This window comes from Monodelphis domestica, chromosome 3 (assembly GCF_027887165.1).
Source record: "Monodelphis domestica isolate mMonDom1 chromosome 3, mMonDom1.pri, whole genome shotgun sequence".
NCBI classification, from domain to species: domain Eukaryota; kingdom Metazoa; phylum Chordata; class Mammalia; order Didelphimorphia; family Didelphidae; genus Monodelphis; species Monodelphis domestica.
This window is the reverse complement of record NC_077229.1, coordinates 336,548,846-336,837,203: the sequence shown is the minus strand read 5'-3', so window position 1 is coordinate 336,837,203 and position 288,358 is coordinate 336,548,846. Positions and strand designations below refer to the sequence as shown.

The 288,358-nt window shown below is 35.9% G+C and overlaps 2 long non-coding RNA genes and 1 pseudogene across 2 annotated transcripts; 1 reads left to right on the top strand and 2 right to left on the bottom strand.

Moving 5' to 3' along the window:
• The first annotated feature begins 40,804 nt into the window (after window positions 1–40,804).
• Window positions 40,805–62,822, top strand: LOC130458102 (ras-related protein Rab-31-like; annotated as a pseudogene).
• Window positions 62,823–76,499: 13,677 nt separating this feature from the next.
• On the bottom strand, window positions 76,500–110,999 carry LOC107651733 (uncharacterized). The gene is made up of 2 exons (XR_008917759.1): window positions 110,255–110,999; window positions 76,500–76,827 (listed from the first exon to the last, which is right to left on the bottom strand). It is a non-coding gene; the product is annotated as an uncharacterized LOC107651733 (long non-coding RNA).
• Window positions 111,000–111,645: 646 nt separating this feature from the next.
• On the bottom strand, window positions 111,646–285,114 carry LOC103098248 (uncharacterized). Its single transcript, XR_008917758.1, has 3 exons — window positions 283,828–285,114; window positions 281,968–282,027; window positions 111,646–111,837 (listed from the first exon to the last, which is right to left on the bottom strand). It is a non-coding gene; the product is annotated as an uncharacterized LOC103098248 (long non-coding RNA).
• Window positions 285,115–288,358: the final 3,244 nt, after the last annotated feature.

The window sequence follows — 288,358 nt, the reverse complement described above, 5'->3', positions numbered from 1 at the left end:
CCTCTTCGATTTCTTTTTGCCTCAGTGACTGTAATTTTTCTTTAGCTCATCTTTCTCTCTTCTTGTTCCATTTTGTTTTCATGCAAGTAAGTGGCCATATCTCTGAGGTCATTAAGGGAAAGTGGGTCATATTTCAGGTAGTAATTTTTTTTTTGCTTTTCCTAAAGGCTTGTTTTTATTATGACAACATATCATCAGTTACCTAGGTGATTCTTTTTTTTTATTTTATTTAGTCAATTTAGAACATTATTCCTTGGTTACAAGAATCATATTCTTTCCCTTCTTCCCCTCTGCATACCCCTTCCCATAGCCAACATGCAAATCCACTGGGTATCACATGTGTCCTTGATCAGAACCTATTTCCATGTGTAATGTCTGGTTCTGGGTCTGATTCCAAGGAGAACACACACACAAGGTAATTCACTACACAGGAGGTACTTTACTCAAGCTATAGCCTGGGTCTCCACAAGAAGTGAAAGACCACGAGCCTTTCCTAGATCAGGTTTATATAGACAGAGTAAGGGAAGAGGTTAGTCTTAACACTTAGGCGCCAAAAGGAAAGATATCAGTCTTAGTCTTTGGTACCCAGATGTTCAACATATGGTCATGAGGACCTAGGTCAGGTCAGTGACCCCTGAGACAATATATCTTTGTGAAACCTGAAGTCCTGAGATTATATATTCTTGTGAAACCTGAGACAACATATCCTCGTGAAACCTGGGATAATATATCTTTGTGAGGCCTGGGATAACACATCTTCGTGAAACATAAATAAGGATATGTCAATCTTAGTTCTTGGGATATGGGGCCCATTAGGGATTAATCTGGAAGGCAAGTTCCCATGATATTAATCTCAATCCCCAATCATATCTCCCTCGACCCATATAATCAAGCAGTTGTTTTTCTTCGGTGTTTCTGCTCCCACAGTTTTTCCTCTGGATGTGGATAGTGTTCTTCTTCATAGATCCCTCCAAGTTGTTCAGGTCACTGCATTGCCACTAATGGAGAAGTCCATTACATTCGATTGTACTGCAGTATATCAGTCTCTGTGTATAATGTCCTCCTGGTTCTACTCCTTTCACTCTGCATCACTTCCTGGAGGTTGTTCCAGTTCCCATGGAATTCCTGCAGTTCATTATTCCTCTGAGCACAATAGTATTCCATCACCAACATTTACCACAATTTGTTCAGCCATTCCTCAATTGAAGGTCATCCCCTCATTTTCCAATTTTTTGCCATTGGGTAGTAATTTCTGAAGATATATCTTAAGTGTGTATCACATCATTTTAGGTATTGCCTTTTTACCTGTGTTATTATTGACTCCTGTGGGTAAGGATTGAATCCCATCAGCCCCTCAATATTCTCTAAGAGTCGATCAATAAATGTGGGTGTTTTCTTTTTTCTTGTTACATTCTATCAGATTTTCCCCATGCATTTGGTTTTTCTGTTAAGTTTTTGATAGCCTGCAAGAGATCCTCATGACATCTTCTAAGATATGATAAAGTTGTGGGATTGGCAAAATCAAAGTCACTGTAATCTCCCTGCCAGATCATCAGTGTTCTCTCCTGCCTTGTCCATTCAATAAAGTTTTTGTGCTCTTGGGGGGAAAATAATTTGTATAAAAGGATCTCCTCATCAGAAAAATCTGTCTCATACAAATGAAAGGTCCTTTTCAGCTGCTTGACACAAGCAAATGATTCATTTACAAACTTGGGATTCTTTTGCTCAGTGAATCCAAGTCCTGGGTGGTGAAGGACTTGTGCACCTTTGCATATAAAATCACAGCATTATTCATGAGCCTAGGCACATCACATAATGGCATTATCTTATGTGCCCCTGCTGCATTTGCAGATGCCTTTGCAGGTGCAGTACTTACTTTGTGCCACTGTATCATTTGCATTGTTATTTCTCCTTGCTGCCCCTAATGTTGTTTCATTAGTAGTATTAATAGCATCAGTGTCCTTATTATTCTGTCCTGTGACCACATCAGTTCTCTTCCCCAAGCTCTGTTGGTTCTTTACCATGTAGTCCTAGCATATTTCAGTTAGAATAGGTATTTGTCCAAGCAATGCCTCTAGTCTGTTGTCAGTGACTAGGGTACAGACTGCCTTCTTATGAAAAATGATGTTGGCTCCAGCTATGATGTAATTCAGAGCATTCACCACTTCCAGGAAAACTACATACAGTTGGGGTAGAGTTTGCCATAGAAAAGTCATGTCCATAGGGATTTGAGTCCAACTTGTTGTTATGTTGGTCACAGCCCCAGTGGCATTTTCAATTATTACAACTACTATGTTGCAGATTACACAGTAGCTTCAATATATTGCCAATATTGCCATCACAGTAGACCAGGACAGTAGCTACAACATACTAATCATTTGTTCTTGTTACCACCTTTCTTTATCTCTTTTGGTTAAAGAGATGTTCTATACTAATGGCTATTCTTCCCCCAAGTTTCTAACTGTCAGGAGCTGTGTCTGTTGTCAGATCTCAGGCTTTGCCTATATAGGATTCAAGATGTTTAGATCCTATATGCTGGCTGCTCTAGCACAGCCCTTTTTAAAATGCTTTCTCTTTACCCTGTATTCCAACTGTCACAGGGTGGCAGTTGGTGAATGGTTTCTAGTAGTCACTATTCTCCTCCACCAGGAATCAAGATGTCTTTGTTGATCCTGTGTGGTTATTCTTAGGCAGTGCCACTGAAAATAGCTACTGGCCTGAAGAGTTCCAACTGTCACTTTGTGACAGTTGGTCACTAAAGGTTGTTCTATAATGGGGTTCTTTTGAAACTGGGGTGCCAAGTTGTAATAGAGAGAGTTAGTCTGGTGGTAAAAAGAGAGAAAGAATGGAGACCTCCCTTCTCAAGGCAGAGTCCAGGAGAAACAGCTGCTGTGTAACTTGGCCAGAGGAGAGAAGAGGGGAAGTGAGTCTGTAGTTACCCCCTTCAGTCTCCCTTCAGCTATGGCTGCTCACCCAAACTACCTCTTGACTTCCCTTTACTACTATGATATATAGAGCTTCCCTCCTCAGAGAGAGAGAGAAGTTATTCTCCACCTCAAGCTGGAACTGTTTCCCCACTCACCCTAGAATCAATTGGGGAAGACAACAACCTTTATTCTAACTGAACAATTGAAATAGCTGTAGGAGGGTTTTTTTCAGGAAAGAGGGTAAAAAGGTGTCCCTATTCTAACTATCCCTTCCTCCTTCCTCAAGTTGGAGAACCCAGGCTTTGGCAGCCTTGGGCCCCTGAGAGATTCAGGCTTGGATGACCCTGATCTTGGCCCCACTGGGCACAGTTCAGACCTAGGGCACAAGGAACTATGAGATGATCTTGTCAGCTGCTTTGTGTCTTCTATAGCTGGCCACTTCAGTTGGGAATTGGGAGGGGGGAAGGGTGTCCAGTCACCAGGAGAAAGATGTAAGTCATTTCTCAGGAGCAAGTCTTGACCAGACTTTTTCCTCAGGCTGTTTCAGGATTGAGAGAGCTAACTGACTATCCCACAAAATCTCCTGCTCTCTTAAGATTCCAGAATCTCTCCTAGGGCCCCTCCCCCATTGTGACTGAGGCTCCAGCAATTTCCCAGATTGTAACTCCAGTTCTTGGGTTTGAAACCTCTATCACAGTAAGTCATTTAACCCCGTTTGTCTCAGTTTCCACATCTATATAATTAACTGAAGAAGAAAATGGCAAAACACTAGTATCTTTGACAAGAAAATTCCAAATAGGGTCACAAAGAATCAGAAATGACTGAAATGACTCAACAATATTATATGCCAAACTCTATGCTAAATGTTGCAGTTACAACACAAAAAACAAGACAGTGAGACTCTTCTGCCAGTATAAGTCAGCAGTGACACCGCCACTGAGCAAACAAGCAGCAAGTCACTGTTTGACAAAAACTCCTAGGAAAACTGGAAAATGATATAGAAGAGGCTGGGTATGGACCAATATTTCACACCAATATATTAAGATAAAGTCAAAATGAGTAAATGTATTAGAAATAAAGGTGCTACCATGAAAGCAAATTAATTGGGCATGGGATAGTTTACCTATCAATTTATGGATAAGGAAAAAAACTATTACCAAACAAAAGATAGAACATAATAGGATATAAAATAGATAAGGTTAAATTTATTAACATTTAATTTATTTACTAAATATTAAATTATTTGTGTATTAAAACTTATTAAATTTTAAAGGTTTTATACCAAAAAAAAAAAACACAAACAAGCAACCAAGTATTAGAAGGAAAGCAAAAAGGTGGGGGGGGGTGGAGTTCTATATCATATATTTCTGATAAAGACTTCATTTATCAAATATATGGAGAACTAAGTCAAATTTATAAGACTACAAGTCATTCTCCATTTAATAAATGGTCAAAGGATATTAAAAGGCAATTTTCAAATGAAGAAGTAAAGGCTATCTGTAGACATATAAAAATGTTCTAAATCACTATTGATTAGAGAAATTCAAATTAAAATAACCCTGATATATCACTTCCCCCCTCTTAAGCTGGCTAATCCGACAGAAAAGGAAAATGATAAACATTGGAAGGGATATGAGAAAAGTGCAGCACAAATGTACTCTTGATGGAGTTGTAAACTGATCCAGCCATTCTGGAGAGCAACTATGTCCTAAGGACTTTAGCACTGTGCATAACCTTTGATCCAGCAATACCATTACTAGATTTGTATCCCAAAGAGATTTAATAAAGGAGAGATAGAGAAGGACCAATTCATACAAAAATGTTTAGAGCAATTATTTTTGTGGTAGCAAAAATTTGGAAATCGAGGGAATGCCCATCAATTGGGGAATGCCTAAACAAGTCATAGTATATGATTATAATGGAATACCATTGTGCTATAGTAAAAATATGAGAATGATTTCAGAAAAAAACTGAAAAGACCTACATGAAGTGATGCAAAGTGAAATGAACAGAACCAGAAAAACATCATACACTGTAACAGCTATATTTTTTGATGAACAATTGCAAATGACTTATTTATTCTCAGTAATCAACAGATCCAAGACAATTCCCAAAGGTTTATGATGAATAATGATATCTGCCTCCATTGAAAAAAAAACTGATGGAATATGAATTCAGACCAAAACATACTATATTTCTCCTTTTTTCATTAATTTTTTGGTTTGTTTTTTTCCCTTCCATAAAATTATTAATATGGAAAAATGGTTCATATTATTGCATGTGTAAATCCATATTAGATTGCTTGTCATCTCAGGGAGGAGGAAGGGGAAGGAAGGAGTGAATTTAGCTCAACATTTTTTAAATGAAGATTAAAAAGTGTTTTTAAGCATAAGGGGAAAATATTATTTTTAAAGAGTATAAAACATCATTCTTATTTATTTATTTATAAACTTATTCAGGAACCAGTAACTGTGCATTGACAATTTAAAGAGCAGTCTAGGAAGATTTATAATTCAGTGATTAACTAATATAAAAAAACAAAGTAGTATGTCACTCAATGTTGGTAGAGTCAGGGGAGAAGTTCTGAGAGGACCTTCCCTTATGAGGTAAGTTCAAATTCTTAGCCTGATATTCAAAAACTTATATAATCTTTCCTTATTTCCATTCCAATCTATCTACTACTGTTTCCCTCAACAAACCACAAGTAAAGTCCATTTCTTCATGTATTCCAACTATCCTATGCCCCTTCCTACCTTTGTACTTCAGTCCACATTCTCCCCATTTCCTTTTTTCTCTCCACCAATTTAAATTTTAAGTATTTTTCATTCCTGTTATTCTTCACCAAGGCCTCTATATTGTGGAAAGGTGTAGGCCAGCCTACCTTAATTCTCCTCCTAGCTCTGTCCCTGATCTTTTGGACTCCAAAACCATGTCTCCTAGAACAATAACTTCCTCCTTTCCCTTCCTTGCATAATAACCTTCATCCTTCCATAAGGAAGGAAGGATGGATTTATCAAGCACCTATTATGTGCCAGGCCCTATGCTAAGCAAATTATATATTATCTCATTTTAAAATGTAAGTTCCTTGAGGACAGGGAGTATCTTTGTATTTATATCCATAGCACTTAACACAGGACCTTAACCACTTAAGAAATGCTTGTTTTCTGCTTCCCTTCCTTCTTTCTTTCCTTCCTTCCTTCTTTAATTTAACATCCTTCAAATATTTATTTCCTAAATGAAACCAAATATTATGTGCCTTAAGGAAAAGAGTTGTGTTCCTCATTTCTTTTGTATGTAACAGAGGTACAGAACATTTATTTAACTAAGTGAAAAAAACCACCCATAGTGGGGGAGGCAGGAATCAAATGTCCCATGAGAAAACAATTTAATTTAATTTGGGATTTAGGTGTTTGGTTTTTGTTTATTTTAGGGAGATCAAAATAGAAAATGTTCTACCTATCCATGTTTTTAAAACTGAATAAGAAACATTGTTATCTAATAAACATAATACAAATATAATTCAGTTCTATATTATTATGACTAATTATGGGAGTAAAAAGAATAAGCAAGGATTTTAGATCTAGAAATTGAAGGAACTCCAGAAATAAGCTAGACCACCCCTTCATTTTTCATTTGAGTCAACTGAGGACCAGGAATATTGAACATGGTCAAAATTTAAATTGGCCTCAAGTATTATATAGAATTTATTTAAATGTTCCATTTTAGAAACACAGATTGAACATTTTGCATTTCTGTCTCCCTAAAGCAAACAGAAGCAGAGTAGCATGTTGGATATTAAAATATAAACTGATGGGTAGCTCTTAAGTGAGATCTAGTATTCCAAGGGTAGCTAGATGGCATAGTTGATAAAGTGCCAGATCTAGAGTCAAAAAGATCTGTGTTCAAATATGACCTCATATACTTACTAGCTGTATGGACAAGTCCTGGACAAGTCATTTAACCTTTTTGCTTCATCTTCCACATCTGTAAAATGAGTTGGAGAAGGAAATGATAAACCACTAAAAAAACTTTGCCAAGAAGACTCCAAGTAGGGTCACAAAGAATCATGCATCACTGAAAAATGCCTGAACAACAATAATAGTAGTTCTAGAAGAACTGCAGTAAATAATAGAATACTAGAGCATGAATTTGACCAGATGAGGACAAAAAAAAGGAACTGGGATATGGTGGATCAGGTAAATGCTGAGTTGCTAGAACCAAGGAATAAACTGAATTTTGACCTAGTCTCAAAGTAGAACCAAAATAATTTCAGCAAGGGGAGCTGTAGAAACCAGAGTCAAGATAAGAATACTCGCAAACAAAGGGAAATAAACCTTCATAGAGTAACTTTCCAGATTAGGATAGTCATTTTAGCATAACATCATTAAAAGGATTTAAAGCAATATAATGATTTTCCAAGAACAGGTACCTATAACATCTTTTTTCATGAACCAAATGAAATTAATCAAAGGGTCATATCCATACTGAAGATGAAATGTTCTTCACCACTAATTACCAGAAGGCCTTAGAATATCAGGTACATAAATGTTGACTGTCAAAAAATTATTAGAATTATTAATTATATGTGTACATATGTGTATTTAATTTAATTTGGTCAGACCAAGGGCAATCACAGTTATTTTTCTCCAACTTTGTTCTTCTCAGCTTTAACCAGCTATAGAAAAATTCTTAAAATGATTCTGCCTTGATCATATCTTGAAAAATAATTTTAAGTTAAGAATTTCAAATAAATCAATGTTCCTAAATAGGATGTAAAGCTAATAGAGAGAAGCAAGAAAAAGTGAAGAACTAGAGACCAAGCCCTATCTAGTCTTCATTGTGAAAAATTCTGACTATAGCTCCTATGGGTGAGTAGGGGGGTGAATCATGGAGAAATATAGATTATGATAGAGGAAATTTTGGTATTTTGTTATTTAAGTGTTGAATTAGGAAAGAAAATATGCTTTCCAGACTGAATCACTTAGAAAATCCTGAGGAAAGATGATAAAATGGTGGTCAATTGAAAGGTACACTAAATAAAGAGTAATGATTTCTAGTCAGAAGACTTGGATTCAAATCCTGCCATTTACTACTTGTATAACATAATACACATTTTTAATCTACCTTGACCTTAATTTCCTCATATGTAAAAAGTGCAGTTGATCTATATAACCTCTGTCTCTTTAAGGAAAAACCCTATGATCCTGTTATTGCCACTCAGCTGTATGTAAAATGCCTCACTATCCACAATCTTTTAAATGGAGAAAATATACTTTTTTTCCACTTGACTGTATTAGAAATTGAGTTGGCACTTAGCAAGTCATTAGCAAAGCAAGGACCACTAAACCAAGTTGCCTGACTCCTCTGAAGTAATCCATCAGAGCACTTATGCTATTTCCCACCCTTCTTACTAGCACTTTGTGAAATTGAACGCATTTCAAATTTGTAAAGTAGTATTTCATAAAAATGCATAGAGACACAAAGTAATAGTGCTTAGAGCACCTTCATGTGTCAAATAGTCAAATATTTAGTATATAGGGCTCTTTATCTCCAATGGTATCAAATGAATAATTCTCCTAGTATCTGAGCAACTATCCAGTACAACATGAACCTGAATAGGAAAAGGGGAATCTTTACGATCTAGCCAACAAGTGGCTGTCCAGTCATTGCTTGCAGACAACTTGAAAGGGGAAAACTGCCACCTCATAAGGCAGGCCATTTTCCTTTAGGATAGATACAACTGTCAAATCAAATGAACAAGAATTTCTCAAACACCTACTATGTGACAGGGACTGGGAGACAAAAAGTAAAGCAATCCCTGATCTCAAGCAACTCATCTAATGTGTAAGACAATAGGGAAATAAACTTATGAAAAAAGAGATAAACAGAATAAATTGAAGATAATCTCAGAGGAAACATTTCTTCCAGAAATTTTCTCATCATCTTTTATTGATTTGATTTTCTCCATTATGCATTTATATATTCAACTGGATGCCTTGTAGACATCTTAAACTACTCTCTTTCTAGCTTCCTCGTTACTGTGAAGGGTGCCACCATCCTTTCAGTCACAAACAGGCTTACCACCTGGGTGCTATCCTTGATTTCTTACTCTCTTTCACACCCCATATCCAATACAAGATAAGTCCTGTAACCTCTACCTTCATAAGATCTCTTCTATGACACTGATACTACTCTGGAATAGTTCTTTATTTTCTCAAGTCTTGCACTATTGTAAGACATTGCTGGTTGGTGTCCTTACCTTGTGTATCTCTTCAGTCCAGTTCAACCTCCACTCAACTGTCAAACTGATCTTTCTAAGTGTAGGTCTGACAATGTAACCTCTCTACTTAACAAACTTCAATGGCTCCCTATTAATCTGAGGATCAAGAATAAAATACTGTTTTGCTTTTAAAGCCCATTACAAGCTTCAGCCCCTAACTCCCCTTTTAAGAGTGTAGTGGAATGCATTGTGTCAGAAGCCCTGGATTCAAGTCCAAGCTCTGATATCATGTAGCCTTGGATGAAATATTTAATCTCTCAGTCTAAATTATGCAACATGCACATATATCATAGATATGACATTATTAATAATAATTGGATTATAATTCATAAGATAAGTTCTCAGCTACATAAGGTATGAAAAAAAAAAGATGGATGACCATGTCAGGAATGCTGTAGAGAGGGTTTACTCTTTAGGTAGAGGGTGGGCTAGAGAATTTCTTATGCCCCTTCTAACTTGGAGATTCTTCATTTTTTGAACTGGACTACAAAAATACCAAGTTCATTCCTATTCTGATTAAAAGAATGGTCAAAGGTCCTATCACAGCGAAGGCTTTCCTAAATGGTAAGAAGGGAAATTCACAATTTTTCCAAGAAAATGTAAGTTTCTTGAGAGCAGGGTATTTTTCATTCGGTTTTGATATCTCTGACATCTAGCAAAACATTGCCTATAATTGTTGTTCAGTTATGTCCAACTCTTTTTGACCCCATTTGGAGGTTTTTTTGGCAAAAATACTGGAGTGGTTTTCTATTTCCTTCTTTGGTTCATTTTAAAGATGAGGAAACATTAGGTAAAAAGGGTTAAATGACTTACTTGAAGTCAAACAGCTAGTAAATCTCGAGTCAGATTTGAACTCAGAAAGGTGAGTACTCCTGACTCTAGACCAAGCACTTTACCTACTGTACCATCCAAGTGCCCACTGCATATAGTACGAGTCATATATATTGCTCCATATATCACTTAACAGAAGTTGGTAGAATTGCATAGAATGGAATAGATGCCCAGTGTCAACATAATAGTACCAGCAAGCATATTTCTGCTTAGGTACAAAAGAATTAAGAATTAAATCCCTGAAGGATTCTAATTTTTAAGTCTGATTGAGTGAAAACTAACTCCTTGTGAAAGTGATGAAGCATTCACTGAAGATTTCTGTTTCCCTGTTAGGCAGTCAAAAACTTGGAAGAGAAATACCATAAAGTTTTAAATAGAAAGGAGTAGAAATTAGGTCTCATCCTCACCTTTTCTTCCATACAAGTGAATCAAATATGCTAAGGTCATGAAATATATCACCATTTTAAGATACATCTTATAGTGTTTTATCTTCACACTTTGCCTCTTTTTCCAATTAATGATCCATTTGCAGAATGCATATGCAGTTATTTCAGTCCTCTATGGCTCATTAGAGAGACCCTAGCAGTGATGTGTTCCATTTCTCTTGGTCTAATATGAATGTGTTCATTAAGATGATACTATAAAATAACCAATAAGGTCAATTTCTAATATCTAAGAAGAAATAATAAAGCAAAAGTTACCTTCCAGTTTTAAAGGAAATTAATTCAATTTGTTGTGTGGTTTCTTTTAGAATCAGAGTAAATGGGTGGGAGTAAATTCTAGAAATCATTTTATATTATAGCCTAACCTCTTGTTCAAAAGTATTACATTTTAGAATATGGGATTTGACAGGACAAAGGGTTAGAGCATTACATTATACTAGCAAAAGCAAATGATTAATAAATGTATAATCATGAGGTGGGGGAAGCTTCCCTATATTTACTTTCTGAAAAATACCATCCCATTTTATATATGAGACCATTAGTCCTCTCCAAATGGCAGAACAGAACACAAATTGGTCTGACTTGTGAAAAGATGGGATATGAGCCTGTTAATGGGCCATCACATTCTATTATGTTCCTTTTTTCCTTTTCTTTTTTCAACTATTCCAAGGGAGGGAAAATGCACCTTTTTACTTAAGGAGTTATTTCTTTGGCAATGCTCTCTTACTTCAGACAGATTTTCTCTTTCTTGTCCCAAGAGCATTTCCATTTAGAAAAAAAAAAGCCAGTATTCTCTCCAAATCCTTAATGGTAAACATAATTGGGAATATTTTATTTCTTTTGCTAATTCAAGATAGATTGACAGGAAAATTCTGAATAATGGTGAGTAGACACAATTAATTTAAGTTTGGGGAGAAAAAGGTAAGTCAAGGGAATTTTTTATGAAATGTCAATTCCAAATAGCCTCCAGGAGGGCAAAGATAAGCATGTTTTTAGCTGACAGTTTGTGAGACCTCATGTTATACCATCCATACTATGACATGCCAGTGCATAAATCAGCTCCAGTCTGAGGTCACTGAGATGCCGGTACAATTTTTGATCCTAATTTGTTTGTCATTTGTAAAGTAACTTTCTCATGCTTCAGATGGTGGTAATACAAATTCTATTTCCTCTCTAGGCTCTCATTCAATGCTAACAATAAGACATTCTGAAGCAGGGAAAAGGAAGCAAGCAAATGTGAGCCATTCTTGAAATGGAAGCAAAGAAGTAAAGCTTGCCTGGTAAGTAAAATATTGATTTAAAAAAAAAAAACCTTTTTGACCATGAAGATAAATGCAGGTTACTCATAAATATTGTAGAATATTTTCTCTCACAGTGAAGTAGGTTGGCTAGGTTGCGCAGTAAGCATGTCAGATGAACAGACCCACCTAGAAGCAGTTACCCGGAATTGCCTTTCAAGATTCCTTCTGGGTCTTTGATTCTAAAAGCTTCAGTGTATCAGGGAGGAGAAAGCTGTGGCCTGATGTTGAAATTTTAAGTTTGTATATTCAGTCTTCCATGGATTTATTCAGATCTCAAAATGCTGTTCCTGCTACTTGTTTAGGCTGATTCCAAGAGGTGGTAGTGTGGGCCACACTTTACATTCTGAATTCTCAAGTAAAAACTATAGTCATTTGGTTGAAATAATTTATCAAGATGCTTTTCTAAAATTTTTATATTTTTAAAAGTTTCTTTTCGACAACTTTATATTACCAATAAAGGAAATGTTTTGAAAAAAACTGCAAATGATTGGCAATGTTAAGAAATACAATCAAATACTCTGTCAGTATAGAAGGAAGGAAGAAAGGAAGAAAGGAAGGAAGGAAGGAAGGAAGGAAGGAAGGAAGGAAGGAAGGAAGGAAGGAAGGAAGGAAGGAAGGAAGGAAGGAAGGAAGGAAGGAAGGAAGGAAGGAAGGAAGGAAGGAAGGAAGGAAGGAAGGAAGGAAGGAAGGAAGGAAGGAAGGAAGGAAGGAAGGAAGGAAGGAAGGAAGGAAGGAAGGAAGGAAGGAAGGAAGGAAGGAAGGAAGGAAGGAAGGAAGGAAGGAAGGAAGGAAGGAAGGAAGGAAGGAAGGAAGGAAGGAAGGAAGGAAGGAAGGAAGGAAGGAAGGAAGGAAGGAAGGAAGGAAGGAAGGAAGGAAGGAAGGAAGGAAGGAAGGAAGGAAGGAGAAGGAAGGAAGGAAGGAGAAGGAAGGAAGGAAGGAAGGAAGGAAGGAAGGAAGGAAGGAAGGAAGGAAGGAAGGAAGGAAGGAAGGAAGGAAGGAAGGAAGGAAGGAAGGAAGGAAGGAAGGAAGGAAGGAAGGAAGGAAGGAAGGAAGGAAGGAAGGAGAAGGAAGGAAGGAAGGAAGGAAGGAAGGAAGGAAGGAAGGAAGGAAGGAAGGAAGGAAGGAAGGAAGGAAGGAAGGAAGGAAGGAAGGAAGGAAGGAAGGAAGGAAGGAAGGAAGGAGAAGGAAGGAAGGAAGGAAGGAAGGAAGGAAGGAAGGAAGGAAGGAAGGAAGGAAGGAAGGAAGGAAGGAAGGAAGGAAGGAAGGAAGGAAGGAAGGATTTGTTAAGCAGTGCTATTTTTCAGGTACTGTTGACATGGGCCTTGTACCCCCAGAAACTCAGGCAAACTATTATGGACAGAGAGATGCACCTCCAGGCTACACCTCGATCCTATCAGGCTACATCTCAAGATATCTGTTTGTTAAGGAATCTTTATGCCTGCAGGCAGACCCCAGTCAGATGAGGACCTCACCCCACCAAATGCCTGAGTGACTAGCAGCACTCTAGGTCACCATGACAGCATCTGTTGTAAAAAGTCCCCAGAACTGATGCCGTCTGGGGGACAGCTTTTCCATCCATGCTGTCCTCATGGGGAACAGCCTTTCCATTCATGCTGTCCTCCCAAGGAACTGCTCCCCATCTTGCTGTTCCACCTTGCTATCCTCCTGGCCATTCTCAATATTACTTTCTAAATTAATAAATTCCTCTTTTTGTTTTTGAGCTAAGTTTTGGAATCTTGCATTCTTGCAAAAGGTATCCTTCCTGAACCCCATGGGTACACATCTGTACCCCATAATATCTTGGCACCCAATGTTTTGGGCTCTCCTGAAAGCTACTTCTGTACCCTGGATTGTCCATGAGGACACAGCTTCTCAGGTAGAAAGGAGCCTTTTCTTTGACTCCTGTAACCCCCATCTTTTGGGCGATATCTTTGTGGCAACTCTTTCGTGCTCTCTCTCCCATCGGCCCCAGATCAGTCTGGCCACTGGATTTTGGGGTCTATCTATTGGCTTCCCCTTCTATACTGGAAGACGTTTTGGTGTGTGGGAAGTCTTGCCTCAGTGTTAAACTGAGTGCTCTTGGAAAGGGAAACCTCTGTGGATGCACAGTTGCTGACCCTCTGGTGTGGAATTGACCATTCTGCATCTAAATGGGACAGAGGCAGAGTGTACCCTGAGATTCCCCTTTGGGGTATATACTTAAAAATTGGGGGGAAATTGGCACTAAACAGCTTAAAGAAAAAGCAAGTAATTTCTTTTTGTAATGTTGAATGGCCACATTATATTCTTGGTAAGCAAGAGGCATGGCCTATCCATGGCACCCTAACATTGTAATACCATCCTCTACTTACAATTGAAATTTGTTTTCAGCCTGAGGTCAAGCCAGATAGGGATTAACCAACCCAATTATAAGTACTTTACAAATATTATCTCATTTGATCCTGACACTACCATCTAGGAGAGGCTTTTATTCCCATTTTATAGTTGAGGAAACAGAGATCAATTGGCTTGACCCAGATCACATAGCTAGGATCTGAGGCCTAATTGGAAGTCAGTTCCAGTTCCAGCACTCTATCCACTGAGCTTCATTTCCACATATTCCTAGGTGAAGGGGGAAGGAAAGAAGATGGAACAGTCATGTTTTATGAGCAAAAAAATAATAGGAGGACATTCTGAGTGTTGCATTGATATCCTAGAGAAAGCCCCTCAGGGTATTAAATATATTCTCTTTAGAGGATTTATAGAAGGGCATGGACAAAAACCAAAGGAGATAAAAATAGATAAGCTAAGAGCCATAGGGGTGAAAGGAGTGCCCACCCATCTGTTAAAGGAATGAAACAAACACCTAAGATGCATGACTTTGTCTTATTTCAGTTCAATGTGATTCCCATTTGTTACAGCTTCCTCTGTGCAAGGCACCTTGCTATACACTAATATACAAAGATAAACAACTCTCCCAATGTTCCTTCAAAAAACCTCATAGTCTAATTGAGAGGATACAATATATGCCCATATAAAGATGGAAGTAGGTAGCCTGTGACAAGGGCAAAGGAAAAATACAAAATGCCTAAGGAAAATCTGATTATTGAGATATTAATATTTTATGTTTCTCTTAGTAATTAATCCTAACTCCAATTTGACATATAAGTTTTGCCTAGGAGTTCCTTAATGTGCCTCCCTGAGTTCTAGGCCTGGCCCTCCACATGAGGTACCATGGCAACCAGCTATTACAAACTGTTCTCCCTCGCTTCCTCTTTTCTCCGTTAACCAGGATTCTCTACCTCCTTATTTTTCCTTCGTTGCCATTTTTTCTTTGATCTGTGGCTTCTCTCTTTCTGTGGGTCACTTTGGAATAGAAGGGGACCCTCAACAGCACCTCCCTTGTGCTTCTGCCCTAAAGTAAAACATGGGTTAAGATTTTTGAATCGAAGGGGGAAATATAGATGCTATCAAACTATTCCTATCAAAGAAGAAACAAGGAGAGATATAAACTTAATCCTGTCTCTCACCACCACTACCATCATCATCATTTCCCACCTACCCTGTTTTCACATAAACCCTATAGAGAAGAAAACATTACATGAAGAGTATATCTTTGAAGACAACATACTAAAATAAAACTCATTTATAGTTTAAAGGAAAATTAGTTGCAGGTTTGGATTATTCTGGGCATTCTGTTATGAAATTTAAGTGAGAGTGAGGGTTCTATGGGAGGAGAGACTGGGGGTATAAGTGGGAAAGAGAGATAGGTGATAGAAATCCTGAACAAACTGATGTGATGGAGGAAGTAGATGGATTTGCCCAAGGTATTTACCTTTCTTATTTTCCACTTCTCTCTCAACACTTGTCACCCCAAGTTCTGACATCATATAACCTACTGTAGACTACCTTTGTGGTAAATGAGAAGGGAGAATAGAATGGAGATTGAAGAATGGTCCCATAGAGTAGTCATATGAAAGGGAAGGAACCAAAAAAAAAGGAAAATTCTTGTGTAGCACGGAGAGGGAAAGAGCTATTACAGGCATAGCCATTTACTAGATAGTTCTTCTCAATCAATCAATATGCCAGGCACTAAGAATATTACAGAATCACAGAATTTGAGATAAGAAAGGATCTCTGCAGCCATGAGGCTCTGCCTATGATCCAGAAGGAATCCTCATCATATTATATCTTATAAATGATTTTAGACCCTGCTTGAAGACCCCCCAAAAAGAGGAACATATCATGTATTGAGGAAACCCATCCCACTTTGAAACAACACCACATTAAGAAGCTTTCTATAATATTGAATCAAAATTGCCTTCTTTGCAATACCTACCTATGGCTTCTGGTTCTGTCTTGAGCAGTCAAATTATATATACATATATATATATATATATATATATATATATATATATAAAGAGAGAGAGAGAGAGAGAGAGAGAGAGAGAGAGAGAGAGAGACATAAATACACATACCATCCTTTTTGACAGCCCTTCAAATAGCTGAAGAAAGCTATCATAGCCCTCCTGAGTCTTCCCTTCTCCTGGCTCATCATGTACATACTGATCCTTCAATAGATCACCTGGGAGTGTAGACACCAAAAAACACAAAATATGTAGAGAATTTGTGGGAAATGAGGAAGTTACTGAGTCTTCTAGAATTGTTACTTCTAGATTATTATTAAAATTCACTTTATTGCAGGACCAAAGCACAGTAATTTGAAGACAAAAGTGCCATAAATCAAATTTATGGAGCAATCTCTCCACTGCTGTCTTATTATTACATAAAGGAATAGTGAGGAAAAGAAGAAAATGTGACAATATGGAAGCTGTGGACAACTCAAAAAGAAAAGGAAATTGAGGTAATGGAAAATATCAGGGCCAAAGGGGGAAAAAAATTCCTCTATCACTTGTAGTCCCATATAATTTTTCTTTCTGGCAGGTAAATATTTTTCAATTTATTAATTCCTCATATGGATTCTATCTCAGATTGTGTTTATGATGAGGGCATGTAGCTTGTTGTTGGCCCTAGGACATACTGTTAAAAATAAAGCATGTGTCCTCAGTCCTGCCTTGAGGAACTATTTAGACATTTGTATATTTTATGGCCTTTCCAATGTTGCTATGGAGAACATCTTGTCTTCTCTTTGTCTGAATTGTTTTGAGTTGGTATCTAAGGATATGTTTAACATTGTGTATGGAATTCCGATAAAGAATTCCATTGAGAAGCAGTTATGGTTCACTTTTAAAAGATTCCCCTCAGAAACAGAGATACTGAAAACTCTAAATTCTTAAGAGTCCTTTACAAACTTCTCAACAATCTGCATTAGTTATATACTTACATAAAATGCCACAATAGTATTGTAATTACTATTTTAATTGGTATTTTATTCTGTCTATATCAATGACATATGATAGAATTAAGCCTTAGTTAAAAGATAATTATATCATCTCGGGCATTTTATATAATTGATGCATAATCATATAGTTTTGAAATTTTAAAACATTTGGATTTTCATTTAAAAGTCTATACACTTACCAAAAAAACTTACAGAGTACAATATGTACTTAATCAATCAACTGAGAACTTATTGAGTGTTGAGTGCCCAAAATGCTGCTAGGTATTTGAAGGAGTATAAGAATCATGTTAAATATATTCTTCCTCTGGGAAATCCTACAACAGGTTTTGGAGAAAAATTTAATAATAATTTATGATAAAATAATATAAAGTCAAACACTCAATTTGTCCTACAGGTAATATGCACTAGCAGAATTCAGAGAAAGGTAATATCAACATGGATGGGGATATGTTTCATTGTAATAAAGGTTCTCTGGGGGAACAGTAGTTGCTTGTCCTCTAGGAAATAAGAAAGTAAATCTACAAGTTTTCTCTGTTATTCAATCAGTCAATTATCTTTTGTGAAGTGCTTACCATATACCAGGCATTAGAAATTCCATCACCATAAACAAAGACCAGATACAAAACACCATAATCCATGCACTCAAAGATCATACATTCTATATAAGATATATACAGAATATTGGCAGGCAATCTAAAAGAAGGCATCAAATTTGAGAGGGAGAGAAAAATACTCCTGTTTCTGTGTCTTTTCATTGGCTTCCCCAAATCCCCACCCCATAGCTAGAGTATTCTCCTTTGTCATCTCTTAGTATCACTAGTTTCTTTCAAGAATTGCCTCAAACGCCAGACTCTTCATGAGGCTCTTCTTCTGGTCCATCCCTGCCCAGGTATTAACAACTCATCCTCACAACATTTGTATCTACTTTGTATGGGTTTGTGTATACCTCTACGTTGGCTGGTGAGTAAATTCTCTAGGTACTTTTTTGTTGTTGAGTTGCTTTTCAGTCATGTCTGACTCTTCATGACCCCTTTTCGGATTTTCTTGGCAGAGATACTGGTGTAGTTTGCCATTTACTTCTCCAGCTTATTTTACAGAAGAGGAAACTAAGACAAACAGGGATAAGTGATTATTACCCAGGATCATGTAGCTAATAAATATCTGGGGTGGAATTTAAATTCAGGTCTTCCGGATTTTATCCACTGTGCCATTTAGAGGAGAGAGAGAGAAAAAGAGAGAGACAGAGAGAGAGAGAGAGAGAGAGAGAGAGAGAGAGAGAGAGCATACATTATTAAAAAATATGGTCATTAAGTACCTAAAAAGGAAGAAATCACAACAAAGTACATAGCTTAATCAAGAACAAGTTATGCCAGATTAATTGCATTTCCTTTTGGCAGAGTAACAGAACTAGTAATAAAGTACAGAGAAATGTTGCAGATATAATTTGCATATATCTTATAAAGTACTAAAATCTTCCATAATATTCTTGTGGAAACCATGGAGGCATAATCCAAATTATAGTACATTTTGGTTAAGTCAGAATTGGTTGAATGATCAGACTCAGAATTCTTAACAGTTGTGTTCTCTTTGATAAACCATTCAGTAGAATCTATTCCTGGCCCTATGTTACATTTTTTAAAATATCAATCAATGACTTACAAAAAGTATACTGACTTCCAGTCAAGATGGTGGCTTAGACAGAGCTAAACTTCAGATCTACGAAAACCCTTCCTTACCGATCTCAAACTGTATGCTCCTAGGGCATCGAAATTCAAAACGAACAACAGGATAGACCCCAGGAACCCTCCTCCTGTACCTGGATCAAAAGGTACAGCCCCCCCCAAAAGTCAGAACCCTAGATCATTTGGATCTAAGGGGTAGTCAGAAGGAAGGTCCCAGGACCCATCCCCCCAACCCAGAGCTCTGAGCCCGAGGCAGCAGCAGGAACCTCAGGGCTGGCAAAAGGACCTCAGGGCCAGCTATTCTGAAGGCCACATTTTGAAAACAACCTGAGCCAGTCACGGGGGCACCCAACACAGAAGGCAGGGAAACAGAGAGAGACAGGGGGGAGACTGTAGCCCACTGGTTGGATCCTTCCATCTGAGTCTCACAGAAGGTCCCTGTATCAGGGCACACTCCACCCAACCCACTTGAACTTAATCCTATCAGGAGCCCTCAGAGCTCCAGGAAGCCACAGCCCCTCCCCCCTCAGACTGAACCATCCAGCAAAGGCACTGAAATACCTTGCGGACGGTGCTAAGCCAGGCTCAGGGTGTGGAAGTAAGGCAGCAGAGAAACATTGGGAGGGAACTGAGGAGAGCAGTAACAAAAGAAACACCAGCAAATTCTGGGCTTCCCCGGGAAGACAGAACAGCTGTGGAGAATGGATAATTTGCCAGGGGCTAAAGCCTCTGAAAATCAGACAAATATAAGAAGAGCTAGTCCTCCTCACTCAGAGAAAGATGGCACACAGTACAGAAGTACAAAAGCTTCAAAACAACAAACAACAAGAAAAACAAGAAGGGGTTGACTTTAGACACATTTTAGGGAGCAAAAATACAAAATACAGAGGAAATAGAAGAGGAAACACAAGCAAATGCTCCAAAACCTTCCAAAGGAAATGGAAACTCTCCACAAACTCTTGAAGAATTTGAATCGAAAATGATAAAAAAGATGGAAGCCTTCTGGCAGGAAAAGTGGGAAAAAATGCAAAAGGAATTCACGCAACTACAAAACCGGTTTGACCAAACTGAAAAGGAAAACCAGGCATTAAAGGTCAGAATCAGGCAAATGGAAGACAATGATCTTTAAAAAGAGCAAGAATCAATAAAGCAAAGCCAAAAGACCAAGAAATTAGAAGAGAACATAAAATATCTCACTGAAAAGGTGACAGACTTGGAAAATAGAGAAAGAAGAGATAATTGGAGAATAATTGGACTACCAGAAAAGCCAGAATAAACAGCAAACTCAACATTGTAATACAAGAGATAATCAAAGAAAATTGCCTAGAGATTCTAGAACAAGGGGGCAATACAGGCATTGAAAGAGTTCACAGAACACCCTCTACACTAAATCCCCAGAAGACAACTCCCAGGAATGTAATTGCCAAATTCCAAAGTTTTCAAGCAAAAGAAAAAATCTTACAAGAAGTCATAAAAAGACAATTTAGATATAAAGGAATGCCAATCAGGGTCACACAAGACCTTGCAAGTTCCACTCTGAATGATCGTAAGGCATGAAACATGATTTTCAGAAAGGCAAGAGAGCTGGGTCTTCAACCAAGAATCAGCTATCCATCAAAACTGACTATATACTTCCAAGGGAAAGGATGGGCATTCAAAAAAAATAGAAGATTTCCAAGTTTTTGCAAAGAAAAGACCAGAGCTCTGTGGAAAGTTCGATTTTGAAAAACAAAGAGCATGGAATGCCTGAAAAGGTAAATATGAAGGAAAGGGAAAAGGAGAAAAATGTTATCTTTTTCTTTTATTCAAACTCTCTTCTATAAGGACTACATTTATATCAATCTATATATATTAATATGTGGGGAAAATGTAATGTGTAAATAGGGGGAAAAGAAAAACCAAATAGAATAATCTTTCTCACAGATTCACAAGGGAAGGGGAGGGGAAGAAAACTCCTATAAGAAGGAGAGGAAGAGAGTTTTTACTTAAACCTTACTCTCAGGGAAATCAACTCTGAGAGGGAAGAACATCCACATCCATTGGGATCTTGAATTCTATCTTACCCAACAAGGGTAGGGAGAAAGGAAAACCAAGGGGAGGAGGGAACACAAAAATGGAGGGAAGAAGAGGGGGAAGGAGGAGGGAACAAAAAGGGAGGGACTAAAAAGGGAAACATATCAAGGGAGGGGACAAGGGGGACCAATTTAAAGTAAATCACTGGATTAAAAGGTTAGAGCTAAAGAAGAAAGGTTAGAATTAGGGAAGGATATCAAAATGCCAGGGAGTCCACAAGTGACAATCATAACTTTGAATGTGAATGGGATGAACTCATCCATAAAATGTAGATGAATAGCAGAATGGATTAGAATCCAAAACCCTACCATATGTTGTCTTCAAGAAGCACACATGAGGTGGGTAGACACCCACAAGGTTAGAATTAAAGGATGGAGTAAGACCTTCTGGGCCTCAACTGATAGAAAGAAGGCATGAGTTGCAATCATGATATCTGATAAAGCCAAAGCAAAAATAGACCTGATTAAAAGGGATAGGGAAGGTAATTATATTTTGTTAAAAGGGACTTTAGATAATGAGGAAATATCACTAATCAACATGTATGCATCAAATAATATAGCACCCAAATTTCTAATGGAGAAACTGGGAGAATTGAAGGAAGAAGTATACAGTAAAACCATATTAGTGGGAGATTTGAACCAACCATTATCAAATTTAGATAAATCAAATCAACTAATAAATAAGAAAGAGGTAAAAGAAGTGAATGAAATCTTAGAAAAATTAGAGTTAATAGACATATGGAGAAAAATAAATAGGGACAAAAAGGAATAGACCTTCTTTTCAGCGCCACATGGCACATTCACAAAAAAAGATCATACACTAGGTCACAGAAACATGGCACTCAAATGCAGAAAAGCAGAAATAATAAATGCGGCCTTTTCAGATCACAAGGCAATAAAAATATTGATCGGTAAGAGTACATGGAGAGCCAAATCAAAAATTAATTGGAAATTAAATAATATGATACTCCAAAATCGGTTAGTTAGAGAAGAAATCATAGAAACAATTAATAATTTCATCGAGGAAAATGACAACGGCAAGACATCCTTTCAAACCTTTTGGGATGCAGCCAAAGCAGTAATCAGAGATAAATTCATATCCCTGAGTGCATATATTAACAAACTAGGGAGAGCAGATATCAATGAATTTGAAATGCAAATAAAAAAACTTGAAAGCAAACAAATTAAAAACCCCCAGAAGAAAACCAAACTAGAGATCCTAAAAATTAAGGGAGAAATTAATAAAATAGAAAGTGATAGAACTATTGATTTAATAAATAAGACTAGAAGCTGGTACATTGAAAAAACAAACAAAATAGACAAAGTACTGGTCAATCTAATTTAAAAGAGGAAAGAAGAAAAGCAAATTAACAGCATCAAAAATGAAAAGGGGGACATCACCTCCAATGAAGAAGAAATTAAGACAATCATTAAAAATTACTTTGCCCAATGATATGGCAATAAATACACCAATCTAGGAGATATAGATGAATATATACAAAAATACAAACTGCCTAGATTAACAGAAGAAGAAATAGAATTCTTAAATAATCCCATATCAGAAATTGAAATCCAACAGGCCATCAAAGACCTCACTAAGAAAAAATCCCCAGGGCCCGATGGATTCACAAGTGAATTCTATCAAACATTCAGAAAACAGTTAATCTAATGCTATACAAACTATTTGACATAATAAGCAAAGAGGGAGTTCTACCAAACTTCTTTAATGACACAAACATGGTACTGATTCCAAAACGAGGCAGGTCAAAAACAGAGAAAGAAAATTATAGACCAATCTCCCTAATGAATATAGATGCAAAAATCTTAAATAGGATACTAGCAAAAAGACTCCAGCAAGTGATCAGAAGGGTCATCCACCATGATCAAGTAGGATTTATACCAGGGATGCAGAGCTGGTTCAATATTAGGAAAACCATCCACATAATTGACCACATAAACAAGCAAACCAAAAAAAAAAAACATGATTATTTCAATAGACATAGAAAAAGCCTTTGATAAAATACAACATCCATTCCTATTAAAAACACTAGAAAGCATAGGAATAGAAGGGTCGTTCCTAAAAATAATAAACAGTATATATCAAAAACCATCAGCAAATATCATCTGCAATGGGGATAAACAAGATGCATTCCCAATAAGATCAGGAGTGAAACAAGGATGCCCATTATCAACTCTACTATTTAACATTGTACTAGAAACACTAGCAGTAACAATTAGAGAAGAAAGAGAAATTGAAGGCATCAAAATAGGCAAGGAGGAGACCAAGTTATCGCTCTTTGCAGATGACATGATGGTCTACTTAAAGAATCCTAGAGATTCAACCAAAAAGCTAATTGAAATAATCAACAACTTTAGCAAAGTTTCAGGATACAAAATAAACCCACATAAGTTATCAGCATTTCTATATATCTCCAACACAGCTCAGCAGTAAAAACTAGAAAGAGAAATCCCATTCAAAATCACCTTAGAAAAAATAAAATACCTAGGAATCTATCTCCCGAGACAAACACAGAAACTATATGAACACAACTACAAAACACTCTCCACACAACTAAAACTAGACTTGAGCAATTGGAAAATCATTCACTGCTCATGGGTAGGATGAGCCAATAAAATAAAAATGAACATCCTACCCAAACTTATTTATCTATTTAGTGCCATACCCATTGAACTTCCAAAAAATTTCTTTACTGATTTAGAAAAAAACCATAACAAAGTTCATTTGGAAGAACAAAGGATCAAGGATATCCAGGGGAATAATGAAAAAAAAATATAAAGGAAGGGGGCCTTGCAGTCCCAGATCTCAAACTATATTACAAAGCAGCAGTCATCAAAACAATTTGGTACTGGCTAAGAGACAGAAAGGAGGATCAGTGTAATAGACTTGGGGCAAGTGACCTCAGCAAGACAGTATATGACAAACCCAAAGATCCCAGCTTTTGGAACAAAAATCCACTATTTGATAAAAACTGCTGGGAAAATTGGAAGACAGTGTGGGAGAGATTAGGTTTGGATCAACACCTCACACCCTACACCAAGATAAATTCAAAATGGGTGAATGACTTGAACATAAAGAAGGAAACCATAAGTAAATTAGGCAAACACAGAATAGTATACATGTCAGACCTTTGGGATGGGAAAGTCTTTAAAACCAAGCAAGACATAGAAAGAGTCACAAAATGTAAAATAAATAATTTCGACTACATCAAATTAAAAGACTTTTGTACAAACAAAACCAACATTACTAAAATCAGAAGGGAAGCAACAAATTGGGAAACAATCTTCATAAAAACCTCTGACAAAGGTTTAATTACTCAAATTTACAAAGAACCAAATCAGTTGTACAAAAAATCAAGCCATTCTCCAACCGATAAATGGGCAAGGGACATGAACAGGCAGTTCTCAGCCAAAGAAAGCAAAACTATTAATAAGCACATGAAAAAGTGTTCTAAATCTATTATAATCAGAGAGATGCAAATCAAAACAACTCTGAAGTATCACCTCACACCTAGCAGATTGGCTAACATGACAGCAGAGGAAAGCAGTGAATGCTGGAGGGGATGTGGCAAAGTAGGGACATTAATTCATCGCTGGTGGAGTTGTGAATTGATCCAAACATTCTGGAGGGCCATTTGGAACTATGCCCAAAGGGTGATAAAACACTGTCTGCCCTTTGATCCAGCCATAGCACTGCTAGGTTTGTACCCCAAAGAGATAATAAGGAAAAAGACTTGTCCAAGAATATTCATAGCTGTACTCTTTGTGGTGGCCAAAAATTGGAAAATGAGGGAATGCCCTTCAATTGGGGAATGGCTGAACAAATTGTGGTATATTTTAGTGATGGAATACTATTGTGCTAAAAGGAATAATAAAGTAGAGGAATTCCATGGAGACTGGAACAACTTCCAGGAAGTGATGCAGAGCAAAAGGAGCAGAACCAGGAAAGCATTGTACACAGAGACTGATACACGGTGATACAATCGAAGGTAATGGACTTCTCCATTACGGTCAATGCAATGTCCCTGAACAATTTCCAGGGATCTAAAAAAAACACTATCCACAAGCAGAGGATAAACTGTGGGAGTAAAAACACCGAGGAAAAGCAACTGCTTGACTACAGGGGTGGAGGGGATATGACTGAGGAGAGACTCTAAATGAACACTTTAGTGCAAATACCAACAATATGGAAATGGGTTCGAATCAAGAACACATGTGATACCCAGTGGAATCGTGTATCTGCTATTGGAGAGGTGGGCGGGGGGGAGAAAAGAAAATGATCATTATTTCCAATGAATAATGTTTGGAAATGACCAAATAAAATAATGTTTGAAAAAAAAAATATATCTAATTACCAAATTTGAAGAGGACACAAAGCTGGGAGAAATAACTAACAACAGAATAGTAGAGTCCAGATTCAGAAATAACTTGATGGACTAGAATACTCAATTAAATCTTGAAGATTAAATTTAATTGGGTCAAATGTAAAGTGTAAAGTTTATATGTGAGTTTGAGGAAAAAAATTGCTTTTGTAAGACAGATAGACAGAAGCTTGTCTAAAACAGATCTGAAGATTTTAATGAAATGGAATACTAGCTCATCTTACTTAGAGGTGATATGGCATCTAAAATGTAATACAATCTTCAGCTATATTAGAAGAGGTATACCAGCTTTCATTTAAAAAATTTATGATTCTGTTGTTATTCTGTTATCATTTAAAAATCTTATCAGTTCAATTTCATTCAACCTTGCTCAAAACTCTGGACTCAATGCTGTTCCTAGGTATGACATTATAGCAAATAATAGCTAGTATTTATAAATTGGTTTAAAGTTCGAAAAGCTCTACACACATCATCTCATTTGAGCCTCACAATAATCATGTGATGTAAGTTCTAAACGTGTTACAGCTGCTTTATAGATAAGAAAAGTGAGACTCAAAGGACTGCTCAACTAGCAAGTATCAGGAAGGACTCAAAACATATCTTCTTGAATCTAGGTCCAGAATTCCATCTCTATATTTAAAACAATTTAAACACAAACTCAACATCTCATCATCTTATTACTGATTCAACACTAATTTCACTACTACAGGTTTACCCTTGACCAGTCTCCATGGGATTGATTTATTTCATTCCACTCCAAGTCCTCAATAACTTTCTTCATGTCTTTCATAAACTGGCTCCACAGAGATCCTTTATCCTTAATGACTCAATATCTTGTTTCTGAAGCCTGGGCTTTTTCCATAACAAGGTTCCTAATTTCTATTGAAGGATCTTTTACATTCTAATAGCTAGAATTTGTATAGCATTTGTTTACAGAACATGAGGCTAAGAGGTTAAGTGACTTGATCAAGTACACACAACTGAGTGTTTAAGATAGAATTTTAACTCAGATCTTCTTGATTCCAAGAACAGCACTTTATCCTCTGTACCATCTAGTTGTCAATCTGTCAACTACCAATTTCCCTGCCATCCTGAACCTCAGTTACTTTTGATTTTGGCTGCAAAGATCATTTGTCTTGACTGCATTCAGGCACATACACTGTATCTTAGTCTGGATTTTGATCTTCTAGTATAAATAATGGATATGGGCATGCAAATGTAAAAACTAGAATGTTAACAAATTTAAAATCCTCAGATTAAAACTAAATTAGAGATACTAAAAATCAAAGGAGAAATTAACAAAATTAAAAGTCAAAGAACTATTAATTTGATAAATAAGACTAGGAGCTCATACTTTGAAAAAACAAATAAAATAGACAAAGTACTAGTTAATCTAATTTAAAAAAAGGAAAGAAGAAAACTAAATTGATAGTATCCAAGATGAAAAGGGAGACCTCGCCTCTAATGAAGAGGAAATTAAGGCAAACATTTAAAACTATTATGCCCAATTATATGGCAATAAATATGGCCATCTAGGTGATATGGATGACTATTTACAAAAATATAAATTGCCTAGATTAACTGAGGAAGAAATAGAACACCTAAACAACCCTATATCAAAAAAAGATATTGAACAAGTCATCAAAGAACTCCCTAAGAAAAAATCCCCAGGACCAGATAGATTCAAAAATGAATTCTATCAAACATTCAAAGAATAACTAATCCCAATATTATACAAACTACTTGATAGAATAAGCAAAGAAAAAGTTCTACCAAAATCCTTTTTTGACAAAAATATGGTACTGATTCCAAAGACAGGCAGGTCAAAAACAGAGAAATAAAACTACAGACCAATCTCACTAATGAACATAGATGCAAAAATCTTAAATAGAATACTAGCAAAAAGACTCCAGAACTTCCAGGTAAATATGGTGGCAGTCTAGACACAGGACTCTTCCTCTCCTCACCACCTATCAATACAGACTATCTCAAACAGCCAAAAAAAAAACAAATTCATATGTACAAAGGGACTATACAGTAGGGCTCAGCATTGAAGGTAAGTGGGATTTGGGTATTTCCATACCATAAGGGGGAGAAAAAGCTTCCACCAAAATGTGAGCTGATCCACCCTCCACCACCCACCTACAGAGTCAGAGTCATAACCAGCGCCCACTAGAATCAGTGAGTGAGTAAGGGGCACCTCTGGAGTGAGTGGGGGCCTACCAAGGACCTAACCCTGAGAGCAGCTAGACCTGAGGCCCCAACAGGTTGAGAAGTGCAACCCACAGGTGCCAAGAAGGGTATAGCACAGAGAGGGGCAACAAAGAGCAGAAGCTACAGAGACTCAAGAGCTGGCCTCATCCAAAATCCTTGCTCCTTAGCTCCATACACAGAGAGTCTGCCCATCTCACTCAGATTTCTAACTGGAAAGGTGAGGAAAAAACCACAACAGTAACAGCAAACAGTACTCAAGAACAACAACTTCCCAACACCAAGAAAAACAAAAAGAAGGAGTTGGCCCTGGATAATTTTTACAGAGGAAAAACCCAGGCTACAGAGAAAACACAAATAAATGCACCAAAACCTTCCCCAAAAATGGAAATTATCTACAAGCTCTTGAAGAATTTAAATTGGAGCTTGTCAAAAAGATGGAAGCCTTCTAGCAAGAAAAGTGGGAAATAGTTCAAAAAGAAAATAACAGTTTAAAGGACAAGACCTCCCAATTGGAGAAACAGCTGGAAGGCATAAAAAGCAGTATAGGCCAAACTGAAAAGGAAAATCATACCTTAAAGACCAGAATTAGGCCATTGGAAGCCAATGATCTTGCAAAACAGCAAGAATTAATGAAGCAAAGTCAAAAGACTAACGAAAAAAAAGAAGAAAATATAAAATATCTCACTGAAAAAATGAAGGATCAAGAAAACCGAGCAAGAAGAGACAATCTGAGAATTATTGATCTACCTGAAAAGCCAGAAATGAACAGAAATCTTGACATCTGTGATTTTTAGATTTCCTCCATCTTGCTTGGTTTAGCACCCAGGAATGTACACACCCACATTACACGGGCATGTGCTAGCAACTGACAAATCAGAAACAATTGACTGCCCCCCTGGGCTGTCGTAAGCCAAGCTTGAGGCACCATTGGCACATGTGAGATGCAGGAAGTGAGGTAGAGAACTGCATTTGGAGTTCTCGTCACTTCCTGTGGAGAGGACTAAATGCCAGTTTGATCCTGGAACTCAAGCTTGGAGGAGCCCTCAGACAGCTTTCCTTCAATCAGTCACATGGGTGAGTGATAAGAACTGATTCCCCTTTCCCTTTGACTCACAGGCCAAACCCTTGAGCTCCTGCCCTCCAGCTCAGCCTGAGCCAGAGCAGCTAACTCATTTTCCTTCTCTCCCTCTCTTAATTTCTTCCTCCTGCTGTAATTAAATCACCATAAAACTCCATTCTGACTTGAGTGTTTCATTTAGGATTTTTATAATAAATTCCTTGGCAACCAATAATTATTATATCCAGTCTCAACCCCTAAATTTAACCCTAACAGTCTGGAAAATCCATGAAGGTTGTGACGAATCCCACCAAAAATTTCCTGAATTTTCTTGCCTCTTACTCTACTTCCTCCTCACTCAGTCCTTTTAACAGCTAACTTGGCTTAAAGACACAACTGCTAGAACAGGTGAGAATAAAACAATATTTTTGCTCTTCTGTTTTCTCTTTAAGTTAAATTGGGAACAGCAGTTTTCTTCTTTTTAACCTTAAGGGGAAGCTGGGTAGCTCAGTGGATTTTGAGCCAGGCCTAGAGATGGAAGGCCCTAGGTTCAAATCTGACCTCAAATACCACCCAGCTGTGTGACTCTGGGCAAGAAAAAAAAATATCTAATTAGCTGACCCTTGCTAATTAGCAGTGAGGAAACTCTGGGAAAAGGAGCCCTTGCTTCAATCTCGCAACAAAAATGGCTAGATCGCCAGAGTAAAGGTAGTGAGCTAACTTAAAGCCAATTTTCTTGCTTTTCAGCCTCTCTAGTTTTAAAAATTTAAGAGGGCTTTGCTCAAAAGAGGACAGCACATGGTCCTAGCAGTTTTAGCCTGAGGGCTAAGGGAAGATCACTTGTGACCTCTCCCAAACTTACTTTTAAAAGGAAGAAGTCTTAGCCTTAAGCATAAGGCTTTGTTTTACTGCCATTTCACTTGTGACCTCTCCCAAACTTACTTTTAAAAGAAGCCTCAGCCACTTAGGCATAAGGCTTTGTTTTAACTACCTTCTTACTTGTGACCCCTCCCAATCTTTTAAAGAGAGCCTCAGTCACAGGAAAAAGGCTTTCTTTTGTCATTCCTTTACACACTGTAGAACTGAATAGATTCCCACCCAAAAGCCTAACAAAAAAGAAAGGAAAGGAAAATTTATAACAAAATAAGACCCTTGACAGTAGAGCCATCTACTGACTAGGGGCAAAAGTTACAGGCAACTTAGTGATTGGAAAAAAAAAAATGTGTCTATAGCCCGTACATGATTTACTAAAGAATTGGCTTATCAGCTCCATGACCAAATTTGTAAACGTATTATTCTTTGTCTCTCTAAAATGGCTCATCCCAGAGGACTTTTGGCTATATCTGATGGCTGCACTGCTCCTCCTTGGGATTGTAATTGTTGGAGCTGTAATATTGTATCTAATTTTCTCTAAGAGAATCCTGGAAAATACCATACATAAGATAGAGAAACAAATACGATTATGTCAGTCTCCGCCCTGAAGAATGTGTTTCCCAACCAAACCAAACAATTGTACCTTTTATTACTCAACAATTTGCAGAACAAAATACTCAGTTTGAGCTTATGGAGGAAAGACGGGGGGGTGGGGGGGGGGAGATCATAGCTTCTATACAAAGCTTAAAAAGAGGCTTAAGGGCATCCCATAATAGGAGTGATTTATCTCTCCATTGTCCAACATTATCAGATTCCCTGTCCCACCCTGCCCTACCCAATTTGGCTCCTAGTTCTCAAATAGCACCCCCCCTCCTAACCAACCCACTTCTCCCCTCCACGCTTCAACACTAGTCCCACCCCCTATTCCTGCTGCCTGCCCAACCCCCTCAATCCTAAGACACATCCCCTTAGCCCCAGTCCCTCCACCCACCCATGTTTCCACCCCCAACCCCCTTGCCCTGACTACCCATGCTCCCTGCCCTGCCCACACTAACTTATCCCCCATTTTTGACTGTCCCACCCCTTCCCCTTCTCTTACCTACCCCACTGAGGATGGAGAAAGAAACCTAGAAACAGGAACACTAGATAATTTAGATAGAAGTTTATTTCCATTAAGGGAAGTACCCACCTTTAATAAAGATGGGAATTTGGTGTCTATAAGACACTATACACCTTTTAACCCTGATGATTTAGATAAATTCAAGTTAAATATTCCATCATTTGAGGCAGAACCAATATTAATAATACAAAAATTAGAGAACATATTCAGAACCTTTTACCCCTCTTGGATGGATGTTGAAAATTTATTAGATAAATTTCTGACAAAGAAAAATAATATCATCTCTCATCAGTTAGTGAGAGAACAAATCATAGAAATAATTAACAAATTCACTGAAGAAAATGATAATGATGAGACATCCTTTCAAAATCTATGGGATACAGCCAAAGCAGTACTCAAAGGGAAATTTATATCCTTGAGTTCATATATTAACAAATTAGGGAGGGAAGAGGTCAATGAAATGGACATGCAAATCAAAAAACTTGAAAGTGCACAAATCAAAAATCCCCAGAAGAAAACTAAATTAGAGACCCTAAAAATTAAGAGAGAAATTAATAAAATCAAAAGCAAAAGAACTATTTAACTAATAAATAAGACTAGAGGCTGGTATTTTGAAAAAAAACAAATAAAAATAGACAAAGTACTGGTCAATCTAATAAAATAAAAGGAAAGAAGAAAACCAAATTAACAGCATCATAGATGAAAAGGAAGACCCCGCCTCCAATGAAGAGGAAATTAAAGAAATCATTAAAAACTCTTTTGCCCAATTATATGGCAAAAAGCATGCCAATCTAGGTGATATGAATGAATATTTACAAAAATATAAATTGTCTAGATTAACAAAAGAAGAAATAGAATTCTTAAATAACCCCATATTAGAAAAAGAAATTGAACAAGTCATCAAAGAACTTGCTAAGATAAAATCCCCAGGACCAGATAGATTGACAAATTAATTTTATCTAACATTCAAAGAACAACTAATCCCAATATTATACTATTTGTCATAACAAGCAAAGAGGAAGTTCTACCAAATTCCTTTTATGACATAAATATGGTACTGATTCCAAAGCCACACAGGTCATAAACAGAGAAAGAAAACTTTAGACCAATCTTCTTAATGAACATAGATACAAAATCTTAAATAGAATACTAGCAAAAAGACTCCACCAAGTCACCATGAGGGTTAGTCATTATTATCAGGTTGGATTTATACCAGGAATGCAAGGATGTTTCAGTATTAGGAAAACCATCCACATAATTTACCATATCAACAAGCATACTGACAAAAAAATCACATGATTATCTCAATAGATGCAGAAAAAGTCTTTGACAAAATACAACTCTCATTCCTATTTAAAACACTAGAAAGTATAGGAATGGAAGGTCCTTTCCTAAAATATCTATCTATACATATATATATATATATATATATATATATATATATATATATAAACTAAAAAAATAAACAGTATTTATCTAAAACCATCAGCAAACAGCATCTGCAATAGGGATAAACTAGATGCATTCCCAATAAGATCAGGAGTCAAACAAGGATTCCCATTATCACCTCTATTATTTAACTTTGTACTAGAAACACTAGCAGTAGCAATTAGAGAAGAAAAAGATAAACTCAGAATGGGTGAATGACTTGACTATAAAGAAGGAAACTATAAGTAAATTAGGTGAACACAGAATAGTATACTTGTCAGATCTTGGAGAAAGGAAAGATTTTAAAAACAAACAAGAGTTAGAAAAAAATCACAAAATGTAAAATCAATAATTTTGATTACATTAAATTAAATAGTTTTTGTACAAACAAAACCAATGCAACCAAAATTAGAAGGGAAGAAAAAAATTGGGAAACAATCTTCATAACAAAAACCTCTGACACCAAGATCTAATTACTCAAGTTTATAAAGAGCTAAATCAATTGTACAAAAAATCAAGCCATTCTCCAATTGAAAAATAGGCAAGGGACATGAATAGGCAATTTTCAGTTAACGAAATCAAAACTATTAATAAGCACATGAAAAAGTGTTCTAAATCTCTTATAATCAGAGAGATGCAAATCTAAAGACCTCGCAGATTGGCTAACATAACAGCAATGGAAAGTAATGAATGCTGGAGGGGATGTGGCAAATTTGGGACATTAAGGCATTGCTGATATAGTTGTGAATTTATCAAATCTTTCTGCAGGGCAATTTGGAACTATGCCCAAAGGGCAATAAAAGACTGTCTGCCCTTTGATCCAGCCATAGCACTGCTTGGTTTGTACCCCAAAGAGATAATAAGGATAAATACATGTACAAGAATATTCATAGCTGCACTCTTTGTGGTGGCAAAAATTTGGAAAATGAGGGGGTACCCTTCAATTAGAAAATGGCTGAACAAATTGTGGTATATGTTGGTGATGGAATACTATTGTGCTCAAAGAATAATAAAGTGGAAGAATTCCATGGGAACTGGAATGACCTCCAGGAATTGATGCAGAATGAGAGGAGCAGAACCAGGAGAACATTATGAACAGAGACTTATACACTGTGGTACAATCAAATGTAATGGATTTCTCCATTAGTGGCAATGCAATGATCCTGAACAACTCAGAGGAATCTATGAGGAAGAACACTATCCACATCCAGAGTAAAAACTGTGGAAGCAGAAACACCAAAGAAAAACAAGTGCTTGATTACATGGGTTGAGGGGAATATGATTGGTGATGTAGACTCTAAATGAACATCCTAGTGCAAGCATCAAAAACATGGAAATAGGTTCTGATCAAGGACACATGTAATACCCAGTGGAATTGCATGTTGGCTATGGGAAGGGTGGGGGAAGAGTAGGGAGGGAAAGAATATGATTCTTGTAACCAAGGAATAATGTTATAATTGACTAAATAAAATTTTCAAAAAAAGAAGATATATTGAGACTCATGTCTTCTGTCCATCCCTAAAACAACTGATTCCTTACTTTCCTCTAATAATCAAGACACATGCTTGTCACCTGATTCCAAGTCAACCTAGATCCTTAGCATTCCCTCATTCATTCTATTGCTGCTGCTTCTCAGACCCAGAGATAAAAGTGTCTTTTAAAATGTTGAAAGGACTCCATGTCAGCCTTGAACTTCAGCTCTCACAGACTGTTTACTAACACCTGCTATATAGAGAACATAATATTATATGGAAGTAATGGGAAGCGGCTGGGTGTTGGGAACAACTTGTTCTGATTGGTTGATTTAGACAGAACCAAGAGTATTAGGTGGAAGTTGAAACAATGCTAAGTTAGTTTGATGCCAAGAAAAACTTCCTAACAATTAGAGGTCTCCAAATGTACCCTGAACTTCCTCAAGAGAAGATAGGTTTTTTCTCGTTGGAGGTCTTCAAGCAAAGGTTGGATGAATAGCTGTCAGGTATGTTAGAGCAGAAATTCCTATCATATATGGATTGAAATAGATGGTTTCTGAGGTCTCTTCCAACTACCATTTTTTTTAATTCTGTGAAGATACAAAAAATAAATAAAACACTGTCCCTGACTTCATGGAACTCACCATATGGCATATATGCAAACAGTCATAAAACAAATGATACATGTTACTTGAATAATGGAGGGGAGAGCCAAGTTTTTATCTGATAAAGGAAAGATAATTGCTGACTGATGGATAGAGGAATGAGGGAAATCAAACTGGAAGTTCAATGGATAACTAAGAATGGGTAATTAATGGACTTTAGAAAATAGATAGGATTTCAATGGCTAGAAGATATGGTGGAGAATATTCTACTCAAATACATCTTCTCTCTAAATCCAATATTATAATAAAACCTATACCTTGGACTTATCCTACATAGCTAACCTAAAAACCAACTAGAGTCATAGCCCAAAATGGAGGCATAAAATTCGCTTTGGGGAATCTCCTTCCATACAAGTAGATCAAATGAATTTTTAAGACTTACAAAAGATAATGAAAAGCTCACTGACTGATTATTACTGATCAGTGTTTAACTGGTGAGAAACTTACTGAACAGTAAGGGTAATGAGACTATTCCTAAAAATGTCACTTTTCTTAAGAACCCTTTTGGGCTTTGGCAAATTCATTTTAAGTTAGATAATGATTAATAAAATCGAAAGTGATAGAACTATTGATTTAATAAATAAGACAAGAAGCTGGTACTTTGAAAAAACAAACAAAATAGACAAAGTACTGGTCAATCTAATTAAAAAAAGGAAGGAAGAAAAGCAAATTCACAGCATTAAAGATGAAAAGGGGGACAGCACCTCCAATGAGGAGGAAATTAAGGCAATCATTAGAAATTACTTTGCCCAATTATATGGCAATAAATACACCAATTTAGGAGAAATGGATGAATATATACAAAAATACAAACTGCCTAGACTAACAGAAGAGGAAATAGAATTCTTAAATAATCCCATATCAGAAATTGAAATCCATCAAGCCATCAAAGAACTTCCTAAGAAAAAATCCCCAGGGCCTGATGGATTCACCTGTGAATTCTATCAAACATTCAGAGAACAGTTAACCCCAATACTATACAAACTATTTGACATAATAAGCAAAGAGGGAGTTCTACCAAACTCCTTTTACGACACAAACATGGTACTGATTCCAAAACCAGGCAGGTCAAAAACAGAGAAAGAAAACTATAGACCAATCTCCCTAATGAATATAGATGCAAAAATTTTAAATAGGATACTAGCAAAAAGACTCCAGCAAGTGATCAGAAGGATCATTCACCATGATCAAGTAGGATTCATACCAGGGATGCAGGGCTGGTTCAACATTAGGAAAACCATCCACATAATTGACCACATCAACAAGCAAACTAGCAAGAACCACATGATTATCTCAATAGATGCAGAAAAAGCCTTTGATAAAATACAACACCCATTCCTATTAAAAACACTAGAAAGCATAGGAATAGAAGGGTCATTCCTAAAAATAATAAACAGTATATATCTAAAACCAACAGCTAATATCATCTGCAATGGGGATAAACTAGATGCATTCCCAATAAGATCAGGAGTGAAACAAGGATGCCCATTATCACCTCTACTATTTGACATTGTACTAGAAACACTAGCAGTAGCAATTAGAGAAGATAAAGAAATTGAAGGCATCAGAATAGGCAAGGAGGAGACCAAGTTATCACTCTTTGCGGATGACATGATGGTCTACTTAAAGAATCCTAGAGATTCAACCAAAAAGCTAATTGAAATAATCAACAACTTTAGCAAAGTTGCAGGATACAAAATAAACCCACATAAATCATCAGCTTTTCTATATATCTCCAACACAGCTCAGCAGCAAGAACTAGAAAGAGAAATCCCATTCAAAATCACCTTAGACAAAATAAAATACCTAGGAATCTATCTCCCAAGACAAACACAGGAACTATATGAACACAACTACAAAACACTCGCCACACAACTAAAACTAGACTTGAACAATTGGAAAAACATTAACTGCTCATGGATAGGACGAGCCAATATAATAAAAATGACCATCCTACCCAAACTTATTTATCTATTTAGTGCCATACCCATTGAACTACCAAAATACTTCTTCACTGATTTAGAAAAAACCATAACAAAGTTCATTTGGAAGAACAAAAGATCAAGGATATCCAGGGAAATAATGAAAAAAAACACATATGATGGGGGCCTTGCAGTCCCAGACCTCAAACTATATTACAAAGCAGCAGTCATCAAAACAATTTGGTACTGGCTAAGAAACAGAAAGGAAGATCAGTGGAATAGACTGGGGGAAAACGACCTCAGCAAGACAGTATACGATAAACCCAAAGATCCCAGCTTTTGGGACAAAAATCCACTATTCGATAAAAACTGCTGGGAAAATTGGAAGACAGTGTGGGAGAGACTAGGAATAGATCAACACCTCACACCCTACACCAAGATAAATTCAAAATGGGTGAGTGACTTAAACATAAAGAAGGAAACCATAAGTAAATTGGGTAAACACAGAATAGTATACATGTCAGACCTTTGGGAGGGGAAAGGCTTTAAAACCAAGCAAGATATAGAAAGAATCACAAAATGTAAAATAAATAATTTTGACTACATCAAACTAAAAAGCTTTTGTACAAACAAAACCAATATAACTAAAATCAGAAGGGAAACAACAAATTGGGAAAAAATCTTCATAGAAACCTCTGACAAAGGTTTAATTACTCATATTTATAATGAGCTAAATCAATTGTACAAAAAATCAAGCCATTCTCCAATTGATAAATGGGCAAGGGAAATGGATAGGCAGTTCTCAGATAAAGAAATCAAAACTATTAACAAGCACATGAAGAAGTGTTCTACATCTCTTATAATCAGAGAGATGCAAATCAAAACAACTCTGAGGTATCACCTCACACCTAGCAGATTGGCTAACATAACAGCAAAGGAAAGTAATGAATGCTGGAGGGGATGTGGCAAAGTAGGGACATTAATTCATTGCTGGTGGAGTTGTGAACTGATCCAACCATTCTGGAGGGCAATTTGGAACTATGCCCAAAGGGTGACAAAAGAATATCTACCCTTTGACCCAGCCATAGCACTGCTGGGTCTGTACCCCAAAGAGATAATGGACACAAAGACTTGTACAAAAATATTCATAGCTGCGCTCTTTGTGGTGGCCCAAAACTGGAAAACGAGGGGATGCCCATCAATTGGGGAATGGCTGAACAAACTGTGGTATATGTTGGTGATGGAATACTATTGTGCTCAAAGGAATAATAAAGTGGAGAAGTTCCATGGAGACTGGAACAACCTCCAGGAAGTGATGCAGAGCGAGAGGAGCAGAACCAGGAGAACATTGTACACAGAGACTAATACACTGTGGTATCATCGAACGTAATGGACTTCTCCATTAGTGGCGGTGTAATGTCCCTGAACAACTTTCAGGGATCCAGGAGAAAAAAAACACCATTCATAAGCAAAGGATAAACTATGGGAGTGGAAACACCGAGAAAAAGCAACTGCCTGAATACAGAGGTTGAGGGGACATGACAGAGGATAGACTTTAAATGAACACTCTAATGCAAATACTATCAACAAAGCAATGGGTTCAAATCAAGAAAACATCTAATGCCCAGTGGACTTACGCGTCGGCTATGGGGGGTGGGGGGGAGGAAAAGAAAATGATCTATGTCTTTAACGAATAATGCTTGGAAATGATCAAATAAAATATATTTTAAAAAAAAAGTTAGATAATGAGCATTTTATATTATCCACAAATTATTTTGAATTCATGATGAGACCATTACTAAATCATTTAAGAAAGCAAAGGTAGTCTCCTAAGATTGTAATATATGAGTATTTTAGGCTCAGGTGAAATAGCCTTCATAAAATAGAATGCACAAATGGATTTTCTTATCATCTATGAAGAAATATAACTTAATCCAGTTGCTATTTCTTTATCTCAATACCTTTTTAATTGAAATTCTGCCTCAACTAATGAAAAGCTACCTGACTCACAGTCATAGCCTTCACAGCCTTATTCTGGCCTTGTCAAGACTGATGGAAAGTTGAAGCTTATAGACTCATAGCTGAAAATCTTCTAATCCAAAGCCACTAAAAATCTTCTATCTCCAGACTAAATTTTAAACCAAAATTCTTTAAACCTTACTTCAAGAGGATTTAGAATGACAGATAGATAACAACATTCAAGAAGGATTTGATATATACAAATTCTAACCTTAAAAAGCCTTATAAAGATGTTAGATATTGTGATTTTACCATAGAAAATATGTGAACAGGAAAAGAGAGTTCAAATGGGTTTTGTAGACTGGTGCTTTTTTTATTTTAAACATGAGGGTGCTTCTTTTTTTATAATTCAATTTGTCCACAATCCTCTAAGAAAACCGTAAACTGAAAGCCACAATTTGGTGTATTATAATCCTGGATCCAATAGAGTATATACCCAAGAGATAAAGAGGGCTCACCAAATATGTCTGAATATATCTCTAACAGCTCAAAGTAAAATAAATTTACAGCACAAGTGCATTTTGGAATTTCCAAAATGTCCAAATCTATCCTACTAGATGGCCTAAAATCATAGTATTGACATGGATTTCAAAGATCATTTAGTCTATATTGTTTGTCTAAGATTAAATATGCTCACTTAGGAAACAAGGCAAATTCCTGGGATGCCATTCCACTTGGTAATATTTCTGATTAGTTAAAACACAATTATCTGATTTGTCATTCAGCTACTAGAATGTAGCTTTTGCTTCTGGACAAAAAGGCACAAAATTATGTTGTCGTTCAGTCGTTTTTCATTCAAGTCCTACTCTTCATGAACCCATTTGAGGTTTTCTTGACAAAGATACTAAAGTGTTTTTGCCATTTCCTTCTCCACGTCATTTGACAGAAGAGGAAACTAAAGTAAAAAGGGTTTTAAGTGAAAAGTGTATAAAGTCAGATTTGAAATTGGAAAGATCAGTCTTCCTGACTCCAGGCTCAGAGCCCTATCTAAGGGACCGCATAGCTTCCCCTACATACTGTAAAAAATAGACTCGAATACAGGACTACAATCCCCACGAGCCTTTGCTCCACTTCCCCAGAATGCCTTGTAATCTCACCTGGGCCGAGATCGAGAAGGTATTTAAGCTGATTCAAAGGCTTTTGAGGCTCTCTCTCTCTCTCTCTCTCTCTCTCTCTCTCTCTCTCTCTCTCTCTCTCTCTCTCTCTCTCTCTCTCTCTCTCTCTCTCTCTCTTGGCTCTTTTTGGACTTCCGTTTTGGAGCAGGCGGTCTCTTGCGTGATGTGAGGTTATTTTGTCTAGGCCTCTGGCCTAGGCACATGTTTCTTACTTGTATATTCTTTAACCTTTAATAAACCTCTAAAAAATATAATACTCCTTGCAGAGAGAAACTAATTTCTACCTGCCTCAGTCTCCCCATCTCCCCTAAATTTTAATCTTTACAATACCAAAACTATAAGCCATTGATAAATGTATAAATATTGAAAGTGATCTAGACGATATCAAACTATGTATAATCAGAAGCATCACAGCAGTCTGCATAATTTGTTATGTCAATGGTGAGGCTATAAATATATGTGTATTTATATGTATTGGATGTAGATGTGTGTGTGTGTGGATAGATAGATAGATAGATAGATAGATAGATAGATAGATAGATAGATAGATAGATAGATACATTAGGCAAATATAATTGGTAAAGAAAATAAATTAGTATCTCCAGAGAACACCATCCCTGATAGGCTATGAAGTCAAAATCTAGTCATCCTCTTTACCTTAACTAACATTTTATAAGATGAAATCTGATTAAATTAAACTTCAAAGGAAGTCTATATCAATGGAAACCAGACTTTAATATCAAGCAAGTAGAGATATTATCAAAGGGCCATAAAGAGAGTCTATGTGTGGAATAAGAGTGGGGGATGTTCAAGACTGTATATGCTGAAACTAATTGGATTTTTAATTACTAGGTATTACCTGACTCTTCCAGACAGTTGTATGAAAAGGAACAGATGGTTGAAATATAGATTCAGAAGTTTTGATAAAATGGTGAGCCAAAGGAATGACACCATTCTAACGTGGGAAAAGGGCAAAAGGCAAAAACAAATTTGAAAATAGTATGCTATAAGCATATTAAAATAATGCATTGCAAACACAAATGGGATTAATAAGCAGAAAGTACATGCATGTATGCACATACACATGCAGCTTAATCTATTTAAAGGAGAAAATCGGGCAAGAAAACAAAACTCTCCTTCAAAGAACTGCAGACCATTTGAGATCAAGGAAACTTAAACATTCAATTTCCTTCATAGAATTGTAAATTGATCCTTGGAACATCTCAAAAACTTATCTAATCCAACTTGTACCTGGATTGGAAGCACCTCAACAATACTTACTGCTGTCTATATAACAGGACATAAAGGTTGAAAGCCATTTTTAGAATAATAATTCAAAAACTCTTCTTGGGGAAGATTCACTGGCATCCATACATGAACAAAAAGAGGACAGTTAATTATTTTTCTGTATGTAGAATACATATAACTAGATAAAGCTGGTCTATCATTTTATATGGCTTAGACATTGTAAATGGTTCATGAATTTGTCCTGTAACTGAATAGGAGGAAGAAGAGAAGGAAAATAGACTGAATTACCTTTATGAAACTCCAATGATACTGTATGACTAAAAAATTATGGTCACAAAACATCAATTGTCCTAAAAAATGGAAAAGCATAGAATAAATATTAATAGACTCCAACATGTTACCAACAAAACCTTGTAAAGGAAAAGTGGAAGAATGTATAGCATTAAAGATATGTCCAGAAAAGAAGGTGAGTCAGTCATATTGTAAGAATGGGGAGAATGGGGAATGAGCTAAAAAGACAATGAATAGCTTCAGTGTAGAAACCATGAAGAAAGAAGATCTGGAGCAGAGGAAACCCCTGAGCTGTGGGAACAGTTTAGAGAATAGAAAAAAATATAACATAGCGGAGCAAGGAAATAGTCACTAAACTGTCAGAGATATGAATCTTTTCCCAAAGAGGAGTAAGCTAAACAATCTGAGGAAGAAGTAGCTGCTTGTCCTTTAAGAAATCATGTTGTGAATGCAAAGGTGTTTTCAATTAATAGAATATCCAATAAAAGTCTGAGAAGAAATGAAACCTGGAGACTGCCTCACTACAGCGTAGGACTAAAGATAATATTTGTTTGCTGTGATGGCAATAAAGTGTTCTTCTCTTTTCCCAGTGCATGTTTCCAAGATGTGACAGAAAATCTTCTAAGATTTCTAAAACTAGATAATTTCTGGAGACTCCCATGAACAGAAGAGATATTGCCAGAAAAAAACCTAGAAAGCATCTTTAGGACTATGATATCTTAGAAAAGAAAATAAAGATCCTAGGAACCCAGATGAATTAAAAAAATTGAAGGCAAAAAGAATAGTAAGGCAGTTTTAGGAAGAGAAAACTGGTTAAGAAGAGAGTATATCTGATGTCAGATTTCTGCAGAGAAGTTGTTCTGAAGGAGTTATTGAGCAGAGGCTAGTATATTATTACATATGGTATAGTTGGAGTTCTTTCCATGTTTAGGTTGCTCCAAGTCCTGTACTCTGAGACAAGACAAAATAAATCTATCCTCCCTCTAACATGAAAGCCCTTTAAATTCTTAGAAAGATCTGTCACAAAAACTAACCTGGATGTATTAAGCAATTGCTCCATTCTAAAGACTATTCTAGATTCTGGGGCCACCAAAACAAAAGTAAAATAATTCCTGTACCAAAGCCATATACTGCCCAATTGCAGGTACACAGAAATATATATAAATGAAGCATATAGTCCATAATGTTAGTGGCATTTGGAAAGTGAGTCATGGGGAAAGTTACAGCTAGAAGAACCAGGAAAGTCCTCATGCAAAAGGTAATATTTGAGCTGAGACTTGGAGGGAAACCACTGATACCATAAGGTGGAGAGGAAAAGGGACAGCATTACAGACATGAGGAATGGCTGGTGCAAAGTCACAGAGATAGGAGATGTCATATTGTGTGAAATAAAATAGAAATGTCAGAATGACCGAACCTGTAGACCATGTGAAGGATAGTAATTTGTAATAAGCCTGGAAATGTAGGGTTGGGTCAGGTTGATCGGAACTTTAAACACCAAAAATAAGACATTTAAATTTGATCTTCAAGGTGAGGAAACTGCGGGAATTTATTGAGTCAAACATACTTGGGAGGAGGGGATGACCTTTGGAAGCAGTATAAAGGATAGATTGTAGTAAAGAGATAATTGAAATAAGGCAAGTAATTACAAGGCTATTGCAATAGTCAAGGAAAGAGGTGAAGAGGGACTGAAACCGGATATCTGAGTGAAAACAAGAAGAATTATGCAAGTTGTGTGCCTTTTGTTGTTGTTTTTAACAGAAATGGCAAGACTTGAAAACTAATGGAAGGTGGGTGAGACTAAGGCATTGATGATGACACCATGGTGGTATGCCTAAGTAACTAAAAGAATTGTAGATTCTTTGATAGAAATACGGGATAATTCTTTTATTTGTGTTATTGTATTTATATAGTTCTTTTAGTAGCTCTTTGAGTTAGTCCTTAAAAAGGGAATGGCACTGCCCTCACTCCTTCTTTTGATTTCCCATAGTGCAAGTAGCTGTCCTTACCAGACTTTCTGTGAAGATATAGTGGGGAGAGTAATGCCTTTCCCATGCCTTGATATTATGGTTTCCCCCAGAACTTGGCAGGTAAAACGGAAACTCTCTTAAGTGAACTAACCCTAGACCATGGAATATCTGGTTGTCTTTTCTGTTTTGTTTTTCCTTCCTTAAAGATAGGGGAATAAACAGTAATCCTGAGATGGTTGTGACCAGCCTTGGAGGATCATTGTGAGTTTGAGAGGTTGAGAGATTTTAGGTTTCTCATAACTGAGTGGAAACAAGAGTTTATGTTTCAGAGAATAATAGTAATCAACAGAAAAATGAGTCCAAGTCTTTGCCCAGCTTGCCAGAAGACATATAGCTAGAAGGAATTGCTTAAACATTTTAGAGCTAAGGTGAAACATAAAATGCCTATTCAGCAGAGCTGCAAAATGCTTCATGTTCTGATGGTTTCAAGCCTACTGCCCAGGAATGTATAACAGTATTTATCAGTTTTCCCTTTTTCCTCCTTATTTTTCCTGTCAATGCATGCTTGTCTTTTCCATTTTTTTTGTTTGGAGGTAATGAATAGCTGTTCTGTACTTAATCTGCATTGTACATTGAGCACCCCTCTGTATTCTCACCCTTGGGGAAATTCTAGATATGAACTTAAACCCCAGTTTTAAGTTATTTTCTCCAAGGCTGTGGGATGGGAATTTTCAAAGGCAATGAAACAAAAGAGACTGGCTCTTCTTTTTATCAGTCAAGCTCCCCAATGTTTGAACCTGTTTCATAAAATCTCTGGCACCAGTGTGGAGATATGCTTTTTAGCAAAGTAGGAAAGTGTCCCAGCCCCTCTGGGCCAAGCAGAGGTTATCATTGTTATACATATGGCAATTATAGTCAGGCACTGAGGCAAGTGGCCAGATCTGAAATCGCAAGAAAAAACTTCCAATTTACCCAAACATTACAATATTAATTCACCTTTATAAGTCTCCAGTTCATTTGATGCATAAGATATATCACCAACTCTCACCTTTTAAAAATGTCACTGAACTGGAGTTAGAGAGTTAGAGAGTAGTAGTGGGATCCTAGGACCATGGAGCCAGAGTTAGAAGGAAGCTCAAAGTCCGTCTAAACTAAAGCCCTCATTTTATAGATAAGGAAACTTGGGCCCAAAAAGTAACTTGCCCAACATCATACAAGTAGTAGCATTGCATGTAATTAACATTATAAAAATTGCGTAGCTCAGTACACACAGTATCTCTTTAAATCCTTCCAACAACTCTTTGAAGTACAGCTGTTGTGCCTAGTTAAAAATTGATGTGGATCCTGAGATTCAAAAAGAATAAACAGTTTACCCAGAAACATATTGCTAGAAAGTGAAATTATCTAGAACTTAAATCTGGAATCTCTGCTTCTAAGTCCAATAGCTTTTTATTCCACTATTCCAAGGAGGAATATTTATCCTTCTACTTCAGTTATAATTCCTGCCCACCTTCCTGGTTCTGGGTTGTTTTAGCCTAGCTGACGATTTTGAAAAGGTTAGTTCAGATTTACCATCTATTCCTTGCCTCCCCTTCAATTACAAATTTAGCATCTCTATGAAAAATAGCAATCAGTTTTGCATGCATTGATTTTTCTCCTGCTAGAATCTCATGCAGTTTCTTGTTCATGACTTAATTATCCAGAGTCCTATAACTTTAATAAAAACTAACTCGATTAGGTTAATTTAAATTTATTCCAAATCACTTTGCAAGTCTTGCTGAAAGGACCTAGAAGGAAAAAGCAAGCAGAGCAAATGTTATCCAATAGGAAGACCTTCTAATTGCCAATTTAAAGAAAGGCCAAAGTAAATGAGTAGCTATTTGTTAAACAAACAAACAAGAATAACTTTCTGGTCATTGAGATAATGAACAGGTGTAATTATAAATATTTAGCTATATACATGATTAATGAGACAATCCTTATGAACTATGCATTAGCTTCATAATCTGCTAACTACTCTGAGTTCCAAGTACCAGCTAATGATCTCCAACTGCCACCTGGAAGCATCCATCAGAGAAAAGGAAGGGGAGGAAACTTCACCAAGAATCAGCACCTCTCTAACCTGACTCTCAGCACTGACTCTAATTATAGAGAGAGTAACGTAGCTGTCCACATGTGATTCAAGAGGGGATTGGGATGAATAGGAAAAGACATTATATAGTTAGTACCTACTTTGTCTCTGCTAAATACTGTACAAATATTAACTTTTGCAAAGTAGGTGCTGTTATCCCATTTTGTAGTTGAGGAATCTGAGGCAAACTGACCTTAACTGACTTGCTGAGGGTCACATGGCTAATAAGGGAAGCTAGATCTTCCTGACTACAGTCCTCTGTTCCACCTAGCTATCTCTAATTTTCCAGAGTCCTGGAAATAGCACACTTGCCAAGATAAAATTCCTCCCACATAACTCCCCCATCCTGAAAATCCTGTCATTCATCTCAATGTTTTGGGTTCAGATATTTTCTACAAGTAACTCCTGTTAAAATAGCATCTACAAACCCTTCTTCGTTCCTGAGTTCATCAGTCCCCTAACTGAGGGCCCTTACTCTCTACCAGCCTCTATACTAAGCTCCAATTTTACAAAAGCCAGCAACCAGAATAGTCCTTCCACTCAAGGACTTTGCCTCTTAGAAGGGTAGAGATGTAAAGGGACACTGGAAAAGGGAAGGGTAAGTGGCAGCATAGAGATCAGTGGAAATTGTCATGGAGCACTGGTTCCAGACAAGATGAGGCAAAAGGTCATCTGTCAGAGCCCATCATGACCGAAGGAAAGGCCAAGGTTCTGGGATGGGATAAGATGGAGATGATGGTGGCTGCTCCATAAGACTTGAATTGGGAGAATACTCTAAACACTGGAAGGTTTCCAAACAAAGGTTCTTCATTCATAACCCAGGAGTATAGAGTACATGTGACTCCCTGGATCTAACTCCATCCCTTGTATTAAGGATGCCAGTAGTGGCACCAGGTTAGATCTTACACAATGGGAGGTTTGGGCTTTAGTAGGGCCTGGGAAAGAGAAGGAATGCAATCTAGGCTATAGCAGTATGGACTAATCAGCAAGGAAAGAATATCTTCAAAACACATTTAGGGAAGCTTAACTATGCCAAAGCATAGTAAGAATGACCTGACTTCAAGTCTGGCCTGTGATATATACTTGCATCTATCTGCTTCCAAGTCACTGACTAAAAATACTACTAGAACCAGGCCAAGAACAGAACACCAAAGTACTACACCAGAGACCTACTTCTGGGATGATATTGATGCACCGATCAACACTTTTGTAGGTATAATAACTGAACCAGTTATAATTTAATATGGAGGGTGTGCAGCTAAGTGGCTCAGTGGATTGAGAGCCAAAACAAGAGACAGGAGGTGCTAAGTTCAAATCTGTCCTCAGGCACTTCCTAGCTGTGTGACACTGGGAAAGTCAGCTAACCCTTACCATTCTTCAACCTTGGAACCCATAAAAGGTATTGATTCTAATAAGGAAGTTAAAGGGTTTTTTAAAATTAATTAATCTAATCTTATGTATTTTCACATTTTTACATCTCACTCACAAGGATATCCTGAAAGACTCTGACAATTGCTTTGAGACCATCATCTGGGTATACTATGACTATGACATTCTCTATATATACTAGTCTTATTGCTGTCAAAAAAGAAGGAAAATTAGATTAGTCTGGGAAAAGTTGTTCTTAATTAACTTATGTTGGCTCTCAATCTTTGTAAGGACTCAAATTACTCATTTTATAGTCTGTAATAGTTTTTTAACTTTAATAGGTGCTCAAACCTATGATTTCATCAATTCAAAGAATTTTCAATATAAAACTCTCTTCATTAATAAGAATTAGCACCTTTCCTATATTTAGAGTCTTGGAAGAATATCTATAGTACTAGGATAAGTGATTCTTCCAGGGTCACAACAGCTAGTATGTATCAAAGAGGAGACTTGATCCTGTTTCCCTCACTCAAGGTCAGATCTCTATCCATTATGCCAAGCTGTTGCTCTCTGCTACTGAATTTTTTCAGAGCCTGGTGTCAACTTCAGTGGAACAGAGTTTATAGAATCTTTTTTCTCCCCTTTTTCAATGTTCAGATGACATTTGCCTGTTTCCATTCTTGTTAGCACTTCTACCTTTCTCCACAATTTCTCAAAAATCACAAATAACAGATGATCCATTGCAACTCTATCTTCTTAAAATATCTTGAAATACTGTTATACATCCTGGCGAGGAAAGATGAAATACTTAACAGCATTTAGATATACTCTCTTTCTACCTCATGACATATCTTGAGATTCTTAACCATTTTTATTCTCCCTTTTCTAATCTGAAGATTATCCTTGATGGAAGCAAAACAGGAGATAAGTAGGTCAGTCTCTCCACCATTGCCCATTACCATTACATACTGCTTCCCAAATAGGGAACAACTTCCTTCTCATTTTCATAAACAAAATATGAAATTTCTTTTTTGTCTTTAGACTTTGCATGAGCATCAGCTGACTTGGAAAAAAGTCTTCCTGAAATTTTTCTAGTGAGCCTTCTTTGATAATATATCTTTGCTTCCATTATATGCAAACTTTTAAAATTAAAGGTTCTCAGAGAACTTGTGTTATATCCCCTGAACTGTTTCTTTTTTATTTCTTAAGCAGATTATTCACAGTCATAACATGATGATTTAAATCTTTCAAATCTTATTCATCTATTCTTTCCCTTACCCCCACCAGTGAACAAATTAAAAAATAAAATAAAAGCCTCAATACATAACTGCATAATCCAAAATAACAAATTCCAACATTGTCCATGTCCAAAACAGTATGTCTCTTTCTGACTTTTAAATTCATCCTCTCTTTTTCAAAAGGTGAATTTTGGATTTCTAGATTATCATTGCATTAAACAGAGTTCTCAAATCTTTCAAAGTTGTTTTCCTTTATAAAATTGTTATAATTATATAAATTGTTCTCCTACTTCTATATACTTCATTCTGAATTAGTTCAAATAGATCTTTCCAGTTCCCTCTGAAACTGTCCATATCATCATTTCTTAAGGTACAATAATATCACTTTACATTTATATTAATGGTTTGCTCAGTCATTTTCCAGGTCATTCCTTTTTTCCTAACTTTTTTTGTCTGACACCAAAAAAAAAAAAGTTTCTGTAACTATTTTTGTGCATTTATATTCCTGTCCTTTTTTTAATTTCTTTTGGGCCTATTCTTAGTAATGGTATAAAATGATTCAAAATGTATGAACATTTTATCAACTTTTGGGTAATAGTTGAAAATGTCTTTCCTAAATGACTGATCCGATTTTTTTAAGCCCTTACCTTTCATCTTGGAATCAATACTGTGTATTGGTTCCAAGACAGAAGAGTGGTAAGGGCTAGGCAGTGGGGGCTAAGTGACTTGCCCAGGGTCACGCAGCTGGGAAGATCTCCTTCCTTTCCATTCATTTGTATTATTATCCTTGAGATTCTTAACCATTTGTTATTCCATATGGACTTAGTTATGATTTTTTCCAGTTCTATAAAATATACTCTTGATCTGGTTGATACAGAACTGAATAAATAAATTTAAGTAGCATTAATATGTTAATTATATTTACTCAACATAAACATAAGCAATTAATATTTCTCCAGTTATTTTGTTGTCTTTATTTCTGCTAAGAATGTTTTATGCTTGGATTTATATTGTCTATGGGTGCATCTTGATAGCACACTCACAAATATTTTCTAGCTTCTGTATTGATTATGAATGAAATTTCTCTTTCTAGCTGTTTAAAAAAACCCTTAGCTTCTTAGTATTAACACTAAGACAGAAGAGTGGCAAGGACCAGACAATTGGGGGTAAGTGACTTGCCCAGGGTCACAAAGCTATGAACATTGTGAGGCCAGATTTGTCTTAGGGCCCCCCAACTCCAAGCCTAACGTTCTTCCCTTTGGGCTACCCAGTGGCTCACTTTTTATCTCCTTTTGCTGGGCTTTGTTATATATAGAAATATATAATAGATTGTGTAAAGTAAAATACCACCATCCTATGGTGGGTGTCACAGAGGAATGTGTCATATTCTGGCACCTCTTGGCATCCCCTGACTTTTTAGCATCATTGTGATTGACAACATAGCAGAGCCAGACATCATATTTCCCTTTTTCCTCAGACTTTTATCCCTTTTTTCTTCTTTAGTATGGTAATTTTCTGTAGTCCTGACTGATGATGGGTAACTACAATATTGCTGCACATGTGCTGCATGCTTGTAGGATAAAAGCTACCTCAATTGGACTTTGATGGTGAATCAAGGACCTGTTATGATTTTTAATTTATATTCATATTTTTATGCATATATTGTTTTAATATTTTTAATTTAATTTTTCTCTCTCCTCTTGGTTCTGAGAGAATTGATTCATATACCTTATAGCTTAGCAGGTATCCTGTGTCAATTCTATTATTGATATATACCCTCCTAAAGTGGGGGGAGGGTATTGTGTAATAATCCTATAAGTCCAAAGTCTAAGATCCTTTAAAGTAATTTTAGGAAAAGATAATCATGTAACACCCTGGAACAGGAAAGCCGATCTTCAGGATAAGATGCTATAAAGATGCCTGAAGAAATTACACACTACATCAGGACAATCAGAGTGAACTTCTGGATATAATAAACAGAATTGAGGAGGGTTTGAGCCCAACATTTCTCTTTATTGTAAACTCTAATGCCAAAGGGGAGTGCCCACTAATCAGTTTTTTTGTCAATGCTCCTATCAATCATTTTTTCTTTCTTTTTATTCCCAAAATTGTTGGAACTCCCTCTATGAAATGTACAATTTTTTTTTCTATTTTCATATGCCATAATGAGAAAATCCTAAATGTAGTGAATCCACTGGGGAGACCCAACCTGTCAATCTTCTGGAGAAATAAGAGTGAGGAGCCTTTAACATGCTGGTCTCCCAAAGAATCAGAGGTGGTATTATGTGAAGTAAACTACCTCCATCCCACAGAAGGTGTCACAGAGTAACTGTCATATGCTGATGTCTCCTGTCATACCCTGACATCAGCATCAGGGTAAGTGACAACATGGCAGAGCAAGCTTCATCATGAGTGTCCCTAGGGTCAATGCAGGAAAGCCAGAAGAATGTCACCATGGAAGGGCAGGCTGCATGACATTTGAAAGCCAGTGATCAAGGACAGGGTTCTTAAACCCAGACAGGAAGTGCAGTTGTGGGACTTTTTATTTATGCTCTTCAAGAGACTGACTCTTTAAGCTGGTGCTTGGAAAGTAACAGTAAAACATGGTGGGAACCATGCTGGATTGAAATCTGGTACCTAATCTACTTTAAATTAGAAAGGCTGAGACCTCCTTCTACCTCTATAAAACTCTCTCTCTTCACTAAAAAATGCTTATAACTCTGGTTCTGAGCCTCCAAACCACCTTTGATTTGTTTCATATTGTTTTTAGAGCCCTTTATCATCTTTATTTTTAGAGTTTCATTTTATGTTGCCAAACTTACCTTGTCCTTGATCTTTTTAAAATCTGATTTTTCCAAAGACATATGTCTAAATCTAACCAATGTTCTATCTGTGGGCAATCTTGAACTCCACAATAATATGCTCACTTTTTCTGATGGGACTTGTCACTTCAGCTCTCTCAGTTAAGTCTTTTTTGGTGAGACAGGTTCAGAATATCAGGTTTTTCCCATTCCTTTCTCTCCCTTCTTAAGGATGAATTCATCAGCAAGCCAAGGCAAGAATATAAAAGATCTCTAATTTAGAGAAGGAAGGCTTCTAGCAGTTGCATAGTTCATCAGTAATCCATCTTGTCTATCAGGTTTATTTTTATTTATACCAAGAATTTACCATCTGTTTTCTCCATCTGTTTGCATTCTCTTCACTACCATTGTACAATATTTCATTTATCTTCAGCATTCTCCAGGGTTTCTCCCACCTCAGGTTCATGGATTTCCATAGTTATCTAGGTTCTTGACATACAGTGCTATTCCCTTGCCCTTTATATCATATCCTTACCTGTTGAACATTTTATACCTCCATTCCACATTCCAGTTGTGTGTCCCATTCCATCCAATTTAAATAGTTCCTCTTATTTCATCCTAAGATTACTTTATATGTAGTTTACCTCAATATTCTTCAGTAAGGTTGCTTCATCTTGAATCTATGGACTATTTTAATGCGTTAAGTGCATTTCAATATAATTGGTTTTCTATTTAATCCTATTTTTTATTTTATACATTTAAAAACATTATTCTGAAAAGAGGGACATAAACTTCACCGAATTGTCAGAGGTCCACAATATAAAAAAAGGTTAAGAATCCCAGGTACAAAGAAATCCCCAGATACCTCTTCCTTTGAATTACAAGAGACCCACTCTACTATTATTCTTTTTTTATGTTATACTTGGTATTCTCCAAAGTATATAATTACATTCTCTTTAGACATTATTCTCCTTGCCCTTTTATTATCAGTGTATACCCCTTTGATCAGACAGACAAGGCTCCTGGCTTCCCTGTGATTCCTTCCTCTCCTCCCACTTTTATTTAAGCTACCAACCAGTCATGCCAATTCTTCTTTGGAAATGCCTCTTAGATTTATCATTTTATCTCCATTCCCTTTTCGAGAGTTTGATCACTTCGCCATGCCTAGTATAGTGTTAATCAAAGAGTAGAAGATAAAAATAATTGTTAATTGACTCATTAGGTTCCTTAACTCTCAATTCCAAGTGTGTTGCCTCCCTATTAGCTATTTTGGGAGAATGCTGGAAACCCTCACTCTGCTAATTGCTTCAATTGGAAAGAATCTTTTTTTTAATCTTATGCCCTAATACGATATTCAAAAGATACTTGACATAATCATAACCCTAATGTGGCAAAAGAGAAAGAGCTCTGAAGTTGAAATCCAAAGGACAGGATTCTAGATCTTGTTTTGTCCCTATCTAATTAAAAGTTTGGGACACTTTGCCTTTCTGGGATCCACTTTCAAACTTTAAGATTTCAGGAAATCAGGAGCTCAAATTTCAATATATTTAATCCCACAGACCTTTACCAACATAGTTTCTTGTTCCAAATCACAGAATTCATCAGTCACCCTTTAAAAAAAAACTGAAAAGATTATTTGGAGAACTAAATATTTTCAAGGAATTTACTCCATTGATATAACTCAAATTAACCCCAAAATGGAATGAGTGAAATGTCAACTTGGCTACTTTCTCTGATATTAGTTACAAGATACTCAGACTATACAATGTTTCCATGTAAATACTTTTCTTATTTTTAGATTCAGTTCTTTGAAGGCAAGAACTTTCAATCTCCTTTATGGCTCTGCACACAGTAGAAGCTTAATCAATGTTTCATTTATTGTATTATTTTTTCTATTTATCTGACTAGAGCATCCAAGGTTTGAACTTGCTTTTTCTAGAAAATTCCTTACGATTCTAATTCTTCGTTATTTTCCTCTTTTTATAACTTTCTGGTTTATTCAACATAATGTTTCGTGAAATTTACAAAGCTTTCTGTCAAATGAAGCAAAACCAAGGAAACAGACCAGATAAAACCAGGCACTCAACTATTCCCCAATGATTAATGGTTTTAATGAAATATCACTTTTCTCTTAATTATTTCAAAATAATCAATCAATAAGGCTTTATTAAGAACATACTATGTGATAGGCACAGATAAGACATGAGAGAATATTTAGCATTTCAAAACTTGAGATAATCAGTCTAACTTCATACCCCAAAAAGAATATCTGAAGGACTTTGCTACCTATAGAAAAACCCCATTTGACTAAGGATTCTGTTGGAACCCCTCAATAACAGTAGTAAAAACTTTTGGTGAATGTTTCTCACCTTTTTACATCATTTGATATTAAGAGGATCATAAAGGTTTTCTGTCATTATATATTTTATGACATGTTATAGAATTTTGATATATCTATAAGATCTTATTGAAAATCTTTGAAGACAATATTTTGTACCATTGAATCAAATGTTTTTTTTTTCCTAGAAGACAGACAATAAAGACAATAGGGTTTCATTCTTTATACCCTTCAGTCAAATGTATTAATGTAAAGAGGTTTCTTCTATTGAATATTACTTCCCAAATCCTTCCCAAATTACTTCCCAAATAAAAAATTATTCCCTTCTAATATAATTTTCAAGGATCTCCTCCATTCCTGAATAAATTTTTCTCATGGAAAGTATATATAAATAAGAAAGTAAACAGATGAGTTAATATTTATATTCCCTTGACTTATTTGGGGGGGGGTGGGGTTTTATGCTAAACCATTGTAACCATTGGCAATCATATCTGTCATCTTGATAACTGATCAAGCTTTTGTTAACTATAATGGGATTTATTCTTCTTTTGGTCTCTGTTTTGAGGTAACTGATCTAATAAGTTACATTGTTATAATATATATCAATATCCTTTCCTGTATCCATTTCTCATTTTAGTATCCATAATTTATTTAAATAAAGTCAAATTAGAATTGTTTTAATCATATGCCCTAGATTTTTCTCACCTATATTATTAATTTTAATTTTCCTTTCATTTCCATATTTGGTCCAACAAGTTGGTTATTTAACTTTGCCAAAAAGGCTACACTGACTAGATATATGATTTAATGAGTCACCTTTTATTACTAAAATATAATTAATTTAAGGTTTTATATATATATGCATATATATATTTGTGGTATACAAGTCTATGTATAACATTATTTGGTTTTCTCATTCTCCAGGGCTTTGTGATTTTTTTCCTCCAAAAAAAATAGTATTCATGACATCCAGAAGTAAAGCTTGTACATGATCTACAGGCCATTAGCCCCACCATAACAATTAAAACTATCCAAAAGTATCCAAAAGTAGAAGGGCCTGTTGGAAAATAGAGCCTCTCCCAGTAGAATTCTTCAAGCAAAGGTTCAATGACCACCTGTTGGCAATGTTATATAAGGGTTTCTTGGTCAGGCGTAGGTGGCCTCTAAAATCCCTTGCAGCTCTTAAGATTCTATAGGACTTTCACAATAGACTGCTTTGGGAAGTGTTCCAACTAGCTTCAATTAAGCTGTCCCCAATTAGAACCATTCCACAAGGGAATCTTCAACCAGTGAAGCTCAACTGTAGCCTATTAAGCATATTGGGGCTCCTCCAGCTGGAGCAATAAACATAGTGAAGCCAGACTGACTTTAATGGTGCATGTTTAAAATGTCACCTGGATGTTACTACAGGAATTATTCCATATTTTCCAATGTTCAGAAGAGTGCTCAGATGGCCCATATATTTGTTCCACTATAGCCAGTGATGGGAGGAATATTAGAGCCCATATTCAATAAACCAGTGAATTAATGGAAATTCTCCAAGCTGCCTTTTGATTGACTATGGATAATAATTAAAATAGCTAATATCTACATTCTATTGGAAGGTTTTAAAAGTTCCTAGGACACATTTTTATATTTGATCCTCAGAAAACACTGTGAGCTAATTAGTAATATTTCATATATGAGAAACAAAGCTGAGAAAAGCAAAGTGATTTTTGGATAGAGCCACATAGTTTGTAAGCTGAACCATCACATCTTCCCATTCAGAATGCCATGTTTTGTTCACATTCTCCAAGTAATGCACATCCCCTCAATTTCCAATCCTTTGCCACCACAAAAAGAATTGCTATGTATATCTTCATATATATAGGTCTCCTTTTCCTTTTCCTTTTATCTCCTTGGGGCATAGACCTAGTAATTCTGAGTCAAAATGTATACACAGTTTTATTTTAGGTATAATTCCAAATTGTTCTCCAGAATGATTGGCATAATTCACAGCTCTCCCAGCAACACATTAATAAACCTATTTTCTTTTTTTAATTAAATTTATGTATCTGTTTGTTAATGTAAAGTACCAATATCTTTACCCCCCCCCCGAATTAGAAAGGGCATCACTTGACAAAAAGAGATATGTATATCTAAAACTATGTCTTGCTCGCTTCCATTTATTCATTCCTTCTCTGGTTCTAGACATACATAAGTTATTCTTCAAATAATATTTTCATTGATGTATATAATTTTCTCTTAGTTCTGCTTGTTTTGCTCTTCATAATTTTATGCAGGTCTTTCCTTGTTTTTTTTTTTTAATTAACCTGCTCAGATCAGAAATAAGGAGAAAGCATCTACTTGTGGCAAAGAAGTTGATGCTGAGGGGGTGTCCACCAAATGAGGAATGACTGAATAAGTTGTGGTATATGGTTGTAGTAAAAAATTATTGAGCCATTAGAAATGATAAACAGGATGAGTTCAGAAAAACCAGAAAACACTTATATGAACTGATGCAAAATGAAGTGAACAGAACCTGGAGACTAATGTATACATTAACAGATATATTCTACAATGATTAGATGGGAAAGATTAAACTATTTTTTAAAAAAAGTTTCCAAAATAATCCCAAGGGACTCATTATAAAAAAATTAATGCTATCCACAGCCAAAGAAGGAACTGTTGGAATGTGATTACAGATCAAAACACACCATCCTTCATTTTATTTCTTTCATGAGCTTTTTATTATGTGTATAATACGTGTCTTAAATCATAACACAGGGAATATGGAAATATTTTACATGAAAGCACTGATATAACCTATATTGAATTATTTACCATAGAAAGTACATGGAAGAGAAAGAGAATCTGATTCACAAAAAAATGTCAGAAAAGAATGTCAAAGGGGGCAGAGCAAAGATGGTGGTGTAGTAGCAGGAAAGTCTTGGAGCCGCTTGGAATTTCTGCCCAAACTGATCATTACTAAAGGACAAAACTCAAAACTGGGCGAGTAAAGGGGCTCTCCCACTGGACACATCATGAAAGGTAGACAATGAGAAGAAATTCCTTTGCTATAAGGGGGAAAAAACACATGAGGTAAAGCATAGACTGTCCACCCCTCTCCCCCAACTGCTGTTCCAGAGGCAGAGCCAAGGCCCAGCCCCACCCATGAGGGCTACACCAGGCCTTGGCAGTGAGACTCAAGGCTTAATAGCATGGAACTTGATACGGGGAGCAAGAAGAGCCAATATGAAAATAAAGTAAAATAATGAATGTTGGAGGCAATGTGGTAAAATTGGGACACTAATACACTGCTGGTGGAATTATAAATTGATTCAACCATTCTGGAAGGCAATTTGGAAGGGCTTTAAAAGAATGTAAACACTGATCCAACAATACTATTATGAAGTGAACATTGTACACAGAAAGTAAAACATTATAGAAAGATCTAATATAATGGATTTTGCTACTAGTAGTAATGCAATAATCCAGGACACTCCTGAAGGCCTTATGAGAAAAAATGTGCTAACCACAATGGGAGTAGAAATGCAAAAGAAAAACATATGACTTATCACTATCACTTGTATATATGGGTAAATGATTTGGGGTTTGGGCTTTAAAAGATTGCTCTATAGCAAAAATGAATAATATGAAAATAGGTATCAAGTGATAACATTTCAACAACCCAGTGGAATTTCTTGTCATCTTTTGGGGTGGAAGGAGGAAAGAGGAGAGGGAAAAAAATAAATCATGTAAACATAGAAAATATTTTAAATAGATTTTCAATTTTTTAAAAAGAAAAGAATGTCAAAAATTGTTTCTACATGTAATTTTTAAAAAGTAAAATTCAATAAAAAAGAAAATAAACTACTCATCATATCTTCCAACACAGTAGTTTTCCATCACTTTTATAAGCCACAAGTCATTCAGCCATTCTCCAAATGATAGGCATCCCTTCAATTTCCAGTTTGCAACCACAAAGAGAGCTGCTATAAATAATTTAAAATGATATAGGTTCTTTTCCTTCCTACCTGATCACTTTGCAAAACAAACTTCATAGTGGTATTGCTGGATCTAAGGGTATTCAGAGTTTTACAACTTTTTTGGCATATTTCCCTATTGCTCTCCAAATAACAGTGTATTTATTAGTGCCCCCCTCCATTTTTCCATATCTTCTCCAGTCTTCATTTTGCCCTTTTGTCATTTTAGCCAATCTAAAAGGTATAAGATGATATCTCAGAGCTGTTTGATTTTAATTACTCTAATCTATAATGATTTAGAGCATTTTTCATATGGTTATATATAGCTATGGTTTTTTCCATTTCATCATGTCTGTTCATATATTTTGACCAGTTAGCAACTGGAAAATGGCTCATATTCTTATAAATTTGACAAAATTCTCTCAATATGTTGAGATATATGATTTCTATCTGAGAAACTATTTACAAATTTTTCTCCAATTTTCTGTTAACTTCTAGTCCTGGCTACATTAATTTTATTTGTACATAAACTTTTTAAAATTAATGTAATAAATTATCCATTTTATATTTCACAATGTTCTCTATCTCTTCTTTATTCATTAATTCTTCTCCCATCAATAAATCTGATAGGGAATGGTTTCAGAAAAACCTAGTAAGACCTGTATAAACTGATAGAAAGTGAAGTGAGCATAATCTAAATAATGCTCACAATAACAATATAAAGATAATCAAGTGCAAAAGACTTAATAACTGATTAATATAATGATGTACCATAACTCTAAAGAACTCATGATGTTATATAAAATGTTAACTACCTCCAAGAAGAGAACAGAGTGACTCAACATGCAGATTGAAGCATTTTCCCCTTTCCTTTTTCTTGCATTTTGATTCAGAACATGGCTAATAAAAAATGGAATTTTCTTGTCCTCATAAGTAAACTGGGTATTATATTTCTTGCCTCATGTTGTAGGGACTAATGGAACCATCAAGTCCAACCTCCTGATTTTATAGATGAAGAAACAAAGGCCCAGGAATATTAAGTTAGGTGTAATATCAGCAATAGTAAGTTGCAAAACTAAGATTCAAGTCCAAGACTTGAGGCTCCATTCTAGCATTATTTCAATTTCTCCATTATTCTTTTACTGATACTGAGAGCCTTCCTATTCATCCAATTATCAACTGGGATCTCATTGCCTTATAACTACTTGGAATGAGAAGGGAAATAATAACTTTTTCCACCCCCATTCAGCTTCAGTCAGAACAATATTTTGGAAGATGAGTCATTATATGAACCATTATATGAGTCATGAGGCCATTTTGAGGAGTTGGCTTTCTGTCATTAACAAGGTTGAATCTCCTTGAGTCAAAATGCACTTGTCCCTTATAATGAAACAACACTCTCCACTGTTCCTCAGAGCTGGCATGGAATTGGAAATGTAGAATATGTAGCATTGCCTCCAGTCTTCAGGGACTATGGAGGAGTAGATAATTAAGAGTCTTGCCAAAAAGAAAGGAAATTTTATATTTGACCTGACCACAGCAGAAGTAGTGGAAAGGTCATAGAGAGAGAAGTTTGAGCTTCTCTAATATTCTTTTCCAACAGGTTTTGAACCTTAACTATATCTGTCTCTGCTCAGTTTGAAGTTGAGTAGCCTATTTGTCCTCATGGTAAGGAAGCCTGAAATGAAGTAACCTAATGCCTTTCTATTTGAAAAATATGTCTTAAATCTTTTTTGGTTATTGTTAAAATTATATTTTCAAAAATGTGTTGAATAATTGGAGGCGAATTCACTGATATGCCAATTTAATTTTAAATTATATTTTCTGAAATAATTTCTAGATTTATTACTATAAGAATCAAACTACCAAAAGGGCATTTTATTGAGCTAGCCAAAATGTTAATAAAATTTGTTTGGAGAAAAAAAATTTCTAGAATTTTAGTGGAATTAATGGAAGTGGGAGAAGTAGCAATGAAGAAGAATAGCATTTGTAGACCCAACATTACACTATGAATCATTTATCATCAAAACTCTTCAGTAGGGGGCAGCTGGGTGGCTCAGTGGATTGAGAGTCAGGCCTAGAGACGGGAGGTCCTAGGTTCAAATCTGGCCTCAGACACTTCCCAGCTGTGTGACCCTGGGCAAGTCACTTGACTCCCATTGCCTAGCCCTTACCACTCTTCTGCCTTGGAGCCAGTACACAAGTACACAGTATTGACACCACGACAGAAGGTAAGGGTTTAAAAAAAAAAACTCTTCAGTAGTGATTTTAAATTAGAAAAGTGGGTCTATGGAAAAGACTAGATAAAAATTAGAAACAATTTAATTCAACAACCCATTATTTGATAAATGGAAGAAAATAAAATTATTTTTGGATAAACTCCCTTTTTAACCAAAATGCAGTAAAAACTAGAAATTAATTTGGCAGAAAGTTAATTCATACCAACAGTATACCATATAATAACTTCAAAAATGGATGTGACTTCAATATTAAAAGTCACTACATTTAAAAAATTAGGAGAGAAGCAGAACAAATATTTTTCATAGCTATAGCCATGAGAAGAATTGTTAGCCACAAAATAAATAGAAGAAATTACATTAATAAAAAGAAAAATGTATAATTTTAATTACATGAAAAGTGAAAAATGTATTTGAAATAAGACAATCGATTCAATGACAATAATAATGGAAGATGCCAAGTGAGGGAAAAGTTTCCTTCTGCTATCCAAGATATATAGAAACCTAACACAAATATATGATAGAGGCATTCCCCAGTGGATATGTTTATAAGAATCTCAGGAGAACTATTATGCACATGAAAGATTGTAAAATATCATTAATAAGATAACAGTAAATCAAAATCACTCTAAAGTTCTATCTCACACCCAGAAGACTCTCAAGAAAAAAATAAATGATTTAAAGTGTGAAGAGATTTTGAAAGAAAGGAACATTAGTGTACTGTTTTTGTAGCTATATTGCTCTGACCATTCTGAACAATAATTTGAATTTGTGATCAAAAGTGATTAAAACATCTATAACCTTTGACACAGAGACTCCACTGCACACCCCCAAAGATATTAGAGACAGAAAGTTAGGTTGCATATATACCAAAATATTCATATGCCCTTACTTTTTGTATGACCAAGGAATTGGAATCAAAGTTGGTGCCTACAAATTGGGAAATGGATAAAGAAATCATGTTACATTAGCATAATAAAATATTACTGTGCCATAAGAATTGAAGGGCATCATGTAATCATGGATTACTAGGATACATAGAATCAAGTCTCTTTTTGACATAAGTAGAGGGAACTTCCTCACCCAAAGAGTTTCCCATACCCATGGAATTATAGGTTCAAATTTTTAAAAGGAAGGATGAATATGAAGAATTCAGAGACCCATAGAAAGACATATGAATTTATGAGGACCAAGGTAAACAGAAACAAAAAAGTATGTATAAACAACCACTAAAACAATATAGATGAAAAGAACAACAATAAAAACAACAAAATTGAATTCTGTGTAAGTCGAATGCCTAAGCTTGACCTGAGTGTACCTCAGAATTGGGGAGGAAAGTGTACCTCTCTCCCTTGTTTGCAAAGGTAGGGAATATTATATAGTGGATATCCATTCAATTTATTGATTAGTTTCACTGATGTGCTTCCCCTTCTTTCTTGTTTTTTTATTAGAGATGACAGCTCACAGGATAGATTAGGGGAAGGAATACATACATTTGAAAATGAAGATGATATAAAACAAAAATATTTTTTTCATTTAGAGAATTAGCATTCCATCTTACATAGGTTGTTTTCAGTGGGTCATATATCTTAACTTAGATGAACATTTTCCTAAATGTTCTTATGTGCTCAGTCTTTCTCTTGAGAAATTTTGCCCATTTATCCAATTGATTTCAGCCAGCAAAGTTTCCCATATTATTGCCTGGGAAGGAAGAAAGGAGTTCAATTGTGACCCAATTTTTAACAAAGAACTATGCCTTAAACAAATTCTTTCAGATAATATGGGCATGGTTTTATATAAAGGAAAGCTTCTAATGCTTACCTCAACTCTAAATTAAGCAGACTAAGCAATTCTGGTGAGGGTATATTGTGAGAAAAAAATAAATAGCAGAGAAGTTAAAACCCACCTTTTATGAGATGTTTGCAAACCTTCACCTATGTGTTTGTAGATCTACATTTATTTATAAAAAATACATATATGGATCTGCACAGTCATAGATTTGATTCAATTAGAGAATAAGTTGGGTCTGATAAAAGTGGTACATAGATGCATCTGAAATAAATCCTGATATATATATGTGTGTGTGTGTGTGTGTGTGTGTGTGTGTGTGTGTGTGTATACATATTTGTATATTATACATATATAAAGTAGGGGTATATATGTGTACATATGTGTGACATTTGTGCATATGTCTATGATTACATGTGAGCATATATTATATGTATGTTCATACATGCATGTATGTATATATACACACACACACACATATTAACAATTGGGAGCCTTTTGAAATGGTCGGGCAAGTTGTGAGGTAACATGGCCATGAATCATGATAGTCATTCTATGAATAGAAAAAAAGGAATGGATAGATAGATAGACAGACAGACAGATAGATAAGGTGTTATAAAGGGAGGCATGATAACACTTGAAAAGACTGAATATAGGGGATGAATATGATTTAAGGATCAAGGAAGCACCAAGAGGGGCTCAGGAGTGGCAGGAGCCATCATATGGCTCTCTGCTTTGGCCCTGCAGAAGGCAGGACACTGAGCCCAAAAGCAATGCCTGCCAACCACCAGATATGCTTTTAGGCCAGCTCCCACAGTCAGGGAAGAAATAATTTTAAAGAGAGAGCTAGCCTACCTTCTTTACCACAAACAACTGCTAACCAACTGCCTTCTTCTATCAACCAGCAGATGGACATGGGAGCCATAGTGTCAGCAACACCCTCCCCTCCTGTTTTCAATACAAACTACATGGCTGTTCTCCAGGAAAGAAGCTCTGATGGAGAAAAAGCCAATGTTTTCTACCAATTGCCACACACAAGTAGCCAAAAGTAGACCAGTCTAGCTAAAGTAACAAGGGACCCTACAAAAATTACAGGAAGCAACAAGAGCCAGGCAATTCTAATCACTCCCACTACCTTGACCACCATCTCCCCTCTTCTCCTGATAGAAGCTCAGGACATTAAACATAAGAAACTTGGGAAGAGTAGTCCTTCTAGCCTAATTACCACAGCCATCATCCTGAGGGGGAAACCCCTATAGCTTAGCCACTGTTCATGCAAGTGCTATAGTCACAGTTACTGAAGACCCAGAAAAACAACTTCTTCCTACCAAGGTTCTTGGCATTATCAAATAGCTTAAAACCAGTAACTGATATGATTCTGTTAGTAGAAATAACGTTAAAGGAAAAGCATTAACATCTGCTTTACTGCTATACTCAAATAACAGTGGGATATTTTCATCTAATTTGCAGCTAAAACCTTTCATGTACATTATCTCCCTATTTTGTATGTGAGCTCCTTGAGAATAGGGACCATCTTATTTTTCTATCTGTATCCTCAGTGCTTAGAAAAGTACTTCGTGAGAGAGGAGCCAGCAGTGGCAGAGTTGCCTGCGCAGGACACCCAGGGGACTCCTCCCAGAGGAGGCAAGACCCCTGCCCTGCCTCAGCCCAAAGCAGACAGGAGTAAAAAAGTCAAGCATTGTTTGTGGATTTGTACAAGATCACTATGACCACAACATCAGCCCTACAATTGGTTCCATTCATTGGCACCCATGTACTATCGAGCATCTGCAGCAGCTGTTATAGTGTATGATATCACTAAACAGGATTCTTTTAATACCTTGAGGAAATGGGTGAAAGAATTAAAAGAACATGGTCCAGAAAATATTGTAATGGCCATCCCTGGAAACAAATGTGATCTCTTAGATATTAGGGAGGTTCCTATGAAGGATAAAAAGGAATATGCTGAACCCATAGGAGTAGTTGTAGTCGAAACAAATGCAAAATGTGCTATTAATATTGAGGAACTCTTTCAAGGAATCAGTCGTCAGATCCCAACCTTGGACCCTCATGAAAATGGAGCAATCAAGTTTGGGAAGCAGCCACCACAAACTGGCAGGCAATGTTGCTGACCCCATGGGATATCATCTGATGTACTTGAAGAACTCAATTTCCATTTTCTTGTGCACTGACAAAAGGACTTCCCACTCTTGGTGACTTAGTGCCTTGTTTAAAAAAAAAAATCCCAGCTCCACATTTCGAGAAATATGCATACATCACAGCCAGAAAATCTGTCTGGGAAAGGATTTTGCAGAAACTTTTGAAAAATCCTTAGTCATACTATTTATACTGATGGATTGGATTATACCAAATACCTTTCCCCCTCTCCTTTCACTCTCTCTCTTCTTAAAACAGTGGTTTTTACTGAGTGGGCAAAGGAAGATAGTGGGTGGATGACAAGTATATCTCGAGTTCTCTGTTAAACCCTCCCCAAACTCAAGTTTTGTAAGAAAGAGGATGTGTTTTTGTTGGCTCAGTTTGTGTGGGGGATTCTGGGATGGTTCATTCCTCTCTGACTTCCTCTTAGTCTTCCTCTTGGTAGACCCACTGCAGGACTCTTTTTGAGCCACCGCCTTTGCTGATAAACTAACCAGTCACCTGTGGAAGTTAACTAGTGAGGAGATGATTTTCTATATAGTCTTGGAACTTTTAGCCCATTTTTTATTTTTAAATTTTAGATCAGCTCTAAAAAGTATTTTTAAAGAATAAATCTAATTTAGCCTGTATTTCACACATCTTCTGGAGAGAACAGAGAGTTGTTATTCAACTATCCCTTAATTACAAACTAAAGAGCAATTCAATAAAAAAGGGAAAATATATTTGAAAGAAAGAAAAAGAAAGGAAAGGAGATAGAAGGAACAAATGAAAGGTAGGGAAAAAGGGAAATCTATTAGATTCCCGCTTTACCCCCCCCCCCCCAGCCCCATAGTTTAGCATTACAGATTTTAAAATTGCTACAAATGACTTGGGGTTGAGGAAAAAAAGTCTTTGAGGGGAGAAAAAAGACAGAAGGCATTTCTATGTAAGAATATATATGACTGGAGACTAAGGGGGAACAGAGATTTTTATTAAAGAGGTACAACCTGCTGCATGTTGTCTTGACAGGCAAGGAGCTCGATGCTTAGAGTATTTCCTTGCTAACAGAATCTGCCATGGTTTCTTCATCAAGGTTGAGAATTGAAGTAAAAGAAACTGCAGACTAAACCACAGGGCAAGTTTCTGATGAGGGAAGCTTGGTTACATTACCAAGCAATTAGCCTGAGTAAGTGGCTGCTACTGTAGGTTTTCAGACCCTAAAATTATTAGGGGGAAAAACGGCATTTAGAAAAACAAAAAGACATCTTGTGGACTCCTGCACATTCTTTCAAGGCAGCACTCCATCTCATTTGCACAAAGAACAGGCCTTGGTATGACCTTCCTAAGCCAAGTTCCTTGGTTTCTTCTGTAACATAGAAGGATTTGAACAGCTTTTATCTTTTCAGCTTTCAAAGGAGATCTTGGATCCAGTAGAGGGCAGAAGTGAAGGTTGAGAGGAATAAAAAGAAAAGCTAGTTTTTCCCCAGTCCAAATCCTATTTGCATTCCAAGAGTCTTACCAATTTAGGCTCAAACAGTGATTGACCTCTTACCAAGTCTCAAATTAGGACAGGACTTTTAGAGTCTCTCACGTGCAGTATTCTTGGTAGGGGACAAGGAATTAAAGTTGGATGGGACCTTAGAAGTTCTTGAGAAAAATACTCTTTAATTTTTAGATGATAAAAGGAAATCAAGTTAAGTAATTCACCCAAGGTTCACATAGGTAGTAAGTAGAAAAGGTGGGTTTTGGACCTAGGCCTTTTGCCTTTAAATCCAATTGTCTTTTTACCATATTGTCAGATCCTCCTACCCCTCCAATGTTTACTCAGGCACCATGAAGTCAAGGAAATTTGTTCTCATTTTTCCCTTCCATGAGCACCTTAGTTATGGTTTAGGGAATAATCATATCTACTACAGAACTAGAGAATGTGGGAACTGGTGTGGAGCTTTAAGGAGCATTTACCCCAACCACTTTGTTTTAGAAAGGAAGATTTAGAAGATTTAGAAAGGATAAGTGATTTGTCCAATGCTATATAATTATTTCATATCAGAGTTGGAGAGAAATTAATTCTTAGCTAAATACTTGGAGTTTTTAAGACTTGGGGAATAAATAGTATAACCATTCCCAAGTCCCTGTTCTCTGATCCTTTTTTTTCCTGGGTTGAAAAATTAACAAGTTATAGAAGCTTTCACTGAGGGACCAATATGGTTCTCATGCCATGCCATATTTTGTGATGAAAAAGGCTATATAGCAAACAAGAATCAAGGGAGTACACAAAACCAAACTGATAATAAAGATCTTTTGGAATAAAAAAGATTTTTATATACCATGCAAAAAAAAAAGAAAGAAAAGTACTTTGCACATTGAAAGCACTTAATAAATGCTTCATCATTCACAATTAGATCTGAGAGTAGGTTGAGTTCCATAAAAGTGTCAGAATAACTTACTGAAAACAGGAAATGGACAGGAGAGCTTGAAAAAAGGCAACATAGTTTTACAAGTATTTCAGAAATTATAGTACAGATGAGGCCTTTTGATTCAAGTCAGAGTTTGCATTCAAAGGTTCAGTGGAGATAGTTTATATTTCTACAGTGCTTTATAGTTACATAGTAATTCATACAATTTATAGCATTTGATCCTCATAACAGACCTATGAGGTTGGAAGTGAAAGTATTATTACCATTCCTGATCTATAGATAAATCAACAGGCTCAGAGAGGTAACTGACTTGCAGTAAAGCATACAGTTAGTAAGGGGTAGAACCAGGACCTGAATCTGGGCCCTCTGTTCCCAAGATTATCTTTCTACTGTAGCATCCTGTCTCTGAGATAGCAAAGACAAAAACTGAAGGTAAAATAGCAAAACACTGACTTCCAAACCTAAGCATGAAAGGAGAGTCTATTCTAGGTTTTCCATTCAATGACTATTTCACAAATTCTTATGATAAATATTTTAATGCAAGACACTGTCCTAGGTGCTGAGCAGAACAAAAACAGAAACAAAACAATGCCTGATACAACTTGTACACACCATAAATTGAGAAGAGGGAAGGTACTAGCAACTGGTGGGATAAAGAAAGGTTTTATGGAGGAAGAGTTTCTTTGGTTGAGAATACTTTTTTAATAAATTGAAAAAGAATTTATTAAGCACCTAACATCTGGAAAGTACTGTACCTTCTCCAACAGAGCTTGAATTCTACTGGTGAGGAAAACATGTGAAATACCTATCTGGTAAATATGTAGCACTAGCAGTTGTAGATAAATGAGTGGTACAGTAAACAAAGTGCTAAAGTCAAGAAGATTTCAGTTGAAATTCAGCCTCAAACACGTCCTAACTGTGTCCCCTAGGGCAAGCCACTTAACTGTTTCCCTCAGTTCCTCATCTATAAAATGAGCTGAAGAAGAAAATGGCAAATCACTCCAGTAACTTTTCCAAGAAAATCCCAAATGGAGTCATAAAAAGTTGGATACAACCAAACAACAAAATAACACTAGCAAGTAATGAATGAAAGGAATAAGAATAGGTAAGAGTCAATAAGAGCTTAAACTATGATAAAAGAAGAAAAGCATGCATGCAAGAGATGATCTGGAAAGAGAAAGAAGACTTTGCAATTCAATCAACATTAGAGATGAAGAAAGGGAGGAAGTTGAAAATGACTTTAAGATCATGAGCCTGGATATACCATAAGAGGACACTGATGCTCTCAAAAGATATCAAAAACCTGGGAAGATGAGAGAATTAGGGAGGAAAAAGTTCAGTGTTTTGAAAATGTTGACAGTCCTACAAGACATTAAGTTTGTGATATCTAATAGGAAGTTGGCAATGCAAGACTAGGATGTAGGAAAAAGACTAGAACTGGATATAGATAATTTGGGAGTCATATTCAAAAAATAATATCTGAACACTTGGGAACTACTAGGAACAATGAAATTGAAAGTAAAGACAAGAAGTCTTTGGACTTTTGGAAATATGCATGGTTAGAGGAGGGGATGCTGAAAATAAGCAAGGAAGAAGGATTAATCAGATAAGTAAGAGGAGAACCAAAAGAGATAGCTGTGTCAAGAAACCTTAGACGTCAGAGAGTTTCCGAGATGAGGGAAACAATTAATAGTGTTAGATGCTTCAGCAAGGTTAGAACTTAGGAAAAAAACCAATAGATTTGTCAGATCACTAATAGCTTTGGAGAACAATTTCAGTTCAGTAGTGTGGTTGGAAGTTAGATTTTTAAAAGTTAAGTAAATGAGAAGACAGGAAATAGAGCTAATGACACTAGAAGATTTTTCCTAGGAATCTGGCTTTAAAGGGTAAGAAAAATGTAGCATAAAAGCTTAGAGATAATTTTTTTTGAATGAGACTAAATTATTTGTGGGCTGCAGGGAAAGGACAAGTAAATAGGAGAAAACTAAATATTAGAAGAGGAAGGGGATTACTTCAAGGTTAACTTTTCAAAGAAGATGGAAGATGATGAGATCAATGCTCAAGGGACTGAGCTTGACAAGAAAACATGACAGTGAAAGACAAGTGCAATGACTGGTTTGGGTTCCAAATTACTGAAGTTAAAGCATACATGCTTCTCATAGCTCTGGACATTTTCAATGTATATCCCTCAGGCCTGGAATTTCCTTTCTCCTTGTCTCTGCCTACCCTGGCTGACACCAAGTTCCAGATAAAATCCTATCTTTCCTAGTCCCCAGGCTGTTCCAGGCTGAAATGCTACTACTACCTTCTTCTCTAGTTTACCCTGCCTATATCTTGCCTGTCCATAGTTATATCTATATTCAATCCCTACTAGATTGTGTACACCTTCATTGCAAGAATCCTTTTTGGCTTTGTATTCCCAGCACTGAGCACAGTACCTGGCACCTAGTAGGAACTTAATAAACAGTGAAGTCAGAAAGAGGTGTAAGTCTAGAAGGAAAGATAGTAAAATCAACTTTGGAAATCATGAAGAATAGAAAGGAACAGATACAAAAAAGTTCTGAAGGGAAAAGTCATACCAACTTTATGCCCTATTTCTCTGCTTTTCAGATGTCTTTGAAAATTCCACCCTGGTTGCCCATGAGGTTTATATTGCTTTCCCTCATTGTTACCCTTCTTCAAAAGTAGTTTTAATTTTTAATTTCTTGTATTGCTCAGAAAAGTTTAAACAACAGTTCACAAAGAAAATGAAAATAATAGCATTAGTATTTATCCACATTGCTATACTGAGAATGTTTTTCTAAATCTAATAAATTGACTTTTTTACATGCTAAATGAGCCACTGGAGAGACCTCATGCAGTCCACTGACTAAAGAAAGAAATATAGAGCCTGGCAAATACAGTTAATTGAACATTTTATAGAACACTGAGAGAGTTCAGAGAAAGTGCACATCTCATTTTTTACTGCCCATGTTTAATGAAAATTCACCTCTTACTGCTGGATAGTAGGAGCCAGGGTAGGGGTGGGGGTGAAGTGGTATTGGAGAAAATAATACTTTGGGTTATTTCCATTTAGTTATTAATCCAAGTTCCTGAATTTCTTAGCTCTGGATTATGTTCATAGCTTGGACCATGTCTGAAATGAAGTGTGTGGGGAGAGAATATTCACCTACTCAGTTAGACAGAAAATGGAGATCAACCAAATTAATCAACTTCTAATTGACTAAAACTTTACCTTAAAAGGATACAAAATATTAAAGTTAGTCCTACCCCAAATTGAGAAGCAAGCACTTTTTTAGGGTTTCTATCCCTCCCCAACACCCATCTTTGCTTTATTCTTTTCCTTTCTGTGAAGTGGATGATTCCTTCTCTTTTCTTCCCTTAAGAACTCAGGATTTTTATGGTCTCTGCCCAACAATGCTACCCAAAATACCTCATTTATAGAAAGGATCTAAAATTCATTCTAAGGCATACAAATGATGTTAAAATTTTAATGTTTGCTTCTCTCGGGGGATTTTTTATTTCCTATGATTAAAAACTTAACTTAATCAATCTATCAAAGAACATCCCTTTCTCACTTTAACTGGGACTCTGATCCTGAGATGCTCAGCTCTAATAATCGAACTTTGACCTTTTCTTGCCTGACTTCTACAGACATTTCCCAACAATTACCAAACAAATTCCCAACAACCTTTTACATTTTACCTTCCTCTATTAGAATGCAAACTACTTGAGAGTAGGAATTTCCAATGCTTAGTAAAGTGCTTGGCAATGAGTAACCCTTTATAAATGCCATTTAATTCATTCATTTATTGTTAAGCACCCACTATATGCCTATTACTGGAGCTACAAAGACAAAAATTAAATAATCTCTGATTGGCAATGTTAAGAAATACAATCAAATACTCTGTCAGTATAGAAGGAAGGAAGAAAGGAAGGAAGGAAGGAAGGAAGGAAGGAAGGAAGGAAGGAAGGAAGGAAGGAAGGAAGGAAGGAAGGAAGGAAGGAAGGAAGGAAGGAAGGAAGGAAGGAAGGAAGGAAGGAAGGAAGGATGGAAGGAAGGATGGAAGAAAGAAAGAAAGGAAGAAAGGAAGAAAGGAAGAAAGAAAGGAAGGAAGAAAGAAAGAAAGAAAGAAAGAAAGAAAGAAAGAAAGAAAGAAAGAAAGAAAGAAAGAAAGAAAGAAAGAAAGAAAGAAAGAAAGAAAGAAAGAAAGAAAGAAAGAAAGAAAGAAAGAAAGAAAGAAAGAAAGAAAGAAAGAAAGAAAGAAAGAAAGAAAGAAAGAAAGAAAGAAAGAAAGGAAGGAAGGAAGGAAAGAAGGAAGGAAAGAAAGAAGAAAAAATAAAAAAGAAAGAGAAAGAAAGAAAGGAAGAAATGAGGAATTCTAGGAACCCTAGGTAAAGGGGTACAAAGCTTTAAGGGAATTTTCGTCTTTCTCTAATAAGAAAGGGAAATATTTTGAAAGCACCTGGCTGTTGATGTTCACAGCACTATGCAGTCTCCTGCATAAAGATCTATGGGTGAGAGCTATTGGAAACTTCTCACCTGTCACCATATTTATTATCTTAACAAAATGTTTATTTGATTATATTTTAACATTTAATAACTAATTTTACTACTACTACTGAAAAAAATTGCATTAAACAATATTACAAATAGTCACTTAGTATTCTTCAACTGTTAACTTTCCTGGAACTATAATATATCCCTGCTTTCTCTTTACCAGAAAAGGTGACTAGGAATGAACAGGACACAATAAGTATTTCTTGAACAAATGAAGAATAGGTAAGCTTCGAACATAGTAAAAGTTCTAGCCAATGACTGCATTTTAAGGAATATAGAAATATTGTTTTCACACCCAAACTCCCGAGAGATAATATGTCTCTCTTGTTAATAAATCTGCTTCTAGTTGTCAGCAATTTCTTCCTCTTGAATCTACTTTGAATTATTTTGTATATAATTTGCATTTATTGGGGGGGGGGAACAATTTCTAACTGTAAGTTCTGTGAAGGCCATGATTGTTTCATTTTTCTTTATAGTCCAGCACTGAGTGTGATGCCTGATTTAGATAATGTAAATTCAATTGAATTATATCCCCACTCAAACTTGGATGAGCAATTGGAATGTCAAGATCATAATGAACTATGGGCATAGATATGTAGTTAGAGAGGAAGTACATATTACATAGGGTAAGTATACAGAATATGATATAGTTCAGTATAAAGTATAGTATACAGTATAATATAATATGTAATATGATATTGCATATTATATTATAGAATTATAAAGTATAGTATATAGTTTTTGTATTATATAATACAGTATATAGTAAAAAATATAACAATTAAACATATAATATAGCACAGGGAATAATATATTAAAATATTAGAATATGTATCAAAATTCTTATAGAATAGCATAGAAAATTACAAAATAATTTAAAGTAAATTTAAGATGAAAAAATTACTGACACAGAGGCCAGTTTTAATACCCATACTCTATAATATACTAAACTATAAATTTTATTTCCTGTTGTATACTATATTAGAGAAATCAGACTATACTATACTATAAACAATAGTACTCTCTGATACTATACCATATACAACATATTATACTAGGAATTATACTGTGTACTATAGTATAAAGTACTATATACAATATACTATGCTGTTCTATAATGTACAATCAACTATGTACTTAGTATTATGCTATATGTTACATTATGCAATATATGATAAAATATAAAATGTTATGTGCATGGCATACCATTCATTATACAACATACTATATCTCATACTATACAGTATAATGTAGAAAGATATACATTATATGTATAATATGTAGTATAGTATAGAGACTAGATCAGAGCATCATCACATTAATTTAATGTATACTACATGTATACATATTAATCACAAATTGGCAATTTGTTTCATATGTCGATTATCATTCATGCAGTTCAAATCTCATTAAAACTTTGTATTCATCAAGTAATTCAATTCAGTGAGCATTAATTAGGCACCTATTTTGTGTTAGGCAATCTGGGGATACAAAGCCCAAAATTAAACCAGGCCCTAACTTCAAGAAACTTCTATTCTGCTGGGTTAATATTGGCACAGAGAATGACATATAGTAGACATTTTAAAACTTCTTGACTTGACTCAACTTGGCAATATAACATGTAAAAAGGTAAATATAATACAATAAAAGAAAGAGGCAAATAAGATGTCAGATGAAGTCCTTCAGGAAAATTTGAGGAAAGAAAATTAACAACTTACAGTTTGAAATGAAGGGGAATCAATTAATGTTTCATGAATATGGTGTCTGATCTGGATCATAAGAAAGCTGAGCCTGGTGCAATGAGCAGACACTGGATTTGGATTTTGCTCCAGCATCAACATCTCTATGTGTTGTGTGATCATGGGCCAGGAATCCAGATTCTTAAATCATCAATTTTCTTACATATAAAATGAGAGCACCAATATTTTTAGTGTTGTAAGAAAAAAATTAAATATATTAAATTAAAATAATAAAGAATTGTAATTGACTTCTAAAAAAGCAGATAAAAATAATAGCTAACATTTATATGAACACTTCAGATGCAACATTTGCAGTGTACAATAACTGTGTGAAATAACTATAGATAATATTATCCCCATATAATAGAGGAGAAGAATGATACCCATGTAGGTTAAATAACTTGTCCATAATATGGCAACTAAGTCCAAGAAGTGGAGCAGGAGAAGGAAAGGTATTCTAAGCATGCTCTGAGGTGAGATTGAATATCCAATTTGGAAATACCTAGTAGCCTGCTTCAGCAAAAAAAAAAATGTAAAATGTGTGAAGAATATGAAATATATATTCAAAAGCAAGTTGCTAGCAGAAAGTGAAATATCATAAAAGCCAGGTTAAGGTACTTTATTTTTAAATTTTCTTTATATTGCCTTTAGACATCACTGAAGGAGACTGACATGGTCAAAAGTATTCAGTGAGTAAAGAAATTGACATTGTCAGGTCTGCCCCTTAGAAAAATTTTGGCAGTTAGGTGAAGGATGGATGGATGGCAAGAAAAGGAGGTGACAACAAAATATGTAGAAAGACAAGAATGATCAGTGTTCTTTTGATATCCATACAATGTTGAGATCTAAAAGACAGCCTCTAGTGAACTGGGTGGACCTGTTGTGGAGGAGTTACATGAGCACATAAACAAAAATTAATGACCATCCCAAAAAGATTAGACAGCAGAGATAAGGATAAATTGGAAAAAGAAAAAAATATGAAGCAAAGAGATGAAATAAGTGACTATCATAAGAGACTAAGAGTAAGGTGATTACAGTCTCAACTAGGGCTGTAGCCATGTTGATGGGGAGGAGGGGACAGACATAAGGCATACTATGGAGATAGAAGCAACAAGGCTTGGAACTAGTTTTGTGATGTAGTGAGTGAGAAAGAACAATGAAAAGTGACTACGAGGTTACTAACCTAGCTGTATTAAAGGAATATGGTGCCCTCCACATAAATATGAAAGTTGTAAGAATGACAATTTGCTGAAGGTGGTGCTGTGGGGTGGGCCAGCCTCCCACAGGGGATGGGGTCTTAGAGGTGGGAGAGTGTTGGCAAAATGATGGATGGGAAACAGCTTTCCACATTCACCCATAGCACATGTTTCACAGGATAAACTGCTCCACCTTGGCTAAGGCCTGACTTTATTTTACACCCTCATGATCACACATCTACTTGGCACACATACATGTTTCCATGGAATCTAACAACAGACAGGAAGCTTAGGAGACAGTCAGTGAAACATTGTTGCTAAGGGCAGGATCGGTGGGTAGAATCAATATGACCCAGATATAGGTTAGGGAATTCAGAGCACAGATTTGCAAGAAGTTTTTATTCCTAGAAAAGAGGGTCCTATCTAAGTGGATATATAAGAATCTTTAGGTTTAATTTGGTAAGTGGGCTCTCCTGGTAATATCCTGGGGGGACAGAGTGGGACATCTGTATTAACCATACAAGCATGTTGCTCTCATCTATTTTTCCTGGAGCTAAGAAAGAATAATAATCATAGCAATTCCAATAATAAGGGGATATTAATAATGAAAGTCACTTTGGGGGCAGGGTTCAGTGGGTGTTTCCAGCCTTCCTGGGGGCTTCCTTGCAGTCCCTGGTTTCCGCGTGGACTATGTCAAACAGCATGGTCTTTGATGGCTCCTGGTAGGGCGGGAAGTGTTGAATGGAAATGATGATGAGTTCTGTCTTGCAGTTAGAGTTTGAGGTAGCCAAGGAAAATAGCAGATGGAGGTACCAAACATTGCAATTGCAAATGCAATAATGGAACTCAAAACAGATATTAGGACTTGACTAGTAGATTTCTAAGTTATTTTTAGAAAATCTAGAATCTAGAATCACGGAATTTCAGAGTTTGGAGATAGTTCAGAAGTTAACCTGTCAATTCACGTTTAACACCTCCTTCTGAAATACTCCTTTTAAAACAACAGAAAGACAGGCAGTTTTCAGCCAAAGAAAGCAAAACTATTAATAAGCAAATGAAAAAGTGTTCTACATCTCTTATAATCAGAGAGATGCAAATCAAAACAACTCTGAGGTATCACCTTACACCTAGCAGATTGGCTAACATGACAGCTATGGAAAGTAATGAATGCGGGAGAAGATGTGACAAAGTTGGGACATTAATGCATTGCTGGTGGGGTTGTGAATTGATCCAACCATTCTGGAGGGAAATTTGGAACTATGCCCAAAGGGTGATAAAAGACTGTCTGCCCCTTGATCCAGCTATAGCACTGCTGGGTTTGTACCCCAAAGAGATAATAAGGAAAAAGACTTGTACGAGAATATTCATAGCTACACTCTTTATGGTGGCCAAAAATTGGAAAATGAGGGGATGCTCTTCAATTGGGGAATGGCTGAACAAATTATTGTGTATGTTGGTGATGGAATACTATTGTGCTAAAAGGAATAATAAAGTGGAGGAGTTCCATGGAGACTGGAACAACCTCCAGGAAGTGATGCAGAGTGAGAAGAGCAGAACCAGGAGAACATTGTACACAGAGACTAATACACTGTGGTATAATCGAACGTAATGGACGTCTCCATTAATGGCAGTGTAATGTCCCTGAACAATTTGCAGGGATCCAGGAGAAAAAAACACTATTCATAAGCAAAGGATAAACTGTGGGAGTAAAAACACCAATGAAAAGCAACTGCTTGATTACAGGGGTGGAGGGGATATGACTGAGGAGAGACTCTAAATGAACACTCTAATGCAAATACCAACAACATGGAAATAGGTTCAAATCAAGAACACATGTGATACCCAGTGGAATTGCGAGTCAGATATGGGAGAGGTGGTGAGAGGGGTGGGGGGAGGAAAAGAAAATGATCTCTGTTTCCAATGAATAATGTTTGGAAATGATCAAATAAAACAATGTTTAAAAATAAATAAATAAATAAATAAAAGCGAAAAATAAAAATAAAACAACAGAAAGAATAAAAACTTGTAAGGACTTTATAACTGACATAAGTAAAGTCAGTCAAAGGGAAAGGTCCAGAGTTGGAGTTTATAGTCTTACAGAACTGTCATTTCTAGTCTCATTTTCAGGGGAATAGAAGGATGGCTGCAGGTTCTTCAAATTAATTCCTTCTGTTTGCAAATCCTTCTAAATAACTTGGCAGTCATCTCTCTATTTTTCAGCCTCTAGGCTCTTATAATATTTCTTTTGAAATGTAGGGGTTTCCTTCTCCAAAACCCTCTTCATTCACACTTCTTGAGGGAGATAGTGGACAAAGTGACCACATAAGGTCATTTGGAGGGGAGCTGAAGAAGTAGAAAAAACACAGGGTTCTATAAGACATCATATAGCACACAAACCACACTATATTTGCCTTCCTGATGCCAAAGTGGTATTACCCTAACTACTTTAGCCTGGAATTCTTCACTGGTCTTCTTTAGGACTTAATGAAGATCTAGGTTTCTCTGCCAATTCCATAGTAGCTTCATAGGCCATGATGTGGTCATGTGCCAGAACAGACACCAGCTATATGTAGGGAGTCATCAAGTGGTGATTTTTTCAGCTTTCCATGCACAGCAGATGAGACTAGACTCCTAGTCTGCATGCAGCAGGCTGGGCATGCAGCACTGGAAACTGACCTCTGTCATTCAATTGTATATTATTGCTGCTGCTGCTGCTGCTACTGCTATTCCATGTCACCACCCATTGAGGGACAGGTCATGTTGGTCTATAGCATATTCATCAAAGTTCAACTTGAAGAAAGAAGGGTAATACCTTCTGAGATAATCTATCTACTCTTTTTTAAACCTTTTACCTTCTGTCTTAAGATTAAGGCTAAGCATGTGTTCCAAGGCAGAAATGTGTTAAGGACTAAGCTATTGGATTAAGTGACTTGCCCAGGGTTACAGAACATAGTTTCTGAATCCATATTTGAACCCACAACCTCCCATTTCTAGGCTTGGCTCTCAATCCCCTGAGATACCTAGCTGCCCCAACTAGAAAGATCTAATTATTAACAAGTTTTTCATTACATTAAGCCTACATTTGTTGCTTTGCAACTTCAATTCATTGCTCCTAGATATGCTGTATGAGGTCAATCAAAAAAAATTTAATTGTTTAATTCTTCTAATATGACACATGACAACCTGAAGTCTTCATTTCTCAAAGCTAAACATCCCAAATCCTTCCCAAAAAATTCTCTTCTGATATGATGTCAAGGCCCTTTACTAGTTGGTTCCACACATCCAATGGTATGCTGGTAAATGTTTGATGACCCACTCTGGAGAGAGAAATGTATATGCCACCCACTTTTGAGTGGAATCTACATTATTAATGTTTTCTTCATCATTTTCTTGAGTTTAGAAAATCAGAAAAGCAATAAATCAAACTCTGATCTGAATCATTTGCTAATTTCTGAGATGTTCACATGGTCAGCTCCCAGGATCCAGTTTGGCCTATTACGAAGAACATCCCAAAATCTTGTATATTCTCTCTAGCTTATTAGTATTATTTGCTAAATATGGTGTTCAGAACTAAAGATAATACTTCATATGTGATCTGATCAAGGACTGTCACCTTCTTAATGAAACCTAGTATCTCATGAGTTTTTGTTGGCTATTATTATTACTTTTTAATTCTACTGGGTTCATAATCCCCTGAATCCCCAGATCTCATTCAAAAGAACTATTATCTATATAGTCAGTCCTCTGCTGGTTTTGTGCTAGTTAACATTAGTAGTATGAATCCAAGTGCTGGACTTTATATTCATCCCTATTAAATTTCATTATTTTAGAGTCTGCCCTTCATTCCTATCTATCAAGGTCTTTTTAGGTGCTAAGTCTTCTATTACTAGCATTGTGAAATGAGCAGATCAGATAAAAGCAAAACTTGTACTTTTATTTGTCACAAATAAAAATGGACTACGCATAGGTCTTTTTGAAATTATAAGGATGATATAAGAAATTAAGTCTTGTTACATTCGTTTAGAGATAAGAAGTGGAGAACTTGGCTTGAGAAAGAATTAGAGTTTGAAACATCTGAGACAGAGTGTCAGTTTCAAATGTTGACAGTATGTGGGGGAAGGGTAATGGTTTTTCTGTGGCAGTTCCTCTGAGGTAGTTGGCAGTTTGTCTCTGGGAGTAGCAGTTGTTCTCTCTGAGTGCTGGGAGTAGGAGACATCTTCTTTTCTCTCTCTCCTCATGGTCTGCGGTAGAACAAAAGGAGGGAAAAAAACTGAAGAAACTAAATGATTTCCTTTTCCAACTTGGGAAATACTAGAGACTGCTTATTGCTTTTTCATTAATTGTTTTTATCACTGAGAAGACCAAAGAAAGACCTGGTCTTTGGTTTGGACTCTGAGTTTGCTAAGGCTCAGGGTCCAAATTTGGTTCTTGCTGAGGCTCAACTAGCTGACTTTTGTTATTTTTATAACTTGGAGACAAAGTTAAGAATTCTATATTTCTTATAAGGTTAATAGTGTTAGTTTATTGTAGAATAGGGAAAATTGGGGTTAGTCAAATTAGAAAAGATCAGTGTAGCCTGTAGAAACAGGAGAAACAGTTCCTTGAGGAACTATTGTGAACCTTAAAATTCTCAGACCCTACTTCAGAACACTTAGGTAAGACCATTCCCCATTTTAAACAATGAAGGAACTTAGATCAGGAATGTGAGACCTCTACTCCACCCCTACTTAAGCATGCTTTAGGGGAAGAAACTCCTTGCTGAACAATGAAAAATACTTAAACCCATGCTTATAGTAAGGCAAAGGTTCTTAAGCTGTGCCTATTTTTAGATCTAATATAAAAGGGTGCTAAGTACCTATAAAGGTCAGGCAACTTGTGAATTTACAAGGAGCAAAGAGGTGAGAACTTACTCAGAGGTTTTTTCAGGTGTGAACTTAATCAAAGTCTACTTAGGTGTGAATTAAGAATGGTCTGTCCTTTGGAAAACGTCAATGGTGATTGGTAGATGTGAGAACTTAGGGGAGGTGACATGGGAGAAAATTCCCTTTAAAAGGAGATGAAAAGCTGAGAGAAGGGACTCTCTCAGAAGAACTCTCTCTGGAGAGATTCAGGTGGGAAAAGCTGAATTAGAGGAGGCAGCTGGTGTCTCTCTGAACACTAGAATCTTGCTTGGACAAATCTTGTGGTGAGTGGATAAAAGACTGACTGATCTCTCTCTTAGGGTTTTCAGCCTAGGCTGGCTCATGCTGGCCTAGGCTGGTTTATCCCTTTTTCTCATTATTTCCTTTCTCTCTCTCCCTCTCTTTCATTAATTCCTCATTTGTATTAATTAAAATCTCTATAAAACCCAGCTGACTTGGGTATATTTAATATTTGGGAATTTTCCCCTGGTGACCACCTTATATTTGATTTAAAGCAAGACACTGTCTTAAAACCATATTTTCTGCAGTCACAATTTAAGCCAACCACTCTTTTATCTATAACAGTTTATGACTACCACTATTTTATTACACTATGGAGTTTTATGTTGGGTGGAGTTGGAATCCCTTACAGTTAGAAATCCTTTTATAGTCTTATATTCTCAATAAATAGTTTATTTTGGTATAACAAGAGTCTCCTTAGTGTCCTTGCACCTGGTCCTGAAGAGAAGAAGTTCACTTATGAGCTTCATTTCACTTATATAAACTGAAGATACTTTGTGGGCACAGCAAGCAGGATATCTAATTAGTTTATATCCATAATCAATTCATTGCTTATTATTTTTACAGCACCCATCTTAATACTATCTTTGAAGTTAACATCAAACCATTAATAGATATTTTTAAGGGCCTGACCAATCACAGCTCTCTCAGACATGACTTGTCATACCTGTCTTTCCATAGCTCTTCCAGTATGGGATATTTCTTTTTATATTTTTACCATCTCTGCTAATTTGATGTTCAGTAATACCTAGGAGTTATTTTCATTTGTATGTCACTGATTACTTTTTGGTTTGCTATAATATTATATAGGACACATTTCTGCAAGGAATAGCATTGAAGCCTTTATAAAAATGTTTTACCAAAGTCTAGGTAAACTATTTCAACATCATTCCCCTAGGAGATAGCATGGTGTGATGTAAGGAAATTTAAAGTAAAAGGACTTTATTTAAAATTGGAGTTATGCTACTACCTAAACAACCTGAGGAAAATTATTTAACTTTTTTTTGACCTCCATTTCCTCATCTTTAAAACAAGTAAGTTGAAGTAGGTGATCTGTTTTCAGGTACATGCCAGTTCTAAACCTACAATTATATGATTAACCAGTTAGGAATACTGTTAAAAAGGAAAAGATGAGATTATTCTGGCATGATCTCTTCTTGAGGAAGTCATATATGCTCTTTTCAAATGAAAAATCTTTTTTTAAACCAATTTATTTTGTTTTGATACAATAAACACTACCCAACAAACACCTAAACAAACCTCACATAATATCTCTTCATAAAAAAACATGTAAGCATAACTTTTAAGTTACTGTGACTAGAAATCCATACCAATTTCATTTCTGAAGTTTACCAATAACAGAAAGGGAAGACATGGGCTTTACTTAATGATTTGATGTCAATATAATTTATTATATTTTACTTTAATTTTATTGCCTTCAGTGTTGTCTTATTTGAAATGATTATCATACTTATTGTTCTTTAAGCTCCATGTTCTTCACCCATAATCACTTTAAACAAGTCTTTCCTCTGACTCTTGATAGTCGTTTTTCCTTATGGAGCAATAAAACTTTATTACATTCATTTAACAAAATTTGATAGCCAAATTTTACAATTAAAATAATGCTATTATTGATATTTTACACAAACAATTTTTTCTGTCATTAACCACATTATGATATAAACCCAATATTAGGATTGCTAGACTAAAAGGTTTGAACAAATTAATAATTAATTAAGCATAATTACACATTATTTTATGGAATGGTGGGACCAATCCATAGTTCTAGTAGCCACAATTTATAATGCCTTTCTTCCTATAGTCCTTCCAACATAGCATTTTCTAATTTGATGTACAAGGTGATACCTCAGAATTGGTTTAATTGTACTATCTTTGAGAATTAGTATAATGTTAAATCTATGAAGTAGCTCAGATAATATCAGAATTTTTACTGTATTGGCCCAGCCCAGGCATGAACATTAAAGATTGCTCTAACTATTTAGCTCTTCCTTCATTTCTATGAAAATTATTTTGGGATTATACTTATAACTCCTTTGCAATAATAAATTCTCAGATACTTAATAAAATTTGTTTTTTATTTCTATTTCCACCTTTTCTCTTGATAAGTAGATAATTGTGGACATCGAATAAAATCAAGGAGTATTTGTTAGGCACCATTCCTATGACAAGAAATGTATTTAGTAATGTTATAAAGAAAGCGAGAGAAAATAATCCCTATCCTCAAAGAATTTGTCTTACAAGGAAGAAAGCATATATATATATATATATATATATATATATATATATATATATATATATATGTATGTATATATATACATATATATATATATATATATAATATGAGAGAGAGAGAAATGTACAACCAAAAGTATCTATGTATGTAGTATACACAGATATTTTGTAAATATATAGATATATGTGTGTATGTGTGTGTGTTTGTGTGTGTGTGGAGAGAGAGAGAGAGAGAGAGAGAGAGAGAGAGAGAGAGAGAGAGAGAGAGAGAGAGAAGAGAGAATCAATAAGGAAGATACTAGCATTAAGGAAGATTGGGAAAGGTTCTTGTAGAAGGTGAGATTTTAACTAAAACTTAAAAGAAGCTAGAAAAAAAAACAGAAAGAGGAATTAAAGAGGGAGAAAACATTTATCCTTAAATTCCTTCTTCTTCTCATTGGCAGAACAAGCATGTTTAGCATTATTTCATAGTTATGGGTTCATAGACTCCTAGAGAGTTGATCCCAAATTTGTCTTGTTTTTGTTCCCAAGGGAAAATGTCATTCTAATTTGAGTCTGCTTGAGGACCAAACTACAGTTAGGTCTAACTTTAATATAGAATACTGAAGGATTTTTATGGGACATTAAACTCTATTTAAACATGCTTCCAATTACTTTACTCTGTTATACAATATCTAAATTTGTATATTTCCTTTTCCTTTAAAATGAAAGTCTAGAAGATGGAGGCCTAGAAGCAGCAGAAGTTCAGACTTCTGAATATCCTTCCTTACCAATCACAAACCGAATGCTCCTAGGGGACTGAAAATCAAACCTAAGAACAGGACAGAGTCAAGGAACCCTCCTGCTAGACTCAATCCAAAAAGTATGCCCCCAAAATCCAGGAATCAAGAACACTTGGGTTTAAGGGGAAGGCAGAAGGAAGGTCCTAGGACCCCTCCAACCCCCACTTAGAGCGCTAAGCCTCCAGCAGCAGTGGGAACCTCTGGGCAGACAAAGGTGCTAGTCTGGAGGGTGTACCTGGTGGGCAGGGTGGTGCCAGGCTCAGAGAGTTGAACACAGGGGGTGGGGAAGGAGCTGGAGAGGGAGCATAGAGCTGGCAGTCTGATTAGAGCTAAGGAGTCCCCTCCATATTGCTCCAGCCTTCCAGGAAGTTTTGGCCTCAGAGCACAACAAGCCCAACCCAGAGGAACTTAATCCCATCAAAAGTCTTCAGAGCTCAGGGAAGCCCAGGCTCCAACACACCTCCCTCACTGACTCCTGGACTTTAATTCAATCAAAAGCCTGAAAAAGACAGGGAAGCTCAAATTCCAACACCCCCTTCCCCAAAGACTGTACCGAGAGATCTTTGGTCAAAGATCCAAGAGGGGAGACTGACAGAAACCCCTAAAACCAAAAAAATGAGAGGAGCAAGAGGACAGACAAACATGGGGAGCAAGGAAGGGGTAAAAAGAAGAAAGAAATTACAATAGACAGCTTCTGTACAGGCAACGAGCAAAGAGCAAATGGAACACAGGAGGAGGGATTAGCAAATGATAAATCAGAAGTCCCAGAGAATTTGATATAGGCTTTGGAAGAACTCAAAATGCAATTAAAAAGAAATTAAGAGAGCCTGAAGAAAATTGGGAAAAGAACTTAAATACTAAGATAAGTCATATGGAAATACTAAGATAATTCAGAGGCACTTGAAATAAAATGAGAAAATAGTGTCTTGAAAGCCAAAATCAACCATCTGGAAAATGAGGCAAAGGAGATGAAAGATGAGTCAAAGGAGATGAAAGATGAGGTAGAGAGGATGAAAGATGACCTCCAAAGAAAATCAGAACGGAAGGAGAAGGATGACCAAAAAGCCAGGGATGACATCCAGTATTTAAGAAACAGAATACAAAAACTAGAATTAAGTGACCTCAAAAGGCATCAAGGATATTCAGGGAAATCATGAAAAAAATGCAAAGGAAGGAGGACTTGCAGTCCCAGATCTCAAACTATACTATAAAGCAGTGGTCATGAAAACAATTTGGTACTGGGCTAAGAGACAGAAAGGAGGATCAGTAGAATAGACTTGGGGTAAATGACTTCAGCAGGACACCCAAAGATCCCTGTTTTGGGGACCAAAACCCACTTTTTGATAAAAACTGCTGGGAAAATTGGAAGACAGTAAGGGAGAGATTAGGTTTGGATCAACATCTCACACCCTACACCAAGATAAACTCAGAATGGGTGAATGACCTGAATATAAAGAAGGAAACTGTAAGCAAATTAGGCAAACACAGAATAGTATACTTGTCAGATCTTTGGGAAAGGAAAGACTTTAAAATCAGGCAAGAGTTAGAAAAAAGTCACAAAATATAAAATCAATAATTTTGATTACATCAAATTAAAAAGGTTTTGTACAAGCAAAACTAATGCATCCAAAATTAGAAGGGAAGCAACAAATTGGGAAATAATCTTCATTGTAGAAACCTTTGACAAAGGTCTAATTACTCAAATTTATAAAGAGCTAAACCAATTGTACAAAAAATCAAACCATTCTCCAGTTGATCAATGGGCAAGGGACATGAATAGGTAATTTTCACTTAAAGAAATCAAAACTATTAATAAGCACATGAAATAGTGTTCTAAATATCTTATAATCAGAGAAATGCAAATCAAAACAACTCTGAGGTATCACCTTACACCTAGCAAATTGGCTAACATGACAGCAAAGTAAAGTAATAATGCTGGAGGGAATGTGGCAAAGTGGGGACATGAATGCATTGCTGGTGGAGTTGTGAATTGACCCAACCATTCTGGAGGGAAATTTGGAACTATGCCCAAAGGGAGCTAAAAGACTGTCTGCCCTTTGATCCAGCCATAGCACTGCTGGGTTTGTACCCCAAAGAGATAATAAGGAAAAAGACATATACAAAAATATTCATACCTGTGCTCTTTGTGGTGGCAAATTTGGAAAATGAAGGGATGCCCCTCAGTTGGGGAATGGCTGAACAAATTGTGATATATGTTGGTGATGGAATACTATTGTGCTAAAAGGAATAATAAAGTGGAGGAATTCCATAGGGACTGTAACAACCTCCAGGAAGTGATGTAGAGTGAGAGGAGCAGAACCAAGAGAACATTGTACACAGAGACTGATACACTGTGGTACAATCGAATGTAATGGACTTCTCCATTAGTGGTAATGCAGTGATCCTGAACAACTTGAAGGAACCTAAGAGAAAAACCACTATCCCCATTCAGAGGAAACAATGTGGGAGTAAAAACACCGAAGAAAAACAACGGCTTGAATACATGGATCGAAGGGGTATGGTTGGGGATGTAGACTCTAAATGAACATCCTAGTGTAAACAACAACATGGAAATAGGTTCTTATCAAGGACACAAGTAATACCCAATGAAATTGCCCATCAGCTGGGGTAAGGGTGGGTAAAGAGGAGGGAGGGAAATAATGTGATTATTGTAACCAAGGAATAATGTTCTAAATGGACTAAATAAACTATTTCAAATGAAAAAAAAAGAAAAATATAAAAAGAAAATCTACAAAACATTTTCACCCTTTGGAAGGAGGAAAGAGGAGGAAAAGAGAGAAGTTAATAAAAGGAAAGATCAGCTGCAAACAGTCACTAGCACCTCATTAGGGAAAGTGGTAATTCAATAGATCTCTGAAGTTTTAAGAACCCAGTCAGCTAAGTAAGTGTCTAGGAAGATCTAGAAAACTTAATGCCTTGGGTCTGAGTTTTAGGGAAGTTTAATAAGAAATGCAAGGGAGAGGAAGCCTAAGGCAAAAGCCAAGCTTCTCTGCACTTTCTCAGAAGACAAACTTGTGCTCAAGAGAAGTGGACTAAGAGTTAATAAGGCCCTAAGACCAGGGATATGCTTTAACATTTACATCCCAGAAATCTGATCTACAATTTAGGGTTTGAATTATCATTTAATTGATTTGCGTAGATTTGAGAAATTGTTCATAATGCAAATTAAATTTTAAAGTGTATGCATATACTTTTTTCCTGAGTCCACTTATTAAACATTTATTGCTCTATAAACTTTGCTTGAACTCACTTGGAGTGAATAAAGTCTTATAGCTAGAGGGAGATGATAGATAGATAGGTAGTTAGATGCATGAGAAATGGACAAATAGATGAATAAATGGGAAAATAATTGAACAATTAAGTGAAGGAAGTAATGACGGAAGGAATGTTTCAAAACTTGCTCTTCTATAGCACTTAAAGATTTGAAAAGTGTTTTACAGTCATTATTTCATTTGTGCTTCCCATCACCCTCTGCAAGAGAGAGAGAGAGAGAGAGAGAGAGAGAGAGAGAGAGAGAAGATGTGCCCCACTGAACTGTTTATTAAATCGTTTCCACATTAGGGGTTTTGGGGTGTTCATTGAACAAAGGAAACAGCAAAGGTTTTGTTTTAACATAATATTAACATCCAATTACAAAGATAAAGAAATGAGTAGTAACACAATTGTGCAACCAGGTGCCCAGGAAGAGTAATTTGCAAGTCTTTCCTGGCTACTGAAAAAACTTCTGTCTTTCTAGAACCCTGACAGAAACTTTTTTCAGAGTCTGGCTATTTTTTCAGATGTTAAGTTTAAGCCTTTGACATTCCAAAAGACTTTTTCAATGTGTTTGATAGCTTTCAGACTGCAGATAATAATAGAGGCTTAATTTTTAAGTTCAACAAAATTTTAACCCAATCCAATTAAAGGATTCAGAAATCAATCATGTGAAATATTGGAAATATATCCCTAAGTCTGGTCCAGGAACACTTTGCTCATTAGAGTCTGCTTTTGAATACATCTTTAATATCTTCATGATTCAGCATTTACTGAAACCCTTCACAAAGCTAGGAAGGATTTGAATTCAGGACCTTCCATCCCTAGACCTGGCTCAAAAACCTCATTTCCTAATGGGGGAAAATAGCATAAATTGAGGAAGTTGGGTAGGGAAAGAGTTTGAATATAGAAAGTTGAAGGGAGGTGAGTTAAATGATAGAGCAAACAAATGATACACCCTTTTCAAGAACAGTAGTATTGAAGTGTTTTGGAGCAAAGTGGTTGGGGCTAAGGTGGGTGTCTGGGAAGGATCTTAAGACAGTTTAGGAAGGTTCAGAATATCAAAGTCTTGTACAAGAAACACTGAATTGACAAAATTGGAAAGCAACCCAGCTTCCTTGAGAGAAGATATAGAATGAAGGGCAATCAAGTAGAATGGTCAAAACAGGTCAATATCTTCTGGTTTCTCAAGTGCAATTGAATACTCTGCTGAAACCCCAGAAGGAATGGGGAATCCTTTGCGCCAAACCTATAATGTCTAGTTAATTTTTATAGGACTCTTACTGGGTTTAAACAACAATGAAAGAAGGAAGAAAGGAACTTGGCAGGGGTCATGCTAGTGGGGAGACAGAAGTTTCCTGGATAATTGGAAGTTAATTGCTATTCAAAATATCAATAGGCAATAAAGTCCTTGGGTTATTATTGCTTGTATGACTCTTTAACAGAGTAACTCAGATTTGTTTTGCTTTGGTTTTAGTTATCTCAGGACTTGTTTGTTTAGTAATTTGGGAGTTTTCTACTGTATTCCGTAAAAGAAGGATTATACATGTCATGTATAATGAATTCAAGTGGTCAAATCTGGGGCAGACTAGATATTGTAAATTCTCACCAATCAGGAGCACATTCCAGGGAAAGAGCAAAGAGGGACAAAACTTCAGAATCTGCAGTGGCATATTGATCACCTCTCTTTGCTACTATCCCTATCCAGAAAGGAAGGTCCCTGAACACAAAGGAGAATGACTGAAGATTATCTAAACAAGGTTAGATGTAATTTATTCTGTTGGGACTACACTGTCACAAAGTGTATAAATAGCAAAATATAAAATATTAATAAATTCATCAGATTTGCAAAGAGTTTGTAAAAAATATTTTGGGTTTCACAATTTTGTAGCAGCCCTGCCAACATTCATCAATACAATTTCTCAGTCCTCTCTTTCTTGAACTGTTCTTGCTCTTACTAGCCTCAAAAGCATAAGCATTTGAAGTAAATATACTCATATATTTTTTCCAAGATTATCCATCCTACCCCACCCACAAGAAGGAATAAAAGGTAGTACATATTTAATTGCTTTTAGACCCCCTGGCTAGTCCCCATATGTTCTACCTTTATTTCTTTTAGGTAAACCACCCAGAAAGCACTGTGTAGTTTCCTGGTGGGTTATTATAAATAATTTTGCATATAATGTGGACATTCTATAAAAGTTTATAGTAATTTAGTTGTTCTACCACTGTTTCTCCCAAGGGCCCATGTCCATTTAGGGAAATGATTATTTCCCAAATTAGAAGGAACTTTGAATCTGAAATAGTGTCTAATTTCACTTGATTATAGCCCCATTAGAAGTAGAGTTGATTCAGCTACCTTTAAGAGAATTGCATGCAGTTGTACCCCACTTTAAGGAACAATATAGGAATGATTATATTTTAAGGAATAATCATTTTAGGAAGTCATAGTTCACTTTGCAAAGAAATCCACTATAAAATTCCTTTAAGCAGAAAGTTATCCTAAGGAATATAAAAATAAGTTCAATTTATAAGAATTTGATTTACTAATACCTTTTTAGTTGTGCTTAATAAAGTATAGTAGACTTTCCCAGATGTCACTCATTATAAGAAAAATTATTGTTAAATATCACATTAACATTCTATTAAGTAGGAAAATGGTTTATCTTTCCTGAAAGTAATAGTACCTAGCATTTGAACAGTTCTTTAGGTTTTGCAAAGTGCTTTATAAATGTTATTTTATACTCACCACAACCCTGGGAGGTGGGTACTATTATTATCCCCACTTTGCAGTTGAGGAAACTCTGACAGGCAGATATTAAGTGATTTCCCCATAGTCATACAGCTAGTATATGACATAGGCAGAATTTGAATCTGCTTCTAGTTCTGGTATTCTATCTACATTGATAATGGGGAAGAATAAGATGGGTAAAAGAGAAAATGAAGTTTATATATATATATATATATGTGTGTGTGTGTGTGTGTGTGTGTGTGTATGTATATACACATATATATAATGTACATATATATTAAGAATATTCCTTACTCATGTGAGGAAATACAGGAATCTGAAGGAAGAAACGTGGTAGAAAACATTTTAAATTATAGAATAGGTTAACTCCTGCCTCTACCACCACCCAAGTTTGTCCAACAACTTATCTACATTTCTCACAACAATGTCTTAAATATCTTCCCTAATTCATCTCAGACTATCCATACCTTACTCAGCTTCAAAACCCAGGTCAAGTCTTCCTGAATCTAGACCCATCACTCTGTTCACTGGAGATCCAGTTGTTAAACATTTACCAGAACACTCTCGGCTGTTGTCATTCATTATCCTTAGTAGCAGAAAAATCATCTCCACTAGGAAGACTACTGGATGATAATTATTTGAACCAAAGAAACTGTGGTACATCATCAGTCAAGATATGGATACCTCGCAGTCTCAACAGTCATCATTGGTAGTTGGAGCTGACTATCTGTGCTCCATAGTGATACTTAGTGTTAAACTCATACACAACATTCTTTCATCACTGTGCCATGCAAAAATTTATGGAATGCATCTCCATTTCTTATAATATCTAAGTTCCCTCCAAGCACAGTTCAAATTCTACCTCCTACGTGTCCTTTCCTGATTACCCCATTTGCTGGTCCCACCCCAAAATTACTCAGTATTTACTTATATGTGTACTTGTTTTCCCTGACAGACTGTAACCTCCTTCAGGACAAGGATCATTTTCTTTTTTCTTTTGTAGTACTGAATAAATATTTATTAATCAAATAATATAGTCCAGTAACACTACCACTTCTCTTTTTCCTTCCATTAGGTCATCCCAAAGTAGGATGGATTGACTTAGGAGGTTGCAGAAATTTCCAAAAAAGTCTGGAGTGTCTATATAATCTGAATTGTAAAGGATCTTGTTTAATTATAGGCTTGAGAAGGTAGTCTCTAAGGTCCCTTCTTACTGAGAATCTATAATTCTATAATTTAAAATGTTTTCTACCATGTTTCTCCCCTCAGATTCCTGTATTTCTCCATATGAGTAAGGAATATTCTTAATATATATGTACATTTTACATATATATGCATATATACTCCATTTTCTCTTTTACTAATCTTATTCCTCCCAATGATTATTAACCTTCCAGAATCTTATTCCTATCATGGATGCCATTCTACCCAATTTTTCTAGTGTCTATGAAGCTAAATTTTCCTTCTTGTATTAGTCTATTTAGTTTATCTCATTACCTCTAAATTGTAAAATTATATACAGAAAGAGGAGATCATGGATTTTATTCTCAGTTCTCATTCTCATACTATGCCTGGCTTTCCCTTCCCCCTCACTCTCAATCTATGACAGAGTGTTCATTTATCAGTATACATGGGTAAAAATGATGATTTTCTTTTTCCCTCCTATTCAGTCAAATCAATATATTTTTAAAGAGTATATATCCATTAGCATTTTAGTAGTCACTACACACTACCTGCCCACAAAGACCTGTCAGTCTATCATGGCCTAAAGCTATTTGATCCAAAGTTATGATTACGACCTTCCTATTGTATAAAATATTTATATAAAAAGAAAAGAATACTGGCAAAAGAGATAGTGGTTTTTTATGCTTGAATGTATGTTCTCCATACCAGAAAATATGAATTTTTAAAATTAAGTATTAATAATTTTATTTTCAATTATATAAATCTATAACAGTGATGAGGGAAAAAATCATACTCCCCATCATTATCTTTTCTGTCTCCTAAACATAAATAGGAAAAATAATGAGTCAATTTAAGGGGCAGCAATGTAGCACAATGGATAAAATACCAGGCCAGGAGTTAAGAGGAAATGAGTTCAAATCTAATCCCAGATACTTTCTAGCTGTGTGACTCTAGGCAAGTCACTTAACCCCAGATGCCTAGCCCTTACCACTTTTCTGCCTTAGAATTAAGAACAGATGAGAAGGGTTATAAAAAATTGTTTTTGATAGAATCAATTGTGATACCTTCCTGAAATTCATTCCCTCCCCATCTTACACTAAGGTACTGTCATACCCATAGCCCACACTTTTACGAGCAGAAAAGTTGCTTCCATAATGAAGCTGTCAATTCTAGGAACTCTTTGCAGCCACAGCCACTTTCAGCTTTCAGTTTTTATTTAAAAGGCTTAATTGGAAGTTTTTATTACTCCCAATTAGGCTTTTTAATTAAAAGGAAAAGTTGAAAGAGGCTGCAGGCAAATACTGCTGCAAACCCATATCAGCATAAAATCAGAGGAAATAAAGACAAAATGATGCTACTGTGAAACAGCAGTTCCAGCTGCAGTTTTCAAGAATGTTCACCTCTAGTCCTATTTAATGTCCTGGTGGCACATTGACAATGATAAAGTGGACATGACTGATTGGGACAACAATCCTGAACCTGAGTAATCATCAAATTCCTCTGAATGCTCACTTAAAAGACCAAATTAGCATTCTAGGCAAGGACCCACAAAATGTACATTTGCCTGTTTCAGTACTTAGCAACTCTCATTCACGGATTCTCTACCACCACTAAGCACTAAAGCAGATTTTAAAAGTCTTTCTAACAAACTGACGACTACTACTACAAACAATGTTGTTAAGTGTTTATTGTTATAGATGACTAACTCTTTTTTTTAATTCTGGGAGAGGTTTGGTTGTTGGGTTTTTTTTTTTTGAAGTCTTTTTACTCATTATATGCCAGAACATTTTTTTAATCTGAAGGAAAAAATAATTATTATATTCACTCATTTTTCCTCCATCTTGAATCTTACACAATACCTTTGAAATAAAACATACCTTGCCAGGATAAAAATGAACGCATCCTAGGAGGCAATAGAAGCTTAGAAATGTTAATTAATTGATTCACCCCATTTATGGCTATTCAACTGCTCTTTATCCTTAAACCTACAGAGACTCTGTTTTGAAAAGGAGAGCTTAGCAAGGAAAAATGAAATGTTTGGATTAACAGGTGAATTTCGCTGATAGTGATTGGTGAAAGTGGAAGTAGAACATGGATATGCTCATGTTCACTGGGTAGGAGCCCTTTTTTCCTCTGGGATTAGAAGCCACAATGATAATTCTGAAACTCAAATTAAAGACAAGTATTTTGTTCTAAGAAACTCTGGCATAACCTGAGATTGAAGAATCAGGTGAGATAAAGAAGAAAAAACTTTTGAAGGTTGCAGATGGCCTGTGGGTTCCAGTTCTGGCTGCCTTGTACATATTTCTGGGGACAGAGACAGAGAAGAAGGAAGGGGAGGAGGACCTAGAAAAAGTAGTGATAGTTGTTATTCTTTGAAAACCAACTTGACCCTGAATTATTTTTATAACTTGAATCTGTTATATGTCATTTTTCTTTCCCATATTATTTGAAGGCTTCACCTTCTGTTATAATGTATCTTTCTTCAGAGGTTGTCTCACCTTCAAAGACACAAGAAAGGAATAGCAGACTGTTATACTGAATAATAAAAAGAATGGACATTTTTATAGCCATCTATATATAGGCACTTTATATATGTGATCTCACAATGGAGTAAATTGTCACTTTCATCACCATCACTATCCCTAATATTCTTCAATCGATACCAAACTGAGATAGCATGGCCCAGAGGGGGATGCTGGGCAAATCACTTAAGCTTCAATTTCTTCATCCATAAAATGGGTGAGACAAGAGATATTATGGTATAGTCAATAGAGAATCTGCTGGACTTAGATTTGGGAAAGCCTGAGTTCAAGGACTATTTTGGACTTCCTGCCTCAAACACTAGTTATATAACCATGGAAACTCATTAAACCTCTCAATCTGTTACCTCATCTGTAGAATGGGAATAACAAGACATCAAACAAGATAACATATATAAAGTGCTTTGCAAAATCTGCAAACCTATATGAATGCTATTATTATATGACCCTGGACAACTCACTTAATATTTTGGTAACTCTAGGTGACTCTCTAGAATACTGATTGTGTTGAAATTGCTCTTTTCCTTAATCTGTGTTGGGGAAGAGAAATCTCTTCATACAAGAGATTTCATAAGATGATTTTTAAAGGTGGGGAGGGACTAATAATAATACCTACCTCACTGAGGTACTTTGAGACTTACATCGAAAATATGCCTAAAACTTTGTATAAATTCCAAATGTCATTATCTAATTTGTAAACCCTTTATATAGCACTCTGCATACTCCCCTTATGCACTGAATATAGGAAAATTACCAAATAGACATTTTATTTCAAGTTAACGATATTATACCATGGCCAAATCTCTTTTAACTTTGCCAAGCATTTGTGTGGGAGATTACCTGCTAAGTTAGAAATTTAAAGAAAATCATTTGTAGCTATCCAAGAGGAAACAGCATTCTTACTTATCTTCCTGGTCTCCCCATAGCAAAAGTGTATTATGATTTCCATAACCAAATGTACCACAGACAGAACTCTGAGCAGTCAGGAGAGAATGCCTTGCCTGAAAGTTTGTGATATTTCAAACCCTGGCACCTAGAGAAGTTTAAAGTTTAAGTCCTCTCTGCTCTGCTCCATCCCACTTTGGCAAGGCTGTTTATACAATTCTTGAAACTTCATTGCCTTTTGATTACCACAGAGTACAAAGCCAGAAAGCATCAGTTTTACTGGATTATGCTTTCCATTCCAGATTTTTTCTTTAAATTGCCATTTTTGACGTTTGCTAACTGGCCAAGAATTTCTTCAGCACTGAATTTTGGTGACATTTTCTGATTGATAAAACACATGTACTCAAACCTATTGGGGGGGAGAAGGTGGAGGGCATATGAGATGAAAGATGAGGGTAAAGTTACTTTCCTGACAACTTATGGATGAAAAATGCTCCACTGCCTATAGAACTGGGCATAGTGACTCAAGTGATAAACAGGTAATAGACTCTTACAGAGCAATTGGGCATTTTCCCAACACTGGGTAGTTATTACATTGGGAGCAGTTAGTATACAGGAATTTAATGAAGAAATTATATTGAGCCAAATAGATTCATTGAGGTCAACATAGTACACTACTGAGAAAGGAAAGCTTTGCTTTGTTTGAAAAGGGCACCTTAATTCCACTCTCTATCCATCAGGTGAAAGGGCAAATATATGAGAATATCAGCAGTGAAGTGCCAGCACACTACTTAGGGTATATAGTCTGTGTTCCATAATATGGAAGAGAAAGATCTTCATGGATGTTGTTTGAAAGTCCATCTGCTACAGAGCCCTGCAGAACTTCCCTGATTTTCGATAAAGTTGCCCAGCTGAGATGCACTAATTCCTAAAGTCTTCTCTCAACACATCACCCCATCACCACCCACAGCTGTTCCTGGGACTGTCAGGAAGAATTGGATATAGTGAAGAAAAAGAAATTGGATTTTTTAAAATGAGCTTCAAACTTTAAGAGGAAATGCAGAAAGAAGAGAAGTTGAATGCTGTGGGCCTACCTTTCCCCCAAGACACAAGTAACCATGAATGAAAATTATAAAGTCTCTAACAAGCCTAAACATAGCTACGAAAGAAAAACAGGTTGCCATCTTTTGTTGTAGTCATCGAAAGGGTAAAAGAAACTAAGCCAAAGTGGCATTGCCAAAGGCAAATAATGAAGACTAGAAAGTGAAATGGTGATAAATTCTGTCTACATGGTGTTTTATAGATTATTAGATGTAAATTTATTTTCAGTTTCAGCTGAGAGACATACATAGGCCATCCTAAAGAACCATTCAAAAACATCAGTCTCTTCATTTCAAAAGGAGGATAATAAATGTAAGATCCATGGATAAATATGAATTCATAAATGGCAACAGCCATCACTACCTCACGTTTACCACCAGAAAGAATACCAAATCACTTGGCAGATTTAAACAAGCTGATATGAGACTATAAACAGGATCACTTTATTCAGCACTGTAATATAGCCCCATTTCAAGAGAAAATAGTGATATGACACAGTTTCAGAGACAATGTGACAAGAACAACATCTGAATGAAACTATCCTGAGAACTTATGTTCAGGATACATAAGTAACTAATATGGAATTGTGAATATCTAGCTTCAGCAAGAACCTGACTGCCTCAAAGAGCTGATGTTATGCTCCTGTGTTCAAACCCAGACTCAAACACTTAATAACCGTGTGACTCTGGGCAAGACCCTGAACTGCTGTCTGCCTCAGTTTCCTTTTCTTTAAAATGGTACCTACCTCCCAGAGCTGCTGTGAGGATAAATTCAGATAATATTTATAGTACAGAGAATATTTTTATATTCTCTAGGTGATTCACCAAATTGAATACTGGAACTGGAGTCAGGAAGATCCAAGTTCAAATCCAGCCTGGGACACCTACTAGCTGTGTGACTCTGGGCAAGTTGTTTAACTTCTGTTTGCCTCAGTTTTCTCAACAGTAAAATAGGAATAATAATAGCACTTACCTCTCAGGATTGTTCAGAACATAAGATAATATTTGTAAATTATTTAGCATAGTACTTGGTATATAGCAGACATAATGTGAATGCATATTTCCTCCCTTCCTCCCAAAGTATTTTAATAAGCCTTAAAGTGCTATGTGAATTATAGAACTCATCATTATTGTTTTGTCAATATAAATTGTAGATGAATGAGGCAAAACTTAGGGGAGAAGTCAGAAATGGTCTCCTCATAAAATGAGGTCATTTTTCAAATATTCTAGTTTGGTTTTGAGCTTCTTATTCTTCAACAGGATTCTAAAGAAAGATTAGAAAGAAGAAAAGGAAAGGGCAGTATTGCCAAATGTATTGAGTGCTAGATTTGGAGTCAGGTGAGGTAAACCATGATTCAAATCTTGCTTCAGACATTATCTGGCTCTTTGACCTCAGAGAAGTGACTTCACATCTCTGCATTGCAATATCTACCAGGATTTATCTTCTAAGTCAAAGAAGGCAAACTACCCATCTTTGGAGTATGTATATAAAGTGATTCAGAACATCAATAGTAAATGAACACCAAAAGTGAAAAATACGTGACTATCAAGCAAGACATATATTCAATACTGACTTTCCCAAGTATGTCTGTGCAAAAATGCTGAAGGTCTGATAAGGCTGTTGCCTCAGGCACAAAATTCTAACTGAAGGTCAAGGTATACTCTATCTGGAACAAGATGATATTATGTTTTTGCATAATCAATTGCAGCTATTACCGAGCTACACACCAGCACCTCTCATTGTTTTCTCTCCTTATTCCGAAGTTAATTTAGCCCAAAATATAGTGGGATGAGAAAATGTGAGCAGCCAATCTGAATAATGAAACCCTCCCCACCTGAAAAAAAAAACACTAAACATTTTTTCCTAGTCACTCGGGTAATTGGACAAAAATGGTGTTTTTATTTCTGTACATTTATTTATAGTTTTTATTGTGCATTTCCTTCTCAACCACCTCCACCTATCCCCTAATAATAAAGAAATTGAAACCATCTTTTATAGCTAAAATGGGAAAGGTGACTGCAAGAAGAAAATCAAAAATTTGGCAATAAATAGCTCTCTCACTTGATCTTTTAGTTAATTTTGTAGTCAGGTAAGCTGATACAATTAATTACTGCTGTGGTCTCAAGTAATTAGATGAAGCTCAGTAACTGGAGCTAGACTGACTATCAACATTCATCCCAAATACTACGGCATTAAGAGGGAGGACGGAAGGCAAAAGGGACGAGATGAGAATAATGGATAAGAATCTGTCTTAAAAGTCATCATTGGCCTTTCAGTGGATTCCATTTCATTGTGTAGAACATGTATCTAAAAGAGATTTTATATTCTGATCTCCCTTTCAAGCCTTAGAGGTTGTCAAAGCTTTAAAAGCTGACACTAGCCAGGTAGCTATCACATATGTTAACTGAGAAATGGGTTCATGTGTGTTCCTGAGCTTCTGCAGATGATCAGGCTGGGAGACAGAACACCAGACTTTGCAGTCAGAAAGACCAGGGTTCAATTTTCATTTGATATTTACAGGCTGTGTAACAACAGGAAAGCCACTAAATCTTTCTCAGTTGTAGATCTTTTTTTTATCTGTAAAAGGGGGATAACAAAAAATGTATTACACATCTCACCAGACCACTGAAGGATCAAATGAAATATGTGCAAAGCTCTTTGCATATTTAAATTACTCCATAAATGTCACTATTGTCTTAAAGATGTTCAAGACATGTAGCTACAGATATTGGTGTCAGAAGGCACAGTGGCTGCACCAACCAGAAATTCAGAACATTGTTTGACTATTAACTTAACCCTAGATACTCTAAGAATATATTCTACCCTTTGCTGGTTGTCACCAGATACTGACAATTAACTCAGCTCCCTAAGATTATCCATTGAATCAAAAGTATGAACTGCACTTCTAATATAATTGTCTATCATACTATACTATGAGATACAAAGGATAGCATCCTCATAGCTGGGAGGTACCAATTCTGTTTGTCTGGTTGTGCCCTGTCTAGTGTCAATAACATCTGTAACTGGTTTAGGACAAGACTTGTCTACCGCTAAGACATTATGGTCCTGAAAATTATAGGAAGAAATACAGCCAAGTTCCCCAGCCCTATTCCATGAAGATCTAGAAAAAGTACTAGATAAAATCTTTTTTTTAATCAAAGAAAAATAATGCACAGTCATTTCTCCTGTCCATATCAGCATAAAGAGACAGAAAGATAAGAAAATACTGGGGATCTGTCTAGTCAGGAAATATGCCACAAAGTATTCAGACCTGGAGAAAGGACAAGAAGAAGTCCCAAATCTAGGATAGAAGAACCAAAACTTGTACAAGGAGCATGCATAGAAGTCAAATGACAACTCTTTTGATCACTACCCAGTTTTGGTCATAACTCCAAGGGAGATTGAGAGGAAAAGTGTACCTAGGGGTGGCAGTCCAGGGTAAAAAAATAGTGGTAGACCCTAATCTGTGAAGTTAACAAGAAGCAATTTCAGAAGCAAGTGTCATCTGTGTGGCTCTGAGCACAGGAGAAGAGTAGGGTCTCAGTTACAGTTTATAGTCAAAACTGAAGCTTACAGCAGAATAAGTAGTGCAAACTGCCTATAGTTCTGTCACTCTAAACCAGCAAAGCTTTACAGCTGGATGGTGGTATCTGAGATCAGCAGCAATCTACTAGAACTTCAAACAGGGGCAAGCCCCAGTATGTTGGTCAGACCCAAAACCAGGTTAGGAATTTACAGAGCTCAAACCAAGATGGCAGTGATAACAATGATGACAACAATCATAATTAAGAATTGAATGAAAAGCTAACATTTATATAGGGTTTACTGTGTAACAGGTACTATGTTAAGCACTTTACAATTCTTCTCTCATTTGAACTTCATAAAAACCCTGAGGTAGGTGCTATTTTATAACCATTTTAAAGATGGGAAAAATGAGGCAAATAGAGGTTGTGACTTGCCTAGTGTTACATAACTAGTAAGTTTCTGAAAATGGATTTGAACTCAGGTCTTCCTTAACTTGAGGCCCAGTACTCTATTCACCGAGTGATATTTTGTCACATGGTAGGACACTGAAAGCTTGAAAGTTCCTAGTCTAAGCTTTGCCTGGGATCTTGAAATAATACCGCATTTAATATCCCATGAGAAATATCAACAGGACACCAAAGGACAAACCTCTACTCAAACCTTCTCTTCATAAGTGCACAGAGCCTACCCAAAACGTCAAGTCCAAAGTCAAGAAGTAGGTTGTAGGAATGTACCGACAAAACAAAAAACAAAAGTAGAATCCCACCATAAAAATCATATTATGGTGACAAAGATGGATAGGACACAAATCCAAAAAAATGGAATGATTCCAAAATATTACACACAAATTTCCAAAGGAAAAACAATTTGGGCACAAGTTCAACTAGAATTCCTAGAAAAGATGGAAAAAGGTTTTTTGTTGTTTTGAGGCTTAGGAGTTAAAAATGTTTATATAAATTAAATGGGAGTGCTGAAGAAAAATTAGAAAAGAAATAGGAACTGTGGAAGAAAAAAATTATAAAGGGAATGAACAGCTTAGCACAAGAGGCACAAAACCTTGCCCAAGTAACAAATTTCCTGAAAACTAGATTGGACTCAATAGAAGTCAATACCCCCAGAGACAACAAGAAATATTGAAATAAAGCTGAAAGACTTTAAAAAAGAAGAAAATGTAAGGTATTTCCTAGTAAAAATTACTGACCTGGAAAACAGATTGAGGAGAGATAATTTAAAAATCATTTGTTTGCATTAAAGCCATGATATGTGTACCCCCACCCCAACAACAACAACAAAAGCCTGAATATCATTGCATTTCAAAAACTCATACATGAAAACTATCAGGAAAATTAAATACAAAATCTAGAGCTTCTAGGTCAAAGAAAAAAAACACTGCAATCAAAAAGAAAGAATTCACATACCAAGAAATCACAGTCATGATGAAGTATGAGAATTTAGAGCATACTATTCCAGAAGAACAAAGATATAAGCTTATAATCAAGACTATTTTACCAAGCTAAACTGAATATAATCAATCCTACAGTGAGAAAATGGCCTTTTTAATGAAATAGTGGACTTACAAAAATCCTTATGAAATGACTAGAGCTACAGAGAAACTTTGAACACAAACACCATTGTCAAGAGAAATATAGAAAGGTAAATAGGAGCTAATAATTATTAACAAGGATAAAATGCTTACATTCTAACACGAGGAAATGATACATGTATCTCCTCAATTCCCTGCCTATCATCATCAGGGATCATAAAGGAAGTCAAATTTGAGAGGAAATCTAGGAGGTTTTAAAAATTATTATTATTATTATTATTTTAAAAGAAGAATGGAAGAGATGGAGGAAAGGGCTGTTAGGCTAGATCAGGCTTTGTCTCCTTCCTACATTCCCCACTTTCAATATCTTAAACTTATAAATAAAAGCTGCTACTAGTCATTCTGACTCGGGAGCTAATATTTTCTAAATGGTGAACACTTTTATAATTCTCATATTGAGTCAAAACCTTGAAGGTGTGAGCTAGTAAGTGGTTTGTGAAGTCTCCTACCTAGGGACCTACCAGTGCTAAGTAGGGGTACTTGAAGTTCTTGATTTGATTAGCTAAAAATAGACAAAGGGAGAGTTAATTCTATCTTCACAAAAGAAACAACAGGAAAGGAAAGGGAGGGAAATGAGAGGAGAAAATACGAGGGAGGACAGATTAATTGAGAGGGTTAGTATGAAACAAAACAAACTCTAAGGTTGTACAAAAATATTTGTGGTAGGTCTTTTAATAATGGCAAAGAACTGAAAATTGAGGGAGTGCTCATCATTTGGGAAATGGCTGAACAAGGTATGGTATATGAACTATGGAATACTATTGAGGTTCAAGAAATAACAAAGGGGACTGCTTCAGAGAAAGCTGGTCAGACTAATTCAGAGTATAAGGAGCAGAGTCAAGAGTATAACATATAATAATATTGTAAAGATAAACAAGTTTGAAAGCTTAGAAACTGATCAACACAAGGACAAACCACATTTCTAGACGATTCATGATGAAATATACTACTCATTTCCTGAGAGGAAAAAAATGAACTCAGGGTACTGATTGAGACCTTTTTTTTTAATTTAGAATAAATGTTATGTGTCATTGTACCTCTAAATCTCTCCTTGTAAGAGATAACTTTCCTCTTTGCTTTGTTTTCAATCCTTGTCTATTTCCCTGCAGTTATTAACAATAAAAACCCTTTGAAAAAAATCTAAAAACAAAACAAAATAAAGAATGGGTCTCCAGTTAAACTTTATGGGTATAAGGCTGCTATAAGGGCAGAAGGTCACTGGGGGAATAAAGGCAGGCCAACAATCTGTGATAAATCACAGACTCAGACTACCTAAGACTCTAGATTGACTTGGTAATAGGTGCAAATAGAACAAGGAAACCAATCAGCTGTGACAGTATTAGATATGTGTCCTCCTAGATACCTAGAGGAAAAAGTGTTTTTCTATTCTATTCCGTGGTGTAACAAGAACAAATAACTCTTTAGCTTCAGTCACACTCCCTCTATAGAGTGACCAAAAATGGCACAAATTTCTAAGTAGAAATAGAGCAAGAATTGATACACCAAACCTTTGGAACATAGGAAGTGTTCTGGCATGTGACTGCTCTTCCCAAATCACACCTTTCTTTGGCACATATTTTCTAATACTTGGCCTCTATCTCACCCATCACTCCAGAAGGCAGGAGTTCTACTGAAAACTTGCCTCAGCCATTTGAAAATTCTTTACCAATGACTTCATTGCCCAAGAATGAAAGGTTCTAAGTCACATTTCATCTGCTTCTCCTCTTTCAGCATTTGTAAGAATTATTAATACAATCAAAACTATAACATTCTCTCTAAATCAGCTTTGTCACTCATGGGGAAGAAAAGATTACAGGAAATCCACTCTCCCCACATCCAACATACCCAAAAACATTCAGACAAAGTTAACCCTCTGTATCTCTTCATTTCTATATCCCTAAACTTTGCTCTGGCTTCCTAGATAACTCTGGGCATAAAATATCAAATCTAGCACCAAGAAAGCATGTTCAAATCCAAACCCAAATATTTACTAACTGTATGATCTTGAGCAAGTCATTTAACTTTCCTGTCTCATTTTCCTTGTCTGTAAAATATGTATATTAATAGCACCTAGTTTTCAGGGTTCTGAAATGAGAAAATACTTGTATTTTACAAACTATCAGGAGTTATAGAAATGCAAGTTATTATTTGCATTTATTGCATTTCCTTTGTATATAATTCCTTCATTGCAATTCTTTTGTATATAATTAATTGAAATTAATCACAAAATTTATAATTAATCATAATTTTATATGAAATAATTCAGGAATTAGGGATATCTTGACTAGAGTATTTAGGACTGGGGCAATATTAGAAATTGTCTAATAATCATCCAATTCTAGGTGACAGTTGACAGAACATTAGGCTTGGAATCAAGAAGATATTTTTATGAGTTCAAATCTAGCCTCAGGTGCTTAGCTATGTGGATGTGCAAATCACTTGACCCCATTTGCCACAGTTCCTAATCTGTAAAAATGAACTGGAGAATGAAATGGCAAACCACTCTAGTATATTTGTCAAGAAAACCCCCACTGACACTCTAAAGCATACTCTTAAAATACTGTTGATGGAGTTGTAAAGTAATACAACTACTCCAGGGAACAATTAGAAACTATACCTAAAGGGCTATAATACGGTGCGTTCTCTTTGACCCAACAAAACTGCTACTAGGTCTGGATCCCAAAAAGATCAGAGAAAAAGGGAAATGACTCATCTTCCAAACTATTTATGATAGCTCTTGTGGTGATGGCAAAGAATTGGGCATTGAGGATATGCCCATCAGTTGGAAAAAGGATGAAGTAGTTGAAACACCTGATTATAATGGAATACTATGTGCAATAATTAATGATGAAAGTGACAATTTCAGAAAAACCTGGGAAATTTTATATGGATTTATACAAAGTAAAGTGAGAAGAACTAAGAAAACATTGTACAAACACAGGACCAGCAATATTATAGAGATAAACTATGAAAGATTTAGCTATTCTAATCAATAAAATTATCTCACCCAATTCCAAGGTCTCATGATAAAAAATTATATCCACCTCCAGAGATTTAGCTGACAAAGATGTGAATACAAAATAAATCATGGATTTTTCTCTTTTTTCTTCCTTCTTTCTTTTCTTTTTGTCTTTCTTCTTTCTTTTGCAACATGACTAATATGGAAATACATTTTTTATAATTTCATATGTATAATGGATATTATATTGCTTGCCTTCTCAATGGATATGGAATAGGCTAGAGGGAAAGAGAAATCTAGACCTGAAAATGTTTTTAGAAAGAAAAACAAATGAATGTAAGCTCAATAGGTTTCCTTAGATTATTAGCAACTTTAAGAAAAGAATAAATGATGCCTCTGACTTTGGAAGTACAATATACTGGCTTTACCAAGCAAATATTCAGTATGGTATATTTATAACCAATATAGTCTATCATCAACCAATTAACAAGCATCTATCAAGCACCTGCTGTGTGCTTGACTCTTTGGTGCCAATACTCCAGCAGATAGTATTTAGACCTCAGTGCTTACTCAGAAAATTACACTACATTGTTAACAGACCCTTCACTATCAGTTAAGGGAATTTTGTTGCTCTAAGCTACATCTGTGAGTTCACAAAGTCAAAAAATGCATTACAAAAGGCAACTAGAGTGGTTCAATAGATAAGAGAGCAAAGCCTAGAGGAAGTCCTGGGTTCAAATTTGAACTCAACTGCATGACCCTGGACAAGTCACGCTCTGTAATTCTCTAGTCCTTACCACTTTTCTGCCTTAGAACTGATACTTAATATTGATTTTAATACAGAAGGTAAGTGTTTTTTTTTAAAGCTTTACAATGTTAAGTGCTATCTTTAGACACTAGATCCCTTTGGTGTAGTAGAAACTTAAAATGGGCTTAAATTGATGATATTTTTTCTTCAGCTATCACTAACTTTCACAGAAGACAATAACATCTAAACACCAGAGGCAGTTAACTGAGAGTCAGGGCAATTTATTCCCTCTTCTATCACTCACTTTCTGGACATTTTACTGTATTTCATTTTGCCCATCTACAAAATGAGGAAGGGAGAAAAAAACCCTCTTCTTTCCTCATATGTTAGCATGATAATACACATGGATCATATGCTTTGAGATCCTCAAAAAGATCTAACCTATGTAGAATGAGAGCTCCTTGAAGATCTTGACCACTTCATTTTTGTCTCTGTGTGCCTCTTGCCTGGCACATATTAGGCAATTAAGCTTCATAAATGCTCATTGATTGATTTTCACATTATTGTTATTCCTATCATTAACTCTTAGGAGTGGATCACATCCAATTCATCAATCTCCCTTTGTTTTGAAGTTCATGATGAGCTTAAATCTTGCCATATTTTTTAAATATCACTAACATTCACAGAAACATGTATCTTCAAGGCACTAGAGATAGGATAGGTATCAAAATGTCCAAAGAACAAGCTCTTTGTCTCCAGGAGTAAAGATGATATTCTCCAAGGCTCCAGGAAAGAAAAAAAATCACCCTGGAGAACTTCTTTCCCCCAATCAAGAAATGAAAAATCACTTGTATGTGGCAAGTTAACCAAATAATAGCAAGAGGATGCCAGTCCTAAAGAAAGACAGTTTGATGGATGTGGAAGGAATGAAATGAGATGCCTGGTTTATTCCACAATAGCTGATCTGTGTTCTACCCATAAGAAAAAGTTTACCAAAGAGAGCAAAGTAGAAGGTGGTTATATCAGGCAAGCAAGAATGACAAACAGCTGAAAACAGCTTGAGAAGAATAAAAGCATGGGGAAGACATGTGATCCAATAAGATAATGTTTGCAAAAGTGCTTTGGAAACTGTAAAGCATTATACAAGGGTCAGCTGTTATATTCATTATTATTTTATCTATTGAAATGTAAAAGAAGGGCATTATTTTATGACTTCAGATTGAGGAATTATATTGCAAATTGAGAAAATGAAAACTGCAAATGAAGGTCATAGGAACAGCATATTTACACACAATAGATGATAACCAAAAAAAAGCTTTGTAGGCAGAAACCATCTTGAAATGTAGTCAGGTTATAGATCCTACACAGTCAGGCAAGGTTATATTAAACATATTTGCTGAATTTTTTCTAATAAACTGAATCAAGGAGCCCTATTTTTCATTGTCCTTTTTTTTAAAAGCCAGCAAAGAAAATAAACTATTGTCAGCAAATACAGTGTAGAAAACCTCTGCTTGTGAATGATAGCCCATCTCTAAAATTTCCTGCAATAGTTATGCATTCAGACTACACCTCATAACCCAGCTGCTGATTTAACTTGACAGCTGCAGAAAATATTGAGGGTTAAAAGTATCATTTGAGATGGGGGTGATGGGTGTGAGGACTTGTGTTCTCCTTTTGAAGTGGTCTTTCTGCCTGCTTATATTACAGGCTTAAAGGAGATCAAAAGCTCCAGATGCTATAACCTGCCTTGCTGGAAAGACTTCTAATTGAATCAAACATGAACAGAATATAATTAGATAAAAAGTAATAAAGTCTCTGATCAAGATTTGGAGCTGCAAGCATTTGGACTGCTATAACTCCTTCTGTGTCCCTTTTATGAAAGTCGCTAGTGATTAGAAACCACTATTTCTAAAAACCCAAGTGTGTCTATGTGAGATGGAGAGAAAGGGCAAAAAGACTAGTCAGGGCTCTTCCTTTCTTCCCTTCCTCCCTCTCTCCTACTATTCCTTATTTCCTTTTTTCTTCTTCCTTTCCTTCTTTAATTCTTTCTTTCCTTGTTTTCTTGCTTCCTTTTCTTTCTTTTTTCCCATTTTTCTTCCCTTCTTGAATCTTACAACATAGTTGTTTCCACCTGAAATAACAAACAAGAATTTCGTACAAACAGAAAAAGAAGTTACAACATGAATATATGACAGTATTGAAAAAGAATAAGCTCGCTCTCATATTTGAATTTGTGGCAAAGCAGCTGGAATGATTTGGCATTGCTGAGTCCCAACAAAACCAGATGGAAAACATAACCCAGATAGATATTCTCAGGAGGCCCCCTAGAATCTAAATACAAATACCAATTTATGAATATTTTTCAAATGGCATATCTATATATTCATTCAAAATTTTCAAACCCAAACAACTCCTGGGTTCCACTTTTTTTAATGTAAAATGATAAACCTCCCAATGAAAACTGACAGTCAGTCAACAAATATTAATTGAACACTCACAGAATTCAGAGAACTATAATGAAGGATCAGGGTACCTACATATCAAAGAATAAGCTCAGTTATTGAACCAAAGAAAATATGCAATAATGATTCAAATGATATAGGACATGTTTGTTTAGAGTCTTAAACCAAGGATTGTCACTAGGGAAGGAAACGGACTGTACTGGATACAAGAAGACATTCACTACACCGATTTTGACTTTGTAATATCCATAGACCCAAGCAGAAACTATCCAAGCTGTCTCTCCTTACCATACAGTGCCACCTAAAGGACACTCTCCCCTTACTCGACAGTAAAATATTTTCTTTCTCTGCAAGTATTGGTCTTATTAATTTCATGATACCCCCTAATTTTCACAGAGCACTAAAATTAAGAATGCAAAAATACACCCTACCTTTTATGCCACGTGACAGAAACAGAAACACTAGCTCGATTTTCAGCTTAGCTCAGAAAAGACTCTGCTCGTTACATCTCAGAGCAGGATATTGTTTTACCCACATTCAGTTTCATCTCACGAAGCAGGAATTCTGCTCAGTAGTCATATGCAGAGGAGCACTGTGGTCAAAAGATTCTGAGTGATGACCCCAGTTTTGCCTAGGCTGCTAATGCTATACCCAAGCAGAACTGAATAAATTCTCTCAAGGATAGTGGTGGCTTGTTTCATAAGTGTTATCATTCAGGTTTCCAAACAAAAAGCAATAATACCATCAGATTTATTTCTAAAGAAATGATTTGCTAACTTCCTTCAGTAGCTTTTTAAAAAATTATCTTTTGGGTTAGCCAAGGAAAGAGGCACTAACATTTGAAATGAATTCTTAACATCTAGAATTAATTTTTAGAATCCCCCTCGAAAAATATGAGAGGAGACAAGTTCTCATAACTAATGTTCTGATATTCTGCTAAATAAAAATAAAACCACAAAAGCATTACAGCAATTAGAAAAAGATCATTAAGGAAGGAAAGAAATAATTCTGTTCTTTCCATTTGGTAACAAATACATGATGACATTTTCTCATTGTGGGAAATTATTAGATTACTTGCTTGAAAAAATTGATCAGTTACAAGCCAGAAGAGCAGCTTCCATGGCAACAGATGTATTGGGAGATCATAGATGCTCTATAGCCTCATCTAGAATTTTGATTCACTTAATTCACAGATTCAAGATCAGATGCCCTGCAAGATAAACCTTGTTTTTGTTTTACTAAAAGAGCCAGGAAGGTTTCTGGTGCAAAAAAACCAATGACTTCCCCCAAACTGGTTTAGATATCAAGTTGTATTATTATAAAGTTACTATTATACCTTATTTTACATAATTTATATATTACCAGAAACCATATATATTAGAATAGGACCTTTGTAACATAGGAGCTACTTGGATCATATAAATATCTATCCATAAGCATAAATCTGGCACAAATGTTCCCTTTCTGCAATATATTGGTTTACCTTCTTTTTGATTCACTACATATGATATATGTGTTCCTGGAAAGTTTACATAAACCAAATTTCTACAAATGATTTGTAATTCAAATATATTCAGATAATAAATTTAAAGAAATTCTACCATGGACCCATTTATTAAATACAATCCATTTGTAACACAAATAACCATACCTTTATAGTATATGTCAATGTACCATATAATTTGTAAATCATTTACATATTTGGGGTTTCTTATTCTCCAAAAAATATTTAATAGAAAATTCATATCTGAAACTTTCACAAAGTAAGAAGCATGTCCCACACGTTGATATTCTATTTTCTATCTTTCCATTTGAATCCATCATTTAGATGGATTATGAGAAAAGAGTTCCTGCATCTATAGTAATGGACTTAAAACTTTTTAATCTCCAGACAGTTGCAGTGGCAAAAAAAAAAAATCCTTTCCAACCCATAAATGACAGAGAATGGATGATGGTGATGATGTCAACAATGAGACAAAGGAAGAAATGCAAGACCTTTTGTTAGATAAAATAACCATTATTTTGACTACTTTTTGATATTTTTCTTCTTAATAGGCATAGAGACTAAACTTGTTATTGTTTTGGCATAGAGAACTCCAAGGTTTAAAAAAACCAGCTATCAATACAGATCAGTACTTTCTATATATTTTATAATTTTAGAGAATTGCTAAGAACACAGAGAGGTTATATTACTTACCCAAGGTCACCTAAATCAGTATGTAACAGAGGTGACACTTGAGTGTAGGCCTTTCTATCTTCAAGGTCAGTTTTCTAATTGCTACTCTACCCTGACTGCCTTTTGTTCTAATACGGATTCATATTAAGGGTACCCAACATATACAAATCTATAATATGTAACATACATTTTGAGTCAAACTAAAAATCCTAGAGAGAAAACTAAAGAGCTATGGACCACACCTTAAGTATCACTTTCTAAAGTCCTCTCTTTAGTAGGATTCCTGAATATATGATTTCGCAATCCTATTGGAAGAGGGGCATAATTAATATGAACATTATACAGTCTACATGTGCTAATATCTTAGCTTTTACCAAGTTCTTACATGACTTTATTTCTCTCTTCCTTTCTATTTCCCCAAATCTGTGTTATAGGGCAGGTTAAGTAGGACTTTAAAAGCCAAACAATTAAGTTTATAGTTGATCTTAGAGTTGCTTCTCCTCACTGAGACAAAAGTGATCCCATTTCATCCTGTACTCCTGTATTGCCCATGGTTTGCACCCTATATCATTCCTACTCTCCCATAAATCTTCCCTCTCTCCCTCTCTATTGGCTGCTTCCCTTCTATCTACAAATATGTTTGTGTCTCCCCCATCTTTAATAAACCATGATTTTATTCAACAATCCCCACTATGGTCCAATATATCCCCCACTTTTGTGGTTAAAATGGAAAATCTCTTCTACAATAGGTGCCCCCACTTCCTTTACTCTCATCCTCTTCTTAACTTTGTATAGTCTGACTTCTGATGTCAACATTCAACGTTTCTCTCTCCAAAACTCTCACTGATCAACTAATTGCCAATTCTAATGACCTTATTTTAGCTCTTATTTTAGTTGTTATCCTTCTTAACCTCGCTGTAACCTTTTGACAGTGTTGATTATTCTTTTTGAAACTCTTTTATTAAGGTTTCTATGACACTGCTCTCCCCTCCTACATGTTTAAATATTTCTTCTCTGCCTCCTTCGCTAGGTCCCCGAAGGCTTTATCCAGGATGGGCTTCTCCTCTATACTCTTTTACTTGGTGATCTCATCAGTTCTAATGGTTTTAATTATCATCTCTCTGCAGATCTACTAGTCCCAGCCCTAAACTTTTTCCCAACCTCTAGTCTCACCCCTCCAATGACCTATTGGACATTTCAAGTTGTATGACATGTAGGTATCTTAAACCCAACAGTTCCAAAACTAAATTCATTACTTTCCCCTTCATTCTCCCTTCTTTCAAACTTGCCTAATCAAAGGTAGTGTCAACCTCTAGTCATGCAGATTCAAAACTTAGATGTCATCCTCAACACCTTATTCTCTTTCACATCCTTTATCCAATCTGTAGCAAAGTCCTATCATTCCTACCTTTGTAATATCTCTCGTATGTGCCCCCTCCTCTCCTCTGACACTGATATAACCCTGGTGCAATACCTCATCATGCCATGCCTAGACCACTACAACAATGTCTTCTCTCTCCAATCCATCCTCTATTCAACTGTCAAATTATCTTCATAAAGTATAGTTTGATCAAATAATAAATCTTTTGGGTATTCAAATCCCTTCAAAACATAGCCCTTTCCCACCTTGCCAGTCTTCTTCAATCTTATTCTCCAATACCATAGGATAGCTTATGATCTGGTTACACTAACCTCCTTACTGTTCTTCATATACTACACTATATCCCCCAACTCCAAACATTTTCATGAACTATCCCCCATGTGTGGAATTCTCACCATCTTTGTATGTACCTCCTAGCTTCCCTGACTTCCCTTAAGCTCCAAGTAAAATCATACTTGCTATGAGAAGCCATTCCTTAACCCCACCTTAATTTTAGTCCCTCCTTCTGGTCATTAAAATCTCCAGTTTTTCCTGTATATAGCTTGTTTGTATATTGTCTCTTCCATTAGGCTATGAGTGCCTGAAAAGCAAGGACTGTCTTATGGCTCTCTCTATATCCCAAGCACTCATCACAGTGACTGGAACACAGTAGGCACTAAATGTTTATTGATTGACTGAGTGACAATGCACTAGCAGTTAGAGGGGAGTCAAAAAAGGTTCCATATAGAACATAATACTGGAACTGAGTTTTGAAGGAAACTAGGTATTTTGAGAAGTATAAATGGGAAGAGATAGCATAATAAGCATGGAGGACAGTCTATCTAAAAGACATATTGCCTTAGGTTGATGTCTAAAGTCCAGATCTACTCCCTTACCAATATACTGGCCAATCATTTTCCTGCAACAACCTGATAGAACAATACTATAGCATAGCTTTCTGTCATTTAGATTTAAATACTCCACATTAAATAACTAAAACATAATTGTGTACATTAAAAGCCTGATAAAGCAGAGTCTCTTAAGCAAGTATTAGATATCTCCCATAACTTCAATAATGGAAAATGAAGCTGTTATAGTTTCTTAGGAGGTTTTGAGGTGACAAAAAAATAAAATAATGGAACAGTTCTCTAAACCATCATCTGAAACATCTAGCATGGCTAATCAGGGATGCTCTCTTTTGGGACCATGTATTCCAAGATAAGACAGAAAGCCTGCCATGAGTCGTCAAGCCCACCAATCACCATCCATTTCTGTTCATATGTGAAGGAATAAGTAATGTCACCAACTCAAGGACATGGGAACACAGCTGGTAATTGGATCTCTTTGTTGAGGGGTTTCGGAAAAAGAGAAGGCTATACAAAGTGAACAGCTGGTACCAAAGGAGAGGATTTTGGTTTGGGGCTATAACTTATAATATCAGAAAATGGATCTTGGCATGGGAAGGCATATATTTTATGAGAGGTAGAAGAATGTGTTTGGAAAGAGACTTAGCACCTGAATCCAGATACTATTCAACTCAATGTGAATTTTGCACTAATTCTAAGCACTCCCAGTACCACTAAATAATGCCTGGTGGTCTGTAGTATACTCCAGTGACAAGACCATTTCTGCTTTTCCTCTTTGACCCAAATGCTCTTCAGCGTATCTCTCCCTTTACAATAATAACACCTATCATTTACATAACCCTTTCTATGTGCTAGGCACTCTGCTAAGTTATTACAATTATTATTTCATTTAGTTCTCACAAAAATCCTGGGAGACAGTGCTATTATTATTCCCATTTTTCAGATGAGGAAACTGAGGCAAATAAGAGTTAAGTAGTGACTTGCACAAGGTTGCTTACCTAGTAAATATCTGAGGCTGAATTTAACTTGGGCCTTTCTGGCTCCAAAGTGGTCTACCTATCTAATAGAAACTGTCTCCAGAAGTTGTAATGATCAGCTCTTTGCAAACCTTAAAAGAGCTATATAAATTCTAGTATTATGAGGCAGCAAGATGGCACAGTAGATAGAGTGCTCTGTCTGGAATCAAGAAGACATAAATTCAAATCTGGCCTCTGACACTTACTAGATAGGTGACCCTGGCCAAGTCACTTAACCTCAGTCTGACTTAGTTTCTTCAACTATAAAATGAGGATAATATTAGCCCTTACCTTTTAGGGTTATTGTGTGGATCAAATGAGATAATATTGGTAAATTATCACCATATCTGGAACTTAGAAGGTCATAAATAAATGTTTAATCTCTCCCTTCTCTTCTAATTCCTTACTTACTCTTCACACTTAAGAAAAACTTCTTATTATACAATAGTCTGTAATTCCCCATGACAACAATATATAGTCAAAGTAGTTGCTTTTTTTATAAAAAAATAATAAGATAGGGTCCTGGATGGTATCAGACAAAGATTCTTCCAGAAAGAATCAGAAAAAATAGCAATGGCTGGTAACTATTTGTTGAGGAATAATAAATATAACCTATTGACAACCATTTGAAATGAATCAAAATCATTAATAATTAGAGAAATGAAAATTAAAATGACTACAAGACAAGTCTTTCTCTACTAAGCTGGCAAAAGATGCAACAGTTAGAATAAATTCAATATTGGCTGGGATGTGGGGGAAATGGGCACAATAATTCACTGCTGGCTCGCTTCACACAATATCTGTGCAACCTTGGACAAGTCACTTAACCCTGTTTTGTCTCTCTTTTCTTATAATAACCTGGAAAAGGAAATGGCAAACTACTCCAGTATCCTTTTTAAGAAAAAAGAAAATAAGTCATAAAAAGTAGGACATAACTAATAAATAACAACAAATTTCAGATATTATAAATTTACTTACATTTAAGAGATGGTTTCCTGCCCATGCTAAATAGAAGAAGCATAATTTTAGCTGGTGATGAAGCAGGTAGAGTTCTGGGCCCGGAATCAAAAAGATTCATCTTCCCTAATTCAAATCTGGCCTCAAGGACTTACTAGCTGTTTGATCCTGAGCAAGTCACTTAACTGTTTGCCTCAGTTTTTTCATGTGTAAAATGAGCTGGAGAAGGAAATGGAAACCATTTCAGTATTATTGCTAAGAAAACTCCTAATGAGGTCATGAAGAGTTAGACAGAACTGAAACAAATGACTGTATTATGGTATGTTGTAGGTCATCCTCATTTTTTGGTACTTTTTAAAATGAGAAATGAGTTCTTATGATGAATTTGTTGATGTGTATAGTGAAACAAAAAGATGCTACTGACACACTAAATTCCTAGAAGATAAAGATCATACCTAAGATTTCACTGTTATGGGGAACTCCGGGTTGAAGAAATTCACTCCATCAATGCAAGCTGGCACCTCTTCTGCAACTTTCATAGTTGCCTGGAATAGTCTAGAGCACTGAGAAGTTACAGTCCTGCCAGGGTCAAACACCCAGTATGATGAGGCAGAATTTGAACTAATGTCCAGATTCTAAGGTGTTTTCACTATCCACACTACTACTCTGCATATTCCAGATAAGATTCCTTATCAAAATAATTTTGGTGCTGTAAGACGTCCAGAAATGCATGCTATGCATTTTTCTTTTACTGAACACAAAAATAATATAGTATTGAATAGATAAGTTTTATCTTTTTGTAGATTTATATATATATATATATATTATAAAATTCCCAAATGGTGGCAGAATAGAAGAAATATTTCCATCTTTTATAAAACAAAATAACTTATGCAAGGAATCCTTCCCAGAGCCACTTTAAAAAATCTATTTTTAACTAGTGGATTGAAATAATGAAATTCAAAGGAATTATAATTTGGCAAGAAAACATTTTTCTATTGAACTCCTTTTAAATTTGTTTTGTTTAATTTTAGAAACATTTCTTTTCCTCTCTCACAAAGCATTTCTTTTCATTCATTTTATATTCTTGTTTCTGGATGAGCAATAAGAAAGTGACCAGTGGCTTCCTGTGATATTTCTTCAACCATCCTTCTTAGAGGTACATAATCTAACTGCTAGTAAATTTAGACCCTTCCATGCACCAGCAAGTCTTCTAAAGGACCTGAAATCTTCAAAAACTGCTCCCTTTTAAACATTAATTTAAATACTTTAAAATATAGGTAGAAGACTTTAGTTCATTATAACTTACAAAACACAACTATGAACTTGTGAATACACTGGACAAAAACTAAAGTTAAGATAATTGAATAACCTATATCAGATAAAGGAAAAATAACTGTATTACAAAGAAATTATTAAATTTTAACATGAATTTAATGAGTTAATTTTAAAGGTAATATTTCAGTTCTCATTTCTCTGTTCCTCCCATTAGGTATCAGTAGTCTCCTTATGGATTTTTTCTAGAGACGACATTCCTAGATGAATTGAAGAGGTTTGCTCATGAATCTATATATACTATAGTCCTCCATCTTCCAGATGCATACCTTCAGAGACAGACAAAAAGACAGATGGGGTGATATGATAAGAAAGAGAAAGAGATCACTGAGAAAGACATAGATGGGAGGAGGTAGTAGAAAATGGAGGCATTATATACACAAAATTAACATTTACTTTTAAAAGAAAAATAAGAGTAAAGAATACCATTTGATTCAGCAAACAAACTTGAGTTAGAGTGACAAAACAATTTCTACCCACAAGGAGCATTAATTCTACTGGGAAAAAAAAAGATTTTGTGATACTTTTTGTAGAAGACATCATAGTAAATTACAGGAGTTCAAGAAGGTTCAGAAATTTAGGACAGCAAACAAATGCAGTAAATTGGTTCTTCTTCAGTTAAGGAGGAGCTGAGATTGATGAGCCACTGTATCAGCCTAAGTGTTGTCTAGCTACAAGGAAACCAAGCCCAGGTCAAAATGGAAACTCTTTGGGAAGGAATACTCCCAAAGATTTCCTTCCATCATTTGCTTCTAAGGATCCTCTCCATAGTCAGGGAAACTCCGGATGCAATAAGTGGCATAGAATAGGAAGGTGTGCTTTTCAGAGAGATTTATACCTCACTGTAGATTTGAGACACAAAGGAAAAGATACAAGAAACAAATCAGAGTCCAACAAGCAGTAAGTATATCTAATAAAAGGTCCTTCATTATGTGTGTTGATTTTTTTTGTTTGGGATTTGGTTTCGGTGGGGTATGAAGGGAAAACACAATAAAGACACTGAAATATTTGTTTAAAAATGCTTCTCCTGTTACTAAGACTTTCCAAGTCTTAAACGGTGCCTATGGGGTGGGGGGGTAGGAGCAGCTGGGTATCCCAGTGGATTGAGAGCCAGGCCTAGAGAGGGGAGGTCCTAGGTTCAAATTTGACCTCAAACACTTCCCAGCTGTGTGACCCTGGGCAAGTCACTTAACCCCCATTGCCTAGCCCTTACCACTCTTCTGCCTTGGAACCAATACACAGTATTGATTCCAAGAGGGAAGGTAAGGGTTTAAAAAAAAAAAGGTGCCTATGGTACCATGGGCTCATAGGACAAACTTAATTTTTATGCAAGCCAGAATTGGGAAAATACAGCCTTATTTAGAACAAATCCTAATTTTATACAGATTTGTCTTGAGTTTTCTACCCTCATGAAAAATGTAAAAAGTAAAATTAAATTAAGAAAATTCTAAAGATTATAACCCCTTAATTCCTGCCTCAAACATGAACTACATGATTCTGGGCAAGTCACATAAATTCTCTGTGCCTCAGTTCCCTCATCTGTAAAATAGGAAGAATAATACCATCTACCTTGCAGGGTTGTTATGAGGCTCAAGTGAGCTGACATATGTGCATTGCTTTGCAAACCTTAAAGAGTGATATAAATATTACCTTGTTTTTCCTCAAGGATAGTTTGTGGTGTTTCACCCAGGTACAAAAATGTAGCTGCACACTGTCCCAGGACTCAGTTCTTTATCAAAACAGATTTGTTATTTATGAAGATGATCAGCTTGTCTTCAGCTCCATTTCCTGACACCTAGTCAGGTTAATAATTGTTGAGATGAATTGAATTGTTAACAGAAGAAGGTGAAATCCAGGACTACAGTCTATCCTAAAAGCTTATGTTTCTAGATAATGAAGAATCATGCTCATTGCCTGATTGTGCTGCTTTATGAATCAATACAGGAGGGCTGCATGATCAGGCTTCAAAACTCTATTTTCTTTGAACTGAATCAGGATAAATCCATTGCTTCTTCTAGCAGTGGAAGTTACCATCCCCCCGCAGGAAAGCACACCATGGAGATAAAAGCCGCTTGAAATAATTGCATTTGCTGTATCGGTCCCCATCACAATCAACAAAGCTTACTTGCTACTTCACAGATAGATACACTGGAGCTGAATTACATATTCTGATAAATTATCCTCATCTGGTGTGTCTTGCTTTGCATGGCTAGATGCAAGCTACATGAAAGTGAAGTTAGATTTATGCATTCTTCTGTATGAAATTGTCAGAAATTATTGGGGTTGGGGTGTGTGAACACTTCTCAGGACTGCTGAAAGATGATTCACTGCCTACCCTTCCAGGCAGTGAAATCCGACAGATTTCGTTACTCCTTATGCTTCCTGCTTTCCGAGTAACGGGGAAAGAGGGAGCAGAGCTAGGTTGGGAGAGAATGAATCCAGAATTATCCATATCATTGAACCATCTCACTAAACACTGCTGGCAGGATCCAAAATTATCCTAAGATCCCTGTCTCCAAGGAGTTCTACACATTTAAATCTATGGTAGCCTTCTACACCAATAATGGAGATTTATATCCTTGCTATCTGGTGAGGGTATAGTTTTGCTTTGTTTTGTTTTGTTTAAATCAGCAGAAGATGCCAGATGCAAATGAGTTTGCTTAGTCGCTTTTGTTTTTTAAGATCCTATTTCTCCTGGAAGTGAAGCACTCAGTAATGTTAGGAGACAGGGTTTAGAAAAAGATTATAAGAAATCACTGTGAGTAGATGACTTTAAGTCCTCAAGGACCTTTCCATCTTCCATCTGGATTGCACTTTGAGATGATAAATAGACAGGTGCTATCTTAGCCTGCAAGCCTAAAATTTATTGCCTATTTGGAGAAGTTTAAATGGATTTTTCTTTGGTTCAAACAACAGCATTTTTTAAATCACCTACAAATTTTTCTTATCATTTTTGCTCATCAATAATGTAAGACAATTTAGAAGAACTGATTGCCTATGGTTTGATAATGGCATACGAAGCCTTTTATCTCTTGGTCATCAGATAACTTTCTGATCAGTAATGGGTGATAAATACTGGCCACAATTTACTATCTAATGGTTATTTGTGTCTCTAGCTAGAAGAAGTTAGAGGATTTAAGCTGGGAAGGCAAAGTGGAACTTTACTCTAGCATAGAGACCATATCTCAGCCCTCTGAATCAAGGGTAAGACCATTATCAAGAAAGTATAGCCCCACCCACAATTTTTCAGGAAGAAATCCTCTCTTTTCTGAAAACACCAGTTGTTTTGTCAGCCTGCACAAAGTTTGGGTACAGAGGGGATAAGATTTGGAAATCACCACGATTTTGGAGAGACCCAAGATGTGGTTGGAATAAAGAGAAGAGAGACTGAACCCAGAGCAAGTAAACAGAGGGAAACTTTCCTCCTCCCTCTCTTGGCCACTATATTCAATGGTCTGAAAATGATGTATTTTCCTGTTCCTTCTCCCTCTCCTCAGTCTCGAGACGGAGATTTATCTACTATTTTTTCCTCAGTAAAGATAATTCACACAAATGCTTTTGAATGATTATTGATCACTTTTAGTAGTCTCTGCTATGTTCCAATTCTTTCTCTATCTGCAACTAGGGACACTGGTAGGACTTTATCATTTCTAGAGGAGCCCTCTGTCATTTTAGACTTAATGATGGGCATCCTCCATGATGATGGCAAACATTGCTGACTACTATAATTTCCATGTTTTATTTTTCCCCTAATTTTTACAATGAGAGTCCTCAAACAAATGCATCTCTATTGTTGTATCTTCCCAAGAACCTTGGGACTTTTTCACATATGCCTGGGAGATACCTTGTTGGGGGGAATCTTTTTGAATTGCATTTTATACCACCAAATCAATTTTTTGTAGCTACAGTAAATGAACACAGAGGGCTCTTGTAATCCCTGCTCCTTTCTATGAGCTCTGTGATTTAAAAAAGTGGTCTGCTATAGAAAATTATTTCCTGACTAATATTCTCTTCATCATCTTTTTTAGTAATAAGATCTAAGAGTATTTTTCCCAACCCTTTGATTGTCTCCCTTTCTTATAAACACTTGAGAATCAATTTCTCAAAGCCCTCAGAATTGTGTGACCTCCAAAATGACATCGACCAACTCATTGTATATTAGGACTTATCCAGCTCTTTTCCCATGCCATTGTCTTCTTATCATTTCTACTTCCTCATTTAGCAATTCAGAGACTAATGCTACAATCCAAATTAGAGGGCATTGATAGGAAAGGAATTTGTTGCAAAGATCACTGAGACAATGAGTGGTATAATAGAAAAAGGGCTGGCCTTGAAACCCAAAAAATCTTGGGCTCAAGTCCCACTTCTGCCATATAATGACTATGTGACCTTGAAGAACCCTTGATGCTCTAAACATGTAAAAACATTGGAGAGCTAGGTGGTCCAGTAGATAAGAGTTTGGGGTCTCTTCTCAGACCATCCTAATGAGTTCAAATCTTGCCTTAGATACTTATCAGCTATGTGACCCTGGACAAATCCTTTATCCTGTTCACCTTGGTTTCTTCAACTATAAAATGAACTAAAAAAAGAAATGACAAACCACTCCAGTATCTCTACTAAGAAAATAGCAAATGGGGTTACAAAGAGGCATATATAACTGAAATGACTGACCAACAAAAGAGGAGTCCACAGGCTTCATCAGCCTGCCAAAAGAGTCCACAAAACAAACAAAATTTTTAAAGTCGATACATAAAAGTAAACATGTCCAAAACAGAACTCATTATCTTTTGCCCTAAAACTTCCCAGCCCCCTGCCTTCCCAGTCACTGTAAGAGGGCAACACCATCCTCCCAGACTGTGGCTATGCAGACTGACAACCTAGAACTTATCCTGGATTCCTTGCTCTCCATCTCATACCCAAACTGTAGCCAAGGCCTATTGATTTATTCCTTGCATATATCTCTTGTATAAGCCTCCTTCTCTTCTCTGTCTCTGTCATCATTCTGATTCAAGCCCTTATACCTCACTCCTAAACTACTGCAATTGCCTACTGAAGGGTCTGCCTGCCTCAAATCTCTCCCCACTCCAATCCATATACCATTTGGCCACCCAAATGAGGTCTTATCATGGTACCCACCTTCTCAATAAATTCCAGTTGCTCCCTACTACTTCTAGTATCAAATACAAAATGTTCTATTGGTATTCAAAACCTTTCATAATTTAACCCCCTCCTTCCTTTCCAGTCTTCTTACACCTTACTCCCTCCCAAATCCTCTTCGATCCACTGGCACTAGTCTCCTGGCTATTACATGAATAAGACACTAAATTTCTTAATTCTGAGAATTTTCTCTGGCTGTCCCTCACGTCTGATATACATTCCCTCCTCTACTCTACCTACTGATTTACTTGGCTTTCTTTAAGTCTCAACTAAAACACCAACTTTTATATGAAGCTTTTCTCCATCCCTCTTAAAACTACTGCCTTCTCTCTGTTAATTATTTCCTATTTATCCTGAAAAGGGAAGGAGGGAGGGAGGGAAGAAAGGAGAGAAGGAGGGAGAAGGAGACAGACAGAGACAGAGAGACAGAGAGAGAGGAAGAGAACAAGAGAGAGGGAGGAAGAGAAGGAGAGATGGAGGGAGGAAGGAAAAAGAGAGAAGCAAAAGCCTGTTCCTGTCCTCAAGGAACTTACAATCTAATGGAGGAGTCAAACTGCAAACAAATATATAGACAAATGAGAAGCAAATAAATGTATAAATCTGTTTGCCTCTTTGAATGCTCAGAACTTAGCACAGTACCTGGCACTTAATAGGCATTTAATTACTGTCTAATAATATTGATTGAGTTTTTGAAAAGTCAACAATACCCAGTATAGATGTGTCTAAATATTACTTTAAGAAACTATGAGTTCATAATGATAAATAAGTCCAGGCTCTATGTCTATTAAAAAAAAAACCTTTAAAAATCTGTTTTTCATCTGTTTGTTGCCTTTTTCAGTGGTGTCCTTAAAACATTAAGGATGACTTTGCTTAGTTGGATTTCTCACCAAGTAAACAAGATTTACTTAATCTTGTTTTTCTCTCAATTACTTCTCACAGTTTTATTTTCCACTATCCATCATAAGATTTTTAAAATTAGTTTATACTCCAAATTGATGTTGTTTTCCCCAAAAATATCAAGGGTTGGCTAGACTCTTCTGAATTCCTTGCTCTGGTGATTAATATCCATATGTTAAATTTTCTTAAGAAACAGAGTCTAGATCAATATTCTTATGCCTATTTTCCACTTTTCAAAGAGCAACAGTTTGATCAAATAAGTAAAATTGCAAATGCATTGATTGCACACCATAGTCTCATCTCATTTTTATTTGTTGTTCTGGTTTGATACTTTTTAAATCTTAATTTATAAGAAATTCATGTTCTTATTGTATACAGGCTTACTTGAAAATGGTTTCCAATTAGTGGTTTATAATTTCCCACACATTAAAACAAAATGAATTTCTTTTTTAATGATAACTTTATTTAATGGCTCACCATATCCAGAACAACCCAACTCTGAGTATAAAGTATATTGATTTAATTTAGAGGAGTTTTCCTCTTAGAGATGCAAAGGAGTAGATAAGAAATGCCATCTCCATTCTCTAAGTCTTACCAAAAAAAAAAATGTTCTAATACCCAATTAAAGCTAAAAAATATTCTCCTGGAACCAGCAGGGAACACTACCCTAATGAAAGTTTCTAAGTACTAAGTGTTTAAAAATACCTCAGTATATAAATCTCTGATAGCTAGACCCAACTCCTATATTATTACTCACCTGTGGATGTTTCCAAGGTTTCATTGAAGGACTTCTCTTTTTTTTCTATCCTATCCTAGGTACCCATATTAGCCTGTGTAGAGTTTCCTCTCATGGGTAATACTGTAAATTTGGAGGACTACATAAGTCACTGGTAAATTAGAGCCAATAAAGGAGAAAAGGAGAATTTAATAGTGTGTTTATAAGTCATTTTTTTTTCTGCATGGGAGAGTGGTGCAAGTGTGTAATAACTCCTCTTCTATGTTTGATCCCTGCTAGTCTAAGTGTGTATGCTTAAGCTAAGAGACATTTTTTTTTACATTTAGACATTATTTTCCAATTCTAGCAATATAATCAATAAAGAAATATATTTAAGTAATTTTATTTATTAAAATAAATTTATAACTTATAATGCATTCTAAATTTATATTGTATAAATAAATATATATTTACATTTTAATGTACTAAAAATACATATAAATCAATCACTTATTCTCTTGGGAAAATCAAAAAGTTTGATCATGAACCAAAGAGAGATCATTGAAAAGTGCCCAAGATTAAGGCTAATCTGTATAAACTCAGAGCCTAAAGTTTGGGTCACTGCTTACATTTAAAGATATGTCAAAAAAATATGAATTTAGGAAAAGCCTCTAAAAATGAATCTGGTTTATGTAAAACCAGAGATTTCATTTAGGACCTGGTGCTACATGAATTCAAAAATCATTCCTATAAAGGCATTAAATAATTATATAAATCATATATATATATATATAATACATATTAAATTTTCATGTTTTTTACTCATATTCCCTAAAAATATCTCTTGGGTTTTGGTCATTGGTTTGGTTTTGTTGCATTTACATCAAATGTAGTTTCACTGATATAATGAACTCCCAGTAAGAAATTTCCTCTAACCATCAAAGTCTGAAAATCATAGTCTTGGAGAATTGCCTAGGAGCACTAAGCAGTTATATGGCACACTAGGGTCCTGCCACCCTGCTAATTGAATTATCATCCTGCCTCTTTCTATTCATATGACCATAGATGTTGATATATAAGGGACTTCAGAGTCCATCCATTCTAATCTTCTCATTTTAGAAATTAAGTAACTAAGGCCCCAGAAAACATCCTTGACTTACTTGCCCAACATCCCATGACCAATAAATGTTTGAAGCAAGATCTGAACTCAGGTTTTCCTGATTCTACATCCACTGCACCACCTCATTGCCCAAACTTTATTAACTACTTCCTCCATAAAAGTTCTAATCTAAGATTGCATCATGACTTAAGGTTTAGTGTGCAGAAAATGAGTCCTCTATTCTAGAAGACTGTACCAATCGAGTTCAAACACTGGATGACCCTACAAAGCTTAAAAAAAAAACCTGTAAATCTTTGCCTAGCAACAGATTGTGTGACTTCTGTTAAAATTAGAGTTCAAGTTTTGGTCTGTTATGGGAAACTCACCACCTTCATCAGTGAGAATAATATATATTTTGGTGAACTCTTTTGAAAAAGTAGCTATGTAGCTAATATACCAAGCATCTTGGAAAATACAAATGAAGGAAAGGTATTTCCTCTGCAAAAATCCACTCCAGGATCTGATTGTGATGAGAATGTTACCTTGGGTTCTTAAAGGTTATGCCAGTGCATTTCCAACCATGAAAAGTTCCTCTACACTAAATATGGTTTCAATATGTTCCAGTGATAAATTCTATCTATTACCTGAGGACCAAGCCTACTCACAAAGGAAAAAATCATCACTAGCAAGTTGGAAAATGAATAATGAATTATGTGGCCAAGACAACACATAAAACAAAGAAAACAAGAAATGGCCCTTGAGCCTACTTCTGTTCTCAAAGTGGCAGGTTGGTAAAGAGGGAGAAACCATTATTAAGAATTACAGTTTTTAGTTTCTTAGCATTAACTTCAGAAGAGGAAGAGTATTCTATGTGTGACATGGTTATGGCTAAATGCAATGGAATAGCACCAAAAGAACTGAACTCTGTATATACAAACATTCTTGTTATAGAAACCAATCACAGAATTTCAGAGTAGAAGGTAAACTCAAAGACCATCTAGAACAACCAATTCCAGAACAAGAATTTCCTTGAAACCACACCCAAAGAAACCAATACAAGTCTTCTAATATTTGCTTAAAGAATTATCTAGCTTAGAAATCTACAATCTCCTGGGCCAGATCACTCCACTTTGGGATAGTTCCAATTGTTAGAAACTTGCCCTTTAATCAATCTTAATTTTACCCAATTTCAACTTTCACATATTGGTCCTTGATCTTCCTTCTCAAACCAGGCACCAATCTAATCAACGCCATAAAAAAAAGACAAAAAAAACATTTTTTTTCATATCCTAGCTCAGTCTTCTCTCTAAGATGAAAATCCCCAATTCCTTCAACTAATACTCATCTGGTAAAACCTTGTGCCAGAGGGGGTAGCTGGATAGCTCAGTGGATTGAGAGCCAGGCCTAGAGATAGGAGGTCCTAGGTTCAAATCTGGCCTCAGACACTTCCCAGCTGTGTGACCCTGGGCAAGTCACTTGACCCCCATTGCCTAATCTTACCACTCTTCTGCCTTGGAGCCAATACACAGTATTGATTCCTAGAGGGAAGGTAAGGGTTTAAAAAAAAAACCTTGTGCCAGGGTATAAATTTGAGGTCAGAATAGAAAGATAAATTGGAGCTAATGTGAAAGTATTTTAGTGTCAGGCTTAGTAGTTTGTACCTCTTTTTTTCCTAGAGGCAATAAGGAACCACACATTTTTGAACAAGAGAGCAACATGATCAGACTTATTCTTTAGGAAAATTATTTTGGCTCCTGTGTGAACAATTGATTGGAAAGAGAGCAGATCAAAAGGATAGAGGCCAAATAGAGGGAGAGAATTATAAGCATGTAGAGTCTGAATTAGGCTTTTAGCTATTTGGATATAAAGATTGAGCTAGATATGAGAGAAATTGTTGAAATAAAATTTAGAAGAATTGGCCAGTCTTTGAATTTGGGAAGTGAGGGAGAGAAGAGATGACTCTGAGGTTACAAATCTGAGTAGATGAGAGGCTATTTGGACAAAAGGTAGTTTAGGAAGTAAAAAAAATTAGTTCCATCTGGGACACATTGAGTTTGAAGCACTAAGAGGACATCCAGATGGATATATGTAGCATTCAGTTGGTGATGCAGGATTGAAGTTCAGGAGAAAGTTGAAGGGCGGATATAAAGAATTGTAGATCATCTGAGTAAAGACAAGTTAAACCTGTGGAAGTAGATTAAAATAACAAGGGAGAAGGTGGAAGGAAGAGAAGAGTCCCGCGTTCAGATTCCTGGAGGGCAGCTTAAAAAATTATCTTAATAGTTAATAAGGGCTTCATATATCCCACAGTACAAAGGAGAGGAATGCCCTTGCTCTCATGACTGAATTACACAAGAATTTATGACATTCTGTCCCTGCCTGTTTAATCAAGGGATTTAGACTATAGAAGATAACATTCAATGGTGTCTTTCTGTCTGCTCTACACAACCCCTGTCCTTTCATTAGCTTCACAGTGGAGGGCAGAATATGGCACAGAACCAATGAGCTAATCTTTTGTTTGGAAAGGTCCCTAGGTCTTCCTGTCCCCTTTAAGTGCCCTTAATCTTCTCTAATTAACTATGGATTTCTTAATTTGCATTGTTTATTATGCAATCCAATTGGCTCTCTTCATGGCCATCTGCTTCACTGTGTATTTCACAAATGATCTTCCTATATTTCAGATGCCATATCACCCAGAGAAAGAGTTTATATAATTATTGCTTAAGTGATAGAACTGTTACTGCTGCTGTTACTGCTACTGAATCTCTTCCATGAAAAACAAAACAAAAAAGAGGTACAGCTCCTCAATTACTATTCTATATTGAAATATTAATTCTATCAAACCTCTTAATTTAAACTGGCAACTTCAAAATGTACCATGATATGGCCTTTGATCAACCATAAACTGACATAATACATACAAAAACAAACATGTAATGTGTGTATCTATAGATAATGTTTTAACATTTGCTATTCACAATCCCCTATCCTTCGCCTTCATTTTGTCATGGCCTTCCTCTTAAGGACTTAGATAACAGAGTAAACCTGGATTTATCCAAGTACTTCACACATATTTCCAGCTAAAAGTGATATGAAATGATTAATGGGTACATAAAGTCCAAGTATTTCACTCTTCTTGTTCATATGCTCTTATATATATATATATATATATATATATATATATATATATATAAAGCCACCCCTCCCCATTCTCCTCTGACTTTATGGCATTCATAAATGTTTTTCTTATTCTTTTATTCCTCCACAGATGCCACTCTAATATCTTTTCTGGATATTTTTTTTGTTTACTGAAATGCATATTTTTACACATGACCAGGTGAAGTATAAACTCCATTGTGTTGATAACTACGCATTGAATGTATTGTTGATGTTTTCTATGAATGGAATCTCAGGTGATTGATTGATTAAATGAGATGCTAAGTGATTATCTTTATTCTATCAAGTACCGATTTAACTTTCATCCTATGCTATGTAGTTTCAGGTATGAAATAAACCATAGATCATTTTACAAAAATAAAAAATTCCAGAACTTAGGAAGGAATACAAGTGGATATTTAGTCTAGATTGACTTTTCCTGTAGGTATCGACCTTTACCAATTACAGTTCTAACAGACAATATGTGTTAAACATGTAGGAAAATAGGAATGCACACATATGTACATACACACAAACACCTCAAAGAAGAAAGGCCATGAAAGTTCACTGGGGAGAATTCTGAGCAGAGATGACTGAAAGATTCATTTTCAGAACAGAATGAAAAGAGCAGCAACAGGACCCAATATGTGGAACAGTTCAGAGATTATCAAAGAGAAGCTCCTACAGGTGGTTGGTTGGTTATTCGGTTTTGTGATTCAGGTTCAGAGACCAGAGTTTGAGTGTTGTACATTTGCCTTGAGTGGCCCCTCTGCTGATCAGAAAAGACTGGTGGACTGAAGCTACCCACTGAAACTAATTGAAATCAGCAAAAGATCAGTGAAGGTCTAACTCTCCTTCCCCAATGACTAAAGTCAGGAAGAATTGCTCTTTTAAACTTTTCTGAATTCTTGATTTTTTTCATATAAAACTATGGCTGGTCATTACTTCTATAGATTTGTTCTTGATTCCATGTGAATTGGACCGGCCTCCATAAAATGATGCAGAGTGAAAGGAGCAGAACCAGGAGAACATTGTACACAGAGACTGATACATTGTGGTACAATTGAATGTAATTCACTTCTTTACCAGTAGCAATGCAATGATCCAGGACAATTCTGAGGGATTTAGAAGAAAGAACACTATCCACATTCAGAAGAAGAACTGTGGGAATAGAAACAGAAGAAAAACAAGTGTTTGATTACATGGGTCAAAGGGGATATGATTGGGGATATAGACTCTAAATGATCACCCTAGTGCAAATATCAATAATATGGAAATGGGTCTTGGTCAATGACACATGTAAAACCAAGTGGAGTTGTGTGTTGGCTATGGGAGGGAGGTGAGGGAAATGGAGGGAAAGAACATGATTCTTGTAATCAAGGAAAAATATTCTAAATTGACTAATTAAGTAAAAATTTCCCATAAAAATAAATAAAGATTTGTTACTCTTAGGTTGTACAAGGGATTGTAATGAAAGAGATCTGTGAATAGCTTGTAGTACCTAGAACTAAATAAGATGGAGGTCCAAATAGTTATGATTTCATCTTGCATTTAGGGCTTTGAGCTATAATCATCACATCATCCTACAGTTTTGTTTTATTAAGAACTATAAGTTTCTCAATTGGAGAGAAATTGAACCATGTAACTCAGGACCTTTTACCTTAAGTTATTCAGTCAAGACTTAGGTGGTAAAGTGAGGAGATGGCATTTTTCTCAAAAGTAGCTGGCCTGAAGACAAAATTCACTCCATTCTTTGTTTTATTTTGTTTTTTAAACTGGTCTGTTCCTGGCTCCTCATTTGGGGCAAAATAGAGACTTTGGCTAAGGGATAGTCATGTCCCCAGGCTAGCTGGCTAAGAGAGAAGATGGGGAAAGAATCTGATATGCCTACAAAAATTCCAAAGGTGGAATTGAGGAAAAAGTCCCTCTTCCTTCTCATATTTCGACCTATAATAACAATCTGACTAAATGGCACTGCATTTTGGTTACATATTTAACAGATCAAATGGTTACTTTCTTAGACACGGGGCAGTTAGGCAGCACAATGGACAGAACTACTGCCAGTTCTCAGGAAGACTGAGATCAAATCTGGCCTCAGACATTACTAACAGTGTGACCCTGGGTAAGTTACTTAACTGTTTGCCTCAATTTCTTCATCTATAAAATGAGTTGGAGAAAATGTGAAGCCATTCCAGTTATCTTTACCAAAAAAATCTCAAATGGAGTCATGAAGATTCAGACACAACTAAACAACAATCTTAAACACTATGAAAGGCCCAAAAGACTTGAGTTTGTGATAGATCATAAGTTAAGTTAATTTGGGGAGAGGATGAACTTGGTAATAATGACCCCTGAGGAGTACTTTAGGATTTCAATTCAGGCACCTACTTGGGGAAGAAAATGCCATTTATTAGAGTTGGGGGAAGAGAAAGAAATGCTGAGATCAACCTTATGTAATCATAGGATTTGGAGAAAGAAGAGCTATTAAGAATATTGAATTGGAAATCTGGGGCAAGAAGGAATTTTAGAGGTTATTTAGTCCAACAAATTAAATGACCTCTACTGGATTTTACATATAAAAGACATGTAGCCTTAAGAGATTTTAAGACTTGCTCAACAGCTAACAATCAATTGGTCAATTAGTAATATCCTGGAAATTTAAAACTAGCCTATATCCCATTTTTAGCATCCCAAGACAACTTTTGGATTTTAAAGGGAAAAAAAAGGTTACTGAAGTTTATAACATGCTTCTTCCCTTGATCTCTTGCTGAACAAGGGTAGAGACAAAGCTTTCTGTTTATCTGTGGACAAGTCCCTTAATATGGTATGATAGAGAAATGTAGATATACACACTGTGCAATCATTCTGAAGGTTCCAAGATTTCTAGCATCTTGTGGGGACCCTTGTCTCTTTACCTATGTGACTTCTGGCATCTAGAAGAGCCACCTTTTGTCCAGAGTAAGGTTGGAGTGCTCTAATCAGAAAGGCTTGGGAAAAGGACATCATGAAAAACATAAATTGGAGTAATAGGAAGAAGCAGGGCTTTTTGCCTTGGAATCAGAAGGAGTAAGTGGGCAATCCAGTCCAGCCCTCAGATGGCCACAAGCGATCTTCTTTCTCTCTGGCCCAATTTTTATTATTTAGTAATTAATTATAAATTAAGATAGTCTCCAGAAAATTTTAATCATAAAAACATTAAGTGTATACAATGTGTCAGTCATTATGTTAAGCAGTAAATACTGGAGCTACAAAAAGAGGTAAAAGCAGTCCCTGCTTTCAAAGAATTTACAGTCTATGGAGAAGACAACATCCAAACAAATACACACAAAACAATGTATATACAAGGATAAATGGACACAATTAACAGAAGGATAATACTGGAATTATTAGGGATTGGGGAAAGTTGTCTGTAGGAGGTAGGATTTTAGCTGGTCCTTAAAATAAACCAGTGAAGTCAGTAGTCAGGATAGAGGAGAGTGTTCTAGGCATGAGAAATAGCCAGAGAAAATGCTTGGAAGTGAAAGATGGAGGGACTTGTTCATGGGACAGCCAGGAGGCCAGAGTCAGTAGATTAAATACTAAGAAGTAAATAGTAAATCAGAGTGTAAGGTATAAAAGGCTGGAAAGGTAGGAAGAGACTGAGTTATGAAGGGCTTTGAATGCCAAACAGCATTTTGTTTTCAATCCTGAAGGAAAAAGAAAACCCCTGAAGTTTATTGAGTAGCTTGGTGACATGATTAGACTTGCACTTTAGAAAAGTCACTTTAATGACTGAGTGGAGGATTGATTAGAGTGGGAAGAGACTTGAGGAAGGCAGACCCACCAGTAGGCTATTGCAATAATCTGGGCATGAGATAATAAAAACTAGAACTAAAGTCATGGAAGTGTCAAAGGAGAGAAGAGAACATATACAAGAGATATTATAGAAGTGAAATTTTGACAGGCCTTGTTAAAGGATTATACATGAGGGAGTGGGGGAGGCATAGACAATCCAAAGTAATTTATGGGTTGCAAGGCTGAAATACTGGGAGGGTGGTGTGGCCTTTTACAATAAAAGGGAAGGTAGGAGGTAGGGAGGGTTTGGGGAGAATAATAATGAATTCCATTTTGGACATATTGAATTTAAAATATATAGGGGACATCCAATTTGGATGTCTGAAAGACAGTTTGAGATATGAGATTGGAGGTCAGCAGAAAGTTTGGGGTGGGATAGGTAGATATGAAAATCATTAACAACATAATTAAATCCATGGAAGCTGGTAAGATAACCAAGATAAGAAGTATAGGAGAAGAGAGAACCCAGGACAAAACCCCAAGGGACAGTTAGAGGGTGTCATCTAGAAAGGATCCAGTAAAGAAGACTGAAAAAACAGATAAGAGAAGATCTTAAGATAAGAGAGAATGGTGCCCCAAAAACCTAGAATGAAGAGAGTCAAGGAAAAGAAAGTGATAACAGGGTCAAAAGCTGCTAAGAAGTCAAGAAGAATGAAGACTGAGAAAAGACTGTTGATTTTGGCAACTAAGAGATCATTAATAACTTCAGAGAGTGTATGTTTGGGGGACTAATATGGTCAGAATCTGCATTATAAGGGGTTAAGAAAAGAATAAAAGAGAAAATAGAGGCAACTATTGTAGAGTGAGAGTGACAGAGAGAACAACCTGTTGCATGTGATGGGATGTAATGGGATCACATGAACAAGTAAAAGACTTAGTCTGGATCAAGAATAAGGTCATTTTATCACATGAAACAGAAGTGAAGAAAAAAGAGTAGCAAAAGGTATCTGAGTGATAGAAAATGAGGAGAGGATGATGAAGAGGAAGTTCATGGTAAATGGATCACTTTTTTCCTGTAAAATACAAGACAAGGGTCTCAACTGAGAGTGTTGGGGCAAGAGAGAGTTATAAAAGTTATATATGGAATAAAAACATTTGGAAAAGCCATTATGGAAAGCAGTATATGGAGGGGAGATATTATAATATTGCCAAAGGGCATTCAGGGCCCAGTTGAGATTAACATAAACTTCTGGTGGACAGTGGCAAAACAGTTGTGTGATTTCCTCCACCTTCATTCAACAGTATGTGTGTAGGTGCAAGGGCAATAAATGGTGGGAATGATCCATATTGAGGCTTGGCTGGGTATAATTGGTGATATAAGGATACTAGGGATTCAAGAGAGAAAGTATAGAGTTGAATTGGTTCTCCAATGGGTCAAGATGAGGAGAAGAGAAAGTGACTACTGCAGGGGAGAAGGCCTGAGAGAGAATCGAAAGGTTGAGGGATCAGATGTCACAGTATGGACAAAAAAGTAATGTTTTGTAACCAGAGAGCAAGAAATGAAAAGCCAGTAAATTATGGTTGGTGAGTGGATTTCAAAATTCTTGGAACATAAAGATGGTATATTGGTAGGTGATGGAAGATCTGTATGTGACTGAGTTAGGATGGAGGAGTAGCTCATGAGAAGTAAGTAGGAGGAACTGAATGATTAGGACATTTGAAGGAGAGTTAGTATATATGTTAAAGTCCTCTAGTAAAAGAGTAAGAGTTAGGAAGGAAAGAAATATTATGATTCACATATTAAATTAATTGAGAAAGGAAGAGCAGTAACCTGGGGAGGTATAGGCAGCAGCTATTAGATTTTTTATAATTTGGCAGAATGAATACCATGAACCTCAAAGAAAAAGAGGTTACTGAGTGATAGAGGAAGGGGAAGAACCTGGAAGTGGCAATGGGGAACAAGGAATATCCTCTACCTCAACCAGTTACCTGAGGAGAATGAATAAAGGTACGGCTAGGGAGATTGACCAGGGAGGTTGGTTCATCGAGGGGAACTTAGGATTCAGTAAGAGCTAGTAAATGAAAGGAGTTGGAAAATAAAAGATAAAAATATAGAGAAGCTTATTCTCCATGGAGTAGGTATTCCAGTGGGTAGAGTCATGTTGAAACTTTGGTTGAAAATGATGAGGGCAATGGGAATAAAGAATTGGTTTGTGGGAACTGTGAAATGGGGGTTTGATAATAATCTATAGAAGTCCATAGTCTCTGGGATTTGAAGACTATGACTGAGTATGATCATATGAGCTCATCACTGAGCTAAGTGATATGGCATGTAGAGTATTAGATGTGCAGTCAGAAAGTCTTGAGTTAAAATACAGTTTCAAATATTTACTTGTTATATAATCCTGAGCAAATCACCTAATCTCTATCTCCCTCAGTTTCCTCAATTTTAAAATAGAGTCAATGATAGCATTTACCCTCAGAGCTGTTGTAAGGAACAAACGAGATATTTGTAAAGTGCTTAGCAGAGTGCCTGGCATACAGTAGACACATAATAAATACTTCATTTATAATCCCATCCCTTCAAGATATTTACCTAGGTCTTCCCAAATCAAATTCTGTATTCTTTTCACTACACCATTTTTACTTCACATATAGGGCAGTTTTCTTCTACCCCTAATCCCTAGTCCTATAGTTTGATGATGTACTACTACCTAACTAGCCCTAGGCAAAATAGAGAAATTATGATATGTCAAGATCACATTCCATTCACTCAAGAAATAAATAATATTCTAACTCTGGACACTTTGGGTACTCCATCAATTTCCTTGAGATGGCTAAAAAATATAATCAAGGTGCTTGAAACAATCCTATAGTGATTTTGCAGGAGGATACCAGATAAAGACACAGATTAGGATTCTAATCACTAGAGGAAACACATTGATAAGATCTCATATCCATTGGTATACTGGAGTCCCATGGTGAGGCAACTTTGTTCCCAGAATTTATAATTTATTCATAAATGACTATTGATCTATGCATACCCAGTATAAACTTTATAAAACAAAAAAAAGATAATTTGGTCATTGTCATTCATTTTCAACTTATGAATATACCCCTAAAACAATTTGATCTTGAGAAGGAATTTTTTTTCTTTATTTATTGATGGTGCCAAAGAGATGGGTCAAAGGGTGCTTTTGTAATGCTCATAGGCAAAGAAAATGGAGCATATTTCAGTGTCTTCTAAAAACAAAAGGACGCCGAGAATAGGGGCAATGAATCAGATCTATGACATCTCTTCAGTTTGTGATAGTTATTGGTTTACAGGGCTTTACTGCTACCTGGAAGTGTAGATTGCACTGCTGCAATTGTTCTGTGTGTAACCTTTAACTCATGCTTGATAGCAAACAAATGAAAGAAAAGCAATACCGTCGGATGGGTTGATTTATTTTTAAAGCCAATGATTTTTTGTTTAATATAAATGTAAAAACATAACTTTCCTTCAAGCTAGCCAGGTAGTTTGAACAATTCATCAAAACCAGAAGCACCAGAGCTCTGCAATAAGAAAGGAGGAAAATCTGTTCCTGTCCAAGTCATTTTCTTTCCCTTCCTTTAGGAAGATTCAAGGTTCTGACTGGTGATTACAGCCAAACCGACAGACTCCATGTAATTAAACTGACTTCAATTTCATTATTAATTCCCAAAATTGTTAATATAGGTGCCATATCTAAGTGCCTTTTCCTTTCAGATCCCTCATGGTTATTTGTGAATTCATCCAAAAGCCACTTGTCAGCTCCTCATCCATTTAAAATATCATTCTGCTGGAAAACCATTTGTCATCTTTTACCTTTCCTCTGGCTAAAAGTAATTCATGACATATACATAAACTCTCAAAATAAAAATATTAATAATTCTTTTTCTTTCAATTTTCCTGATTATCAGAGGAACTAACCTGAGCCTTTTATATCTCCAGGAAACAGGAATCGAGCCTTCATTACCAATGTAGTCAGCCAAACTCACAGTGTGTAGACTTTTCCATTTCTTCACCTTCATATCCTTCCCTTCAAACACACATTTATGCCAGAAGCTCAAACCAAGTAATAAGATTAACACATTTGTATTAAATGATACACATCACTCTTCATAATCAGAGATTGCAATAACAGTAAAACATTTGAAAGCACAAAAACATTAAGGTAATAGAATATGTATTAAACTCTTTCAGCTGTTAAACCTCTCATTCAATAAATTCTCAGAACAATGAAAAAGAGGAAAGTCAAGTTTTTTTCAGAATAAGCACAAAAAAAGTCTATCTCCTCTACAATTTATTCTCATTTTGGAAAGTACAATCTGTATGGTGCAAAGATCCTCTGCCACACATTAAGCTATATTTCATCATCATAATTCACTTCTATATAATATTTTAAGTCTTACTTCCCCAGTAGTCCATCCTCTACACAAATACCAAAGGGATTTTCCTTAATCATAAATATGATGACCGTATCACTCCCCTGCTCCATAAATTCCAGTGGCTTCCTTGTCTCTTTAGGATCAAAAGTAAACACCATTTTTAAGTTCTTAAAGCCCTCTGCAACCTGAACCCACCCTACCTACTTTTCCAACTTATTGCTTGTTTCTACCCCTCTTGAAGTCTTATTTCCTACTCTCGTATCTATGCTTTTGCATTGACTGTCCTATATGCCTGGAATACACACCCTCATCAATTCTGCCTCAAAAAATTCCTCTCTTTCTTCAGGACTCAGTCAAAACAACTTCCACATTAAGCTTTTCCTTATTCCCAACAAATACTAGTGCCCTCATGCTGAAACTACCTTGTATTTAACCATTTTGTATTTATTTCTCTTTATTCTCTTTATTCTCGTGGTAGTCTCTTAAGCCAGGAGTCTCAGTGGTGTCTTCAGCAGGGGTTCCACCAAGGCAAGCCTCTTCCTTCGACTCTAGTCATTCTTCCAGCAAGACTCCAGCACAGAATCCTGCAGAATACCCCTCCAGGAGAATCTCCTTGCCAAAGAGTCAAGGAATGAATCAATCTTCTTTTTGGTCTTGCCTTTTTCCTCATTACTTCCTGTCACTCCCCTACTTTACAGGAAACAATCACAGCTTCCCAATTTGCCTAGCACTGCCCCACCCTGATGTGGGTGTGAGTGCCTTTTCCTTTCAGATCCCTCATGGTTATTTGTGAGAGGGAAGCTTTATCTAGGAAGTGACTTATGAATTTTCTTACTTAATGTTAATTAGGGGTACTTTAAGTTCTTGATTGATTAACTCAAAATGGACAAATGGAATAAAGAATTCCCTTTCACATTCCCCCCACCCCCATTATTCTATTGGGAGAGGAGCCTACTGAAATTTCTCAGATTTACATGCCTGGTCTCCCCAATGAATCATGTCAAATATCCAGTTTATACCGCTGAAGATCTTCTAATTGAAGGTGCATACAATATTGTACTTTCTAGGAGGGAGCTACAATAGTTGGAGATAAGAGGGAGAGGGCAAAACTAATGATTTGTAGGCGCATTGACAAAAAGCCAATTAGGGGGCAATTTCCTTTGGTATAAGAGTTTACATCCAAAATAAATGTGTTCAACCCCCTTTAGTTCAATTAATTATATCCAAAGTTCATTATAGATCTTCTGATGTAGTATATGGTTTCCACAGACTTCTTTATGGCACCTTCTTTAAAAGAGTTCACTTTCTTGATTCTGGGAGTTAGCTAGTTTCCTTTTGCTAAAATTTCTCTCAAAAAATACTTAATCTTTGATTTTATGAAAATTATGCAATTCCTGAATAGGGTATTGACCAACAGCTCAATCCAGGTTACATGTCTGAGTTATGATGTATATGAATCAATTCTCAAAAGAAAAACCAAAAACCTAAAAAAATAATAAAAAATAACAAAAGAGAAAATATTGAATTTGGGAGAGGAAAAGAAAAAATATATATCAAAACCAAATTATATGTAAAATAATTCTGAGTAATCAAGAATAAGCCCATAGCAGGTCCTTGAATCAGAGCCCAATTAAAGTGATTTATATCCCACAAGCCTATAGGACAATTATAACAATATAGCCCATTGGCAGCCAGGGCTACAGAAAATTGCCATACTATTAGAGTGAAAAAAGGGACTAGTTTTTGAAGTAAAAGGGAATTATCTTTCTCTGGTCTGATTTTACCTTCAGTCTCAGGGATAAGGGAGCCAAAATGGTAGCCAAACTAAGGTACTTGTCAGAAATCTAGCACAGGGGAATCCATCATCTGACATTGTCAAACATTTCCTCAAACCTCAAACAAGTCCTCTGTCTTGGCAAAAATTTCTTATCAATACCACAGGGATTAGTGGTCTTCTTGACTTCGTGCTTCTTGGCAATGTACAGTGTCTCTTTTATGATCCCTTCTTCTGAAATAAGATAATTATTAGTCAAGGTCCCATAATACTTAACAATCAATGGCAGGTTTCTATAGTCCAAAGCTTTTGGGTATGCATTGATATTAAGACTAATAGATATTTTAAACTTTTCCTTCAAAATCAAAAGCATAAATACTGATTCCATATACTTCAAGTACAAAAATAAGAAGAAAAAACATTCAAATATCCTAATGAAAATTAAAAGAAAAGTAATAGTAAAAGAAATGATCATTTAAAAAAACCTGGAAAGACTTATATGAAGTGTTACAAAAGTAAGTGAGAAGAACCAGAACATTGTATACAGAATAATAATAATATATGATGATTAACTGTGAATGACACCTATTATCAACAAGGCAAGGATCCAGGACAACTCTAAGAGATTCATGACAAAAAAGCATATCTACTACCCTAGAAGAAATTGAGGAATGCAAATTGAAACATGCCATTCTTTACATTATTTCCTCCATGAAATTACTTTGGTATAAGCAACATGTCTCCTCTTTCATATGACAAACATAGAAATGTATCATATCACAACATATGTACAACATACATCATATTACATGGCTTATTATGAAGGGGAGTGATAGGACAAAGAGAGAGAACACAGATTACAAAATATCTAAAACTGGATATTAAGAAATTGCATTGACAATCTAGAAAAATGTATAATTTTTAAAAATCACTTGATTTAAAAAATGGAAAAATGAATGGAAGTACCTTTTACAACCATAACTAGGACAGAATTCTTAGCCAAATGGGTCAAAGAGATAAAATATAAAAATAAATAAAAATAAATAAATAAAAGATAAAAAATAAAAAGAGATAAAATGGATTCAATTATATGAAACTAAAAACAAGTCAATATGCTAGGATATATAGGAAAATAGTAGATGGGGAGGAATCTTTATAGGAAATATTTTTAATAAAAGTCTGTGACATTAAAGTTATGTATGAAATCAGCCCTAATAAATAAGATTAAAAGCTTTCTTTTATTTTCCTATTGATAAGTAAAATACTCAAAAAATAGCATTTTAACATATTTTACTTCATTGAAAATTTCTCAATTGCAAGTGAAAAAATTTTAACATTTGTTTTTTTTAAATTTTTAGTTTTGCCATTCACATTGTTATAGAATACTATTGTATAAATTGTCCCAGTTTTCCTGAAATCATCTTTCTCATCATTTCTGATAGCACAATAGTATTTCAACACAATCATGTACAACAACTTGCTCAGCTATTCTGTAATTTATGGGCATCCCCTCAATTTCCAATTCTTTTGCTACAACAAAAAGAACTGCTATAAATATCTTTGTACAAATATGTTCTCTTTTCTTTGATATAGGCCTAATAGTGGTTGGGTACAAAGGGTATGCACAGTCTTATAGCCCTTTTGTCATAGTTTCAACTGGCTCTCCAGAATGGTTGGATTTACAATTCTATCAACAATGTATGAGTGTCCCAAGTTTTCCACTTCTCCAGCATGTCATTTTCCTTTTCTGTCATGTTAGCCAATCTGATGGATGTAAATTAGAATTTCAAAGCCACCTTAATTTGCATTTCTTTGAATAGTGATTTAGAACATTTTTATTGACTATTGACAGTTTTTATTTCTTCTTTTGAAAACTACCCTTTCATGTCCTTTGACCATTTATCAACTGAGAGATTCCTCTTATTTTTATACATTTGATTCAGTTCCCTATATTGAGAAATGTTCCCTCATTGAGGTGAGACCTTATCAGAGAAAACTGAAGTTAAATAATTTTTCCAAACACCTGTTTCCCTAACTATTTTGGCTGCATTAATTTTATTTGCACAAAAACTTTATAATTTCATGTAATCAAAATTATTCATTGTACCCTCCATGATCCTCTCTAACTCCAGTTTTGTCCATAAATCTAACTGGTACATTTTTCCATGCCCTCTGTGATAGAGGCTGGCACTAGAGAAAAAGTGCCAGACTGAAGAGTATATGAAATTGATCACCTGGACGGAGGAGGGGACCCAGGAGTGGAATCCTGAGGAGAGAAGACTCTGGTGAGGAGAGCAGTGAGGGTCTCTCTGTCTTGAGACATCAAAGAGAGAAGGTGGACAAAGTCTTTCTCCTGAGGGTTACCCATTTTTCCTGCTAGTGACTAGAAATCATTCCCCCCAACACTTCCCAATTGAAGGGAATTCAATTCAGAATTCTGATTCTGATTCTGATTCAGCAATTGAAAACATAGGTAACTCATTATCAGTGCAGGAAATGTCATATATTACAGGAGTCAGTAGTTTTGAAGAATTTTGTAAGAAATATGACTTAGGGGACAGTGACACTGAATTGGATGTAATATGAGAGAAAACTTGGAACCAGGACAGGTTTGAGTTCTATAGGGTAGCAAACAATATGAAACCTTATAGGAACCCAGACTGGTATTAGGCATAAGATCTGACATATGATCCAGAAAAAAAAAAACTTTAATCAAATCAGAAAAACCCCTAAGCCCATAATGACAAGCCCTGGCTAAAAAAAAAAAAAAAGAGAGAGAGACAAATCCATGAACCCCAGTAAATGTAGATGAAAAACACCCAAGATGCTACTAAAGCATCTTACCCAAACAAAATTTTTGCATGAAAACCAAAACAGGATATTGTCCAAGGCAGATAGTATAAATTTGGGTTACTTAGATCAGGAAGAATTAGTGTAGCCGGTGAAATTTACAGTAAAAGCGGTTCCTTGCGGAACCTGGGAGTTTATTTGGGTGGATTTAGAATCCCTTAAAATTATTAAACCTACATATGAATTTTAATCTCAAACCTAGACTAAAATATCCTTAACCTCTACAATCAACCACATAGGAATAGAATAATCGCCTTACAATCACACATTAAGAAAGGTACCTATATTCATTACATTAAAAAAAAAATCTCGCTTGCACACTTGAGGATGGCACATACATCCTGTATAAAGTTTCACTCACATGCATCAAAATTTTCACTCTTACATGCATGCACATGTAAATCTTACACACACACATGATCCTGTAGTTCTGGATACCTGAGATCATCTTTCAACATGAGACAACAGGCAAGTATGTATCCTGTAAAGGAGAAGGCACCCTGGACCTGTGACAAACTTCAAGCAACACCAAAGGATGGAAGACACACGGACAAATGGAAAGAACTTTGAATCAAAGACATTATTAGAAATGAGCTTTGGGAAATTGGGTCATGTAAGATTAATTGCCGATCATATTAACTTCACATATAGGGAAGTACATCCACATTGGAATACATTGGAATAAATATGCATCCACCATGACATATCTAGAACATGAACAAATTTCACATTGACGTTGGCTGTGCCATAAATAACGACAACCCATAAATTGTATATCTGTAAATAGATCTCTAGTACCAGAGGATATATTTGTATATCTGTATTTTTAAAATATGTGACATATGTAAATGTGTAAAAATATAAGACATGTATATATACATATCATAATAATGATCTAATCCACTAATATAGATAGAAAGGAGAGTTAAAATACTGTTAATAGACAGGGACAGGGTAGCTTAGGGTGGGAAAGGGAATATTGTAACTAGAGAGGTAACATAGGGACAGGATCAATCAGATTTCATTAGATACTAGTTAATGTGTATAAATATATACCTATAAAATGTTATGAATTGTTACATTGGTTTTAGCATTATATAAGGTATGGGATAATTCAATTTTACTTAAGATTTAAATTTTATATTGATTGCAATAGGATTGACTTTTGTATTAAGAAATTGTTACATTATAAAAAATTTTTGTTGGTACATAATCCTAACCCTCTTCCCATAACTCAGTCTTAGCATAAAATAGGAACTTAGATCAGCAAACAGACAGATTAGGATAAGATTTATTATTTTGGGAGGGGAGAAGTTAGATGGGAACAATAAGTAGCATAGATAGATTAGAGCAGACATAGAAGAGAAGTAACTGGCATGGGCCAAGGTGGCACCATGCAAACAACAGGAAATGGAGGATTTGTGATAGAGGCTGGCACTAGAGGAAAAAGTGCTAGACTGAAGAGTATATGAAATTGATCACCTCGACAGGGGAGGGGACCCCAGGAGTGGAATCCTAAGGAGAGAAGACTCTGTTGAGGAGAGCAGCGAGGTGTCTGTGTCTGTCTTGAGACATCAAAGAGAGGTGGACGAAGTCTTTCTCCTGAGGGTTACCCATTTTTCCTGCTAGTGACTAGAAATCATTCCCCCCAACATTTCCCAATTGAAGGAACTTTCTGAAGAGAAACTTGAACAGACTTTACCTCAGCTCCTGTTGCCCAGGGGTGAATCCACCCGACTTTCTCTCAGGGGGGCTTAGGCTGCCAAAGCCTGAGTTCCCCCCCAAACTTGAGGAGGGAGGAAAAGGGTTTAGATAGAGACAGGGACCCCCTTTTCCCATTTTCCTTTTCCCATCCCTCCTATCTCTTCCTTTTTTTTAAGACAACTCCTAATCTCATATAACCTTTTCAATCTAAATAATTTATCCATTTTGATTTTATCTTGTCATATAGTATAAGATGTTGGTCAATGCCCAATTTTTTCCAAACTTCATTCCACTTATTCTAGTAGTTTTTTCCAAATGGTAATTTCTTACCCCAAAAGTTTGGATCTTTAAGTCTATCAAACACTAGATTTCTAGGGTCATTTACTACTGTATATTATGTACTTATGCCACTATGTCACCACTCTATTTCTTAGCCAATACCAAATTGTCTTAATGGTTATTGCTTTATAATATAAAATAATTTCTTGAGATTATTATAAACTATAAACCACAAAGAGATTGCTCCAAATTACTAGTAATAAGAGGAATGCAAATTAAAGTTATTCTGAATTTTAACTTCATAACCAACAAATTGGTAAAGATAGAAAAAGATTAAAATACTCCATATCAAAGGAACTCTTAGAAGAAGGGTACACACTAGTATACTATCAGTGGACCTGTAAATTCACCCAACTTTTATATAGAGCAATGTGGACTAGAGTGAAAAAATGAGTAATATATCCTAGAGAGCAATTTAGAATTATTTGGGAAAAAAATACTAATATGTCCATCCCTCTGATGTAGAGACAAAGACAGCAAGAAATATCTCATCTATACCAAGATATTCATAGCAGAGATTTTTATGGTAGCAAAGAAATGAAAAAAAATGCAGATACCCTTAAACTGAGAGATGGTTAGCCTAATTTTGGTAAATGAACATAATAAAATATTACTGTGCATTAAGAAAACACAACTACAACAAAGTCAGGGAAACATAGGATGAAATGCGGAGTGAAGCAATCAGGCCCCTTAAATTAGTACATACAAATATAAAATATATAAAAATTAACATATAAATATACAAATATATGTAAACACAAGCTAACAAAAATAAAATGCAATCAAATACCAAGTGATTAAAATGACCAAGCTCAGTCCAGTAGAAAGGATGAGGAATTACAATTTCCTCCCTTTAAAAAAGTAGGCTATTTACATAGAATGGGTATAATTTCCTATCATATTAATTTATTTATTAGTTTAAATCAATTATTTTTAAATTTAAAAAAATCTTTCTGTGGCATGGTGGGTAGAGTGCCAGGCCTGGAGTCAAAAAGGCATCTTCTGGAGCTCAAATCTGGCCTCAGATACTTACTAACCATGGGATGCTGGGCAGGTTACCTAAACCTGTTTGACTGTTTTCTCTTCTATAAAATGAACTGGAGAGCACTTCCGGGTAATCATGGCTGCAATCTAGATGCTGCACGCTTTCTCTCCCCAGCACCGAACGAAATAGACTACATCAAAGGAGCATAAAATCACCTTTGGAGGAACAGAAGGACTCCCCAGTACCCCACAGAGGCAAAGGTACGTGGGGCTTGAACATTTCCACACTAAAATAAGAAGGAAAAGCTTGCACAGAAAAGTGAACTGAGCCGCCCTTCCCCCACCCCACCTCCCCCACTAAACCAGAGTGAGCTACCTGAGCGCTCACCGGGACAGCGAGTGAGTGGGGAGCGTCTCTGTCTGGGGGGGCACTCCAGGGTCCTTGGGATCTGGGGACTGCCAGGAAAAAACGTCTCAGGGCGCTTTCACTGGAGAAGCCAGTGGACCTGGACTTGGGGCGGGCTGCGCTGAACAACGCTTGCTGATTATCTGGGCGGAGCTGAATACCTGGGCTCGGAGGCTGGGAAGAACTAGTCTGAAGCAACCTAAATTCACAGAAAAACCGCTCTTATAACCCAGACCCCAGACCAAAAAGGAAAGGGAAATAAAACCACCAAAGGGATGGCTCACATGGCCCAAAATCAAGCCTCCAGGAAGAAAGGGAAAAAAGTGACTATTGAAAACTTTTATGGTGGAAGTACCCAAGGAAAAGAGGAGAATGAGGAGGAAATCCAAAAAAATTCAGAACACGCCTCCCAAAATGGAAACTATCAACAAGCTCTGGAAGATCTCAAACTGGAACTTATCCAAAAGATGGAAACCTTCTGGAAAGAAAAATGGGAGAAAGAGATCAGCTGTCTGACAGATAAGAATGCTCAATTGGAAAAAGAACTCGAAGCATCCAATAGAAGGGCAGACAAGGCTGAAAAGCAAATCCAGTCCCTAATGACCAGAATTAAGCACCTCGAAGAAAGTGAGATGATAAAACAGCAAGAATCAATAAAGCAAACCCAAACAATTAATGAATTGGAAGAAAACATAAAATATCTCACTGAGAAGGTCACGGACCTGGAGAACAGAGGAAGACGAGAAAATCTCCGTATCATCGGTCTCCCAGAAAAACCAGAGGTAAACAACAAATTGGATTTTATTCTAGAGGAGATTATAAAAGAAAATTGCCCCCACGTTCTGGAGCAAGGGGGCAAAATAGAAATAGAAAGGATTCATAGAACACCTTCTATACTAAATCCCCAAAAGACAACTCCTAGGAATGTAATTGCCAAATTCAAGAGCTTCCAAGTAAAGGAGAATCCTACAAGAAGCCAAGAAGAAGAGCTTCAGATATAAGGGGGCTCCCATAAGGATCACACACGACTTAGCGGCTAACACACTAAGAGATCGCAAAGCATGGAACACGATATTTAGAAAGGCAAGAGAGCTGGGTCTCCAACCAAGAATCAACTACCCAGCAAAACTGACTATATACTTCCAGGGGAAAGTATGGGCATTCAACAAAATAGAAGATTTCCAAGCATTTGCTAAGAAAAGACCAGAGCTCTGTGGAAAGTTCGATATCCAAGCACAGAAAGCAAGAGAAACATGAAAAGGTAAATATGAAAGAAAGGGAAAAGGAGATAAATCTTATCTTTCTCTTTAAGTCAAACTCTCTTCTATAAGGACTACATTTACATCTAATTATATATATTAATATGTGGGGAAAATGTTTTGTGTAACTCTCATAAATTGTATCATCATAAGAGTAGTTAGAAGAAACATGCATAGGGAAAGATTGGGGAATCAAGAAGATTTGGGGAAAGTTGGGGCAAAAAAAGGAAAAGGGAGGGGGGAACCGTGATAATACTAAGATTAACTTCAAGAAATAGGGGGGGAATCAATAGAATAAACTTTCCCATATAAAGATACACATGGGAAGGGGAGGGGAAGAACTCTCATATGAGAAGGAGAGGAAGAGAGCGTGAAGTGGAATTACTTAAACCTTACTCTCAGTGAAATCAAATCTGAGAGGGAAGAACATCTAGATCCAGTGGGATCCTGAATTCTATCTTATCCATTAGGGCAAGAAAGAAAGGAAAATTAAGGAGGGGGAGGGGGGAGGGAGTACAAAAAGGGAGGGAAGGAGAGGGGGGAGGGGAAGGGAGCATAAAAAGGGAGGGGCTAGAAAGGGAAGCATCTCAAGGGAGGGGACTAGGGGGACTGACCTAAAGTAAATCACTGGTTCAAAAGGAGAAAGCTAAAGAAGAAAGGTCAGAACTAGGGGAAGACATCAAAATGCCAGCGAATCCACAAATAACAATCATAACTTTGAACGTGAATGGGATGAACTCACCCATAAAACGCAGACAAATAGCAGATTGGATTAGAACACAAAACCCTACCATATGTTGTCTTCAAGAAACACATATGAGACGGGTTGACACTCACAAGGTTAGAATTAAAGGTTGGAGTAAGACCTTTTGGGCCTCAACCGATAGAAAGAAGGCAGGAGTTGCAATCATGATATCTGACAAAGCCAAAGTACAAATAGACCTGATCAAAAGGGACAGGGAAGGTAAATATATTCTGCTAAAAGGAAGTATAGACAATGAGGAAATATCACTAATCAACATGTATGCACCAAATGGTATAGCATCCAAATTTTTAATAGAGAAACTAGGAGAATTGAAGGAGGAATTAGACAGTAAAACCATATTAGTGGGAGACTTGAACCAACCACTATCAAATTTAGATAAATCAAATCAAAAAATAAATAAGAAAGAGGTAAAAGAGGTGAATGAAATCTTAGAAAAATTAGAATTAATAGACATATGGAGAAAAATAAATAGGGACAAAAAAGAATACACCTTCTTTTCAGCACCACATGGCACATTCACAAAAATAGATCATACACTAGGTCATAGAAACATGGCACTTAAATGCAGAAAAGCAGAAATATTAACTGCAGCCTTTTCAGATCACAAGGCAATTAAAATATTGATCGGCAAGGGTACATGGAGACCCAAATCACAAATTAATTGGAAATTAAATAACATGATACCCCAAAATTGGATAGTTAGAGAAGAAATCATAGAAACAATTAACAATTTCGTTGAAGAAAATGACAATGGCGAAACATCCTTTCAAACCTTATGGGATGCAGCCAAGGCAGTACTTAGAGGAAAATTCATATCCCTGAGTGCATATATTAACAAATTAGGGAGGACAGAGACCAAGGAATTGGAAATGCAAATCAAAAAACTTGAGAATGAACAAATTAAAAACCCCCAGAAGAAAACCATACTAGAGATCCTAAAAATTAAGGGAGAAATTAATAAAATAGAAAGTGACAGAACTATTGAGCTAATAAACAAGACTAGAAGCTGGTACTTTGAAAAAACAGACAAAATAGACAAAGTACTGGTTAATTTAATTAAAAAAAGGAAAGAAGAAAGGCAAATTAATAGCATCAAGGATGAAAAGGGGGATCTCACCTCAAATGAAGAGGAAATTAAGGCAATCATTAAAAACTACTTTGCCCAACTATATGGCAATAAATATACCAACCTAGGTGATATGGATGAATATTTACAAAAATATAAATTGCCTAGACTAACAGAAGAAGAAATAGTTTTCTTAAATAATCCCATATCAGAAATTGAAATCCATCAAGCCATCAAAGAACTGCCTAAGAAAAAATCCCCAGGGCCTGATGGATTCACCAGTGAATTCTATCAAACATTCAGAGAACAGTTAACCCCAATATTATACAAACTATTCGACATAATAAGCAAAGAGGGAGTCCTACCAAACTCCTTTTATGACACAAGCATGGTACTAATTCCAAAGCCAGGCAGGCCAAAAACAGAGAAAGAAAACTATAGGCCAATCTCCCTAATGAATATAGATGCAAAAATCTTAAATAGGATACTAGCAAAAAGACTCCAGCAAGTGATTAGAAGGGTCATCCACCATGATCAAGTAGGATTCATACCAGGGATGCAGGGCTGGTTCAACATTAGGAAAACTATCCACATAATTGACCACATTAACAAGCAAACCAACAAGAATCACATGATTATCTCAATAGATGCAGAAAAAGCCTTTGATAAAATACAACACCCATTCCTACTAAAAACACTAGAAAGCATAGGAATAGAAGGGTCATTCCTAAAAATAATAAACAGTATATATCTAAAACCATCAGCTAATATCATCTGCAATGGGGATAAACTAAATCCATTCCCATTAAGATCAGGAGTGAAACAAGGATGCCCATTATCACCTCTATTATTTGACATTGTATTAGAAACACTAGCAGTAGCAATTAGAGAAGAAAAAGAAATTGAAGGCATCAAAATAGGCAAGGAGGAGACCAAATTATCACTCTTTGCAGATGACATGATGGTCTACTTAAAGAATCCTAGAGACTCAACCAAAAAGCTAATTGAAATAATCAACAACTTTAGCAAAGTTGCAGGATACAAAATAAACCCACATAAGTCATCAGCATTTCTATATAATTCCAACACAGCTCAGCAGCAAGAACTAGAAAGAGAACTCCCATTCAAAATTACCCAAGACAAAATAAAATACTTAGGAATCTATCTCCCGAGACAAACACAGGATCTATATGAACACAACTACAAAACACTCGCCACACAACTAAAACTAGACTTGAACAATTGGAAGAACATTAACTGCTCATGGGTAGGACGAGCCAATATAATAAAAATGACCATCCTACCCAAACTCATCTATCTATTTAGTGCCATACCCATGGAACTTCCAAAAATTTTTTTACTGATTTAGAAAAAAACATAACAAAGTTCATTTGGAAGAACAAAAGATCAAGGATACCCAGGGAATTAATGAAAAAAAAATACAAAGGAAGGGGGTCTTGCAGTCCCAGATCTCAGACTATATTATAAAGCAGCGGTCATCAAAACAATTTGGTACTGGCTAAGAGACAGAAAGGAGGATCAGTGGAATAGACTGGGGGCAAGCAACCTCAGCAAGACAGTATATGACAAACCCAAAGATCCCAGCTTTTGGGACAAAAATCCACTATTTCATAAAAACTGTTGGGAAAATTGGAGGACAGTGTGGGAAAGATTAGGCTTAGATCAACACCTCACACCCTACACCAAGATAAATTCAAAATGGATGAATGACTTGAACATAAAGAAGGAAACTATAAGAAAATTAGGCGAACACAGAATAGTATACATGTCAGACCTTTGGGAAGGGAAATACTTCAAAACCAAGCAAGAATTAGAAAGAATTACAAAATGCAAAATAAATAATCTGGATTACATCAAATTAAAAAGTTTTTGTACAAACAAAACCAATGTAACCAAAATCAGAAGGGTAGCAACAAATTGGGAAACAATCTTCATAAAAACCTCTGACAAGGGTTTAATTACTAAAATTTATAAAGAACTAAATCAATTGTACAAAAAATCAAGCCATTCTCCAATTGACAAATGGGCAAGGGACATGAACAGGCAATTCTCAGCCAAAGAAATCAAAACTATTAATAAGCACATGAAAAAGTGCTCTACATCTCTTATAATCAGAGAGATGCAAATCAAAACAACTCTGAGGTATCATCTCACACCTAGCAGATTGGCTAACATGACAGCTATGCAAAGTAGTGAATGCTGGAGGGGATGTGGCAAAGTGGGGACACTGATTCATTGCTGGTGGAGTTGTGAATTGATCCAACCATTCTGGAGGGCAATTTGGAACTATGTCGAAAGGGCGATAAAAGACTGTCTGCCCTTTGATCCAGCCATAGCACTGCTGGGCTTGTACCCCAAAGAGATAATGGACAAAAAGACTTGTACAAAAATATTCATAGCTGCGCTCTTTGTGGTGGCCAAAAATTGGAAAATGAGGGGATGCCCCTCAATTGGGGAATGGCTGAACAAATTGTGGTATATGTTGGTGATGGAATACTATTGTGCTAAAAGGAATAATAAAGTGGAGAAGTTCCATGGAGACTGGAACAACCTCCAGGAAGTAATGCAGAGCGAGAGGAGCAGAACCAGGAAAACATTGTACACAGAGATTGATACATTGTGGTACAATCGAAGGTGATGGACTTCTCCATTAGTATCAATGCAATCCCTGAACAATCTGCAGGGATCTAAAAAAAAAAATACTACCCACAAGCAGAGGATAAACTGTGGGAATAAAAACATCGCTGAAAAGCAACTGCTTGACTACAGGGTTGGAGGAGATAAGACTGAGGAGAGACTCTAAATGAACACTATAATGCAAACTCCAACAACAGGGAAATGGGTTCGAGTCAAGAACACATGTGATAACCAGTGGAATCATGCGTCGGCTATGGGAGAAGGAAAGGCGGGGGGGGGGGGGGGGGGGGGAGGGGAGGGGAGGAAAAGAAAATGATCTTTGTTTCCAGTGAATAATGTATGAAAACGACCAAATAAAATAATATTAAAATTTTAAAAAAAAAATGAACTGGAGAAGAAAATAGCAAATTACTCCAGTATCATTGCCAAGAAAACTCCAAGTAGGCTCACAAACAGTCAGACATGGCTAAAAAAAAACTTCAATTAAAAGAGGGAAATCTCATTGGATAGGAGAGTATAGTTAGACATATATGTAGAAATTTATGTGATATAAAGACAAAAGTCATAAATAAATCTTATTAGAAATTACTTCATTTAAATTTGCATATGCAAATTTATGTCTTCATCTTTGTACATGTTTTGTTCTCCCACCTCTCCCATGCCCCAAAATATATACCCCTTAAGGGCAACAACTATTTATTTTTATCTTTGTATTCCATGAACTTTTCAGAGAATATAAACCACCCTGAGTAAATATAAAGGGCAAAAGAAGTTCTAACTATGCTATGAGAAAACGTGTATATGACCCTATATGTCATCCCTGATACGATGCCTTTTTTCTTCTATTTCTTTATAATATCTGAACTGGACTGGAATGGGCAATGATCCAATATGTTACTTTGTCCTCCTGCCATTCTGGACAGACCTCCTGTGAGTAAACCCCCCCAATGAGCCCAATTAATCTAATTAACCCTAATAAAACCTATTAGTAAACAAACTGGCATGGGACCCTCTTTCTTTGGTATCACTGTGTCTGGAGAGTATGCCACCATACAATACTCAGTACAAAACAGCTCTGCCCCCTTACATTTGGCATAGTTGGCAGGATAGTCTGGCCACTATAAATTTTGCCTCATTATATTGATCAATCATAAAAAAATAGTAATAAATCTATAAAAATAAACCTGAGAAATTAAGCCACATTCCTCATGAAAATAAAGTGAGGCTTTGAAAATGTATATCTCCCATTCTGTGTCTCTTTTATTTGTTTTGTTTTGTTTTTTTCCATATGAGTCTGCTCTATTGGGGGAAATCTGAATGCATTCATTCTCAGACAGATGCTTGTGTTTTATTAACCTAATTAGAAGTAGTAGAAGAAGCAAAGGTAAATGGAACAGGAGATAGTTGAGACTGGCATTATAAACTGTGAAGAAAATGAATATAAATTTTCTGAATAGAATAGTCCTAGGCATACTATACAGAAGAATTTCAGTGCATCAGGCTATAGATTGACCTACATGTCCTTTTCTTGGTTAGGAGAGAAAAGAAAGAACCTCAGATAAGGACAAAGGCATATAATTATGAAGACTAGGATAATTGATGAGAATGGCCAATGAGATTCTTTATATTTAAACTCGAACAGTCATTTTGTTATCACTTCTACATCTAAGATGCTATAATTCTATGATCCTTAATGAATATAAACTCATTTTGAGAAACGGTTTATAACTAGTTCAGGGTGCCCTGAATCTTGCCTAATAATGAGAGAGAGAGACAGAGAGAGAGAGAGACAGAGACAGAGACAGAGATAGAGACAGAGACAGAGACAGACAGAGTCAGAGACACAGAGACAGAGACAGAGACAGAGACAGAGACAGAGACAGAGACAGAAAGAGTGAGTGAGAGAAGCACAAGCTGCATGGCTGGCTAGCTCTTTCAGCCAACAGAGAGCCAACCCCCAAAACCCCTTGGTCCCCAGTTTCAGAAAAGAGGGCCAACGTCCTGTTCCCTCTGTCAGTTTATGCTCCTTGTGATGCCCCTTTCAAGAGCCTTTCTGATTAGAGGACTTTGTCCTCAATCAGGACCAGACAAGGGTCCTCTAGGTGCCAGGATAAAACCACATGGAATTACAATGCACCTGCACTCCTCTTCCCCTCCCACCCCCCCACCACCACCCCTGCCACAGCTTGGTGTTTCCCAGCATGGCAGCTATAGATAATCGATTTCATTATCTAAGAAAGTTCTTCATTACAGATAAACAGAACATATCTCCACTCTACAGGTCCTTACTGAAGACAAAAGATCTAGACAAAATGAGGGAGATCCCCAACCAATTCCACAGCCTAGGGAAGAAGTCAGTTGTAGATTCAACCCTAAAATCAAAGATTTTGAGCTTTAAAATCAAAAGGCTGTTTGAGGGGGCCAAAAAGAGGTACAAATTAATGTTAACTTTCTGCATACCCCCTCTGATTCATTAAATGATTAGATAATTATTCTATTTGATATCCATACAAAATTATCTCATCAGGATACATAATCCCCAAAGGTAATATACATTTCATGGATGGTCTAACAATACTTGGGAGTTTCTTACTGTGTAAAAAGTAATTGATATATTCATTGACAGAGAGCCATCATTAAGGGGCATTCAGAGCACCACACCAAAGGGGATGAGTGACCCAGTCCCCACAGTTCAACCCATTGTATCCAAGGGTTCAGTCAAAGTCTTATGATGTTGTTTCTTATTTCTGGGGGCATTGTCCACTGCTGTCATATTGTTAGACCATCTGAAATCATGATGGGCCTTATGGCATTTTCCCTGACAGACCTACTTTCCAAATTGGTTTCCCTAAAATTCCTTTAAAAATAGATCTTAATACAAAGAATCTATGAAACTTTAGGATAACTTCATAGTTTATAATATTTATCAAGTCATTTGTTAAATTATCAATGTGAGTAATTACACTTCAAATTGGAAACTGTTATAAATAAGTTTTATAGATAAAACACATTCCTTCCATAACAAATAAATGATTAAATTTAGACAGAGTACAAAAAATGATTTGGATTATGAGGTCCTTGAGAGCAAGAACTGTCATTTGCCTCTTTTTTATATCCCCAGTGCTTAGCATGATGTCTGGCACAGGGTAGAATCTTACTAAATGTTTATTATTCAATTAATATATAATATAGTATAATTTGCTCAAGATCATTGGTAGAATGACAGAATCTGATACTTTTAAGTACCATCTAATCCACTTTATATTTTAATAGGAATTCCCTCTGTATATACATGAGTGGATTTGGGCTACTAAATGAGAACTGCCCTTCCAGAATGGAAAAGATAGAGAGATGCAATCTTAAGAAAAAGAAGAAAAAAAATCTATAACAGATGAGACCCTAATCTCTAACATCTCCATTTGAGAAGGGGACCTAAGACTGCTAACTTCTCATTTCCCACTAGCAGCACTATTTTTTGGACTTCTTTGGATTTCTCTATCATGATCCCTCAATGGATAGCTTTTCTTCCTTCTATCCTCAACTCAACCTATTTCAAGTTCTTTTTATGTACTTTCTCTATTAAATTGTAATCTCTTTAAGGACAGTGACTTTATTTTTCTTTATATTTGTCCCAAAACTTAGAGCCTGGCACATAGAAGTACTTAATATATATTTATTAACTAATCAACAGATCAACCTCTGAGATTGGAACTCTAGTATGGGCACTCATATCAAATTGCTATCCAAATTTAATCCAAGAATCAGTTGCTAGAGAGTTCAATCATATCTCTGCTGATTGTTGTTGGTTGTCCTTTGTTTTTTAATATGACCCAGATATCATGGGTGATGTCTTGATTTGTGCATGAATTGAATTTAAGTGAGACAGAGTTGCACAGAGTTATCAACCTCACTATTTTCCAAAGTCACTGAAGTCTAGTGGAAAAACAAAAGACAAGAAGATTGTTGATAGTCTGGGATGTAGTAGATATCCTCAGATTCTTCAATGTCTAATCAAGCTCTAAGCACTTCACAGCACCTCCTTCTGCCACCTTCATAGACTTTGGAAGAGATACTTCTTACCTACCCATTACCATGGAGTAGACATACTCCTAAGAGACAGGTTTGAAGTCTGTCAGTTACCCTGTCCAAGTCACTGGCAACATCCTTCCCTAAAATTACTTTTTAAATATACCTTAATGCAAAGAATCTATAAATTCCCAGGATAGCTTCACAGCTCCTTAAGGCTTATTAGAGCCAAGTGCTAAATTATACATGTGAGTAATTATACTTTGGAAATTGGCAAATGTTAGAAATTGGTATTATAGATAATACATGATCCCTCCATACCAAACTAATGTTTAAGTTTAAACAAACCTGGTTTAGACCATATGCAGAGAGAGTTTAACCTGAATAGGGCCATAAATTTGCCCTGAACATGTTACAAATCACAGTTGAGAGTTCAGTGAAAGGTAGACACCAAAAGCTAACAAGTGGAAGCCTTCATTTTCCGACCAATTTAGAGAATAAAAGAAGGAATGTTCAGTACCTGAGAAAAACAAAGATCTGTGCCTCCTCCAAAAATGTTCCTTGCTTAAATCATTGTCAAATACTATAAATGAAAAGGTATCACATAATAATAGACTTAGAGTTGAAGGGCTCTCAAAGGTTTAGTCCACCTCCTTTGTCTTACAGATAAGGAATCTGAATCCAGAGTGGTCACACAGGCAGTAAGTAGATGATCTGGGAATTCATACTTAGATCTTGTGATGCTGAAACCAGTACTTTTTTGTCTTCTTCTTTCTGAGGTACTAAAGCTGCTTCAGGGATAATTCTGAAAGAGTTAATATTTCATTATTATTCCCATACAGTATCAAAGTATGACTGAAAATGGGTATTTAAAAACTTTTTTTTAATCTATTGAATAAATTTTAAATTAACTAAGAGTTGGGCACAAAAATGAAATTCCATGCCACAAATGAATTAATATGAGACAATCAGAAATTATTGCTTAAAGTACTGTTGTGGGGTTTCTTACGGTTTTTTTTTATATTCAACTCAGAAAGTACCTCCTAGATACTTAGGTCAGGGAGAAAGGTCAGAACTCAGTTGTGAATAAACAACTGAAAGAAGGGTGGAAGATTAATGTTCTAAAAGTATCGTAAGATTTATGTTCCCAAAATATGTTTTCATTGAATCTGCTCACTATTGTCCATGAAATCAAATCCAAACTTTTTAGCATTCCAAATTATCTTTCAGTAAGATTCAATAAATTAATAAACATTTATCCTGCACTAACAATTTGTTAATATTGTGGACCTAAGGGAAATAGAAAGTTTAGATGAACCATGCTAACTCATTGAGTTATAATATAAAACTTAACTATGTCTATCCAGATTTAACATTCAATTTTATGTATCCTCTCTAGCCAAAATCAGTGCCTTTGGGTCTCCTACAACTTATAATAATATAGGTCAAGCTGAGGGTGAGTAATAAATAAAAGTAACAATAACATATTAACAACACTTTAAAGTTATAAAGTATTTCATATAATCTCATTTAATACACAAATAATCTTATTCAGTAAGATAGGGAAAGCATTATCATACCCATATTATAAATGAAGAAAACAGCTAGGTGATACAGTATATAAAACATGGGGTTTAGAATCAAGAAGATTCATCTTCATGAGTACAAGTCTAGCCTCAGACTCTTACCAGCTATGTCATCCTGATCAAGTCACTTAACCCTGTTTGAGTCACTTTCTCATATGGAAAATGAACTAAAGAGAGTTCAAGATTCTTTTGATGACTTCAAGGAGTTCTGGGGGTGGAGCCAAGATGGCAGAGTAATCCAGAGTAGCTCTGTTCCACCATGAGAATCCTCTCAGACCAAGATTAAAATATCAACACAAAACAAATAGGACTATGTGTGGACATCTAACCTCAGTTGGTTAGCTAGATAGAACTTCATAATCTCTATCTTTCATCTACCCACAATGGAAGGTTCTTGGGGTAGGATATCTCATTGAATTCCCTAGAAATGAAGGAATGAGGGAAAGTCTGAGCTTCAATTCAAGACTCAGGAATAGAAATAATTCAGTAGAATGAAAAATAAGTCCTCTCAATATTAAGAGAGAAAGAAAGGGCTTAAAAAGAAACAACCAAAAATATTGTGAAAATTAGTTTATGTTGTACAAGTGATATACCAGAAAAAGGGAGCAACACACATATCTCAATGTTAAACCTTCTCAGGTACTTATTTTCCAACTCAGTTGTTCTCATTTACCAAGAGTTAAGAAATACTTTAGAATAAGAGATCATGTCCACACATCAAATGTATCTGGATGAGGAGTGCTTTCTTCCCAATGAACACTTACACAATGTACTCCCACATATACCATGAATATTAATGTATTTTACAGTGTTAAACAAATAATCCCAGTTAGCTATTTTTGTATGTTAATTTAGCTAATGAACATATCCAGCCACTGGTTTGCATTCTAAAGCATATTCAAATATTTTTCTCTTCTGGAATTTGAGCAAGCAATTCTATGACCATTTTACAAAATTAATATTTTGCCAAACGTTCCCCAGTGGAAAGCTTTTAACAGTAAAATAGTTCCAAAGAGGATATGAATCTAGGCAAGTCCTATTTCCCTTTCTCCACCTATACTAAAAATTTTAAAAGTTTGGTTCTTATCCTATAAATAAACAAAATGAGCATTCCACTGAGTAACATCTAAAGAGTCAAAAGAATTGGAAATAAGTTGAATTCCATTTGTCAGAATAATAAGAAATCTAACATTGGGCAATCATATTAGAATATCATGAACATTAATGTGTTTCCAATATAAATATAAAAATGACATCAAACAGTAATGAGAACATTCTGCTCCACTGCTTTTCTGCTCTGAATACATGTAACTGGTCAACTCTTAAAATGAATTTAATGCTTAGGAAAATTTATTATAAAATTTGTGATAGTCAAATGATCATGTTTACTCCAATAATAGAATAACACATCCTACACAATTAAATTATTATTGAGAATGAAAATTCAAATTAATGCAACTTGTTTTCTTCTTTCTTTTCTTATGAAGATGAAAAATATTTGGATATTTCCTCCTTTATATTCCAAAAGAGAAATTTAATTTCCAGGACTGTATTTTCCTTAGATACCTTTTGCCAGAAACTTGTGATTTATTCATCTGACAAGGAAGAAAATTTTCCTTCATTTCTTCTCCCATTGCTTGTTTACTCTTGAGTTTTCAACAAGAGAATTTATGAAATGTTTCCTTGATCCTACCCTTTGCTGAAGAGGATCAAGAAAGGGTATGGGCTCTGTTTATTAAGAAGCTGACCCAAAACTTTGTCTTTCTACCATTTAGATACTATTGAAAAGAATCAATTTGTAATTAAGCTATGATCAAGACTGCTACACACACATCTTACATTCCATGAAGTTCTAGAGAATCAGTAACAGCTCCAAAAAATGAGACTGGATTGAATTGAACTAAACCTCCTTTTAAGAACCCTTATTTCTGGCTGACAGACTACATTCTGCCTTATATTCTATTCGCCAGTTAGTTGAGGTCAGACACTGATAGCCACAATCCTCAGTACTTTGCCTGTGGCTTGCACAGCAGCCATGTGGTCCCCTTAAACTTTCATAAAACACCACTCTTTAGCCCTTGCCTCCCAATGAGAATCTCAGTTGAGCCCAAAAGTTCCTCTGCAGCTATCTCTCCTGTTCTTAATTCTCATGGGGCAGCAACATAATCATCTAAAGGAACAGCTGAAGGGGTCAACCTTTTTCTTTTAATAGCTACAGTTACTTATCAGCAAGGAAGTTACTTTGAAGATAGATCAGTCAGCTATAACATATATAAAAGTTCCTCCTTTATTTGTCAATAATATAATCTTAAGGTATTTTAACACCTAGCTTTCTTGTCTAACTCTCAAATAGGTAGATAGAAATTAGATAAGACTTATTGCATTATAGATGACTGGATGAAAGGTTATGTTTAAAACCTATCCCCACCCCACCTTTTCATCATTTCAAAACAGCAAAAAAGTGCCAAAGTAAAAGGATAACAAGCAAAACAAAAGGAAATTGCAATAAAATTCACTAATATTTCTGGATATGAGGCCCTACAAATTGTAATCTTTCAAAAAAGGAGTAAGGGTAAACAAGTCTAGAACCACAGTCTTATCTGGATTTGGCAAAGGAAACAATGTTCTTATCTTTTAGAAACCTTGCTGTGAATAATGGTTATTGAAGGAAGAAAAAAAAAGAACACTCATGTGCAAAACACATAAAGGAGAATCAAATGCCAGAACTGAGTAGAGGAAAGAAAAAAATGAAAGAGGGAAATTGAATTATTATTTCTTGAAATGTAGGGCCAAATATGAAATTATTTTTGTCTAACTTTGAGAAACTACTATGGATCGCTCAGCAGCTGGGGTACCAAACCTATTCTCTATTCTGTTCAGAATTAAGGTTTGGCTTCTAATGAGGGTAATGGGCTAGGATCTCTTTAATCATACTCCTTGACTCATTAAAGTGCCATAATAACACTTTAAGGATTTTTTTTTAGCTTTAGTAATGGTTCACCTCTAGGGTTTCTCCTAAAGAAGAAAATACTCAATATGCAATATGAAACAGAAATGTTAAACTAGTAATTATTTCTTCCCAAAAAAATGTTAAATCCTAGCAGTATTACTTAAAACAAGATTCAATAACTTCTCTTATAACTGTTATAATTGACTAAGAAAGTGTTTATAGAATTATGAATTCAACATTTTACATCTCACATATTTTCTATACTTCCAAATGACTCCTGCTACATATCTGCTAAGAAAATGGCCATGCTTAGGCCAATCTTGGTTATTCTCTCTAAAAGCACTGTAATCATTGCTAGAAATTCCTTCCCCACTAGCACTCTGCTTCAACTTCATGGGACTCAAGACTTATCTAACCTGTGAAATCATAACATCTCTTCCAATCCTGGACACATCTTTCTTGAAATTAACATAATCATTTGCCTTTGATAAGGAAAGAACAAGCACAAAAATGGCAGCTAAAATCCAAGCTCAGGCTTGCCCAGATTAGACATATATTTTTGTGTTTATTGTCTTAATTTACACATGAAGATTGAAGTAGGAGTTTGGGTAAACTATATATTCAGCAAGCTTTGCAGAAAGTAGCTCAAAAGAGTCCTGGCACGATTCAAAGAAAGGAAGAAGGAGGTATAGTGGGCAATTATTCTCTTTTATACAGCCACTATCAACTATTTCAGTTCTACATAAAGTAAGCAGTCTTTTTATCACCACAAAATAAAATCTTTTTAATATGAGTCCCCAGGTAACAGGTAGAAGACCCCAAAGTTTCCATATGGTCTGCCACTTTCATGAATAATAACTCTGAGTATGTTCCTTAGGATAACCACATTAGGCCAATTTTACCTCCTTATATCAAGAGGTAAAATGATGGAGAGAAAAGAAGATAGGGGCGATTATGAACCATACTTTTATCTGAACTGAGCAATGAAAATTTTGGGGATGGGAGGGAGCAAGAATAAATAATTATAAGTGGGATCTATCAATTTGGACATAGACTGGACCTTTAAAGGAGAGGGGTTATTTTTTTAGAAGAAAGCAGGATCAAATTGTTTCAGGCAAAACAAAACAAAACAAAAGTACTCGGTACTGATTGTTTTTGAAGAAGGTACAATATACAAAGTGATGGAAAGAATCACAAACTCACTACTGTAGCCTTAAACATAAATGGACTAAACTTATTCATAAAGCAGTGTCCAAATGGATAAGAAAACCGAATTCAACAATTTGCTTCACACAAAATTCACTTAAAATACAAAGGATACATAGAGAACTAAAATTGAAGGGAAGCAAGTCTAGAATAAAATTTACAATGGTTTAAAAAAAAGAAGTTGTAATCATGAAAAAAAATGAGCATAATCAGTTATATTAATAACACAAGGAATCAACAAAAATGCTATGAGTCTAAATGCAACATTCTCACAAAAAAATCTATAAAATATAAAACTCATTTATATTTCTAAAAAAAAATAAAATTAATTGCCCTTCCTTTAATATGATCAAAAGCATTTGTCTAAAACAAAGATCTTACCATTATATATAATATTGAACTAGAAATTTTCCCAATCAGTATCAAAGGTGAAGAAATAATGATCTCTCTCTTCATCATTTGACATAGTACTAGAAGTACTAAGTATAGAAATAAGAAAATATTAAAAATTAAATGAATGATCATCAGGAAATGCGATGAATTTACTTCTATATATAGATCATATACCAATTGGATAGAAAATCCTAGGTATTCCACTGTGGTATAATCGAACGTAATGGACTTCTCCATTAGTGGCGGTGTAATGTCCCTGAACAATGTGCAGGGATCTAGTAGAAAAAAACACTATTCATAAGCAAAGGATAAACTATGGGAGTGGAAACACCAAGGAAAAGCAACTGCCTGAATACAGCGGCTGAGGGGACATGACAGAGGAGAGACTCTAAATGAACACTCTAATGCAAATATTATCAACATAGCAATGGGTTCAAATCAAGAAAACATGTAATGCCCAGTGGATTTACGCATCAGCTATGGGGGGTGGGGGGGGAGGAAAAGAAAATGATCTATGTCTTTAATGAATAATGCTTGGAAATGATCAAATAAAATATAAAAAAAAAGTAAATCCTAGGTATTCAATGAAAAAATCAATCAAGACAATTGTTTCCGTAAAAAAATAGAATATATAATAAATCCACAAAATTAACAATGTTTCTGTACATTAAAAATAAAAGCCAAGAAAAACAAACAAAAATCAATTTAAAATAATTACAAAATACATAAAGTATCTGGGAATAAATCTACCAATATGATAGTTGTGCCTTCTGTCAAGGTTAGTCATGCAATCAGGATGACAAGTTCAAGTTTTTCCTGATGACAAGTTTTTCCTGAAACTTATTAAATGTTCATTCATGAACAAATTGCCTAATTTGTCAGAGTTCCAAAGGAAATCTCTAAAATTATAAACTCTAGATGAGGACCTAACTTTTGTGGGTACCCCATCTACCAAGAGTTAGCTAAACCACTAAAATCAGAGATCTAAACTCATTATCTCATTTCCTTAGACACACATGGAACTTATATAAATGCAACTACCAAAAAAAGTTGTTGTTGTAGTGTTTTTTTTGCAGAGAGAGAGAAGATGAGGAAGAAGGAGGAGAAGGAGGAGGAGGAGGAGGAAGAGAAGGAGAAAGAGAAGGAAGAGGAGGAGGAGGAGGAGGATTTAATTGAAAGTTTCACAAAGCATCAATCTTACTCTCACTCCCAGAAAAGTCCAAATTACTGGCAGTGGTCAGAGAGCAGTGGATGACCTTGGCATTTTCGATGTCTGACCAGACTCTAAGTGCTCCACAGCACCTGCTTCCACTGCTTTCATAGCCATTGGAACAAATTTTCATCCACTCATTCTGTGAGGGGAAATCTTTACTTGCTTAAGGTAAAAATCACCCCCCTCCTGACTCACCAATGGGTCTGAGGCCTATTAATTTGCATCCATCTAATTTAGCCAGGTGCAGAGATTTACAGGATTGTGGCCACTGTGTGGGCTACAGCTTTTTGGGGCAACAGATGAAAGCTGGGTGACAGGTGGACACCAAAGAAGGAAAGCAGCAAGTTCAGCAAACCAGAAGTGCTAGCAATACTGAACACCTAATCTAATAGGGAAAGATATTATAAAAAGGAAACTAAAATAGCAGAAGAGAGATACATAAGAAAGTACCTGACCCAGGAGCATGATGTCTAAGTAGTCAAAATCAAGCAAAGCAGTTGGTGAGAAATGAAGAGTTCAATGGAAGTTCTGAGCTCTCTATAAAGGAAGGCTATTGGAGAAATCTTTTGCTCTGCTCTCCCAGTCTTCCAGTGTCAGGGGGAAAAGCAACTGAGAATACATATCAGTATTTCTTCTAGTAACTGACAAACCTGAGAACATAAACTACTGGAAGAAATACTCTTTATTTGACAAAAATTGCTAGAAAAAGTAAAAAATTGTTTTAGGTCAGTGTATTATGCTTAATAACAAAATAAGCATCAAATGGATGAGAAGCCGAGATATAAAAGAGTCACAACAATAAAGTTATATTTTTTCACAACTACAGATATATAAATGAAAAAGCTATAACTAATCAATGAAGGCCTTAAAAAGACATCATAGCTTTGGTTATATAAAATTTAAGTTCTTTTACATGAATGAAATCAATTAATAAGACACAAACTGAGAAAAATGTTTGCTTAAAACATCTTCGATAAGTCTGACTTAGAAATTCTGCAGAAAGTCAACACAAATCTGGAAGACTAAAAGTCATTCCTCAATTGGTTGTTTGATATCTTTTGTACTAAAAGAAGATCAAAATGACATCACTGATGTTGAGGTTAATGTATGTGGCCAACTGAGCAGACCAATACATGCTCAGAGGGCTCTACCACAGGTCAGGCAAAAATAGTCCATATGAACAGTTCGGATACAAATGTCTCTAAACTTGTACATCACACATTTCTTTTGAGCTACTGCAATTCTGCTTTGCTCATAAGTATAGTATCTTCTTTAATGTGGGCATGCCATGTTGTACAATCCTATGCCAGTGGGTCCCATGTCTCATAATCAATACCAAAGTTCTTCAGAGAGATGTTGGAAGTATCCTTGTATTGTTTCTAACCTCTGTGTGAGCTCTTGCCTTGTGTAAGTTCTCCATAAAACTCTTTTAGATAAATGTGCATTTGGCATTCACATAATCAATGACAGCCTCTTGGAGTTAATCCTTCTGCAGTAGAGTTTGAATATTTGGCAGTTCAGCTCAAAAAAGAAACTCAATGTTTGGTATCTTATCTTGCCATGTAATTTTCAGAATTGTAAGACAATATAAATTGAAGAGATTAAGTTTTCTGACATGGTTCTGGTAGATAGACAGGTTTCACAGGTATACAATATTGAGATCAGCACAATACCTCTTCTCTCCCACATTTTCCTCTATAGCCTCCTAAACATGGAGTTGGACTTGGCAATGCATGTGTCAACCTCATCATCTATGTGTACATCTCAGGAAAGTATACTGCCAAAAGTGAACTTATCCACCCATGGTTAACAGACAAGATTTGGATGAAAATCCAGCAAAAGTAGAGATGGAGAAGGAATTATCATATAGAGAAGAGGAAAACTAAAAGAAAATGGCACTATGAAAATCTGAAGAGAAAAGAGTATTAAGAGGAAAGGGGAATTTAATATGTCCAAAAATGCTATGTATGTTCAAAATGCTGACTGGTATTTCCTGCTAGAAAAGAAAAAGTAAAATAAATAAGTCCGAGAACAATTAAAATGGATTCCTTAACAACCTAAAAGATGACTATGTAAAAACAAAGAAAGGAAAGAGTTTGAAAATGCAAGCATAACACTGTCCTTCCAAAAATAGAGGAAAGAACAAGGAGAAATTGCATTTTTTTATTGATTCTCACTAACAGAGAGGAAATGGCTTATGGAGTTTATATGTTGGGAATCTTAGAGGAGAGTGACTATAATCTCTTAGAGTCTGTGATAGAAAGAGGACATTTGGAAAGGATCTAATTTTCACCCCACATTTTGAATAAGCAATTTTAAAAGGAGAAAAAAGAATTGGAATCCAATAGATCTGAATTTTATAGGGGAAAACCCAAAAAAGATGGGAAGATCTCAAGAATGAAAATCTGAATATACAAAGAAACAGTTTCAATATGAATAGAAAGGAAGAGATGACTCAAGAAAAGAAAAGTTGTGCAAAAGGATTTTAAATCAATCAAATTAGATTTTTAGACAATAAGAAGAAGCAGGGGGAGATAACAAGGAATAAAAATTGTTAATGTACCATAAAGCAAGTATAAGGAGTACTAAAGTCAGAAAATTCCGAGGCTAGACTGGAAATATTTGAATAAGAAAAAGTGGTTTTAGCTATACTGTGGAAGAGAATCAAATAGGGGATAATAGTGTAGCTTACAGTGGATGAAATGATAACTGATGAAAGAGAAAAACCAAAGATATTCTTTGTTGGTTCTGTTTTCTGTGATCTTTGGTCTGTCTGTAAAACAGAAGAAATATAGCTAACAGGGAGTTGCCATACAAGATAAGTAAGAGCAGAGTAAGAGAGCACATCACTGCCCTTGATGAGTTCAAGTCATCAACTGCAGATGAATTACAACCTTGGGACTGAAAGAATTGATGGACAATGACAGTGAAATTACTGTCAGTGATTTTTGATTCCTGAGATATAGGAGATATGCCATGGTCTGACCTGGTTTTCAAAAAGGACTAGAGAAAATAGTTTCAAAACTATAGACCATTGAATGTGATTTTGATTCTTGGGAAAATTCTAGAAGGTATTATTTTTTAAATAGTTATATGAAATAAGTGATCACAAGTAGACAACATAGCTTAATTAAAAACATGTGATGGATATACTGATTAAGATGGCCACAGTGTAGAAGCAAGGAACTTCCTCTCCTCACCACCAACAGATATAGAGTGTCTCAAAGGACAAAAAAAATCAGATGAGTGAAGGGGTTCCACTATAGGACGCAGACTTAAAAGTAGGTAGAATTTGGGTATTTCAATGATATAAAGGGGTTATATAACTCCCACCAAAGAATGAGGTGATCACCCCTCCCCCACACCATCTATAGCAACAGGGTCAGAGCCAGCATGCCAGAATCAGAGTGAGTGTGGCAATCTCTAGGTTCTCGGGAGCTGGTTGAGAACACCACAGACTTACCCCTGAGAGCAGCTAGACTTGGGACTCCAGGAGGCTGAAGAACATGGACTTGGGCACAGAGATAGAGCAGAGGGAGGTGGCACACAGCAGACACCACAGAGACTCAAAAAATAGTCTTAGGGAAAAAACCATTCCATAGCTTGCTACACAGAGAGCCTACCTTTCTCACTCAGACTTCTGGCTGGGAAGGGAAGGAAAAACCAAGAAAGAAATGGTCACCAACATCCAAGAACTACAATCAATAACTACCAAAAAAAATAAGAAAAAGAATTAGACTATAGATAATTTCTACTTAGGGAAACAACAGACTACAGAGGAGACAGCATTAGATGACAAACAAGCAAACACATCCAAACTTTCAAAAAAATGGAAATTGGTCACAAGTTCTCCAAGAAAACAGGCTGAAATTTGAGAACCAAGTTAAAAGGATAGGAGAAACTTGGCAAGAAAAGTGGGAAATAGTTCAAAAGGAAAATAACAGTTTAAAAGACAGAATCTCCCACTTGGAAAAACAATCCCAGAAATCAAATGAAAAGATAAGCAAATTGAGGTCCAGAAATGACTTGTTAGAAGCCATGAAGAGCAGAATAGACCAAACCAAAAAAGAAAATAAAAAAATCAAAGCTGAAAAAAAATGTCTTTAAAGATCAGAATTGGGCAAGTGGAAGGAATTATTTCATAAGACAGCAAGATTTAATAAAGTCAAAAGAATGACAAAATAGAAGGAAACATGAAATATCTGACTGAGAAAATGATTGATCTGGAAAACAGATCTAGAAGAGACAATTTAAGAATCATTGGTCTACCTGATAGCCTAGAAATAAACAGAAACCTTGATAACATACTACTAAAAATTATGAAGAAAACTACCCTGATATTCTTCAACAAGAGGTCAAAATAGACATTTAAGGAATCCATAGCTCACCCTCTACATTAAATCCTCAAAAGACAACCCTCAGGAATGTAATTGACAAATTCAAGAGCTTCCAAGCTAAGAAGAAAATATTACAAGAAGCCAGAAAGAGACAATCCAGATATCAAGGAGCACCAGTCAAGATTGCACAGGATCTGGCAGCCTTCACACTAAAGGAACACAAGGCTTAAAATGAGATATTCAAAAAGGCAAGAAAATTGGATCTACAACCAAGGATCATCTACCCATCAAAATGGACTATATACTTCCAGTGGAAAGTATGGGCATTCAACAAAATAGAAGATTTCCAAATATTTGTAAAGAAAAGATCAGAACTAAATGGAAAATTTGATATCCAAATACAAAAATCAAGAGAAACATGAAAAAGTAAATAAGAGAGGGGATTTTTTTTCTTTAAGGGCTATGGTAAGATCAAAATGTTTATATTCCTATATGGAAAAATATTATTTATAACTCTCAAAAATTGTATTCACTATAATAGTATTTACAAGAATTATTCATAGGTAGAGGTGGGGGTATTAGGTGGTTTAAGATGATATGCAAAAAAGGGGGGAGGAATAGAAGATAGCACCAAGAGAAACTTGAAGGAATAAGAAAAATGGGATAATTTATACCACATAAAGATGTGCATGGGAGGGGGAAGGGAAGAATATTATTATTAAAAAGGATAGGAAGAAAGTGATAATAGGCAAAATCAAACCTTACTCTCATTGGAATCAATTCTGAGAGGGAAGAGCATCAAGATGCATTGGGTATCAAATTCTATCTTATCCATCAGGGAAGTTGGGAGGGAATTTAATAGACCCTAAAAATGAGGGAAATTAAAAGGGAGGGGGTGAAAAGGGAAGTAAAATAAGGGTGGAGATTAGGGAGATTGATTGATTAAAAACAAACCACTTGTGTAGGCAGAAATAATGAAAGAAGAAAGGGTAGGACCAGGAGAGGAAATCAAAATATTGGGGAATACACAGGTGGTAATCATAACTCTGAATATGAATGGGATGACTTCACCCATAAAATGGAAGCAAATAGCAGAATGGATTAGAAACCAAAATCCTACTATATGTTGTCTACAAGAAACACACATGAGGCAGATAGACACACAGGATAAAGGTAAAAGTCTTGAGCAAAATCTATTAGGCATCAACTAAAAAAAAGAAGGAAGGAGTTGCAATCATGATATCTGACAAAGCCAAAGTAAAAATATATCTGATTAAAAGAGATAGGGAAAGTAATTATATCCTGATAAAAGGCAGTATAGACAACAAGGAAATATCTGTACTCAACATGTATGCACCAAATGGTATAGCATCCAGATTTCTAAAGGAGAAATTGGTGGAGATGAAGGAGGAAATGGATAGTAAAACTATACTAGTGGGAGACCTGACCCTTCCTCTATCAGATCTAGATAAATCAAACCAAAAAATAATAAGAAAGAAATAAGAGATGTGAATGAAATCTTAGAAAAATTAGAGTTAATAGATATGTAAAGAAAAATAAATAGGGACAAAAAGGAATACACCTTCTTTTTAGCAACACATGGTACATTCACAAAGATTGACCATATACTAGGTCATAAAAACATGGCAAACAAGTGCAAATGAGCAGAAATAATAAATGCAACCTTTTCAGATCATAATGCAATAAAAATAATAATCAGTAAGGGTTCATGAAGAGTCAAATCAAAAATTAATTTGAAATTAAATAATATGATTCTCTAAAATTGATTCATTTTTTAGAAATCATCATAACAATTAATAATTTTGTTGAGGAAAATGACAATGATGAGATATCCTTTCAAAATCTATAGGATACAGCCAAAGCAGTACTCAGAGGAAAATTTACATCCTTGAGTGCATATATTAACAAATTGAGGAGGGCAGAAGTCAATGAATTAGGCATGCAAATTAAAAAACTCTTAGAGAACAAATTTAAAATCCCCAGATAAAAACTAAATTAGAAATCCTAAAAATTAAAGGAGAAATTAATAAAATCAAAGGTGAATGAACTATTGAATTAATAAATAAGACTAGAAGCTGATACTTTGAAAAAACAAATAAAATAGACAAAAGTACTATTCAAATTAATTTTAAAAAGGAAAGAAGAAAACCAAATTAACAGTATCCAAGATGAAAAGGGAGACCTCACCTCTAATGAAGAGGAAATTAAGGCAGTCATTAAAAACTATTTTGCCCAATTATATGGCAATAAATGTGGCAATCTAGGTGATATGGATGACTATTTACAAAAACATAAATTGCCTAGATAAGCAGAAGGATAAATAGAATATTTAAATTATCCCATATCAGAAAAAGAAATTGAGCAAGCCATCAAAGAACTCCCTAAGAAAAAGTCCCCAGGGCCAGATGGATTCACAAATGAATTCTACCAAACATTCAAAGAACAACTAATTCTAATACTACACAAACTATTTGACAAAATAAGCAAAGAAAGAGTTCTACCAAATTCCTTTCATGGCACAAATATGGTACTGATTCCAAAGCCAGGCAGATCAAAAACGGAGAAAGAAAACTACAGACCAATCTCCTTAATAAACACAGATGCAAAAATCTTAAATAGAATATTAGAAAAAGACTGCAGCAAGTGATCACAAGGATTATTCACAGTGATCAGGTAGGATTTATACAGGAATGCAAAGATGGTACAATATTAAGAAAACCATACACATAATTGTACATATGAACAAGAAAACTAAAAAAAAATCACATAATTATCTCAATAGATGCAGAAAAAGCTGTTTAGCAAAGTTGCAGGATACAAAATAAACCCACATAAGTCATCAGCATTTCTATATATTTCCAACACAGCTCAGCAGCAAAAGTTAGAAAGAGAAATTCCATTTAAAACCACCATAGACAATATAAAATACTTAGGAATCTACCTACCAAGACAAACACAGGAATTTGGAGCTTATATGGCTGGAAAAGGGAACTGTCACCTTTACCCTCCTTACCTCCATTACCACCATCATCATCATCACCACCACAGCCAAAATGAATCCCTGTTAGTCTGGATTGGCACTCCCTAAATAAGAACGTGTGAGTATTATTGGTCTCTACATAGGGCAAGCACATGCCTGACCCAGTAGATGACATGACCAAAGATGTCAAACAAAGCTTCCAGGCAGCTCAGGTTGAACACGCAATATAATAGAAAACGTTGCCCTCTGATCCCTAGTGCTGCTGGTTTTATGGAGTTACTCACAAAGGATTTTTTATGATAAAGTTGTAATTAACCCACTTACTGGACCTGCCACATTGGTACTTGGGGGAATTTGGGGTATCAGGAGTCAGAACTCCTGATGGCAATCACCTCACCTGAGCTACATAATAGGAGAAAGCCATCCTTGGCTAACTTTGGCACTGGAATATCAAAGGTGAACATTTTCTCAACAGAAAACTCCCTGGCATGTTTTAATAGACTCTCAAATGGAAAAGTGGCAAAAAAAATGTTTAAAAGGCAAATGTCTAAACTAAACATTCTCACAGCATGAAGCTGTCTTCTGTGACAACTCATTCTATCACCACAATGGGAAAGACTCAAAAAAGACCTCTTAAAAAAAACAGACACAAATAAAGAACTCAACTCTATCTCACAGCTCCACTTTGAAAGACTTACAGGTAGATTTTTAAGAAACTGCCAACATTTCAGAACAGTAGGAAGACTAATGAAGAAGGGACTCCCAGAATCAAAGTTAATGTTGATGAATGAAGTTCCATCTACTTTGGAGGAAACTGAATAAACAATAATTTAGACTTCTTGGCTTTTACTTCCAGGAAGAAATGAAACTTCAAAAGGTTGAAAAGCTCCAAAGAAAGAAGTGGCAGAGTTGGATGGACGAGAATCACAGCATACTATCTTCCACATCACTATATTTAGGGTTTTGTTATAATTTTTAAAGGAGTTAAAAAATTTTGAAGGTCAAATAACAAGCAAGACATATCTAGGGAATCTAAAGCATTGACATGAAATGAAACTGGATTTTTATACTGTCATAATAATTAATTGAAAAATAAAAAATTTAAACAATGACAAGTATTTTTTGTAGAAGTGTCAAATAACTGGACTGCTTGATTTTTTTTACTGAATTGTCAGAAATTATTCATTTTGGCATCATTTAATCTCAGACTCTTTATATTTAAATTTAATTTTTTTAATAAAAATTTAGGAAACTTTGATGTTCCCATAAAAGTGTAGAATGCCTATCTCTATTATTTTAATAATCCAAAGTTCAATGTTTCAAGTATACATGACTTTATCAATGTATGTGTACTCATGAGTGATACAGACCACAACACCTCTAGAGTAATTGTAGCCCAAACAATCTACCATCCAGGGCCAGTCTTGGCAATAAGGCACTTCAAGCCAGGTAAATTTAGTCCACAAACAATAACCACACAATCAGGCATCAGGTCCATATTTAATCAGTCATTCAACATTTACTTAACACACTTTTTGCCAGAGAATTTGCTAAGCACCTATGCCCCTAAGGAGCTTTTATTTTCATGGAGAAGACAAATATCTAAATAACTAGATGTTTGCAAGATTTATTTGAATAGTTAGAAGGTAATCTGAGAGGGGAAGAAACTCAACAGCTGAGAGGATTGGGAAAAGCCCCCTGGAGAAGGGGGGGTGGGGGATTTAAGCTAAATCCTGAAGGAAACTGCAGGTGGAGTTCATAATGTAAACAGAAGTATCAAACACATTTCCCAGTGCTGCAGGAAGTATATAAAAATGTAATTGGGAAATATGTAACAAAATAAATAAAAACAATAAAATATAGGTAATGCTACATTTTTAAAACTAAGCCAATGGTGGAGGTGAATGCTTATATGTGGATTTAAAAGCCCTGTTTCTACTGACAGCACCACTAAGGCAAAGCAATCTAAGAATGGGAGATAGCCCATGCAAGGCTACAGATGGAACATAGAATGTCATGTGGAAGGAAATATAAGCATGTCAATGGATCTGTACCATATGATACATGATGGAGGGGAGAGTACAAGTTGTCTGGAAAGTTGGAAGGATCAAGTAAGATACCTTTATATCTGATCTTGAAAGTAACAAAGACTCCTTGGACCTCATTGACCAGAGTGAAAGGGGAATGGTATGATCAGAGCTGTACTTTAGAAGATGTAAAAAATAGACTCGAATACAGGACTACAATCCCCATGAGCCTTTGCTCCACTTCCCCAGAATGCCTTATAATCTCACCTGGGCCGAGATTGAGAAGGTATTTAAGCTGATTCAAAGGCTTTTGAGGGGGTCTCTTGACTCTGGGACTTCCTGTTCTATGCTTAAGCACAGGTCAAAACCCTTTCCATTGTTTAGCAAAAGGTTTCTGTCCTAAAGTAGTCTTAAGTAGGGAGGAGAAGGATCCTCCCATGCCAAGGGGTTTCCCATTCCAATAGAGTTCTTACTATCAGTAGGAAATTTTTTCCAGTATTAAATTTCCCAATGGGGAAATTTCCAACATTCATAAGTCTACGAAATTTTAAGGTTTACAATGAAGAAAAAAAGACCTTAGCAGATGCTTTCCCAATTAATTGATTTGGAGAGTGGTTTAGAATGGAAAAAAAAAAACTTCAAGAAAGAAGCTCAGTTAAAAGGTTATTTTAGCAATAGACCAACTAGGAGGTATTGAGGTCAAGAAATAGAGTTGTGGTTATATGAGTAGAAAGAAAGACACATATACAATAGATGTTATGAAGGTTTAAGGATAATATTTAGCAAGGTCCGTCCATTGGCCTCTCTGAGGATCCAAGGTCTCTCTGCCCAGATGTGACAACCCGGTTGAATAAATGAAATGAGAAACCATGCATTCAACCCCCATATGCAGGCATCACACACAGTGATCTGCCATAGTGCCATGGTTCATTTATTATGTAAGTTTTCAGATACATACACACAATCAATTCTCTATGTGTGTGACATTCTACATTTTGATTGAATAAAACAATACTCTTGTGATATTACTATAAAAAAGAATTCTGTGATCATTTACTAAGTTTCTAAAACACTCTGTGATAGATATGATTAATGTGAATAAAGTCATTTGAAGGTTACTATCCCCTTGATGTGCTGAGAGGATCATTGTGCTTTTGGTCAGCTTTTGCTATCAATCACAATTGCTTGGGAGATGAATAACAAAACATCTTCATATCTAGGTGTGATGACTTAAAGCAGACAAGTTAAGGGGTTTTCCTCAATTTACAAGTTCTGTTTTTCTTGTGTTACTTTGAAGTGCCTAGCAATGCTGCTTGGTTTCTGTTCATCAACAAATTCATTGGAGTGTGATAACTGTAGGGAAAGATTTATTATGGTGCTCAAGCATTTGGTCAGTGTTTATTGTCAGGCTCTGAAGTGTATCTTGTGCTTGAGAAAGAAGGGGTTATGGGCAATAATCTTTCGGCTTTGATTCTGTAATTTCAATCTTTTTGGGGTACTAATCTAGGGGGATTAAAGTGGAGTATGTGTTTATTGATCCTGTAAGTATTTGCTCTCATATTATTTCTCCTGTATTGGGGAGAGATTAGTAATCATAGCAAGTCCTTTAGTTAGGGAAGTTGAGGAGAGAAGTCACAGAAAGGGAGTTAGTGGGAGGCTCTCATCTGGAGGTCTACTTTGCAGACCTCTTTTCCCAAGACCATGACCTTGTCAGCAAGTCAGGGTATGATGGCCTCCAGCAAATGTTTGTCAAGGGATTATATCTATGGGATGAATAAAGTGAGGAGATATGGATGACACAAAGATACTGAGTCTGGATCACTTGGAGAAAGATGGTAACTACAACAGTAATAGGGAAGTTTGGAAGAAAGGAGGGTCTGGTAGGGAAAGATCTTTTTCCAATGTATTAAGTTTAACTTGCCTATCAAATGCCTAAAATTCCCAAAATGGAGTTGATAATATAACTCAAGAGAGAGTCTATGTCTGGATATATAGATCTGGAGATAATTAGGTGGCATAGAAGATAGAGGTCTGGAGTCAGAAAAACCTGAGTTCAAATATGTATTTGGACACTTCTAGTTTTGGGGTAAGTCATTTAACTTCTGTAGCCTCAGTTTCCTCATCTATAAAATGGAGATGATAATAGCACCTACCTCCAAGTGTTATTTTAAGGATTAAATGAGATAATAATTATAAAATATTTAGCAAGCTTTAAAGCATTATAAATTCTAGCTAGTGGCAGTAGTAGTAGTAGTTATTGTAGTGGTAGTAGTAGTAGTGGTAGTAGTAGTAGTAGTAGTAGTAGTAGTAGTAGTAGTAGTAGTAGTAGTAGTAGTAGAACTATTAGTATCTGTTAATCATTTGCAAAACCCATGGGAGCTAATGAAAGCATTCCAATATGGATTTTTAACACTGAAAGTTTAACACTCAAAGCTCCATGATCCCAGAGAGGCAGTATGGTTTAATGGATAGAGAGCCAGATTCAGAATCAAGAAGCCAACAGGAGGCAGTCTATTCAAAGCACCTCTTTGGATACAGGCTGTCTGTGGAACCCTGGCAAAGTCATTTAATATTTCAGTGCCCCAAGAAACTCTCTAAAATTTTAAGTTATAGAATAATTGTATGCTTCTGCACAAGTCGGGGAGGGGGGAGGAGAGTTTCCTTATCAAGGATGCACTGTCAATAAAATAATAGTTCTAGACCCTATCAAAAAAAACATATTTGCAAACCTCCATGACATACTTATGCAATGAAGAAATATGAGAGGAGGACTTCAATCTGAAGTCAGTGAAAACAAAAGCTACCTCATGAAAAATATCAAGTACTAAAACCAAAATTTTTGGAAATGGAAGATTATCTAGAAAATATAAAAGCGCCCAAATTAACATAGCATAACAATAAGTTAACTTTATATAGTACTTTAAGGAAGTGCACAATCTCATTTTATCATCACAACAAAACTATGAAAAATATGCTATTATTATATCTATTTGACAACTGGGGAAACTGAGTCAAAGAGCATTATGCAATTTCTTGGAGTCATACAGATAACAAATATCTCAAGCATGATTCAAACTCAAGTCTTCTCAACTTCAAGGTTAGTACAGTCTATCCTGCTATAACTCATTGTGCTATGCAAAATCATGCCATTAAAAACCACCTGGGTTAAAAGGAAAATGGGGGCATTGACTTTCTAGAAGATGAAAATTAAAATCAAATTAGAAAAATTTTAATCAATCCAATTCAGTAGACATTTATTAAGCACCAGATGTTACATGGCAAACTGGGTTTTAGGAATATAAACACCCCAATGTGAGTATATTCAAGGAGCTTAAATTCTGATAAGGGAAAACAATTGTGAACACAGATAAGCAGATTGAAAATATAAATGAAATTTCTATGTGGGGATGGAGTACAAATAACCATGGGAAGCAAGGGAGATCTCCAGTAGAAAGAAGTTAGTGTTTAAGCTAAGTCCATGCCAGGATATAAAGTTTAAAGTTTATGACAAGTAGGCCAGGTTTGCTCAAACATTAGAGAGACAGAGACAGAGGGGAGAGAGAGAGAGAGAGAGAGAGAGAGAGAGAGAGAGAGAGAGAGAGAGAGAGAGAGAGAGAGAGAGAGAGAGAGAGAGAGAGAGAGAGAGAGAGAGAGAGAGAGAGAGAGAGAGAGAGAGAGAGAGAGAGAGAGAGAGAGAGAGAGAGAGAGAGAGAGAGAGAGAGAGAGAGAGAGAGAGAGAGAGATGCCAATTAGAGGAGTTTATCTTTTGTTCTAAAAGTGATAGGGAACCATTAAAGCCTTTTGAGCTTGAGAGTGACATGGAAAACCCCACTCTTTTTTTAAATAATATTTTATTTTTCTCCAATGACATGTAAAAACAATTGTTAACAATCTTTTTTTTTCCAGTTCCATCAAACCTACTCCTTCAAAAATATCAATTTTGTAGGAGGATGGATTAGAGGGAGGTGAAATTAGAGATCCATGGACAGTTAAGAAACTATTGCAATATTTCAGGCGGCATGGATATTCCAGAGCCAACTCTAATAGGTTGGAGAGTCAATTGTTAATTTTCTTGTGACAATTGATATCTCAAAATTCAACAAACACTGTAAAGTACAGCTTGATTTATCATTTGATTGTCTAGACTTAAGAAAATGATGGAGAAAATGTTAATGATGCTAATTCAACTTAAAGGGATGTCTTTAGTGTTTTATATGAGAGCCTAATTGTTAAAATTTTACCAAAACATTCCTGGGTGAAAGGTAATGATGTCTTGAGCTAGGATGATTATGGTGTGAATTTGGAGGAGAGAAAAGGAAGAAATTTTTCAGAGATAGAATTGACAAGATTTTATAGCTGATTAGATATAGTCTCTGAGGAGAGGATAAAGTTGGGATGACTTTAAAGGTTGTAAAGCTGGGAACCTGGAGGAAAATGGTGTCTTCAACAGAAACTGAAGTTAGAAATAGAGGTGGGTGTTATTTTGGAGGTGGAAAGGTAGTTAATGAGTTCCAGTTTGAACGTGTTGAATTGGAGATGTCTAAAGAAAGAGAAATGTTTCATTTAGGATGCTTGTGGAAATGTCATAGCATTCCCCAAAGATAAATGGTCAAATGAAATGGAGACATAGTTCTCAAGGAAAGAAATTAAAGAAAATGCCCCAAATCACTAATTGTTAAGAGAAATGCAAAATAGAAAAATCTCAGGTTCCACCTCACACTCTCACAAAGATGATTTAAAAAGGGATGGGGTGAGGGGAAATGGCCAGATATGAAAGGACTGAGGAAAAACAAAAACACTAGTGAACTCTTGGTGGAGCTGTGAATTAAGACTACATTTGAACTCTTCCTGGCTCCAGGTCTGGCACTCTGAACCACCTAGCTGCCCAACACAACAAAAGACTATATCATATACATTAGAAAGTGAAAGAAATATATGATCCCACTGTACTGATTCTTTGTGGATTATAAAAAAGCATTTGCTTTGGATCAAAACATTACCTTAAACAGGGGCCCCTAAACTTTTTACACAGGGGGCCAGTTCACTGTCCCTCACTCAGACTGTTGGAGGGCCAGACTATTAAAAAAAAAAAACTATGCACAAATCCCTATGCACACTGCACATATCTTATTTTAAAGTAAAAAAAAATGGGTACAAATACAATATTTAAAATAAATAACAAGTAAATTTAAATCAACAACACAACATAATGGCCCCTATAATAGAGGCCATCGTGTTGTGTATCTGGAGGAGTATGAGGGTCATTGTACCCTCATATGTCATGTCATGAAACATGTCAATGTTTCCCCAAAAATAAGACACTGTCTTATATTAATTTGACCCAAAAAAACCAGGGGTTGTCTTATAAAACATCCAGTGGCAATGGTGGGCTTCTCACAGTAGAAGCCCACCACTGATGTCACAGGCCAGATCACTGCTATCCATCGCCTGTATACAGTACTGGAGGTGGTGCTGGGCCAGCTGTATACTACTGTCTGGAATAACAGACACTGCAGCGCTGGCTGTGATGGGCCTGTCACACCTTGCACAGGCCTGTCACTGCCACCACTATACCGGGCAGCAGTATACACAGTGCAGAATCCCCTCCCCCAGATCCCCACTCACCATGCTGACTGGAAGCCTTCCATTGTGCAGCCACATAATCCTTTGCACGGTGCCTCGTTCTCATTCAGTTACTCTCAGAACAAGGCCCCAGGCAAAGGATGATGTCACCAGAAGTAGTACCATATTGAGCAATGCTGCGCTTTGCGGTACCTTCACATACAGTACTCCAGGAGCACAGGATGCACCTGTTCTCCTCTCACTGACCACCAATGAAAGAGATGCCCCTACTGGAAGTGCGGTGGGGGCCAGGGGCCACATGTGGCCCTCAGGCCATAGTTTAGGGAACCCTGCCTTAAAGACTGTAATAATGTGTTGTTGAATTGTTTACATCATAACTGACTCTTCATGACTTTATTTGGGGTTTTCTTGGAAAATATACTGGAGTAATTTGCTATTTCCTTCTCCAAGCCATTGAGCAACATTGTTTCTAATCAGCCATTTTCAAGGAATCTTAATTATGGTTAGTGATATACCAAGTAGCTACTGAGGTATATACACCCCTACCTTAAATGGCCTCAGATTGCTGTTTCTCAGGTCTGCTTTTGATTTTTCTCTTTCTCTTGCTTTCTCTTTCAGAATGTGAGCCTTCCACTCTCCCTGTTGTCACTGAGGCTGTTTCATTTCTTCCCTCTCGCCTTACCCTGCTTGAATTTCTAATTTACCATTTTGAATAATTGGTACTATGGGAAATGCATAATATAAAATAGGAGAATAGAGATGGCAGATACTATAGAGAGAAATTATAAAGAAACAAAAAATTTGAGTACAACAACAATAAATTTATACTAAATCTTATAATGCCAAAAAAAATTTATTTTGTATTCTCTCTATTTTTTTTAATCAGAATGTCCCTACAATGTGGTATAGAATGCAAGTCTAATCTATTACTAACCTATAGCTGCCATGAAACAATTTTTGGCTATACCAGAGATGTCCATCTTCTAAACCATCTTCTTAAAGGCCAACTTTTATTTTTAAGTAGTGCTTCATAAGACTTTTTGTAGCATACCAGGCATGTTGGCATCTGGGAAGTATGATTGGTGTGTTGATGTTGTACTACCAGACACATGGTCAGACCTCTTGATGTTAAAGGGACAGTCCTAGGCACTAGCAAAGGACCGGCAAATTCATGAGCTGGGTCTTGACTTGGCCCCGCTGCCTCTGCTGGGAGTAAGGTGATTTACATAGAGCCCTTTGAATCAGGGTGTTGCTGACTCCGACTACACACATTTGCAAACGGCAGGGTTGACTTAGTCCCCACCTCTTTGATGTTGTCGTGGTCAATTGAACTCATGTACATACCCATGTCATGTTACATATATATATATATACGTTCCTAAAACCCTCAATAAATACTGGGATCTACCGTGAAACTCCCTCTTGCATTCTCCTAAGAACTCCCTTTCAAACTCCTCCCTTTCCAACCCCTCTCTTATTCTCACTTACTGGCTCTCACCCTTCACTGCCTCTCTCGCTCTCTTCCTTACCCTCCTCTCCTCTTACCGCTTCTTGCTTCTATAGCGATAGGAGGCACCTAGGAGTTGACTCCCACCTTTCTTAGCGTCCCTGTTGCCCCAGTGCCTCGGCACCAGGGAGTGGTGACTCCCCCCACTTTTCTAGCACCACAGTCGCCCCCGAAGCTTCCCCTTGATGTTCAGACTCTCTTGTCTATAGAAGTATCAAGGGGTTGATACCCCCCACCTGTTCTCTTAATCCTCTTATTTCCACAGAGTTTGGTTACTCCCCATGTGTTTCTACTTTTGTCTTTGAGTCATTATTATTCTCCCATTTCCTTGGCCCCCTCTTTCTGCCTTGTTATTCCCACAGATAGATGTTATAGGACTCACGTGGGGGGTCGCTATACCTCCCATCTGGGTCACTATACTTTTCCTTTAAAAAGAGAGCATAATACAACAAAAAGGAATGGTGGATTTTAATCAAAAAGACCTGGATTCAAATCCTACCTTGGATACTATGTGATCATGAACCGAAGTTTCATCAACTATTGTTTTGAGGCCAGGATTGTCTAATATATTTGAGTCCTTTGCAAGTCTTAAAAAGTTATATAAATGTCAACTATTTTTAAAACCTAAGTTACATTTTGCAAAGTACAAAAGAACCTACTCAAAATTTAAGGTAATTAATTTTCCTCCTGGTTTTCAGGGCTATTTTAAGATTTTCCCAATACATATATTTCTTTCCTCATGCCTACACAAAGTAATTCTTGTACCTGTTTCAAATACCTTTTGGATATAAGCTTCACAGTTGTCCATAACTAACCAGCTTTCTGGAGACCAAGGAAAAACAGATGGAGGTACAAATGGCAGTTCATTCTGGCTGGTTATATCATGCTATAATTTTAATAACAGTGAGAAAAAATCAATAGTACATGGTTAATGTGAAAAAGGCCCACATGACAGATACTGTCAAGAGAAAGTGGAAACACTATGAAATAAATAAAATGCACTTCCTTCACCAGCTTAGTAAACATGCTTTAGGATAGTCTCTGTCAAATGGATAGTGTAGGCTTTGGCCCCCAGTGTATGACTAAATTTTGAAAAAAATTTTAATAAACTCTTATATTCTTTGAATCCCCATCCACTGGGGAAGGAAGATATGAGTCTTAATAGCAAGGCCAAGGAGAACAAACCTTCTTGGAGAAAGAGAGTATATCACAGAGAGTGACTTAGAAATTGATCTTCCAAATTAAGTCAGATTTTATGAACTCCATCAAAGATGAATTGGCTTGGCAATCACACATCACTTTGAATCACAGGACAGACTCTGTTTGTCTGCTTTCTCTTCTCTGGTCCAAGTACAAGTAGAGGTTCTAGCACAAATCCCCATTTGGTGTCCCCAATAGTTTCTTTCTACCATGTACCCATTGCTAATAGTACTCAGAACCAAGATAGACTCATAGAATTTATAAGAACAAGATGAAACCGACCAAACTAATCAATCCTGGAATCCATCAAATTCAAATAGAAAAGAGAATATATAGCAGAGAAGTAGTTGTCTCAGTGGATTGTGAGCCAGGTCTAAAGATGGGAAATCCTGAGGTCAAATCTGGCCTCAGACACTTCCTAGTTGTGTGACCCTGGGCAAGTCACTTAACCTCCATAGCCTAACCCTTATCACTTTTCTGCCTTAGAACCAATACACAATATTGATTCTAAGATGAAAGATAAGGTTTTAAAAAGCAGAAAAGTAAAAAAGAACAAACACAAAGACAGTTAGTCTCTCCTTTTTCCCCCAAATATATGTGAGTTCAGCTCAAGTGCTGAAATACTCGGTGGCAGTGATTAATTTCTAACAAATGAGACAGGTGTGTTCTTTCTGGTAACAGCCTAGGTAGGAGTTGATCTAATAGCTCAATTTCTTGATCCCATTTTAGCAGATGTGACACCCTGAATGCACTTCAAATCTCACAACAAATGCATTTCAAAAGAAAAATCAAGCCTGAAACCTGAAACTTGTAAATGTATATTTTTACCAAATGCCAATCATTATTTGGTGAGTGATTCAAGTTGTTCTGATTCATTATGCAATCTTGAATGGAAGAAAGTTACTTCAAATTGAAAAGAATTGACTTGCCTAAAGTCTGGGGCTACATGCAGCTTCCAAGAGTACAATTTAGTCCATTACCCTTAATTCAGTTACAGTTTTGCTCTTAGCCAATGCTTCCAGCCAGGTTACAACCTTCTGACCATAAGAAAAATTGCTTCAAGACTTGCTGCTGTTCTTCATTTTAAGATAAATGCAGATGACATCAGCACAAATGTGTATTATATACTATATTGCACTCCCTCCCTACTCAAGTCAAATAATAGATTCAATTTTGGATTTCAAGTTTCTCTTAATCTTTTTCCTTTCTATATTAGTGAGCTGGCTAAGCTTAGAAAAAGAAATAGTCCTCTTTCTCTTCCCTCGCTCCAAGACAAAAGAATTGTGAATAAAAACTAAGATTTAGAACTAGAAAGGATGCTAAGAATTGTCCAGTACAGCTTTTTTTCATTCTTTCAGCTGAGGAAACTGAGTCCCAGAGAGATCAAGCAACTTGGCAAAAGTTGCATGTATAGAAATAGAGACAAAATGCTAACCCATTTCTTCTGATTCTGGATCCTGGGCTCCTTAACATACTCAATATTCCCTTTCCTAGAGAGGGGCCCAGATGGGGCCCAACCCCAGGGGCCCAACCCCAGGGGCCCAACCAACAGAGAGGTTGCCTGGATGTTGAGAGGACAAAATCTTCAAGGCCAAAGAAAAAGCAAACAGTTCAGATAGTTCAAATGGTTCAGATAGCAAATAGTGCGTTCTGGTGCATTGGACCCCTGATGGGAGTAATTGCACACCATATTGGTGGAGAAATCCAGTAAGATGAAGCAAAAGTTGGGGAGGGGAGATTTTTCAGGCTAATTTTCTACTTTATTCCCAACAGCAAAACCACATTTCAGTTTACCAATCAGACTGTTATTTAGGCCTACTAAGACTGAAACAAATGTTAATTTTTATCCTTGAATCTCAAAGTGTACATTTTCTATCATGTCATGCTAGTCAACTGTTTTAAAATTTGAAGAATATACCTGTTTGTTGATATGAAATCAAAATCCTAAAATGTTGTGGCAAACAATTCTCCCAATCCATAATACCATCTCTTTCTAAAAGGTGATGTTCCATAATATAACTTTTAGTGCACCATAAGAAATGAAGAGCAGGCTAGTTTTAATAAAACGCAGAAAGAACTATACGGGATAATGAACAGCGAAATGAATAGAACCAAGAGAATATCATACCCAGCTACAGATTTAATACTTGAAGAATAAATTGTGAATATTATCTCCAGAGAGTGAATTAAAAGGCAGAAACATGAAAGACATAATTTGTATGAACATGTCTGTCTCCTGGATGATGCCTTCGGTCACTCAGTGAAGAGGGTAGGGGCTGGGACACTTATATAAATTCTATTAAATATGCATGTGTGAATGTAATTTTAATTTTAGGTTATACAAAAACATAGCATAAAAGCATCACCTCAAGCCACCCAGGTGATCAGCTCCATAGCATTGTAGATGGCTGTAGCACAAGCTGGCTCTCTTGTACTTCTTTCCTTTCATTCATTTGGTATTTATTAAGAGTTTACTCTTTTGCCAGGCTCTATGGAAGGTGCCAAAGATACCTTGGACAAAACCCTGCCCTCCAGGAGCTGCCATTCCTTGTCAGCACGCCATTCTATAATCAGAGTATTAGGACCCATTTAAGAAATACCAGATCAGAGGCCTGAACACTACATATTTCTAATTGTTGCCAAAAGAAAGCTTCCAGAAAGGAACTGAAGCCTTCATTTGGACCATATTCAGCGGCTGTTATTTATTGCTCACAGTTCAATTACTATGAGTAATTAATCTTTGCTTAATTATTTAATCTTTTGGAATTCCAGGATATCACAAACAATAGCAAAAAGTTTAAGCAATAATAATAATATAATTGTGAGAAGCACATACAGTGAGTAGAGCACCAGGCCTGGAGTCAGGAGATCTTGGGTTCAAATCTGACCACATATACTTCCAAACTGTGTGACCCTGAGCAAGCCATTTAACCCCAATTGTCTAGCTCTTGTTACCATTCTGTCATAGAAATGATACTAAAACAGAAAACAAAGGTTTTTTTAAATACAGTAATAGGTTTTTTTTCAAAGTACTTTAGCTACATTGCCTCATTTAAGCCTCAAAAGAACTCTGTGAGGTGCTATACATAATATCATCATCCTCATTTTATCAAAGAAGAAAAAAAGAGTCAAAGAGTATATAAGTAGTTTGTGCAGTCACACAGCTGGGAAGTATCTAAGGCAGATTTGAACCCAGGACCTCTCACCTCAGACCTGGCACTCTATCCACTGAGTTACCTAGCTACCCTCAGTATCACCATTTTCTTTTTCTTTTCAACTTGGTTCCCTAGAACTCAGAGACGATCTGTGTACAAGTTGCTCTACTGCCATTTTCATTTATGTTTAAATTTTTCTTTAGATTGTGTCAGTGGATAAAATGACTGTTTTTTATAAATTAATACCACACTGAGATGTCAACTTACTTCATTCTAGCCTCACTGAAGGCAAATTTGGAACAACTCCTATCAAAGACAGGAAAAATGGAATGCTACATGCTTTATCTTATTTCCACATGGTTTTGATTTCCTTTTCTAGAACTCTAAATTTTGAAAGTATTTTATTCAAAGCAGCTTGGAGTATATGATTATTCAGTATAGCTACATCTGTTTAAAATTTGTACTTAAATTTTTATGGCTCAATCCTATGTTTGGGTGATTTTGCAGAACAATTTTATCTCTTATGATGCTCAGGTTTCAGTAGAGTTTATCTGTTCAATTCTCAAGGATATTTTGAAATCTGGCTTTAGAGTAAAGAGATTTGTCATCGGTTAGTTTATAAAAGAAAGAAAGAAAGAAAGCTACTAGTAGATAATTCTGAGTACCAGATTGTATCTTTTGAGGAATTTGTTAGGTATTCAAATTATTAATATGTTTCACAGTTTCTACTAAATCTTTGCATAGTCTGTATTAATCAAGGAGTCTGAACTGCCTAAGATAAGCTTTCTGTAATTTCTGGTGATAAGACCTAATCTTAAATTACTGTCATAAATTCCTACATTTATGTGAACAAATCTATAAGATGTAGCCATGTATTTGACCCTTCTTTGTTTATATATTTTTGGCTAAACTCGTGTGTATTTTGCCCTGTAGTACCTCTTTTTTTTCCATTTTGGAGCTTAGCCATTTCATAGATTCCATAAAAACATATCCCCCTTTAATCTTACTCTGTAAAGTGGTGGGTTTGTTCTGGTATTATTTCTATTAGTTTTGATCTGTTTATTACATCATTTGAGAACATCTACAAATTTTCTTCTTAGCATTTGACAAGAAAATATAAATCTTTCTATAGTTGCCTTGTAGTGATGAATTCTGTGCTTCATTAATATTATAATTGAATTTTTAGATTCTAAATTTGGTATCACCTATTTTCCTACTGCTGCTGCTATTTTTGTTATTATCATCATCTTATTATATAGATAGCATGATACAATCCTCCCATCAAATCAATATATGTTCTGCCGCTCAATGACTTCAATTTAAAGTGAGCAACAGTGACAAATGGCAAAATGTATTTTGGAAAACATAGTTATGGTTAAGGACATGTAAGAAGTAAAAGGGCTTGTAGACTATTAATAAATATCAATCCTTGAATAAACACTTTCTTTAAAAAGAGATGGCACAATGACCACAGAATTCCACAATCAAAAAAAAAAGTTAGCCATGTCAGACTCAATTTTCTGGGTGCATTTTGTCATTGACACAAAATTATAAAAATTAGAAGATGCTGCATGCAATAACAAACTATTGAACTATTGAAGGAGAAATTGACAAAGTCAAAAATAATCACCTTAAATATAACCATCATCTTTAGAAGATGAATCCAAGTAGTCATCAAAATAAATAGGACAAAACAACTGATTAACCACCTTACCCAGCAAACATTTGCTCTACTTGATTAGAAAGGGTAAGTGTGAGCCAAGGATAAAAGTTTGAGAGAGTGAAAAATCACTTGTAAAGCAGGTAGTAGGTTGAAAAATTAGGAGCACTATAGCCCCCCATGACATGATGAAATATAACATAGATGAAAACAAGTGTTTGAAAAACTTAACATAAAGCTCAATTTTTGCCAACTCATAGCAAGAACAACCAGAAGTGAAGCTGGTAAAAGGTAAAACAAATGGATAGAAAAATAGAAGATTTTTCAGTATTTATACACTCTTATTATCAACAATAAGAATGCAATTCTAAAATCTTAGGACCCAAGATACTATGTGAGGAAGTAGAAACATCATGTAAGAAACTTACATCAGGAAAAACAACTGTACAAAAACCAAGTTCACACTGAAAATCCATGCCAAAAGTCAAAATCTTGAAAGCAGAGAGGGAGCACTTTACAATGAGAAAATTGTTCTGATCAACCAGAAGATGTCAAAGGAACAGGGGTAGTAAGGAGGAGACAGAATGACACATACTATTATTCTCCAAGATTATCGGTACAACATCAATCTGATCCATTGCCCTGCTTTCCCATCTTTATAAAAATGTTTATGAACGATCTGCATATGTTTCTAGAGCATCATCGGTAAGATATCAGAGAAGAGTAGGTCAGCTTTTACAAGATATTTTCTTCAACAGATCACATCTTGAAAGTTACACAATTGATTAAAAGGAATTCAATTAATGAATAATGCTTGGAAATGATCAAATAAAATGTTATTTAAAAAATTTTAAAAAAAGGAATTCAAAATCTCGATGTGTTTCTTGCTTTTTGATAACAACAAAAAAAGGAATTTTTCTCAATAAAAGAAAAGGAAAGGTGTTAATGCCCTTCTCTACAAAAAAGTATGCTTGATATAAGCATAATTGTTTTTTAATTTGTTAAATTTAAAACACTTTTAGATACATTTAACAAGTCTAATAGTAGTTGCTGAGTGAAGTGATGTCTGCCTTCTCTAAAAGTATTTCTTTGGGTTTTGCCTGTCTATCTTGTGCTCTCTGAACATTCATCAATCATATCTCTCCTTTTTGGCAAGGAAGTTTTCATCTTTCTATAGATGCCTTAGGGTGATGGACCCTGTTTCATTTAAAGATGTTAAAAATATATTTTAAAAGTATAAAAAAGATATATGGTTGACCAACATACTCACTACTGTCATGGAGACTGCCCTGTGCAAGATCCATGTAGAAAAATAATTCTCTATAGATGATGAGTTCCCCCAAATGTTTCAGTTGTGGATGTCAAGTTAATTTTATACATCAGTACATAAGGACTTGGACAAGCAGTGTTGATGAAGAGTGAACAAAGAGCAAAATTGAGAGGAAGAAAGCAGGTTGATCTTGATTTAGGAAACTTCAATTTTTTAAGGAACCTGATGAAAAAAGTCCCTGCCACAAATCAATATATTAATAATAAAAAGAAATAATACATATAATGTTTTAAGGTTTGTAAATCAATTTACAACTATTTTGTTCTTACAACAACCCTGAAAAGTAGATGCTATCATTGTCCCCATTTTACAGATGAGGAAACTGAGGCAGGCAAGATGTTGAGATTAGTTTCCTAGAAGCACATAACTCTTGAGTCTATAAGGTTGGATTTGAACTCAGGTCATCCTAAAATTAAGTCCCGTGCTCTATCCACAGCATTCTATCTACCCAATCTCACTAGCTCACACAGGCTGAAAGTTTACTAAAAGTCCCATCCCACCACTGAATAACATGGAAGTACTGACCTCTTCCATTTTCAATCTGGGCTGATTCTCTCCTCATATGACAATCTGGTAGCCCCTCTCCCACAGACTCAACATATTGGTTTCACATTTATTATGGACACCTAATTGACTTTAGCTCTACCAGAACCTGGAAACCATATTTCAGGAAATCACAAATAAAAACAGTTTTAATCTGTTAGGAACAGAGGGCAAAATGAAGTGAGAAAGAATATACCAGTAACTTCCTGAAACACCAAAAGGAAAAAAAAAAAAGCTCCTGAAAATGTCAGAGCCAAATTTTAGAACATTAGCAACAAAGAAATAATATCTGAAGCAATTGGAAAGAAAGTTTAAGTCCCAAGAACCCAAAGACAGGATTACACAAGGCCTGGCAGGTATCACTAGAAATGAGAAAAGATGACAAAATCTTGAAATATATTTATTGCAGGGGGGAAAAAATAAATTCTTACAAAAAAACTGAGTATTATCCTAGAGGCCAATAAAGAAATGGAGAATTTTAAAGCATTTCTGATAAAAATAGTAGAAGTTAGAAGAGGCTTTGAACTGCAAACACAATAGTCAAGAGTAAACTAGAAAGAAAAATGAAACATCTGCAAAGACCTACCACAAAATGTTTATATTGTAATTATCCAGAAAAAACAAATGTCCCTTTAAGGGACAGTGAGTTTTCTCTTTAATTTTCATTTATTTGTTTCTTTGTTATTTTAAAGTTCTCAGTTATTTCCTCTCTTTCTCCCTTCCTTACACCAGAGAAGGCATTGTTTGACCAAAAAAAAGTATATATAAATATATACACAGACACACACACACACACACACATATATGCATATATATATAACACTATGTCTTGCCTATTTCTATTTATCAGTTCTTTCTCTGGGAGTAGAGATATACAAGCTATTCTTTAAACAATATTTCTGTTGTATATATAATATTCTCTTGGTTGTGCCAGTTTTGTTCTTCATAATTTCATGTACATCTTACCATGGTGGGTTTTTTTTTTCAATTAACCTCCTTATCATTTCTTATAGCATAGTAGTATTCCATCACAATCATATGCTACAACTTGTTCAGCCATTCTTCAATTGATGGGCATCCACTCAATTTCCAGTTCATTGCTACCACAAGAACTTCTATGAATACTTTAGAAAATATAAATTCTTTTCCTTTTTCCTCTATCACCTTAGGAAACAAAACTACTAGCTCTATTACTTGGAGAAAGGGTATGCAGGGTCTTATAACTCTTTAGGCATAAATGTAGATCATTCAGATCAAAATGGTTGAATCAGTTCCTAGTTCTACCAACAGTGTATTAGTGTCCCCATTTTTCCATATCCCCTCCAAAATTTGCCATTTTGTTCTTTTATTATTAAGTAGTTAAATAAGAAGAAAGGGCCTCTGGTGAGTAGTGTTTTTCTATTTTGATGGTCTTAAAAGAAATACCAGAAGAGGGAAAAAGAGAATATATGGGAAGAAATAAGAAAGAAGGGGAGAGAACTTATCATATCACATAATTTGAATTCAAATGTTGCAGAATATACAAAAACAGGAAGGAAAATGTAAGAATTAAACGTACTAACATTTTAATGGATAATGTATTAGACTAAAGGAGAACTATAGATTAACATCATTTATGAATAACAATTAAAAACATTAAATAATATTCTGTCAAACAGACTATAGAAATTTATCTATTCATTGTAACTAAATTAGAATCATATCAAAGAGACAAAGATGGCTCAACACTGGAAAAATAATCAACACAATTTAATTACATTAAATACAAAAACATCCAAAACCACATGATTATTTCAATCAATGCAATAACCTTCCTCCCCCCAAAAAACTAAAAATCATAGAAATGAAGGGAACTTTTTTGATACCATAAAAAGTAGCAATCTTAAACATAAAGAAAATATCACATATACTAGAGATATACTAGAAGATTTCCCAGTAAATTCAAGAGAAAGAAATTAAAAGTATAAAGATAGGCAAAAGAAGAGATAAAATTATATTTACTGCTAATATGATGATTCACTTATAAATTCTTGGGGAATCAACAGAAATTCTAATTGAGGCAATAATTTCAGTAGTTTCAGTGAAGTCATCTAAAAATTAAACTCACAAAAATTCAATAGAATGGTTCTATAATAATAATCCAAGATGTAACAATAGAAAGAGAAATATCATTTGAGTATGTTTCCCAAAGAATTAAAATAAACAGATGAAATAAAAATCATTATGCTTCAGGTAAGCTAAAAAGAAAAGATTATTATCTTAAAAAGGCAATAGTAAAAATAGACTTGATTTTAAAAGGTAGACAAGTAAATTGCATTACATATAAATGTATCAGAGGTAATGAATAAATATCAATATTCATATGAGCTAAATGGTACAAAATACAAATTAAAAGGAAAAATTAATCAAAATAAAAGGAGTAATAGATCATCAAGCTGTAAAAATGGAACAAACTTCTGTGAAATTAATAGCAATGAAAGTAAATAATGCATATTATACTGTAGAGAGAACAGTAAACTTAGGTGAGACTGCAGGAATGTAAAACAATAGTTACAGCCCTAACATATCTCTTCCAATAAATAGGCCACTAAAATTGTAGTCAGGAAGCAAAATTTAATTTAGAATTCTACTCCAAATACTCAATAGCTTGTGAATTTTTTTACGTGAAGTCACATTGTTTATGAATTCCAGTTTCCTCGTCTTTTAAAGGGTATAATAATAGCACCTTCCTCCAAGAGTTATTGTGAAAATTGCATGATATAATGTATGTAAAGTGTTTTGAAATCTGTGAGCATTCTATAAGTGTGATCTATCATAATCATCACCTTCTTTACTAAGCAAAGCATTGGGGATTTATCAAATTTTTATAAAGTTCTCCTCAAGTCCTTAAGTTCTTTTCTATTTTATCTTGTTATCTTATTCTTGTTAGATCTATGTCTGAAAAGAGTACACAGAGTTCACCCACTATTAGAATTTGATGCTTTGTTGCTCCTTTTTATTTAATTTTTTCTTTCAATATTTATATGCTATACCATTTAGAATGCATGATCCTTGCATTAGTTCAGAACATATCTGGGGAGCTATACTGGACAGTACAGTTTATGAAGGATACTGAGGGGTAAGAAAATGTCCAGAAGAGCACAACTAGGATGGTGGAGGGCCTTCAGACCATGTCATATAAGAAGCAGTTGCAAGAAATGGGGGTGTATATCTAACTGGAAAAAAAACAACTTACTGGCATTGAAGACAGAGAAAGGAAACTTTTTTTTAACCCTTACCTTCCGACTTGGAGTCAATTGGCTCCAAGGCAGAAGAGTGGTAAGGGCTAGGCAATGGCGGTCAAGTGACTTGCCCAGGGTCACACAGCTGGGAAGTGTCTGAGGCCAGATTTGAACCTAGGACCTCCCATCTCTAGGCCTGGCTCTTAATCCACTGAGCTACCCAGCTGCCCCCAGGAAAGGAAACTTTGAAAGAGTTCCTTTTACAAGAAGAAGGAATTAGCTTTGTTCTGTTTGGCCCCCAGAGGGTAAAATCAGGAGCTCTTGGTGGAAATTTCAAAGAGGCAGGCATAATATCAGGAAAATCTTTCTAAATATCAGAATTGTCCAAGTATAGGACAGACTGTTTTTGGAATTGGTAGATTTCTTTATCAGAAGTCTTGAAGTAGTATCTGGATGACTACTTGTTGAATTCATTATGCTGTGAATTTATTTCCTGATATAATTTGGTCTGGATGATCATTGAATTCCCTTTCCACTTTAAAATTCTATGAATTGTGAGGTATGAGCTCTGAAGTGTAAATATACATATAAAGATATATGTTTATACACATCTAGATGTATAAATGTATATGTATGTATATCTCTGAATATGTATGTATATATATGGTCCACAATTTCACAGAACTTTATGACTTGCAAAGAACTTTCTTCACAATAGCCCTGTGATCCTAGGAAGAATATAGTATATGATTCGAAAAATGAGGCTGAAAATATAAGTGCAACTTGTCAAGGCCTCACATCCTCTCTGGCAGAACCAGTCCTTCTGACTGTTAATCCCCAGTTCTTCCTCTACCTCTTGCTACCTCCCATCATGCAAAAGTAGTTTTCCTTTTCATTTTCTCTAAAGTTTTTAGAAGGTGGGGAGAGGGGGAAAAAAACATAGAAAACTGTAAGACATTACAATGAAAAGTCATGCTGAAGCAAGATTTAAAAGGGAATTAGAATGGGCAGGAACAATGTTCCATTTCATTAGTATGTATATTAAACAGTTTCAAATTGAAGATAATAGATGCAGACTTGGGAACTTCTTCACATCTGCACAATAAACCAGACACTGATCATATTCTTTCTCTTCAGTCAGCCTAATGAATGCCTGCCTAATACAAGCTATCTGATTCACTCCCTGAGCCCATTTACAAACCACTAGCTTGAAAAATGTGGTGGCATCTGGGCTTTTAATGGCATCAAGCTTATGCAGTGTGTACTGTCAATAAGGGCACTGGCCCCTTAAAAGATAAAAGTGCCCAAAATTAAACCAAATAAGTCTTTGTTTACTGAAATGTGATATAAAATCAAATAAACACTTTACTTTGTAACAGTTAAGAAATGACAGGAATTTCTTGGATGTTTCACTGACACATCTATAATAGCCAAGCATATCCTGTCATTAATTAAAAACATAATCATTTAAAAAGAGAACAATCTAACGTGTGAGATTATTCAATGATTTTCATAACTGCCTTGCTGATGACATGCAGTACCTTTTAACCTCACTTCACACAGGCTCTCATTTATTCATTCACTTAACACTGACAGCACACCTAATGCCCAAGAGTTCTGCCAGGCACTTCAAAGGTAATCATAAGTATAGAAAACAACATGACCACTGATCTTAACTGAAATTACAATCGAGTTAAATTAACTTAGACAAGAAAAACAATAGATACTTCATAAAGCCTATAGGAAGTTGATTAGAGAAGTGCAAATTAAAACAACTCTGAGATACTATCTCACATCTGCCGCATTGGTTAACACAACCAAAAAAGGAAAATTATAAATTCTGGAGGGGATGTAGGAAAATTGGAATGCAGATACATTGCTGGTGGAGCTATGAACTGATACAACCATTCTAGAGGGCAATATGGAACCAGGCTCAAAAGACCACAAAATTATCCATACTCACCCAGCAATAGTGCTACTGGGTCTATAACCCAAAGAGATTAGAGTTAAGGGAAAAGGAACTACCTATACCAAAATATTTTAGCAGCTCTTTTTGTAGTGGCAAAAAATTAGAAACTGAGGGGCGGTCCATCACTTGAGGATTGGATAAACAAGTTGTGATATATGGTTGCAATGAAATACTGCTGCACCATAAAGAACAATGAACAGGATGAGTTCAGAAAAACATGGAAAGACAAATGAATTGATGCAAAGTGAAGTAAGCAGAACAAGGAGAACAATATACACAGTAACAGAAAAGGACTAAACCATTATTAGCAAAGCAAGTTTCCAATATAAATACAAATGACTCATGAAGAAAATGCCATCCATAGCCAAAAGTAAATACTGGAATCTAAAAACAGATTAACACATTCCATCTTCCATTATGTATCCTTCAAAAGATTTCTATTTTGTTGTCATATGTATCTTCTATCATGACATGAACATTATGGACATTTGTATTACATGAAAGTATAGGTAAAACCTACATCAAACTATTCATCACTTCAGGAAAAGGGAGGGGAGGATAGTGAGGGAGAAAATCTGAATTTTAAAATGTCAAAAAATAATTGTCAAAAATTGTTTCTATATGTAACTGAAAAAAATTAAAACATTTTTCAAAGACTACAGAAGAATAGAACAATTAGTAAATTCATCAATTATGTTGCTGTCTAAATTTCCATTCAAAAAATAAATGGTCTATAATCAAAGGAAACCTATTATTTAAAGCAGCAAATACTAATTGCCATTGGAAAATAAACACTTTTTCTTTTGACAAGTATATTTTATTTTCTACAAAGTTTAATAGCTAATTCAATAAGGCCAAGTTCAAGTATGGAGACACTGTGTAATGGTGAAAACTACAACAGGTCAGATCAGAAGACCTGGGATCATCTTATTCCTATCATTTATTATCTGTGCAATTTTGAACAGATCATCTGATCTTTCTTCCTAATCTGTAAAATGGGGATTTCACTTCTATTACCTGCCTCATGAGATTGTTCAGGGGATCAAGTTAGATAATGTATGAAAGATATACTTAAATGTGAGGTACTATCATCATCATCATTTTTATCAGGGCACTGTGTTTCCACAAAAAGTGATGATGATCTATTAGCATTAAAGGCAGACTGGAAAGAATTGATGAGGAATCTTACAAGAAGGACATTACAATTGTTTTCAGGCAGTACATTGTTAGTGCCTAGATGAAGGGAGTGACAGCAAACACAAAGAATGGAACAGATTTATAAAATAGTATGTAGGATTAAAAAGAGGATTTCAGTGTCTACTACATATAAATACACAATGAATTTAATCTGGACATTTTACCATGATGTTAAGTATCTCAAACTGCTCTCCAGAGATAAGACTAATCTTTTTCACATAAAGGTTTTCCCATTGATGCTATGTGGTTGACAATTTTAGAACACTACAACCTCTGAGGAACCAAAGTCACACATTACTCAAAGGACAATGGAGAGATGAATTGTGGGATGCAACATTTCTAAAGATGATCTACACAAAAGACCTGGTATAACAGATACCAGGGAGGACAGATCTAATCAGAAAAGTTCAGGGGCCGGTAGTGTAATGAAATAGAAAAGTAAATCTGTGTGACACTATTTCTTGAGACTAGAGAGAGCTGCTAGTATCGGATACTTGCTACAGAGATAGAAAGATGTTGAGAGAGATGCTGCTAGAGAGATAGAGGGATACTGCCACAGGGATAGAGAGACACTGAGAGATACTGCTACATATAAAGAGATGTTGAGAGATGCTGCCACAGGGGAATGCTCTGGGGTCTGCCTACTGATCCCTACTGAGACTAATGGATCAATCTATTTCCTAACCTCCTCCTCCCTTTACTCCCTCCCTTCTCCAATCCTCTCCCTCCCAGTTTCTTCTTTAAGTCTTTGGCTTCCTCCCTCCCCCCTGAGTGGACTATGATATTTATGAGAAAAAACATTTTCCTTTCTTTTCTCAGGTAAGGGATTTATTGGGATAACAGGACAAGGAAACTGAGGACAGAGGGATGAGAGTTTCCCTAATCTATAATGAGGGAGAATTTGAGAGTTTGGGAAAGTAGTCCAGTCACAACTGTGACAGAGGGAAAGTTAGAGAGATAGATGGAGGACAACTGTTTAAAATCTTTCTTCCTCACAAAGCCACCAAGGTCTTTCAGCCTAATTTCAGAAGTCCCCCCTCAAGGGTCCTTCAGTCTGGGACAGAAGCTACAAAGATCAGTTCAGCTTCTTTCCCCGCAGCCAGCCACCAAGAAAAGTCTCTTCTTCAGCCTGGCTTTCTTCCAACTCTTGGTCAGTCAAATCTCAGAGAGAGCAGAGGTTTGTCCTTTGGTCAGAGAGCCCAAAAAGCCAAGGTCTACCCCTCACCAGCTTCAACTCCCAGAGCCAGAGACAGAGTCAGAAGTTCCAGTTTCTCCCCTAGTCAGCTCTTCCTCCTGGGAACATTCCAATTGGAACCTTCTCTTTGATTTTGCAGATCAAGTCCCCAGCTTGTTTCTTGCATGCTTGGCTTACAAGTCCTCTCTCTCTCTCTCTCCATGCCTCTACCACGGTGGGAACGATGTGAAATAACAAATAGAATGCTGAATACTCTGATGCCCACAAAATGTGAAGAAGAAAAAATCTAGTGTTCGATCTCAAGAACATTAAATGCCTCTTCTGTGAAAAAATCTTTGAAAAGATATTGGGGGCAATGATGTGGCTCAATGGATTGAGATCTAGTCCCAAAGATAGGAGGTTCTGAGTTCAAATTTAACCTCAGACACTTCCTAGCTGTGTGACCCTGGGGCAAGTCACTTATCCACCACTGCCTAGCCCTTACAAAAATTATGTCTTGGAACCAATACATAGTATTAATTCTAAGATGGAAGGTAAAAGGGGTTTTTGTTTGTTTATTTTTAAGGGGTATGGATAAGGATAGCAGAAGGTGAAAAGATATTTGTAGGTTACAAACTACACCAGGGGAGGGACTGGTCTCATTAATAAGGCCAAGTATAATGGAGGAAATGGAAATAAAAGATGGATCAGGAGAAAAAGCAAGCAATTTGGAACTTTGGGAACTGACAATCAACTGAGATGGAGTCACAGTTCCATGGAATTTTGAAGGAAGCAGTTGGGTAGCTTGAGCTATTTTGAAACTCACTTCTCTGATTGTTGGGAGGGAGGTAGAAACTAGACTCTCTCTTGGTCAATGATTATTTATATGACTGAGTATTGAGAAGACTTTGGAGTTTAGTTCAGAAGAAACTCTGTCAGCTTTGTTGCCAACATCTCCCCTTAAAGAAAAATAACTTTATTTCCTGAATTGAACACATTGTGAAATTTCCAATCAACAGGAAAATATAGGAAGTTAGGGAAACCCATTTTCTTCTCTCCCTCTCCTTACTTCCTCTATTTAATGAATAAAAGATCTCTTAGTTAAAGATTTGAGGGTGGGAGTTAGTTATAAAAAGAAATCTTCAACTTTACCATTTCTGAGAAGAGCACTCTAATCAGTTGAGAGGGAAACAGGAAGTGGTATGGGGGAAGGAGTGCAAGATCCAATCTTTCCCCCAGCTTGCTTCCTGGTGTTACTGCCCTATTACCATAAATCTCCTAATAGTGGTATCTATTACACAAGGATCAATTAAAATATTGAATATGAGAGATTCAGAATAATAGAGTCAAGAATTATTTCCAGATTTTCTATATTAAAGTGGTAATAATATTTCCAATAGATCTTAGAGAAATAGGTATAAGGTATAATGAGGTATACGTTTTTGAAGGAAAGATGAATTTTATCTTTACCATATTGAATTTAAAATAAGACATTTTGGTTAAAAGGTCATGTAAAAGATGTCATTGGTTGCCCATTTTTGACAAATATAATCAAACCAGACAACCATAGATTTTTTGCAAATTTCTCTGTGTAAGAGATACATTCAACTTTTAGCACCTAAACCAACTAATCAGTGGTGCCAGTTGAGAGTTATACAAACTTGTGGTCACAAGATCTTGAAGAGTTAAATATCATGGACTAAACTATGATATCCCTTCCTGGATCATTGCCTTGTCCTGGCAGAGGGTCAGTGTTGTTCAATGAAACTATAAGCAATGCCATGCAGGATTACCTAAGACAGACAGGTCATGGTAGAGAGTTCTGACAACAAATGATCCACTGGAGAAGGAAATGGCAAACCAGTCCAGTATCTTTGCCAAGAAAACCCCATGGGATAGTATTAAAATGCTAAAATATATGACATTGGAGTGGTATGTTAAGGTCTAGGGGGGGTCACAAAGAATTGGAAACAACTAAAACTGCAGCAACAACAACAACTGAACAATTAAGATATCAAAGCCATGACATGGTTGGGCAAACTAAATCAGTCACCTTGGAGCAAGTCAAAGGAAAACTTGTTTTATTCCTATACTATCTAGTGTTTTTAAGAGAAATGAGTATTGTATTTAGGCAAAAGCTTTTTCTGCATATGTTAAAATAATCATATGGATTCCATTTATTTTGCTATGAATATGATCAATTATACTTATAATTTTCCTAATAATAAACAAACCTTATATTCCTGGTATATCCAGCCAAGTCAGAGTGCATGATCTTTATATTATATTGCTGTAATGCCCTTGATAATATTTTGAATAAAATTTTTGCCTTGGCTTTTGTAATGCTAACAAAGAATTGGAAATTGGGTGGTTATCCATCAATTGTAGAACAACTGAACAAGTTGTCAAATATGATTGCGATGGAATACTCAAGTGCTATAAGAAATGCTTAAGAGGATGATTTCAGAAAAACCTGAAAGACTTACATAATTGATGCAAAGTGAAGTGAGCAGAAACAGAAGAACATCATATACAGTAACAGCAATATTTTTGATGAACAACTGTGAATGACCCATTTATTCTTAATATAGTGATCCAAGACAATCCCAGAGACTCATGATAAAACATGTCGTCTGCCTTCAGAGAAAGAACTGATGGAGTATGAACACAGTTCAAAACATAGTATGTTCCACTTCCTTTTTTTGTTTGAGATTTCTTCCACAAAATGACTAATATGGAAAAATATTCTACATGATTGCACATGTAAAATCTATATCCAGCTGTAGAAAAGTTTCCATAGTTTTGGAATTCATTGTTCTTTAAATGCCTGATAGAACTCACTTATAAATCCATCTAATGCCAAATTCTAGAATTTGTGATAAGATAGGTCTGAAAAGGTATTTTAAAGGCAGAAATCAAATATTAAAGCAGCAGTGCCCCCTGTCTCATAATAACCCAGAAGAATCTTTGTCAATAGGAGCTCCAACATTTTGCTAAGAAATTAAGGCTGGTAGAAAGGGTATTGGCTATGTAATCAGAAGACTTGAGTTCAAATTATACATCCAAGATTATTTGTATTCCTTTGGTCAGTCACTAACTTTCCTCAATCTCAGGTTCTTCATCCATAACATGAAAATATTGTACCATATAGTTTATATAAGATCCCTTCCAGTTCTAAATCTATGATCCTGCGTATAATCCAGAGCTATCAATTTAGCTATAGATATTTTAGAGTATAATGGATATTATGCCCAGATCCCCTAAGATGGAGGCACTCATGACAGAAATAATAAGAACCTGCTTCTGAGAAACAGGTTGTGTGGCACTGTCATAGACATTCTGAATTGTCCCATTAAAAACTGTAGGAGTAGAAACACAAGAAAAACAACTGCTCAAATACATGGGTTGAGGATATATGGCTGGGGAGATAGACTCTAAATGAACATCCTAAAGGAAACACCAACAACATGGAAATAGGTTCTGATCAAGGACACAAGTAATACCCAATGAAATTGCATGTTGGCTGTGGGATGGGTGGGTAGAGGGGAGGGGGGAAATAATGTGATTATTGTAACCAAGAAATAATGTTCTAAATTGACTAAATAAATTATTTTTTAAAAAATTAACTGACTCACTAAATTGATGGAAGCAGACTTTTCCATTAGCTGTATATGTCTGCATCTGTAAATCTACCTGAATGAGGGGGGCAGCTATTTTCCTGTGGCATCTAGAGATGGAAAATTCATTCAATACTAGTGGGCAACATCATATGGTAAAGGGAGGAAGCAAGAACTAAGGACCACACATACCCATGTCTTGTGGCCCTAAGAAATAGATTTGGAGTATTGGTATATTTTGTTTGTCCTTTTCAGCTATAGGTGAAAAAAACTGGGTCTGAAGTCCTGAACCTCAAATCATGGAGGCCTTGGAGTTCAGGGTTCTAGGAGAGATGTTGCAACTGGCTCAACAAGGAAGTCCAAAAAGACCACAGTTTCAGGAGTCTTGCCCAAGGAGAGCTTTGGACTTGAATTTCTCAGAACTAAAATGCTATCTAGAAACCAAGTCAAGTCAAATACTAAATTCCCTTCATTTCTCCAGAAACCAAGGTGATAAGATAGAGATTATGCCCCTGAAGTGTTAAAGAAAATATTTGTTTTTTTCTTCTTCTTACACATTTGAAATAAATATTCCTCTGTAAAAACAAATCTGACTGGTTAAAAAAGGAACTGAGATGTTTGGACTTCCAAAACTGAGGGAACATAATTGGTGGCAACTCTAGCCACTGGCAAAGAACCAATACTCCCTCCCTTTCCCCAACTCCTCAGAGTACTTAGAGAACCCTCAAGAGGTGAAATACAACAAACCTACTTTTCATAGAATGGGACCAAAGTAAATTATATGTGGTAGCTATCTGAGATATATTGGACCCTTCACATTTATAGGAAACTTTATAAAAATTCTCTGCCTTAGATTTTATATTTTAGATACCCTTGTTTGTGAGATCATAGAGAAATTGGACTTTTTTTAGACTTTAAAAGTAAGGATAAATAACAGGATTCAAACTGAATATAAGTGCTAGAAAACAACTCAAGGATGACTCAAATAGAGAGCTTTGATGAGATGAGAAGTTTCAGGCATATTTACCCAAACTACTCAAGTTAGGCAACCATTCCAAATGTAACAGATATTGACTGTTCTGTCTACTTCCTCCCTTGTTACTAAATATCTTCTGGCTTAAAGAAATTCTGCATGGGGATAGCAGAGTCCAGAGGAAAAACAAATAGGCTAATAGCCTGAAACTCAGACCTTCTCCCTCTGCATCAATGCTATCAACTTTTAACCCTTAAAATAAATTTTCCTCTTTCTAAATTCTTGGTTTTGGACTCTATCTGTGATTTCATTGCTTTGGGAAACCCCCAAAAAGGAAAAATATCCCTATTAATACAAAGCTTCAAGTGCTCTGTATTTTGATCTTAATGCGTTGTCTGGTACACTGAAAGATTTACTTTACTTGACCAAAGTTATAGTATGTTTCAGAAGGGTGATGTCAACCCAGAACTTCCTGACTCCAAAGTCAACTCTATTCACTGTGCTAAACTGCCTCAATATAAAATTCTATTTCTTAATTTTCTTCCTTCCATATTACTCTTTCCTTCAAAAAACTACTCAGAGCTTAGCAATCATTCCCTTAAACTTTCCCTAATTCATATTAATTTTAATAACAATTTATATTTACATAATTCCTTATGCCTTTTTGTAAAATATTCATAGATTCATTTTTTTCAGTTGTTAATCTCAATCATCCTATAAAGAAGCTATGGTATTATATGCATTTTATAGGTGAAGAAGCTTTGCCACAATGAGTTTAACAAAGACTACATTTATGGTATAAAGCATAGATTCCCAAAACAGCATATTAGGGGCACAGTAAATAAATGCTAATTGACTTCACTACTTGGCATTTTCTGTATATTTGAATTTTTTTACATTATTTTATGATGTTTCCAGTAGTAGAACAATAGTAGTTCCAATAGTATAACAATAATGTTTTCATGATTCCTCATTCTTTTTATTTTTCAAGATAACTACTTCAGTATCCTACATACAAGAGATCACAAATGCATGTAGTTAACTAACTGAAAAAGTTAATTGTCCTGTGGGGGATACTTTGGAGGAGGCCACATGCAAATGACCCACATTATTATCCAAACATTATCAGTTAATTTAATTACTATCTTCATAAGATGAAAGATTTTCTTTCAAACTTAATGACTAATTATTTTTGTTAATTGATTCTACTGAATGTTTTTAATCCAATATAAATTAAATCACTGTAACCAAAGATAGCAATATTTATTGCTAAAAGCACCCATCTTATACACACTAAAAATTGTTGATCAAAATTCAAATGGATAAAAACTGAAGAGAGTAATAAGCAAGAAAAAGAGGTTTCATTAATTGTTAGAGCCAGAATCAACCCTAGAGACTATCAAATTCAATTTCCATATCCACCATCATTTTACCAAGAATCATAGATACAAAGTTTGAAGGGACCTTACGATATTCTAGTTCAACCCTCTCATTCTGTAGATGAATCCAGAGAAGTGTCAGCATGGTTAGTGACTTGTCAGAGATCACACACAGGTTGTAAATAGCAGTGTCAGTTTAATTAAAAGCATTCTTTTTTATGTCTCCATTAGCAGACAGGACAATAGGAATGATATACATTTCACCTTGTTCCCACACAATTTTGATCTCTTCTGTTGAAGTCTTTCTATGGATTTTGAGTTTTAATGAATCAAGGTTATATCTGAGATATTATAGATAAGGACTCCATTTGTTATGATAGTCCTGTTCCAGGCATAAACAACATATTTTAAGGTCTTTATTTGTAATACAAAGATTAGTTAACTGTCAGTCCATGAAAGATAATAAGTCTTCTGATATAATTTTAGCCATCAGGTCAAGTCTTCCTAAGTATTTGATAGGTGCTCATTTATTGCTGCCTGCTATTTTTTTCTACCACTTTCTTATGTAATCTGCACTGATTATTATATTGATTTTGAATTCTTTAAGTATTATCCATCTATAATTTCTGGTGGCAATGAACTGATCTGAAATGCCATCAAGATTCTCTCCATTTCCATGTATAAATACATGTCCTTTCATCATGTGTTTGACTCTTCTTTGATGATATATTATTGACTAAATTCATACAAATGGTACCCAAGAGGGCTTTTTTATTCTATTTTTTTTGTATCTTATCCATTTCATATACTCAATCCAGTGGCAAAACACCTTCAGCTACATTCAGTGGTATTTACCTGCTATCAATATTTATTATTGTGAGGTGATATCTATTTTTTTCAAAAGTAGTTCTGAATTTTTTTGACCTGCTATGTGCTCTAAGGTTGTTCATCAATCTTCTTTCCTCCTTTTTGGCAAAGGAAATTTGAATCTTTCCCTTACTGCCTTATAGTTAATGGCCTCATATTTCATTCAGGTTTAGGTTAGAGTATTTTCCAAGTCTGTTACGGTTCTTTTTACAGTGTTAAAGATATATATTAAGGCTAGTAATGCATAGGTATTAATTTCATCCTTCCATTCATTTTTGATTTCAGGATACCAGGAAGTCTCAACATATTAACAGCCTTGTCTTTGATATCTTTATATTCAATGTATCTTGCCAGGAGGAGAGCAAGATTCTGACTTCATTGATTGGTTCTTTCAGGTATTCAATCTAAAATCATGGTCTTAGTCATCAAATTAACTCATCACAGTCTCAAGTCATATAATTTAGCAACATATCGTTCATACTCCCCAAAAGAATAATTCCTCAAGAATAATTCCTCAAGTAAGTATCAAGGAGACCGTGAATTATTTTAAATTACAAACTAGGCCATGGGAGAAACCAAAGTCCAAGGAGATTGAATAACTTCTGCACAGTCACCACTCTAGTGAATGTCAAAGCTAAATCCGAACCTAGGTCATCTACCTCGAGTTCTATAAGGCCCTTTCCACTACCTTCCAAGAAAACCTTCTAGGCCTGATGAACAATCGAAATATATAACTCACAGAGGCAGTTAGGTGGCTCATTGGATTGAGAGCCAGGCCAAGAGAAGGGAAGTCTTGGGTTCAAATTTGACTTCAGACACTTCCTAGCTATGTGACCCTGGACAAGTCCCTTAACCTCCATTGCCTAGCTTTTTCCACTCTTCTGCCTTGGAACCAATACACAGTATTGAGTCTAAGATGGAAGGTAAGGGTTTGAAAAATAAACAAATAAATAAAATTTACCATGATTGCTACCTTCCCCTCTCAAGCCATTCTGATATCCTAAGTAGCCTTTACTCCAAATAGTTTCTAACGTACAAAAGAAAAATATTAAAGCAGGCAAGAAAGTTGCCCAAAGTGCAGAGTTCGTCATTACTTACCCAGCAATACCAATTCTCCCCAAAGCCCAACCTGTCCTCATCCCCAACATCCTCATCCTAAATGATCCTATACTTACGTTCATTAGGACAGTGCTGACTCATCTCGTGATGGAGGCTCTCTCTCTCCAGCTTTGACAAAGTCTCTGGCTTGTAAATTTGAGAATCTGGTTTGCTAATCAGTCAGTAACTCTTACTTATTACATGATTTCATTCTAAGAGTCAAATCTTCTACTTATGGTAACAAATGAATATTTAGAGTCAGAGGCTCATTACTCTGAAATGATTCAGTCTCTTTTATGTCGCATTTAAAACTCTATTCATATCTATTTCATAAAAGAGAGGCAACATTTTCTCCATCAATTTCTGCTAGAAATTGCAATGCTTTGGAAATGAAGCAAAAACCTTTCATTAAAGTATATATCATAATGTAGCCTATTGATTATATGAATGTTTTTCAGATTTGATAACCACTGTCACCCATTATAGCATAATTATTCTCTGCACTTAGCTCCAAAGTCTAAAATATTTGAAGACATCAAATGGCAATTCTTTAAAATATTTAAAAGAATGCTTTTCTTTCCAATGTTTTTATTAGCTATTCTTTATCTAAAGTGTGTTACTGGCAAAGAGGTAGGAAATTGCTCAGCAGGAGCTACTCTCCACACACAATCTAGGCATGCACTAGGTAATCATCCCCATGGGTACCAGCCCCTTGGTCCATCTACATTTTTCCCTGGAGGCCTAGCATAAAACTGTCACCAGAAGCAAAAGTTCCCAAAATCCTAATGCAGCTATTAGAACCCCTCAAAGAGGCAATAACAAAGTTTTGGTTTGGGTTTTGTTTTGTTTTTCCCAGGGAGTACATGAGAAAGCTGATGTTACTCTTTTTTTTTTTGAAACTACTTCTGAATTGGATTCACTTATTGTGAGGCAAGAAGCCCGTCCTCATATTTGAATAATTCAATGAAAAGAGGAGGTCTGGGTTCAAATCTTGACTGCCACTTACTACTTTTGTAATAGTATGTAAAGTAAATTGTCAATTAAACCTTCCTGGGGCTCAATTTCCTCATCTATAAAATGGAAGAAGTGCCCACTGATGTCCCTTTAAGCTCTTGATATGTGAGCCAATAGGAAGGCCATTTGGGTTCTGTAGATCTCAGTTCCCTCAACAGTAAAATGAAGAGGTAGGACAATATGACTTCTAAGGACCTGTGTGTCTATAATCCTACCTGTTCAAGTAGAGAATTTTATGGGCTTATGTCTGGAGTCTCTTCCCCAATATTAGTCCTCTTCTTGTCTCAGAAAGCGAGATGCAATTAAATCTAGTACTGGGATAGTGCCAATCATCATAAACAGAATAAATATGGTGAAGCATTCAAAAAAATATACATCTCAGCCACTTTCTTCAGTAACAGAGGGAGAAAATATTGTTATTGCCAGTGACAGAAAAACCCTCAGGTCCTAGTGGATAAGATATGTTTGCGTGCTGACTGAAGACTCTTGCATATTTGCTAGAGGATAAGACTAAAATAGTAAGGGAGCATCTTCTACAAGTGATAGATGATTAAGCTTTTTGTTTTTCCATAAAGGATGGAGGACAGAAATGAACCCTCTTTTTTGGAATTCAAAACTGAATTGTTTGCCCCCACTCAAGACTCTCCTCACTCTGGAAAAAAAGCAGATTTCAGTTTGTATCACACTTTTGCCTACATTTAGGCAAGTGCTTATGCACTCACATTATAAATTCACAATATGGAGATCAGAGCCCTATACAAAAATCACATTAAATGCTCAGACAGAATGTGGAAGAGGTTGTAAAATTATCCATCCGAAGTTATAGAGTTGCTATTAACCCTATGGCAAGTATCCAATTTTGAAGAATTATTTAAAGTTGTCATTTGGGAAGTGTTAATACTCCATTGGACTCCCTTGTTTTCATCATCAATTATAACTGATTTATAGGTTTTCCTGACTATGCTCAGCATTTGCCAATTGAGAGTATAAGCTTTTCACAGCTATAACAAAATGAAAGTTTCATCTGTTAAAAGACAATCTATTCACTATATAGTTGCATACATTCTTCTACTTAGATAAATAACAAATATTCATTCTCATTGAAATTAGATCAAATTCTGTTGGCCCAACCCAGTCCATCCTCAGTTACCACCATCTATCTTGTTCCCTCACAATGAACAGTAAAAGAGGTGAATAGACTCAACTTCACTTGCTCACAAGAAGTTTTTAGACAAAGAGCAAAAAACTATAGTCTCATTTCTTGAACTTTTACTTCCACTTTGTAAATATAAGCTATACTTGCTAATTCAATATAAGTATCCTGTGCTTTCTTAGAGAGAGAGGATGGGTAAAATGCCTGCCCCTGGGACTTAACAGGGTCACTGAATTAGGGAGCAAAAGAGAAATTTTTTAACCACCTAGAACAAAGTAGGCACTCAATAAATGCATATTTTCTTCCTTATGGAGTCAAAAATAACTCAAATTTGTTTCGGGTTTTTTCTTTTTTTATTCTAGGTTCCTGTGAAATTGCTTATACTATTAATATTGATGATAATTGTTATTAATTATTAAGAAATAGGCAAGAAGGAGTAACAGAATTTTTAGGGGAAAGATGATAATAGCTAACATTTACATAGCAATTTAAGGTTTGCAAAATACCTTATAAATATTCATTTTTGGAATAAAACCCTGGGTGACAAGTGTGATTAAAATCATTACCATTGTACAAATCAAGATAATAAAGCCAATAGGAGTTGAAAGTCTTGCCTGGTATTACAAAAATAATAAATATTTTACTGTGGATTTAGACTCATGTCTTTCTGATTCCAGGCTCAGTACTCTTTCCTATAAGCCACCTAGTAATCTATAATAATAAGCTCAGTCAACTAAAGAGTCTCAGCAGGGGAAAAGGCAGATAAGAAGGAGAGAAGTATAACTGAGATAGAGGTTTAGGAGTCAGTCAATATGGAGTGAAAGTTGAATGGGAACTAGTAAAGTTGCCATGGGATGAATGACCAACAAGATGGAGAACTAGACACTTTCTCCAAATTTTATGAATTTTCATACCTTATCAAAATAGTAATTATATGTAAGAGTTAATCTCCACTAATATGAGATAATCTAAAACACCAAGAAACCTAATGAACCTAATCACTAACTCACTCACTCAACATCCTCTCCCAACCAGATACCACACTCAAGTAGAGCTACACAAGTCTACCCTGGGGCTTGCAAAAGAACTCAGCATTGCACACCACCCTTGTCCTTCTCTGGAAAACTATGAGGCAGAACCTTACTCTGGATAAGAGTGAAGCATGGCAGTTGTTACTTAAAAAGAGCTCAGCCAGAGAACTATAGAATAGAAGATTCTGGAGAACAAATGTGAGCCCTCCACTAAGGAAAAGGGCCCATCCTCCAAGAGTGAGTTTTGTCCCTCCAGAAGTTGCCTCACTCAGAGAATAAATCCAGCAAAATAATCCTTTCCCATTGCAAGAGTAGGCTATTCTGTTGAAGTCCAACTCTCTCCAAAGGAAATACCATCAAAGGGGAAGGAGTAGAAAAATAAGCTATAGGAAAAAGAGTGCCAGGGAAGAATATAGAGAAAGACAAATGGTTCAAAGACAGAAACGGGAAATTCAAAATTTTGGAAAGCAGGAAGAAGATGACAATTGAAAAGGATAGATCAGGCAAGTAGGAAGAGAACAAAAAGAATTCAGTGTGATTAAAATCAAGGGAAGAGAGAGTTTCAAAAATGGGAGAGATCAAATATAACAAAAATGTGAAAGAGACACAAATATGTAAGAGCCACTGAATCAAATCTGGATGATTTTAACCTGATGATCTAAACAAGTTAAAGCATCTTTAAAACTGTCTAACAAACCAGATACAATTCAAACAAAGAAACTAAATACAAAATTGCATATATAACCATTTGTACAGCTATTTTTAATATAACTTATGATGGGTTTTTAAAGATCTGATTATTTCATGCTAAAAATCCATATCATTTAAAACCACGATCAAATTAGCTTCCATGATACCTATAAAAATAAAATCCAAAAAATAAGAATAGTTAGCTGTAAAAAAGTGCAAACAATGGCTAACAGCAAAGATTTAGGTAGGCACAACCATCCCTCAGCACTATCATCACCATCTCAGCATATCAAAATAATGGATGAAGGAGATGTTCACTGCTTCCTTAAAAGAGATATAACCTGACAAAAAGGAAATTGTCTCAAACTCATTCTACCTGTACCCTGAAAGGACAAGACCCCAAATTTTGCATAGACAGTCATAACTTAAATTGTTATATTGCACCCATGTCTGTGTACCCACCCAACTCTCACTTCTGCCCAATAAATTTAAATTGGTCAAACTTCTGTATTATTATTATACTTGATTTCCATGTGATTTCTGTTGCCCGTTCACATTTTGATTATCATCTACTTATTTAAAAAGCTCAAAGTCAAGTTAGTTTGATTGAAGCTTTAAAATTATTCTTTCTTTTTTGCTTTTTTAGTAATTCTGGTCTTAGTTCTATCCATCTATTGGTATGACTGCACAGATATTTGACTCCTCGTTCTCTCTCTCCCTCTCTCTCCCTCTCTCTCCCTCTCTCTCTCTCTCTCCCCAATCAAGTTCCACAGGACAGAGCAAGGCTCATTGGAAACAATATTGGGTTTTGTGTCTAAGGGTTTAAAATAAAATCTTAGCTGTCACTTATTATCTGAATGATCTTGATCAAGTCATTTAATTTTACCTACCTTACGAAATCTTGATCAGTAATTAATCAATTTCTATTTCTTAAAAAATAATAAGGTTTGGGACTTCCAGGTAAGCATGGCAACAGTCTAGACGCAGGACACTTCCTCTCCCCAGCCCCCACCGAAATAGACTACATCAAAAGAATATAAAAGCCATGTTCAGAAGAACAGAGGAACTCTACAGTATGGAACAGCATTGAAGGTACATGGGGTTTGGGCATTTCCACACTATAAGAGGGTAAAAAAGATCCAACCCAAATGTGAGCTGATCAACACTCCCCCACCCCACCTACGGAGGCAGAGGCAGAGCCAGCACGTGCCAGAATCAGCAAGTGAGTAAGGGGCACCTCTAGAGTGAGCAAGGGGCACCTCTAGGTCCTTAGGAGTTGACTAGGACTACCAGGGACCTATCCCTGAAAGCAGTTACACTAGAGACCCCGGAGCTCTGGGGAGCACAGATCGTGGGCACTCTCAAATAGCGAAGGCTGCTCTGATTTGAGAGCTTGCCTCAGGCAAAAACCTTGCTCTTTAACTCCATAAACAGAGAATCTGCCCATCTCACTCAGATTTCTACTAAAAAGGGAAGGAAAAACCACCAAAGTCATTGCTAATTGTGCCCAGGTCCAACAAACACCATCCAAGAAAAACAGGAAGAAGGCATTGACTCTGGAAAATTTTTACGGAGGGAAAACCCAGGTTACAGAGGAAATAGCGGACGAAATTCAAACAAAATCAAAACTTTCCCAAAAAATGGAAATTGTCCACAAACTCTGGAAGAATTCAAATAGGAGCTTGTCAAAAAGATAGAAGCCTTCTGGCAAGAAAAGTGGGAAATGATTCAAAGAGAAAACAACAGTCTAAAGGACAAAAACTCCCAATTGGAGAAATGGCTGGAAGCCACAAAAAGCAGGATAGACCAAACTGAAAAGGAAAACCAGTCTTTAAAGACCAGAATTAGGCAACTGGAAGACAATGATCTTGCAAAACAGCAAGAATTAATAAAGCAAAGTCAAAATACTGATAAAATAGAAGAAAACATAAAATATCTCACTGACAAGGTGACAGATCAAGAAAACAGAGGAAGGAGAGACAATTTGAGACTCATTGGTCTACCTGAAAAGCCAGAAATAAACAGAAATCTTGACATCATAATATAAGAAATCATCCAAGAAAACTGCCCTGATGTTCTTGAACAATGGGAGGGGAATAGACATTGAAAGAGTTCATAGAACACCCTCTACACAAATCCCCAAAAGACAACCAAGGAATGTAATTGCAAAATTCCAGAGCTTTCAAGCTAAGGAGAAAATTCTACAAGAAGCCAAAAAGAAACAATGCAGATACCAAGGAACACCAATCAGGATCACACAAGACCTGGTAGCTTCCACACTAAAGAACCCCAAGGCCTGGAACACAATATTCAGAAAGGCGAGAGAACTGGGTCTTCAACCAAGAATCACCTATCCATCAAAAGTCATATACTTCCAGGGGAAAGTATGGGCATTCAACAAAATAGAAGATTTCCAAGTATTTGTAAAGAAAAGACCAGAACCAAGTGGACAGTTTGATATCCAAATGCAAAGACCAAGAGAAACATGAAAAGGTAAATATGAAAAAGAGGGAAAAGGATAAAAATGTTTTATTTTATTCAAGCTCTCTTCATTAAGGGCTACAATTAGATCAAATTATATATATATATATATATATATATATATATATTAATATATGGGGAAATGTTATTTATAACTCTCAAAAATTGTATTCATTATTGTAGTAATTAGAAGAATCACTCATAGGAAAAGATTGGGGCATTAAGGGCTATAAGATGATATGCAAAAAAAGAAAAGAAAAGAAAACAGGTGGGGGAATCAATGGTGGTACCAAAAGATACTTGAAGAAATAAAATAAATAGAATAATCTTTTTCACACAAAGATACACATTGGAAGGGGAGGGGAAGAATACTCTTATAAGAATGTGAGGAAGAGAGTGTTAATAGGTAATACTTAAACCTTACTCTCAGTGAATTCTGAGAGGGAAAAGCATATAGATCCACTGGAGTCTTGAATTCTATCTTATCCTACAGGGAAAGTGAGAAGGGAAAACTAAGGGGGTTGGTGGAGGGAGTACAAAAAGGGAGGGAAAGAGAAGGGGAGGAAACTTAACAGACCCTGAAAAAATAAGAAGGGAACAAAAAAGGAGGGGGCAGACAGGGAATTTTATTAAGAGCAGGGTTTAGGGGGATTGATTAAAAGTAATCTACTGGTTTAAAAGGATATAGCAAAAGAAGAAAGGACAAAACTAGGAGATGATATCAAAATGCTAGGGAATTCACAAGTGACAATCATAAATTTGAATCTGAATGGGATTAACTCACCCATAAAATGTAGATGAATAGTAGAGTGGATTAGAATCCAAAATCTTACCATATGTTGTCTACAAGAAATACACCTGAGGTGAGTAGATACTCACAAGGTCAGAATTAAATGTTGGAGCTATTGGGCCTCAACTGATAGAAAGAAGGCAGGAGTTGCAAACATGATATCTGACAAAGCCAAAGTAAAAATAGACCTGATCAAAAGGGATAGGGAAGGTAAATATATCCTGATAAAAGGGAGTAAGACAATGAGGAAATATCACTAATCAACATGTATGCACCAAATGGTATAGCATCCAGATTTCTAAAGGAGAAATTGGTGGAGCTGAAGGAGGAAATACATAGTAAAACTATACTAGTAGGAGAACTGACCCTTCCTCTATCAGATCTAGATATATCAAACCAAAAAATAAATAAGAAAGAGATAAGAGGTGTGAATGAAATCTTAGAAAAATTAGAGTTAATAGATATGTGGAGAAAAATAAATAGGGACAAAAAAGAATACACCTTCCCTTCAGCAACACATGGTATATTCACAAAGATTGACCATGTACTGGGGCATAAAAACATGGCAAACAAGTACAAAAGAGCAGAAAAAATAAATGAAACCTTTTCAGATCAAAGGCAATAAAAATAATGATCAGTAAGGGTACATGGAGAGCCAGATTAAAAATTAATTGAAAATTAAATAATATGATTCCCCAAAATTGGTTAGAGAACAAATCATAGAAACAATTAATAATTTCACTGAAGAAAATTACAATGATGAGACATACTTTCAAACTTTATGGGATGCAGCAAAAGCAGTACTCAGGGGAAAATTTATATCCTTGAATTCATATATTAACAAATTAGGGAGGGCAGAAATCAATGAATTGGACATGCAAATCAAAAAACTTGAAAACAAACAAATTAAAAATCAAATTAGAAAGAAAACCAAATTAGAGATCCTAAAAATTAAGAGAGAAATTAATAAAATCAAAAATGATAGAACTATTGAACTAATAAATAAGATTAGAAGCTGGTAATTTGAAAAAACAAACAAAATAGACAATCTAATTTAAAAAAGGAAAGAATAAAACCAAATTAACAGTATCATAGACGAAAAGGGAGACCTCACCTCCAAGGAAGAGGAAATTAAGGCAATCATTAAAAACTATTTTGCCCAATTATATGGCAATAAATATGCCAATCTAGGTAATATGGAAGACTATTTACAAAAATATAAATTGCCTAGATTAACAGAAGAAATAGAATTCTTAAATAATCCCAAATCAGAAAAAGAAATCAAATAGGCCACCAAAGAAGTCCCTAAGAAAAAATCCCCAGGGCCTGATGGATTCACAAGTGAATTTTATCAAACATTCAAAGAACAGTTAATCGCAATACTATACAAACTATTTGACATAATAAGCAAAGAGGGAGTTCTACCAAATTCCTTTCATGACACAAATATGGTACTGATTCCAAAGCCAGGCAGGTCAAAAATTGAGAAAAAAAACCCTACAGAACAATCTCCTTAATGAACATAGATGCAAAAATCTTAAATAGGCTACTAGCAAAAAGACTCCAGCATGTGATCATGAATGTTATTCACTATGATCAGGTAGGATTTATATCAGGAATGCAAGGATGGTTCAATATCAAGAAAACCATCCACATAATTGACCATATCAACAAGCAAACCAACAAAAATCACATGATTATCTCAATAGATGAAGAAAAAGCCTTTGACAAAATACAACACTCATTCCTATTGAAAACACTAGAAAGTATAGGAATAGAAGGGTCTTTTCGAAAAATAATTTAAAGTATCTATCTAAAACCATCAGCAAACATCATCTGCAATGGATAAATACTAGAAACCTTCCCAATAAGATCAGGAGTGAAACAAGGATGCCCATTATCACCACTATTATTTAACATTGTACTAGAAATACTAGCAGTAGGTATTAAAGAAGAAAAAAAATTGAAGGTATTAAGATTGGCAATGAAGAGACAAAGCTCTTTTCAGATGATATGATGGTCTACTTAAAGAATCCTAGAGAATCAACTAAAAAGCTAGTCAAAATAATCAACAACTTTAACAAAGTAGCAGGATACAAAATAAAAGCACATAAGTCATCAGCATTTCTATATATCTCCAACACAACTAAGCAGCGGGAATTAGAAAGAGAAATTCCATTCAAAATCACCTTAGACAATATAAAATACTTAGGAATCTATCTGCCGAGACAAACACAGGAACTATATGAACACAAATACAAAACACTTTCCACACAACTAAAACTAGATCTAAGCAACTGGAAAAACATTAACTGCTCATGGGTAGGACGAGCTAACATAATAAAAATGACCATCCTACACAGACTTATCTATTTATTTAGTGCCATACCCTTTGAATTTCCAAAAAACTTCTTTACTGAATTAGAAAAAACCATAACAAAGTTCATTTGGAAGAACAAAAGATCAAGGATACCAAGGGAAATAATGACAAAAATACAAAGGAAAGTGCCCTTGCAGTACCAGATCTCAAACTATATCATAAAGCAGTGGTCATCAAACCAATTTGGTACTGGCTAAGAGACAGATAGGAAGATCAGTGGAATAAACTTGGGGTAAGTGACCTCAGCAAAACAGTCTTTGGGTTTGTCAAACCCAAAGATCCCAGCTTTTGGGACAAAAATCCACTATTCGATAAAAACTGCTGGGGGAATTGGAAGGCAGTGTGGGAGAGATTGAGCTTGAATCAACACCTCACACCATACATCAAGATAAACTCAGAATGGGTGAATGACTTGAACATAAAGAAGGAAACTATAAGTAAATTATGTGAACACAATAGTATACATGTCAGACCTTTGGATAGGGAAAGATTTTAAAACCAAGCAAGACTTAGAAAAAGTCACAAAAAGTAAAATAAATAATTTTGATTATATCAAATTAAAAAGTTTTGTATAAACAAACCAATGTAACCAAAATCAGAAGGGAAATAACAAACTGGGAAACAATCTTCATAACAAAAACCTCTGACAAAGGTCTAATTACTCAAGTTTACAAAGAGCTAAATCAATTATACAAAAAATCATGCCATTCTCCAATTGCCAATGGGCAAGGGACATGAATAGGCAATTTTCAGTTAAAGAAATCAAAACTATTAATAAACACATGACAAAGTGTTCTAAATCTCTTACAATCAGAGAGATGCAAATCAAAACAACTCTGAGGTATCACCTCACACCTAGCAGATTGGCTAACATGCCAGCAAAGGAAGTAATGAATGTTGGAGGGGTTGTGGCAAAGTTGGGACATAAATGCATTGCTGGTGGAGTTATGAACTGATCCAACCATTCTGTAGGGCAATTTTGAACTATACCCAAAGGGCATTAAAAGACTGTCTGCCCTTTGATCCAGCATAGCACTGCTGGGTTTGCTCCCCAAAGAGATAATAAGGAAAAATACATGTACAAGAATATTCATAGCTGCGCTCTTTGTGGTGGCAAAAAAATTGGAAAATAAGGGAATGCCCTAAAATTGGGGAATGGCTGAACAAATTGTGATATAAGTTAGTGATGGAATACTATTGTACTCAAAGGAATAATAAAGTGCAGGAATTCCACAGGAACTGGAACAACCTCCAGGAAGTGAAGCAGAACGAAAGGAGCAGAACCAGGAGAGCATTGTACAGAGAGACTGATACACTGTGGTACAATCGAATGTAATGGACTTCTCCATTATTGTCAATGCAGTGTTCCTGAACAACTTAGAGTGAGAACACTATCCACATTCAGAGGAAAAACCGTGGGAGTAAAAACACTGAAGAAAAACAACTGCTTGAATACATGGGTCCAGGGGACATGATTGGCGATGTGGACTCTAAATGATCATCCTAGTGCAAACACCAACAACATGGAAATGGGTTCTGATCAAGGACACATGCAATACCCAGTGGAATTACGTGTTGGCTGTGGGAAGGAGGAATATAAAATTATTTTTGTAACCAAGGAATAATGTTTGAAATTGACCAAATAAAAAAATAATGTCAAAAAAAAAGAAAACAAAAAATAATAAAGTGTATTCCCTCCTCCCCTACAGTAGAATGAAAGTTTCTTAAATTCAGGGATTGTTCTGCTTTGTCTTAGTATCCTCAGTGCCTTGCAAAATGCCTGGCACAGAGTAAGTATTTAATAAATTATTTTAAATTAAATTGAATTAAATGTCCTATTTTGCCACTTTTTTAACATCTCTAAACCTCAAGTTCTCATGTGCAAAGCAAGGAGAATCACTGTGAGGAGATAGAAGGTGAGCCACAGAATATAAACCAGATGTGCATACTGACTTAATTTGGAGGGTCCTATGAAATTCTTCCTCTTAATCCTCAGCAATTGATACTGAGGCTTACAATGCAATTATTTTTATGGTGATCTTTTTGACAGATGTCTTTAGTAGAACAATATGCAATGACCAAATATCCTATTAAATAATGCTTCTTATTGCCTTGAGGCATACAATAAAACCACTGACTTTTCTTGTCTCTCCAAGGAATAACCACAAGTCTTTTTTCCCTTTAGCTACAACTTCCATCTTTCTACTGATTTTCTTTTATAGCAACAATGTCAAGATTGATACAATTCAGCTCCTCCAGCAATAGGTCCATTTGTTAACCTTTGGACAGGGATCTTACATTTAGAATACTAACAATCAAATTTAAGTTTATAGATGGGCTGAAAACAATGTGGTTCTTAGCACCATGTGCCTGCTTCCTCATCAGTCTGCCATGGTCACTGCAGAAGCAAAAAGCTACACAGGACTGAATATGATTTTATATTTTTATTCTGCTGCATTGGTTGCCAGGGCCAAAAACTTCATCACCAAGTTGCCAGATGGTGGTGAACACTTCCATATTTAACCACACTGGTTCTCAGACTCATAATCTGTTGCTGGGACCACATCTGAAGTCTTTTCAATTGCACGGAACATGTCAAAACATATGATCTCTGGTATCACATTTGAGATCCTGGGTTCACCTGTATGTCATAACCACGTACCAGCATAAGACTGTGGAAATTTTCAGCAAAATCACTCTAAAATTCAGATACCACTGATAGCAATATTGGCTATGGAGGAAGAGAGGAGCAGACCAAGACGGCTCTGGTTTTGTTGGTACCAGACTGGTTTTATAATGATACAGTGAAATGTCTAACATCAAGATAGTTGATCTTTGCTCCCAACTAGTCTCAATTAAGAGTGTTTCAGCAATACTATCTCTTTGCTAGAGTAGTGAGGGAGGGGTAGAGGAAGGGATTCATATGGGTGCAGAACATTTTATTTAGTATCAGATTTTTTTCTAACTTGTTGAATGATTTTTCTGCAAGGTTTTATTTTTTGCTTTAGTACCAGTTTTATGTCAAAAGAGCAGCAAAGGCTAGCTTGGCAATTGGGGTTAAGTGACTTCCCCAGAGACACAAAACCAGATTTGAACCCAGGTCCTCTCAACTCCAGGCCTAGTGTTTTATCTACTGTACTAGCTAGATTTCCCAGAAGAGTTTCCAAATCTCTTTTTTCCCTAAATAAGTTTTTTGTTATAAGGATTGGTTTTCTGTGAGGGGTGAGGTGAATGTATTTAGGTAAAATTTCAGGTGATAAAAAATCAAATATATCAATAAAAATCTACTTTTTAAAAAATATTTTACATGAAGTGATCAGCATCTCCAGCCTGCTTCTTGGCATATCAGCATCTCTCCAGTATGATGTCCTTGAATTCTGAACAACCTATGCCAAATTATTGTCATTGGAATCTTGGCTACCGCAATTTCCTTTATTTCTCTGTCATCTTAATCCAAAATAAGTATAGACGATTGTCCCAGGATAAGAAGTTTCCCAGGGCTGGCAGAAATGATTAAGACTAAGCTGACACCAATAATTCCAGTATCAATTATGGTATTAGAGTGAGCTGTGGCAATAATAGGCCTCAAATTTTTGTCTATTGCTGGTCAAGGCAGAATGGTAATCCACATGATTTGGGAGGTATTTGACACATGATCAACAAAACCTAAAAGCCAATGGATATGAAAATAAATCCAGGCATTTCAGAATTTTCTATCTCTCCAGAAAAAGTCAGTGATTGTATTTCCTCTCTTTTGAGTTTTGCAGCAGATAAAGGGCTGCAAGAAAAACACAAAAAGACCCTTTTCTATGTTTTTACTCTGTATAGCTGGGTGGGGAATAAAGCTTGAAGGATATACATATATATATATTAGAAAATCTTCTGACGGACATTTCAGTAGTTTGACTTCCAGTTCTGTGACCATCATGCTGAGGGTATATCAAGGAAACACAAAGTATCTATGCTTGAAATCGGTATGGACTTTGCCCTTGGATGGTCTGTATACGTAAAACAAGATAAGCAATGTCAGATATGAATATTTCAAAAATACCATTCTCTATAAAACACCAGTGAATATTCTAAACATGGATACAGTGTCAACTCATATAGTCTATATTTGTCACAGATTATATATAGTTATATATTTAGCAGATAAAATAAATAAATACAATGTAAAATACACATACACTTGCATGATTATATATTCACATGAATATATAATTTCAATTATTAAATGTCAAATAAAATTTCATAGAAATGTCACATGTAATTTCAAATTACATTTCACACTAAAGTAACTTTGGAAAAGTAAATAGATAATCATCTTTACTTTTTATTTTTACTATATGATTATATTTAATATACACATAAATTAAGCATATTTATAGATCAAGTTACTTTGCAAAAGTAAATTCACATATTTATATATTTTTTCTTTTGCAAAATAACTTGGTGTGAGGAGTAGAATTTGTTACTGCCAAAATATTATGCTGTTTTGTGGTAACATATCTGACTCTTCATGACCTCATTTTGGAGTCTTCTTGAAAGAGATACTAAAGTAGTTTGCCATCTCTTTCTCTAGTTCATTTTACAGATGAGAAAACTGAGACAAACAGGGTAAAGTAATTTGCCCAAGGTCACACAGATAAGTGTCTGAGATCAGATTTGAACTCAGGTCTTCCTAACTCTAGGCCCTGCACATTATCTACTATGCCATCTAGCTGTAAGCTTGAAATTGTTGTAAAGTTAATACTTTGCATATAAAATGGTCAAAGCTATATGCTTTGTCTCCTCGAAGCAAAAAATAGTCCAAAACTTACTGGTTGAATTTTTTTAATTTAAATTTATTTATTTGTTACATTAAAATATCAAGTTAACTCTCTGCCTTCCTGCTCTCTCCCATTAGAGAAGGCATGATTTGACAGAAAGACATATGTGTGTGTGTATGTGTGTGTGTGTGTGTAGGTCAGTTTCTGGAATGGCTAGAGGGTATGCTTACATTTCACAATGGTAGATGGGGAAGCCAAAAGGCCTGATAAGGAGACATTGGCCTTCTGGGAAGGGACTGCTCTCAGAGCACCTGAAGGATGTTGAAGTAGGAGAATGTCAAGGAAAAACTTATTCTGCTTCATAATTTTGCAAAGATTCTTTAATTCAAATCACTATTAATTCTGTTATGACTCACTTTCAATCACATTTAATGTGCTAAATTCAGTTTTACATAGTAGAATGAGATCTGGATCTAGAGTTTGGAGAGGGCTATATTCAAATCCTGTTTCTGACATTTTACTGTAGCTCCATGAACATACAGAGGTCATATAATCTCTTGGAACAATCTCAAGTTCCTTGTCTATAAATTAAGGAATATAATGATATTTGTGCCATTTGCAATTCAGTACTATTATAAGGAAAACGTTTTGTAAATCTGAAAATGCTCTAGAAACGTGTCATTATTCTGAGTGTACCAAGGGTTCCATCTGAGGTAATACAATAATAAAATACAATTTTGAAGTTCAATGAGTTTTAATTTAAAATAAACCACACAGAAAAGACACAGATGAATTAATAAGGGAAACAAAAACTTTAATTTCTTCAGTAAATGTTTACTTGGGCATTACTAACAATTGAATTATGCCTATAATTAGTGAAAGATATAACTGTGGTTGTAAACATCAGAGTACACATTATTATTTTAAAAGCTTTAAAACTGTCTACTAGCATTTTCTAATTCTTGATCGTTAGAGACCTTACTCTTCCAGGGCCTATTAAAGAGACACTTTGTCAATGACAAAATTGTCATATATCCTCTAGCCCATTAATCCACTGAGATTAAGAAGAGTTGTTATATATGAGCTACTGATTATAAATCAGCTTGTGAATCTGAAAGAAAGCATTACAGATTCTTTGTAATACCCCTAGAGTTTTCCCAAAGTCATTTTACTCTTGACAGGGACTTCCCAAATTTATTTTAATGGTCAATAATACTACCTAGTTTTGAATAAAAGGTCATTCTTCATTAACATCAACATTCTTCTAGTGATTCTGTCCTGATAGGAACCTTGTAACACTATACCTTCTAAAGAATTAAAGCCTTGGAGCACCCAAATGGCAATGAAGGAATACAAGTCGGGCAAAGACTAAGCTAGAATATATTCCCAATTTAAAAAACAATGTGGTAGTGTGGATAGAGCATTGAACTTGAAGCCAGAAAGACTGACTTTGAATTCCACCTCAGACACCTACTACTATACTATAAGCATGTCATTTTACTTCTCTCAGCCTCAGTTTTCTCACTTGTAAAATCAGGTTAATAGTAGCACTTCACATCACTGTTATGAGAATCACATGAGATGATTTCTCATCTACTGAATTATTTTGGGATTTTGTCTCTGATGGCCATCTCTACTAGACCCTAGTACTGTGCTCGAGGAAGCTCATTATTGGGATAATCTCATTATCCTGTAAGATCTCATAAGTCTTGATACTCTACCTCATCCCTGCAATCTTCCTCTCTGATTGAAAAATAGGGTCATGAACTCCAAACCTCTGTTCAATGAGAGGTATCAGCTCAGATATTACCTCATTTCTCACCTAGCTAAACTACTTTTGGACTTCTCTGACTGACTTCTTCACCATGACCTGGTATTTGCATACTTTCTCTTTTTTTATTTAATTTTATTTTTCCCCAATTACATGCAAGAACAGTTTCCAACATTTTTCAAAAAGCATTGAGTTTCAAATTCTCTCCCTCCACCCTACCCTCTCCATCCACTGATATGATAAGTAATTTTATATAGATTTTACATGGGCAATCACATAAAACACTTTTCTATATTAATCCTTTTGTGAAAGGAAACAAAAAAATTAAGAAAGAAAGTGAAAAAAGTTTGCATTGGTCTTAATTCAGACTCTTTGAGTTCTTTTTCTCTGGAAGCAGATGACATTTTTTATCATAAGTCCTTTGGGATAGTTTTGGATCACTGTATTGCTAAGAATACCTAAGTTATTCACAGTTGTTCATTGTACAGTATTCCTGTCATTGTGTACAATGTACTTCTAGTTCTACTTATCTCACTCTGCTTCAGTTCATGTAAGTCTTTCCAGGTTTTTCTGAGCTCCTCCTGTTTTTCCTTTCTTATGCCACAAAATTATTCCATTACAATCATAGAGCCAATAACCAATTGATGGGTATCCCCTCACCTTCCAATTATTTGCCCCCATAAAAATCTGTTTTAAATATTTTGGTCCTCCTTTTTGTTTTTATTTCTTTGGAATAAAAGTCTAGTAATGGTACTATTGGGTCACTTTCTATTTTGTCCTCTGATTCTAGAATACCAGGGCAGTTTTCCTTTATGATTTCTTAAAAAGTAATGCCTAAGTTCTTTTTTAATCATAGCTTTTAGGTAATCTGGTAATTCTTAGATTACCTCTTCTGAAGTTATTTTCCAGGTCAGTTGTTTTTCCAATAAGATATTTCTTGTTTTCTTATATTTTTTCATTCTTTTGACTTTGTTTCTTGATGTTTCATGGAGTCATTAGCTTCCACTTGCCCACTTTTCATTTGAAAAACCTGATTTTCTTGAGTGAGGTTTTGTGCCTCCTTTCCCATTTGACCAATTCTACTTTGTAAAGAGTTCTTTTCCTCAATTGAATTTATGTAGTTCTTTTTCTATATGGCCAATTCTGCCTTTAAGAAATTCTGCTCTTCAGTGCATTGTTGATTATCTTTTTCCATTCAGTCAATTCTGCTTCATTAAAGAGTTCTTTTACTAATTAGCCTATTCTTTTTTTAATATATTAATTTCTTCAGTATTTTTTGTGCCCCCTTTACCAAGTTATTGACTTTTTTCATGATTTTCCTATTATCACTCTCATTTCTTTTCCCAATTTTTCATCTATCTCGCTCATTTAAGCTCCTTAATTAATTCTTTTGGGGTTTGAGAGCAATTCATATTTTTCTTGGAGGCTTTAGATGCAGTAGTATTCACTTTGTTATCTTCTGAGTTTGTGTTTTGGTCTCCATCACCAAAATAACCTTCTATGTTGAGTTTCTTTGTTTTGTTGTTCGCTCATTTTCCAGTCTTTTTCTTTTCTTTCAGTTTAAAAACAACTGTTGAAGTTGGGCTCTGAGATGAAGGCAGCACCATTCTAAGCTTCAGGTTATTTGTGCAACTGCCTTCAGAGCCAACTCTGGGGATCTATCTGCTTTCAGTTCTTCCAAGGTGATATTATGTAAGAAGAGGTGTGTTTAATACTCTCCAGACCTGTGCTCCAGTCTGGGGGGTAACCACTAGCACTCTTTTCCACCTTGGAACTATGAATAGGGATCGCCTACTATTCTATGGCCTAAGCACTCATGTGTGCTAATGCTCCTCCTTTCCCTGAGAGTGCACCCTAGGACTACTTCCTGGACCTGTGGCTGTGGCTTATCTGCAATAACTTTCTGAATTATCCAAACTCCCTTACCAGCTGTGGCTGAGAGCTCTGGGAAGCCTTTGCTGCTATTTCAACTGCACCAAGGTCGTGTTGCCACAGTAAGTAAGGCCTACCTAGCACATTGTTTTGCTCTCAGCCTCCACCTGGGTGTACTAAATCACTTGTACCAGACTTCTAGTTGTTTGGGGCTAGAAAATTACTTCATTTCATCTTTTTGTTGGTTATGCTGCTCTGGAAGTCATTCTGAGAAATTATATCATAGTTTTTTGGAAGGTAATTTGGTAGAGATCAGATGGGTCCACATGCCTTCTCCACTCCCCTTAATTACTTTCTCTTGCCCCTCCCCCAGACTCTGTTGAACTTCCTTTTGTGTGTTGCCTTCACCATTAGAATGTAAACTCCTTGAGGTCAGGGAGTGTCCTTTTTTTCTATTTGTATTTTTATATTCCCAACACCCTGCAAAGTGCCTGGACCATTGTAGGCACTTAGTAAATGTTAATTGACTATTACTAAGATGATAAATGTAAAGCATTTTGCAAACCTTAAAGCATCATGTAATGATTAATTGCTATTGCCAATGAAAAACTGCACTGGAAACCTGACATATAAAATAACATCAGGGAAATGTATGTGATAAAAAGGAAGTAGGTTGGTCTTGTAGTGAGAGAAAAGACCATTGAACAAACATTTCAAAACAGCCTCTTATATGCAAGGCCTTGTACTTAGCACGGACCCAAGAAACTTTCCCTCAGTCTACATCATCTTCCGTCACCAATGTGATTGTAAAACCTCACTGAAGTGTTTTCTTTTTGAAGTAAGTAAATAGAGATTTGTTGCCTCTCAGGGCTAACCATGGTCAAAATTCATGTCTTTGTACATATAATCCACCTTTCTTGAGATGTTATCAATATTTTGATAGTTCAAAAATGTGTATTTTGATCTTGTAGACAGCCTCTCCACCAAAATAGACAACATTCCTTCTTTGGATTATTGTGTTTAAAAACTGAGGAAACCATGAAATTCATCATCAGCTAACCAACATGGTGAAAAGCCTCTCAGAACTTACTTAGGTTAGTTCCCAGTTGACAAGCAAACAATATCTCTAGAACTGTAAAAAGGATCTTTTCCAGGTTGGTTGGTCCTTATTCTTCACTGAAACAACCTTTAAGGATTCAAGTTCCCTTCTATTTCCAAAATGAAGGAAGACTTAAGGGGAGAGGTAGTCAATCAGAGTAAAAGTAAAAGTATGAAAGTATACTTGATAGGTTGTATTCTTATTCACTAATATTCAGAATAACAACAGCTATTGCTAACTATAAATATGCTTGGGTCTCCACTACCTTAAAAAATAAAAAAAGCAAAAGTCTACCTTTGACTGTCATCTCTTCAAATTAATGTCATTTTAGGATAATTTCTTTTACTAAGAGTATTCTCTGCTTGTTCATCATTTTATTCTTTAAGCCTCTAGATTTTGGCTTCCAATTTGCCCATTTTTTACAATTTCACCAAAAACTTCCTGATTTTTCTTCTCGCCTCTTCTCAGTCATCTTTATCTTTCATAACTATTGTTTTTAACATAGTTGAAATAGGTTTGTAAATGAATAGCTGGAAGAAATCAAAGCTTGATAGCAGATTGTCTCACTCTAAATCCAGGTCTCTATCCACTGTATTATTCAAGATTCCTAAAGAGAGATATAACAACAGAACCAATCACGTCTGATGATGTTCTCATCATTAACATTAATTAAGATGTAAAATGGAGCTCCCTTCTCATGAAATCTTTTCTTCATTATAATAGAGAAGATCCTGGAAAGAATTCGAGTTGTAGAGTACTTTTTGGAGGATAGTGAGGTTTGCTTTTCAGATAATATTTTTCTGATTTAATCAAGCTCAAAGACAATGGAGAACCTTCTGAAAGATGTGTGTAATCACTCAAAGTTTTACCTAACTATCTACACAGGAAAGGTCAAGTGGATGCAGAATGTCTATTGTACGTATTGCAACAGATACTTGGTTTAATAGTCTAGAGTCTCCCCACAAGTATGTATATACTGGAAAAGAAAGCATAAATGAACATGATAGACCCAGATTTGAAAAAGAAGAGAGTAGGCTGTATCACATAGGATAAATTACAAACTTCTTTTAACAACCCCAAGGTGAAATAGTCTCTGAAGAATTTAAAATGAATATCACTTGAAAGGACATGAAAATATGCATAGCATGTACAAACAGGATGTGACATATAATCAGTTAATACTTCAAAGAGCAATAATTTAAAATATCATTAAGGCAGGTAGATGTCCCAGTGGATAGAGTGCCAGGCCTGGAATCAGTAGGACCTAGGTTCAAATCAAGCCTCAGACATTTCCTACCTGTGTGACCCTGGACAAGTCACTTAATTGCAATTGCATAGCTTTTACCACTCTTCTGTCTTAGAATTGATACTTAGTATGGATTCTTAGACAAAAGGTAAGGGATTTTTAAAATGTCACTAGGGAGGATATATTTGTATGAAAGAAAAATGAGCTGGTTACATGGTGAAGATAAAGGATGACAGATAGACAAAGAGTATTCTTAAGAACTCAGGAGACACATGGTTCAATGGGTATATGATAGGGGATTTTGACTTTAAAAGATCACTCTATTGCAAATATGAATAATATGGAAATAGGTTTTGAACAATGATGCATGCATAACCCAGTGGAGTTGCTTGTCAGTTCCAGGAGGGGGGAGGAAAGAAAGGAAAGAACATGAATCATGTAACCTTAGAAAAATATTCTAAATAAATAAATAAAAATTTAAAAATGTTTAAAAAGAACTCAGAAAAAATTAATAAAGTCCTACACTACATTGTACGGGTTCTCTACATTGAACTCAGGGATGCCAAGTCGAGACAGCAAGCATTTATTAAACAGCTACTATATGAGTTTACAGAAGAAATAGATTTAGGGACAAAGATAATTAGTTCTATTTTGGACATAGATTTAGAGTTAGGAAGAAGAATAGAGATCATCTCAGCCTACCACATTTTATAAAGAGGAAAATGAAGCCAAGGAAAGGGCTTGGCCAAGTTCACTCAGATAATTGGAGAGTCGGAATCTGAACCTAAGTCTTCTGAATTCAAATTCAACATCATCTTACAATATTAAGTAACCTTCCTCCAAAAGGAAAATAAGGCTACTTCTGTCTCTACCTATGTATATGTGTGTATGTATAGTCACATATGTATATTTTACATATATAGAATTTTGTCATATTGAAAGTGTATGTTCCTCATGTTGAAGAATGTTCTATATGATGATTTTATAAAATACACACTAACTGATAAGACATTTTGAAGGGGGAGAGGGATCTAGACCTGTTGATTATTTCATGAGTGAGAGAATTCCCACTGTGGCAATTCCCTTTGCCAATATACATCAACAACTCCTAAGTTGCTGATCTCAGTCCTACAGGATACTGAGAAGTAAAATAACTTATCCATGGCAAACTAATAGGTCAAGTCAAAAAGCATTTATTAAGGGCTAGCTAGGTAGCATAATGGATAGAGCAGCAGACCTGGAGTCAGAAGGACCTAGATTCAAATTTGTCCTCAGATATTTCTTAGCTATGTGACCCTCAGCAAGTCATTTTATCCCAATTATCTAGTTCTTGCCACTCTTCAAATCTTAGAATCAATTCTATTTTAGAATCTTAGAATGTCTTGGAATCAATTCTAAGATAGAAGGTAAGGGGGTTTTGTTTAAGCATTTAAGAAGTATCTACAATGTGCCAGGCACTGTGCTAAATGAAGAATATGAAGAAAAGCAAAAATACTCCATTACCTAAAGAAGGTCACAATTTAATTTGGGGTTTGGGGGATGAGTCAGGGGGGTAGGAGATAACATGTAAAAAACTAGGTTTCAGAGGCAAAACTTAAATATAGATATCCCTGTCCCCCAGGCCATTCTGTTATCCCCCATGCTGCACTGGCTGTCAAGTCACTTACTATTTCATATAGATCATCTCCTTTGGGCATTATCATTTCTTTTTAAGTCTATGACAAAGCTGCATATTTGATGTCGACATTTAATCTTTCTGACCAGTATAGATTTTGTCAACTAAGTAAAAGATTAGCAACATTTGTGAATACAAATGCATTTTGAATTCTGAATAAATATAGCCCATTTGTAACAACAAATACAAAACATCAATATATCCTATTAATCTTTCTTCCAAATCTGTATTTTCTGCTGTCTTGGGTGGAATTTTACATATTGAAATGATTATGGTATTCTATCATTTTATATCTTAACTCAGCATTTTCGGGTGAAATAATTTTATATAACTGTTGAATAATGAAAAAGAAGAGTTTCCTTTTCCACAGTATCAATTACTGCTGCTTAGGGCCTAAAAGCATCGACTTAACATTATGGAATGTCTCTTTACCATAATGTTATCTGCAGCAGAACTAAATTCATTGCAATTTAACAAATTTTTACAAGCCTAGCTATATATGAAGCATTGTGCTAAGGACTAAGGAAGATGCAAAAATAAAGTAATGCGTGTTTCCTTGCCTTCACAGAGCAGCCAATATAGTAGGAGGATATGGCACATATACAAATGACAATTAAAAAAACAAAACAAGAAAAGATAAATTGACGTGAATATATAAGGGACAAAGGGGAGTATGTCATTGCTGACTAGATTAGGGGACTCTGCTTCTCAGAAAAGACAGCATCTGAAATGGGCATTTAAGAATAAGCAGAATATCAACACATAGAAATTATATTGAGAGCTGAGACTTACTCTGTTATGTTTCAGCTGTTTCAGTCATGGCAACTCTTGGTGACTCCATTTGAGGTTTCCTTGCCAAAGATCCTGGAGTCCTTAGCTATTTCCTTCTCCAACTCATTTAATAGATGAGGAAACTGAGGCAAATAGGATTGTGACTTGCCCAGAGCCACACAGCTAATAAATGTATACGACTGGATTTGAACATCAAAGTTAGTTTACATAGTATTTTAAGACTTACAAAATGCCAGACCTGCAGAAGGGAAATCTTGGGTTCAGGTGTGTTCTCAGACATTCCCTTGCTGTGTGATCCTAGACAAGTCACTTAATTTCAGTTGCCTAACCTTGGCCACTCACACTTCTGCCTTGGAACCAATACTTAGTATCAATTCTAAGATAGAAGGAAAGAGTTTAAAAAAAAAAAAAAACAACCTACAAAAGAGGCTGCCTAGTTCAAATCCCTTATTTTAGAGATGAAGCCACTTGGGAAAGTGGTGAAGCAACATGTCCTGTATCTGTCACACAGGGAATAAATGGCTGAGTCAAGATCTGAAAAAGCTGTTAGCTCCTTTTCCTGATTCATACCCCCTCCAAATAATGGAGCAAAGTCCTGAGTAATACAGGAGGGGAATGGAGTGAAAATAATAGAGATGGGGGCAGTTAGGTGGCTCAGTGCATAGGGGGGCAGGCCAAGAGATCCAAATCTGACCTCAGACACTTCCTATCTGGGTGACCCTGTGCAAGTAACTTAACCCTAAAATTATCTAGCTCTTAGAACTAACCCACAGTACTAATTCTAAGATGGAAGGTAAAGGGGGGGGGGGTGTTTTTTTTAAACAGAGAAATATGTTACCCTTAGAATATTATAAAGGTGTTACCCTCATAATATTGTGACCATAGTATTGAACTTATAACCATGAGGCCTACATTCAAATCCTTCTTTAGATGCTGGCTAAAATATAAATTCATGAGTAAAATATAAATTCTCAGAGTCTCAGTTTCCTTGTATGTAAAATGAAAAAATAATATTTTCATTACTTACTTTTCAGAGTTGTTGTAATGAAAATGTGTTGCCAATCTTCACGAATTTGATAAATAGAATTGATTCTTTCCTTTGAGAAAGAAGGGAAGGATAGGTTGTGCGAGGACAGGGAACACATTCAGTGTGGAAGATCAAAGCTCAGGGAACTCATATGAGTCAGATGATTTCATTATTTCTACCAAAGTAGGCTAAATCATGTACTCTAAATGTGGGGAGGAAGGGTGGACTGTGAGATTTGAGGAGAAAAAAAAAGACTGGTGTGGAAATGAAAGAGGACCATAAGTATCAAACACAGAGATTGCCTAAGAGCATAGTGTACACAGAAAAAACACAAAGAAGCAATGTAGATTAAGTGATATCACTACAATCATCTAACTTTTTCCAGTGTTGCTCTAGTTGTTCAGTCACTTTTCAGTCACGTCCAACTCTTCATGGCCCTATTTGTTTTCTTGGCAAAGATACTGGAATGGTTTGCCATTTCCTTTCCCAGCTCGCTTTACAGAAGAGGAAACTGAGGCAAACAGGATTAAGTGACTTGCCTAGGATCACATAGCTAATAAGTGCCTGAGGCCAGATTTAAACTCAGGAAGATAAGTCTTCCAGACTCCAGGCCTGGTACTCTAGCCACTGTGCCACTAGCTGTCCATCTGGCTCTTACTACCTCTATATCTCCTCTGGATGCCATCTTGCTACTTCAACTACTCTTGATTCCCTGCCCTAAGGGTAGAAGTTGGTGTTGATGACATCATGGATGGCACATAGTAAGAAATGAGGAGGTTTAAATTAGATTATTAGGAGAGTCATCAGCATAAAGAATCAAAGTCCCCAAAGATGATAAAGATGCTGGCACAGTGCTGGATATAGAATGCTTTGAGCCAGGTGTTAAAGGCATCAAAGTAATTGGGGAATGTGCCTTTTCGGTTAGTTCCTGACAGCAATGAATGACCAAAAGGGATGTGAAATTTGGATTATATGAATTTGAAAGAAGGAAGGATTGAGGCAATGTGGTCAAGGAGTAGTCTCAGTGGCTCTGATGTCTGGCTCAGGCATGCAAAGGAAAAGGAAATGGCACAGAAGTCATTTTCCAAGGAGATATCTCTAGTAAGAAGAGTTGATATTTAAAAAGTGCTTTGAAGTTTGTCAAAAAATACTTAGCTCACTATAGCTCAGAACTAACTATATATACTTACAAATTTTATATACAAAAAAATTTAGTTCACTATAGCTCAAGGGATCCTCTAGCCTCAGGTTTCTCTATAATGGGAATTACAAGTCTGCTACCTCTACCATGCCTGCCTAGAAGGTTTTGTTTGTGTTTGGGGGGAATTAAAGTGGGTGGAGTGAACTAAAAGCTCAATATGAGTCAATAATGTAATAGGACACCAAAAAAATCAAGTTACATTACCTATACCAGTGATAGCAAACCTTTTGAGGATCCTCTGCCATGTCCTACCCACTCCCCCAAACTGCATGCCCATGCCCACTCCCCATTGCATGTCATGCCCTGCCCCAACCCTGTGCCCTGTCCCCTGACTGCATGCAGTACCCCATGCACCCCTGCATTCCAGGGCAGGGCAGAGGGATAGGGCCCAAGTTCCTCAGGGAAGCTCAAATGCTCTAACCCTTGGGTTCAGGGGGACAGGGTCAGGCTGTGATTCGTGACCCTCAGGGCCGGCCTCCCCATGTGGGGCCTCACCCTTCTTGCAGTTTTGAGGTGAGAGGGGTGTATGGGAGGGGCCCAGCCAGGTGCCAATCACCTCTTGGGGCAGGAGGCAGTGTGGTCCAAAGCAACTCATGACTTTAGGGTGGGAGGTAGCATAGTCACATGCTCAGCCCTTAGGAAGATGGAGAGAAGCTAGAATGCTCCAACCCCTGCATTCAGGGTGGGCCCAGGCTCCCAGTTGACCAAGCTTGAGGCCTGCACATGCCCACAGAGAGGTTTCTGCATGCCATCTTTGGCAAACATGCCATAGGTTATCCATCATGGACCTAGACAATGAACAGTAAGGCCAACATGGGAATTTCTTTTGCTTCATTCTGCATTTTTGTTATAAACATTTTGTTTTCCTTTTTTTCTTCCTTTTTTTAATCTCCAGTTTATCCTGAATATATCTTGTTTATACACAGTGTTTGCATGTTGTCTCCCCAATTAGACTGAATTCATGGATAGCAGAGACTACTGTTTTTCTCATTTCTTATATGCCTTCCACTTTGCCTTGCACATTATAGATACTTGGTAAATGTTTATTGATGACTTTTTTCCATGATAGTGGGTAAGTGAAGAGAAAATTAGACTTTTGTTCATTGGAAGATATAAAATTTTAAAATGGTAATGGTTTTGCTTTGGTTTTTAAAGCATGATAGAAAAGTGATGGACTCAAGGAACAGAAAGTGACATATCCACAAATATATAGATGAATGAATGGGTAGATAGATGGATATAATTATATATGTATATGTGAATGTATACACACATGCTCATGTATATATATGTATATATCTATATACATAGGCATATATATGTATATATACACATACAGTTGCTTTTCATTATTTGTAGTAGTTATATTCTATAAAGTCACTGCAAATACTGAATAAGCCAATAATGAATCACGCTTCTAAAATAAATACAGGGTTAGGTTCCAGCACGTCTTTAATCACAACATTTTCATCTACAGGTCAATACATAAGCTTATTGTATTTCTATTTAAAGATACCTCGTTAATATTGAACTCAAGGCCAACAGTACTATAACCCTTGCCTGAATGAAGCTTATCCAACACACAATTTTTTTTCCATAAGACATTCACAGCTTTCTTGTTAAGGAACACTAGCCAGCATTACTCTTGGGGCCATTTTTTAAATTTTATTTGGTCAATTTCAAACATTATTCCTTCGTTACAAAAATCATATTCTATTCCTCCCTACCCTTCTCCCACCCTTCCCATAGCCGATATGCAATCTCATTGGGTATTACATGTGTCCTTGATCAGAACCTATTTCCACACTGTTGATGTTTGCACTAGGATGTTTATTTAGGGTCTATATCCCCAATCATATTTGGGGCCATTTTAAATAGCAAAATTGCCAACAAAAAAGCACTAAATAGATTGCAAAAAAGGACATGAACTAAAACAAGAAGGATGAACTTCTTATTCAACTTCAGTTTGGAATGTACATCAGACTACTTAAATATTGTCACTCTGCATATGTCCACATGTGACTGTGAAAAATCCATGAGTACTGATTTTGGGGTTTCAAATAAATTTTCATCAGTAGGCATTCACAAATATAGAATCAGCCAAACATGAAGATAGTTTATATAAACTGCTTTTGCTTTGCTTCTCTCTTTCAATGGGTGAGCAAAAAGAGAGTGAAAAAAGAAATTTTCATTGATTGAAAAAAAAACTTTTTAAGTGCCGAAGAAATAGTCCTCCTACCTTCTCTTCCCTGGTCAGACCATCCACTGAGAAAGTCACATTCACGTTGGGGCACTAAATTTTAGACTAGTATACAGGTTAGTTAAAGAATCTCCAGAGATAAGTCACAGGATGGTAAAGAATCTGGAGATCATGCCAGATGATGCTCAATTGAAGGACTTTGGAATGTTTAGATTGGAGAAGTGATGACTTGGGGAAAACATGCCAGTAAAGGAAAGGCTTTCACATGGAAGAAGGATTTAACAGGAGTACCTGGATGGCTCAGTGGATTGAGAGAAACCTATAAACCTTTTCTCAGAATAATGTCTTTAAAAAGTTGAAGGAAATGCCAAATATTATTTAAAAGGCAGCAAAAACAAGGAAATACATTCTTTCCCATCCATATTCATAAGTCCCCTGAGGTCTATCTATGGCCCCCAAAAGGGGTCCCTAGAACTACATGGCAAATCTCTGAATTCAATTCATTGTTTATCCCACTCCCCAGAGAAGTTGGATCAATCAATGGAAAGAGAAAAGAGGACAATTTAGCCTTTATGGAGAAAAACTTCTTTTCTTCCTGATAACTAGAATTATCCAAAAGTGAAATGAGCAGTTTTAGGAGGTGAAACATTTCTTCTGATCAGGGGACTGCTAGCAAAGGTGGCACAGCCACCTCTGAATATGTTTCTAGTGAATTAGCTTTCAGGTAAAAAGTTAAATTTGATTTCTTTCAACTCTTCTATAAGTCTATTATTAGATTTTAAGTCACTATCATGTACAAGAGCATGTATACTTATTCTATGTTACTCTGAGGCCTGAACTAGGACCTGGGGTTAGAAACTGCAGGGAGGTAAATGAGAAATACAGTGACAACCATTAGAATCCCCTAATGATGGAATACTTGACTTTTCAAAGCAATGAGCTTCCCAAAGTGTTGAAGCAGAAGCCAAATGATCATTTGTCAGTTTCATAGAGAGATTTCAGCATTAGTTGGGTACTTGGACCAGCTGAACTCTATCATCCCTTCTAATTCTAAATTTCTCTTCTCTTCCATGAGAATATTTGAAAAGAGCTTTGTAAAAATAATCAATAGTGGCAAGATGATATTTTCAGGTCAAACATGTAAGGACAGCCTCTCCCACTGCTGGTATCCTTTGTGCTGTGCTTTTCTATGACACAGAGTGGCTCTCCAGGGGTCTAAACTGGCACTTTTCATGAGCACCACAATGACAGGTAATAAAGGAGGAAAATGAAAATGGGCTTTCTGTCAATCATTTTCAGATGAGCTAGAGTACCCTAGAACAACTGCCATATTGGAGTCATTTAAATTTCAGCTAGGTTGTAATTGTGATGAATGTATTTCATTTTTGGCTGGATTAGCTCCCCAGATAGACAATAACTGGAGAAATTGGAATCTGAAAAAGCTAGTCTTCATACTTATTTTGAATGCATAGGTTCTCTACAACAAACTCGTGTTTAACTAGCTAAGAAGTGTTCATTGTTTATTACCTGTTTAATTCAATGCAATAAACATTTACAGAGCACCCACTATGTATAAAGCCTAGAGCTAGGGACTATTCTTTCATATATCTGTTCCAGTTTATATCTACACATCTCTTTGACCAACTTAATTGACATGGGAAAAATGTTATTGAAGGATATAATTTTATATATATTACATGTTTTATGTGGCACTTAGGGCTAAAAATGTTATTTTAAATATATATTTATTATATAAATAACTAACCAAATGTAAATAAGATAAACAAATCCCAAGCTAAGTAGATTGTTTTGTGAAAGCAAAATGCTAAATTATTAGTTCACAAATGTGCTAAAGTCAGGTCACAGGAGCTTAGAAGAGTCAATGGCTAAATTTTCATTGTGAGTTTTTACACCTCAGAAATCAGTAAACAATGGAGGCTGGTTTATTGATTGTCTGGAATTAAGAAAATAATGGGGGAGGGGTGTTAATAAGGCAGATTGCACCTAAAATTGTGTTTTGCAGATTCAGAGACCTGATTATTAAACAAATTTTCCAGCATAAACTTGATTATCACTATCTATTTACTTTAGTTTTGTGTGTCAATATTCAGATATGCCCTCCTCTAATAACCACTCTCTGCTTAAAGTGTCAGAAACATCTACCCAGGTTTTTTAGATTTTATTTTATCATCATTCAAAGCACACTTCCATATTGGTCATTGTTGTAAGAGCATACTGACACATAAACAAACCCCCAAAATAAAACCATAAGTACACTGATATGAAAGACAACTCCAACTGTTCTTTCTCTGGAGACATCTATCTGGATTTAACAAATTTCCTGCAGGTTCTTTGTTCTTATTCAAATAACCAAATGAATCTCTTATTTTATCTATGTGGGTTTTCCCTCTAACAATACTGATCTCAATACATACATGACCACCCATCCTGTGCAAGTTTTGTCTATATATTACTATAAGTTCACCATAAGAAGTCAACCTCAATGTGCTGGAGGAACTTCCTCAGGTTCTATTGACATCTGGAGGACAACAATGAAACTGCAGCCTGCTTGCATCCCGATAGAACTGAAACCAATGATTTACCTGTTGTCTTAGCACTGCTGACAGAGATTTAAACTAGAACTACTTTCCTCAGGTCTTCTTAGAATAATCTAGAATTGGTGATATCCTATAATGTCCTTTGAATACCCCACCTTCCCAAGTAGCAGAGCCCAAATAAAAGCTTTAATCTCTCATCTCCAGACTGTGATCTCTAAGCTACATCCGAAAGCAGCCTCTCCATCTCAGCTGAACTTCTGCGAACATTAGAAGAGATGTTAAAATGGTCCCCATTGCCTTATGACTCAGTTTTCTTCTTTGATCATATTTCCTTTCCATGATTAATGTCATAGGTGTTTATCTCTTCTGTGCTTCCAAAGAAATTTTACACCACTTTACATTTTACATGACTAAACTGAAGCCTCCCTTTACTTTAATAAACATCATGATAAGATCAATAGCTAGCATTTGAATAGCCTTTGCCATTTTCAAAGCATTTTTACATGCAGTATATCTTTTGATCCTGACAACATAATATCTCAAATCCTTTGTACTTCTGACACTCTAACTCATACTAGGACAGATAGACTGGGAGCTAAGCATTATCAGTGTGAGTGGAGTAATGATATGAGCAAAACTTGCTACAGGACAATTATTTCTGGATAACTTAGAGTACTAAATAGTATTATTCCCATTTTGCATATGAAGAAATTATGGTTAAGTAATTTTGCCTGACAATATAGTCTGGTAATGACAGAGCCAAGACTATAACCCATAGACTACAATATTAAAATCATGGAGTGTAAAACTGGAAATTATCTTTGAGATGTAAAAAAATAGACTCGAATACAGGACTACAATCCCCACAAGCCTTTGTTCCACTTCCCCAAGATGCTTTGTAATCTCACGGGAATTCTGAGGTGGGCCGAGATCGAGGAAGGATTTAAGCTGGTGGCAAAGGTTTTTGGGTCTCTCTCGCTTCTTTTGGACTTCCATTTTGGAGCAGATGCGTCTCTTCCATGATGTGAGGTTATCTGGCCTAGGCCTCTGGCCTAGGCACGTGTTTTTTCTTATTCTGTATTTTCTTTAATCTTTAACCTTTAATAAACCTCTTAAAAAATATAATACTCCTTGCAGAGAGAAACTAATTTCTACCTGCCTCAGACTCCCCATATTCCTAAATTTTAATCTTTACAGAGATCATCTAATCTAAACCCCTTAGGTAATGGAGAACCAAGCGAGATTGAGTAATTGATCTAAAGTCACAGAGAAAATAGCAAAGCTAGAATTCACCCCCAAATTCTCATATTCCAAATTCACTTGTCTTTGTGTCTTTCCTTTATAACATGGCAATCAAAGGTTGAACAGATACTTTTCAAATGTTTAAAATATAAGAAATCAAAAGCATAAGGAAATTTCTCAATTTAGATGTAAGAATGTATTCATTTTGTGTAGCAATGATGGTGGAATTTTTTCATTGCATATAATTTGAATCCCTTACATTTATTCAAACTCATTTTTTCTTCAGCTGAAATGGAGAATGATTCATTAACATTCTTTGTAAAAAAGGCAGTTTATTGTTTTTAAAAGATTCTAACAGTCTTTTTAGCAGTCATCTACTGACCAGGTCATTCAGGCAGTGTTCTCAATGGTTTCTGTACCTAATCTATGGTCCCCTTTTCTTCCCTAAATTTGACCATTATCTCTGAGGTTTTCAATATTCATATTGATGTCCTCGGTGTCAATATGATCATGTGATTGCTTAATCTCTTTAGACTCCAAGGATTTTTCGGTCTATTTCATTTGCTACACATGATGGCATATGACTTGGACTTTACTATTTCTTGGAGTTGCATCATTTTCAAAATCCAGAACTCTGAAATTTTCTTCTCTGATCCCAACCTCGTTTCTATCCACCTTTTTTGTACTCATTTATATTCAACCTAATCTCTTGAGTCTTTCCAGGCCATGTGTAATATTCTGAAATTTTCCTTGATCTTTTCCTTTCTACTTTTTCATCTTAGTGTTTCAAGTTCTACTTTCCAATAATCTCTAGCTTACTTGATCTCTTGGAATCCTCCCCTTCCTCAGCTCTGACTACTGACCTCATTATATAATTAAACTACTGGAGGGCAGGGATTGTCTTTTGCCTCTTTTTGTATTCTTAGTGCTTGGAAAAAAGTAGATACTTAATAAATGCTTACTGGTTAATTGAATGATTACGTAAAGATCACCTAGTTCCAATAACAGAGAACCTGAAATGGCATCTCTTTGCATGGAGAGGCTAGGGTAGATGCTTAAGGAAATATATAATGGTGCAAAGTAGAAACAGAAGTATCTTAGAGATTATAAAATGTGTAGACATTCAGAAACTCTTCAGGTTGGCTAACCATGTGAGGGAAAGAAGTCTTTCTGATTGGCTTGAAAAGGGATCCAAAAAATCCTGATTGCTTCTGTTCTTTGCTTCTTTCATGCCTAAGGGAATTGAGTGACTACTTCCCGAATTTTATGTGGTGGAAGACTCTGCCATTTGGGTAAAGACCTCGGGGTCTTCTCCTTCTCTGTGAGAAACTGGGTCTTCCTTTTTCATTTGTTATTTTCCATTCTAAGTGAAGGAAGTAGAGTCTCCAACCTTAAGAATTTCAGAAGTTGTGAGAGAAAGATCCATAGGACTTGGGGAGTTGGAATGTAGGGCAGTTCTGCAGCCAGGGCAGCATTGATAGCCCAAAGTACAATTAGTGATCATTAGGAGTGACACTTGGGTCCCATCCCAAAATGGAAGCACTAACCTACAGTAATGCCACATCTGATCATGAACATGGTACGACTGATGCTATGTAGGAACTAACCCAAGATTTGAACCTACTACCCAAAAGACTAAGGTAACATAAGGTAGGCTCTAGAACTAATAGGGGGAAATGCTTGTCTATTTGTTCTTCTACATCTTTGAAGAAAATCCCTTTGTAAAAACTACCTAATGTTATGAAGTTTAATGGATTTTAGATGATAGTGCTGGCTCCTAACAATGGAAAAAACACTATCAGTGGAAGTTTAAGCCTGTGGCATTAGAAAAGAGACACTCCAACCCCTCAGGGGCAGATTAACAGCTGGCTCTGGGAAAGTGAACCAGAGCACATATGCTACATATATAAAAGCTATATAAATAACGCAGAACTTGAAGGTATAGCTAATGGATTACATAACAGAGATAGGATTCAAATATATCTTAATAACCTAAAACACTGAACTGAATCAAACAAGATAAAATTTCACCAGACTAAATGTAAAGTTTTACTTCAGGGTTCAGAAGTATGAAACAAAGAATATATTACAATTCATCTAAAAATATTTGGAAGCCTTTAGTTGAATAATGAAAAGATAGTCCCACTTTACTCTTCCCTGGTCAAAGGAAAATTAGACAGAGTTCTTAATACCACATTTTAGCAAGAACATTGATAAACTGGAACATGTTCAGTGGAAAGCAATCAGGGTGATTAAGGGCTTTGAGTTCATAAAATTGCATATGAAGATTGATGAAAATGCTAAACATGTTTTACCTAGAGAAGAGAAGAATCAGGGGGTGTATAAGATGGATAAATATGGTCTCATTTATATGAAAGGTCAGAAACTACAAAGAATGAGAGGAAATTACATTATAAGTTGACAAATTTAATGATAATATAAATGAAAACTTCCTAATAACTAAAATTATTCAAATATGCAATGGACTACCTCAGGAGGTAATATGTACCCCTTGTTGAAGGTCTGCAAGTATGACCATTTTATAATCCTTGTGGAGAGAGAAATGTTTTCAGATATGAGTTGGGAAAGACTACCACAGGGGACCCTTCCAATTCTGAAATTCTAATCAGTTTAATATCTATCAAACTCTACTATTATCTAATCTACATCTCTCCAACACATCAGCAAAGATAACATGAAAGGCTTTGTAAAACATTTGATTGAAACCTATCTATACTATGCCTAAAATATTCCCTAATCTAGGTAATCTATGTAAAGTATTCCCTAGTCTGTCAAGGTAACTTGTTTAAAAAAAAAAAAGAACCAAAATTAATCTGTCATGAACAGTTCTTGACAAAGTCATTCTGGCTTCCCTTCTTAAATGTTCATGAAATGTGTAAACCTTAAAATTTCTTAGACTTATGAATGTTGGAAATTTCCCCATTGGGAAATTTCATACTTGAAAAAATTTCCTACTGATAGTAAGAACTCTATTGGAATATGAAACTCCTTGGCATAGGAGGATCCTTCTCCTCCCTACTTAAGACTACTTTAGGACAGAAACCTTTTGCTAAACAATGGAAAGGGCTTTGACCTATGCTTAAGCATAGAATAGGAAGTTCTTTGAGTCATGATTGATTTTAGAATTGATACAATAGAGATACTTGGAATGACAGAACCAGGTCTTGGAAACTACAATCTCCACCCTACTCAGAGTAACAGGATTTAGGAAGGGCTGCAGCAAAGATCAAGATTTAATTATTTGAGAATATGACCTTCAACAGACATGTGCAAAGGGGACAGACCTCTGGGCGGTCCTGGGTTAAGCTAGAGCCACCATTGGCACAGGGGAGACATCGACAGTGATTGGTAGATGTGAGAACTGAGGGGAGGGAACTTAGATGATTTGCTTAAAGATAGCGGGGTCTGAAGACAGAGAGGAGTTTTTGCTCTGAAGGAGGTCTGAGAGGAGAGAGGTCCTGGAGGGAGAGCTCCTGGAGAGGTCTTGAAGGAGGCTGTGGAAGGAGAACTCAGGAGGAGTCAGGAGGAGAATTCTCTGAAAACATTTCTTGAAAGGAGGCTCTCTTGAAGGTGGAGCCTGAGGTTGGCATGAGAAGCCTTACCTAGAGAGATCTTGGGTGAGTGATAAAACCAACTGACTGATTTATCTCTTAGGACTGAGGTCTAGGCCTTATTGGCTTGAGGCCCTTCATTCTTATTCCTTTCTTACTTTCTCTCTTTTTCTATTGATTAATCAGTGTATTATAAATTAAATTTCTCTATAAAACCCAGTTGGCTTGGGCATATTCATAAATTGGGAATATATTCCCTGGCGACCATCTTATATTTATATAAACCTAAGACACAGTAGAAAACATATTTCAGCGGTCATAATTGATATATATATTTCCCTTGCTCCCAGACATTTTAATTATCACAGTTTATGGCTCCCACTCTCTTATCTACAACTATTTAATGCTCAAAACTATTTTAAATCTAACAATGTCCCTTTAATATAATGTTACATCACCTTGTCAGCCAGAGAAATAAAGCTAATGTGGCTACAAACTCTACCTTCTTCCCTTTTTTTTGAAATTTGGGACAATATTTACCTCTTTTCCATTCCCGTAGCATTTCTTATATTTTCCTAAATTTTTCAAAGATCATTAAAAGAAGGTCAGAAATCATATATGAGATCTCTTATAGCACCCTATGATATAATCTGCCAAGACTTGATGCCTTAAAGTCATTGACAGTACCTATGTGCTTTCTTACCTTCCCATTCTTTTTCTTTTCTCATTTTCAAGCATCTGTTAAATATCATTGCTCTGTCTTTCAAAAGTCTAAAGATCATTCTCCTTGACAGACAAATCAAAAACAAACTAAGAGTTGTCAGTCTTTTGTCTTTTAGCATCATCACATCCAACTCAAAATAGTGGTCCTGTGCCTTTCACTGATTTTACTCTTGCCTCAATATAATTTTTAAAATAATAAAATTTTTATTGTCCTTAACATTCTATGGCAGCCTTAGCTTATTCTGAGCATTAGTCGTGCTGACACTTTTCTTATGGGACTATCATATATATTTCCATCTTCCAGAGATTATTTTTTTAAATCCTTACCTTCCATCTTGGAATCAATACTGCATATTGGTTCCAAGGCAGAAGAGTGGTAAGGGCCAGGCAATGGGAGTTAAGTGACTTGCCCAGGGTCACATAGCTAGAAAGTGCTTAAGGCCATATTCGAACCCAGAACCTCCCTTCTCTCCCTGGCTCTCAATCCGCTGAGCCACCTAGCTGCCCCCAACAAAAAAAAAATTTTTTTTTTAATCTCAATCAATTACTTTCCCTATGCAGCTACATTGATCTCTTCATGAAACAACCCCATTAGCCATTTTATTGAAATCATTAATGTTCATGAAGTCTTTTCTTACCTCATTTCTAGATAAATAGATTAGATAATTTGAGATAAAATTGAGATATATATATAGATTGACAAGCAGACAAACATCAAAATTTTGTTTGATGGAAAATATGAGCTGTAATGTAAAAGCTTTAAAGTTAATAAAATGAACTTAGTGTATTCAGAACCCCATCCAATATCCATTTCCTCACACCAATAGGAAATTCTTTTCTCAAGTTACCCAAGTTTAAAATAACATCACATGCCCTTGGGACATTTCATTGCTGTCACCTTCATATCTAAGAACAGCTACTTATCTCTCTCATCCTCTAAGTTGCTTGAATTTTTCAAAAGTCTGCCTTTCATATCACAATTCTAAGTCAGCAGTGATTGCCACACATAATACAATATGACAAGATTGCCTACTAATTTGCTTCTTAAAATCCTCTAAGTAACTTACTTACTACAATATTTAGAGTGAGGCAATCAGGTGGGAAACTGCTCTTCACTCCTAGTGGCTGCCATTCAAAGCAATTGCCACAGCTTCTCCAGGAACCTTTTATTCCTGAGCTTTCAGTGGTAATTTGTGCTTCCTGGATAAGAGTGCTCCAAATCAAATAAAAGTAACAAAAACAATATTTCTTTCTCTAGAGAAGAGCCTTGAAAACATAATAAAGAGAATTCTGTTCTATTTTTTTGCTGCCTGTCCTTGCTCAAGAGGTCCATCACATTTAGTCTCATTAAATGCTCTACTATAAGTTTTATCTATAACAGTAGGTAGCTTGATTACTATGACTCTTCATTTCAGAAGACTTCGATAATATAATTGTATGCCACAATTATTAGTTTGCATCTTAATGCAATCTTCCTGATCTGCTATTTTTCGATAGCTTGATTCAGCCCAATTCTTTGACATTTGCTAAACATTTTTTCTCTGCCATACCTTAGAAAATCAATGTCCTTTAGTGATGGCAACGTATGTGAATAAACTGAAAATATTGGATCAGAGTTGCTAAGGCTTGGATGCTATGGTTAAGCTTTCCTTTGTCTAAAGAGGCAACACAAGGAGGGAGACAGATTCAACTGAGAGTCAGCAAAGACCAAGAGTCTTCTTTCTGCCATTTATTAGCAGTTGGACTATGGGTAAATCCTTAGCTTTTCAGAACCTCAGTTCTTTTCTCAGGAGGGCTGTTGAAAGGATCAAATGGATAAGTAAAGCATCTTGTAAAATGTAAAGCATTATGTGTCAGCAGTATGAATAAGAGTAGAGTATGAGCATTTGGTTTCCATTGGAAGTATGATATATAGGAAAAACTATTGCATTGTCCCTATATCATTCAATGATATCTGAAGGAAGATAAGTTCTCCCAAAAGAACCAGAAATCTATCCAGAAACTTTGAACTGGAGGTCTAACTTTTTTTTAAATTTAAACCAAAGTATATGAGAGGCATCAAAATAAGAATCAGAAGACTGTTGTTGTTATCCAATTGTTTTGGTCATATCCAACTATTTATGATCCCATTTGGGATTTCCTTGGCAAAGACACTACTATGGTTTGCCATTTCCTTTTCCAGTTCATTTTATAGATGAAGAAACTGAGGCAAATTGGGTCGAGCACTTTACCCAGGGAGACACAACTAAGTAAAGTCTCAGACCAAATTTGAACTTGGATCTTTCTGTCTCAAAGTCCACCCCTCTAGCCACATGCCACCAACTATCCGTAGTAGAATAGCACATTCTGATTAGAAATAGTTCTGGGTGGGGGGCAGCTGGGTAGCTCAGTGGATTGAGAACCAGGCCTAGAGATGGGAGGTCCTAGGTTCAAATCTGGCCTCAGACACTTCCCAACTGGGTGACCCTGGGCAAGTCACTTAACCCCCATTGCCTAGCCCTTACCACTCTTCTGCCTTGGAACCAATACAGTATTGATTCCAAGATGGAAGGTAAGGGTTTAAAAAAAAGGGAGGGTTCTGGTTTCTTGAAATAGATTGTTTTTTTTTCTCTAAAACCATATTTGATCTAAAGCAGAACAGTCAAGTACTAGGCAATTGGGGTTAAGTTCCTTGCCCAGGGTCATGATGCTAGGAAGTGTCTAAGCTCAAATTTGAACCCAGGTCCTACAGACTCCAGGGCTGGCTTTATATCCATTGAGCCACCTAGAAATAGATTCTTGATATTATACCAAAGTCTGACTCCCCATAACTTCCATTTATTGATAAATTAGTGTAAGTGTCAGAAAATAGATCCATACTCTATTGCAGCTCAGTTTCACAGTCTGCATTGAGTGCACAATTATCTGTAAAAAAATAAAAAGTCATGCACCAACTCTCCCTCCACTTTAGACTTTGTATGTAGGCTTTTTAAGTTAAACAGCTTACCATTGGTGTTGTAGCTGACCTTGATACCATTTTTATCTTCATTCAAGGCATCTGACAATATTTTGGGAGGTATTGAGCTAAAAAAGCATGGGAGAAAGCATATAGCCCTAGTTCATTTAGTTGGTGACTGGGAAAGCTTAAGCACATCACCCTTTATTCAGAATTGGGAGAGCATGATGTAATAGAACTGACATCCAATACTGATGAATTTCTCTGGGCAAGTGTAGTCCAACCAACAGAAAACATAGTAGTACCAACCCATTCCTTCATTATTCCATTCAATTCAGTAAATGTATATATATGCAGAATAAGACATATTTGGTGCATAATCAAAGAGGGCAAATTTTTTCTTTATCTGTATATTTTTGTAGCAAAATATTTGTTTTTATTTTTCCTTTTTTCCCAGCAGAGCTGAGGAGAAGTGAGGAGAGGAAAAAAAATGCTAGTGGTACAGCAGATAGAATAATTGATGTAAGAGTCAGGACAAAGTAGGTTCAAATAAAGCCTCAAACACTTAATGGTTGTGTGATCCTAGGTAAGTCACTTAATCTTTATCTGCCTCAATTTCCTCATCTACAAAGTAGGAATAAATATAGTATCAACCTCCCAGAATTCTCATGTGTTAAAAAAGAATAATATTTGTAAAGCCCTTGTAAAGCTTAGATCACTATATGAGTCCTAGATAATAATATTATTATTATTGAAAACAAAATTTAATTTTAAAAATTCAATAAATATTAAGTACTCAAGTCTCAAAGATTCTTCAGTAAATACTAGGAATACAAAAACAAAAATTAAATAATCTCTTACTTCAGATAGTTTTTAGGTTTTTTCGGCTATACTATATTACTGACTCATACTGGCCTCACAATTCATCAAAACCCTTTGTCCTTTAATTTTTTTATTTAAAAGCATTGATTTGCTTTTCTACTCGGCCTTTCCCCAAATAAAAGAAAATCAGAAAAAAAAAGTCAACTTTCTCTGGATTTATTATTCTGCTCCTTATTCATTCACTTTACTTTCCTAACAATGAGCCCACATTTCTCCACTTTGTCCACAAGAGTAGCCTAATGGAGTTTTTTTTTAAGTATCTTGTTGAAGTTCAGATATACTGTATATAAAAAATTGGCATCATCTACCAACCTAGTCAAAATCTTTCAGAATAAAAATGAGGTTACTATGATATGATTTTCCTTTTGTGAACCCATGCTGGCTTCCAATAATTGTTATCCTTTCTGAAGCACTTTTAATGTATTTGTTTAATGGTGGATTGCAGAATTCCTCCACACAAATACCAAGTTCTCTTCTTGCCTTATAACATGTTAGTCTGAATATAGGGTATCCATTTTTATCAAATCTGGCTCGTATAAAACCTGAGTGTATATTATTTAATTTATGCGCTCTATTTTTTCAAAAGTTCTCATTTTAAGAATATGACCTATATTTTGACCAGTATAATAATTTACAGAATCACCTCCTTCCCCTTCTGGAAAACTAAGATAATTGTCCATTTCCAGTCTTCCAACATCTCTTATTCTCCATGCTTAAAGGACAGCACCTTATATTCAGAGATGATGTGACACAGTGGATAGAAAGCCAGCAACAAAGAACTGTGTTCAAATCTTCTTTCTGACACTTATAGACTGATTCTGGGCAGACGGAATACAATGTCTTGGTACCCTTGGTGCCTCTCTAATACTGTAAGTTGCAGAGAAGGTACCAACTTGCATTGTTAAAGGAAATTTACTTATTCAAGAATTCTCTGTACAAGTAAAAATATAGATCTAGTTCCTAAACTTCACTTAAGCTCATAAGCAATTGTTCTGTAAATATATCTTCAAGGTTTTTTTTTTTTCATTTTCAAGGAGTAATTTACACATTCCAGAAGATTCTTGAAAAACATGAATGTGGCCTCTCTCCTCATCTACCTTGGACTTCATTTGCCCTTACCTATTTTTTAGGTAAAAGGAGTGAAGCGATTTGGCCATGGTCACACAGCTAGGAAGTAGCTGAGACCAGATTTTGAACCCAAGACTTCCTGTCTCTAGGCTTGGTTCTCGATCCAATGAGAAACCTAGCTTCCCCCTTATTCCGTATTTATTAACAGTTTTTTTTTTTAATCAGCCAATTCAAGCAAATGGCAACTATAGAAAAATAAGTTTTACCAAGTACTTCCCAGTAATAAGAATATTTAATTCCAAAGCACTTTAAAATTTATAAAAAGCATTCCTCACAACTCTGTGAGACAAGTGTTACATATATAAATGTCTCCATTTGATAGATGAGGAAAACAGAGCTCAGAAAAGTTAAGAAACTTATCTAAGGTCATATACATCTGAATCAGTGACTAATTCAACTACCAAACTTCCATCTTCAAATTTTCAGACCAATATTTAGTCCTATATTGTATCCTATACTTCTCAGTTAGAAAAAAAAAAAAGCACAACATTTCAGCAAGCAGGAATTTTCTGGATTTTTTTAACTGTTGAACTCAACTTACTGCCTGTGAAATCGACTTATCCATAGATTAAGTCCAAATAATTCTTTTCTTGATTAGGTTACTCATCATCATTTTCTGAGCATCTAATTAAGCATCATCTGGCAATTTCATGAGACAGGGAGCCAGTATCTTATTTTTTGCTTTTTTTGTTTAATTTTCATTAAGGAAAATGTATTTTGAGACAGAGCTAGATTTGAGACTTCCAGATCTTTTATAAGTCTTGCATTTTTGCCAAATCCAAAGGAACTCAGGTTCAAAACCAAACTTTTTATTGGGTTCTGCTACTGACCATTTCCAAAGTTAAGTGCAACCTGGATCCTAGCGATTGGCTTTAACATCACTTTACCATGGTCTAGTTTGTCAGAATAAAATTCTTAAACAACTTTTCTTCCATGAACTGGAGGAGAAGGGGAGGAGAGTATAGGCAACACATTTATTTCATAAAATAATAGGAAGCATGGCAAATGGGCATCAATATGAATATTGCCTGCTATGAGCCTAGAATAATCTCAACATAAATTCCTTCATGAATTCAGTTGGTTGGTTGAATCTGACTTTAAACTAAGTTCTTAGTATTTGTGTGATTTTTAGTATCTGAATTGAAGAAAGAAATATAGAGCAGTGTGGCACAGATTGAACTATATGGCACAGACTGATTTTGGCATCAACAAGTGCCAATTTTTCCCCCAAACTAGTAGGACCTCTAAGTAATTAACTTGGTTGATAGATGTTGGATGAAGGTCTTAGAAAGAAGGGGAGATGATTTAGGAAAATTGCTTTGCAAACTTCAGTTATAGTACTTTCATAATTTTGGCTAAGTGGCACCATTGAAAGAGCACCAGGCCTGGACTCAGGAAGACTCATCTCCCTGAGTTCAAATCTGGCCTCAGATACTTACTAGTTGTGTGACTCCAGGGAAATCATTTAACCCTGATTGCCTCAGTTTCTTCCTCTGTAAAAAGGACTGGAGAAGGCAGTATATTTCTTCTTTCAAGAACTTGCTTGGGCACTTCAGAATTTATGAATCATGAATAAATAAAAATGCACTCATTAAATACTTATATGCAAAACATCATGCTCAGTGCTGAGAATACCAACAGAAAAGCAAGATAGTGTTAGTCTCTATCTAGAAATGCACATTTTAGTAGAAAAACAACACATATAGATTTAAGGTGCAAATTAAATTAAAAGGTCCCATGGACCTTAAGGTAACAATAGAAAGTAGAGGGCAATATCTTTCCTTTCATGTCATTTCTATTGATAACTATATCTTTTTTTTAATATTGAATCATTTGACCAAGCCAAGGACTTTGGTGGAAAAAATTTTCAGTAACTTATAGAAGTAGTTGCAGATCACATCTCCACAAGAGTTATTTCCCTGGATGATGAATACAGGAGCTGGATTAGAAGCAATATGGGTAATCTTGGGGGTGCTACACTCCTGGATTCCTAAGCTTATCTGCCTAATGGTGGCAGGTGGTGTTAGGGGTTAAGAGGAGAATTAGCACTCTAGGCCTAGATTCAGGAGGTCCTGGGTTCAAATACAGGCTCAGATACTTCCTAGCTACATGACTGTGGGCGTTACTTGCCTTGAACTCCACTTGCCTAGTTCTTGCCCTTCTTTGTTAGGGTTGTTACAAAGACAGAAATCAGGGATTTAAAACAAAATAAATCAAGAAAGAAAAAGGAAAATGGACTTCCCCTCCACAATGACCACTTCACTTCAATGATAGCTGCAGAACTCAGGCTAAAAGCAGGACCAGTGGTCTTGGAGGCATTGATATTCTCTACAATCAGAGGTCTAGATCCTGAGCTATCTTCATTGTAGTTTTAGGGAAGGTAGTAATAATTGCAGTGAATTAAATTGCATGGCATATGTCACCTCCTCTTCCTCCGTAAGGCTGCCTTGTTGATTCATCTAGATTACCTGGATTATTTCCCAGAATAATGACTTTAAGGGCTTTGTTGGAAGCAAGACTACTCATCTCATCCTCTCACGTAGACATGATCACTTCTCTTCCCCAATATCTCATTACTCTACTAAAACTTTCCTTTGTAGTCATCACTTTCTATACAATATTTATAGCCATTTGTATTATAGAGGAGATTGATGAGCCCGAGTCCCATGGGTCTGGGGCCATGTTTCCCTAGATGAAGTAACCTCTAAGACCAAGAAAACAAAGCTAAAGGATATGTATTTTACTTCCCTCTTTATTAATGACAATAGAATAAAAACGAATAATTTTTAAAGGAGCTTCTACTGTCTTAGAGACTCCCTGACAATTCAGGAAGTTCTGATAAGATGCAATTAAGAGAAATGCATTTCCCACAGGAAGTAACCTAATTTTTGTAACTCCTGTGATTACAACCTTTGCAACACTTCCCCATTTCCTTTTCTGCCACAGAATGCTGCTGATGGTCTGTGTATTTCTAAGTGACCCTAAAAAGTTATAAAAATCCCAATCTGTACCCTAAAAAGCAGAGGCTGCAAGTAGTCCAACTGTTTTTCCTTTGATTCCCAGTCTTATAGGAATGATGGTGAATAAGACTCTCCCTGGGTTCTAAAGGAATCTAGGCTGGAAAATCCCCACAGCAACATGCATGTTATTTTATCCCTTTACTGGATCCTAAGTGCCTTGTGAAGTAGAAAAGAACTCAGTTTTATTCATCATTATATTTCCATATCCTTGCTGGACTAGTGGGTAGCCAATAAATACTTATTGAATTAAATTACATGAAAATAGTATATTATCACTAAACTTTTCTTCACAGGGTCTACTTTATAAATTCTTCATCATACTGGCAGCCTTTCTGTGAACAGTTTGAATTTTTAATATACCTCTAAAAATTCTTATATCTAAGCAAAAACTTCAACAATTTATCAGAAATTGTTTATAAATTATCACTATTTTAAATTTTGATTTATAAGTTATATATGCACTAATATACAGATATATTATCAATATAAATGTCAGATCTATCTCATCACTCTACTTAGTAATTCTTTTTTTTTTAAACCCTTACCTTCTGTCTTAGAATCAGTACTTTGTATTGGTTCTAAGGCAGAAGAGCAATAAGGGCTAGGCAATGGGGATTAAGTGACTTGCCCAGGATTACACAACTAGGAAATGGTGAGGCCAGATTTAAAAATAGACCTCCTGTTTCTAGACCTGACTCTCAATCCACTAAGTCACTCAGCTGCCCCCTGTAATTCCAAATTATAATAGCCTATTTATATACTGCTTTCAGTTTATAAAATGCTCTCCTAACCCTACATGTCTATTGTGAGTACATGCTATAATTCCCATTTGACAAATGAGAAAAGTGAGCCTCAGAGAAGTTAAATGACTTGCTCATGCAACCAGTAAGCATCAGAAACTGGAGTCAAATCCAGATTTCCTTATTGAGAATCTAGAAATCTTTCCACTACCTTGAAGGATACATAATTAAGAGCTGAAGAAGCCCATTTTCACAAGTAACTTCCAGTCTATGGGAGACAAAGCTGAATGAGAAATAATTAATGACTAAGATAGTATATACCCTAATTATTTAAGAATCACAGATTTTCTCTAAAGAAACTAACCTCTGGTTGTAAATTATACTAAAATATTTTTTTTTCTCTCCAAATACTGGGAGAACATTCTTGGTCTTTATGTGGTTTAGGCCCTATCTCAACTTTCACTATAGACTGCCCACCCATCATGCTTCATTCATTGGTCTGAAACTTTAGCTTTGGAGTTCTGAGACTAGCAAAGAATTCCAGCAGTGATAATAAAGAAGATTCTGAGAAATATGGTAAACTTAAATAAATTGTAAATAGTACTCGTGATTTCTCTGTCACTGAAGTTGTTTACATTTGTAGAACAGATTACTGTAAGGCTATTATTCAGGGACTGTAAATCAAATAGGAACAGACTGATGGGTAATAGTGTGAATTAGAGCAGGGTCTTCAGCATGTGAAGACTGCTTCAGCTGAACAGATGGAAGAAACCAATAAGAAGGTTCAACAGCTGAGATGGCAACACAGCAAAGCACTGTGGAGTGCTTAGGGCGTGTTGGAGCACAAAAGACAACACGGCCACCCAATGCAGCTGAGGAAGTCTCCAGGCGTAACGACTTTTCGTGCCATTGGACCCAGGCTTCCAACGCCAAGAGAGTGGGACTGTCTGTGTGCATCGACTTTTCCACTTAAATCTCCTTCACGCACAAGTATCTTTGTGCACACTCATCTATCATAGATGAAAACGCACAAAGACAATTGTCATCCTCGGTTACCGAGAGACTACTACTAGGGCAGGGTAGGCCTCAAAAAGAGCCTCACATGTTCTTCCTCCAAGCATGCATACTCATCTGGTATCTAAGATTATTTAATATTCAGTTCACTCAATATTGGTTTTTTTCTAATAAAATGTTACTCTATTAAAAGAGCAGAATAAATGTGTTAACTACTAATGGTTCATTATAAACCATAACCAGGGGTTAATTACAAGATACTGATAAACACAGAAAGATGGCAAGGGGCCAAATTTAAAACAAATGGGAAAAAATTAAGATACTCTGAGCCTTTTCCTGGGGTTAGGAGTCTCTTGAAGTGTATGCACTCTGGCCTCTGCATTTTAAACCCCTCCTAGAGCATTTTTTACAGACTGTTTATCCTCTGGAGTTTGCCACCATTTAGGGTCCAAGCTTTGCTAATTATCTAAAGAGCATAGCTTCTCCCAGTGGTTCTCTATTTTGTTTTCCAGACAGAACATCAAAGTGCTGGTTGGTAGCCCTTGGACTAGTTTCATCCTTCTTTTCCTTCCATATCTTTTTGTGATCTGAAATTGCCCTACAATAAAGCATGTCAGCCACATGCCCTATATTATTCCTTTAACTCAGAGCTTCCAATCAGGATATAGTGATTTACTAATAAACTGTAGCTCCTATATATTTCTCAGTAAGACTGGAAGGATTTCTTTAACTAAACTCTGTATTTCATAAATAGGCTTTCTATCAGATCCAACTCACCTTCTTACAAAGGCTCACCTTTTTTATCCCTGAAAACTTTAAAAACATGTAGGCAGAATTAAAAATATTTATGAAGTGCAACAATATTTTATAAACTGAATTAACTACATTAAATATATCAATAAATAAATTATTAAGAATCATGTTTATAATATAAAATATATAAAATATTAGTTAAAAGAATAATTAACATTTGTATCATGTCTTAAAGTTTGCAAAGGACTATATATAGTATCTATCATATATCACATATGTATCATATACATGATATATAATCTGATATTCCATATCCTATTGTGATTTTGCTACTTGATATGGAATTCATGGCCTCTGCTTGGGAACCAAATGATTATAAATGAACAGTTAAAGGGAATAGCTAAATGGTTTAGTGATTTGAGTGCCAGGCCTCGAGGCAAGGTCCTGGGTTCAAAATTTGGCCTTGGACATTTCCTAGATGTATGGACAAGTCATTTAACTCCCATTGCCTATCCCTTACTGCTCTTCTGCCTTAGAACCAATACATAGTATTGATTCTAAAATAGAAGATAAGAGTTTATTTTTTTAAATGAACAGTTAAATCAAATGTTTTGCCTGATGTATCTCAAAGTATTGATATGAAGTTCTCAATATATACTAACATCTCATATATCCACATTTATGTTAGATATACTATAGCTATTATTGTCCTCATTTTATAAATGAAGAAGAAACAGACTCAGAAAGATTAAGTGGCTTGCCATACTCCATACAGCCAACAAATGTCATAGATGGAATTTAAACCCAAGTCTATTATGTGAAGCCATTGCCACTCCATGTTCTCCTGACCAGTGTCAAATGGCATCACTCTGCACCCTTGCTTTGAGTCTAGCTGCTATGACACTACTTTCCAGGTTCCCTAAGGAAATCAACTTTGGATGATCTGGGAGAAGAGGTTACCCCCTCTCTCAATGCAATAGTACTCACAGTCATATAACTCTCTATGCCACTATGCCCCCAGACTATTCTCTGCACCACTATCCCCTCTTTAGCCTCCTCCTCTCACAATGTGTATTGTCCCAGATGAAGCAATTTCTATTTATAGTTCTGATTCTAGAAACAACATTTTCATAAAACCATTGACAAACTGGGGTACCCTAAGGAAGGCAATTAGGGTGCTAAAAGTACTGGAAAGCATATTATTAACCAAAAAAAAAATGAGCTTAACCTGGAAAAAAGAAAGCTTACAGGAAAATAGTAACTAACTTCATTTGAAAAGTTTTCACATGGAAGAGAGATCAGACTTGTTCTGTTTGGCCCTTTAGGTCATAGGATCAGACACCTCTCAGAATCTTAAAGTTAGAAGGGACCTCTGGAGTTATTTAATCAAAATCATAACTGAACACTAATCTGCTCTACAATCTATAATATCTCTGAAAGATGATCATGCATTCTTGGATTGATACTTGTTGCGGTGAAAAATCACCTTTAAAGGTTGTTATAATATTAAGTTATGGTCGCCAAGGAATTTACTTATGAAATTCCTAAAATGAAACACTCAAGTCAGAATGGAATTTATGGTGGTTTAATCACAATGGGAGTAAGGAAACAGGACAGAGAGTAAAGGAGAGAGGAGGAAAGGGAAAAGTGTTAACTCAACCTTCTGGTGGAGCCAGAGGGAGATTAGGCCCTAAGGCCAAGGTAGAAAGGAAAATCAGTCTTTGACTCACGTGAGAGATCTGAAGGAAAGCTGTCTGCGGGCCTCCTCTCTTCTCCAGTTCCTAGCACGAACTAGCATCTAGCTCTGTCCACAGGAAGTGAGCGAATTCCAAAGGCTGTTCCCTACCTCACTTCCTGTGCCTCACAAGTGCCAATGGTGGCTTAAGCTTGGCTTAGGATAGCCCAGGTGGGCAGTTAGTTATTTCTGAGTTGTCATTGACTAGCACATGCCCCTGTAGTGTGGGTGTGCACAATTTTGGGTGCTAGACCAACCAAGATGGAGATCTTAAAATTCACATACTATCTAATGAGGGGGCACCCTCTAAATTTGCCTCTCTAAATTCTTTGCATCCAGTTCTAACCCTTTGAAAATCAAGGAACAAGAGCTGGAAGTTGCTGTCAGATAAATTGGAGCTGCACAAAAATAAAATAAAAATTTTAAATTTTAAATTGCAATTTAATTTTAATCTTAAAAGTTAGGTTTAAATTTTAAATTAAAATTAAAAATAATGCAGCTGCCTCAAGAGGTTGTATCTTTCCATCAGCAGGACGTCTTCAAGTAGATGGAGCTCCAATAAAAATTGGAAGAGCATATTATTAAAGAGATACCTGTTCAGGTTCTGATTGGCCTACATAATTTCTCAGGTGCTTCAGACTCAGAGATTCTGTGAATGCATTTATTGTTCTATTTTAAGATGACATTTTTACTCACATTCTGAAAATTTTCCAACTACTTCACAGTTGCTGCTTATCAATACAAATCCATTTCTGAGGTTACCTGAAGTACATTATATTTGACCAAAAGACCAAAGATTCATTGACACAAATTAATAAAAATTTAAGCCATAAAAAGGACACTTCATCTTATTCAGGAGTTTACTCCCAAAATTGTAGTCATCATTAATCTACTCTCCAAGCTTAAGTAGAAAAAAAAAAGCATACTTTGAAAGAATAAAAGAAACTGAATAAATTGTGATTGATAAATATGACATATTTTGTGTCATTAGGAACAATAAACACAGAATTGTAAGAAATATAGGACAGGTATAAAGTGACGTGAAGTAAAGAAAGATGATTTAAATGAACAATATACAATGATATAAGTGAAAACAAAGATGTAACAAAAGACCTTGGGTTAAAAACAATGAAGAAAGTTAAAGTAAAAGCACATTCCCGTCATCTATTCATTTTGGCAGACAGTCTGAATCTGTGACCCTTTGGAAAGAAACTCCCTCAAATTATGCAGGTCAGCATTTCCATTCAACCTACCACAGAATGGGCAGATGAGAACAATTTGTTCTAATGGCTATGAAGGCAGCTGAAGCAGACACTATAGAACATTTAGAGGTTGGTCAAACATCAAAAACATCAAGATTATTCACTGTATTCAGGGCCATCGCCAGTTGTTACTGACTTTTGTCTTGTCACTGGACTTTGATGACTAGCGAGTCAGGTTGATGATTTTGTACAGCTCTGCCTCACTTAAATCCAATTCATGGGCAAGTCAAGGTATCACACCATAACGTTATTGGTCCTCTACAAACGAAGGATGAGCAACTGTCCTACTGAATTACCTACAACACTCAGAGGTGATGTGTCCAGGGTCATACAACCAGCATAGGTCAGAAACAAGGCTTAAACTTAGACCTTTCTGACTCTGAAGAAGAAAGCGAGCAGATAATATTGTAGAGAAAAGCAACTTTTAAAAACTTTAAAACTCTGATCAACACAATAATAAATCATGAGTGCAGAGGAATGAAGATGAAACATGCCAGTCACCTCCTGATGGAGGAGTGATTAATTCAACACACTTCAGGCCTACATTTTTGGACAGGGCTAATATGGAATTTGTTTTGCTAGACTTTGCAGCCATGTTTTAAGGACTCAATTTTTTAGGGTTTTTTTTTTTTATTGCTCAATTGTGGAAGGTCAATAAAGAAGAAAGATTAATATTAAATTGTAGTTAATTTAAAGATTAAAACAGTAATTTTTTAAAGTACTAGCAGATGTGAAAGCTAAGACACTGTCATTAATTTAATTGAAACATTGTGAAAACACTCAAAAATTCAACATGTTGAGTGATATTTCTTAATTAGTTTCAGAAAAGGACTAAGGTATAGACACTTGTAGGCAATCATTCAGATTCTTTTCCAATATTGCTACATTGTTTTTCTTTGCAAATATTTCTGAATATAAAAGTGGCAAAGATGTGTTACATATCTCCCCAAAAAACTGGTTCTTAAGAACCTGCTTTCATTCCAGAGTACTGACTTTTTTTTCTAAAGAGGCTTGCATGTGGTTCTAGGTATCTCTATAATATCTTTCAGGAAGTATGTTTCAGTAATTAATTTCCTCTATTATCACATCAAAGATGGAATCTAAATGAGGTTAAATAGCAACAGTCTTGGGGAGGTTAATATAATTCCTTTGTCTTGGTGTTGGGTAATCTTTGATACTAAATGTACATTATCATATTCATGCTGAATGAAAATCTCTCCTTTATTACCTTTTGTAAGCATTCTTTTCTACTGAAAGGTGAGTAGAGATAGTAGTGTGGGGTTTTCCTTGGTGTAGAGAATTCCCTAGTGTGATATGGAAATCACTTTAAAAGACTGATATATATTAATTTAAGGTCGCCAAGGAATTCAGCTATGTAATTCCTAAATGAAAACTCAAGTCAGCTCTCAACCTTTTTATGGTGTTTTAATTACAAACAGGAGGAAGAAAAGTATTAGAGGGAGAGAGAGGGAGAGAGAGAAAAAGGGAGAGAAGGAAATAGGGCTTAAACACCCACTCTGCTTAGGCTGAGCCAAAGGCCCAAAGCCCTGGATAGCCAAGGCAAAGAAAAGAGATCAGTCCCTATCACTCACATGACCAAAATGAAGAAACAGTCTGTGGGCTCCTCCACTCCAAGCACCAGGCTCCAACCACCTCTCTCCCTCCACACAGGAAGTCCTCAGAACTCCTGAGCTGTCCTCTACCTCACTTCCCATCTCTCACGTGTGCCAATGGTGGCTCTAGCTTGACCTAGGACCACCCAGAGGTCTATCCTTTTTGCACATGTCTGTTGAAGGCCATATTCTCAAATAATTAAATCTTGAGTTTTGCTGCAGCCCTTCCTAATCTTGTTACCCTGAGTAGGGTGGAGATTGTAGTTTCCAAGACCTGATTCTGTTATTCCAATTATCTCTATTGTTATTGATCAGGAAATAGCTAAATCCCATCTTCTAAAGAATGGTCTGAATAGGGTTGAGTAATTTTTGAAATTCACACTAGAAAAGAAATTTCCTTTATGAGGGCGGAGGGACATCTTTTCTACAATTTATAGTCAAAGTTGCCTAGAGTACTGAGATATTAAGTAACTTGCCCACGGAGATATAGCCAATATGGGTCAGAAGTAGAATTTGAACCTTGATCTTCCTAGTTTCCATGCTGGCTCTTTTCCCACTTAATCACATTTATTTATACTAAAAAGGGAAGCATCACAAAATGAAAATGAAATCTTGGAAGTATGTTTTTTAATATTTTGTTTAGCTTCTTCAGAACAAGATTTTGCTGTTTCTTCGCATTTAATCCTCCTCATAGTATTAAATATGCAGTTAATTTCACTACAATTCATTTTCTTTTTTTAACCCTTTCCTTCTGTAAGTATCAATTCTCAGAGACAGGGTAATCAAGGTTACTTCAATTGCTTTGGCTCACACAGATAGGAGGTATCTGATATGGAGTTGTTTAGGTATTTTAAAACAAGTGAAAAAATGGAGATGGGGCTGTTGGGAAGTAGATTGGGATAGTAGTCTGTTAGAAGAGACAGAATGGAATGGGATCATTTGAACAAGCAAAGGAGTCAGCCTTGGTAAAGAGTAAAGTCACTCAAATGAGAGAGGGGTAAATGAAGAAAAAGTGACAGAAGGCGTATAAAAACAAAAGAGCCCGGGCCCTTTTAAGGTTCCATATTCATTAATCCATATTCATAGAAAAAGATATATAGATATAATATGTGCTCTTTCAATTTATTATGTATGACATAACATGTGTTTTATGTAACAAATTTACATATAGTATGTAAACTATGTATTATGTATGTATGATATACATATGAAGTCATTTCCAGAGGAAGGGCACTAGTAACTGGGAAGATTAGGAAGACTTCTTGTAGCAGGTGGTGCTTCAGCTGAGTTTTGAAGAAATCAAGAGTTTTTCTGAGGAAGAGGTTAAAGAAGAATATATTGCAGATTTTAGGGACAATGTATTCAAAGTCAAAGAGATGAGAGATAGACTGTCACATATGAGGAATAAGAACTTAAAACAGAGAAATAAGAAAAGAAGGTAGGGAAAATTTGGATTGAAAAGGACTTTTATTAAGCAGAAAAGTTTTTAGGCTTTTTGTTATTTGCTTGTTTTTTATACTGGAGACAAGAGGGAACCTCTGGAGTTTCTTGAGAAGGGAAATGTCATAGAAAAACAAATTGGAGAGGAGTCAGATTAGATGCAGAAAGGCCATTTAGGAGACTATTTTAGTAGGCCCAGAAAAAAGTGATGCAGCCTTGAATTAGTATCATGGCTATGTGGGTAAAACTGAGAAGAATGCAAGTAGTTATGGAGATAAATTAGCAAAGACTTGGAACTGGTTAAATATCTGGAGTAAGAGAGAAATAAAAGTCAAATATCTTTTTAAAGTTGTAAATTTGGTTATTGACATATCAGAAAATGGCAATAGTATAGAAAATATAAGATATAAGTTAAAAAATTTTTCCATAAGTTGTAAATTGATCCAGCCATTCTGGAGGGCAATTTGGAACTATGTACAAAGGGCGACAAAAGAATGTCTACCCTTTGATCCAGCCATAGCACTGCTGGGTCTGTACCCCAAAGAGATAATGGACAAAAAGACTTGTACAAAAATATGCATAGCTGCGCTCTTTGTGGTGGCCAAAAATTGGAAAACGAGGGGATGCCCATCAATTGGGGAATGGCTGAACAAATTGTGGTGTATATGTTGGTGATGGAATATTATTGTGCAAAAAGGAATAATAAAGTGGAGGAATTCCATGGAGACTGGAACAACCTCCAGGAAGTGATGCAGAGCGAGAGGAGCAGAACCAGGAGAACATTGTACACAGAGACAAACACACTGTGGTATAATCGAACGTAATGGACTTCTCCATTAGTGGCAGTGTAATGTCCCTGAACAATCTGCAGGGATCTAGGAGAAAAAACACTATCCATAAGCAGAGGACAAACTGAGGGAGTAGAAACACCAAGGAAAAGCAACTGCCTGACTACAATGGCTGAGGGGACATGACAGAGGAGAGACTCTAAACGAACACTCTAATGCAAATACTAACAACATGGCAATGGGTTCGAATCAAGAACACATGTGATACCCAGTGGAATCACACGTCGGCTATGGGGGGTGGGAGGGAGGAAAAGAAAATGATCTTTGTCTTTAATGAATAATGCATGGAAATGATCAAATAAAATACTATAAAATTAAAAAAATTTTTCCATAATGTCAGGCTATTCTTCAAAGCTTACATAGTTATTCATTTCAGATTTAGGTCTTCATGGCAATAATGATTCTCAAAGTAATGTCACTCTTAAGGGCCAGATTAGAAGAGTCAATTCTTGCTTATCTCATCCAAAAAAAAAAGGATAGTCTGTTTCATAAGCTACCATTCATTCTCCCAGAACCTCACTGTAATATTTCAACATTTGTTGAGCACATAAATGAGCAGAATATTAATAAAGGTTGGGGGGGGGGGAGACAGCAAAATAATTTTTTAGGATTTGCTGACTACTTAAATCTTTAATGAAGAAAAGGAAAAAATGATTCTGCGAATACATATTGAGGGCAGAAAGTGTTGGACATATGACTAAGTGTGACTGATATTTAGTGGGAAAAGAAATAACTAGAGAGAAGTGATGGGTAATTCTAATTCTGCTATGTTAAGATTGTCAACAAAGACATCTGGTATGAGAGAAGATTTTGTGATCAGGCAGTCAACAAGTATTTATTAAAATGCCTATGGGGAAATAGCTCAATAGGAATTATTCTGAGACAACAGATCGAAAGAAAGACAGATAGACAGGCAGGCAGGCATATAGGCAGAGACAGAGAGACAGAGAGAGAGTTAAGGGTAAATTTTAGGGTTGAGATTGAATATAATTTTAGTGGTCGCCAGGGACTTAATTCTAAATCCCAATGAAATACTCCAGTCAGAATAGAATTTTATGGTGATTTATTTATAATAGAAGGAAGAAATTAAGAATGAGTGAGAAAGAGAAAAAGGGAAGAACTGCTCTGATCTGGCCTGAGCCAGGGAGAATTCAGAGGTCTCAACCCAGGGGCCTTCCCAGAAGATTAAATCTAGCTTGTCTGCCAGCCACAAGGCCTCCTCCAAGATGAGGGGCCTCCTTGGAGGCTGGTGCCTTCAGAAAGGTCAAGGGAAAGGCAAGTCAGCCTTAACACTTACCACATGGTTGCCTAAAGGAAGCAGTCTCAGGACTCACACTCCAGAGCTCCACCAAGTCAAGTTCTACCACCAAAGAACACAAAAGCCCCTCTCACAGGAAGTGAAGCAAAATATAAAGGCAGTTCTTTACACCACTTCCTGTGTCTCACATGTACCAATGGTGGCTTAAACTTGGCTTAGGACAGCACAGTGGGTCAGTCAGTTGTTTCTGATTTGTCACTTGCTAGCACACACAGGTCACACAGACCATCCTTCCCCACACTTAATCCTTAAGTGGGGGTGTATACATTCCTGGTTGCTAAAATTCTAAAGACTAAGCAGGGTGGAATAAATCTAAAATGCACAGAGAGAGAAAGAGAGAGAGAGAGAGAAAGAGAGAGAGAGAGAGAGAGAGAGAGAGAGAGAGAGAGAGAGAGAGAGAGAGAGAGAGAGAAATAGATACATAAATACATGGATGTCAACAAGTGAGAAATGATTATTAGTCATTGCTGGTTGGCTTAACTGGAAATGGTCTTTAAATTCCAGGGAATCACCCAGCTCCAAAAGCACCAAACATTTTAATCTTTCAAGAAATAATGAGGATCATTAAAAATAATATGGTTCAGTATCAATTTATTCCTATAATGAAAATGCAATAGGTTAGATTTCTCACAAATATCTGATTTTAGCCAATATCTAAATTCAAATAAATTTTAGAACAATGCTCTTTACTTCCTTAAATGTTTACACTAATTTTATAGACATAAATTCTTTCCAGGGGATATCAAGTATAATTTTGATCCAAAATGGGAATGGGCTATGATCAACATCAATACAGGGAATATCTACATCATTAAAATTACATATCCATCAATGATTAAAGGAGGAACAAGAAATTGTTACAATCATTATACTCTTACCATTCTTACAACAATAAACTTATCAAAAGTGACATATATTTACATATAATTACATTATATGTATAGTGTAGAATTCTATATGAAGTAAAAAGAAATGGGTGTCTTAAAAATTTCAATTCTCAATTCAATATTCCTCATCCTTTTGGTAATGTGTCTCTTGACACTCCTCCGCTAAACAATTCCTTTCAGATTCTAATGAGAATTTATTTCAAGTTCAGGGAGGTGACCATATTTTTGTTTTCAAGTTTTACTGTATCAGTGTGACAGAGGCTAGCACATAAGAAAAGTGCCAGGCTGAATACTATGTGGAACTGATCAACTTGATGGGGGAGGGGCCCCAGGAGATTGGAATCTGGAGGAGGAGAAGATTCTGACTGGGAGAGCAGTTGGTCTCTCTCAGTCAGGAAAAGCCAAAGAGAGGTTTGAAAAAGGCTTTCTCCTGAGGGTTACTCACTTTTTCCTGCTTGTGACTGGAAATCTTTCCCCTCAACATTTCCCAATTGAAAAGACTATTGAAGAGGAAACCTGAGAAAGACATTTTAAATCTCTGTCCAACTTTACTTCAGCTCCTGTTGCCCTGAGTCTGAACTGTAGCCAAGGGACCAAACCCAGGATGAGTCAACCTGACTTTCTCTCAGCTGGCTCAGGCTGCTAAGGCCTGAGTTCCCCCAAACTCTAGGAGGGAGGGGAAAGTGTTTAGATAGAGAAAGGGACCCCCTTTTGCTCACTTTCCTCTTCCATTCTTTCCCTGATAGCTATTATATTGTATTATCCTGATTGAGTGGACATTAAAATAGTTATCTGTTCCCCAAGCTGTGAACAAGTGTGAGTGATCAGATCAAGGGGTGACCCTTTGGTCTCGAGTAGTGAAGGGGGGACAAGAGGGACAGAAGAATCTGGGAGAGCAGCCTTAGCTAAGGAGGAAGGCAGGAGGAAAATCTTCAAACACCCTCTCCTCTCTCTGAGCCAACCCTAAACATCAGCTGTCTCCCCAGCACCCCACTTTGAGAAGGGAGGTCTCCACTCTTTCCTCCTCTTTATACTGAAAGACTAAACCCCTGAGTTACAACTAAACAACCCCTCGAATACATCAGTTGGAAATGAAACATTACTCAGATATAGGAAAGACCTATATAAAGGTCACAAACACAGATCACAACTCTCTGACTTGGTCATTCAGTCATAGAATGTTACTTGAGGCTCAGAGGTTAAATGATTTTCCCACAGTGGCACAGTTAGGCAACCAAAAAGGTATATGAAGAAGGTTTTCCTTAATGCATAACTAGAAATTTGTCCATTATGCCATGCTACATCAGATTAAACATTATAAGTCACAAAATAATGTAATTTTCATTTTTCTTAACTCAAAATAATTTTTAAAAAATATTTCACTTTTTCAAAACTATGTACTGGATTTTTTATTAGAACCCTAACAAGCATGTTTTTTTAAAATACTGTTCAAGCATATTAACTGTTTTTAATTTGTTAAAAGCTAAGAATAGAGGTTGCCTTTGTCTTTGATGTCCTGCTAAATAATGCAATATAACAATTTCTATTTTCAGATAAATGTTTACTATACTTTAATGCTAATAAAAACTTCAAATTAATCAGAAATCATACTGTATTTAGAGTCACTAAAATAATATTCATCCGGAAAGATTAAAAGCCTTGGATCTGTTCTATAGAAAAGATTAAATCTTTGGATGTGGCTCTGTAAGCAATAGAATATTCTCTTCCCAAAAAACTTGGTAAAAATGATCTCTTTTCTTTTGTCTCTCTGTAATTTAATTATTTTGTTCTTAAATGGACTCTATGAGTTTGCTCTTTTTTAAGATTCTTTCATTACCTTTATCTGCTATTCATTTTGCAATCAGAGAACCATTTGTATCATTCAAAAAGATGAAATCATAGCATATTTTGAAAGTCTAGAAGTAATTTCATTTCAGTCTGTTTATGGTCTTTTTATTTATTTAAATTATTATAGCTTTTAAGACAAATTTTCCCTAATATAAGAATAAAAATACTTCAGTAATTTCATTTTAGTTCTCTGAAATGTATCTGTAGTTATAAAAATAAATGAATAAAGCCATGAACTATAATATAATCCTTTCATAAATGTGCATATAAATGGCTAAGTGCTAACAATATGTACCCAAAATTTGTCTTTTATCCAAACGTGTTTATATCATATATGTAATTATATATCATTTTCTTCCTACTCCCATCTTAATCTAAATTTCACATTAAGTAGTTCTGAAAGTATCATAACTGAGATCATAACTACTTAGCAAAATAGTTCATTGATGGTAGAAATGTTTCAAATATCTCCCATATTCTAATTTCTACAATTTAAACTGCGGAGCAATCCTTCTAATTGTGAAAATAGCCTTCATAATATTTAGAAATTAGGCTTAAGAAACCGGATATATAAAACATAGACTTAGAGTTGAAAGGGATTTTAAGAGTCATGCAGTTCATCTTCATCATGCAGACAAAGAAACTACTAGATTAAGCAGTTATGCCAAGATCATGCAGTTATTGAGGCGGAGTCAAGATGGCAATTTAGAAGCAGCAAAAGTTCAGACCTCCGCAAACCCTTCCTCACCAATCAAAAACACAATGCTTTGAGGGAACTGAAAACCAAATCTAAAAACAGGACAGAGCTAGGTTCAGGCTGGCTGTCTTCTCAGATTCACAAAGGTAGCTTAAAATCAAGATCAGGGACAAAACAGGAGCAGAGGGGAAAATCAGTCCAGAAGCTGGAAACTGGACCAATGGCTCAACTGCTCCTCCCAAGGCAGGCAGTTAACTTCTCAGAAGTCCACTCTCCAAATTCCAAATCCAACAGGAACTCCCCAGCTTCAGCTTCAAGTCCTCCCTTTATTTTGTTCCTACATTCTATTTGGAACCCTTCTTTGAATTCCAGTCAAGATCTCTTTGCATTTACCTTCCCTCTCACTCTATTCTCATAGCACGCATATAGTTATACATATATGTGCATAGACATATGTATGTGTGTAAATACATGTTTATATGTATATTCATGTTACATATGTATTGTTTAATGTGCATATCTGTGCATACACACATTTGTACAAAAGTTGTATGCATGTGTATATGTGTATCTATCTGCATATATATTTATACCTGTATGTATATAGACATGTGTATTCATATGCATATGAATTTATGCATGTGTATTTATGTGTGTATGTGTGTATCTATGCACACATGTATTTCTACAAAATAAGTGTGAAGTCAACAAATACACATGTATACAAAGTGGTAAGGTAATTTGGGAAGGAGGGCATTAGCAGCTGGGAGGATCAGGAAAGGCTTCATCTGTTGTGTCTTAAATTGGAGAGAGGGATACTCTAAAGCAGAGATAAGAAATGAGGGTTGACCCAAGATCAGTGCAAAGGCAGGGATGGAGACAGAGTATTGTATGGGAGTTCCAGAAAGAGGGCTGTTTATCTAGAAAGCAGAGTTAAGAGTAGAAGTGATATAAAATGAGGCTGGCAAGATAGCCTGGGGCCAAACTACATATGGCTTTCAAATCTAAACAAAAGATTTTCTATTTTAACTCAAAAATAAGAAACCATTAGAGTTAAGGGATGCACATGGCCAGAACTGTGTTTAAGGACAATTACTAGCTTGCACTTAGTTCTCATATGTAGGAATGGTGAGACTGAAAGCAGGAAGACTAGTTAGGAAGCTGGAGGTAGGAGGTGATGAGGACCTGAACTAAGGTGGCAGCTCCGGTAGTGGAGAGAAGAGGCTGGATACAAAAGATGTTGGGCACTAGATAGAGACAGCAAAATGTAGCAAATGATGGAATGTGTAGGGTTAGGACAAGGAAGTATCCAATATAACACCAAGGTTCTGAACTTGTAAGACTACAGGTATGATGGTGCCATTGACAGAAAGAGAGACAATTAGAAGGGATGAGAGTTTAAGGAGGAATATACTGAATTCAATTTCAGATATGCCGAGTTTAAAATGTGTCTAGAACATCCAATTTTAAATATCCCAGTAAGCAATTGGCCATAACTGAAGACCAGGGATAGATTGGGGCTTAATATATGGATCTGGATGATAACTAAATGGATAGAGCCTGATGGTTTACTGATTAAAAAAGATAGCCTAGGAAAGTCATTTAAGCTCTGCAGCCCTCAATTACCTCATTTATAAAATTGGGATCATAATAACACATACACCCCAATCCCCAGGACTGTTGTAAGGATAAAATGAAATAATATATTACTATATATAATACTTAAAATTCTCACTATTATTATTATTACATGGCAGCTATACAGCTCAGTGAATAGAGTGCTGGACCTGGAGTTGGGAAGACCTGAGTTCAAATCCAGAATCATACACTCACTAGCTGTGTGACCCTGGGCAAGTCTTTTAACTTCTATTTGCCTTAATCCACTGAAGAAGGAAATTGCAAACCACCCCAGGATCTTTGCAAAAATAAATAAATAAAAATACAAACAGAATCACAGAGTCAGACATGACTAAAAAACAACAAAATGTTACTATTATATACATGTCACCTATCACATTGACCAGATTTTGTTGTTAGTGTTTATCATTAATGACCAACATCTGCACAATCAATAGTAGCATCTAAGCTCCTTGAGGTCAGAAACTGTTGCATTTTTATCTTTGTATCCCAAGATACTCAGCATGATGCCTGACTTAAAGAAGGATTTATCTAATGCTTATTGGTTGATTTATTGAGTGATTACATTTCAATCCAGTTAAGTCAGACAATTTCTCCAATGTGGTATTTTTTAAATGAATTTTTTTACCTGACTTGTGCCATGGTCTCAGATCTAGCCAAGCCCACAGCTCCAGGGAGTCCTTGGTAGGTGGAACAACTAGGCAGAAATGAGAGACAGAAGGCAGCTATATGTGTGTAACTGCCAAAGGCAAGGTTCTGCATGAAATGACTGCTTCGCCATGCCCGGTTTTAGTCTTTAATTTTATACCCATTTTCTTGGCACACAGTTACATTATTCAACATACATGTTTGAATAAAGATAATTGGATAAATAATACATTAACTTTTAACAAATTGATTAACATTCTGAGATCATGCTATACATTTGTATGGTAACTATTAATTCTGACAGGATACACAAAGGTTCTATACAAGATAAATGATTTCGTCACAGGTGGCTTAATTTTCTCATTAACCTGTGAGGAACTTTGAGCTTACAGATAATCAAGGAAAATCACTTATTACCTTTAATAAAAATAGATAATCAGTCAAGATGACAGCATAGAGGCAGCAAAAGTTCAGACCTCTCAAAACCCTTCCTCACCAACTAAAAACCAAAAACTTCTAGGGGACTAAAAACCAAATCTAACAGGACAGAGCTAAGGAACCCTTCTGCTGGACTCAACTTAAAAGTAACACCCCCCAAAAGTCCAAATTCGAGAACCCTCAGGTTTAAGGGGAAGGAAGGAAGAAAGTCCCAGGACCCCTCCCCCACCTACAGTACTGAGCCTCCAGAAGTGGCTGGAATTTCTGGGTGGGCAAGAGCGCTAGTCTGGAGGGAATACCTTGTGGGCAAAGCTGTGCCAGGTGCAGGGCTTTGAACACAGGTGGTGGGGAGGCAGCTAGAGGAGAACCTCAGAAAAAGCAGCCCAATCACAGCTGAGACACAGCATATTTCTCCTCCCCCTCCCCCTCTTTTTTGCCTAGATTAACAGAAGAAGAAATAGAATACCTAAACAACTCCATATCAGAAAAAGAAATTGAAAAAGCCATCAAAGAGCTCCCTAAGGAAAAATCTCTAGGACCAGACAGATTCACAAATTAATGCTATCAAACATTCAAAGAACAACTAATCCCAATATTATACAAACTATTTGACAGAATAGGCAAAGATGGAGTTCTACCAAATTACTTTTATGACACAAATATGGTACTGAATTCAAAGCTAGGAAAGTCAAAAGCAGAGAAATAAAACTATAGACCAATCTCCTTAATTAACCTAGATGCAAAAATCTTAAATAGGATACTAGCAAAAAGACTCTAGCAAGTGATCACGAGGGTTATTCACTATGACCAGGTAGGATTTGTACCAAGAATGAAAGGATGGTTCAATATTAGGAAAACCATTCACATAATTGACCATATTAACAAGTAAACCAACAAAAATCACATGATTATCTCAATAGATGCAGAAGTCTTTGACAACACTAGAAAGCATAGGAATAGAAGGGCCTTTCCTAAAAATAATAAACAGTATATATCTAAAACCATCAGCAAACATCATCTGCAATGGCGACAAACTAGAAGCCTTCCCAATAAGATCAGGAGTGAAACAAAGATACCCATTATCACCTCTATTATTAAACATTGTACTAGAAACACTAGCTGTAGCAATTCGAGGAGAAAAAGAAATTGAAGGTATTAAAATAGACAATGAGGAGACCAAACTATCACTCTTTGCAGATGATATGATGGTCTTCTTAAAGAACCCCAGAGAATCAACCAAAAAGCTAGTCAAAATAATCAACAACTTTAACAAAGTTGCAGGATACAAAATAAACCCACATAAGTCATCAGTATTTCTATATCTCTCCAACACATTTCAGCAGCAAGAATTAGAAAGAGAAATTCCATTTAAAATCACAATAGACAATATAAAATACTTGGGAATCTATCTGCCAAGACAAACACAGGAACTATATGAAGACAACTACAAAACACTCTCCACACAATTAAAACTAGACTTGAACAATTAGAAAAACATTAACTATTTGTGGGTAGGATGAGCTAATGTAATAAAAATGACAATCCTACCCAAATTAATTTACTTATTTAGTACCATACCCTTCGAACTTCCAAAAAACTTTTTTACTGAATTAGAAAAAATCATAACAAAGTTCATTGGGAAGAACAAAAGATCAAGGATATCCAGGGAAATCATGAAAAAAAATGTGAAAGAAGGAGGCCTTGTAGTCCCAGATCTCAAACTATACTATAAAGCAGTGGTCATCAAAATAATTTTGTACTAGCTAAGAGACAGAAAGGAGAATCAGTGGAGTAGACTTGGGGTAAGTGACCTCAGCAAGACAGTCTATGATAAGCCAAAAGATCCCACCTTTGGGGACCAAAACCCACTTTTTGATAAAAACTGCTGGGAAAAATTGGAAGACAGTATGGGAGAGATTAGGTTTGTATCAACATCTCATACCCTACACCAAGATAAACTCAGAATGGGTGAATGACTTGAATATAAAGAAGGAAACTATAAGTAAATTAGGTGAACACAGAATAGTATACATGTCAGATCTTTGAGAAATGAAAAACTTTAAAACCAAGCAAGAGCTAGGAAAAAATCACAAAATGTAAAATAAATAATTTTGATTACATCAAATTAAAAAAGATTTTGTACAAACAAAACTAATGCAACCAAAATTAGAAGGGAAACAACAAATTGGGAAACAATCTTCATAACATAAACCTCTAACAAAGGTCTAATTACTCAAATTTATAAAGAGCTAAATCAATTGTACAAAAAATCAAGCCATTCTCCAATTGATAAATGGGCAAGGGATATGAATAGGCAATTTTCAGTTAAAGAAATCAAAACTATTAATAAGCACATGAAAAAGTGTTCTAAATCTCTTATAATCAGAGAGGTGCAAATCAAACAACTCTGAGGTATCACCTCATACCTAGCAGATTGGTCAACATGACAGCTATGGAAAGTAATGAATGCTGGAGGGTATGTGGCAAAGTTGGGACATTAATGCATTGATGGTGGAGTTGTGAATTGATCCAACCATTCTGGAGGGCAATTTGGAACTATGCCCAAAGGGCAATGAAAGACTGTCTGCCCTTTGATCCAGACATTATCCACATTCAGAAGAAAAACTGGGGATGTAGAAACACAGAAGAAAAACAACTGCTTGAATACATGAGTTATGGGGATATGGCTGAGGATGTCGACCATAAATGAATATCCTAATGCAAATACCAACAATATGGAAACAGTTTCTGATCAAGGACACATGTAAAACTCAGTGGAATTGCGCATCAGCTACAGGAAGGGGTGGAGGGAGGGGAGAAAGGGAAAGCATATGATTCTTGTAACTAAGGAATAATGTTCTAAATTGACTAAATAAAATTTAAAAATTAATCAGAGATTCTAGAAACAATTAACAATCATCACAGTGAAATTCAGAGATCAAAGGAGTACTGAAAACACAATTCAGATTTAACATTAGGCTGATCATTTTTCAGGGTTTGTTAGGGAGTTTTTCAAGGAGGGTTTTGGTTGGTAAAATCAAGTCACTGAGGCTTGATGAAGCATGGAGTACCAAAGCATTTTTTAAAGATCTTTATGATTGGTTTATGTACTGACTTTAGGAGAGCAAGTTTCTGTACAGGGGAGTAGGGGGTTTTCTGGGCTTGGCTTGGGGGCACAGCATTTGCTGGGAATTATATACCTAAGCAAAATTCAACCCATGATGGTCTTTTGGGTTTGAACTTAAGAGTCTGATCTTTTGGTGATATTTTGGGGAAATAGTGTATATGCATTTTGCTACTATATTACTTTTTCTGAGACTAGGGAGAGGACAACAATCATGTCAATTCCATTAGTAAGGGATGTTGATGAGAGAAGTCATATAGAGAGGGGCTATGTGGACAATCCCATCCTACCCAAGGAGTCATTTTGTCACCTTTTGGCTTCCACATGTGACCTTGTCAAGACATCATGGCCTGACTGCTCCTAGCAAACTATATTTCAAAGCCGAATAAGAAATTATTTTTGGATTATTCAGATTATTTTAGTGGTCTACTCTTCTCAACTCTCATGTCTACTAAGTAAGCATTGCTGATAACAGTGAATCTACATACTATTTTATGTTTTGGTTCATGGGACTATTTATTAGTTTACTGTTTAGTTACCTGCATATAATTTTATGCATTTGCTCTAGGAACATAATACTATTTTTTTTAAACTATAAACATAGTAAATAAATTGGGTTATTAGAGGATTCCACCTGGGATAAATGGCACCCAAAAAAGGGGGAAGAAATTTCAAAAATCATATTCAGTGTCCAAAATGTATAGACATGTAATGGAAATATCCAACAACTAAACATCATTCCTGAAAAGATAAGTGGCCAAAGGATATGAACTAGACAGTTCTCAAAAGAATTCTCCCAATCACAAAAATATGAGAAATACAAATCAAAATGATCCTGAGGTTTCAGCTCATGTCCAGTGAATTAGAAAAGATGACAAAAATGGTAATAGTCAATTTTGGAGAAGTTATAATAAATATATGACTGTATTATTGATGGAGCTATGAATTAGTACAACCATTCTCAAAATCAATTTTTAATTACATTCTTTTTTCAAACATTTATTATCTCTCCCTCTCACCACTGCCCTCCTAACTGAACAATGAATAAATAAATAAAATTCTCATAACATATCTATAGGTTATCAAAACAAATTCATTGGATATGTGCAAAAATATGTCTCATTTGACATTGTAGGATTATCACCTCTCTGGCAAGAGATGAATGGCCTGTTTGATCATTCATCCTCTGTACTTATGTTCCCAGTGAACATAAAAAATACAAAACAAAACATAAAATGCTCCAAAATGAAAACAATTTTGAATTATGCTCTCATTCTCAGCTTTGTGCTATCTGCAAATTTGCTAAACAGGCCATCTTTAAATGATAAAAACATTGAGCATGTCAAGTATCCTTGGATGAGCCAAGGATGCAGCCCTAAAATACACCACTAGAGGTCGCTCTTACTTGACTTTAATTTCCTCATCTACACCCTTTAGTCATTCAAACAGTTTGGGGTTTTTTTAACCCATACTTTCTGCCTCTAAACTGTACAGCTCTAAAACAAAGAACAAGAATTAGGTAAAGTTAAATAACTTGCACAGCTAGGAAGTGTCTGAGGTCACATTTGAACCCCAGGTCCTCCCAACTCCCAGCCTGAAGCTCTCCACTTTGACACTTAGCTGCCCCATTCAACCAATTATGAATCCATTTAATGTTATTGTCTTCCAATTCCAATTTCTCCATATTGTCCCAAAAGGTATCATTCTTTGTCAAATTTATTAATGAAATCCACATGAATTATCTCTACAATATTTCCCTAGGCATTGCCTTTCAATAAATTCAGAACTAATCAGATGCTACATATTTTAGGTATGTCCTCATTTTTTTTTTCATTTTTAATATAAGAAATGACATAGATAAAATTCAGGGAGTTAACCTAATAGCCTCCATCTTGCAAGAGTACTAAGGGATGCTTTGTGAGAGAGAATTGAAAGGACACTGGATTTGGGGTGAGAATGACCTTGGGCAAGTCACTTTACTCCTTTTGACTTTAGTTTCTTCATAGGTAAAATAAAGTAAATGGATTAAATGGCCTATAAGACACCTTATAGTTTTTTTGTTTATGATACTATGATTCTAGGCTAATGATTTTAAAAGGTACCACATGGAGTTCTGAGCATGCCTAACTGCTCCCTAATACAACTAGTCCTTGAATATGTCTGAGTCCTTTTATTTTTTTAAATTTTTTTTATTTTATTTGGTCAATTTCAAACATTATTCCTTGGTTACAAAAATCATATTCTATTCCTCCCTCCCCTCCACCGACCCCTCCCATAGCTGATGCACAATTCCACTGGGTATTATATGTGTCCTGGATGAGAACCTATTTCCATGTTGTTGGTGTTTGCATTAGGATGTTAATTTAGAGTCTACAACTGTAAAGATTAAAATTTAGGGGAGACTGAGGAGAGTGAGGCAGGTAGAAATTAGTTTCTCTCTGCAAAGAGTATTATATTTTATGAGGTTTATTAAAGATTAAGGATTAAAGAAAATACAGGATAAGAAACACATGCCTAGGCCAGAGAGGCCTAGACAAGATAATCTCACATCATGGAAGAGCCACGTCTGCTCCAAAACGGAAGTCCAAAAAAGATCACAAAAGCCTTTGCAATCAGGTTAAATCCCTTCTCAATCTCGGCCCACCTGAGAATTCAGTGAGATTACAAAGCATTTTGGCTTGTGGGAATTGAAGTCCTGGATGTGTGTCTATTTTTTACACACACCCCCAACCACATCCCCTCAACTCATGTATTCAAGCAGTTGTTTTTTTTTGGTGTTTCTACTCCCACAGTTTGTCCTCTGCTTGTAGAGAGCGTTTTTTTTCTCATAGATCCCTGCAGATTGTTCAGGATCACTGCATTGCCACTAATGGAGAAGTCCATTACGTTTGATTGTACCACAATGTATCAGTCTCTGTGTACAATGTTCTGCTCCTTTCACTCTGCATCACTTCCTGGAGATTGTTCCAGTTCATATGGAATTCCTCCACTTTATTATTCCTTTGAGCACAATAGTATTCCATCCCCAACAATTACCACAATTTTTTCAGCCATTCCCCAATTGAAGGGCATTCACTCAATTTCCAATTTTTTACCACCACAAAGAGCGCAGTTATAAATATTCTTGTACATGTATTTTTCCTTATTATCTCTTTGGGATACAAACAGGGCAGGCAGTATTTTAGTGCCCTTTGGGTATAGTTCTCTGAGTCCTTTTATACTCACTTTCTATTTAAAATAAAAAGAGCCTTCCAGAGTAACAAGCTCCATATATTTATTTTTTATTATTAAACTTGTGGCATTATTGACCCATCTACCACAAAAATCTAGAATTTAATCTAATTATTTTCCCCAAAGAACTAGGTAACACAGAGAATTTTTAGAACTATTAAATGGATACACCTCTTGTTTCTAAGGTAATTTTTATTATTGTTGTTGATAAAGGTGATTATTATATAATACATATATTACATATGTGATAATAGCCATGTTACATATAATAAAAACTAGCTTTCTGGGCTTTGTTTATATTAAACTAATTGGCTTTAAAGTACAATATTGTAAAAGTCTTTTTTTTTTGTTTACACTACCCAACACTTCTTTTTTATCTGCTTTTTTAATTTTATATATTTAATTTTAAATATTTTCTCTCATTCCATGTAATTACAATTTTCAACATAGATTTTCTGAAATTATAAGATTCAAGTTGTCTACTTCCTTCCCTTCCTTCCTCCCTCCCAGAGAGTAAGTAATTTGATCTCCAACCCAACACTTCTACTAAAAATAAAAATAAATCTTTGGTGTCTCTCTTCTGAATCCATAGTTTTTGGTTTTTTTTTTTAAATGAAGGTAAGTCTAAGGATATTTCTCTATCTTTGGCTGTAAGTGCTGATGATGGTATCTGGAGAAATAGACAATGACAGGTCAGACTGAATGATAGAAAGTAGCAATGCACTGCTAAAAAAGAGAGACCTCACTTGCCTTTGTGTCATGTTTGATAGCCACTTGGGCACCTACAGAAAGTATTGGTTGACAAGAATATATTATTATGTGAGAGCCATTAGAGCTGAAAAGAGGAAAAATGTATACTTGAGAAAAGGAAAAACTATTAAACAATTGAACAGCTGACAAAGGAGGTCATTGCAGTGTTATCAATGGATATGTTCAGAAAGAGTACTGTCAGCAAAATTATATAATCATTCCAAAGGGTTGGGGATTAGCCTTGATGATTTGATGACATATCACATCCCTTGCAGACTTCACCTCCCAAGCAAACATTCAATTTTCCTGAAGGTTAAGCTGACCTGTGTCTGATGGCTATGATAGAAAACAAGACTACAGTCTTATGTTGACAACTGGCCACACCATTCTCATCCATTATAGGAAAAAAATCACTAAGGATACAAGCAGACAACCCGAGTATGGTATTTAGAACATTCAAAGGAATGCAATTCCTGGTCTACCAGATTTACATCTAAGGGGAAAAAAATATTTGAAGAAGGTATCAATGCTTTTTCATTCATTAATGCTTCCTCTCCATCAACAACAACAATAACAATAAGCATTATATGATCATCTACTGTGTATAGACTACTTGCTAGGTACTATCAACATAAAGAGATATAAAAAGGGCAACTAGGAGACTCAGTGGATAGAGTCCTGGAGATGAGAGGTCCTGGGTTCAAATACAGCCTCAGACACCTCCTAGCTATGTGGCCCTGGGCAAGTCACTTACCTCCAAATGCCTAGCCTTTACTGCTATTCTGCCTTCAAACCAATAACTAATATTGACTCTAGTATAGAAGGTAAGGATTTTTTTTAGAAGAGAGAGAGAGAGAAAGAGAGAGAGAGAGAGAGAGAGAGAGAGAGAGAGAGAGAGAGAGAGAGAGAGAGAGAGAGAGAGAGAATTCCAGAAAAGGGGAATGGCCTGTGAAAATGTTCATTATGAAGATGGTGTGTCCTATTGAAGGAACAACAAAAAGAGTAGTACCATAGTACCAGTGGATTACAGAATAGGTAGAAGAAAATGAGACTGGAAAGGTAGAAAGGAGAATAGTCATGAAGGGCTTAAAATGTCAGAGGATTTTATATTTGGTCTTGGAGGCAACAGGGGACTCTGGAATTCAGTACTTCCTTACTTCAGTTTCAGTGTTAGGACAAAATGAGGCAATTGTTAATAAGTGTTAACAAAGGAGATTTACTATACCCTAATATAGCAAGGGCAGCTAGGAGGCACAGTGGATAGAATGCCAAGTCCTGAGTCAAGAAAACCTGAGTCCAATTCAGGCTTTAGACACCTAATTATGTGACCCTGGGCAAGTCAATTCACTCTGCTTGCCTCAGTTTCCTCATCTGTAAGATGAGCTGGAAAAGGAAATAACAAACCACTCCAGTACCTTTGCCAGGAAAACTACAAATGGGGTCACAGAGAGTCAGCTGGACAGAACTGAAACAATTGAACAACAAACATATAGTCAGGGTCCACTTCATCTAGCATCTGAGAATACATCTAGTCAGCCAGTCATCACAGCAGTGTTGCACATGTAGTCTTGGGCCCCCACCTATTCAAGAAGCAGTGACTATGTGTGACTGGGATCTTTTATGCCTCTAGATGAAGAAACCATATCAGGGAAGTTAAGACCAATCAAGTTGCAGAGGGGTGGAAGGAATCTGTGTAAGGGTCAGAGAAGTTGCATCTGGAAATCTCTGGTTCTATCACATACCATGCCTTGGTGGCAAAGTACAAATAATTTAAAGCAATGATGTCAAACTCAAATAGAAGTAAGGACCAGTAATCTGTACAAAAGGATACCTGTAGCTTCATATTGATATAGTGTTAAAGTGTAACATTATGTAGCTTTAGTTATATTTTTATTTATTTTGTTAAATTTCTCCTGATTACATTTTAATCTGTCTGGCCACACAGGAGCATTGCGGGCTGCATGCAACCCAAAGGCAGTTTTGGATACTTGTGTTTTAGCAGACCTTACAGCATTTAAATGGTTAGATAGTACTCCCGTCACTAGATCACACTAAGGGAAGTAAAAAGATAAAAGGCAGAAAGAGAAAAAAAAAACAGAAACAAGCCATAAATATGGAGTCTATTACAGGAGAGTCATCCAAGCATGTGCAATACTAAGAGAAAAGAGGAGACAGAAACAAACAAAACAAAACTGTGGAGGAATACAAAATCCAGAAATTCTAACTCTTTTCTTCTTCTCTCAGAAAGACTCAAAATCTCATAGTCTGCTTCATGGGATGGGTGAGGCCACATCTTTGAAGTTCACCATGGGTCTCCTAATGCAAAGTAGTGATTAGGAACCAAAAGAACACCAAGAACATCAGAGCCACAGCACAGATGATGATGCCCCCAGTCAAAGATGGATAGGAGGGGATGAGCAGGAACAGGAGATAGTAGGGAAACAAGTGTCAGTAGCCTATTCTGGACTGCACTGGAATCCTCTGTGCTTTCTTCATCCACTATATTTGTAAACCTTAAAATTTCACAGACTTATGAATGTTAAAAATTTTACTCCACATTGAGGAATCATCCAATTCCCTATTTGAAATAATTCCCTACCAGATAGTGAGAACTCTACTTGAATGTGAAAACTCCTTGCTATGGGAATATCCCTACTCCACCCCTACTTAAGACTGCTTTAGGGCAGAAAACTCCTTGCTAAACAATGAAAGTATTTGAAAACCATACTTATAAAGGAAAGGAGTTCTTTGAGCCATGCCTGTTTTTGAAATTGATACAATGGGATGCTAGGTGCCTATAAAGGTGGGGCAACTTATAAACTACTTAGACCTAAAAGGTGAAAACTTACTCAGAGGTTTTCTCTTAATGAAATTAGTCGACACAGCAGCATTTTTTTTCTGACTTACTAAAGAGATTAATCTACTCAGCTGTGAATTCAAAATGGGCTGTCTTTTGGAAAACAGCTACAGTGATTGGTAGATGGAAGAACTTAGGGGAGGTGACATAGGAGATTTTGCCCTTAAAAATAAGAGCTCAGAGAAGAGCTGGAGGTCATTCTGAAACATTCAGATTGAGGAGGACTCATTCTGAAACATTCAGATTGAGGAAGAACTGATTCTGAAACATTCAGATGGAGGAGGGAGCTGGTGAAAGCAGCTGAGATGATGCTGGCCTGGTGTCACTAGAATCCTTGCTTAGGCAGACCTTGTGGTGAGTGTTAAAAGACTGACTGACTGATCTCTCTCTCTTAAGACTCAGGTCTAGGCCATGTTGGCTTAAGGCCCTTCATACTTATTTCCTTTTTCTCTCTTTCTCTCTTTCCTTTACTTCCACATTTGTATTAATTAAAATCTCTATAGAACCTTGGGTATTTGAATAATTAGGAATATTTCCCTGGTGACCACCTTATATTTGATTTAAAAACCAAGACACTGTAGTGAAACATATTTTCTGTGGTCAAATTTACTCACCCTCTCTTATATCTATCACAATTTATATCTTCCACCATTTTAATCACTACAGTTTAAGGCCTTAAATCTCACATATTCCCCAAATTTGACTGAGTGGGCTGGACTCTGGATTTTCTTAGGATGATTTCTTAGCACTTATTTCTCCTATGGTCCACCATCAGATCTAAGGCCTCTGCCACTGTGGGCTCATTCTGCCCAATCAAAATTACCTCATCAATGTAGCGATATCCTTCAGTGCCCTCAAGAAAAGAAGCCTCTGCAGACCAAAACGTGTCATTGTGGCAGAGAGGACAGCAATGAAGATGAAAGTAAACTGTTCCTAACTAGTGTCAGCCACAGAAACAGAGACAAAAGAATGAAAATAACAATGAAAAGGTTGATAGTTCCAAGATCATGAACAACTAGCTGTAGAAACAGATATGATGACTTTGTTCAGTTCCCTATAGTCCACTGTAAGTAAACAGGTAACACAGGATTGTTATAAAGGAATCTGATATAACAAAATATTCCAACTTCCTTCATCTCCACCACTAGAGAAGAAAGATCTTTCAGCCCACTTGGAAGCCAATACAGTGTGGTGTTTATTACATGGGATGGTTCGAGTAACCCTAAGTTTCCATTTGGCCCTGATCAAAGTGACGCACCTAGAGGTTACTGGAAGGTTGCAAAACTCTTTTCCTTGCTTGCATTTCACTCACCTCTTTCTCTCTCTCTACAAAGGACTGGCACACATAGTCTCCTTTCCCTATATGGTCTCTACTAAATGATCCAAATGGAACAGAGGATTTGAAGGATATCTTGGGCTTAGTGGGGACCTAAAGGTCTTTAGTGTCCTATTGCTCACTTTCCAGTTTTACAAGCACATCCAAGTTGACCACCAATGGCTTTCTTATCAGCTTTCAGGAGCCACACCCAAAGCTCCCTCCTGGGAATAGTGTGGTGACCCTGCCTAGGCCAAGCTCTGTGACTTCATGACTTCTCCCTCAATTCTCAGAATGTCTATTTGCTCTGACAGCTGTATCGGCCCAAGCCACAACTGTCCAAACATCTTATTCATATATTACTGTTTGAACAGCCCATACCTGTACTGCATAGTAGGGGAGGGACTTAACTACAGACTAAAGCCATTCTGGTGGAGCTCCACCCAGAAGGAAGACATGTCTTTCTCTAGTTCATTTTACAGAAGAGAAAACTGAGGCAAACAAGATTAAGTGACTTACCTAAGGTCACGCAGCTAGGAAGTGTCTAAGACAGAATTTGAACCCAAGATGAAGCTTTCTGACTTCATGATCAGCACTGTATACACTATGCCACCTAGCTGCCCTGTAACAGATGCTATTGAATTTCTCCCCTAAGCACCTCAGCTCTTTGTTAGAGAAGGTCTGCCCACAGTTTGCTCCTTCTTGAAGGAAATTACTGTCCTCTCCTAAGAAATAGGGTTAAGATAGGCATGGGGCTATCCATCCACTGGGAACTCTTCAGTCTCAGGCCCAAGTCTGATTTCTTTCTTGAGTATCATGGCTCTTATCTATCAGAAACCTGAACTTCTAGGTCAGAGACTATAGAGTGACTTCAGTCTGCACCCCAACCAGGAAAGATGCCTACACTTGCCCAGCTCTCAGTTCCACCAGTAACCCTTGAAAATTGAGAGCTAAAATTCTACCTTCCAGGGAAGCCTTTGTCAATGCCTCTTAATCCTAGAGCCTTCCCTTTCTTGGTTATTGTAGATGTTTGCATGTTGTCTTTAAGGGTAGGGACTGTCTTCTATTCTTTGTATTCCTAGCATTTAGCATAATGCCCAGCACATAGTAAGTGCTTAATTAATACCTTGTGTTAACCTGTAATTTCATCAATGAAGATAACCCCTCTACCAATATAGAATGCAGCTATTCTAAAATGTAATAGATGGTATTTTGAGAAGTTTTGCTACTGAAAATTTCAGCCCTCGGAAGTCAATACAATGACCAGCCTCTCTGAACTTCCATAGGCTGGTCCTTGGAAAACATACATATATACATGTTACTAGAGGTTTTATTTACAGCAAATCTAAAATTTGACTTTCTGCAATTTCTCTACAATCTCTTCAAACTATCATTCTAAATCTTTCCTCTTTTGCACAGAAAGTGACTCCTAGAAAAAAAAATCATCTAAATTCATTGCCTTCACTTCCTCTTTTCTCATTCATTTTTCAACATCTTGCAATCCAACTTCTCATTTCATTTCTCAACAGAACTGTAGTTTACAAATTGAGCAATCATCTTCTAATTACCAAAACCAATGATGTAATCTCTATCCTTATCCCTTTTGATCTCTCTGAAGTATCTGACAGTGTTAACCTCAGTATATTTTAATTTCCCTGGGCTTTTGTAATATTACTCTCTCCTGGTTCTCCTCTTAGTTGTTTGGTCACTCCTCAGACCTTAAATGGATAATCATACATATACAGCCTATGTATGAGAATATCCCAGGATTCTGTCCTATGTGCTAAAACTTTACTCTCTCCTAGATCTCATCATCTCCCATGGGGTCATGTAGCATCTCTATGCAAAAGACTCCAAAACGTATATAACCAACCCTAGTCTCACTACTGATTTCCATTCCATATCATCAATTGTCTATTGGACTTTTCCAACTGGAACTTTCATAAACATCCTAAAAGCAACATACTTGGGCAGTTAGGTGATGCAGTGGATAGAGTACCTGGAGTAAGGGAAATCTGAGTGCAAATCTAGCTTCAGACATATAGGGAAAATCACTTAACCTCTGTTTGCCTCAGCTTCCTTATCTGTAAAATGAGGATAATAATATCAATTACCTCTCAGGGTTGTGGTGAGGATCAAATGATATGATAATTGTAAAGTACTTAGTACAGTGCCTGACACATAGTAAGCACTATTTTTGTGGTTGATTGTTGATTAGTTATGTCCAGCTCTTTGTGACCCCACTTTGGAGTTTTCTTGACAAAGAAAGTGGTTTGCATTTCTTTCTCCAGTTCATTTTAAAGATTAAGACATCAAGGCAAACAAGGTTAAGTGAATTGTCCAGAGTCTCACAGCTAATAAGTGCCAAGCCTGATTCGAGCTCAGGTCCTCCTGATTCCAGGCCCTGTCCTCCATCTTCTGCACCACCTAGCTGCCAGGTGCTAAAGAAATGTTAGCTATTATTATTATTAGCTATTATATCCAAAACATAATTCATTATGCCTTCCCCTTAAACCTCTCCTCATTGTAACTTTCTAGTTTCTGTTGAAAGCACTATTGACAACCTTGGAATTATCTCTGACTTTTCTCCCTACCTCTCACCCCCCTATATGACTCAATATTGTCAGCTGCCAAAACTTTTCCATTCTACTTACCTAACATCTCTCAATTCCCTTCCTTTCTGTCCTCTCAAGGTACAACTAAACTGGTCCAGACCCTCTTCACTTCTTCCCTAGTCTATTGCATTCCTCTCCTGACTTACCCCTTGCTTCTTGTCTCTCTCTTCTCCATCCCATTCTCCATATATTGTTAAAACACAGTTCCTAAAGGACAACTGTGATCCATGGTGCAGCCACGTCATTCCTGCTAAACTCTAGTGCTTTCCACTTGGCTCCTTGACTAAATACCAGGTCCTCTACTTGGCTCCTAAAGTCCTTCACAATCTGGCCCCAGCCTACCTTTGCTGTCTTTTTTTTGCATATCACTCTCATCTTTTTTTGCACATCAATCTCCTTAACACACTCTATCTTTCAACAAAACTGGCTCATTGGCTCTTTCCCACACATGACAGTCTATCTCTTTCTCTATACCCTTGCATAAGCTTTGCCCCATGCCTGCCATGCACTCCATCTTCATCTCTGCCTTTTAAAATCTCTATCTTCCTCTAAAGTTCAAGTGTCACCACTTGCATGAGGTCTATCCTAATGCTTAGAATTGTTAGTGCCCTTTCCTCCTGACAATTACATACATTGCATACATTCTTTACTTTCTGTGTGTGTGCATTTATATATATATATATATATATATATATATATACGTATATATGTATATATAATTGTGTATATGTATATATTTACTTTGTATGCATATATGTATATATATATATAATTACTTTATATATTTGCATATATTGCTTAATAACACCTACCACTACTAGACCCAAGAATCTGAAGGGCTGTACCAACTCTAGGGACTATTCTCAACTCTATACTCATGCATGCATTTGGATCAAGTTCAAACCTGAAAGAGCCTGACCACCTAACAAAAGGAGATGGGCTCTTTTTCTTCAAGTCTGTGGCTCTTTAAGCTCTCATCATAGTGTCCTGACTAGGAAATTATTTAAAACCTAGATTTGGTTCATTTCTAGGGTATTTTCAAAAAGAAGGGAGTAGAAAAGTACTCCGTGTTGTTGTTGTCCATCTTTCATTTAGGAGAGGACCAATGGCATTCACAGGGTAATGTCTTGACTTATGAATTGGATTTAAGTAAGGCAGAGCTGCACAAAGTCTTCAGCCCCACTCTCTCTTCCAGTCATCAAAGTTCAGTGACAAAAGTCAGGATGACTGACAATGTGGTCCAGGATGCAGTAGATGATCTTGGTTTCTTCAGTACTAGCCAAGCTTTAAGTACCTCACATTATCTGTTACAGTAACCTTCACAGCCATGGGAACAAATTGTTCTTCTCATCCACTCATTCCACTGGGAGAAGTCTTCTGATGCTTGGGATAAACACCCATCTAACTCACCAGTGGGTTTAAGATCTGTCAATTACTAGTCCATCTGCCAAGATGTTTTTTACCCAGCTGTCACAGGTGAGCATTGGGTGAAAGCTAAAAACCAAAGGTGCTTGAGCAGCCCTAAAAAGAGAGCTAGGCAAGGCTTCACACCAAAGGTGCTATTCCTCCCTGAACAACCCATATACCCTTTGTTGTTGTTCATCTTTTGTTTTTAAGAGTACTGTGATAGAGACATGAAGAGAGAGAGGTTTTGCAGGACTTGTAAACCAAGATGCAAGAGCCAGGGTTCCAATGGAATGTTACCAGGAGTTGGCAATTTGAGCTGACAGGGGGAGGGGACTTGGAATCACTGTGTGGCATCCCTCAGCATTTCTCTGTTCTACCTCCATTACAAATAAGCAGCCTCAGATTCCTGTAGCAGCCCTCTCCAGTCAAAGCCAGAGAACCTCAAAAAAACAAGTCAGCCCACCAAGGTCTTGTAGCCAGCTTTCAACCACCAAAGAGAGAAAGAAAGAAAGAAAGAAAGAAAGAAAGAAAGAAAGAAAGAAAGAAAGAAAGAAAGAAAGAAAGAAAGAAAGAAAGAAAGAAAGAAAGAAAGAAAGAAAGAAAGAAAGAAAGAAAGAAAGAAAGAAAGAAAGAAAGAAAGAAAGAAAGAAAGAAAGAAAGAAAGAAAGAAAGAAAGAAAGAAAGAAAGAAAGAAAGAAAGAAAGAGAGAGACTCCAAGTCCCCCCCCCCCCTTTCTTTCTCTCTCTCTTTGGTGGTTGAAATATAGTCAGTTTGGAAAACAAAATTATCTTCCCCTAAGGGTAGATATCAACAGCACTGCTGACAAGTCTCTTTTGGGCTAAATTTCTCTTCAGCTCACAGTCTAGGTAGAAGGCAATGGCTAGAGAAGAGATGAAGGGATCTGTCTTCCACCTTCAGGTACAAACAGCCAATCAGGAATCAATTCTCAGGCAGCAGGAGCCTCTTAACTGCTTTTTCCAAGACTCTATTGGAACCATCCCCTCTCCTCCTTTGGTGTTCCTAAAAGTTCTGAGCTCCTTTTCTTTTTGCAGATGCATTTTTCTTTGCCCAAATAATTATTTATTTACAAATCCCCATTTCTGTCTTTGGCAGAATTTACAACCAGTAATTCTGCATTCCTCTTTTCATATCTCTTATTTTCTTAATTTCTTCTGTCTAAACTATAAAACTATACTATTTTAAAGTATTCCACAACCCTCTAAAATAAAAAAAAATAAATCCTAGTCTGTCTTTACTATTCTAATCTATCTAGCCCTATCCTAAGATTTGAGATTAAGGAGAGCGGGGTAGATCATAACATAGAAGTACAATACAGAAATATGGTTTTGAAAACAATAATAATCAATGCAACAATTTAAACAATTTAACTTCCTTATTTCCTAATGAACTATAGCCTGTTCTAAGTAAAAGTTTTATAAACAATCTCCATTCCTAATGTTACTTTATAACTTATGTTAAATATGCTATCCATCTGCCCCTAATCCATTTAGAATTTCAAATGACTTATCTAATCTTGCCCTGTGTGTTAGTTGTTAAAAATGTCATTAATTTACCATTATAATGTTAGAATGTTAGTTCCATTAGTATTTTACAAATGTACATGGTTTTGTCTGTACAGATTTTACACATGTACAATTATGATACATTTTGTATGTGAGTTCTTTTCAAAGTCATGCAGATAGGAAAATTTCCTTTGAATTTTTTACACAAACACAATTATATCAGTATGAATTTTGTCTGTGTTCTAATTATGAGATGTTACATACTTACCCAATCCATGAGATTTCTTTCCACGTCATGCTTATGATAATTGTATATGTACATGTACCTATGTGTGAAGTTAAGATGTATGACAAATTCTTACATGACCTCATCGCCATCAGTTCTAGATTTCAAAGTCTTTCCATGTCCTTGGTGTTGACTGTAGAAACATACATGTCTTGGGTACTTCATCTGTTCAGGTTACACATGTTGTCTGTCGCCTCACCTTGATTGAATTCCTATGTTCTTTAACATACAGGAACACGCATGCATGTAAGCTCTTTATATTCCTGTGTGTAAGATTGATTTTTCCTTGTTTGCATGTTAATGGAAGTAAGTTTGAATTCTTCATGCATGCCTATCAGTCTATAGTAGTTTGATTCTTCATGAGTGGATGTATGCTTTTCCGTGTGATAATCTTCATGTGTGGGTGTATGTAATATGATGTACTAAGTAGATTTTTAAGATTCATCTTATGATTTTGAAATGTGATATTGTCTTATATAATTTGATGTTTAATATTTCAAGGGGTTTTAATTCACATAGATTTGGCTTCTTTGAGATGTTTACATTAGGAGATTATTTTGACTTATTTTGGAGATGGAATTTTCCTTTTCTCTATGGTCCTTATTTTCTTGTTGGTATAAGATAGAATTATACATGATGTCATGTGTTTTGCAGAGATGTGCCTTCTTTGTTAAGTAATCTTGTTTCATTCTTAATGTGGTTGTTGTTGTAAGCAGAGATCTTTTCTTACTGGAGCTATAATCTTCATATTTGGGGCTATTTCATCATTGCTTTTCCAGTGATTATATTCTGTTTTAACTTGTACTCTCATGTTTCTCATTTGTGGTGTTGTTCTTGTGTAGTTGTGTACAGTGCTTTCATTTTTATTATTCTTCTTCTACTCTCATGTGTTGATTTCCATTTATAGGGACAATTGTTAATATGTTATTGTTGGAGCTATTGGCAATACCTCAGATTTTTTTCTTAAGCATTTTCTTTAGGATGTTACTTCTTGTTCTTCTACATTGCTGGTACTATTATGGGAATAATGTTGTTTCACATGCAAGGCATGATACCACGGATCTTTCCCCAATATTTTGACAGATGTAGGAGTAACCATAATCATGTCTAGAGGGCCTATATCCATCTTGGTTCTGTAGATGTTTCTCTATTAAAATTTTTCACATATACTTTTTCTCCTGGTTTTATTTTATATAATGAGAAATCTAATAGTACCCATTGCACTAACAATTCTAGCTTCCTTAGTTCTTCCCATCTACTTTGTATTACTACTAGGTAATGATGAAGTTGACATTCTCCTTTTAACATAGATAAATATGATGGTTTTGCAGTCCTACCATGCCATAAAGGTTGACTATATAACATCTCAAATGGGGATACATGCAAGTCACCTCTGGGTCTTGTTCTTAGTTGAAACAATGCTAATGGAATAACATCTGTCCATTTTAAATGGGTTTCTGAACAGAGTTTTACTATTAATGTTTTCAATTCTTTATTCATTCGTTCAACTTGGCCTGAACTCTTTGGTCTATATATATTGTGGAGGCTGCTTTTAATACTTTCAGTAAAAACCCACTACTGTGGCTATATCATTTTTCCTAGCTGGATATGCCTCAACCCATCTTATTAGTCTATCCACAATAACCAATGCATATTAAACCCTTGGCTGTCATGGAAGTTGTTGTGCCCTGCATTCCATCTGTGTTTTCAAATCTAACTGATATTACATTTCCAATACTTTGAATATGATTATCAATATTAACTGTATTTTCAACTCCATTTCCCTTTAGATTTGAATTTTCTAAGTTGTTTTGTATAGGGTGAAAAATTTCAGCTTCTGGATTCAAATTAGATATTTTCTCTAAGGAAGTCTTTACCAAATAGCTTTTAGAATTTCTAATTGGTCCAAGTGGGGTTTTATCCATGTCTGTGAGATCATGTACATTGTGTATAGCTCCTATAGATACATCTGCCATAATAACCTTAGTCTGTGCATTTATTTGGTTATTTTGTTGCAGGAAAATGAAATTTTGTTTTTCTGTTTCTTTCATCAACTTATTATTATGTTTATATAAGTTTTTGTGAATTCCCTTTCTCTCCATTTCAATCCCTGAACCCAATCTGCACCCAAAGAATTTATCTAAATATGTTTTGATCTGTTCTTTGTTTTTCTCATGACTGGTTACTATGCACTTTTTGTATGAGTCTCCAATATCAGCTTGCATCTGTGCTATCATATATGTGATCTCTTGGTCTATCTCCTTTACTTATCTCTGCTTTTCACTTAAGTTTTGATTTGATTCTTCATCATAAATTCTCACAGATATGTAAATTCATTTTCAGGTACCACCCATGTAATTTATTGTCCCTTTGTATTTTTATTTTCAATCCTGCAAGTCCCTTATTAAGTGTCACACTCTGCAATTCCTTTCTTCCATGCCCTTTTTTTATTTTCAAATATTTCAAGTATATTTTCAAGAAGCCAAAAAATTCTGGCTTCATAACAGATATCTTCCCTTGGTCAAAACCTCTGAGTATTTAGGTTTTTCTCCTGTTTTTATAGCCAGTTTAATACTGTCAAGTTCCAGGGTTTCTGATTGTTTCAAATTGCAATGCTCACAGCAAGGATTTGATTTGTATCTATAATATGTTCTCCCCTGTATTATTTTGCTTTTATTGTTTTGTTCATATTTCCTTTTAAGATAACAATCTTTCACCAAGTAACCCACTTTGTGACCTAAAAAACATTTCCTGGTCTCTTTTTGACCTCTCTGTTGCTGGTATGAGGATCTAGCATATGTTTTAATAATTTGTAAGTTTTTTATTTGCTCAATTTCCTTTTGTTTAAGAGAGTCCTCTGTCTGTTGTAGTTATTTCAATTCTCTCTTTTCCTGTTCTTGTTCCTTATAGCTATCAAACAAATAAGTGGATGCATCTCTCAGTTCATTAATCGTGATGTTATCATATTTTGGGAAATAATTCCCAAAGAAGTCTTAGAATGAGAGTTACAACCTCTCAGGAATTGTCTCCTAACATGGGCCACTGATTCTAATGAGACTTGATTCGGACTCATGATAGATTCAACCATCTCGGCCAGTCTATCAATATAAGCTGCAGGATGCTCGTCTTTTTCCTGGCTTAACTTATCAAATTTGCTCCAAGCATTGGGTTTGGAACAAAAAGACCTGAATGCTTATAAGAGGTCTTCCCTGCATTTTCTCAGGTATGCCAAACTGATAGGGTTAGCAAAGTAATAATCTTCTCTTTCCTCCTCTGTGGGCTAGTTTGTCAGTGAATTGTCTATTCTGGTCTTGTCAATGAACTCATGAAGGCTAAATAATTCTGATAAAAGAAAATCCAAATACTCAAAAGCTGGTTCAAAAATTTTAAAAGCCCTTTTTAGCTCCTTGAGCGCTCTGTAAGACTCAATTAGACACTTTGGAAATCTGCATTTTATTAAATCCATTTCCTGAGTGGAGAATCATTTGTGAATTTTTGAATGAATAATACCAGCTGAGTCAGAAATCTTTGCAATATCCCTCAGAGGCAGAATCTTTTTGGTTTCTGTGTTATCTGTATCTTTTCCCTCTGACAACTAATATGGTAACTCCAAACAATATTTGTAGCAACATTTTTCTCAATGGGTCAGACCTTTCCTGGGGTGCCAAATGTTGGAGGGTTGTGGAATACTTTAAAATAGTATAGTATCATAGCTTAGACTGGTTGTAAATTCTGCCAAAGACAGAAATGGGGAAATGCATATGCAAAAAGAAAAGGAGCTCAGAACTTTTAGGAACGCCAATCAATGGAGGAGGGGAGGTAGTTCCAATAGAGCCTTGGAAAAAGCAGTTAAGAGGCTCCTGCTGCCTGAGACTTGATTCCTGCTTGGCTATTTCTACCTAAAGGTGGAAAACAGACCCCTTCATCTATTCTCTAGCCATTGCCTTCTACCTAGCCTATGAGCTGAAGAGAAATTTGGTTTAGCCCAAAAGAGACTTATCAGCAGTGCTGTTGATATCTACCCTTAGAGGAAGATAATTTTGTTTTCTGAACTGACTATATTTCAAATCTTCAATCAACAAGATAACTTAGAAATTAGGGAGACCCTAATTTCCCTCTTCTCCCCCTCCCCAATTTCTTCTTACCCCTCTCCCCAAAGAATAAAAGACCCTTTAGTTAAAGGAATGGTTATAGGATTTGGTTATTAGGGAAAAAATCTTCAACTTGCCATCTGTGAGAAGATCATTACCCAGACAGTTGAAAGGAACAGAAAGTAGTGTATGGGAGGGGCTCAAGAAGATTCAGTCTCTCCTTTGGCTTGCTTCCTGGTACAACTTCTATAAAATTCCCTACCACTATAATTCACCAAGTTTCATTATCTACTACACTATATATAACTTTAATTTATTCATCCCCAAACTGTCTATTTATATGTTTAACCATTTATCAATTGGGGAATGGCACATATTTTTTATAAATTTGATAATATTATCAATGTACTTGAGTTACATGACCTCTATACAAGAAACTATCTACAAAAAAAAAAAATTCCCTCAACTTTCTACTTTCCTTCTAATCTTGCAAACATGTTTGTACAAAACCTTTTTCTAATTTAATGTAATCAAAATTATCCATCTTACATTTCCCAATGCTCTCTGTCTCTTGCTTATTCATAAATTCTTCTTCTGTTGATAAATTTGGTAGTTAATATGTTCCATGTTCTTCTAAATTGCTTTATTTCTAGGTCATGTAACCATTTTGCTCTTGTAGTAAATGGGGTAAGATATTGGTCTAGGTGTACTTTCTGCTAGACTGCTTTCCAGGTTTCCCTATAACTTTTACCAAATACGGAATTCTTATCCCAAATGTCCTATTGTCCTAAAATTAGCTATTACCTTTACCTTTATACCTGAAAAAACTGAAAAAATCATGTGTTTGTTTTACATGTGAGCAGCAAGTAGTTCTGGGGAGGTTGGAGAAGTGGAGATATCAAACATACACTGAGCCAATAGACATATTGGGTATGGTTCAAAGGATCTGATTCCTTCATGCATTGCTCTTCCCCAGGAGTACAACTTTACCTATCTGAGCAGCTCACTTCTCCCTTTGAGGGACAAAGTTTGTGCTTCAAAGCCTAGCATACCAAATAGCACCACCAAAAGAAACAAAAGGTAAAAAAAATACAATTTCTCATTCTTACTAACTCATAATTTACTATAGATTTTTAATCAATTGCCAAGTTTTAATACCATCCTCCCATTTTGCCTGACTATTCTAAATAAGCCCCCAAGTTCAGTCTATATCAGTAATGTCATTTCTCTAAAACAGAAAACATTCTCTTCTTTCTACTCTATTTCTGTAAAAATTAACCAAGACATGCCAAACAACTTTGTATGACCAACATAACATTAACCAACATTAACTTTTGTTAATGACCAACTTTATTACTTTTTTCTGGTGGTACTTTTTTTTTTTGCTGAGGAGGGCAGTTAGTATAAAGAGCATCCTTTCCCTTTGGAAGAACTGGGTGGAATTGACAACACTTGCTTTTAATCCAGCCTGGGACTGGCTCAGAGTGGGATCTTCCCTAAAGGTTTCTGCTCCCCCTCTCTTTCTCTTATACTGGGGGATGGAGAAAAGTCCATAATATCCTGGCACCAAGAGACTCATAGACTTTGAGATCATGAGAATCTCTCATGATGATTGTACAAGAAAGGAGGACATGGTAAACAATTGAATAATCCTTACAATCTTGGCTCAGGACTTCCAGAAGTCCTCTCTCAACCAACCTCCAGTTCAACTTCTCTAGCTCCAAACCAAAAGTCCTACTCATCCTGGTAGTCACTTCCTCCTCACTCCTACTTGCTTCTCTGCTTGAATGGATTCTGTACATCCTACCCACAATCTTTTATCTCAGTTTCAGGATATGAATTTCCCCTGGCCAATTCTAAAAACTCCTGGAAACCTAAGAACCCAGAGAAGAAGACTATATGCCAGCAACCAGTCTCATCTCTCTCTCCTCTTGCTATGTGGCTAAGTCTTTTGGAAGTGCTGTATGTTAGTATGTGCTGTATGTTAGGAGTGTTAGTATGAAATACTTATGGATGAATAGACTGTCTTCCCCAATTCAGTATAATATCCTTGAGGCCAAGTAATATTTCATTTTCAGTTTTGCAACTTAGTTCTTAACACCATGCCTAGTATAGAGTAGGTGCTTAATAAATGTTTGTTGATTAGTTGATTTATTGAGAGCAGGCTGAAATAGATATTAAGTAAGCACTAAAGAAATTCATATGTGAACCTTTATGCATGCTGACTGCTAATGCTACAAAACATTAATTTTGTGAAAGAGAATTCTTTACTATATTGTCTATCCTGAGAAAACACTAACTTAAGTACCCCTACTTAGTAACTCACTAGACTGAAGACAGTATTAACTCTCCTTTATCTACTTTTAAATTGAATCAACAAAAGATTAAACACCCTACTTAGTACTAGGTGAGAAGCTAACAAGGTACTTAGAGAATTCATACCTTTAGGAATTCAGTCAATCAGGAAACTGTGAACCTTTTTGATGAGAACTTATCCTTCAGAAGGTGATAAGTCCATCCCACAGACACTGCCCCCTGGGCAGTGCTAGACAATTTGGAAACTGTGATTAGCCCCTGTGAAAAGGGGAAGGGACAAGAAGTCCCCATAAAAGCAAGCCCCAAACTCCTTTAGGGGAAATTGTCTTTGAGAAGATAGTCTGAAGAGATTGTCTTCTGGAGATAGCCTTAGATAGTCTTCGAGGGAGCTTCCCTGGAGACTTCGGCTTGGATCATAGGCTTGGAGCTCAGCTCCTACTTGGACTCTGACTCTTGGGTTGCTTCGTTGGATGAGTGAAAGGCTGACCTCTTTCCTAGCTTCTGGAGAGACTGGCTTCCATCTTGGAGGAAGCTGTGTGGTTACTCACTATCAGCCTTCCTGGTTGAGAACTAATTAATCTCTGTCTGGATTAAGCACACCTGGAACAAAATATTTAGGGTGGTAGGATAGATAATTTATCTATCCCCCTCACATTTCTCTTCTTTATTGTTTCCTTTCTATTTGCATATATTTGTAAATAAATTTCTGACTCAAAATATAATAAATATTAGTGATCACATAATTTCACATAATTATTGTCCAACCATTAATTTTAACCTTTATAATTTCTAAGTCTAAATGACCTACAAAACTCCTAATCTATAATTTTATAAAATTTTATTTTCTGTTGCTAGCTATTCCAACTTTTGGCTTATAATAAAATTAATGGGATTATTCACAAAAACAGAAAGCACTAGTCACATTTATATTTATAGATAATTTATACTTACATTTTACATTTTCTCAAAAAACAAAAGTATTAGAACTTAAAAATTATACCTGGCATGCTGATTTACATGGTTAGTTAACTAGCAAGAGGGAAAAGAAAACTGATTGAGAGGTTTAGTAATTGTTTCTAACAATCTGACCCAGATAATTAGTGTATCCCCTTGGGGTTAAAATTGGGTGATGTCTCATCATATTTCAAATACACTCTCTACCACTTGCTCCTTCCTATTCAGTATCCTTTTGAGAGAAGAAAAAAACTTGGAAATGTTTTCTCCCATGAATGACATTTGGAGAAAATATATATAATATTTTCCCTTTAAATTATCAAGTAGAATCACTTTTGTACCTTTTCAGTCATTTATAAGGTTAATAGCTATGCACAAACCAAATAAAATATAACTGGAAAAATGAAAAAATACATACACTATCCATCATCTTACTAGTGAATAGAACAGCCAAGACTTTTTAATTAGATTCATCTCAAATATTACTTGAACAAAGAATTTCCTTGAGTCTACTGCATATTAAATCCATTTAGTAGGAAAAACAATTGATTTGCACAATGTAAAATTATATGAGTCCTCATTCTTTGCTAGGTTAATTTATATCTAAGGGTGGGCCACGGGCTAATGCTAGAAAATAACTGAACAGCCTCTTCTCTATTGCTTCAGCAGCATTTGGGGAGGGGGGGGGGAATAATTTTACAATGCATAATAAAAAAGTCACTTTTAAATCATTTATTCCAGCAGAAATAAAAATGATATTTTTCCTACTTGTATCTTTCTAGTTATATAATGAGGTCATTATTGCAAGAAAATTATTCCTCAATCCAATTGTCTGAAATCTCTGTCATAATAATTTGATTTAGATTGGAAAGAAACAACTATAACCTAACTTTTCAATTAATAGAAATTCATTTCCCAATTCCTTCCCTCCCCCATCATTTCTTCCAAAACTCATTACAAACTAAATAACTTTATTCAGCCAAAACAATTTCTAAAAACACAACCAAAAGTCACACTATAATTGTCAAGTTTTATATTATTCTTTATCTTTTTCTTGAGAATATTTCATATAGTTTTGCTGAAGAAGTACCTATCTTCCCTATTTTCTTTCAGGTGAAAGTATTGCTATAAAAAGAAAAACATGGGACAATCTTGTCCACATCACAGATTTAATGTCATAAGGATATTGTTAAACTGAATTTTATAAGATGCAAATGCCTGTATGACAAAAAGTAAGATCACTGGGAAATGGGAAATACCATGGTCATAGGAAAAATAATCCCCCAATCCCAGACATGCAAAGATGAGAAAAGAACAAGGATTTATCAGGTCCCTACTATTTGTCAGGCCCTAGATGCTGGAGATTTTTTTAAAAAATCACAAAATGATAAAGACCCTACCCTTAAAGAGTTTTTCCTCTAATCAAAAGAGATAATGTTTGTGTGTATATATGTGTGTGTGTGTGTGTGTGTGTGTGTGTGTATACATATATATTAGAATATCTAGAACACATATGAAACAGGCACAAGATTATCTTGGAAGGGAAAGCACCAGTAGCAAAGGAGGGGACCTACCTTGAGGAAGATGGAGCTTGAGCTAAATCTTGAAAAATTCAGTTATTCCAAGAGACAAGCCTGAGGAAGGAAATGATTACAGATTATAGACACAATCTATGCAATAGTACAGAGACAGGTCACTAAGTATTGTGTATGAAAAACAAAAAGTACAGTATGGATGGAGTTTATGGAATGAAGTCATACATAAGTCATACGAAGAGGCAAGAAGGTCTCAGCATATGAAGAATTTTAAATGTCAAACTGAGAAGTCTATATTTGATCCTAGAGGTCCTAGGAGCCTCTGGAGTTTATTAACAGGTAGGTGGTGTGATCAAATATGCACTTTAAGTAAATCACTTTGACAGTGTAATAGGGTGGTGTTGGGGATGGATTAGAGCAGGGAGACCAATTAAAAGACTATTCTAATTGTCTAGATGGGAAGTGATTAGGGCTTGAACTAGGGTGATGGTTATAAATAGAGAGAAGGAAATATATGTAAGAGATGTTGACATATTAAAGACAAAATCATTGATAAAAATTCCTAAAAGTTTGAAACCCTGGGGCATTCCAATGGACATCTCTAGCCAAGTTGATATCACATCATTAATTATCATTCTCAGACCCCAGCCATCTAACCAATTCCAAATCCATTGTACAATGATCTAGTCCACATTTTCCCATCTTTTCCACAAGAATAATATGAGATATTTTATCAAATACTTTTCTAAAATCTCTGGAAAACATATCTTCATTATTTCCCTCATGGGGGGGGGGGGGGTTAGTCAAGCACAGCAACTTTCTGAAAAAGTCATACATCATCTCTTTCTCTAAATTTTCTCTAACCAGCACTTTAATGACTCAGTCTACAATTTTCTCAGTAACTGAAATCAAACTCCACAGCCTCTAGTTTTTAAATTTTATTCACTTCCCATTTTTGAAAATTGGGATTCTGTGTCATCCCTTCAATCTCCATGATCTCTCAAATATCACTGATAATGGAACAACAATCCTCTCTGAAGATTCTATCAATATCTGGGATATAGTTCTTCTGGGCCAGGTGACTTGAGCAACTCAAGTAATCAAGGGCAAGTAAGTGCTCTCTTACCATCTCCTTCCTTATCAAGGGAAGAAACTTCCTATCAGACTTTTTTTTTGTATTATGCTTTCCCATACAAAGTTTTTCCCATCCAAAATTCTTATGAATTTTTAGATTACTAAGACTTGTGTCTTTTCAATGACTATCCCTCATACCTAGCATGCTCTCCCTTCTTGTCTTTACCTTCTGGATTCTATGGCCTCCTTCAAGATTCAGTTGGAATCTCACCTACCATCAATTTTTCCTAGTTCGCCCATTCCATCCCCTATCCTCCTCACTCCCATCCAGTGTCTGCTCTCTGAAATAACCTCCAATTTACACTGAATATATCTTGTGTATCATAGCTATTTGCATGTCGTCCCCTCTATTAGAATGTGAGTTTCTTGAGGGCAGGGACCATTTTTGCCTTTCTTTGAATTGCCAATGATTCATACAATTCCTGTATGAAATATATAATAATCAAATAAATGAAATATATAATACTTATCGATGATGAAATATTTGTTGGGGTCAAAAAGGTATTTGGGGTCCATTAAACTGAACCTCCCTGCCAGAAGTAATCTGTTCTTTCTCTAACATAGCACATTCTTTTACTTTTACACTTTTACTGTCTCCCTTATAGTTCCTAATTAGATATCTTATGTTCCCCTTATAAGGTTGTAAGCTTTATAGAAGAAAAGATGCTTTATCCATCTTTATATCCTCTCTACCACCATACCCTACCATCTCCACTCAACATGCTTCTACCCCTGCCAACATATAATATGATGGTTCATACATACCATCCACTCCAATATTTGAAATGTATTGAATCCAGCTTTAAACAGTGTCCCTTGCAGCTGAAGTAGTATCTCCTTCCCAGAAGGGCCTCTGGCTTTGATAGACCCCTGATTAATCTTGAGTGGAAAAGGACGTGAATCTGATCTCAAATATGTCCAAAGTTTTTTTCACATTCTCCAACTTATTCTCCAGAATAGAATACCTAGAAAATCTCTAAAACAGAACTTAAGTATATCTAAAGTCTTCCCTAAAGGGTCCCTTCTCAAAAAAAGTACTGTGTTAAAAGTAGATTTCAAATCTTAGAGTACTATTCATTTCCCCCACCACAAAGGAAATTCTTGCAACACAAAAGACTCAGCACACATCAACAAATATTTAAAACACAATTACCCATCATGTTTATCTTTATGCTTTGCCAGGAAGTTGAAAAACATTTGTAGGACTGCCAAATAATATTTCACATTCATCTCAGACCTGTATTGTCTGAGCAACTCATAAAAACTAACTCCTAGCTAGCCATACATGGCTCTTTAGTCCTTTCAGGCTAGGAATGATCCTGACAGGGATCTTCTCCTTCAAAAATGTGTGTCATTTTTAAGAAGCACATACCAAGGAGAAGTCAGCACTAATTAACTCAGGAACTTCCAAATTCTCCATTATTTTATTAATGTGGAAAAAACTCATTCTCAGGATGGTCACTTAGTGAACTCAAATTAGGGAAACAGACAAGAGACCTCAACTAGGCAAGCACATATTCTTGCTGGCATGTACTTAAGTTGCAGATGACATTGATAGTCCAAGGAAAAGCTAGTGTAGGAATCTGCCCTTATACTAAGAAGCTCAAAAAGAGGGGATGCGATTTTTCTACAGATCTTAGAGCCTCCTGAAAAGTCTTCTCTGCTTGATTTAGTTAGCATTCATCTTCAACACAACCCTTCAGTCCCAGGATCACATGAGGACCAATCAGGGTTTTTCTGTGCAACCTCAGTAAAATGAGGTGGCTGTCCCTCAAGTAGAGCCAATTCACATGGCCATATCAATAGAATCAGAACATATTTATGGTCAACTCCATTAGGCCCTGCCCTAGGACCAATAGAACTAGAAGTTCTACTTGCTCCTGTTTTGACAAGATAGACCTGCAATGGCAAGAGGGATTTCTGTAGCAGCTGTGCAGTTTAGTCATTCATATATAAGGGACTAACCTCAGATATATGCAAGTTTGAGACTGCCTATATTGTAAAGCAATAAAAAAAAAGAGAAAAACATTTTTCTATCTCATTCATTTAACTTGGAAGATCTGAGAATCAGAAGACAACTGAATTAAGGAAAGAGAGGATATGACTAAGATATTTCTTAAGAGAATTCTTGGACTTTTATGAGAAAACAAGGAAAAAGGATTAAAAAGCAAACCTATTCTAGTGATTAAAGACAGAACTTCAATAATTGGTTGTTTTCAAAGAACAAGGTTGTTCCAAGTGTCAAAAGCAGTTTGGCATGATGGATAAAGTGCTAGGTTTCTATTTAGTTTTTGATACTTATTAATCACATAACTATTGCCAAGTCATTTTACCTTTCTGTATCTGTTTATCTATAAAATGGGAATAGTGTTACTTGTAGTACCGACCTCAACAGGTTGTTCTGAAGCTCAAATCAAATGTCTGTGTTGTAAAATTTATTGTGAAAAATGGGGTGGGGTTGAAGAACTGAGGATATGGAAGGTTTTGTGTAAGGAAATGGAGGAGTTGAAGGGAGAGGGGGAATATGGCTGCTGGTGAGGTAAAAGGAGAGAGATGCCTCCTGCCGAGAGGCTATTTTTGAAAAATGGGGTTCCTGAGAAATGGGTCACTTATGATAGTTTGAGGGGATGTCTCCTCTATGGATTGATGTGGAAGATACCCCAGAGCAGGTAAGCACAGACCCTCCTGAGGGACAAGCCTCCCCCTAGAATAAGGTCGCCTAGCAGGGGTCCAATAAGGACAGTTTATAGTTGAATGGCTGTCCTGAGGTTCATCTCCCTCTATGTCCCATGAAATGTTAGTCCTCTTATATGACTGTGATATTCAAATAAAGATAAATTTTAATAACAAGTTGGATTGGGAGGGTATCAGGGAAGAGGGAAGAGGGATTCTCTAGATGAGGTTTGAGTCTCTCTCAGCTTTTGAGCTGAGGCCAAGCCTCACAGGCTGGTGGAGGGTTTCTGTTATTCCTGTCTATGTTATATCTGTACTAGCTTTCTTCATTTCAAAAGTCTTAGCAGTAGACAGCGAGAGGAAGAAAAGTTCTGACTTTCAGAGCTGGCGGGGCCTGTCTCTTCAGGCTGACACCCCTAAAGACCAGCCTTACAGTTCAAACTGCTTCCCTTAAGTCCTTTTGTCGGTAACACGATCACAGGAATCCAGGGAAAGCACACAGTTGGGAAAATCAGGAATAGAGCCATTTCTATCCAGAGACCAGGAGAGAGCTCCTCCTTCCCCTTCCAGGGCCAGAAAGAAAGTGCTAGTTACAAGACCAACAGCCACTCCCAGTTGCCCCTTACCCCACCAACTGTCAATCTTGTCAATATTTTCTCTCTTTAATATTCCCACTGTCATTTGTTCCAATTCAGTGGCAGAAAGTCCAGAACTTATGTTACTTTTCCTTTCCACAATCATCCCTTTTTTTGTTGTGACCTTCCCAAGGTCACTCATTTTTATTATAGTTATCTACTAAATCTAATTTCTACTAAATCTACTATTTACAATCTACTAAATTACCAAACTACTAAAATACTAAATCTACTACAAAACTACAATCTACTAAATCTAATTTCTAACTACTTCCCCAAAATAATAAACTTCCCTCACTTACTCTATCACTATTCTATGCTAACTTTATCTCTAAGGAATTCTATGCAGGAAAGTTTGGGTAAGGGTAGTTTTAGGGTTTTACAATAAATTCAGTACAATAAATGTTTGCACAAAACCATTACAAAGGAATTTGAATCTTAGTGCTAATACTACTTACTCCATTTTTCACAATAAATATTACAGTATTCAAATGAATTCAAGTTTCATTAGAAACTATTGTGAAGATGAGATTAACACTCCCCTGCCCATTTTTAGATTTAATCACCAGAAACGTATATATCCCACTTACACTTCAGTGGGGGAGGTCTGTGACCCATGTGTGAGATAGTGGATGATGAATCAGAATCGACTGACTGCCCCCTGGACAGTCCTAAGCAAAGCTTTAGCTATAATTGGTACAAGTAAAATGGAAAGAAGTCACAGGAAGTGACAAAAAGGAATAATCTTTAAAAATGCCAAGAACTTCCTGTGAAGAAGCCTTTTGTCTTTCATCTTCAACTTGACCTTGAAGGAGCTCTGCCTAAGGACCTCAGACTGCTTCTATTTTCCCTCCTATTTTCCACATGGTGTGAAAGAAAAAAGGCTGACTCCTTTCCTGGATTTTCTGAAGGGATTAGCCTCAGGAGAGGCCTCCTCTATTGAGAGAGGTTCCCTGCATCCCCAGGTCCTCTGTTCAATGCTGAGGCCCCTCCCACTAAGGACTAATTAGCCCTGCCTGGGTTGAGCAAGGAGTCAGAGCAAAGTACTTAGTGTGTAGGTTAGATATCTTATCCTATCCTTTCTCTGATTTTTCTTACTTTCATTCTTTCTATATTTTATAAATAAATTTCTAAAAAAAACTTTTGGAACTGATTAAAATTCCCGGAAACCCAACTCTCTTAAATAATCCAATCAAACCTTTTATATTAACCCCTTACATTTCTGGCCCTTACACTATGTATATAACATTTTTCAAAACCTGATCTAATACTGAACTGAGATTTTTAGTTCCTACAAGCAGAGCCTGAGAATTCAACAATGGGAATATTATAAATACTAACTCAGAAGATCAGTGAAAGGCTTTTTTTTGCATGTTTTCTAATGTTCATTGACTATCAAATTATGTTCTTGATAAATATTTTGAAAAAAATTTGGTGACAAAATCAGCACTTATAAATTTTATAACTTGAGCCTATATTGCATAGTTAATGAAATTTATTTTGTATACATTACAGATTATTTTTAAAGCAACTTATTAGATTATTTTTTAAGCCTCTAAATGCAAAACTCAAAGTTTTTGCCACCAGATGGTTTTCTGATGTTTCAATAAATGTATTTTATAAATAGCTCTCGATTTCCCTAGTACTTACACTATTTACCTCTTGGACCTTATTTAAGGGTGAGTCCTACTGAAATAAAGCCATTGAAACAAAACATAACACAGTCAAAAAGTAGGTAAATCCTATTGAAAATGCTGTCTCTGGTAACCAGTCTAGACATAGATATCAAAGTAACAATTTATTTAAAGGACCTTATCCCCTGTAGTGAAACGTGCCCTTAAGGGAACCCCCAAAATAAATAGCTTACTTCCTGAGTTCTTTCTCTGCTGTCTTGGGTAATTACTTTTGCCACCCTCTTAAAAATTTGGAAAAATTCCTCTTTTTACTTCTCCCATTTTACTCTTTATCCTTCATCCTCATAGTAGTAC